The sequence below is a fragment of the Ovis canadensis genome, chromosome 6, assembly GCF_042477335.2.
Source record: "Ovis canadensis isolate MfBH-ARS-UI-01 breed Bighorn chromosome 6, ARS-UI_OviCan_v2, whole genome shotgun sequence".
Classification (NCBI taxonomy): Eukaryota; Metazoa; Chordata; class Mammalia; order Artiodactyla; family Bovidae; genus Ovis; species Ovis canadensis.
In genome coordinates this window covers 105,653,555-105,909,093 of record NC_091250.1, presented here as the reverse complement: position 1 = coordinate 105,909,093, position 255,539 = coordinate 105,653,555, and the positions used below count along the sequence as shown (strand labels likewise).

At 38.6% G+C, this 255,539-nt stretch overlaps 4 protein-coding genes across 15 annotated transcripts; all 4 read right to left on the bottom strand.

The window, feature by feature from the left end:
* Positions 1 to 39,162: 39,162 nt before the first annotated feature.
* Positions 39,163 to 47,481, bottom strand: EPGN (epithelial mitogen). The gene is made up of 5 exons (XM_069594370.1): positions 47,186 to 47,481; positions 46,559 to 46,648; positions 43,896 to 44,016; positions 42,792 to 42,944; positions 39,163 to 41,001 (listed from the first exon to the last, which is right to left on the bottom strand). The coding sequence occupies exons 1-5, from the start codon at positions 47,226 to 47,228 to the stop codon at positions 40,950 to 40,952; spliced, it is 459 nt and encodes a 152-aa protein (XP_069450471.1). The 5' UTR covers positions 47,229 to 47,481; the 3' UTR covers positions 39,163 to 40,949.
* Positions 47,482 to 52,773: 5,292 nt separating this feature from the next.
* Positions 52,774 to 195,349, bottom strand: MTHFD2L (methylenetetrahydrofolate dehydrogenase (NADP+ dependent) 2 like). Of its 12 annotated transcripts, none has more exons than XR_011257801.1 (9): positions 195,078 to 195,288; positions 176,633 to 176,817; positions 175,896 to 176,018; positions 151,875 to 152,027; positions 150,645 to 150,752; positions 125,568 to 125,660; positions 80,623 to 80,748; positions 54,059 to 54,227; positions 52,774 to 53,538 (listed from the first exon to the last, which is right to left on the bottom strand). XR_011257801.1 is itself a non-coding variant. In XM_069594362.1 (9 exons), the coding sequence occupies exons 3-9, from the start codon at positions 176,784 to 176,786 to the stop codon at positions 54,115 to 54,117; spliced, it is 870 nt and encodes a 289-aa protein (XP_069450463.1). In that variant the 5' UTR covers positions 176,787 to 176,817; positions 189,197 to 189,293; positions 191,086 to 191,232; the 3' UTR covers positions 52,774 to 54,114. The 12 variants fall into 12 exon arrangements, 10 of the variants coding, with proteins under 10 accessions (XP_069450463.1, XP_069450468.1, XP_069450464.1 ...); XM_069594362.1 differs by lacking the exon at positions 195,078 to 195,288 and adding exons at positions 189,197 to 189,293; positions 191,086 to 191,232 and having other exon boundaries at positions 52,774 to 54,227; XM_069594367.1 differs by having other exon boundaries at positions 52,774 to 54,227; positions 195,078 to 195,340.
* A 17,715-nt stretch (positions 195,350 to 213,064) lies between these two features.
* On the bottom strand, positions 213,065 to 215,287 carry LOC138442635 (growth-regulated alpha protein-like). Its single transcript, XM_069594357.1, has 4 exons — positions 215,045 to 215,287; positions 214,842 to 214,965; positions 214,645 to 214,728; positions 213,065 to 213,793 (listed from the first exon to the last, which is right to left on the bottom strand). The coding sequence occupies exons 1-4, from the start codon at positions 215,130 to 215,132 to the stop codon at positions 213,778 to 213,780; spliced, it is 312 nt and encodes a 103-aa protein (XP_069450458.1). The 5' UTR covers positions 215,133 to 215,287; the 3' UTR covers positions 213,065 to 213,777.
* Positions 215,288 to 225,513: 10,226 nt separating this feature from the next.
* On the bottom strand, positions 225,514 to 228,083 carry LOC138442634 (growth-regulated alpha protein-like). The gene is made up of 4 exons (XM_069594355.1): positions 227,378 to 228,083; positions 227,163 to 227,286; positions 226,970 to 227,053; positions 225,514 to 226,186 (listed from the first exon to the last, which is right to left on the bottom strand). The coding sequence occupies exons 1-4, from the start codon at positions 227,463 to 227,465 to the stop codon at positions 226,171 to 226,173; spliced, it is 312 nt and encodes a 103-aa protein (XP_069450456.1). The 5' UTR covers positions 227,466 to 228,083; the 3' UTR covers positions 225,514 to 226,170.
* Between the last annotated feature and the right edge of the window lie 27,456 nt (positions 228,084 to 255,539).

Below are 255,539 nucleotides of genomic sequence, written 5' to 3'. Positions count from 1 at the left end.
TGGATTCTTTACCACGGCACCACCTGGGAAGTCCTGTCTTGCATATATGAGGCACTAAATATTTAGTTGTTGAATGAATGTGTTGATTACTAAAGCTGAATTCCATACTATATATTAAAGGAAGAGAAGAAAATTACACTGGGACTTGGGTGTCATATATCTGGTAGTGATCCAACATGACTAGGTTAATAATTATTGCCAGCACAAATCCTATTACTTTAATGGTGTGCATACTATCTTAATAAGCTCCTGGGCCAGTTTTGTTAGATATCTATGAATCAAACTTAGGGCCAGTGGTAAGGAAGACTTGCCCATTAAGCAGGCACTTACCAATACTTGTGTGCTCTGATCAGTACTATTCACAAGTCACAGTGTTATAGGATAGGTTTGGTGCGGACAGCCAAAGGCCTGTTGAGCAGAAGAAATATCTGAAATGATCTCCAGAAAATGCTGCTTGTTAAAGACTGTAACATCGTGAATCATGCTGAGAACTGGTCAGAGATGACATATTTTGAGAAAATCCTGCAGCTTAAGGAGCCAAAGAACTTCTTCTGTTAGAAACCCAGCAATTAGGAGCCCAAGTAACACTTACTCTTGTGTTCCACATGAAAAAGACAAATATGCTGAGGGTATTTGGATGCCCATTACTGTGAAAATTAATACAGACATGATACCAAGGCCTGGATAATAAACACATCCCCAGTGTTATTAAGAGAAATGACATCATGCAATTTTATGGATTAACTAAGATATTGCTCATGCCATTTGTTACATTTAAAGTATCTGAAATACCTTTACATCTGTGTTTCTGATTTGTGGACTTAGCAACTAGAAGGCTTAAGACAACCCAAGTTATTCAACAGTCTTAGGTTTAAACTAAACATTTATTTGATAAGGAAAAAGAGCATGGTATTTATAATGAATAAATTATAAATACATAAATAAAAATAAATGACTAAAAAAACGGAGCTTCTTCTTTTTATTACCAAAAAAATTTATGCCATAGGCCACAAAGATATAATAGTTAAGATTCATTAAAATTTATTTACTAGCACAGTAATTGGTTACAATATGCAATTTAGGAAAATAAAGACACATAGATCAGTGATGTTTTAGAGCAGTGGTGAATCCTGTGGATTCTAAAGCCCTAGGGGCTACATGAATGGGGAGGGGTGGTGGTGGTGGTACTCAAAGTTTCTGTCATAGTCAGAAATGGGAGAGAGAATGTGTGTTATTAGAGTGGATGGATTCCAGGTTCTCACTTCCACTTCTGTTACATTTTGCTCTAAATGCAGGTCTTCCGCAGAAAATTCCATTTAAAGAAACATATCACTGGGTAAAAGGTTTAACAACTACCTCTGTACGTTATAATTTCCTTACCTTATAGGTCAAATCCAGTTATAACAAAAAACGCTACTTGTGAAATCACTTTACATAAACTAAAAGCTTTCTTATATGATGTTCTATTTATTTCAAGTAATACTTTATTTAGGCATGGAGTTTCAGTAAAATTGAAGTATTTGACTGGATCCTTATTATATATATATATATATATATATATATATATATATATATAAAATTCAGTTTTGCTTACATCTTTCAAATCTGCATCAGAATTTTGGAATTTATATTGTGGACTTGTGATAAGTCCATTAGATAATTTACACAAATTTTGACCCTTTTGCTCAGAATTCAGTGCTAAGTTTTGATCACTGTTTTGGTTTCTGGTGAGTGAAGACATTCCCCTCTTCTTTTTATTTCTTGACCACACATTGCAGTATCTTAGTTCCCTGGACCAGGGATTTCAACTTGGGACTATGGCAGTGAAAGCTCTTTTTGAAAATTAATTAAAATTAATTTTTATTAGAGTATAGTTACTTTGCAGTATTGTGTTAGTTTCTGCTCTATAGCAAAGTGAACCAGCTATATGTATACATATATCCCCTCTTTTGGATTTTCTTCCCATTTATATCACCACAGAGCACTGAGTAGAGGTCCCTGAACTATACAGTAGGTTCTCATTAGTTACCAGTTTCATACATAGTAGTGTATATATGCCAATCCCAGTCTGCTAATTCATCCCACTTGCCAGATCCATATGTTTGTTCTCTGCATCTGTGTCTCTATTTCTGCTTTGCAAATAAGTTAATCATTTTTCTAGATTCCACACATCTGCAATAAGATTATTATTATTATTTTTTTTCTCAGTGAAAGTGCTGAGTCTTAGCCACTGGACTGCCAGGGAATTCCCAGACATTCTTTTCCTTAAGAGTCCAGATATTTTATTTATTGTGCTACTCTTCATGCGTTTTTAGATAAAAAACATTTCATTTCAGTGGAAAGGAAAAAATAGAATTTTGTTTTTTTAGATTTTATCAATCTGTCAGGAATGGGAATAGATCATTCTCAGAGAGAAATGTGGTGTTTCAAGGGCAAAGGTGACATACCATAATTTTAAACTAATTAAAAAGAATTAGAAATGATTATTAGAACTTCCTAAAGTCATGTTTATCTAAGATGGAGGACACAAACCCAGTTTTTAGAAGTGACTCAAGATTGGGATGTGGATGAGGGAGGGAGGGAGAGAGGAATATGAAGCAAAAGAAAAGAGAGAACTTGTATTTATGAAATATTTACTATGTGTGAAGCATTAAGTGTATTATACATATTCCTCCTTTTAATCCTCACATCAGTCCACTGGGTAGACATAATAATCCCTGATATACTGATGATAACCTGAAGGTTAAATAACATTTCCAAGATCAAGCAGTGGTGGAGCTGGAGTTTGAAAATAGGTTTGTCAGATTTCAAATCCCTGGTCTTTCCAGATGTTCGTTTGGATCCCAAGACTGGTCTGTTTCTGCCTGGTTTCTGTAAATTGCCCTTCCCACTCTTCCTCAAACACCGGTTCTCACTGATCAGCTCTGAATCCCCAGTCCCTTTCCACCCTCTTCTCCATCTCCTCAGTCCTCCAACAGTCAATCCCTTTGTGCCTCCTCCTCCCAATTCACCCATCTCACCCTTCAGACTCAGCACTCTTTGCTTCGCTTGTTCCTTGGCTTCCACTCGACCCCAAGTTAACCTGAATTTTTAACTATGCAGCGTTAGGCTACCTTAGGTTAGACAGCCCTTTGGTTTGAAGTAATACCAGAACCCCACTTTGATAATCATGCAAGAAAGAATAAAGAACCTGCCTGCAATGCAGGAGATCTAAGAGGTGCCAGTTTGATCCCAGGGTTGGGAAGATCCCCTAGGGGAGGAAATGGCAACCCACGCCAGTATTTTAGCCTGGAGAAGTCCATGGACAGAGGAGCCTGGCGGACTGCGGTCTATAGGGTCACAAAAAGTTGAACACAACTGAGGCGACTTCGCACGCACGCACTCCATAGACACATCTCCTCCGTTTACTATAGATTCCAAAAGTACGGCATTTACACATATACTGACACTTTGCCTCTCAGTAACTCAGGGTTTGGAGAGAAGGGCTTTAAGTTCAGGATCCGGTCACCTATTTACAGGAGGATTAGAGGAGCTGGAGAATTAAGAAGCCCAAAGGAATAAACTATTCCAGATCAACAACTGGCTCCCAAATGAAGCCCTTGAAGGCATGCAGAGTCAAGAGTCAACCCGTTCCCAAACAACACTCAGATAAGGAAGAGCGTCACTCAGAGGGGAGGGCATTAGAAAAGACAATCGGCTGGGGATAGAAGTGACTGCGTGCAAGGAGGGAAGGAAACTCTCGGAATGTTTTCTAGCCAAAAGCAGAACAGAAAAGGCTGGAGTGATGAGTAAGTCAAACATGAAACTGTGCCATCTGGTCTTGTAGAAAATGAACAGTAGACTGATGTAGCTTTTTGTGTGCGCGTGTATGACAGGATGGGCTTCCCTGGTGGCTCAGCAGCAAAGAATCTGCCTGCAGTGCTGGAGCTGTGGGAGATCCCTGGGTCGGGAAGATCCCCTGAAGGAGGGCTTGGCAACCCATTCCAGTATTCTTGCCTGGAAAACTTCCACGGACAGAGGAGCCTGGAGGGCTACAATCATGGGGTCACAAAGAGTCGGACACGACTGAAACGACTTAGCATGCACGCACACACACACGCACGGGTGACATGACAAGAGACTGTAATGCTGTTGAGCAGAGAGGATTTCTCTTTGCTTTGAAGCCTGAGTAGTAGAAAACAATCGAAAACTTTTTCTCCTGTAGATAAGAGTAGAGGTTTCTTTCACCTGGGATCCTGTTGACAAACTGGACAACTCTGGTATAGAATTCACAACAGACCCTCCTCATTTGTAGGTCAGAGACGGATATGGGGAAAGGTTGAATTTCCTCAGGTAACTCTAGAAAGGCCTGAGGAACCCTTTTAATATTTCTTTCCTTTTGTAGATGATGAACCAGGCACTGAGTCTTACACTTGTTTCATATCTTGCAGCACGTGGCTCTGTACCTGGAGCATAATTGTGCTCAATCCTGTCTGACTCTTTGCAACCCTATGGACTGTAGCCCACCAGGCTCCTCTGTCCATGGGATTCTCCAGGCAAGAATACTGGAGTGGGTTGCTATTCCCTTCTCTAGGGGGAACATAAAGAACACTCCATTAATGATCATTAGGTAAATGAAGGGATTTGGCATCAAACTGGATGATACATGTGGAAGTACTGAAGAGGGTGGAGAGTTAAAAGCATGGGCTTGGGGCCAGATTGCCTGGTTTCACATCCATATAACCCAGCTTATTAATTGTCTGACTTGGGGCAAGTCACTTAAACTTTCTCTGCCTCAGCTTTTGGCCATTTATAAAGCAGAAATGATAGTACTGTTTCATAAGGATGAGGATCTTAAATAAGCGTGAAGTATTTAGAATTGTGCTTGGCCCATGGTAAGTGTACAGTAATTTAATAACTTGGAAATTAGAAACCACATGAAGTTTTTATTGTTTTTTGAAATGACCAAGATTAGAGAATAGGCTAATGCCATCATAATTGTGTGCAGTCATAATTGTAATGTATTGAATGATTATAACATGTGGGTAAATGAAATAAATGACAGTACTGTGATAAAGGACGGGAAGAAGAAATTGGAAATACCTGTTATAGGATGCCTGCCCTACCCGTGAGGCAGTATCATGTTATTATTTGAAGATGGCTTTAGTTTAAAATGTGTGCTTCAAACTCCTAGAGCAAATATTAAAACTTTTAAAGAAGTATTATAATTGATACAGCAGAAGAGGTGAAAGGAAATCATATATAATAACCAGTTAAAACCAGAGAAGGCAGAAAAACAGTTGAAGCCCAAAATGGAACATTTGTCTGGGTGGCAGTCTGTCCTGTAAACTCAGTTCTCTAACAGGGCCAAGACTATTAGTTGATTTTCAGTTTGTCAGCTTTTTCTTATTCTAAGGATGGGAGTGATACCTTCTAAGTTCTTTGTATGTCAGCACTGAAACTGGATAGCCGTAAAATCATTTTTTAAGTAAGGAAGATGTTAGTCAGAAATTACATTCTTACTTCAAATACATTAACTTCATTCTTAACAGTATTCCTCAGATAACATCAGCTTATATATTTCCCAATTTGTAAAAAAAAAAAATCCATTAAAAATTATCATGAGATGAAACTACTTTGTTATTGAAAATCAGAGATTTATTCAACCTTTATCTGTGAATTCATTTTGCCCTTGGAGTTTCCCTCATACCCAGTACAGAACCTATGAATTTAATTAGCTTATAGAATTGCACAGTAACATCAGAGAGCTGATAAAGACAGTATCTAGCAAAGAGGTTCCTATAAATCTACTGTTTATAACTGGAAATATTGGTTATGTGTAAAGAACCTATGTGATAATGATGATTATTATAATCACTTAAGAATGAGCAATAATTATGTCATGCATACATGCTAAGTCAGTTTACTTGTGTCCAACTCTTTGTGACCCTAACTGTAGCCCACCAGACTCCTCTGTCCATGGGATTTTCCTGGCAAGAATGCTAGGGTGGGTTGCCATGCTTTCCTCCAGGGCATCTTTTCACCGAGGGATCCAACCTGCATCTCTTGAGTCTCCTGCATTGGCAGGTGGGTTCTTTACCAGTGGCACCACCAATTATGTCATAGATATGGTCATAGAAGTGTACTGGTAAAAACATAGGCAAAAGTCATTAGATTTCTTTTGTTTATCTATTTTTTAGGGAAATATGGGGGTATCAAAATTGTCCCATTATTCCTATTGATCTCCTTGTTGAATATTCAGTAGTATACATATTTAGGATTGCCTGGGGGAAGCCCTAGTACTTCTTGCCCAAAGTTAGAGCCATTTCCATTTGAAATAAAAACATGGATAGTGTTGGCAGTTAGTCTGTTCACATAAGTTACCAAATGTACTCCAAGAGTTTACTGGAACTTGTGATTTGGTGGCAGTATTGCCCTGGGAACCTAGGGTGATACCTGAGAACAGATTCAGATCAGTGTTTACACTGAAATCTCTTGGCCAAGCAGACAACCAAAAACAAGGCCACAGGAATGGGGTGTGTTGGGTAGGAAGAAAATCATTCTGTTTTGAGTGCTGATGAATAGAATTTCTCTCCTCTAGCTGAGACAGTGAAGCTGAATATGGTTTCTTTATCCTAACATCAAGTTAAATCTCAGAGACATAGTTTTGGGTGAAATAGAAAAGAATAGCTTTATTGCTTTGCCAATCAAAAGGGAACACAGTGGGATAATACCCTCAAAACTGTGTGTACCAACCTGGAGGGGGTAGTGAGACATTTTATAGTAATGGTTCAAAGAGGGTGTGATTAAATCCTGGGCATTCTTTTGCTTGATTGGTGGTGAGGTAAGTGGGAGTCAGCATCATCAACCTTCTGGTCCCAGTGGTTTGGGTACCATTAATTTCTCTCACCTGGTTGGGGATTTCTGTATCTGCAGATCACTCAAAGATATTGTTATGTTTAGCTCTTAAAGGGTAACCAGGACCCTGCCCCAAGACCCCATGATTGTTTCTTTCGACTATTCCTCCCTTATCTCCACGTTCCCTCCAGTCACTAATGAGCAACTGACTGAACTTGCCCCTTGGAATTCAAGGAAAGTCATCCAGGCTGAATGAAACCGATTACCTATAATCTGGAAATGGGGGGCACAGCAGGGCTTTTGTGTCCAGGAGGCCCACAGGATCCTGCTTTGTAGAAACAGGACAAATCAGACTTTTCTTAAAGGACTAGAGGTTTCAGGAGATGCTCTGGCAAGACTAGAGACTGGAATGGACCACAAGGGATTGGTGTAGCATCTTGGCCATGAGGCTTTGAAGGGACTGCAGGAGGAATGGAAGGCAGACTGCTGTCTATGTTTGAAGCGCAATTTTATTTAAAGACGGAGAAATGGACTAAGTGGGGTAATGACTGTTAATGATGATTTTCATTATTTTTAAACTTTATTCGTGAATCCTAACTCCTTAAAAGCTAACAAGTATTAGCTTGAAGTTGTTTAGCAAGCTTGGATCACCATTCTATCTGAAGAATGGGGTTAACAGAGTATGCATCATGGGATACTTTTGAGGTTGAAACACTTTCATATATTAAAATGTTGAAAAGAATCCCTGCAACATAGAAGGTACTCATGAAATAAACTATCAGTTCCCCCTAAACACATACACACACACACACATGCACAAACGTACACACTTGTGCACAACCATAGTTAGAGATAAACAAGACATGCAAAAATGTCAGAAGGAGTCCTTTGCTTTTATTATTAAGTAAATAAAAGTTTAACAGATATAAACTTCCTCATTGTGGGGAGTGTTGCAATGTTGTGACGATTTAAGCAGTGTTTTCGCGTATGTACAGTTGCTGGATATCTGTAAGATACTTAATGTCAACTGAAAAAGTACAAGCAACCTAAACAATGAGAGTTATGTCTTATTCGGTAGAAATTTTCAGGACTTCAAGCCTGGGAGACAGAATCTCACTGGTCTAAAGAGGCAAGAGGAGCCAAGTTACATAGAAGTTTGCAACAAAGAGCAGGTAGTCTTGAGGCAGAAAATAGATGGACTCCAGTTTAGACATTTACAATTGACTTCTTGTTTACATTTTACGGGGAAGGAAGAAGTGGGCTTCAGGCAGGATACTTACAACTAGCCACCTGTTTGCATTTCCTGAGACAAGAGATAGGTGGGCTCCAGTTAAGGCATTTACAATCAACCTCCTATTTGCCCTCGGAAATGGAAATAACAACAGAAATAGGGTAAATAGCCAGTGTTTGTTCTTAAAGTAATAATCACGGCAAGGACAAAGAGGGACAAAACCTCATTTGGAGAAAGAATTAAGGGATCTCTGCTCCCTGCTTTTTGGGGACACGGGAGACACTACACATAGAAAGGCCCCTTGGGGGTTAAAAGTCAGGGGATGATACCAGGCCGTAATGAATCTTGCTCCTCCCAGAAGCCTTCACTTTGAGATCCATCTTGGCTGTGGGGTGCATGCACACCCACAGGAGGGTCCTAGGGTAGGTCAGGTGTGGAAAAAGAAACCAGATAATTGACTGAAGACCCTGTCAAACTGCCCTATATAAATGACTTAACCACCTCTACTGAGCTCCTCCTCACTAGGAGAGATGCCAACACCCTTTGTCTTCTGATGTGAATCTGTGCCTTGCTTCTGTTTTAACTAAACAAACTGCTTCCTTTGATATGCACTTCAGCTATCTGAGGCCAATATCCTGTTTTCACATCCTGAGTTCCTCAGGGCTCACCATAGGGAGTGGCTGTAGTCTGTTGGCTGCTAGATGGCAGGTATTCTTCTCCGTGAGTTCCCTTATGACTCATGGGCTCACATTCAGTTCAGTTGCTCAATTGTATCTGACTCTTTGTGACCCCATGGACTGCAGCACGCCAGGCTTCCCTGTCCATCACCCGGAGCTTGCTCAAACTCATGTCCATCGAGTCGGGGATGCCATCCAACCATCTCATCCTCTGTCGTCCCCTTCTCCTCCCACCTTCAATCTTTCCCAGCATCAGGTCTTTCCCAATGAGTCAGTTCTTCACGTCAGGTGGCCAAAGAATTGGAGTTTCAACTTCAGCATCAGTCCTTCCAGTGAATATTCAGGAGTGATTTCCTTTAGAATTGAGTGGTTTGATCTCCTTGCTGTTCAAGGGACTCTCAAAAGTCTTCTCCAACACCGCAGTTCAGAAACATCAACTCTTCGGCACTCAGCTTTCTTTATAGTCCAACTGTCACATCTGTACATGACCACTGGAAAAGCCATAGCTTTGACAATATGGTTTGAGAACTCCATGAACAGTGTGAAAAGACCTCACATTGGAGGGCTGCAATGGCTGATGCCTATGACATTCATGTCTATTCTCATGGCAGGAAATATCCCATTTCTCATTAATTATAAATAATGACTCTTCAAATTATAGAGTGGGTAGAATCTTTGTCTTTCATAGAAGAGAGTTGAGTGATAGGACATACTTTTTTGTGACATTTTTTTGGGGGGGAAGAGGGTAAGTAATAAAGAAACTGGGAGTATACTTACCATTAGGTACAATATGAAAACTATACTTACTTTCAGCTCTTTACATTATACTACATATCCAAGCATGAAAACAAAAAGAAATAATTTAATGTGATTCCTTCCTCTAGTTTTTGTTTATTTATAAATGTGATGTCTGTCTTCATTTGGTTCCTGAATTGATGTCAGTTTTTTTTTATTGTAAATGCTATAATATAAACTTGGAAATCCCCGGCTTAATTTTTTAGAAAGCATAAACATTACAACAATTTTGAAATAGCTACATATTTGAAGTCATATTTTGTTTGAGGATATAGCTAATTTTTTTTTAACAAGATTAGATACACTCTGGAGTAGAAGACTCCTTAAGACCTTTTAGAACTAACACCCAAAACAGATGTCCTTTTCATTATAGGGGACTGGAATGCAAAAGTAGGAAGTCAAGAAACACCTGGAGTAACAGGCAAATTAGGCCTTGGAATGCGGAATGAAGCAGGACAAAGACTAATAGAGTTTTGCCAAGAAAATGCACTGGTCATACACCCTCTTCCAACAACACAAGAGAAGACACAACACATGGACATCACCATATGGTCATCACCGAAATCAGATTGATTATATTCTTTGCAGCCAAAGATGGAGAAGCTCTATACAGTCAACAAAAACAAGACCAGGAGTTGACTGTGGCTCAGATCATGAACTCCTTATTACCAAATTCAGACTGAAATTGAAGAAAGTAGGGAAAACCACTAGACCATTTAGGGATTACCTAAATCGAGTCCGTTATGATTATACAGTGGAAGTGAGAAATAGATTTAAGGGCCTAGATCTGATAGATAGAGTGCCTGATGAACTATGGAATGAGGTTTGTGACATTGTACAGGAGACAGGGATCAAGACCATCCCCATGGAAATGAAATGCAAAAAAGCAAAATGGCTGTCTGGGGAAGGCTTACAAATAGCTGTGAAAAGAAGAGAAGTGAAAAGCCAAGAAGAAAAGAAAGATATAAGCATCTGAATGCAGAGTTCCAAAGAATAGCAAGAAGAGATAAGAAAGCCTTCTTCAGCGATCAATGCAAAGAAATAGAGGAAAACAACAGAATGGGAAAGACTAGAGATCTCTTCAAGCAAATTAGAGATACCAAGGGAACATTTCATGCAAAGATGGGGTCGATAAAGGACAGAAATAGTATGGACCTAACAGAAGTAGAAGATATTAAGAAGAGGTGGCAAGAATACACAGAAGAACTGTACAAAAAAGATCTTCATGACCTGGATAATCACAATGGTGTGATCACTCATCTAGAGCCAGACATCCTGGAATGGGAAGTCAAGTGGGCCTTGGAAAGCATTGCTACGAACAAAGCTAGTGGAGGTGATGGAATTCCAGTTGAGCTGTTTCAAATCCTGAAAGATGATGCTGTGAAAGTGCTGCACTCAATATGCCAGCAAATTTGGAACACTCAGCAGTGGCCACAGGACTGGAAAAGGTCAGTTTTCATTCCAATTCCAAAGAAAGGCAATGCCAAAGAATGCTCAAACTATTGCACAATTTCACTCATCTCACATGCTAGTAAAGTAATGCTCAAAATTCTCCAAGCCAGGCTTCAGCAATACGTGAACCGTGAACTTCCTGATGTTCAAGCTGGTTTTAGAAAAGGCAAACGGACCAGAGATCAAATTGCCAACATCCACTGGATCATTGAAAAAGCAAGAGAGTTCCAGAAAAACATCTATTTCTGCTTTATTGACTATGCCAAAGCCTTTGACTGTGTGGATCACAATAAACTGTGGAAAATTCTGAAAGAGATGGGAATACCAGACCACCTGACCTGCCTCTTGAGAAATCTATATGCAGGTAAGGAAGCAGCAGTTAGAACTGGACATGGAACAACAGACTGGTTCCAAATAGGAAAAGGAGTACGTCAAGGCTGTATATTGTCACCCTGCTTATTTAACTTCTATGCAGAGTACATCATGAGAAATGCTGGACTAGAAGAAACACAAGCTGGAATCAAGATTGCCGGGAGAAATATCAATAACCTCAGATATGCAGATGACACCACCTTTATGGCAGAAAGTGAAGAGGAGCTAAAAAGCCTCTTGATGAAAGTAAAAGAGGAGAGTGAAAAAGTTGGCCTAAAGCTCAGCATTCAGAAAACGAAGATCATGGCATCCGGTACCATCACTTCATGGCAAATAGATGGGGAAACAGTGGAAACAGTGTCAGACTTTATATTTTTGGGCTCTAAAATCACTGCAGATGGTGATTGCAGCCATGAAATTAAAAGACGCTTACTCCTTGGAAGAAAAGTTATGATCAACCTAGATAGTATATTCAAAAGCAGAGACATTACTTTGCCCACTAAGGTCCATCTAGTCAAGGCTATGGTTTTTCCTGTAGTCATGTATGGATGTGAGAGTTGGACTGTGAAGAAAGCTGAGCACCGAAGAATTGATGCTTTTGAACTGTGGTGTTGGAGAAGACTCTTGAGAGTCCCTTGGACTGCAAGGAGATCCAATCAGTCCATTCTGAAGGAGATCAGCCCTGGGATTTCTTTGGAAGGAATGATGCTAAAGCTGAAACTCCTGTACTTTGACCACCTCATGCGAAGAGTTGACTCCTTGGAAAAGACTCTGATGCTGGAGGGATTGGGGGCAGGAGGAGAAGGGGATGACAGAAGATGAAATGACTGGATGGCATCACTGACCTGATGAACATGAGTCTGAGTGAACTCCGGGAGTTGGTGATGGACAGGGAGGTCTGGCGTGCTGCAATTCATGGTGTCGCAAAGAGTCAGACATGACTGAGCGACTGAACTGAACGGAACTGAAAGTACACATTTTGTTGATCTAAAGTTACAGATAATCACCATAAACAGTAGTCATTGTAGGCAGTCTGAATGTTTCTGTAATCTGTAAATTCTGTGAAAGTGAAGTCGCTTAGTCATGTACAACTCTTTGCGACTCCATGGACTTTAGCCCACCAGGCTCCTCCTTCCATGAGATTCTCCAGGCAAGAGTACTGAAGTGGGCTGCCATTTCCCTCTCCGGGGGATCTTCCCGACCCAGGGATTGAACCCAGGTCTCCCACATTGTAGGCAGACGCTTTACCATCTGAGCCACCATTCTGTAGTGATCTGTAAAAGTACAGATCAACTTTAATTTGCTACAGATACTCATAACATTTTATTCATTTAAACCTTATTCATGGACCATATGACTTTATTGCTGGCATTAACATATAATAAATTTTACAATTATTTCCATTTACACAGTCACTATTTTTTTCTTTTTTTACCATTCCCCTTGGTCAGACTTGATATCACTGTGCTGAGTGAGAATTATTTGCAATATCAAGATGAAAAATCATTATTTGAAATAGAATGGACAGTGATTTGTATTATGGGTTGAATTGTGTCCCTCCAAATCTCATCTGTTAAGTCCTAATCCTCAGTACTTCAGAATGTGATTATTTGCAGATAGTCTTTAACGAAATGATTAAGTTAAAATGAGTCCATTAGGCTATGCCCTAATCCAATCTGACTGGAATTCTTATAAAAAGGTCCATGGAAAAACTATTCCACAAAAGTGTCCCTGGTACCAAAAAGGTTGGGGATTGCTGCAGTAGGGGACATAGACAGTAGAATTGAGAAAAGCATGTAAAAGAATAGATATAAACAAAATTAAAATAATTAATGTAAAAAAAATAATTACTGTAGGCAAAAATGTTAGTTTGTTTTAGACTGATCATAGAAAGTGGGGAGACAATAGTATTTTGGATTAACTGTTTCACTCAGAATGCCCAGAAAAGGAGCGCAGTGAAAGAAGTCATTGATCTGAAGCCATCAGATAGGCAGCAGTAAGGAACTGAGGGGTCTATATCCAGGAGTAAGGGTGCTGAGCCTCACAATTTGGACTGCGCTGGATGATTCTCAACAAAGAAATCAGTGGATGAGTGGCTGAAAAGCTGAGCAGAGCTATTGATAGTCTTATAGGGATGGGAACAAAAGTTAGGGTTTAAATTCTTTCAAAAGAAGGCCCTTCATGGAAAGCAAACTTAGTTTTACTGAAAGAAATAGCAAGGATGGGGAGGGATAGATAAATTAGGAGTTTGAGATTAACAAATACATGATACTATGTATAAAACAGATAACAAGGACTGCTGTATAGCACAGGGAGCTATATTCAATATCTTGTAATAATAACTGATAATGGAAAAGAATCTGATAAAGAATTACATATATATGTATAATTGAATCATTGTGCTGTATACCTGAAACTAACACAATGTTGTAAATTCACCATATTTCATTATTTTTTAAAGAAAGAGCAAAAAGGAAAATAGAAAAAAAACCTTGCTGTCAACTAAAACATTGTACAAAAATGTCATTTATTGCCCTATGTTTAAGCAAACTAAAATCTAGGATGATGCTAAGCTGCAAATAAAGTATATACTTTGGCTTTGATATCAGGGCCAAAGTAGAAATGGAAATGTTAAAGCTGGACAGTGAATAAAGTTTATATAGTTATTTTTTGAGAAAGAGGGTCCTTGTTATCACATGCCCATCCTTTTGTTTGGAACTTGAAGAGTTACATTTAAATAGTAAGAAAGAACCAGAATACCTCAGATTTCACATTTTACAGTCAAGGAAGTTAATGCATAGAGAGGTTTAACAGCTTGCCCAAGGTCATTCAGTCACTAACAGCAGAGCTGACTTGAACCTGGCTAGTCTGGCTTCAGAATTCATGATTTTTATCATTATAGTTTAGTATTCAACTTGCCTAATATTGACACCCAAATCTAACAAAGTCAGCACAAAAAAATTGTTTTAATTCACACATTAATTTTAATACAATAATCTTGAAAAAGCAGAAAATAAAATTTAGCAGCACTTTAAAAAATAGAAAAAAAAACAAGAGCAGTTATGATTCACACTAACAGTGTAAAGAAGATTTAGCATAAAGAAAACTACCAATTTATTTATTTTTCTTTTTTCAATTTAAATTTATTTATTTTAATTGGGGTTAATTACTTTACAATATTGTATTGGTTTTGCCATATATCAACATGAATCTGCCACAGGTATACATGTGTTTCCCATCCTGAACCCCCCTCCCACCTCCCTCCCTGTACCATCCCTCTGGGTCATCCCAGTGCACCAGCCCCAAGCATCCTGTACCCTGCATCGAACCTGGACTGGCGATTCCTTTCTTATATGATATTATACATGTTTCAATGCCATTCTCCCAAATCATCCCGCCCTCTCCCTCTCCCACAGAGTCCAAAAGACTGTTCTATACATCTGTGCCTCTTTTTCTCTCTCGCATACAGGGCTATCTTTACTGTCTTTCTAAATTCCATATATATGCATTAGTATACTGTATTGGTGTTTTTCTTTCTGGCTTACTTCACTCTGTATAATAGGTTCCAGTTTCATCCACCTCATTAGAACTGACTCAAATGTATTCTTTTTAATGGCTGAGTAATACTCCATTGTGTATATGTACCACAGCTTTCTTATCCATTCATCTGCTGATGGACATCTAGGTTGCTTCCATGTCCTGGCTATTATAAACAGTGCTCTGATGAACACTGGGGTACACGTGTCTCTTTTAATTCTGGTTTCCTTGGTGTGTATGCCCAGCAGTGGGATTGGTGGGTCATAAGGCAGTTCTATTTCCAGTTTTTTAAGGAATCCCCACACTATTCTCCATAGTGGCTGTACTAGTTTGCATTCCCACCAACAGTGTAAGAGCGTTCCCTTTTCTCCACTCTCTCTCCAGCATTTATTGCTTGTAGACTTTTGGATCGCAGCCATTCGGACTGGCGTGAAATGGTACCTCATTACCAATTTAATTCAACATGTTAATAGAACAAGGGCAAAATTGTAACAATATCCATAGATGATGAAATTCTTTTGATAATAGTCAATATCCATTCTTGACTTTAGAAATACTTTTACTGAAATATAAATAATATAATTTACTTTTCTTTTACATTGATGGAGTCAAGAATCTATATCATATTGCTGGAAAACCCTAGGTATATTCATAATAAAACTGGAAATGATAAATTACTATTAGCTAGTGTAATTGTCAGAATTAGAAGAGAGAAAGAAGCAGAAAAAATATTTAAATAGTACTGAGACAGAAGGGAATCAGTTCAGTTCAGTTCGCTTCAGTCGCCCAATCATGTCCGACTCTTTGTGACCCCATGAATTGCAGCACTCCAGGCCTCCCTGTCCATCACCAACTCCCAGATTTCACTCAAACTCAAGTCCATCGAGTCAGTGATGCCATCCAGCCATCTCATCCTCTGTTGTCCCCTTCTCCTCCTGCCCCCAATCCCTCCCAGCATCAGGGTCTTCCAGTGAGTCAACTCCTCACATGAAGTGGCCAAAGTACTGGAGTTTCAGCTTCAGCATCATTCCTTCCAAAGAAATCCCAGGGCTGATCTCCTTCAGAATGGACTGGTTGGATCTCCTTGCAGTCCAAGGGACTCTCAAGAGTCTTCTCCAACACCACAGTTCAAAAGCATCAATTCTTCGGCGCTCAGCTTTCTTCACAGTCCAACTCTCACATCCATACATGACCACTGGAAAAACTATAGCTTTGACTGGACGGAGCTTTGTTGGCAAAGTAATGTCTCTGCTTTTGAATATACTATCTAGGTTGGTCATAACTTTTCTTCCAATGAGTAAGCGTCTTTTAATTTCATTGCTGCAATCACCATCTGCAGTGATTTTGGAGCCCCCCAAAATAAAATCTGACACTGTTGGGACAGGGCATAACCTCTAAAAGAGTGACATAGCCTGAGGATGTGAGATAAACTGATTAGAACCAAATAGGTACAAGATTGCAGACTGGTTGACCTTCACAAGTCTTCCAGCCTCAGTATACACTCATTGTAACAAATTAGCAAGCTAAATGACATACCCATAGGTGCCATGACAGTTCCAGGGCCAACCATAGACACCAAAAAGTAGGCAATGGCCCAATTCCTGGAATTTCTCACCCCTTTCCCAAAATAACTGGACTACTTCCCCACTCATTGGCCTCTGAAATCACCTACCCTTATAAAAACAGACAACCCCATACCCTGGTCTTGCTTTCGCCTTCTGAGATGGCCCATATTCTGTCTGCAGAGTGTGTTTCTCTTGAAATAAATCCACTCTTACCTATCACTTTGTCTCTCATTGAATTCTTTCTACAGTGAGACATCAAGAACCCAGGCTTCATTAAGTCCTGAGACCAGGTGTGTGATCTCAGTTAAAGGACTGTGGGTTTAAGTCCCAGTTTAGGTTTTGGCTGGGTTTGAATCCTGGTCTGTGGGTTCAATTCCTAGTCTGAGTTTCAGTAAGAGGTAAATTATCCTTCTTAATAGAAGCAGTGATTCCATATGTTTATAGAAAAAGGAATTCCACATGTTTATAAAAACCTTATAAACTATTACAATTAAATAGATGTTTCAGGAAGATGGCCAGAAATTTTATTTACAAAAATTGATGGCCTTCCTGTATAGAATTAACCACTGGTTAAAATTTAAAGTGGAATATGATCCACCTTACAGTAATACCAGAATGGATTTTAATAGCTGTGAATAAATTTAACAATAAATGTCCAAGAATTCTATAAACAAAATATTAAAACGCTATGGTGAAAGACAAAAGAAGACTTGAATCAATTGGAAGATATACCCTAACCTTGGATAGAAACCCTGAATATCATAATAAACTAAATTCTCTCTAAAGTAAGAGTATGTATGCATTGTCAGTTTTTGGAGAAAACTAGGTAAATTGATGAAACAAAACAGAATCCAATACAGAAAACAATATGAGAGTAATATGGGAATAGTATATAATATTAAGATAGCATTGAAGGTTAATGTGTAAGAACAAGTATTCAATAAATGTTGTTGAGAAACTGGAATAGACATTTAAAAAAGAAACAACTTTATTTGCTTACTCTTTACACTAAAACAAGCTTTAGATGGATCAAGCATGGAAATTTAAAAATGAAGCTATAAAAGCATCATGGAAAATAAACCATAAAATAAAAGATGGATGTATTCAATTATGGAAAATATTATAGGTACCAAAAAACACCATAAATAATTCAAAAGACAACAAATACTTGCAAAACATCTCTTAAGAAAAGAGTATTCTTTTCTTTGTATAAATAATACATAATTTCTAACTAATGGTGTGGACACTGAGTTGATAAAGAAATGGAAATAATAACATTTTAAATACAGAAAAGAGATGTATCTATGAACCAGCAACCCCGCATAGCGGAAACAGCAATCCTATTTTTAAGAACTTACCTTTATAGATATGTTTTCAAATCTGTATCTTGATGTATATGTAAAAGGATATTCTTGACAACCCTGTTAGTTGTAGTAAGAGACTGGAAGCAATGTAAATGTCTGCCAAGTAAAGACCAGTTAATTAATATGGTGCATGAAGCAAGGCAAGACTGTGCACTCTTGAAATAAATGACAGAGCTTGAATGCACTTGCATGAAATACTTACAAAGATAATAGGTTAAAAACAACAACAAAAAATGACATATATAGTATGGTAAAGTTTGGAGCAAACCAGTTTATAAATGATTATACTAGTTTATGTGTAGAATATCTCTGAAGTGGTACAAAATAATCATTCACTCTGAAAAGTATAAGTGTTGGTGATTGAGAAACAATAATGGAAAAATGAATTATTAGTCTCTGAATTTTTGTTAATTCTCTTTTTCATGTTTATATGAAGCCTATTAAAGGTTGTTTTTTCAAAAGTTTAATCTGGAGATATAGACAATACAATTTTGAAAAACCGGCTTAATAATGAGGTTCTAACTTTACCTGATTTTTAAGCATATTATGTAGCTATACTGGAGAAGGCAATGGCACCCCACTCCATTACTCTTGCCTGGAAAATCCCATGGATGGAGGAGCCTGGTAGGCTGCAGTCTGTGGGGTCGCTAAGAGTCAGACATGACTGAGCGACTTCACTTTCACTTTTCACTTTCATGCATCGGGGAAAGAAATGGCAACCCACTTCAGTGTTCTTGCCTGGAGAATCCCAGGGAAGGGGAAGCCTAGTGGTCTGCCATCTATGGGGTCACACAGAGTTGGACACAACCGAAGTGACTTAGCAGCAGCAGCAGTAGCAATACAGTTTTTAAATATATGTGTTGTACTGGTGCTGTAAGAATGAAAGAGAGCCACAGAACTGCAGCTTGGAAATATAAATAAATATTAATTAAATATATGACAATAAATTGAAAAATGACTAAACACTCATCACAAATTAGAAAAAACAATGAAGAATTTCAGCATTCTGTATAATCTCTAAAATAAAAAGTTACATTCTTGTGTGAAAACATACTTTCTAGTCTTTCATTTCTTTCTCAAATGAAAACAATTTAGTGTAGAAAAGATCTTTGTGAAAATTCAGAACTTTTGTGAACTTTTGTGAACTTTGTGAAAACTCAGAACTTTTTGTGAAAAATACAGAGCTTTTCAAGTTCTGTATTTCAAAGAGAAATATAGACAAAATAAAAATGGAAAACAACTTAGAATAAACATTTGCAACACAAATGACAAATGGTTAGTATTTGAAGTATTTTACATTTTCTATATGTCAATAAGAAACTGAAACAGCCTAATTTTTTTAATGGGTTATGAAGATGAATAGGAATTTCATAAAAGTATATTTACAAATGATCAGTATACATATAAAAATATTTAGTACTTGTAATGAAAAAACCTAAGTTTGTTCCAGCCTAAGATGGCAATTTCACTTCTTTTTTCCAGTTTGTAATATTGCAACACAGATATGAAGAAACCTTTCTCATAAATGTTTCAGCTTTATGACCAATGTTTTTCATGGTAAATTAGCTACTTCTCATGCCCAGTGCGTGCCTTGATATGAATCACTCCCTCTGAATCCAGTTCCTCTTGCTATTGGCAACTCAGGCTCAGGGTTACTCTTGAGATATGAATTTATGTCACATTGATAAGTGACAGTTTAGCATGGGCAGAGAAAGGAACCTGGACACATTTATGGTCACATAATCTGGGGAGGAAATTACTCAGATGCATCAAGGTTTGCCTGCCCCAGTCTAGATCCTGGCTTGGGATTGTTTATCTCTTTCTAGATCTTGATTCTGGTAATCCAGGATATCACATATATAGCCCAGTGTACCTCAAATTTAACCTTTTACACAACCTCTGACTGTAATGTCTTTCACAACTTTTTACCACTCGAGTAGATTCTCAAGATTCTCTTAAGTAGGGAGATTCTTGTTGCAAAACCATGTCGCCAGTTTTTTCTGGGATTCTGTTCTTCCTGTATGTTTTCTTTTATTACTTGTAAACTTTATGTGTCTGTTAGGGAAACTGGCTGATGATTTTAATGTATTCTTTACTTTTACAGTAAAATTCTCCTGTTATGGAGACTAAAATACTTTGAGTTTGAAAAAATAAGTGTCTGAAAGAACTGCGGTATTAATATAAAGAAATTAACCTGCCTAAGGTTACACAGCTAGTTAGCTAAGAAACCCAGTCTGCCAGGGGTCCATGCTTTTACCCACAAAGCCATATGTTTTGTTTCATCCTCAGCTTTTGCTGTTTTCCATTGCTAATTTTTCATTCATTGCTTTTTAATCAGAGAAAAGAGAAAGTGTCAGTCTCTCAGTTGTGTCTGACTCTTTGAGACACCATGGACTGTTTCTTCCTTCCATGGAATTCTCCAGGCAAGAATACTGGAGTGGCTAACTGTTCCCTTCTCTGGGGGATCTTCCCGACCCAGGGATCCAACCCTGGTCTCCTGCATTGCATGCAGATTCTTTACCATCTGAGATACCAGGGAAGCCCCTTAATCAGAGGACATTTGTATAATTTCCATTTTCAAAATTCTCATTGAGGGATGATCTGGTTGTGGTGGACTCATAAGCATTCTTCATGTGCTTGAAAAGAATGTCTGGACCTTCTTTAAGAAACAGTGTGTATCAGATTGAATTTGTTAATTGTGCTATTCAAATCTTATATTAAGTTTTTGTTTGTTTATTCAATCAGCTCTTTAGAGACATTTTAAATTCTCTGCCTATGATTATATATTTGTCCAATTCTCCAGGTAATTCTGCCAAATTTGTTTTGTAGATTTCAGGTGATTAAGTAGATACCAGTTCAGGGTTATTATAGTTTTAAATGCATTACTATTTGTATCTGTGGGCTACCTGATGGCTCAATGGTTAGGAATCCGCCTGCAATGTAGGAAATGTAGGAGGCACAGGTTCAATCCCTGAGTCAGTAAGATCCCCTGGAGAAGGAAATGGTAACAAATGCCAGCAATTTTGCCTGGAAAATCCCATGAACAGAGGAGCCTGGCAGCTACAGTCGATGGGCTCGCAGAGTCGGACATGAATGAGTGGCTACAAACACTTGCACATATTTGCATCTATATCTCAATTCAAGGTTTTTTCCTTGAACTCTATTCCATTTAATATTTAACATCAACTCTCTTTCCATGATAATTTTATGTCTAGGTTTTATACTATCTTTTGTAAATGACTGAATGCCTGCATTTAATTTTTTCATCCCAGTTTGGAAATCTCCAACTCTTTACAATTATTATAATTTATAATATGTTCCAATTTATCATCGCTATTTCATTTTGTTTTCTGTTTAATATGAGATTTTTCATCTTTTAGTTTTCCCTTTCTGCCTTTTATTGGTGAAAGTTTTCTCTGGTATATTTTTCTTTATTCTCCTATTTTAAGAGTAATACATAGTATTCATCCTTAAGGCATAAATGTTTAATATTATTAATGGTTTACCATATTCTTTTTCATTCATTCTTAATTTTTATAATTTTATGCCATAGTCACTCTTCAGTCAGTATTTTTCTCCTTGTTTATACAGATGAGGGAGCTTCCCAGGTAACGCTTGTAGTAAAGAACCCTCTTGTCAGTGCAGGAGATGTAAGAGACAGGAGTTTCATCCCTGGGTCGGGAAGATCCCCTGGAGGAGGGCACGGCAGCCCACTCCAGTATTCTTACCTGGAGAATCCCCATTACAGAGGAGTGTGGCAGGCTACAGTCCATGGGGGTCACAAAGAGTTGAACACGACTGAAGCGACTTTGCACAGACAAGGACCTTACTACAATTTAACTTCTTTCTAAATTCTTTCTCTAATATCCTTGTTATGATCTAGTGTTTAAGTTTTACATCATTTTATAAATGTTGCCCCAGGTTAATTTTAACCAGAACTCTCTCTGTTTACCAAAATGTATCTCTGATTTCCTTGCTCATCATTGCTACTTGCATGACATTTTTTCCTCTCGTGATCTTCTTCATCTTGTTAAAATATATTCATTGGCAGTTCTTTCAGTGATAATTTAGCGATAGGAAACTAAGTCTTTTTCAGAAATAGAAAAGTATAAGTTCGATATCTTTAATTAAGACTTTCCTAAAAAGAAGAGTCAGAGGTTGAAAGCCTTTATTGAGTAGAATAAGAAATCTTGAGAATGAGAAGATAGTTACCATGGTCCTTGGAAAGCTAGAGTTCAGATTAAATCATAAGTCATAGCAATAACGGGTTAGCAAATATTAGCTGGTGAGTTAATTTTTTTGTATTTTTTATCTTATTATAAAGTTGCGTATCTCTTTAAGTCTGTTTGCTAAAGATAAAGAAACATACAAGTTTGCCTGATTTGTAAAGAAAATGAAATTTGCTAGGTCATGTCTGACTCTTTACGATGCTATGGACATAGTCCATGGAATTCTCCAGGCCAGAATACTAGAGTGGGCAGCCATTCCCTTCTCCAGGGGCATCTTCCCAACCCAGGAATCTAACCCAGGTCTCCCTCACTGCAGGTGGATTCTTTACCAGCTGAGCCACCAAGAAAGCCCAAGAGTACTGGAGTGGGTAGCCTATCTCTTCTCCAATGGATCTTCTTGACCCAGGAATTGAACCGGGGTCTCCTGCATTGCAGGTGGATTCTTTACCAGCTGAGCTATGAGGGAAGTCCTAAACTAGAGACCAAAAATGTTTATTTTTTTAAAAAAAAACTGTATTTCTTAAAGTATTTACTTCATCCAACTGTTCACCTGAAGCTGTAAACTATGTTTGTCACAGGAAAGAAAAATGTGAGATGAAACATTATATGTGATTTAACTGAAGTTTTGTAATCTCAATTATATATCAGTGATTTGAGCACTTTTGTTGGAAAGTATTAGTGCCTTTTTTGGCTGAATGTCTTAATTTTGTTCTTACTATTAAAATGGAGGTAGAATTCTATAGTAACATTGATTTTAGCTAAATATTTTGAAAATAATTCCCTTGTATAATAATATTCTGTTTTTGCTGAGGGAGAATATGCCCTTATTATCAATGACTTATTAAGACAATATATCTTTTTTCCTGACAAATTTTAAGTGTTTTTCGTCCTTCATGTCCTTCAGTATCATTGTGATTTATTTAGGTATAGATTTGTTTTCACTCATCTTCCTCAAGCTCAGGTATATGTCTTCAATTTGACGGTTCATGTCTTACATCATTTCTGAAAGTTCTTGGCCATTATTTCTTAAATATTTCCTCTAAACTATTCTATCCTTCTGGAAATCATCTTGATTTATTTTGGAAGTTTTCATACCTTTCATCTCATTATTTCTCTGAGCTACTAGTCTAGATGATTTCTTCAGAACTTTCTTTCATTTTTCTAATTCTCTCTATCTTGTGCCTAAGCTACTAGATTTTATTTTAGTTTATCTGGATTTATTTTACACTAAAGATTGCATTTAGGACCATCATTTGTCTTTTTCCAGTTCCCTGCTCTTATTTTATGATTTTTCCCTCTTATCTCCTTGAACAGTTTAAGCTACAAATTTTAAAAGATGTTTTAGACTGTAATTCCTTTAATTACTTAGGTGTCAGATCTACATTTCTTGGATATGTGGACTCTCCTTTCTGAAATTCTTTTAATGCTTTTTAATAATTTTTGCCTTGCAACAGAACAAAACAAACAAACAAAAAAAGGCAAAATGTTTGTCTGAGGAGGTCTTACAAATAGCTGTGAATAGAAAAGAAGTGAAAGGCAAAGAAGAAAAGGAAAGATATACCCATTTGAATGCAGAGTTCCAAAGAATAACAAGGAGAGTTAAGAATGCCTTCCTCAGTGATCAATGCAAAGAAATAGAGGAAAACAACAAAATGGGAAAGTCTTGAGATCTCTTCTAGAAAATTAGAGATACCAAGCGAACATTTCATGCAACGATCAGCACAATAAAGGACAGAAATGGCATGGACCTAACAGAAGCAGAAGATATTAAGAAGAGGTGGCAAGAATACACAGAAGAACTGTACAAAAAGATCTTCACAACCCAGATAACCCTGATGGTGTGATCACTCACACTATCACTTCACAACCCAGATGGTGTGATCACTCACCTAGAGCCAGATATCCTGGAATGTGAAGTCAAGTGGGCCTTAGGAAGCATTACTATGAACAAAGCTACTGGAGGTGATGGAATTCCAGTTGAGCTGTTTCAAATCCTCAAAGATGATGCTGTGCAAATGCTGCACCCTATATGCCAGCAAATTTGGAAAACTCAACAAGTGGCCACAGGACTGGAAAAGGTCAGTTTTCATTCCAATCCCAAAGAAAGGCAATGCCAAAGAATGCTCAAACTACCGCACAGTTGCACTCATCTCACATGCTAGTAAAGTAATGCTCAAAACTTTACAACAGTACGTGAACTGAGGCTTCAAAAGTTCATGAACCAAGAACTTCCAGATGTTTCAGCTGGATTTAGAAAAGGCAGAGGAACCAGAGATCAAATTGCCAACATCCGCTGGATCATTGGAAAAACAAGAGAGTTCCAGAAAAACATATATTTCTGCTTTATTGACTGTGCCAAAGTCTTTGACTGTGTGGACCACAATGAACTGTGGAAAATTCTTCTAGAAATGGGAATACCAGACCACCTGACCTGCCTCTTGAGAAATCTATATGCAGGTAAAGAAGCAACAGTTAGAACAACAGACTGGTTCCAAACTGGGAAAGGAGTATGTCAAGGCTGTATATTGTCACCCTGCTTATTTAACTTCTATGCAGAGTACATCATGAGAAACGCTGGGCTGGATGAAGCACAAGCTGGAAACAAGATTGCCAGGAGAAATATCAATAACCTCAGATATGCAGATGACACCACCCTTATGGCAGACACTGAAGAGGAACTAAAAAGCCTCTTGATGAAAGTAAAAGAGGAGAGTGAAAAAGTTGGCTTAAAAGTCAACATTCAAAAAACTAAGATACTGCATCTGGTCCCATCACTTCATGGAAAATTGATGGGGAAACAATGGAAACAGTGACAGACTTTATTTCTTTGGGCTTCAAAATCACTGCAGATGGCGACTGCAGCCATGAAATTAAAAGAAGCTTGCTCCTTGGAAGAAAAGTTATGACCAACCTAGATAGTATATTAAAAAGCAGAGACATTACTTTGCCAACAAAGGTCCATCTAGTCAAAGCTATGGTTTTTCCAGTAGTCATGTATGGATGTGAGAGTTGGACTATGAAGAAAGCTGAGCACTGAAGAATTGATGCTTTTAAATTATGGTGTTGGAGAAGACTCTTGAGAGTCTCTTGGACTGCAAGGAGATCCAACCAGTCCATCCTAAAGGAAGTCAACTGCAATGAGCTGACTTATTTCAAAAGACCCTGATGGTGGGAAAGATTGAAGATGGGATGAGAACGGGATGACAGAGTATAAGATGGTTAGATGGCATCCCCGACTCAATGAACATGAGTTTGGGTAAACTCCAGGAGTTGGTGATGGACAGGGAGGCTTGCTGCAGTCCATGGGGTCACAAAGAGTTGGACATGACTGAGTGATGGAACTGAACTGAACTGATAACATGAACTCAATTACATGCTAGCAGGTACAATTCACATGCTAGCAAGATTATGTTCAGAATCCTTCAAGCTAGGCTTCAGCAGTACTTGAGCAAAGACATTCCAGATGTACAAGCTAGGTTTCGAAGAGGCAGAGAGAAAGAGAGATCAAATTGCCATAATTCACTAGATCATGAAGAAATTAAAGGAGTTCCTGAAAAAACATCTACTTCTGCTTTATTGACTATGTTAAAGCCTTTGACTGTATGGATCACAAAAAACTTTGGAAAATTCTTAAAATGATGGGAATACCAGATCACCTTACCTTTTTCCTGAAAAACCTGTATGGAGGTCAAGAAGCAACAGTTAGAACTGGACATGGAACAACAGACTGGTTCAAAATTGGGAAAGGAGTGCATCACAGCTGTATATTTTCACCCTGCTTATTTAACTTAAATGTACTGTGCATGCTCCTGCTAAGTCGCTTCAGTTGTGTCTGACTCTTTGCAACCTTATGGAGTGTAGCCCTCTGTCCATGGGTTCTCCAGACTAGAATACTGGAGTAGGTTGCCAAACATGTCTCCAGGGTATCCTCCTGACCCAAGGATTGAACCTGTGTCCCTTATGTCTCCTTCACTGGCAGGTCGGTTCTTTACCACTAGCACCACCTGGGAAGCCCAATATGCAGGGCACATCATGAGAAATGCCAAGCTGGATGAATCACAAACTGGAATCAATATTGCTGGCAGAAATATCAACAACCTCAAATATGCATTTCATCACTGTAATGGCAGAAAGTGAAGAAGAACTAAACCTCGTGAGGAAGGTCAAAGAGGAGAGTGAAAAAGCAGGCTTGGGGTTTTCTTCCTTCATTCTATTAAGGTGACATATCACATTGATTAATTTTTGTCTGTTGACCCATTCTCAAATTCCAGGAATAAATACATTTGGTCATAGTGTATAAACATTTTAATGTACTGCTTTGGTTTGCTTGTATTTTGTTCAAGATTTCTATGTCAATATTCTTTAAGGATATTTGTAATTTTCTTGTAGTGTCTTTGCCTGTCTTTCATATCAGTGTAAAAGTTTTCAAAATATATCCTGGATGCAAAAAAAAAAGAAACTCAACATTAAAAATTAAAATCATGGCATCTGGTCCCATTGTGTATGCCTTCATGCTTACTCAGTTGTATCTGACTCTTTGCAACCCCATGGACTGTAGCCATCTAGGCTCCTCTGTGCATGGAATTTTCCAGGCAAGAATACTGGAGTGGGTAGCCATTTCCTGCTCCAAGGGATGTTCCTGACCCAGGGATCGAACCACATCTCCTTCCTTTCCTGCATTGGCAGGCAGATTCTCTACCACTATGCCACCTGGGAAGCCAGTTCCATCACTTCATGGCAAATAGAAGGGGAAAAGGTTGAAGCACCTTTATTTTCTTGGACTCCAAAATCACTGTGGACAGTGATTGCAGCCATGAAATTAAAAGACACTTTCTCTTTGGAAGGAAAGGTATGACAAACCTAGTGTGTTAAAAAACAAAGGCATCACTTGCCAACAAAGGTCCATGTAGTCAAAGCTATGGTTTTTCTAGTAGTCATTTACAGATGTGAGAGTTGGACCATAAAGAAGGTTGAGTGCCCAAGAGTTGATGCTTTTGAATTGTGGTGCTGGAGAAGACTCTTGAGAGTCCCTTGGACAGCAAGGAGATCAAACCAGTCAATTCTAAAGGAAATCAACCCTGAATAATCATTGGAATGACTGATGCTGAAGCTGAATTACTTTGGCCACCTGATGCAAAGAGCCAACTCATTGTAGAAGGCTTTGGTGCTGGGGAAGATTGAAGGCAAAAGGATAAAGGGGTGGCAAGGATGGTTAGATAGCATCACTGACTCAGTGGACATGAATTTGAGAAACTCCAGGAGCTAGGACAGAGGAGTCTGGCGTGCTACAGTCCATAGGGTCACAAAGAGTTGGACGTGACTTAGCGACTGAACAACTGCTTCTCAGTATCTACTCTTGGGTGATGGAATGTTTTGATTGCCCCTGGGGATAGAGGTGAGATGTGTACATCTAACCAGGTACAATGAAGTTGAAGGAGGATGATATTCTAAAGCAAAATTGGGGTTCTATTTTCAAAAGAGACATGGATGCTGGCCAGATCAGTTCGGTTGCTCAGTCGTGTCTGACTCTTTGTGACCCCATGGACTGTAGCACAGCAGGTTTCCTCCCACCTTCAATCTTTCCCAGCATCAAGTCTTTTCAAATGAGTCAGTTCTTTCCATCAGGTTGCCAAAATATTGGAGTTTCAGCTTCAGCATCAGTCCTTCCAATGAAGATTCAGGACTGATTTCCTTTAGGATGGACTGGTTGGATCTCCTTGCAGTCCAAGGGACTCTCAAGAGTCTTCTCCAACACCATAATTTAAAAGCATCAATTCTTCAGCACTCAGCTTTTTATAGTCCAACTCTCACATCCATACATGACCACTGGAAAAACCATAGCTTTGACTAGATGGACATTTGTTGGCAAAGTAATGTCTCTGCTTTTTAATATACTATCTAGGTTGGTCATAACTTTTCTTTCAAGGAGCTAGTGTCTTTTAATTTCATGACTGCAGTCGCCATCTGCAGTGATTTGGGAGCCCAGGAAAATAAAATCTGTCACTGCTTCCACTGTTTCCCCATCTATTTGCTATGGAAGGACCAGATGCCATGATCTTAGTTTTTTGAATGTTGAGTTTTAAGCCAGCTTTTTCACTCTCCTCTTTCACTTAAAGAGGCTCTTTAATTACTCTTCACTTTCTGCCATAAGGGTGGTGTCATCTTCATATCTGAAGTTATTGATATTTCTCCTGGCAATCTTGATTCAAACTTGTGATTCAACCAGCCCAACACTTCTCATGATGTATTCTACATATAAGTTAAATAACCAGGGTGACAATATACAGTCTTGACATACTACTCTTTTCCCAATTTGGAACCATTCTGTTGTTCCATGTCCAGTTCTAACTGTTGCTTCTTGACCTGCATGCAGATTTCTCAGGAGGCAGGTCAGGTGCTCTGGTATTCCCATCTCTTTAAGAATTTTCCACAGTTTGTTATGATCTACACAGCCAAAGGCTTTGGCATAATCAATAAAACAGAAGTTAATGTTTTTCTGGAATTCTCTTGCTTTTTCTATGATCCAATGGATGTTGGCAATTTCATCTCTGCTTCCTCTGCCCTTTCCAAATCCAGCTTGAACATCTGGAAGTTCTCAGTTCATGTACTATTGAAGCCTGGCTTAGAGAATTTTGAACACTTCTTTACTAGTGTGTGAGATGAGTGCAACTGTGTGGTAGTTTGAACATTCTTTGTCATTGCCCTTCTTCAGGATTGGAATGAAAACTGACCTTTTGCAGTCCTGTGGCCACTGCTGAGTTTTCCATATTTGCTGGTACATTGAGTACAGCACTTTCACAGCATCATTTTTTAGGATTTGAAATAGCTCAACTGGAATTCTATCATCTCTAGCTTTGTTCATAGTGATGCTCCCTAAGGCCCACTTGACTTTGCATTCCAGGGTGTCTGAGTCTAGGTGAGTGACTACACCAGCGTGTTTACCTGGGTCATGAATATCTTTTTTTGTATAGTTCTTGCTTGCTGGCAAGGGAAGCAAATTAATTGTTACTACATTTTACTACATGCTATATATTTCCCTAGGCCTGCAAACAAAAACCAGTAGAACATAAATTAATTTTGATTAGGTAAGAGGTGTACCTGAAGGTGTGCTCAGAGAAGGCTCCTTAGTCCCTCAAGCAAATGGACTTCAGTCTGCTCAAGACAGCTGTCTATAGACACACATTTTTGCCCAGTCTACCTAGACAGGCCTGGAGCCTGATGGTTGCGTGTTAGGCTCAAGCTGGGGACCCTAGTATATACCAAATTTGACTCTTTTTTACTTCCTTTTGCATAATGTCCCCTTTTTTCTACTAAATGCTTTGATAATTCTTAAGTGAATTCTTGCTGCTTGAAGAAGGCCTGCAGTTTGGCAAGATTTATTGCCTGGTATATATCACTGAAGGGAGTCAAACGACGCTCAGAAAGAAAAGAAAAAATACACGAGGGAATAAGTCACTATGAAAGAAGGAAGAATTGGGATTTTTCACATTAATACTTTAAGTCAATAACACTTGGAAGAAAATGATCTTAGAGTGATTATGAATTTTGGAAGGAAAATATAGTCATGAAGTTTTCTGTCCATTTATAGTTTGACTAAAAAAGAACAAACAATGATAATGAGTCTGTCTGAGAGAACTCAAAAGCACAGTATCATGGGTCCTTGGAAATATGTGTTGGCATTCCTGTTACAAATTGGAGGGAGAAATGAAGGTTATCATAACCCTCAGTCCTTAAGGTCCTGATATAAATATTATCAGAATATTTCAAGTGTCTAAAACTATAATTAAGTTTTAGGTTAAGATATAAGAGCTATGATCATTTCAGGGTACAGTTTTATTTGAATGCTGGTTTTGAAAGTGAGCATTACTTCTAACATAAAGGAACAGTTTCAGCATAATAGGAATTTTGTGTTCGCTTACACATAATTTCACCCGAGAAAAGCTCTAGATGAATGCACAAAGCTGTTGAGCTGAGCTGAGTAGACTACACCAAATGCACACTTGCCCAAATCACAAACATGTGACAGCTACCTTGGTTCAGGTTTGCGTTAGAAATATTTGCTGTTACAACTTTGTACCCAGTTTCCATAATTCTTCCTCTGTCACTTCCACAAGCAAACTTCAGGTGTTTTTTGAGGTAAAGTACACAACACACTCAACTATGTCTTTTTATTTTTTATTTATATATCTTTAATCATTTAGAACGTATAAGATTATGCTGATTTTATTACTCTTTTTATTGAAGTATTTTGACTTACAATATTATACTGACTTCAGGTGTATAACACAGTGATTTGTTATTTTTACGCATTATGAAATGATCCCTATGACAAGTCTAGTTACCATTTGTCACCATAAAGTATAATTGTGATGTCATTAACTAGATTCCCTTTGCTGTACAGTACAGCGGCATGACTTATTTATTTTGTAACTGGAGGTTTGTACCTTTTATTCCCCTTCCCCCCTATGTCTACTGCCCCACCCCTCCCTTTTGGGAACCACTCATTTGTTCTTTGTACCTATGAGTCTGTTTCTGTTTTGTTATGCTTGTTGGTTTGTTTCAAAGATTCTACATATAAGTGAAATCATATAGCATTTGCCTTTCTCTGTTTCACTTTAGCATAATATCCTCTAGGTCCATTCATGTTGTCAAAACTGGCAAGATTTAATTCTTTTTTATGGTCGATTAATATTCCATTGTGGGGCTTCCCTGGTGGTTCAGTTGTAAAGAACCCACCTGCCAAACAGAGACACAGGTTCAATCTCTGGGTCGGGAAGATCCCCTGGAGAAGGAAGTGGCAACCCACTCCAGTATTCTTGTCTGGGAAATCCCATTGACAGAGGAGCCTGTGGTCTATAGTCCATGGGGTTGTAAAAGAGTCGGATATGACTTAGGGACTAAACAACAACAACATTCCACTGTATATATACCACATCTCATTTACCCGTGATTGTTTAGGTTATTTCCATATCTTGGCTCTTGTATTTACATAATATTGCAGTGAACATTGGAGTTCATGTTTGATTTCCAGTTAGAGTTTTCATTTTCTTTGGATAAATACCCAGAAATGGAGTTGCTGGATCATATGGTAGTTCTACTTAAACCTTTTGAGGAATCTCTATGCTGCTTTCAATAGTGGCTGCACCATTTACCTTCGCATTAACTGTGTGCAAGGGTACCATTTTCTCCGTTTCTTCACTAACACTTGTCATTTGTTTTCTTTTTGATAATAGCTATTCTGATGGGTGTGAGGTGATATCTCATTGTGGCTTTGATTTGCTTTTCCCTGAAGATTAATGATGCTGAACATTTTTTCATCTGCCGTTGTGGTCATCTGTGTGTTTTCTTTGGAAAAATGCCTGTTTAGGTCTTTTGCTCATTTTTAATCTAATTTTTTTCCTATTGAGACACGCACATTCTTTATATATATTAGATATCAACCCCTTAGCAGGCATTTGCAAATGTCTTCTTCCATTCAGACATTGCCTTTTCACTTTATTGATGGTTTCCTTCTCTGTACAAAAGTCTTTTAGTTTCATGTAGTCCTATTTGTTTATTTTTTATTTTGTTGCCTTGTCAAATAAATAAATAAGTGAATACTGCCAAGATTGATGTCAAAGAGTATGCTGTCTCCATTTTCTCCTAGGAATTTTATGGTTTGAGGGGGCCTTACATCTAAGCCTTTAATTCATTTTTATTTATTTTTGCTTATGGTATAAGAAAATTAGTTTCATTCTTTCCCAGGTAATGGTCTAGTTTTCCCAACAATGTTTATTGAAGAGACTGTCTTTCCCCTATAGTGTATTCTTGCCTCCTTTATCATAGATTAACTGACCATATAAATGTGGGTTTATTTCTGGGTGTTCTATTCTCTTCCATTGATCTATATGTCTGTTGTTGTGCCAACAATATCTATTTTGATTACTATAGCTTTACAGTATAGTCTGAAACCAGAGAATGTGATACTTCCAGTCTTGTTCTTCTTTCCCAAGAATAATTTGGCTATTTGGGGTCTTTTGTAGTTTATAAAAATTTTAGGATTATTTGTTCTAGTTCTGTGAAAAATTTCATGAATATTCTGATAAGGAATGTATTGAATTTGTGAATTGCTTTGGGTAGTATGCATATTTTAACAATTTTTCAGTCAGTGAGCAAAGGATATCTTTCTATTTGTTTGTATCTTACTTAATCTTTTCCTTATAGCTTTCAGAGTACAAGTCTTTCACCTCCTTGGTATTTTGTTCTTTTTGAAGTAATTGTAAATTGGATTACTTTCCTAACTTCTCTTTCTCAGAGTTTGTTATTAATGTATAGAAATTAAACAAATGTCTTCAAATTAATTCTATATCTTTTTGTAAATTTTGTAAAGTTTGCAACTTCAATGAATTCATTTATTAGTCAATATTGTTTGTTGGTGGAGTTTTTAGGTTATTCTATATGATATCACACTATCTGCAAAGAGTCACAGTATTACTTCTTTGCTTCCATTTTAGATACCTTTATTTCTTTTTCTTCTCTGATTGCTATGGTTAGGACTTCCAGTATCATGTGAATAAAAGTGGTGAGAGTGGGCATACTTCACTTGTTTCTGATCTCAGAGGAAAAGCTTTCAGCATTTCACCATTGAGTATGAGTTAGCTGGGGTCTTGTCATATGCAGTTTTTATTATGTTTAGGTTTGTACCCTCCATACTCACTTTGTTGAGAGTTTTTATCACATATAAATGTTGACTTTCATCAGATGCTTTTTCTGCATCTGAAAATGATCATTTAAATAAAATGTGCTTTAATTTGTTAAAGTGCTGTTTTACAATAATTAATATGCAGGTATTGCATCATCCTTGCACCCCTGGAATAAATTCCACTTGATCATGATGTATGATCCTTTTTATATATTGCTAAATTTGGTTTGCTAATATTCTGTTGAGAATTTTTAAATCTATGTTCATCAGGGCTATTGGCTTGTAATTTTCTTTTTTTATAGTCTCTTTGTCTGGTTTTCTTATTGGGATAATGCTGGTCTCATAGATTAATTTGGAAACACTTCCTCTAGTGTTTTGGAATAGTTGTAGAAGGATAGGTATTAACTCTTCTTTAAATACATGTTGGAATGTTCCTGTGAATCCATATGGTCCTAGACTTTTGTTTGTTGAGAGGTTTTGATTACTGATTCAATTTCATTACTAGTAATTGGCCTGTTCATATTTTCTCTTTCTTCCTGACTTAGTCTTTGAACATTTTATGTTTCTAGGAAGCTAATTATTTCTTCTAAGGTGTCCAATTTGTAGTTGTATAATTGTTTGTAGTAGTCTCTTGTGACTGTTTGTATTTCTGTAGTATATGGTGTAATTTCTCTTTCATTTTTCATTTATTTGTTTGGGATCTTTTTCTTGATGAATCTGGCTAAAAGTTTATCAATTTTGTTTACTTTTCAAAAAATAGTCCTTAATTACAATGATCTTCTCTATTGTTTTTTTGGTCTCTATTTCTGTTATTTTTCACTTTAATCTTTATTATCTCATTCCTTTTGCTAACTTTGCTTTCTCTTTTTTGTCTTGTTCCTTTAGATGTAAAGTCACCTTGCTGGCTTGAGACTTTTCTTGTTTCTTGAGTTAGCCTGTATTGCTACGATATTGCCCCGTAATTGACTTGGCTGCATCCTATAGACTCTGGAAAGTTCTGTTTCCATTTTCATTTGTCTCGGGGTATTTTTAAAATTTCTTATTTGGTTTCTTTATTGACTCACTGGTTTTTTAGTAGCATGTAGTTTAATCTCCATGTGTCTGTGTTTTTTCTAGTTTCTTTTTGTAATTGATTTCTAGTTTCATACTGTTTTGATTGGAAAAAAACTTGACATGATATTAATCTTAAATTTATTTAGATTTGTGTTGTGGACTAACATGTGACCTATCCTGGAGAATGTTCCATGTACACTTGAAAAAGTGTCTTTTGCAGTTTGAGGATGCAGTGTTTTGTATATATTGGTTGATCTATCCATTGATATAAGTGGGGTGTTAAAGTCCCTACTATCATTGCATTACTATTGATTTTCCCTTTATATCTGTTAATATTGGCTTTATATATTTAGATGCTTATATGTTGGATGCACACTTATTTACAAATGTTATATCTTCTTCTTAAATTGATCCTTTTATGATTATGTAATACCCTTATTTGTCTTTTGTTGCAGTTTTTTAAACTTTATTTTATCACATATAAGATTGTTACTCTCAGCTTTGTTTTAATTTGCATGGACTATCTTTTTCCATCCCTTAACTTACAGTCTGTGTGTTTTTATAGATCTGGAGTGAATCTCTTACAGGTAGCATAATATAGATAGGTCTTGTCTTTTTATACATTCAGCTACTTTAAGTTTTTTGATTGTAGAATTTAGTACATTTACATTTAAAGTGATCATTAATAGGTATGCTCTCATTGCCATTGTGTTAATTGCTTTTGGATGTTGTATAGTTTTTCCCTGTTCTTTTCTTCTTCTCTTTGTCTCTTCCGTGTGGTTTGATGATTTTCTTTAGTGTTTCTTTTTTTTAATGTCACACAGTTTTCGAGTATTATACCCCTAGCTTTAGTTTTCCCATATGACCTGTGGTTTTTATTGCTTAATTCTGCAATGTGATAATTTTTTTAGGAAGGCATATACAGGAGTTTCAAATGTTTAATAATTATAAGTAAAATTTATTGAATGGGTACTGTGTTCTAAATATTTTACATAGTTAGCTATCTAAGTTAACTTAATCCTAAAATGACCTTATAGGTTAGGTGTAATTATTATTATCCCCATTTTATAATGGATGCAATTGAGATTTAGAGGGGTTAAATAATTTACTCTCTATCACCGAGCTAGTAAACAGTTGGGACTCAGAACTCAGCTCTCTGAGATTTCTGATCATAACTGGAACTTAGCCAAAAACAAAAATCATTATAATACAAGGCAGAATGTAAGCACTATTTGAGAGGTTAAACAAAATAATAATCAGGGAACTCAAAGGAAGGGAAAGATAATATTTGTAAATAATGTAATTCTTCATAGAGATGGCACGATTTGAAAAAAAATTTTTCATGAAATCTTGACCAACAGAGATGAAGGAGGGTGATACATGTGGAGGGAATAGCTGACAACCTAACATACAGATAGAAACTGTGAGATCTCTTCAGAGAGCAAAGGGCAACTGGTGGCTGCAGCTGATGGTCTGAGTTGGGAGTCCCTGGAAAGATAGGTAAGAAAGAGACCACCAGAGCCTCCCTGTGGAGGGTCTCACACTACTGGGAGAGGAGCCTTTGTTAAACATGGCACACAATGGGGAGTCAGTTTAGTTTTTGATCAGGAAGTTAACATAAACAGGGCTGAACAATGAGAAAACAAATCTGACAAAGATGGTAGCAGAGAGTGACTGAGGGTGTGGGCAGGGCAGGGAATCTGAGTCACTGGATGCCGCCCCTGACAGCTTCCAGGTTTTCATGGCTTGAGTGTTTTGCAGTACAACAAGGCCCTCTACAGGTTACCCAGATGACTAGATTCAGAGGAATTTAGATGAGGCAGGATCTTAAAATTAATCCAGTCAAACCATCGTGGCACACTTTAAGATCCATAGGAACCCTGAATGAGAAGACAGAAACTGGCTGGGTGTTCAGGACACACTCCTGATCAAAGCTATGTTAAGAAAATAGGGTCAGAGCTGTGTATCTCCTATTATATATCCTGTATCTATGAGATCTCCTTTAACTCCTATTATATATCCTGTATCTCCTTTTTTTCTAGAAGCTAGATTTCTATAGCAAAACATCTTGATTTCTAAATGTGGGCTAGATCTAAAACAGACGCCTTGAAAGACAAAGGAAATATACCTGTGGATGGGATCTGCCTTATAGGCTGCACATTTTCAACATACAACTTTCAACCAGGAAGGGAATGTGGAGGTCATCTCTAAACAATATCTTTTTCACTTAACAAAGATATCCAGTCCAAATGGCCCCAGCAAAGTTAGAGAATCACACAGCTAGACTAGATCACAGGTACTTTAACTATCCATTCATTGCAGATTTTTTTATTTTTAATGTTTCCAATTTGTGCCCCAAGCTGGACCACTACCATTGACTGTTTTTCTATGAAGAATATATGGCACTAGGGTAGAATTGGGGGTGTTGTGGTGGGAAGGAGGTTGTTAAGATTTTCCTAGAGATGTGAAAACCACTTGCTCCTCATCTCATTACCAAACTCAAGCACAATGCCCTTGTTAGGATGTTACTGCCAAAGTACCCTTGTCCACAGGCTGGGATCAAGTGTTCCCAAGTGACCAACTCATTCCCTACATCCCGTGGATAAACCAGGGTTCATTTATAGTCTAAAGTCTCTTCTCAGACTGTACATTCAGTAGGCACTGGAAGCTTGTTCTGGCCCCACCCTAAGGATGCTATTCATATTTTAATAATCTGCAGATGACACCAGGAAATTTTTGTGGTCGATTCATGACAAGGTCATTATTTTATATATTTTAAAGAAAATAACTTTTCACTTGCTTGCAAATCTCTTGGGTATATATTCAAACTCGTAAGAAAAAAAAGAAAGAAAATCAACCCCCAACACTGTTTTTCATAAAATGTTGGGAACTATTTTCATACAGGTTTAAATAAGGGATTTTGGCATTAGATCTATCTAGATCTATCTAGGCTCTGCCACTGAAAGGCTATGTGACCTTGAAAAGAATGATTTGCCTTCTGTAAGCCTTAATTGCATATAGGTGTGGGTTAATTAAAATAAAGCTAAGAATGCTTTTCAAACATTTTAAATGCTCATAAATGGTAGCTATATTACACTATTCAGTTTCGTTTGAGAAGAGACTCAATATTGAATCAATAGTTTTGTATAGTTAAAAAAAAATCTAGATATGCCATTGTTTTTCCAGAAAGATATGAAGCCTAACTAACATTCTGTTAAAGAAAACTGCTAGTTTGATACTTGCTAGACTGTGGTATTAACAGAATTTTAATCTAAGTTACTTATGCTCCAATATTATCTGAGAGATAAAAATTACTCAGAAAGCCCATGAAGTATAGGCATAAGACCTGATTAAACAATTCAATTCTTGTTACTGTATAATCACATTCTTAATCTTTATGAAATACTTCTCTGGAAGCTGTGGGTTTTGGCCACAGTCTATAACAGCCCTCATGTTTCCTTTTGGCGGAGGAGTAAAATGTAGTGATGGATCACATTTTTTCACACGGTTATTCTCAAGAAGTCTATACTTTGAATTCTCCAGAAATAGCTACTTAGGCCTTGTACTCTGAGTTGTGCATTCATTGAACATTTAACAGAAATTTGGAGCTGAATCTGGAAGATATGCTTCTGAATGTGCTACTGAATAAGGCTGTGCCAAAAGTTTGGACAGAAATGTAGACTCACCCAGATGAGCAGTCCCAACCTCACAAATTAAATTTCAACACTTCCAGTTCATCTTGGCAAATGCTAGTATCCTGATGTCAGACAGTAATGATGTAAGCCAGAAAGAGTGGTATTTTGCAATAGAGAGATTCTGGTAACCCTTCCCATGAGTGTGGGTTGTAGGATATCAATATTTACATCATATCACAGAGTGTGTTACAGTTTGCAAGGGAGAGAAATTAGATGGTTTACTCACGGTCTTCTGTGGAGAAGTGTCCTTCTGTTCAACATCAAAGCTTCAATTACTCATGTTTGCATTGTTATTTCCTTAAGACATTCTTTTTTCAATTGCATATAATAAATGGACATTTTCTTGATGTCAGCAAAATGGGACATTTCAAAATTAAAGGGTTGTATTGTGCCAGGAAACACTAAAAGACAAACTGTATTATAATTTCATCTACTTCCAATATAATTATACAAAAAAAAAATAACCTGGGGAAAGCAGTTATAATTCCTTTTTTGTAAATTTATTCGCTCAAGCATGACTGAAATTATAGTGTTCGCTCCTGTTGCCATCATGCTCCAAAGGGCTAATTAATGAGCACTCATGAATGCTGATGACTTAAGAATGTGTTCTCAAGAACTGAAGGGTAGACACAGGAAGGAGACAAAATGGGAAATGAAAGAAATTGATGAACCCTGTTGGCTGGTTTGATTTAGTCAAAGATGCCAGAAATATGTTCTCATTTCTTTCTTAAATGACTGAAAATGTAGTTCTGATACCAGATCTTCACTGGTAGGCTTCTTTGCAGGGAGGGTCTTATGTCATATAGGAAAAAACAGAAAATGAAAGAGTTGCAGAACATCTTATATATGTTCCTACTGAAGACCTGCTTACAAATGCAGATATTGCCATGAGAATACTAGGGATTCCTTCCTGGAAAATGAACTCTAGTGGTTATATGAGCACAAGATTCCTTTGTATGGCTGATCACAAACAGATGGCTTCTCAGGAGCCACACTCTAAATTTCCATATTTTCTCACTGGGTGGATTTTATGATGTTAATGCATACTCTTCCAAAGGTGAAAAAAACTGAACCTCTGTTGGTTTTCTGCTTTGATCTACTTTTTGGTTTGGCATTTTGGGAATTTTAATTTCTTGTTCAATATCGATTCAGTTAAGTACACATATAGACAGCAAATATTTGTAACTTTTTAGTTTATCACCTCTCCAGAGACTTTAGTCTTACTTCCTCTTTCTTTTCATCAGAAGGCAGTCCTTAATTAAGCTTTATTGTTTCTTCCTGGACTCTCCCCAGCTCTTTAACACCTATTTGAAATGCTCAGGAAGAGGAGTCATTGGGAGGAACCTTTACCTCCCTACTCCTTGGGATGATGTAACCTCTGCATACTTTGTGAGATCATGCAGAAAGTGCTGATGTGCAATTCATCTGCATTAAATTCCTTCTGAAGGAAAAACAAACTAAGCAAGTGAAATGCCTTCTACTCAAAGGAAAGCAGGAGGTAGTTTTATTTAGAAGTGAATGAAAAGTCACAACTTGATGTAAGAGAAGCCATTGCTACTAGGCTTCCATTGTAAGAAAATTCACCTTGACTCCTTTTTTAACCCATGCCATGATCAAAATATTTTGCTTATCTATTCCACAATAGAAAATAAGAAAAAAGTCCATAGTCTTAGATTGAATCTAAAAGAAACATGGTAGATACTATTCTTTAATTTCATGTTTCACTTCCTTTAAGAACAAATTCTTAAATTATTATTTTAACAACCAAACACTAAAATACACACCGAAGATGACATCCAGTGGTGTGTTTCAGAGTGAGGGGTGAGACTGGGGACAGACATGGAGTTGAGAATAATCACACTTGCAACACAGATGTGGAAAATTTTCTCCCTTCTCTCAATATCAAATTTTAGTGCTAGAAAGGCTTTGTGGAAAATGACATGAAAGCCCAAATAAATTAAGGGGCCTAGGATTATTTGAATTAGGTGGAAGAATAATGATTAAACAGGTAGCACCATAATTCTCAAAATGTTATTTCTATCAATGTTCCATTTTCTCCACGTATAAATCTTCTATCAGGTATCCAGAAATGGTACAGAAAGTTTCCACATGCTCTTGGTTGGTGAAAATGTCTGGTTCTTCAGTTTCTATTTCAGAGTCAATTGTAGAGTTGTATTCATTAGTAGAATTTTAGAATGTCAGTCCAAATAGTCACCAGGTAATTCCACTAACAATAGGAGAAAGTGATGAACATAAGCATTTGAGGACTAGTGAGTCGAGCACAAAATTTTATAATCCATGCAGAAACAAAAATGTTTTGCCTATTCAAGGCTCAATATCCAGATAAGTTTTCAGTCATCAGAAACTCTTTAGCTTATTCCATATTTCACAGTGTTGTCACAAGCTTGGGATGATTTGTGTTTGCCTCGGACATTCCATTTTCTTTTCCCTAGCTTAGACTTCAGTCACATGTTTGGGTCACCGGCGGTGCCGTAACACTAATCTCATCCGAGTAGTTGATATCACATTCTTTTAGACACCATGAAAGCAGCATATTTCAGATTTGGTCCATAGAGCTGTGGTCCAAATTCCCAGTAGCAAGCATAGTGAAGAACCCAAGCATGGCCTTGCTTAGGCTGTGTTGTAGGAGGGGACCCTTTCCAGGGCCTGAAACTGGGCTCTTGTCTAACACTCGGACATGAATTGTCTGAGGAGACACATGTGCTGACAAAGCAAGAGATTTTATTGGAAAATGGCGCCCAGGCGAAGAGCAGGAGGGTAAGGGAACCCAGGAGAACTGCTCTGTCACATGGCTTGCAGTCTTGGGTTTTATGGTGATAGGATTAGTTTTCAGGTTGTCCTTAGCCAATCACTCTGACTCGGAGTCCTTCCTGGTGGTGCACACCTTGTTCAGCCAAGATGGATGCCAGAGAGAAGGATTCTGGGAGGTAGTCGGACAGGTGGGGTTTCCTTTTGACCTTTCCCAAACTCTTCAGGTTGGTGGAGGCAGGCTTATTAGTTCTCTGTTCCTTACCAGGACCTTCTGTCATAAAACAATTCATGCAAGTGGTTACTGTGGTGCCTGGCCAGGGTGGGAGGTTTCAATCAGTGTGCTTCCCCTAACAACTGCACAGTTGATAATTATTGTCATGAGAATTCACATCTGACGTAGTCAGAAGTGTAAAACTCAATATCCCATAGGGAGAACAAAAACCACACAGAAGCAGCAAACCCAGAGCAGAACTGTGAACTTGACTTCTGTCACTGTAGCTTGTTCCCTTGGCTCCCACGGCGCTTTAACGATGACAGAGTCTAAGGACCAACGTTGAAATTTATTCTCTCATTTCACCATGATCCCAACTTTCTAGTCAGCTTGGGAAGTTTTGTTGTTTCACTTGAAGATTTCAGTTTTGGGCCCACTGATTTACACCAGTGCCTCATGAAAATTTCTTACAAAGGCATCACAGTGGTCTTCCTCCGGAACAGATGTAAGGTGATTTCAATTTTAGATACCTAAAACAGAGCATTGGTTTCCATATGAATTTGACTGCTGTTTGTATAGCTTATTGAGAATTATATAAATGCTCTGGTATAACAGTTGCTTTAGGTGTCCCGCCTATACCCCCTTTACCATCCCCATCCCTCAGCAGCCATGGGTATTAATAAGGCTCATGTGCTATGTGCTGTGCTTCATTGCTCAGTCGTGTCCGACTCTCTGTGACCCTGTGGACTGTTGCCCACCAGGCTCCTCTGTCCATGGGGATTCTCCAGGCAAGAATACTAGAGTGGGTTGCCATGTCCTCCTCCAGGAGATCTTCCCAAGCCAAGGATCAAACCCAGGTCTCCTGAATTGCAGGCGGGTTCTTTACTGTCTGAGCCTCCAGGGAAGCCCAAGAATTCTGGAGTGGGCAGCCTATCCCTTCTCCAGGGGATTTTCCTGACCCAGGAATTGAACCAGGGTCTTCTGCATTGTAGACAGATTCTTTACCAGCTGAGCTTCCAGGGAAGCCCATAATAAGGCTCACAGCACCATCCTTCTTTAGAGGATTGTAGCACCATCCTTCTCTAGAGGACTGTCCTCAGCCAAGAGAGGATTTTGCCTGAAGATTTCTGGGAGATTCCAAGGCCCTGTCCCTTACCTGACAGGATTATCCTGACATCCACACCTGATGACGCTGGGTGATAAAACCAAGCTCCCTCACCTCCTTAGGTTGGGTCAGAGATGCCATTCATGTTCTAGGTCTCCCTGTGGAATCAGGCTGAGGATAGATTTCAGCTAAAGCTACATCTTTGCTTCCTTTCCACTGTGCTCTAGCTTTCCTACTTCATTACAAGTTTCAGCTTTGAGTAGTTCCTTGACCAATCACTCACTCAAGAATCTCTTTCATAGTTCTTCTTCTAGGGAACTTGATTTCAGGCAGCTGTTTTATTTACACTAAAAGGTTTTACTTCCTTTTCTTTGTTTTTCCTTTCTTGATCTCTTATGTAGCTGATTTAATAGATTTTGTATCAATCGATCCACAATTGATATAACAAATTTTACTCTAAGGTGCAGTTATTAAGAAAACATTTTTTTTATGTTGTATAATAACTTTTGGTCATTTTAAAAATGACAACTTAGTTAACAGAGTACAGCAAAAGAAATGTATTTTTACTTTTCTTTAATGTATGTCACGTATTTTTTGACTTTTCCTTTTATGTGGATTTTAGGTAAAATTACCAGTGTGGAAAGGCCAGAAATAATAATTAATAATTAATACATGAGTAATTTATACTTAGTGCATCAAATTTGTCTTCTTTAGCTTTTAGCAGTAGGCAGTATCTCCTGAATGTACCCTCAGTTGACGTCTAGGAGGAAAATGGCCCAAGTTTGTTATACACTTTCATTAATTTCATACTTATATTTTGATGTGTCCATTCAACAGATATTTACTGAGCATGTATGGTGTCCCAAACATGGTATTCAGCACTCCATATAGTTGTGCCCAGGACACAGTTAATCTTCACCCTTGTGGACTGACTGTCCTATTCATTTATAACTTGATGTAGGCAGACAGAGATGAGGATGAAGGGAAATTGTAAACTGGAGCTATCCTATTGCAACTGCAGGTAAATCTCCACCTCTTGCCTGGGTTTATGAGAAGAGGCATCAAAACAAACATGCTGGAACTTGCCAGATTTACAGCCATATTTTCACTAGACAATTATATATGTCAATGCTTGGTACCTTGTAGGGGCTCAGTAAATGTTTGTCAAATGAATGAGTATCTAGTGACTTCATAATTTGTTTTTTTTTTTCTTACCTCTTTCTTATGTAGCAGTAAAAAATAACAAGAAAACCACTTAATAGTAATCCAACGCCAATCCCAATTGCGATGTATTTTTCATAAGAATCCACAGCATATGAAGTTAAGGTCAAATGCTCACACCTTTCTCCAGTATAGCCAGTAAAACACCTTTAAAAAAACAAAAAAGAAAAAATGTATAATGTTAAAACTCATGAAGATAGAAACACATATGACTAATTTCAGAAAATGAAAACAAATAAAAATGATTTAAAGAGGCACATACCAAATGAAAATTCATCTATTAAAGAAGAAGAAGCCATGCATTTTGCACTAATTATCTGATTAAAATCCCATATTAATGCAGCTTCCCTCATTGGTAGAGAAGAAAGGTAGGACATCCCCATGAGTTGACCTAGAAAATTGTTAACCTACTCTTTCATAAGAGGATGCTGAGTAAATCAATGGTCATAAGCAGTATCTCAGTTGATCTAGAACTTTATAATCCTGAAATATTTTTGCCATAGTTTCATTTCATCCTATAATTAACTCATAAAAATCTTAGAAACGTCTTTGCATGTCATTGAAAGCTGGTTTGGGATTCCCTGGTGTCTCAGATGATAAAGAATCTGTCTGCAATGTAGGAGACCCAGGTTCAATCCCTGGTCAGGAAGATTCCCTGGAGAAGGAAATGGCAACCCACTCCAGTATTCTTGCCCAGAGAATCTCATGGACAGAGGAGCCTGGTGGGCTATACTCTATGAGGTTGCAAAGAGTTGGACACAACTGAGCAACTAACATTTTCACTTTTCAAAAGTTGTTTTGGATTCAGTAGTTTTGAGGTGTGGCATGAGCTTCTGCATTTCTAACAAGCTCCCAGATTACACAGATGCTGCTAATCTAGGAACCATACTTTTAAGTACTGAGAATTAGGTAGGTTAGAAAAAGACTCCTTAAATATTCAAATACAAAGAGAATTGGTGAATCATATTCAGATCATGTACCTTTTTTTACTGGGTAAGATAGAGGTGTATATAAATGTACCATATGAAACACCATGTGAAAGGAGGCATACAGTCTCCTTCTCCCGTCTCTAGGATTTGGGAAGTTCTTTGTAATTACCTGCAGATGGCTTTCTCCAACTCATGGTGGAATGCACAGACACCATTGATGCAGTAACTATGGTGGTCTTCCAGGCAAGGATGTGAGAACTTCAAGGCTATGGGTACTTCTGTGTAGTCAGCTAGAAAAAGGAGATACTATATTAACAGATGAAGTGGGTCACGCTTTCATAGTAGATTCATAACACATATACAAAAAGGCCTTTCATTCTAAGAATATTCTTTGAGCGCTCTGCCATTTGAACTATTGATTCATTCCTTTGGCAGGTTATATATACAAAGGTTAGGTTAATATCATCTAGACATATTGATAAATTAGGTGGTGGGGGTGGACTATCATTCTGTTCTTCAGAAATTTCATTATAAGATATAGATACAAGTCTGCCAAAAGGTGGCAGCATTGATTCTAGTCAGTATGGTATCTTAAACAAGGCTTCCCAAATGTATCCTGGATGGTAATTAATATAGAAGCTTTCATATACCTGAGAAGTAAGCACTTAGGGAGATGTGGATATAGGCTTGTGAGATAATGAATTTGATTTCTCTTCTCTCCCCAGAGGAGTGAGACAAGAATCTGCCCTTGCTCATCTGTGGACCTTAAGTAACTAATGGAAAGGAAATTGTTTCCATAACTGATTTCAGAAGAGGTATTGTTATGACCCATATATGAAGCCAGAAATAATTTATGGCTCAGGTTTAACATAGCTAAGACAATACCTTTGGATGTTGATTACAAGTTTTACTCAATTAAGAGGCATTATGAGATTGTAGGAAAAGCCATGGAGTTGGAATTAGAAAACCTGGGTTTTGATTCCTAGCTCTTAGACTATTCAGATGACCACACTGGTTAAACTTTTGCGGTCAAGTGTCCAGAAGCCTTTTTATGGGATACTTCCCTTTGGGAAGCTGTACTGTGGCAAAATACATATATTTCAGAAAGGTTATCTTTCATTCCTTGATGTATTAAAGACATATACCTATGCTGTTCTTGGGGTTTATGCAGTGGGAATGACATTTGGGTAAAATGGTATAATTTTAGTATAGTTTAATATTTGATTCTTAAATTCTTCTCAAGCAGAATTAGTGGCATTTTATTTTTGTCATTGTTGTGAATAAACATCATATGTCCTCAATGTATAACTTCATTTTGGTTGAGAATGCACATTACCTTAAAATTCATATTCATTTTGTTAAACGTAGCATAGTAAATCTAATTTCTCGCTTTGATCATTAAGGCAGTGAGAACTTCCCATTATAAACTGTACTAGGTTCCTCCTACTTCAAGATTAACTAAGTTCAACTAACCAAGCCTGAATCAGGACTTAGTAGAAAATGTGAGAACTGAAAGAAGATATTTTTAAGGAGACAGTAGACTCATCTTCCACCTAAGGACAAGAATATTAATTATAACTTCACAAAAATTTTCCTGAGGTGCTGGATTCAGAGTTTTTAGATTAAACAATAAGCAGGAAACTAGAATTCCCCAATCAAGAACACAAAGGAAAACTACTGAAGTGACATATTCAATCCCTTTTCTTTCCAATATTATTGCCTGTAACTTGGAGGCTATTGATTTGCAGTTCACTAATAGGGAAGAAAAACGGTGGTGATGGGCAAACTGTTACGACACAGAGGGAATTGTACTTCTTTAATTTCAACAGTATTATCTTCCCACAAGGATGCTTTCTCTTTGTTTAAAGTCTCGGAGACATGAAGAATTTGGCTAAAAGTTATCCTAAAAGCCGCACATTTTGTTTTTCAAATTAATATATGCTCAAAAATTCAAATGGGTAAAATATTTTAAGGAAGTTTTTAAAATATAAAGTTATTGGTGAAATGAAGAATACTTAAGTATTACTATCTTTCATGTTCACAAACAAAGTATTTGACTTCATCTTCTTTTATTTGCCAGGCTCTGAGAGCAAGATATGGTGTTTCTTTTGTTGTAAATCACAAAGCCCATCTTCCCATCAGGGGGTGATATTTGATTTGCCTGAGAATCACAGCCACCTGATACACAGGTCTTGGCAGATAACAAGCTTCCTAAATTCACCTCTAAGAGTTCAAAGGGTTTGGAAACATGCTGATGCTCAACAATGGCCAGAAACTATTTTAATAACAATAATAAAATATGTCATCACCATCAACAACAAAAATTTGGTACAAGTGGTTGGGAAATACAGCGTACACTAAAACAACAAAAAAACCCCAAAGACAAACTAGAAAAAAGACGTTTCCCAAGATTAGAGAAAGTGGATTAAGGCTTCATCTGCTTGCCAGAATTTTTTTGGCTGCAAGAGCTCATAATCACAGATCAAAATATTGTTACTCATCGAGAATGTCAAAATGGGGACAAATTGCCTTTAGACGTGCCTGGATTATTGGGAACTCAGCAGGAATCAGGCAGAAAGTGTGGCAGGTTTCACATCCAGGACTGTAACTGAAGACAACTTTCTCTCACCTGCTCCACTTCTTCCTTTTAAAAAGATGATTCTCTGCGACATGTGTACCTGCCACTTCCATTTCACAATGTCCCGATAAAAGATTGTTTAATAATAAGATATATGTTTAAAAATTTCCAGCGTTGCTTTTATCACAATCCAAATTTCGCTCAAACATTTTTTTAAAAAGTCACTTGAAATACAAACGTGTGAAGAAAAATACCTTCTGTTTTGTTAACTGTCCAGTTACTCTGCTGGGTTGTGACTGGGGGGCTTATAGTCCTGGCTGCCTCTCCAGTCAGTGCTGTCATTGCTGTGTGAAGGAGGGGAAAGGCATCTTTAGCAGGCGAGCCTCCTTCTACGTACAAGCAACAGATCAAAAGTTATTCTGTCTCTTCCCACATCTGTTCTATTTTTATTTCATCTACATTTGAGATCCATAACCTACTAAGGGCAGTTTTCTGATAGTTTCTCATACATATCAATTCCATTCACTACATTACAGCTAGAGAAAATAGAAACCCACTAATTGTTAAGAGAAAATGAATACATTTATAAACTCACTCAATCACAAGGACACTATCATATCATAGTTAAAATGTCTCAACTGCTCTTCAGTTGTATAGAACAAACAATATAGAGATCTCAGAAAAAAGCTATCAAAATATATTAAGAGAGGAATGGGTCAAAACATTACATAAGAAACTAAATGAATCCACGGATTCCTTGCTTGGATCTTTGTCATAAAGAACAATTGCTAAAAGCCAACTTCTCACTCATACAGAGAAAGCAAATCCTGTTCACATTTTACAATGACACAACATTAACACAATAAAAAGAAATGACCTACCATTGATCAAGAGATAGACTGATACTGGAACCCCGAAATCCATTTCCTGCACTTGTTAATAGTATCTTGCTCTTATCCTCCTAGACCGATGGGTGGAAGGTTTTTATTGAGCTCTCTCAGAGGCTTTCTTGCATTTATATTTCATGAAGCGTCATCTGGCAGTTCTTAGCAATCAAAAAAATATGTCCTTCTGGCAGCAGCATGAAGCCTTGGGGCATTCATGCACTTGTTTAGGATACCTGTGTTATCTGGTAGTGTGATCAAGTTTTTCTTTTGAAACACTGGTTTCCTGTTACCTGTGGGCATAATCATGTTTGTAAATGTACTTAAAACAACAGAAAAGAACTGAATTCAGGTAAAGCTCCCTTGGTGTGAACAGAATTGTTCTAGCTCCTAAACTGCTGGCAATCCATGCAGGATTCCAAGAAAGGGAGTTTTGATATATCCAAACCAGGAAACATCTTAACCTGTTAATAAAAGAAATATCCCTGAAGCTGCAATTATTTACACTACTTTTTAGGACAGATTGGGTTGCACTGTAAATCAAGATATTTTGTTTTTTAGTGGCGGGAGAGAACAATTAAACGTGCATAAAAGTAAAGGTTTAATATTCCATTTTAGTTTTTGCTACTTAGCTTTAGTATTTCAAGTTCTGTAAAAATAATTATTTTTAAGAGTATAACATTTACCTTTATGTCATTTTTGCCATTTAATATTTTTCTGAGTAAATGGAATGGCTACCAAGCTCTAGGAACTACAGTTCTTAAAAATGTGCCCCAGTGATTAGGCTAGTAAAGCACCAAAATACTACTAACAACAACAATAATAATATCATCTCCAAAAAGATGAAATTAAAATATTTATAGTTGGTACATCTAATGAATAGAAAGTTTTAAGTTTAATATAACATTCAGTTTTTTTTTGTTGTTTTTTTTTTTTTTTGCTATTCATCTACTTGAGGCTTCCCTGGTGGCTCAGATGGTAAAGCATCTGCCTACAATGCAGGAGACCTGGGTTCGATCCCTGGGTCGGGAAGATCCTCTGGAGAAGGAAATGGCAACCCACTCCAGTACTCTTGCCTGGAAAATCCCACAGATAGAAGAGTCTGGTAGGCTACAGTCCATGGGGTCGCAATGGACACGACTGAGCGACTTCACCTTACCTTATTCATCTACTTATGATTATTAAAGTATCATTTTTAAGGCCAAAATATGTAATTATTGCTAGTACTTTTTGTGACAATAGGAGCTTTCATAAATTCTCACTTGCCCAATTTATAATAAAATAATTTATAAATATGTTTTGCTGAGGTGTTAAAGTTTTCTACCAAGACTTTCAATTGCTCATATTTTCTGTACCTTGAAAACTTGTATAATTCGGGATAGGTTGTCATTTGCATCATGTCCACCCAGCAAATTCAGTTTACCAGAAAGGATCCCTTTCACTATTCAAATATAAACTTGGCTTTAGAAATCACACAAGAATGAGCTTGTTGAACTCATTATAACTTGGGCAATCACTTACCACAAGAGTCATCCTTTTAAAGTTAAAGAATATATAGGACTTGGCTTACGTGAATGTGCCTACACAGTTCGTATTTCTACTTTTGTGAAGTTTTCTTTTTAACCGTTATTAGGACAATTTCTGGATATTATTTTTCCTAAGCAAATAATATTTGAATTATAAGTCATATGATCACCTTCTGTGCCATTGGTGAGAATTTAAGAAGAAATAATTTACAAAGGATTAAATAAACCACAACCAATTGCAGTTTCAGGAGGAAGATGCTAGGAATAAAGTTAAATACCTTTATTCCAAAGACTGGGACATAGTACAACATCTTTGTAGGAACTGTTAACTGGTACTTAACCGTGCTTTGCATTTTACAGAAGGTTTTCACACACATCACAAATTTGTCTTCAGTAATCCTGGCTGGCCCCAATACATCCAATGCCTAATATATAGTGTATACTCAATCTATCTTGAGTGAAGAAAGCAATAAACAACAGGTCTTGTTTTAATTCCCATATAATAAATGAAGACTGAAGACTCAAAGGAAATTAAATGACTTGCCAGAGGACACACCCTAGAGTTGGGATTTGAATCTGTGTTCAGGATTCCAGGTCACGCGTCCTTTCCATCTCCCCAGCTGTGTCCTCTGGTAGGAGTCAGTATACTGACCTTAGAGGAATTCACATTATCTCCTAAAATCAAGATTTAAGTGAATTACCTTTACCATAAGAATCTAAACATTAAATGAACTGTGGCTTCTGCACATATTTGGACTAAGAGAAGTGGACAGCTGTCTATCTAGACATTTCTCCACTCTGGTGGACTAAACCACATAATACATAAACTCATCTACCACCTGAGCCTATGAAAATAGCTCCAAGTTATCCTTTGCTTCTTTTCCTCTAGGACTCATCCTGATGGATTCCACTTAACACTCTAAGTAGGAAATCGCCAATGTTCATGTCTTCAGTCCTCTCATCAGGGAGTCCTTCAGCAATTCTGAAGAATGGGGATGGTAGGTACTGTAAAGTGGCCATATGGATATTTGTATTCTTGAGGCATGTTAGAATGAGAAAGAAAGCGAAGAGCTGCAATGCCCATCTATCAATTTTTCCTCTGACCATTTTTACTGTCTTTTTAATTTATTCGTCTCTCTCTAGTCACAAGCAACACTGGAAGTGCCTTCTCCTCCCGCCCCTCGCCCTTAAGTTTATTTTTTCCTTCCCTCTCCCACTTACAGTTTCTTTTCCTTTCTTTCCCTCTCTTCATCTCCTCTTTCCTCTCCTACCCTTCCAATTTTTCTTTCTTTCTTGCTCTTTGACTAAGAGCCACAATTTGTTTTTGGACATTTGCAGGAAATGGTCACCAGCACATTGCTTATCTTTCTCTAATCTGTAATTCTCATGAATTTAGCTGTCATCCATTCACTCATAAACTACGTTATGCCTCTAACTTCCAACACTTGTAAGACGAGTAGACAAATCATACATGGACTCTGACCTCAAGGAACTAGAGTGAGTCAAGGAAAGTACAAACTTAACTACAGCGCTGGATAGAGATAGATGACTGCCGTGAATGTGTACATAAATGAGTATGAGAGTTCAGAGGTGGAACTTAGTCAAAATCTCACAGCATTTCTCTTGGATGAGTTTCATTTGAAGTGAATCTTAAATAGCAAGTAGATTTTAGAAATATAATGATAAGAGAAAGGATTCTAGGTGGCAGGGAGGTGGGCACTGAGGGGATAGAGTGATAGAAAAGAGAGTGGGTTCTGGCTCATATCACCCAACAGACCTTTCTTTGAATTTCAATTCTACCTTTCCTACCCATTTGGCCTTGGCTGAGACTTTTTCATAACCTCATGGGTTGATTTCCTCATATATCAAATGCAAAATGTCAGTAACAACAACCTCAAAAATGCAAAACATTTAGCACATGCTCAGTTAAGGATAGCTATTACTATTGAACAAGATTAGAAAGCTGCAGGGTGTATACAGTGGTCAAAAAGTTTAGGAATTTAGTGGTTAACACACTCAGTTCAGTTCAGTTCAGTTCAGTAGCTCAGTCGTGTCCGACTCTTTGCAACCCCATGAATCGCAGCACGCCAGGCCTCCCTGTCCATCACCAACTCCCGGAGTTTACCCAAACTCAAGTCCATTGAGCCAGTGATGCCATCCAGCCATCTCATCCTCCGTCGTCCCCTTTTCCTCCTGCCCTCAATCCCTCCCAGCATCAGAGTCTTTTCCAATGAGTCAACTCTTTGCATGAGGTGGCCAAAGTACTGGAGTTTCAGCTTTAGCATCATTACTGTGTCTTAAATTTTCACCACTAGCCATAAATTATTTTCAATCCAGAGTGATATTATGTTAGGACTTTGATTTATGTATTATGTCATCACTGTAAACACAACATGTTTTCAAATCAGCTCCTCTTTACAACTTTCTCATGATAATCAGTGATAACATCCTCCAGGATTCAACTCCCATGTTCTATCACTAACTAACTAAAGTCTAAATTCTGATTTATCCAGGCTTTTTCTAACCCATTTCTGCTATTATCCAGCCATATTTCCACCACTCTGCAACATACGTTTTTCACTTCAGTCTGACTGTTGCCCTTGCTTTCATATGTATTTGCTAAGCTCATTCTCACCTCCATGTCTTCATGTTATTATTCAGTCCTCACTAATCCTCAGGGTCCTTTTTACAGACACTTGTAGGAGAAGGGAACTTCTACAAATCTCCTTCACAAGACAATCATATATCTATCTTTTATAAACCCCAAATAATATCTATAAGTAGAGTTATGATACTGACGAACCAACTTCATTTCCTTTATGTGTTGACAAAGGCTTCCTTCTTGACGAAACTTTAGTTAGGTTCCTCTGAATCCTTTTCTTAACTAGGCATCGAATTAGACTGTTGAGCACAGTTTGAGCAAAGAAATCTGTTAAGTTAGTTTATGGAGAATCCCCCTGCCCTGCTTCTTGTCCTCTTGCCATATCTGACTAAGTTCCTCCTCTCCCACCCTTTATATTGACCTAACTTTAACAAGAATCCTGGTGAGGTGCTGCTGCTGCTGCTGCTAAGTCGCTTCAGTATTGTCCAACTCTGTGCGACCCCATAGACGGCAGCCCACCAGGCTCCCCCGTCGCTGGGATTCTCCAGGCAAGAACACTGGAGTGGGTTGCCATTTCCTTCTCCAATGCATGAAAGTGAAAAGTGAAAGGGAAGTTGCTCATTTGTGTCTGACTCTTCGCGACCCCACGGACTGCAGCCTACCAGGCTCCTCGGTCCATGAGCTTTTCCAGGCAAACTACCTGGTGAGGTAGTTTAACAAAAATCCTTCCAGCCTTGATATCTAATCAAGTTCTCTTAGTAATTTTCCATCTACTGATCCCCTCACTCTTTTCATTGCCTATAAATCTATTGATGTCTCAGCTATAAGTGGAGTTGATTTCAATCTCTTCTATTGTGATAGTCTTGACCCCACTGCAATAGTCATTGTTTGTTTTGGGGATTTGGGGCACTTAAATATTAATGAGGGCCTTTCTGACATGTTTGCTTGGGATCTTTGATTTTAAACTACCGTCAAGGGGCTTCCCTGGTGGCTGAGTGGTAAAGAATCCACCTGCCAATGCAGGAGACATGGGTTCAGTGCCTGGTCCAAGAAGATCTCACATGCTGTGGAGCAACTAAGCCTGTGCACCACAACTGCTGAACCTATCCCGGGAGCTGAAACTACTGAAGCCTGCATGCCCCAGAACCCGTGCTCTGCAGCAAGAGAAGCCACTGCAATGAGAAGCCCCCGCACCGCGACAAAGAGTAGCTCACACTTGCCGCAACTAGAGAAAAGTCTGTGCAGCAATGAAGATCCAGCACAGCCAAAAATAAACAAACAAAAATTAAAAAAAAACTACTATCAAGGTTATCAGACCAAGATTAGTGTGGAATGGGCTACAGAACATTTTCTTTCCTTTTTGAGACATTTGTACATTTCCCCAGCCTGCTGTGAAGAAATAGATAACGAGTATATGAATAAGGAAACGTATAGCTTAGGAAAAAAGAAGACATGTATTTCTTTCCAAACTCATTTTATTATACAGTTTAAATATTATTAATTATAAACATCTAGTCTATTTTCACACAAGTGGTTAAGAGTACACACTAATAAAGACATGCATTGGGTAAGAATCATTATTGGTACATTAACACACTGGGATTTGGGCATGACAACAATACAGTTATGTGCCTAGGGTAGTCTCAAATAGCCTTCAACTGACAGTCACATGTATTTCCTAATTTAAATTGTGTTAAAAACGTGGCATCTACTGTGAGAACCAAATGCCATAAGAGAAAATAACTGGGCAACAAAGCAGTAGGTTTTTAGTTACATCTTAAGAAGTAGCTGTGGCACATTGTGTCATATTTTGCTATTAGATTTCTAGATTTGTGGAATGTATTATTCAAACATGTTTGTAGGAGAACAAAGCAATTACATGTAAGCCTAACATATTCTTATTGCATTTTTACTATGTCAAGTAGTCATTCACAATTTGAAATAATCAATAGCTTTCCAAGTAGCATGGCATTTTGGGGGTTCCTTGCACATTTTTCTTTCCTCGAATGGAGCATAATTTTTCATTAGTATGCCTTGGGGAGTACATTTGGGAAGTACATGAGATCAAAATTTTATGCTTAATATTTTACCTTTCTTTTAGCAAGTAAGCTCTTTTGCTCTTTTTCAGCATGCAATATGGGCTTCCCACGTAGCTCAGTCAGTAAAGCATCTGCCTTCAATGCAGGAGACCTGGGTTCAATTCCTGCATCGGGAAAGTTCCCCTAGAGAAGGAAATGGCAACCCACTTCAGTATGCTTGCCTGGAGAATCCCATGGACAGAGGAACATGATGGCAAGCTACAGTTCATGGGATCACAAGAGTAGGACACAACTTAGCGATATCTTTCAGCATACAATGTAGAATATAAAATATATATAAAATTGAGTATGATTATGGTAAAATCTAAATTACATTTTGCAAAGGAGACTATTTGGCTGACATCATGTTTGTTGAAGACACACTATTTGTGATATTTGTGTAAAAATATATGCATTTGTTATGAGCCCTTTATTGTTTTAACATTATGAACAACTATTATTCACAAAACAAGCAATTGTTAACAAAGTGTCATTGCAGTTGTTTTCTTTTTTCCTAAAACTCAAAATCCATTCAAAATATTCCAGTAAATATTAGCAGGAAATGCATAAGATTGTGTGAATCATCTGATCCACAATGATTCTACCCATGAAAAAATAAATACAATGTAGAAATAGCTTTGTAGTAAAATATAAAGATCTTTGCCTTTTGTCAAATAAATATGTAGCATGACTTCAGTTTGCTTTATTCTTTCACGTGATCTAGTAAATGATTTTTTTAGCTGCCAAAAGGGTGTTCTTGAGAAGCATCGCCACCGTCATGGGTCCCACGCCTCCGGGAACTGGAGTGATAAAGCTAGCCTTCTTCTTAACAGCTGATGGAGGAAACAGAAAAATTTCTTATTTTTTCTCAGGATTTCATATCTTTAAACATATGGAACTGTTAAAATTGTAAAAACTGAAGCGAATATTTTAAAACTTAAGAGTTTATCTGCACAAGAATGGAGTCAAATCCAGCAGCACCAAACCTGAAGTAGTTGGAAAGCTTTCAGCAACAGGAGCGACTTACAGAGAAAAGGTAGAAACAAAGCAAGAAAACCACTTATTAGTTATAGCTTTAATGCCCAGCTTTACAGCCTAGTTGGCTGTTTGTGATAGGTTGTCCTTAGCTTTCAATTTCATAACCTTGAGTCATTTCCAGACCTAGATTTTGATTTGCTTATGTAGACAGCTGGGGCATTAGAGCCACCTCAGTCCAAGGGTTTCTTTGTTTAATTAACAGAATACACTGAATTTTTCTACATGTATAACTCTAGCATCCTCAGATAATTTTTACAATGAAGCAGACTGTAACACACACACACACACACACTTCTGTATATGATATTGAATGTGTATAAAAAAACACAAGGCCAACACTGTAGCATAAAACTTCACACAGTTCAGTTAGTGCTACATGATGAAAATTTAACCTATTGTATAGCACAGGGAACTCTGCTCCATATTATGTGGCAGCATGGATGGGATGGGAGTTTGGGGAATAATAGATACATGTAAATGTATGGCTGAGTCCCTTTGCTGTACACCTGAAATTATCAAACATTGTTAGTTGACTATTCTCCAATACAAAATAAAAAGTTTAATAAAAGAAAATCTGTAACCCATGATTGATTCAGTTCAGTTCAGTTGCTCAGTTGTGTCCAAATCTTTGCGACCCCATGGGCATGTCAGGCTTCCCTGTCCATCACCAACTCCCAGAGCTTGCTCAAATTTGTGTCTTTCAAGTCGGTGATGCCATCCAACCATCTCATCTTTTGTTTTTCCCTTATCCTTTTGCGTTCAGTCTTTCCCAGCATCAGGGTCTTTTCTATGAGTCACTTCTTTGCATCAGGTGGCCAAAGTATTGGAGCTTCAACTTCAGCATCAGTCTTTCCAATGAATATTCAGGACTGATTTCTTTTAGGATTGACTGGTTTGATCTCCTTGCAGTCCAAGGGACTCTCAAGAGTCTTCTCCAACACCACAGTTCAAAGCATCAGTTCTTTGGCATTCAGCATTCTTTATGGTCCAACTCTCACTCATGGAAAATAGATGGGGAAACAATGGAAACAATGAGAGACTTTATTTTGGGGGGCTCCAAAATCACTGCAGATGGTGACCATCACCATGAAATTAAAAGACACTTGTTCCTCAGAAGGAAAGATGTGACCAACCTAGACAGCATATTAAAAAGCAGAGACATTACTTTGCCAACAAAGGTTTGTCTAGTCAAAGCTATGGTTTTTCCAGTAGTCATGTATGGATGTGATCCATTTTTTGAATGTTGAGTTTTAAGCCAGCTTTTTCACTCTTCTTTCACTTTCCTCAAGAGGCTCTTTAGTTCTTTGCTTTCTGCCATAAGAGTGGTGTCCTCTGCATATCTGAGGTTATTGACTTTTCTCCCCACAATCTTTATTCCAGCCTGAGTTTCATTCAGTCCAGCATTTCGCATGATGTACTCTGCATATAAACTAAATAAACAGGGTGACAACATACAGCCTTGATATACTCCTTTCCCAATTTGGAACTCGTCCATTGTTCTATGTCCAGTTCTAACTGTTGTGTCTTTACCTGCATACAGATTTCTCAGGAGGCAGGTAAGATGGTCTAGTATTCCCATCTCTTGAAGGATTTTCCACAGTTTTTTGTGATCCACACAGTCAAAGGCTTTGGTGTAATCAAAGCAGAAGTAAATGTTTTCCTGGAATTCTCTTGCTATTTCTATGATTCAATAAATGTTGGCAATTTGATCTCTGGTCCCTCTGCCTTTTCTAAATCCAGCTTGAACATCTGGAAGTTCTTGGTTCACGTACTGGTGAAGCCTGGCTTGGAGAATTTTGAGCATTACTTTGCTAGCATGTGAGATGAGTGCAATTGTGTGGTAGTTTGAACATTCTTTGGCATTGCCTTTCTTTGGGACTGGAATGAAAACTGATCTTTTCCAGTGATTGACTCAATTATGTGTAATTCCAGTTAACTATTTCTAAAATACATGATATTAGTCTCTAAAGGGAAGACAGGATACAAACAGTTTAGCACTATCCATTAAATTAAAATAGTCTTGCCAGGCTTCTCTGTCCATGGAATTCTCCAGGCAAGTATACTGTAGTGGTTAATCATTCCCTCCTCCAGGGGATCTTCCTGACTTAGGGATTGAACCCTGGTCTCCTGAATTACAGGCAGATTCTTTACTGTCTGAGCCATCAGGAATGCCTTGTTATAACAACAGCATCATGTATATATGGATAATACATTCCAGTGCAAGTCTAATAAAAACATTAAAGATATTAAAATTAACTGAGCAAATACACATAGTCCTGTTCTAAGGTATGAATAAAGATTTCTTCTTCAGTGAATATACTCAAAGAAAATGACAGAGAATTTTTAGCAAGTTTTATTTAAGAACGTTCCCACACCCACAATATTACAGGTGAATGGCTTCATGAATTGACCTACTGGTTCAGTGTTTCACCGTGTGAATAAGAAAAATGAAGTTTTCCCAGGTAACTCTTTTAATACAAAGTTAGCATACTGAATACTTTAATGCATACTCTGACCTCATTAATCACATGCTATTTAGATTTATTGCCTTTTAAAGTCTACTCTTAGATGCTTCTACAAACATGAAATCAGTAGATGTTTTCGAAATCTTAATTAAGCATTACTTTTGTACAATTTACATTGCCTTTTTGAAATATGGTTTTTAAAATTTGCATTTATCTTAAGTGTATTTAGTTTAGTTTAGTTCAGTCGCTCAGTCATGTCCGACTCTGCAACCCCATGAATCGCAGCATGCCAGGCCTCCCTGTCCATCACCATCTCCCAGAGTTCACTCAAACTCACGTCCATCGAGTCAGTAATGCCATCCAGCCATCTCATCCTCTGTTGTCCCCTTCTTCTCCTGCCCCCAATCCCTCCCAGCATCAGAGTCTTTTCCAATGAGTCAACCCTTCGCATGAGGTGGCCAAAGTACTGGAGCTTCAGCTTTAGCATCATACCTTCCAAAGAACACCCAGGGCTGATCTCCTTTAGAATGGACTGGTTGGATCTCCTTGCAGTCCAAGGGACTCTCAAAAGTCTTCTCCAACACCACAGTTCAAAAGCATCAATTCTTTGGTGCTCAGCTTTCTTCACAGTCCAACTCTCACATCCGTACCTCACCACTGGAAAAACCATAGCCTTGACAAGACAGACGGACCTTTGTTGGCAAAGTAATGTCTTTGCTTTTCAATATGCTAGTATATTGTAATTTTTTACTCATATGTGTGTGTGTGTGCTCAGTCATGTCTGACTCGGCGACCCCATGGACTGTAGCCTGCAAGGCGTCTCTGTCTATGAGTTTTCCAGGCAAGAGTACTGGAATGCGTTACTATTTCCTACTCCAGGGAATCTTTCCAACCCAGGGATCTAACTTACTTCTCTTATGTCTCCTGCATTGGCATGCAGACCCTTTACCACTAGCTCCACCTGGGCCTTTTAATCATAAGAAAAGCAAAGGAATAACATTCTTTTACTTGAAGAAAAGTCCAGATAAGCTTGAAGACATCACCCACCAAAAAAGCCTGCTAGTGTATATCATGAATCGTCTCATGGTATATAACAAAGAAAGGATAAGAGTATAATGATTTGGAAGATAATATTTTGTTTTTCCAAAATGTGCCTCTATATAGGAAGCATGTCATTTCCTGGCTGTAATTCAATCTAATGTACTCTATTCTGCAGAAACACTAGGCTGTGTCAACATCTAATTCACAAATCAATATGAATTCTTGGTCCTTACTTCCTTTGCTCTTGTTATTCCTTCCACCTGGAATATACTGCTACCTTATCCAAATAAACAACTCCTTTTATTTTATTTATTATTCTTTTAAAGCCAATAAAATGTTACCTGTTTATAATTTTTCTTAAAAATTATTCCCCCTCAATATTAAATTAAAAGTGTTGCCATCTATGTTTCCAGTCACTTTTTACCAAACTCTGTTAAATGAAATTTAGCACAGTGTGCTATTCCTTTAATTAGACATTGGCCCCTAGAAGGCAGAAACTGTCTTTGGGGTGATTATTGTCCTTTTTAATCTTAGAACTTCTCCATGCACAGGTAAGGCATTCAGTAAGTTATGAAAACATAAAGTAAGTAGTTGTTGAAATTTAAAATCTAAAATCAATTTGCAGGAATGTGACCATGTTTTTGACTGGATATAGACAGCATAAAAACAATTTAGTTCAAGTTAATTTACTGAAATTCTCAAGCTACATAAGTAGCTGGTGGGTAACAAACTGCATTTTTCACTTTCAAAAAACTAACTTGATGGTATGAACAGTGCCTTCCAGGACCTTTTCTATAGGATTAGAGAAAAATGTCTTTAAAAATTGCATCAGATCTCTAGAAGAAATGTATTGTACTGCTATTATTTATACTGATAGTATGTAAAATCATATATTTGTAAAGCACTGACTTTGAAATATTAATAGATAAAAATAGAATACTACTGCATAATATGGTACATTAAGAATCAATATCAAAGTAAATATTCAATGGAAAACATTAAAAAAAATTTCATAGTTAAAAGATAGAAGCAGACAAAATTGGGAATCCATTCTGGGTATGCAATCATTTTTTTATATAATTTGGATTTCAACTTTGAAAAGTGAAGTGGCTTGAAATTATTTTTATATGGAAAAATAGTAATAACCATAGGCAGTATCCATTGAATACTTACTACTTGCCAAGAATTGTAGACACATCATTTTAATAATTGATATTTAATTATCATTTCAATAGCTGAAGAAAGTGTGGCTCACTGAACTTAAAATGACTTATCATTCTCCAATATGGTAGAGACATTATTCACAGTCAGGCTTGAATCATTTTGTGGTTCCATAATTCCACCTCATCCCAATGCAACTGTATTACCATGACCTGAACAAGTGGAAGGAGAAGGAAATGGCAATCCACTCCAGTGTTCTTGCCTGGAGAATACCAGGGACAGGGGAGCCTGGTAAGGGGTCATCTATGGGGTCGCACAGAGTCGGACATGACTGAAGCAACTTAGCAGCAGTAGCAGAAGAACAAGTGGAAAAGCTCCAAGAAAGGCTTATGTGCCCCAAATCAACTCAGTTTTCTCAAAGGGTTAAGAGGATATTAAGAAAAAAGAAACAAAAAGGGGAAAGTTCTAATATTGTAATTTACCTCCAGTTTTACTATGAGTACTCAAGAGTTCATCATCTTTGAATTATGTCAGCACTTAAATTTCAGCTGGCTTAGCAGTTTGAGTTGCTTTCTTTCTTGGGTGAAATTCAGATCAGATAAAGCACTCGGCTGTTCAGATGTTATGACCCTCCTCTTTGAAATTATGTTTTTCACAACACGCTTACTACTGCATTCTTTTGCTAAAAAAGTGAGGCTTGAGGTGGAGGAATAGGGAATGAGAATGAACTGTCACATGAAATAATACCTGCCTGAAATGTGTGGCTCTATGTCTGCTCTCTTGCACACTTTACTATGCAAACCAACATATATCTATCCTGTCCTGTCACTTCATAGAATCAAGACTATGTGATGGGTAATGGGACTTCACCTGTCCTGGGTGAGGACTTCTCTGGACTTCCATGAACATTTAGTTGTATCAACAGAGCCTTGTAAATTATCACTAGGCAGAATTTAGTGACATCACTGTCAACACATCTGGTTTTATTCAAATACTTATTTCAGATATTTTTATCTTTGACATAACTAGTCAGGTATGAAAATGGAATTTGTACAGAGTCATGAGAGGCAGACTGTGTTGAATTTGATTTAAAAAATATAAGATCTCTATTGCTTTTGACTGGATTTTAATTACGATCTATGTCTGAGAAAGAACTGCTAAGTTATGCTGCTGCTGGCTAATGTTAATGTATTCCTTTTCTATTTACATAAGGACCAGGGTATGGAAGCAAGTGATTTCTCAAGAAATATGAAGAATTATCACTGGCAAATGCCAATGAGTACAGATGCCAATGCTTAAAAGAAATTCTCTTAGTCTAATTAGTTTGCATAACTATTTCAAGGCTGTCCTAAGTAACATGTTTGTGAAAAGAGTTAAGTTCAATACCTCTCTAATGCTCTGAAAAGCATTTTCCCCAATCATGTTTGAGAAAGAGTAAGTTAACAAGCATTACATCACCAGAATAACTTCTCATTGACTGGTCTTTCCCTGAGGGCAAACAGGGTTTGCACCTGTTTGCAGAAGATGATGCTATTAAAGATTAATCCTATTATGTGTGAGAAAATGTGTTCTATATGCTCCATTGAAAAGAATGACAGAAGAATTTTAAGGCAATAATTTCATTCATAAACTTATCTACTGTGAAGGAGTATGTTTGTATTTTAAGGAAAATACTAAAATTCTGTACATATAGGAATCAGGAATTAGATCTTGATTGACATTGATGCTTTCATGAGAGACTTATGAACAGATACCACAAAACCATGATTAGATTAAATTTCATAAAGTCAACATGATTTTAGAGTTACTGAAACTGACAATGGAGGCAAGTAAAATAATCCTCAAATCCTGTTGTTACTTGTATGGAACTTACTTTAGGGAATGAGATTTAGATGGAAATGACTTGATGATTTTAAAGCAGTTTCCTAAAAGAAAGAATATTTTGAGGAAAGGTGACAATCGTCATGATAATTTATCTGAATGACTTCTTTCTAAACTGTTGACTCTGCAAAATATATTCTATAATTTCCTTAAAAATAATGCCTATCAGCAAAATTCAGACATTAGAGAGTGTGTGTTCAGTTGTTTAGAAATAAAAGAGCAAAGAGCTCACAGATTAAAATCAGTCATTCTGGACACAGGATTTGCCTTTGTACATACCATTTCTGCCATACCATTTCTGCACTTCTCCATCCAATGAATATTTATTCTTCCTTTTCAGATCTGGCTAAATGCTACTTCCTTTGTGGTGCTTATTAACTCCCCAGCTACATTAACTATTCATTTATTGATCCATGAAATTTACTAGCATGATTTTCAACTTGTCATCATGGAGTATGTTGGAATCTCCTGAGAACTGTAGTCAAATTAGATATGCCTCCTCCCACCTTATGATTCCAGAATGCACCACTGAGAATCACTGCTGAAATGAGAGATGTTTCTAATGAGGGTAGGGAATATTATACATATAAACATATGTGGAGGAGATTTAAATGTGGTTAAAATCCACTGCTTCAATGAAGGTTATTTCATGTGGTGGCCTCCGACTTTCCAGTCAAGTCCCAGCCACCCCCAGTGTAACACCTGAATGCCTCATTGGTCAAAGCAAGTCACATGGTCAAGCTCAAATTTAAAGGCTTAGAATAGGAAGAATCACCAAGTCACATTGCCAAGAGGATGTGCCCATGAGGCAAGAAGATACGTATAGTCATTTTTTTTAATCTACTGTAATAAGTCTCTTGGATTTCAGTCTCTACCTTGTTAGCCATATAACCTGCTGCCAGATTTATTCTTTAAAACATAGATTAGATCATTTCAGCTTATAAATATCTGTTGAATTTTGACTGTCTTTAGCCACCCAGCTAGCTCAGTGGTAGACTGCCTTTAGAAAATATAAATTCTTTGTCATGTCAGCTAGGATCTTTTATGATCCAGCCCTACATCCTTGTCTTGCAGTATGTCCGAACCATTGCATATTTTCTGAACTCCATTATTCACTGTTCCAACACATGCTCAAAACTCCCCAGAGAGATTTACCAAAAAAGTTTCTTGAGAAAGACAGCCACTGTCACTATCCCTTGGAACTTATAGTCTAGTTGGGAGATTTATATTATAAATATAATTACCTATATAATAATTGAGCTAAGGCTATGATATGTTCTACAAACAAAATGCTTACTGCACTGTGACTGTGTTGGGAGGACCTAACTGAGGCTGAGCATATGAATATCTCTGCCAAGTCCAGAAATCAGAGGATGAATCAACTTTTCCAGGTGAAATGGAGAGGTAGGGAATAAACAGTGTCCTTGATTGGGGAACGATATTTGTGATAAGGTAGAAATAAGACTTCCCCCAGGCAGAAAATGGCATGAATTCTTGGAAACACTGCAAGAATGTCAGTGGGGTTGACATGTAGAAGTGAAGGGAAGTTTCAGGAGATGACATGGAGGAGTCTAGCTCATACAGCGTAGCAGATAATGATACAAATTTGGGGCATTAACCTAAGAACACTGGTTAAGCATTTTATTTTTGTTTATTGACGTATAGTTGATTTACAATGTGTTAATCACTGCTGTACAGTGATACATTTACACATACTCTTTTTTACATAGTCTTTTCCATTATGGATTATCATAGGATGTTGTATACAGCTCTCTTGCTATACAGTAAGACCTTGTTGTTTATAACGTATTTTTAAAACTTTGAAAAAAATATTCTGATGCAGGATAACTCAAATGGGGAAAACTGCCTATTCTGTATATATTTTTCCTAATGGGATGAGCTTATCATCTGGGCCAGAGAAGTGAGAACACCAAAGAAGCAACATAAAGGTAAACTTGCTGAGGTGGGAATAAATTCTGGTTCTTGTGAGAGCACTTCAAAGAGGAACAGAAATCAAACTGGGGTCAGAGAATATTTGTAAAGTGACAGAAAAGCTTCAGGACTTTATGAATGTCTGCGGGAGTAAGAAAGAAGGAAAGTATGCAGTGCAAATACCGGGAATAATAAAAGCAAAGGAACTTTGGACCTGCCAATGAAGCCGATGCAATGGAGGAGCTCAAAAAAGTGCATTATGACTGAAGCACATGGTGCAAGCAGAGAACAGAGAAGAGGCTAGGAAGGTGGTCATGGGCTGCATGACCACAAAGTGAAGGGTCAGGACACTTGAGTTGGGTGATGACAGCTGTCGTTACTGTGTTCAAGATGAATAAGCTTTTGAAAAAATATCTTTTGCCAATAAACCTAGTGATTTGTGTATTTAAGAATAACCAGCTTTTCAAAATGAGAAATTGGAGAGAAAAACGTATGGTGGTTTAGTCACTAAGTCATGTCTGACTCTTGCGACCCCATGGATGGTAGCCTGCCAGGCTCCTCTGTCCATGGCATTTTCCAGGCAAGAATACTGGAGTGGATTGCCATTTCCTTCTCCAGGGGATCTTCACCCAGGGATTGAGCCCCAGTCTCTAGCATTGCAGGCAGATTCTGTATACTGCTAAATAATTTTCAGAAGAAAATTAGAATAAAAGAGAAATCCAAGTTTTATTTTCATAAAGTTTTCGGTTCTTGAATGCTATTCAATTATTTTTCAAGAAATCCCTTTTCAGCATGAAATATGTATCTAATCTACTATGCTTCCTTTTCTCCAATATGTAGATATCTACTCTTTATCATGTGACTGATTTCAAATTTCTAAAGGGAAGAATTAACACAGGTTTGGCTTGACATAATTTCCATCATTTCTTACTTGAAGTCAACCATCTTTCAGTTTGAAGGTAAGAAGAATAGGTATGGTGCAGGAGTTATTCATGTTTAAAATTTGAGGTAATGGAGGGATGATGAAAGAAACCAGGTGTACAGATTAGGTGTGTGCCTTAAAAAAAAAAAACCAGGGGTGACACATGGTCATGAGGTGTGGAAATATTGCTAACGAAGGATACTTATAGCAACATAAGGGATTAAAATACTTTTTAACAGTTAAAGTAAGGAAGAAGTGTGTGATCCTTAACCTTTTGGCGCCAGCAACCCATGCTTCATGACAGGATATCTCTGGCTTGTGTGTTGTGTGTCATTATTTCCTCTGGAAACTTTACTTTCCCAGGTTTTCAGGATCTGAGTTTAATAATCCAGACTCTCATCTTAAACACTTTGTTAGGAAGACTCACTAATTTTTAAGCAGATAGCGAATTTCTATTGCTATATGACGTGTGTGCTCATTTACTCAGTTGTGTCCGACTCTTTGTGACTCTTTGCTCGCCAGGCTCCCCTGTGCATGGGACTTTCCAGGTAAGACTACTGGAGAGGGTTGCCATTTCTTACTCCAGGGGATCTTCCCAACTCCGGGATATCAAATCCACATCTCTTGTGTCTCCTGCATTGGCAGGCAGATTCTTTATCACTGAGCCACCTAGGAAGCACCATAGTATGTGATATACTGACTCCAAAGTTGCCAAATAATGGAATTTACATATATACCTAAATAGAATTAATTTTGCTAATACAGTTTGGAAATTGTATATTCTAGTTAAGTCAAAGAATGTATTTGTGCTTTACAAATCTATTCTTGGGTAGAAGAGAAAGAATTGATATGTTAAATTCCTACAGTACTGTTTTATTTCCATTTGTATTTTGTCCATTTCTCTGTCTCTTGCAAAGAAGTACTCTATGGCCCATATTAGATTTCCAGTAATGTTACAACTAATTTTTAAAACCAACTCCCTTCCCTAAAAGGAAAAGGAATGATTCTTTATTTGTGGCAACCAGCAGCAGAAGGAAAACTCCTTGTTCCCTTCATGTGAGTTTCTGTCTCCTCCTATACATGCGTAATTGTCCAAATTAAATGCTTAGAGATTTTCCCTTGCTTCTAAATGCAGACCATTTAGAAGCATGACCTCCCAAACACATCCGCTGTAATGAAGGGAAGACAAGCTTCAGGAAAATGAAGTAGGTAAATAACAACCAGAAAAACCTGACTTGCATGAGACTGGAGAAATAGTATGACTCAGGAGATAATATGGGAAACACTCCACTTTCTCATATGGCTGATATAAAAAATGAGAGCATGATGAGCCAGAGAGAGAGAGTAAAGGGCTCCCTGACAAGTGAATGGCTTGCCACTGGATTCTTGTGAGGCAACAGGGAATCAGGTGCCCCAGAGACAATTTACTATGCTTTTTCTTGCATTTGTCTAGCTGTCTGACTCCTGGGGTTTCTACAAATTATTATATATATATATATATATATATATATATATATATATACACACTCATTATTATGGCACCCAGTGGAATATTAATGGAATGGGCAGGATTAATACCCTACTAGGGACAAGAATATGAGATTTTGGTTATATTTTTATAAGTTTTTTCTTACGAAGACTTCCCTCAACCATTTAACTTAAACTGGGTAACGTGGCTAAATCTTTTCTTTCTTCTTTTTTTTGTTTATCTGCTTTATTCATTATGTTAAATCAAATCTATATTCACACCAATATTCTTGCCTGGAGAATTCCATGGACAAGGAGCCTGGTGGGCTATAGTCCATGGCATCACAAAGAATCAAACACAGCTGACTGACTAGAGAGATGCCAAGAGAAATACAGATGTAAATTTCTAAAACTACCACTCACAACCAGAAGGCCTTCAATGGAGTCAAATAACAAATTAATCACCTGATCAAAATTTGAAATTGTTTTCAACAAACTGTGAACCACCAGAGGAACCTCCTCTCTGACCATGAATAGTGTCAGCCATCATTGCTAGTTTCCATTTTGGCGAGCAGGAGTAAGGATCTCCGCTAGGATATTTCTAGTACTCCGTCAACATGACTAAAATATCTTCCTTTCATGACTTCCTTTATAAAAAATATATCATCTATTCTTGTCATTCTCTCCAATCCTTTTTCTTCCCTCGCCAGTCCTTTTTCCTCAAGCCTCTGAACATTTGTACAGCAGAGTGGCAAATCTGTAAACCTAGACAGGCTGTTTGGAGTATCCTCAAAAATCACTGGCACTGTCTTGATCCCAGTAGTCTGCCATAATCAGCCTGAGACACTAGGGCATAAAGTTTCCTTCCTATAGATATTTTTATTTTAAAAAGACCCTGAGGAACAACTTAAAAAAAAAAAAAACAGCTCACCCTTAAGTATAAAAGAAGAAGAAGGACTTCAGAGGCATCAAGTACTTCTGTTTTGGTAGACAACCTTTCAATTTAACTCTTCTCCATATGTGTGTGTGCTCAGTCATGTCTTTGTGACCCCATGGACTGTAACCCCACCAGGCTCCTCTGTCCATGGAATTTTCCAGGCAAGAATGCTGGAGTGGATTGCCATTTCTTACTCCAGGGGATCTTCCCTACCCAGAGATGGAACCCTAGTCTCTTGTGTTTGCTGCACTGGCAGGCTGATTCTTTACCACTGTTGCCACCTGGAAAGTCCAACTCTTCTCCACATAGGTAAAGAATTCAATGTCGAATATGTTCTACTAAAATGAATGTCTCTAAAGGTTGACCTGATTTCAAAGACCTAGACTTTAAGCCTCTTGCCCATGTTGGCAAGATGGCAGCTGGCTCAATGGTCGCGATCTCATTGTGAACATCAGTGGTTCTACCTGTTTTTTGAAATGACAGGTCGGCACGATGACCACAGTGTTAGTAATAGTCTCTCTAACAGTGATTTTTGCCAGTTTCCATCAGCTCTTTCAAAATGACTGGAAGAGATCACCTCTGGGCTAGAGTGTTCAGTTCAGTTCACTTCAGTCCCTCAGTCATGTCCAACTCTTTGAGATCCCATGGACTAAAGCACGCCAGGCATTCATGTCCATCACCAACTCTCAGAGTTTACCCAAACTCAAGTCCATTGAGTTGGTGATGCAATCCAACCATTTCATCCTCTGGCATCTCCTTCTCCTCCTGCCTTCAATCTTTCCCAGCATCAGGGTCTTTTCAAATGAGTCAGTTCTTCATATCAGGTGGCCAAAGTATTAGAGTTTCAGCTTCAGTATCAGTTCTTCCAATGAATATTCAGAACTGATTTTCTTAGGATGGACTGGTTGGATCTCCTTGCAGTCCAAGGGACTTTCAAGAGTCTTCTCCAAAACCAGAGTTCAAAAGCATCAATTCTTCAGAGATCAGCTTTCTTTATAGTCCAACTCTCACACCCATACATGACTACTGGAAAAACCATAGCTTTGACTAGATGGACCTTTGTTGGCAAAGTAATGTCTTTGCTTTTTAATATGCTGTCTAGGTTGGTCATAACTTTTCTTCCAAGTAGTAAGCATCTTTTAATTTCATGGCTGCAGTCATCAGCTGCAGTGATTTTGGAGCCCCCCCAAAATAAAGTCTGTCACTGTTTCCACTGTTTCCCTATCTATCTGCCATCTATCCTAAAAGTGTTAGATCTTCTTTTATACTAAAATTGGAGTTTTGAGCTAACACTAAGAAAAGTTTATATTTTGAGTCAGACTGATCAACTGTATTATTATTGACTGAATATTTGCATTCCTTAAAATTCATATATTTAAATCCTACCCTCTAGTATGATGATATTAGGAGGTGGGACCTGTTCAGTTCAGCTCAGTTGCTCAGTCATGTCCGACTTCTTGTGACCCCATGGACTGCAGCACGCAAGGCTTCCTTGTCCATCACCAACTCCTGGAGCTTACTACAACTCATGTCCATTGAGTTGGTGATGCAATCCAACCATCTCATCCTCTGTTGTCTCCTTCTCTTCCTGTCTTCAATCATTCCCAGCATCAGGGTCATTTCAAATGAGTCAGTTCTTCACATCAGGTGTCCAAAGAACTGGAGTTTCAGCTTCAACATCAGTCCCTCCAATGAATATTCAGGACTGATTCCCTTTAGGATGGACTGATTGGATCTCCTTGCAGTCCAAGGGACTCTCAAGAGTCTTCTCCGACAGCATAGTTCAAAAGCATCAATTCTTCAGGGATTAGCTTTCTTTATAGTCCAATTCTCACATCCATACATGACTAGTGGAAAAACCAAAGCTTTGACTAGATGGACATTTGTTGGCAAAGTAATGTCTCTGCTTTTTAATATGCTCTCTAGGTTGGTCATAACTTTTCTTCCAAGGAGCAAGCATCTTTTAATCTCATGGCTGCAGGTACCATCTGCAGTGATTTTGGAGCCCCCCAAAATAAAGTCTCTCACTGTTTTCATTATTTCCCCATCTATTTGTCGTTAAGTGATTGGACTGGATGCCATGATCTTAGTTTTCTGAATGTCGACTTTTAAGCCAACTTTTTCACTCTTCTCTTTCACTTTCATCAAGAGGCTCTTTAGTTCTTCTTCACTTTCTGCCATAAGGGTGGTGTCATCTGCATATCTGAGGTTATTCATATTTCTCCTGGAAATCTTGATTCCAGCTCAATGCTTCATCCAGTCCAGCATTTCTCATGATGTACTCTGCATATAAGTTAAATAAGCAGGATGACAATATACAGCCTTGACATACTCCTTTCCCGATTTGGAACCAGTATGTTGTTCCATGTCCAGTTCTAACTGTTGCTTCTTGACCTGCATCCAGATTTCTCAGGAGGCAGGTAAGGTGGTTTGGTATTCCCATCTCTTGAAGAACTTTCCACAGTTTGTTGTGATCCACATAGTCAAAGGTTTTGGCATAGTCAATAACGTCGAAGTAGATGTTTTTCTGGAACTCTTGCTTTTTTGATGATCCAGTGAATGTTGGCAATTTGATCTCTGGTTCCTCTGCCTTTTCTAAATGCAGCTTAAACATCTGGAATTTCACGGTTCATGTACTGTTAAAGCCTCACTTGGAGAATTTTGAGCATTACCTTGCTCACTTGTGAGATGAGTGCAATTATGAAGTATACTTTGAACATTCTTTGGTATTGCCTTTCTTTGGGATTGGTATGCAAACTGACCTTTTCCAGTCCTGTAGCCACTGATGAGTTTTCCAAATTTGTTGGCATATTGAGTGCAGCACCTTCACAGCATCATCTTTGAGCATTTGAAATAGCTCAACTGGAATTCCATCTCCTCCACTAGCTTTGTTCGTAGTGATGCTTCCTAAGGCCCACTTGACTTTTGCATTCCAGGATGTCTGGCTCTAGGTGAGTGATCACACCATTGCGGTTATCTGTGTCATGAAGATCTTTTTTGTGTAGTTCTTCTGTGTATTCTTGCCACTTCTTCTTAATATCATTTGCTTCTTTTAAATTCATACAATTTATGTCCTTTATTGTGCCCATCTTTGCATGAAATGTTCTCTTGGTATCTCTAATTTTCTTGAAGAGATCTCTAGTCTTTCCTAGCCTATTGTTTTCCTCTATTTCTTTGCATTGATCACTGAGGAAGCCTTTCTTATCTCTCCTTGCTATTCTTTGGAACTCTGCATTCAAATGGGTATATGTTTCCTTTTCTCCGTTGCTTTTTGCTTCTCTTCTTTTCACAGCTATTTGTATGGACTCTTCAGACAACCATTTTGGATTTTTGCATTTCTTTTTCTTGAGGATGGTCTTGATCACTGCCTTCTGTACAGTGTCATGAACCTCCAGCCATAGTTCTTCAGGCACTCTATCAGTTCTAGCCCCTTGAATCTATTTGTCACTTCCACTGTATAATTGTAAGGAATTTGATTTATGTTATACCTGAGTGGTCTACTGGTTTTCTCTACTTTCTTCAATTTAAGTCTGAATTTAGCAACAAGGAGCTCAGGATCTAAGCCACCGTCAGCTCCTGGTCTTGTTTTTGCTGACTGTATAGAACTTCTTCATTTTTGGCTGCTAAGAATATAATCAATCTGATTTCAGTATTGACCATCTGGTGATGTCGATGTGTAGAGTCTTCTCTTGCGTTGTTGGAAGAGGGTGTTTGCTATGACCAGTGCAATCTCTTTGCAAAATTCTCAGGACCTTTTAGGAAAAGACTAAGTCATTAGAGGTTCCAACTTTCAGTACTTAAAAAAAAAATCAGGGCGCTATCATGATTTCTGTGACATGTAAAGATACAGTGAGAAATTAGCTGTCTATAACTCAGAATGGGGTTCTCACCAGAACCTGGGTATGATGACACTCTGATCTTAGACTACCAGTGTCCAGAACTATAAGAAATAAATATTTGTTCTTTATGCCACCTAACCTTTAACAATTTGTCATAGCAGCCCAAACTGAGTAAGACATACATCATCAAATTAAATTATTAACATGGAAAACTCAGTTTAATTTTGGTTCATACATTTAAGAGTAAGTAGTACCAAAATCAGCTTCCCAGGTGGCACTAGTGGTAAAGTTCCTGCCTGCCAATGCAGGAGACCCTAGACACACAGGTTCAATCCCTGGAGAGGGACTATCCCCTGAAGGAGGGCATGGCAACCCACTCAAGTATTCTTGCCTGGAGAATCCCATGGACAGAGGAGTTTGGTGAGCTATAATCCATAGGGTCACAAAGAGTTGGACATGACTGGAGCAACCTAGCACACACACACAGTACCAAAGCCACTTCCAAAAAATGGTTACTTTGACATATAATCTAGAGAATATAGTGCTTCCCTGGTGGCTCAGATGGTAAAGAGTCTGCCTGCAGTGCAGAAGACCCAGGTTCAATCCCTAGGTTGGGAAGATACCCTGGAGAAGGGCATGGCAACCCACTCCAGTATTCTTACTGGAGAATTCCAGGGACAGAGGAGCCTGGTGGGCTACAGTCCAAGAGGGTGCAAAGAGTAGGACATGACTGAGAGACTAACACACACTAGAGAATATAAGTTCTGTGGGAACAGGGACTTGGTCTATCTGTGTGTGCCAAATCCCTGGTACCTTGAAGATGTGTTGAGTGAGAAATGTGCACTGAAAAAACAATGTATGATTCAGTGGATGTATCACTACTGAATCTAGATTGCTGTAGATTAATAATGTGTCAGATGCCACCTTCAGTGGGAGCTTTTGTTCCCATTCAGGCAACTGTAAGGAATTATTTCTGTAATGTAAGAGTAACACTAGAGATTTATAAGTTATCCAGGATTATCATGCAATATCCAGTGATATGGTTGAGAAGGTTGAGACCTGGTGTGGGATCAAGATACAAAAGCAACGGAGGACAGGACGCTTACATTACAGAGGTGTACAATTCAGTAGGGGATGACTAAATGAAAGCGTAAGGCAGTACAGGGTTAAGAACAGAAAGAGTAGGGCAGATTGAGACCTACTATGGGAGTTTGGAGAAGATGGGGACTATTGGGTGACAACAGATCTGACTGGAAGAGAGCTGAGGTCAGAAAAGTAATGAGGAGCTGAGTGGTAATTGAAAGGTGAAATTACATACGTCCAGGTTAGTACTCTAGTGGGAATGGAGAGAAAGGCTGAATAATGTGCACTTACAAACCCACACATACACTGTTTTTTGCCAGATATTATGCTCAGGAAGTCTCATACATTAGCTCATGTGAGGTGATTATTTCATTTAATCTTTATAACAACTCTATAAGATAGGTATTATTATCTCAGTTTTTCAGATGATAAAATCAAGTCTCAGAGAGGTGAAGTGATTTGCCAAGATCCTAATTGTTTTAAGCAACAGAGCTAGAATTCAAACCTAAATCAGTCTAACTCCAAATTATAGCCTTATATAAAATAGTGTACATAACATAAAAAGATCATGGAGTAAAAGGTAACTCTCAGGTTTTGAATGTAGAGTTCCATGCATAAATAAGACATCTGGAAGCACCTATAGTAAAAGAAGAGAAAACACAGATGAAAAGCTGCTTTGAAAAGAACTTCAGGAGTTTTAATTCCTTTATAGTAGTTTCTTATAAGAATAGAACCTTCTGTGTAATTCTGGACCCTCTTCTGTCCTCATATTTTGACTATGGCATTTGAATTTTGAGGAATAATTCTGACCAGATGGAGCCCCAAATTATAGGGTTCTTTTTGCTCTAGGAGAGATTTGTCTAGTGGAGATTCTTTTGAAGAATGCATGGTAAGGTTATAACTATTTGGATCAAATCACAATTATTTAGAATATCGTACTTTCCTTATTCAACAAACAATGTTGGATCACTTATTGAGTACATAAGGCCTTTTGGAATCTTCCCTCTTTCCTTTTGATCTGCTGTTCCCTTCCCATGGAAAGAGCCCCATTTTTTTTTCTGCCCACTCTCTGCCCTATATACACATAAACAGATGAAATTCACTGATCATTTCAAACTCATCTCAAAAGAATACCTTCACTCCTGCCTATTTGAGAACTCTTAGAGTCATAAATAATTCTCCTCTTTCTTTTATATCTAATCACTTAGCCAATCATTCTAACTCTCCTTTTAAACTTTATCTACCATCTAACTACCTCTTAATACTTTCAACCATTACCACCTGGGTCCACACCCCATCTTGGATAATTTCTTACCTGGATAATTACAATGGGTTCTTAACAGGTACCCTAACAGGTACCTCACCTCTCTAAGGTACCCTAACAGGTATCCTAACAGGTACCTTAACAGGTACCCTAACAGGTATCCTCACCTCTCTAAGGTTGATTTGTTATTCAAAAAAACAGGATGATCTTGTTAAATGCAAAAAAAATGCATAAATATCCTGCAAAAGCTTTGGTGTAAATCCTCCAATGGCTTTCCACTGCACTTAGAGTAAAATTCAAATTCCTTTCCATGGTCTGTAAGGCCATTCATGATGTGGTACCCCTGCTGCTTCCTCTTTATTTCCCAGCATTCTTCCCCTTATTTATATTGTTCCCAGTTACAGTGGCCTTCCTCAGCTCATCAAAACCAGCAGGCGCATTGTACCTCAAGGTTTTCACCCTGCTCATCCATGTGTCTAGACTGTTCCTGCCCCATATATCCACATGGCTCTCGACTTGACTTTGTTCAGATCAGCAGTTAGCCTGCTGTGACCACTCTTTCTCAACAACCTAAGGCCATCAATCTCTAGCCCCGGCCCCCACATATTGTTTTATTCTTGTAACATTAAATACTGCCTAATATAGTATGCTGCTGTTGTTGCTGCTAAGTTGCTTCAGTCGTGCCCGACTCTGTGCAACCCCATAGATGGCAGCCTACCAGGCTCCCCGTCCCTGGGATTCTCTAGGCAAGAACACTGGACTGGGTTGCCATTTCCTTCTCCAATGCATGAAAGTGAAAAGTGAAAGTGAAGTCACTCAGTTGTGTCTGACTCTTAGCGACTCCGTGGACTGAAGCCCACCAGGCTCCTCCATCCATGGGATTTGCCAGGCAAGAGTACTGGAGTGGGGTGCCATTGCCTTCTCCTAATATATTATATTATATATTTATTATCTGTCTTCTCCAACCAGAATGTAAGCTCTTTGTCGGGAAGGACTTTGCCTGTGTCAGTCACTGTTGCATTCCAAATGCTCACAGCAATGCCTGGCATCCCCACCCTCCTGCATCCCACCCCCAGCCCTTCTGTGGCCTCCAGGGATTCCAGAGAGGGCCCTGAGCACCTCTCCGCTTCCTACCATCTTCCTCAGCATTTTTTAGAAAGGGCTGTTGTGAGAAGCCAGAGAAGCAGCTGGGCCTTTACTGTGCAGAGAATTATGGGCCAGAGAGAAATCACTGACAGGGGCGGGACTTGGCTGGTGTATCCCCTCCATGGCTGGTGGTGTCCTGTTCCTGGGGTAGGTTAAGAAAAGAGTGAGTTACAGACCTAGGAATGGACAGACAGACTGATCCAGCACCTGACCTTCTCTTTCCTCTTACTGCCCCAGGGTGGCGGGTTAGATGCCCCCTTTTCCCTCTCTCTCTAGGACCACTCCACTCCTCACCTACAAATCTCTCAAGTTCAAGCACAGACTCCATCATGAACACTGTTTTCCCTGGTACCTTATGGAGTTGGTGCTGGCCCTGCCTCCCTCTGTGACCTACAGGGCAAGGTAACTCAGCTGCAGGAGGTCACTTGGCCCCATTGCTCTCCCAGACTCTCCATTCATCTATTGAGGGATGCTTAGCTTATTTTCATATCTTGGCTCTTATGAGTAAAACTACACTAAACAAGACATATCTTTTCTGTATCCTATTTTCGTTTCCTTTGGATAAGAGAAGTGGGATTGCTGGATCATACATGAGTAGTGTTGATTTAATGTAGTTGATAATATACATAACAATGAAATCTAAAAATGAAATAATGAAAACTATCCTGTTCACTATAGCTTCATAAAACAATAAAATACTTAGGAATAAACTTAACCAAAGAAATGAAAGATCTATACAATGAAAACTGCAAGACTTTGATGAAAGAAATTGAAGAAGACACAAATAATAAATGGAAAGATATTCTATGTTCATGGATTAGAAGAAATAATATTTTTTAAAATGTCTATAAGCTTCCCTTGTGGCTCAGCTGGTAAAGAATCTGCCTGCAATGTGGGAGACCTAGGGTCGATCCCTGGGTTGGGAAGATCTCTTGGAGAAGGGAAAGGCTACCCACTCCAGTATTCTGGCCTAGAGAATTCCATGGACTGTATAGTCCATGGGGTCGCAAAGAGTCAGACTTGACTGAGCGACTTTCACTTCACTTCACATGCTAGCCAAAGTCGTCAATATATTTGATTCAATCTCTATCAAAATTCCACACAGAAACAGAAAAAAAATCTTAAAATTTGTATGGAAACACAAAGACCCTAAATAGCTAAAGCAGTCCTGAGAACAAAGGTGAAGGACCCATTTCAAACAATATTTTGTGCTTGTGCTGTTGTGTCCAGCTCTCTGCAACCCCATGGACTATAGCCCACCAGGCTTCTCTGTCTGTGGAATTTTCCAGGCAAGAATACTGCAGTGGGTTGCCATTTCCTCCTTCAGGGAATATTCCTGACCCAAGGATTGAACCTGTGTCTCTTTCGTCTCCTATATTAGCAGGCAGATTCTTCACCACTGAGTCACCTGGGAAGCAAACAATATATAAAGATATAATAATGAAAGCAGTAAAAGAGACACACAGACCAATGAAAGAGAACTGAGAACTCAGAAATAAATCCCCTACATAGGGTCAGCTAACATTTGACAAGGGAGTCAAGAACACTTCATCGGAAAAGGAAAATCTCTTCAAAAAATGATACGGGGGAAACTGGATAAACACATGAAGAAAAATGAAATTGGGGCTCTAGCTCACAGCATTCACAAAAATTAACTTAAAATGGATTAAACTCTATTTAATACCTCATACCATAGAACTCCTAGAAGAAAACATAGGGAAGAAACTCTTAACATTGGTCTTAGCAGTAGGTTTTTAGCTATGACACCAAAGGACAAGCAACAAAAGTAAAAATCAAGTAGGAAGCATCAAACTAAAAAGCACCAGCACAGAAAAAATAACAGAGTGAAATGGCAACCTACAATTGCAAACCACATACTGGATAAGAATTTAATAACCAAAATATATGAAGAACTCATACAACTCAATAGCAAAAAAATAAAAATAAAACAACTCAATTAGAAAATGGGCCAAGGAACTGAATGGACATGTTTTCCAAAGAAAACATACAAGTGACCAACAGGTACATAAAATGTTGCTCAATCATCAGAGAAATGTAAATCAAAACCACAATGAGATATCACCTCACATTTGTCAGAATGGCTACTGTCAAAAAGACAAGAAATAACAAGCGGTAGAGAAGATCTGGAGAAAAAGGGAACACTTGTGCACTATAGATGCGAATGTAAATTGGTACAAACACTGCTGAAAACCGGATGGAGTTCCTCAAAAAATTAAAAATAGATCCAGCAATCCCAGTCCTGGGTATATATTCACAGGCAGGTTCTAACAGCAGGTAACTCATCTTTCGTGGCTGGGCATACACACAAAAATCTTAGTCCTTGAACCAGGGGAAACATGTAGGCTTCTCTTTCTCAACAGTCAAAATAAGCGGTAAGAAAGCCTTAGGTGAACAGTGCAAAGAAACAGAAGAAAACAATACAATGGGAAAAACGAGATCTCTTCAAGAAAGTTGGAGATACCAAGGAACACTTCATGCAAAGATGGGCACAGTGAAGGACAGAAACAGCAAAGATCTAACAGAAGCAGAAGAGATTAAGAAGAGGTGGCAAGAATACACAGAAGAATTACCCAAAAAAGGTCTTAATGACCTGGATAACCATGACAGTGTGGTCACTCACCTAGAGCCAGACATCCTGGAGTGTGAAGTCAAGTGGGCCTTAGGAAGAATTGCTAAGAACAAAGCTAGTGGAGGAGATGGAATTCCAGCGGAGCTATTTCAAATCCTAAAAGATGATGCTGTGAAAGTGCTGCACTCAATATGCCAGCAAATTTGGAAAACACAGCAGTGGCCACAGGATTGGAAAAGGTCAGGTTTCATTCCAATCCCAAAGAAGGGCAATACCAAAGAATGCTCAAACTGCCATACAATTGCACTCACTTCACATGCTCAAAATCCTTCAAGCTATGCCTCAGCAGTACATGAACTGAGAAATTCTAGATGTACGAGCTGGATTTTAAAAAGGCAGAGGAACCAGAGGTCATATTGCCAACATATATCAGATCACAGAAAAAACAAAATTCCAGAAAAACATCTACCTCTGCTTCAGCGACTATGCTAAAACATTTGACTGTGTGGATCACAACAAACTGGAAAATTCTTCAAGAGATGGAATACCAGACCATCTTACCTATCTCCTAAGAAGCCTATTTGCAGGATAAGAAGTAACAGTTAAAACTGGACAAGGAACAAGTTTTATTAAAGGCAAAATGAGGACTGTAGCCAAAAGCTATTTCAGATAGCTCTGAGAAACTGCTTCACAGAGTCTGGGGAAAGGTCAGTGATTTTGGTGAAGGGACAGTACACGTAATCAGGCTTGTTGAAAGTTGATGCTAGTCTCCTGAAAATTACTGCTAGTCACGAGGAGCAGATGTCACTATGAAGGGTTTTAGTGCTTTTCTAGCCACGAGGAGATGCAAGAATTGGGCTCATAAAATCTTCTGAAAATCTCTATCTGAAGACCTGTTCTGCCAGTTGTTCCCAGATCACACAGTGCCTCATTTCTATCTCCACCCTGAACTCCTTTCAGGGAATGTTGAAGGTCAGCAGCTGCAGCAGCTCATGATTTAATCCTTGTGGAGGCAGATGGCTAGTCCCAGTGTGTAGCTGGCATAACAATACCTACCTTATAGGGTTATCATAATAACTGAATCAAAATTAAACAATACATGCTTATAGGGTTATTCACATGTAAAAGGCTGAGAACAATACCTAGTACCCTATAAGCACTTCACAAACACTGGCTATGAGAACACAGAAATAAGAGCAGGAAACCCTAGCGGATGAAGGAAGATGCAGTTTAGAGGAAAATATATCTAAACCCAAAGAAAAATCTGACCTCAAAGACAAAAGGAAATATTTAGGGTGTTTTTATGTTCTCTTTTGTCAAGAACTATAGTAAGTGTGATGCAACCTTCATGTTGTATTTGATATAAAATATCAGTCTTCTTAGAGAGAAGCCTGATTTAAAAATGAGGTCAAAACATCTAATAATGAAGCAGAATACATACAGGCATGTGTATTTTCTTAGAAAGAAAATAGACTAAACGGCACCTGGTTCTATAAATCACTGAATTTGTAAAATATTCTGCAATTATGTACATATTTCCAGTAATACCTAAAGGGGGTCATGGATGAAATTATTCTTTAAAAATCATTCCCACTGAAGTAATCTACTTGAAGTAGGTCATCCTGTTTCCTTTATAAGTGAGCCAAGATTTCTGCAAGGACCATTTACTTCAGCTCTGCATTTTACCTGTATCTGGTTTATCTGTCTTGGCTATAGTTATAATGAAACTTTCATCGATACTCACAAATCAGCCACAATTTCCCTGTGGCAATTTACAGCTGACTGCTACCTATAAGTTTTGCAGTAGAACCCACGTGAAAGTCCCTCCCTCTCAGCTTCGGGATCATCCCTCACCTCAGGTTAAGTCCTGATGAACAATCTGAAGAGCAGCATGTCAAAACCTATCACTTGCGTGCTCCTCTGGGTGACTGAGTCATGGCCTCACCGGTAAGGCCTTCTTTACCAAGTCCACGTCTTAGGGCTCTGGCTCCATGAACCAGCAGGGCGACAAGAGTAATTTTATAAATCATATAGGCATGTTTTATGATAGGATCAGAAAAACCTGACTTTCTGAAAGTTTCTGTGTTTTTACACAGTCACGTGGCAACACTCAGCTGAATGTCCAAGATACACGAAGTGTTAGAGCTGGAAGGAACAATTGCCATCATTGCTGTCAACCGATAACAACATTGCTGGACAGAGAGGTTGCTAAGTTAATGGGTTGCAATAATAGGTCTCAGAGCACCTCTGCAGCCTCTCAGCCCAGTGCTCTTCCTTATATCTTAGTCTCTCACGGTCATGTCCTTTTTTGTTTCATTATATAGTTAGATACACACAACTGTAATTTAATAGATACTACCAAGGGATTGTATATCAACATGTGACAGCATATGCACCCACCCCACAATGCTCATTTTAAAAAAATGTTTTCATAAAATCTGAATTGAATGAAATATCATATAGGAGAAGGGTCTTATAAAACACTGCCAAATGCCAGCTAGGTCAGCTTGCCCCACAAGTACAGTCAAGGTTGTGAGCTGTGTTTAATATCCTGCTTTCTTGCATTGAGCTGGTTGTCATGTGCTGTCGATGCCATCTGGATGCATAATAAGTGTGTGGTGATTTTGCAATAAACACACAGTAACTATAATGTAACCCAGAAGCAGAATGACTGCAAAAAAAAAAAAAAAGGTCAACTTTTAAAATGAAATCTATCCGTACTTGAAATTTCAAGTTAAGAAATTCAAATATGTTATAGATATCTGACATTAGTGATTGAACATGAAAAATTAAAGAAAGAAAAGGGGTCATTTCCTAAAGAGGTCAGTTTGGACACACACATATACACAGACATACATGCTCAGTTGGGGAGCCACCTTGCTAGGTTGGCAGGGCTCCATGAATGACAGCCTGTGGGGGCAGCCGATGATAAGGTCCATCTGTACTCTGCTCTCTTCATCATTCTGTCTCCAGAGCTTTTGCCTTCAGATTTCCCTTTTCTTTTTAGCACCAGGCTTAGCCTCCCTACTTGGACCTGGTCCCTGATGCACCCTGAAATCTCACATTCAAGGGCCAATACCTTACTCAGAAGGACGCTTCTGAGTCTGCATAGTCATTTGTATTACATACCACTATAGGATTTGGGCAAATCATCAGCTAATGACCAAATTCCAAGAGAAAATGTGAAGTTTGGATTATTTTTAAAAAGAGCATGATTTTTCCTTTCAATTTGTCTGTAAAGACACACTTTTAACTCAAGGAAGTTCTTGCATGATCCTGCTTTTTTGGACAGAATGACCAATCCAATATATAAAATGTGTCTAATATGAAAATATCTCTACTTTATTATATGCATGTATTATTAGACAGCTAAGATTCCTCGATTATATTGAAAAGCCCAATGCAGGTAAGTATTTGACAAAGATACTGGAGGTAAAATTGGATTAGGGGTCAGGCATCTAAAAATATATCTCGGGGTTAAGTTTCTTCATCTATACAGCTAAGGCATTGGGTTAGAATTTCTTTTGTTCCTACACATTGGCTGCTTTGTCTCTTTCATTGGCCATAGTAATGTTACCCTAACTCCTCTTTCTCATCCTCTTTAAAACACAAGTGAGGGAAATTGACTTGAATTATCCAGGGAACTATTTAGATCTGAAATATAGTGAGGGCTAGCAAACATATCCCAAGACGGCTTCTGGCACTGAGAATGAATGGCTGAGTATAAAGCATGGATGATGAAGGACAGAGATACACTCCCAACAGTCAAAACAAGAAAACTGCACTAAGAAAACTGCACTACAAGGAATTTAATCTTAAAACTAAATGTTAATGATGTCATTATATTTTTCTCCCAGAAGGAAGAGGAGGAAAGGACGGAGAGAAGGAAGGACAGAAGGAAAGAAAGAAGGAAAGTAGGAAGGAAGAAGTGAAGGAAAGAAATCAGGCAGAGGAAGGAAATATGTGAGTGTCATTAAACTCTGTTCCATCAGAGGAAAGATTAATGTAATAATTAATAATAATGCCCAAATCTGGGCTTCCCTGATGCTCTAGTGGTTAAGAATCTGCCTGCCAATGCAGGGGACACGGTTCAAACCCTGGTCCAGGAAGATCCCATGTGCTGTGGAGCAACTAAGCCCATGTGCCACAACTACTGAGCCAGTGCTCTACAGCCTGTGAGCTGCAACTACTGAAGCCTGCAAGCCTAGAATCTGTGCTCCACAAGAGAAACCACTGCAATGAGAAGCCTGTGCAACACAATGAAGAGTAGCCCCTGCTCACTGCAACTAGAGAAATGTCTGTGAAGCAACAAAGATCCAGCACAGCCAAAATAAATAATCTTAAAAAACATTATAAAAAAGTAATGCCCCAATCAAATAGAAAATCTCTCTTTCAACTATCAAAACATGCAAAGTTGAACCTCTGTTTTTCTTCACTTGTCAAAAGAGATGCAGTTTATTACCTTCAAAGTCCACATCTCCAACGAGTTTTGTCTTTCCTGTGATTGGGTCATGGACATAGTTGATACCAACGTCGATTACAGCAGCACCTTCCTTAACCATATCAGATGTGATCAACTTTGGGACACCTAGAAGCAAAACAGAGTTGTAAGACACTGGAAAATACTTAAACTTTGTCCTTGAGCATAACAAAGATTTATACATCTGGTATTTTTGTTGTCATGGAAAGATAGCACATGAGGGTATCGCTGGATGAAATCCTGCTAGGGTTTACCCTTTTACCTTAGAGACTGCTTGCTGCTGCTAAGTCGCTTAAGTCGTGTCTGACTCTGTGCGACCCCATAGACGGCAGCCCACCAGGCTCCCCTGTCCCTAGGATTCTCCAGGCAAGAACACTAGAGTGGGTTGCCAGTTCCTTCTCCAATGCATGAAAGTGAAAAGTGAAAGTGAAGTCGCTGGATTGCTTAGCAGACTTCAAATGGACCCAGCTTGAGCAGCCTCCTTTTGTTATTTCATGTACTGTAAATAGCATGGGGAGATTATGGAGATAAAACAGGCTTCTGTTGAGGGTGAGTGCAGTGGAGTGAAAACAACTAGGAAGATGGAGGCAGAGACAAGGAAGTGAGGGAGGGAAGGAGGATAAAAAAGACAAAACGTGAAATGGTAATATCCATTTTTCTCAGGGTTGTGGTAGACTGTAAAGTGCTGTGTGCAAAGTAGTATCTTATCATTTCCAAACATAAAAGACTATCCTGCTTTGATTTTTTCTTGGTTTCTTTGATTCACCATGTCTGTATATAACTTGGAATGGTAAGAAACCGTACATTCTTTTCAGTTTCTCCATTTGAATTTGAAAGATAGCTCTACAGAAAAGTGATGTCACCATCTATTTTTTATAACTCTTTTCAAATTTTATTTCAGGTGCAACAATATCAGCTAACAATAGCTAGTGCTCCAATTTTATTTTTTTGCTATAAGTTAACAAATCATTCCTAAACTCAGTGTCTTAAACCAACAACTCATTATTATGTTCCACAGTTGTGTGAGTTGACTGAGCTCAGCTGGATGGATGTTCCTGGGGGTCTTTCATATGAATGGAGTCAATTAGTGGCTGCAGTTTGAAGCATCTCAACCTGTGACATCGCTGGTTGTCTGAGATGGTGCATTCACAGGCCTGCAGTTGAGCTCGTCTGGGGATGCTGACTAGACCACACATATGTGGCCTCTCCGTGCAGCTTGGACTTCTCACAGCCCCATAGCTGGCTTCCAGGAGTGAGTATTCCAATCCAGGAGTGAGTGTTCCAAGTGGCAGGAAATAGAAGGCACCCATTGCTTGAGGATGGAACCTGGAAACTAGCACAATGTTGCTTCTGTCATATTCTATTGGTCAGGCAGTGACAGAATCCACTTAGATTGAAAAGGAGGGGTAGAGACGCCACTTCTCAATGGGAGGAGAATCAAAGAATTTGTGTCCATCTTTATTCCATCAGCGTGCCTCTGGAGGACACTGTGTCTGGAATGTGATTTACTTATTTTCACACTACATCCCTTAACCAGAATACAGTAATCTGTTTGGTATCATCAGAGGCTTTCTTCTATCATCTGAATATCCAGATGCGTTAACTGTCATCTTGTGACATATGATTTTTAGTGATAGTAAGAATTAAAAGGCTAAGACAGGGCCAAAATAGATGTAGCTAGCTGACAAGGTTCCTCAGCCACACCAATGATACAACCAAGATGGTTATCAATGCTTGAGAGATATTTTTCTCTTGCTTTCCTATCCTGCCCCAGAGAAGTTCTCCTTTTTTATCAGTTCTAGCATAGATATTGAGTAATGCTCCAAATAAAGTAATGAAATCTTGTATATGCTTAGCAGCCAATAGAAAAAGAAACCATAAGTGATTATGGCAGCAGGAAATAGTTTTAAAATTAAAATGACAATGAAGTAGTTATTAAAATCCAGCTACTATGATTTGGGGAAAGATCCAGATTTCCCTTTCAATTAGGACCATTCAATACAGTATCTCAATGAATATCAATTGGCAGTAGTCAAATACACAGTTTTCCAAAGTGAGGGAAATGTGAGCTTGATTCTAATTCTCAGGAAAATTACAAAATGGAAAACAACTGAATGCATTTTTTTTTCCTGATGATGATGTTACATATGTCCATTGCAGAAAGTGTCAAAAATATCTAAAAGGTTACGCTGAAAACAAAAATCACTATAATCTTGCCATCCAAAGATAATAAATGTATTTTATTGTATTTGCTTCTAGGATTTCAAAATGTTTCTTCATTAGATATAAAAGCCTATAAAAAGATATATAGTTTTGTTTGTATTGTGCCTCATTGTTTATCTTTGAATTAAAATTAAATTGCAAGCATTTTCCTTTTTCATCAATTATTTAAAATTTTAAAACCGCAAGAAATAATTTATTATATACATTACCATGGTAAGTTATTCATTCCTGCAGTCTTTTCAATACTTTGTTATCATAAATAATGCAGTGATGATCATTTGTGTTCGGGAAACTATGATGATTTCTTATCTGCAGCAGCAAGTTTGACAGTTTTTTACTGAAGCCTTATGATGGGACTCGGTGAAACATGATGGAAAAACATGGGTTGAATAAAAGCTCTTAATGGTAGAGTCATGACTGGTTAAATAATACATTCTGAAACAGCTTATCAATGCATCTATAAGAAGGTCTCTTGAGGTCTTCCATGAAAAGTATCTTTCAGTGCCACTTTCAAATTTTGTGAGAACTTGGAAGAATGCATTGGCATCACAATAGTTAGTTATTTTATCCTTGTCCTCCTCCAGGTCCATTTTCCACCCTTCTCTGCTCTACTTTATGGCAGGGATGGGACTAATTCTTATAGAGGTCTTGTGTGTTTCCTGTCTCTCTTGGAACCCTGTCACAGCCATGAGAACAAATACAAGCCTCCCTAATGGCAGATCCAAATCCCGTGGAAGAGAGCTGAGTCGTTTCAGGGAAGCCATCCTAGACCAGTCATCTAGCCAACCACCAGCTGAAGGCAGATGTTTGAACAAGCCAAGTCATGGTCAGAATATTTGAGCTAAGATCACCATAATTGACCAGCTGAACCAGACTCATGAGAAATTTATTTTAAAGGGTGTTGTTTAAATTGACTGAGTTTGGGGGTGTTTGGTTGTTTTTTAATACAGCAAAAGCTGCATAATCCATATTAGCAAATAACACAAAATTGGACAGAATCGCTAGTACGTAGCTACTTTGGAATAGTGGACTATCAATAGTAATAAGAATTTGAAAGAGGTTCTGTATATAATTCTGACCAGCTGGCTGTACTTGATTAAAAAGTCACTCTCACTAAAAACTATTAGGTTGCTCCAAGACAAATAATGTCCAGATACAGGGATGTAATGTTTTCCACTATATTTTCAGCAGACTCTCTCTGAAAATGTTGGTTGTATTCTGGAGGGTGATCTCGAGAAGAATGATGAAAATGGATCTGGAAATCATGTCATATGGAACAAGTGCTATCAAACTAGTTGGTTCAACTCTTTACCCATCAGGTTGTGACAAGAAGAAAAAGTTTATGCCACAATGTAAAACAACTATATCAGTAAACATGCTTTTAAATTCACCTAGCTTTATTTTTTAATGGCACCCCACTCCAGTACTCCTGCCTGGAAAATCCCGTGGATGGAGGAGCCTGGTAGGCTGCAGTCCATGGGGTCGCTGAGAGTTGGACACAACTCAGTGACTTCCCTTTCACTTTTCACTTTCATGCACTGGAGAAGGAAATGGCAACCCACTCCAGTGTTCTTGCCTGGAGAATCCCAGGGACGGGGGAGCCTGGTGGGCTGCCGTCTATGGGGTCGCAGAGAGTTGGACACAACTGAAGCAACTTAGCAGCAGCAGCTTTATTTTTTCATAGAAAGAATTTTTCAATGAAAATAGCAATATGCTGATTTCGTTTTTCACTTCGGCAGAGCTGGGTCTTCTTGCAGTTTGCAGGCACTCTGTTGCAGCACGTGGGCTTCTCTAGTTGCAGCATATGCTGCAACTCATTGTCCCGTGACATGTAGGATCTTAGTTCCCTGACCAGGGATTGAACTCCTGTCCTCTGTATTGGCAGGCAGATTCTTAACCACTGGACCACAAGGGAAGTCCCAGTATGCTGATTTATATTCTGCTGCAGCTCTTTATGTTGATTTGGATCTATAACTTATAGTTCCCCAAGGGTAAGGAACAGCCATGGGTCAGTATTGGTCCACACACTGAATATCTCTGAAACAGAGGAATGGTTGAATAAACTCAAGTTGCCTTTCTCAGGGGGAAAAAAAAAAACCCTAAAAACTAAAAATAATCAAAACCGAATAATTGTGTCTTCAATGTGTTAAACTGTATAAGGAGTTGATTTACTTTATATATTTTCAGAAGGAAGAATGAAGGGACAAGGAAGGGAATAGATTTTAGCTCAATATAGAGAATATTTTAAGAATAATAAGCCACAAAGAGAAATACTGTCCTTATTCCTTATTAGAAATGTTCACAATAGGGTAAAGATGAGATTGAATTGGGAAAGTTAATGATGCTTTCAAATTTTATGATTTAAAGATTCTCTTTTCTCTAATTAAAATAATTCTTTTTTCTTTCTTCTCTCAAGTAATTCATTTCTGAATCCTTGCAGACCTCTGACCCTGTCATTCTGCTAAACAAAAGGAAGAAATAACTGAACAAATTTTAATTGTACTTAACAGTTGAATGATAACAAATGGGCACATAGGATACCTACTTCAGATATGTTAAATAAGTTGTCCACTGACACTGTTGTCTTGTAGAGACAAATGACTGGTAGTAAAGTTGTTCATTAATTTTACCTTAAAAGACACTGAAAAGAAATTTCTTAGACATGAGGTGTTTGGTTCCCCAAATAAACAAATGCAATATATTTAAATTAAATTATTATCATTTGATAAAGTGGCATATTAAAAACTATTTAAACATTTGGAAAAGACTTTCAGTCTAGTTCAGTTCAGTCACTCAGTTGTGTCTGATTCTTTGCAACCCCATGGACTGATTTTAGATATTAGTCCAAAAAAGACTTTAGATACTAGTAGAATGTGAAGTCAGAAAAATTTTTATTTGCTTTTTTGTTAAAGCTGAAAATGAACAGGAGTTTCAAGTGAATATTTCCTATGAGCTTTTTCTTTTTGATGTGATAGTTCCATAGAAACTTATCCTTAATTCTTATATAATTTGAAGACTCAAGCATTATATGTGAGAACCAAAACCATCCACAGCCACATAACTTACTCTATATATTGACATAACTTTATTATTTCATTATCTTTATCAATGCAACTTTATTACTCTAGGAAACTCTTGCTCAGAAAGATAAAAATTTTAAGCAATTTTATTGTCTCAGGAACACATCAAAAGACTTATTTTAATTAACATCAAACTGTTTGACATCTCAACAGATAGTATCAAAATTTTTGAGACTTGGAAATCCTTGCTTTAAATCCTCTCCTTGTTGTGTCTTCAACCCTAAACTTTTATATTATGATCTTTACCTAATCCTACTGAAAATCTCTTATTAAGAGACTTGCCTTAAAACAAACTTCAAGCTTAATCTCTTGCAACCCCATGGACTGTAGCCCACCAGGCTCCTCTATCCATGGGATTCTTGAGGCAAGCATTCTGGAATGGGTTGCCATTTCCATCTCCAGGGGATCTTCCCCATCCAAGAATCAAACCCACATCTCCTGCATTGCAGGCAGATTCTTTACTATCTGAGCCACCAGGGAAACCCCCAAAACAAACTTCAATATATCCTAAATATTCCAACTTTGCTTCTACACCCTAAGATGTTACTAAGGTAAAGTAGCTCACTGGGGCTGGTGTAGGGTGGGGGTGGGGGGGGGCAGCGATTTCTGACTTGTAGAATTTGGTGATTTCTTTGGTATAAGTAGTCCTATCATGGCTGACTTCAAGTTACCAAGGTGACATGACTGAACATGGAATTGGGAAGAGATGTTCAGAATCCTTCTCAGGCTAATAAGAGTTAGCTCCAGCACATCATTGCCTCTAAGGGATTGTCAAGTTGTGTTCTCCCATGTTTCTCTAACCTAACTTAGATTTGTCTTATTGATGGATTGTTTGGATGACATCTGGGGGAAACCAGTGTTCAACAGTACTGGGGATCTGTGAAAATCTAATCAAGAACTTCTCTTGGCCATGGTCCAGGAACTCAAGTTGGAACCATGGTTGCCTCTTTGGCCCTTTGAGCCTCTTCCTGGTACAGGGAGCTGTCGGCCTCTGTGACTGGGATGATGAGGTAAGTCTTGCATTGAGTTCCAACTCTGATTTCTTTTCTTTAAAAGTCCCCAAATGCTGAGTTTATTTTGTCTTCTTTAAATAAGAAACTCATTTTAGGAATCCTTTGATTATGCTGCCGCTAAGTCACTTCAGTCGTGTCCGACTCTGTGCAACCCCATAGATGGCAACCCACCAGGCTCCCCCGTCCTTGGGATTCTCCAGGCAAGAACACTGGAGTGGGTTACCATTTCCTTCTCCAATGCATGAAAGTGGAAAGTGAAAGTGAAGTCACTCAGTCGTGTCTGACTAGTAGTGACCCCATGGACTGCAGCCTACCAGGCTCCTCTGTCCATGGGATTTTCCAGGCAAGAGTACTGGAGTGGGGTGCCATTGCCTTCTCCATCCTTTGATTATATGTTCAGTTAAATAACTTTTATCTTTGGTGGAAGTCAGTGCTATTACTTACAACACAATTTGTCTCTATCGCTGTCATCTTTTGTTGTATATCTATAAAGGAAGAGTTCACAGGGAGGCAATGTGGGTAAGGTAGATAAATCCATTATTCAAACTGACCCTGAAGACTGAAAAATTTGGAAAGTGTCTTTTGAATTTTGGAAAATCCTATGGATAAGTTTTGCCTCAGCTCACTTGTTCCCTTGGCTAAGATGATAAAAAATCTGCCTGCAGTGCAGGAGACCTGGGTTCGATCCCTAGGTCAGGAATATCCTCTCAAGAAGGGAATGGCTACGCACTCCTGTGTTCTTGTCTGGAGAATTCCACAGACAGAGGAACCTGGCAGGCTTACAGCCCATTGGACCACAAAGGGTTGGATACAACTGAAGTGATTTAGCATTAGCACGGCATCCCAAATATCCAATGTTCTGCATTTTTTTTTTTAATGTTTCAGAGGGAGTATCTGAGGCATTTAGATTCTAAAATTGTCCCCTTAAAATATGTCTTCACCGAAGCAAACAAAAAGTGAAAAACTAAAAATGATCTCTTTTAGAGTCTTCCAAGTCTTGGTACAAATCAAATAGCTCTTATCTTATTATTTATCTTCCCCCAGCTTAACTTTATCCACTTCCTCTGACTTGTTCCTTTTACCTCCTAACTGGCTAGAAAAATCTCCAAAGTGCAATTACTTCATACAATTAACCACCCCTCCCCTCACCATCAGAAACAGGGAAAATTGCGTTGTTTTAAGGCCTAGTCTCATACTGAGCCAACAAGCCAAGTGATAAAATTTGCAGAGGAACTAGAAATAGTTTTAGGAGTCAATAATTCAGTACCCTCAAGTGTATATCAAATAGTACACATGTGTTCTGTTATTAAAGAGTTGGATGGAAAGATAGGATTCAAAGAACCCAATTTGCATAAGAAATCAGAAGAATTTAGAAAAGTTGTGTATATTAGACAAGGTCTTTTGGAAACTATCCCCTCCTATGAGCTTAGATTGAATGCTGATTCTGTCTTACAAACAAAGAAAGGAACCATCCACTGGAGAATTCAGACAAGTTCTTTAATACCTTTAGACAGTTCTCATAAGTAACTCCTGCTGTAGATGTAATGAGCTCTCTGCTAACTTTCTGCCAATACCTTTAAGCCTGAAATAGAAAGTTTAATACACTAGAAACATTTAGAATTTAAAATCTATAATTTAAAACATCCTAGAAAAACTAGAATGGAATAATAGACCCACTGATAGACATCCAGAACTTTACTGAGCGTTTTTAAAAGAACATGAGAACAAAGAATAAGACTCAGATAAAACAATTAGACACTCCCTATGAGGAAGAAGAGGAGGAGGAAAAGGAATCAAATGCCCAGTCTCTCATTTTATCCTTGAATATTCACAAGGAGAATTTTCTCATAATGTTAGAAGGCAACCTTTTGCTTGATCTGGGCACTACTTTATTAGTCTTAAACTTTGCTATTTAATTCAACATCTCCCTTGGAGTAAACAGACCACTCAGGTGGTGGGTGTTTAAGAATACTCAGACATTCCACATGTCCTGGCTGAGAGCAGAAGTGCAGTCTTGGCTCCTCAGTGACCCCACACTTGCTAATTTGATAGGGACAGATGTATGCTGAAAGTGGAATCATCAACAAATTAAGTGATTTCTTGATAGTCTCTTTCCTGAAAACTCTGAGGACTTCCTATTCATAATGAGGTCTCAACTAACTGGCATATTAACTTAGACTTACTGTGTCTAAATCAAGTTCAAATTGAAGAACTCAAAGAAATGCTAGAGTTTTTGTGGGTAACACTTCTATAATATTGGCGGCATTAATGGGACTCAACTTCTATCTAAACCTCTATCTAGTGAGAAAAGCACTTTTGTTGAGATGTTCTTAAGTTTTAGTGAGTTTCACCTGGGGAGCTTGTTAGACTGCCTGTGTCCTGAGTCAGCAGGCCAGATATGGCCCAGGACTCTGCATTTTAACACTTCTTCAGGTGACTCTGATACATAATATTCTCTTTAAGCACAAGCTAAAGACAGACCAAAACTAATAGAAAATGGACTGGTTCTTAAAACTCCTGTCCTTCTAGGTAAAAACACCAATGGGTTGAGGATATAGAATCATTCAGAGTCTTAGATCCATAAATAGAATATTCATTCCCCAGTTCCCTGTAGTAGCAACCTCAAATTCTGTTTTATCCTTGTGTCTCCTGAGACAATATGTTCTAGTTTAGATCTGTATTTTGTTTCCTGTAGTGTCCTTTCTGTAGTGTTTAATCATAATTGACTATTATGATTTCTTTTAGATCATAATAATCAATAGTTATTGGCCTTCTTCTGGAAATATCAAAAATATACATATCTGGGCTATTGTTATACCCAGGAGTTTACTAAGTCATCCTAATACTTTTATAAAATCCTCTATCGGGACCTAAACAATCTGAAATTTTCCTGTAATTATATTCTTATCATTCAAAGGAAGACTTGCAGAAGAACATATATTTTAGAAGATGTGACTCAGAAACTGAATTTTAAGTTTCTAAAAATTCAGAATACTTTTAGGCTATGTTGGCCTATCAGCAGATGTATTCCTCAAGTAAATAGGTAATAAGAAACATTATAAGTACAATAAAATAGCTGTTAGATTTTATATAAATATTTGTTATTGCAAACTCCCTCCTTTATATTTAGCAATTTTCAAAACTCTTATATCAGTTCTTTAAATTCCTAATAAAACATATCAACTCTATATTCTAGGAAATTCAGTAACATGAAATTTCATTGTTGCACACTAATAATATCATCAGTAAAAATTTCTAGCATGCAAAAACAATCTTGAGAAAGAACAGAGCTGGAAGAATCACCCTACCTAATTTCAGGCTATACTAGAAAGTTACAGTAATCAAAACACCCTGGTATTGATACAAAAACAGACATGTAGAGCAACGAACTGATTAGAGAGCCAAGAAATAAACCCATGCACTTATGGTCTATTAATCTATGGCAAAGAAAGCAAGAATCTATAATGGAGAAAAGACAGTCTCTTCAATAAATGGTGCTGGTAAGACTGGACAGCTTGGAAAAAGTCAGTTTTCATTCCAATCCCAAAGAAAGGCAATGACAAAGAATGCTCAAACTACCACACAATTGCACTCATCTCACACGCTAGTAAATTCATGCTCAAAATTCTCCAAGCCAGGCTTCAGCAATATGTGAACCATGAACTTTCAGATGTTCAAGATGGTTTTAGAAAAGGCAGAGGAACCAGAGATCAAATTGCTAACATCCGCTGGATCATCGAAAAAGCAAGAGAGTTACAGAAAAACATCTATTTCTGCTTTATTGACTATGCTAAAGCCTTTGACTGTATGGATCACAATAAACTGTGGAAAATTCTGAAAGAGATGGGAATACCAGACCACCTGACCTGCCTCTTGAGAAACCTATATGTAAGTCAGGAAGCAACAGTTAGAACTGGACACAGAACAACAGACTGGTTCCAAATAGGAAAAGGGGTACATCAAGGCTGTATATTGTCACTCTGCTTATTTAACTTCTATGCAGAGTACATCATGAGAAACGCTGGGCTGGAAGAAGCACAAGCTGGAATCAAGATTGCCGGGAGAAATATCAATAATCGCAGATATGCAGAAGACACCACCCTTAATGGCAGAAAGTGAAGAGGAACTAAAAAGCCTCTTGATGAGAGTGAAAGAGGAGAATGAAAAAATTGGCTTAAAGCTCAACATTCAGAAAACTAAGATCATGGCATCTGGTTCCATCACTTCATGGGAAATAGATGGGAAAACAGTGGAAACAGTGTCAGACTTTATTTTTCTGGGCTCCAAAATCACTGCAGATGGTGATTGCAGCCATGAAATTAAAAGACACTTACTCCTTGGAAGAAAAGTTATGACCAACCTAGATAGCATATTCAAAAGCAGAGACATTTTTTGCCAACAAAGGTCCGTCTATTCAAGGCTATGGTTTTTCCTGTGGTCATGTATGGATGTGAGAGTTGGAATGTGAAGAAAGCTGAGTGCCGAAGAATTGATGCTTTTGAACTGTGGTGTTGGAGAAGACTCTTGAGAGTCCCTTGGACTGCAAGGAGATCCAACCAGTCCATTCTGAAGGAGGTCAGCCCCAGGTGTTCTCTGGAAAGAATGATGCTAAAGCTGAAACTCCAGTACTTTGGCCACCTCATGCGAAGAGTTGACTCACTGGAAAAGACTCTGATGCTGGAGGGATTGGGGGCAGGAGAAGGGGATGACAGAGGATGAGATGGTTGGATGGCATCACTGACTCGATGGATGTGAGTTTGAGTGAACTCCGGGAGATGGTGATGGACAGGGAGGCCTGGCGTGCTGCGATTCACGGGGTCGCAAAGAGTCAGACACGACTGAGCGACTGAACTGAACTGAACTGAACTGAACACATAAGAGAATGAAGTCAGAACATTCTCTAACACCATGTATAACAATAAACTCAAAATGAATGAAAGACTTCAGTAAAAACAACAACAACAACAACTTATTAAAGACCTAAATTTAAGACCAAAATCCATAAAACTCCTAGAGGAAAACGTAGGCAGAACACTCTGACATAAATTGTAGTAATATTTTTTGGATCTGTCTTCTAAAGCAAAGCAAATAAAAGCATAAATAAACAAAAGGGGCCTAATTAAACCCAAAATATTTTGCACAGTAAAGGAAACCATTGACAAAAAAACACCAGCCTACCCAATGGAAGAAAATATTTGCAAATGATATGACTGATAAGGAGTTAATATTGAACATACATTAAAGAGCCCATATTAATACATATCAATACAGCTTAACATAAAAAAAAAAACAATTAAAAGGTGGGCAGAAAACCTGAATATACATTTTTCCAAAGGGACATGAAGATAGTAGCCAATAGGCACATGAAAAGATGCTCAACATCACTAAACCTTAACGGAATGCAAATCGTAACTACAGTGAGATATCACTTCACACCTGTCAGAATGGCTATCATAAAATGAACACAGATAACAAATTGTTGGCAAGGATGTGTAGAAAAGGGAATTTTGTACATTGTTTGTGGGAATGTAACTGATGTAGCCACTGGGGAAACAGAATGGAAGTTTTTCAAAAAATTAAAAATAGAACCAGCAATTACACTCCTAGGTATATGTCTGAAAAAAAAAACAGTAATTTGAAAGGATAACACACTCCAATGTTTATACCAAAATTATTTACAATTGTCCAGATACAGAAGCAACATAAGTGTCTATCAACAGGTGAATGGATAAAGAAGATGTGATATATACACATTCACACACACACACACACACACACACACACACACACACACACACACACAGAGGAATAATACTCAGCCATAAAAAAAAGAATGAAATTTTGTCATCTGTAGTAATATGGATGGATTTGGAGGGTATTATGCTAAGTGAGATACTTCAAAAGAGTAAGACAAATACTGTATGATACTGCATTTATGTGCGAAATTTAAAAAATACAACAAACTTGTGAATACAGCAAAAAGAAAGCAGAAATAAATATAGAGAACAAACTAGTGGTTAACAGTGAGGAGAAGGAAGAGGGAGGGACAAGATAGGGGTAGGAGAGTAAGAGATACACACTGTGATGTAGAAAATAAGCTACAGGGATATATTGTACAGCACAGAGAAAATAACCAATATTTTATAATAACAATAAATGGGGTGTAACCTTTAAAAATAAATTAATTTTTTAAAAATTCTAACTTATAAATAAAATTACATACTAAAGCCTGAGATAGGTTTATGGAGGTAGGCTTATGATTTTTTTTTTTACCACAAGCGAATTAATCCATCTATGAAGTTATTTCTGACACAAACAAAAGGTCTTTATGAATGCAAATTTCGAAAATAATTGGGATAATTATTTTAGAGTGAACTATTCTCATCAGTGGAGAAGGCAATGGCAACCCACTCCAGTACTCTTGCCTGGAAAATCCCATGGACAGAGGAGCCTGGTGGGCTGCAGTCCATAGCGTTGCTAGGAGTCGGACACGACTGAGCGACTTCACTTTCACTTTTCACTTTCATGCATTGGAGAAGGAAATGGCAACCCACTCCAGTGTTCTTGCCTGGAGAATCCCAAGGAGGGGGGAGCCTGGTGGGCTGCCGTCTATGGGGTTGCACTGAGTTGAACACGACTGAAGCGATGTGGCAGCAGCAACAGCATTCTCATCAGAAAATTTAGTAAGATTTTGATTCATCTAAGATTTCTCTGTTGTTGTGGGTGAAATCTCTTTTATTGATAAGCAGACTAACCAATGGATGGTTTACACAGAATCACACTATTTCAAAGGTTATAAGTTTATTAGGCTATTTCAAATCTGTTATTTTTTGGTCCCTTATATGACAAATATGAAATAAACAACCAATGCTGTTTTAGCAAAATATACTGGATAAATATAGCACTTAGAAAAACAACAGCATTATTTAAAGTATAAACAGGACATAATTCTACACCCTAGGAACGGTTTACTTTTTTTCTTTTTTTTTCTTTTTATTTTTTTTTAAATTTTAAAATCTTTAATTCTTACATGCGTTCCCAAACATGACCCCCCCTCCCACCTCCCTCCCCACAACATCTCTCTGGGTCATCCCCATGCACCAGCCCCAAGCATGCTGCACCCTACGTCAGACATGAACTGGCGATTCAATTCTTACATGATAGTATACATGTTAGAATTCCCATTCTCCCAAATCATCTCACCCTCTCCCTCTCCCTCTGAGTCCAAAAGTCCGTTATACACATCTGTGTCTTTTTTCCTGTCTTGCATATAGGGTCGTCATTGCCATCTTCCTAAATTCCATATATATGTGTTAGTATACTGTATTGGTGTTTTTCTTTCTGGCTTACTTCACTCTGTATAATTGGCTCCAGTTTCATCCATCTCATCAGAACTGATTCAAATGAATTCTTTTTAACGGCTGAGTAATACTCCATTGTGTATATGTACCACAGCTTTCTTATCCATTCATCTGCTGATGGACATCTAGGTGATCCCACTTCTGGGCATACACACCGAGGAAACCAGAATTGAAAGAGACACATGTACCCCAATGTTCATCGCAGCACTGTTTATAATAGCCAGGACATGGAAACAACGGTTTACTTTTATATGAAGGTAAAACCAACACTCCTTGAGTAAGTAGAGGCCATATCCTTAGAACCCCAACTAGGTATTTTCACATGATTTCACATGGTTATTTGACAATCTCAGAATTTAGTTCACAAGAATTTTTTTTAAAGTAATTTTTTTCCCTATGACTCCTCCTATCACAGTCATCTTTCTTTATGAAATGGCTCAGTCAAGGCATCCTGATAAAAAGAAGCACCATATTTACACATCAATTTAATTAGTAGAGTTCAAAGGGCTGTGCGAACATTATCTAATTAAACTTTACAACAATTCAGTGAAGCAAGAGAAGGTTACCCATTATCCTCATTCACAGAAGAGAGATTTTGAGGTGCTGAGAGGCTAATTGATTTCTTGGTTTCACAATGATGAGTCAGAGGTGAGACTGGGAACAAAACCAGAATTCTTATTCAAATATAAAAGTAACACCGTGGAAATGCTTATTCAGATGCATCACTCCTTCAGCTGGAAGTTGTCCTACTACATAAATAACAAGAGCAATTACAATGGAATTTGTGTGAATGTATATGTTTCTGTCTAGATGAGAAAAAACCATGTTCAACAGTACTTGTTTTGGAGACAGTAGTATGATGACTAAATGCATCCTAGCTAAATACAGACTATATTAGTAGTGAGAGTACTTCAGTGTCTTCCCCAAAGAGTCCTTCTATTACTTCTAGGAATCCCCAAGAAGTGGGTTATAAGCCAGTGAATCAGTGACAATGACCAGAGAACATGTCCTCTTTTTTCTCTTTTTCCCTGGCTTCCTATCTGGCTATTTTGATACCTGTTTGACTATGATGCCTGTCAGGAGAGTAATGTTTGTACCTAGGGCAATCTCTGGATACTTCTAAAGCTTCTAATCCTTGGGGTGCTAGACCAGCCTTGAATTCCTTACAGAGCTGAGGACCAGTAGGATTCTGCTCTGTGCCATACTTGATTCTCTAGGGATATGGAATCCCTTTGTTTTCAGAAACTCATAGAATTGCTCATGAGTAGTTACATGAGCAATTTTGTTCTTGTTGTTGTTCAGTTGCTCAGTCATGTCTGACTCTGCGACCATATGGACTACAGCATGCCAGGCTTCCCTGTCCTTCACGGTCTTCTGGAGCTTGCTCAAACTCATGTCTTGAGTTGGTGATGATATCCAACTATCTGGTCCTCTGTCATCCCCTTCCCTCCTGCCTTCAGTCTTTCCCAGAATGATGGTCTTTTCTAAGACCTGATCATTGATACCAGCTTTTACCTTGAACCTTTTTGCTGCAAAGTCCAGTGGACCTCTTGGGGGGTGAGATACATGCTTCTCTTTTCTTTCTCGCATTAGCAAAACCATGTTCCTTTCAAATAGACACTGGTGCATTGGAGGCATGGGTGGAGGTTGGAGGACAATTGCGACAACAGGTTGTTCACTCAGTCGTGTCTGCTTGTGACTCCATGAACTGCAGCACACCAGGTCTCCCTGTCCATCATCACCTCCTGGAATTTACTCAAACTCAGGTCCTTTAAGTCAGTGTATCCCACCATCTTATCCTCTGTTGTTCCCTTCTCCTCCTGCCCTTAATCTCTCCCAGCATCAGTCTTTACCAATGAGTTAGCACATTAGGTAGCCAAAGTACTGGAGCTTCAACTTCAGCATCAATCCTTCCAATGAAGATTCAGGGTTGATTTTCTTGAGGATTGACTGGTTTGATCTCCTTGCAGTCCAAGGAACTCTCAAGAGTCTTTTCCACCACCACAGTGTGAAAGCATCAATTCAAAGGGTCTACACTGCCAATCTCCATGGGGTCTACAGAGCATACAAATGGAATAAGATTCAAACACTTCTTCGTCCTTTCTTTACAGGAAAAATGTTTACCAAGCTCACATGTAAAATGATCAAAGCAAGGACAGATGCACTCACTGAAAAAAAAAAAAAAGGTAGGATTGGGGGAGCACCAGCTCCTTAGGTTCCCAAGAGTTCACTTTGAAAGCCAGTGAGTTTAGTTCCTTTTGCTTAAAAACATAGCTCCCAAAAGCCAGATAGTCTAAGTAATGTATATAAATGAGGCTGATATTTTGGAAACACAAATTATTTTTTTCATAATTCTGTTATTTCATTTGTACACAGTCTTAGACCTTCCCTTCTTCCATCTTGTTGCTTGTTGGTCTTGGCCTATTGATAACAACGCTGTGGCTGAACCTGCTCTTTTGGTTCTTAGGATTGTAAGATGCCATCAGCAATAACGTTTAAATTAAGAAATTTTAAAAAAGGCTTATTGACACAGGAGCTGGAAATTACATGACACACTTGGGGCACATAGTCAGTGAGGTCACAGGTAAAGTGAAAGAGAGTGAGAGAGCATGTAACTGGGGCTCTGCTTTTAACTGGGGCTCCGGGTAGTGGGGGATAGGATTTCAAAGGCTAGCTCTTGTTTGTGAATTTAAAACAAAAATGGGAGTTAACAGCACAGGAAGAGAGAATACATGCAGCTCAAATCATCAGTTAGCAAAATCAAAACAGAGTAGTCTGGAGGAGATGGGTAGCCTAGGCCATTATCTACTGGCTGGCAATGTGTTTATCCAGTGGCAATTTGGAATAGTTTCATAGGAATAGTACAACATTATGTGTTGTTGTTGTTGTTTAGTCACTGAGTCATTGAAGACCACAAATCGCAATTCCTTGATCCTGAATAAATCCATTTTTGCTGGAGAAATAACTGTCAGTCTCTTTGTTTTAGGTCAACATGACTTTGTGGTTCCTTTATTTAAGAAGTGGAGTCTTTTTTCCATGCTTTGAATCTGAGCCTGGCCATAGAAATCTGATCAATAGAATAAAGGGAAAATGACAGAGCACCAGGAAAAAATCAAATAAATAGTTGTTTTCTGTGTTTTATCCTTAAATGAATGGGGATAATTCTAGTATTTCAAAATTGAGGATTTTTTTCTCTATTTATTTTCGACTGATAACATTCATTAGATTAAGAAAATTTTCTTCATTCCTAGCTCGGAATGATTGTTTTAAAAACTTGTTTCTTTGCTGCTGTTTTATTAAATCACAAATAAGTGTTGACTATTATAAATACTTTTTCTACATTTTTTTAGGTTATAAGAGTAATGGTGCATGTGTGCTAAGTTGCTTCAGTCCTGTCTGACTTTTTGCAACTCTATGGACTGTAGCTCACCAGGCTCCTCTGTTCATAGGATTCTCCAAGCAAGAATACTGGAGTGGGTTGCCATGCCCTCCTCCAGGGATCTTCCTGACTCAGGAATCGAACCTGTGTTGCTTATGCCTCCTGCATTGGCAGGCATTCTTTACCACTAGTGGCACCTGGAAAGCTGGGTAGTAATATAGTTTAAAGAATTCAATTTTTTTAATGGTAATATAGTTTTAAAGAATCCGAATTCTTGTCATATTCTTTTAATACCATTGTAAACTTACTAATATTCATAAGTAAAACTAGACAAAGTTTTTTTTTAATTCCCCTGTCACCTTTGTCCTGTTTTGATATCAGTATTATGCGTGCATGCTTAATCTCTCAGTTGCGTCCGACTCTTTGTGACCACAGGGACTGCAGCCCACCAGGTTTCTCTGTCCATGGGGATTCTCCAGGCAAGAATACTGGCGAGGGTTGCCATGCCCTCCTCCAGGGATCTTCCCAAACCAGGGATCGTCCCAACCCAGGGATCAAACCAGGGTCTCCTGCATTGCAGGTGGATTCTTTACGAACTGAGCTACCAGGGAAGCCCCATCAGTGATCTTATAAATTAAAATGGGTAATGTTTCTTCTCTCTCTTTGTCCCCTTCCCCCACCTTCTCCACCTCCTCTTCCTCTCTTCTTTTTCCATACTAAGTTTATATAAGACATAACTATTTATTCTTTAAAGAATTAAAAGTTCTTTCTGAAGTTATCCCCAGCCCATCTAGTACTTATTATTTTAATATGAAGAACTGTTTAGCAATTCAATTTATTTTATACTTAGTAGCTTAATCCGTACTCTTGCCTGGAAAATCCCATGGATGGAGGAGCCTGGTAGGCTGCACTCCATGGGGTCACGAAGAGTCGGACACGACTGAGCGACTTCACTTTCACTTTTCACTTTCATGCATTGGAAAAGGAAATGACAACCCACTCCAGTGTTCTTGCCTGGAGAATCTCAGCGATGGTGGAGCCTGGTGGGCTGCCCATCTATGGGGCACAGAGTCGGACACAACTGAAGTGACTTAGCAGCAGCAGCAGCTTAATCAGATTTTCTCTGTCTTGGGACAATTTTGGTCATTCCTCATCTCTCCTCCCCAGTTTTTTAAATTTTATTTTATTTTACTTATTTATTTATTTCTGGTAATGCCACACAGCTAGGAGGATCTTAGTTCCCCAACCAGGGATCAAACCTGTGCCCACAGTAGTGAAAGCACTGAATCTTAACCACTGAATCCCCAGGGATTCCATTCTCTGGTTTTAACATGTTATCCAGGTTTTAAGTATCAATCTTGGTTTTAAAATTTAATGGCATAAGACTATATAATTTTAAAATGTCCCACTGTCTCAGTTATATTTCCTGATTTTACTTTTTGTGCCATCTCTCTTTTTCCTTTCCCTAATTTTGATCCTAATAGCTACTTTACATACATCTATGAAAATTTTTGTGTATTCTAATACAGATTATAAATTTATCCTATTGAAAATATGAGCTCTATCAAATGATTCATACCATTAATTGACATATTCCAAATTTTAATTATAGAATTTAAAGATTAGGTGTGCATACAGCTTGAGATATTTCATATTTAATTTTTCTTACATAAAGCTATATTTCAATAAAATATGGTTTATAATAAATGCATGTAAGTACAGTAAAACCTGCAGTTTTGTTATTCCACTCATTGAATACTTATATTTGAAATTTCCAATTGCTTATGAATAAAATGCAAACAAAATTGAGATGATTCATCTTCAGAATTTTAACTCCACTCTAGTACACTTAGTTTTCTGACTAAAAAATTAAAATTTCAAAATTTCTATAATATCTATGATGAGCAAATAGAAATACATAGATAGCTGTACATATGTATATGCATATTTTTTAAACTTGTAAATTTTGACAACCACTGCTCTGCTTCAATGGGCAGAACATCTCATCTCATTTGGAAGAAATTCTGAATTATGTATGCACCACAATTAACCCCAAGGAATTTCTGTGCATAGCATTTTTTTCTTAGATGCTTTAATGATGTACAATTCACCCATTTAAATTCTACAATTCAGTGGTTTTTAGTATTCATCACCAGTCACAAAATTGTGTGTTTCTCACCACAATCAATTTTTGATTTTCATCATCCTTTTATCCATTAGCAGTCCCTCCCCAATTCTCCCTGCCTCCCCAGTCCCAGTTAATTATTAATATACTTCTATCTCTATGGATTTGTCTATTCAGGTTATTTTATATAAAGGGAATCATACTATGGTGTTGTATTTGTGTACTAGTTTTGTGTGGGGTTGTGTATTCATTTTCTTGGGGTATATATCTAGGAGTGGAATTATGGAGTCATATGGAAACTCCATATTTAACATTGTGAACAGCCAGATAATTTCCTAAACCATTTTATACTTAAATAAGGAATATATATAGATTCCAATTTTTACTTTCTTTTCAACACTTGATATTATCTGAAATTTTGATAGTGACCTTGGTGGGTATGAAGTGTTATCTCATTTGGTTTTGGTTAGCACTTCCCTAATGATAATGATAGTCATCACCTTTTCATGTGATTTTATTATTTATTTAACTTCTTGGAAGCATCTCTGTTCAAATCATTTGTCCATGTTTGAATTAGCTTATTTGTTTTTTCATTGATGAACTGTAAGAGTTCTTTGTTTATTTTGGGTATAAATATTATCAGATATTTGATTTGCAAATATTTTCTCACATTCTTTGGGTTGTCTTTTTATTATCTTGATGATAACCTTTGAGGAATAAAGTTTTTAAAATTTTTTTATGAAATTCAATTTATCTTTTTTTCTTTTGTTGATTGTGTTTTGGTGTAATAGTTAACTAGTAACTAGTCCAAAGTTATGAAGATTTACTGCAATATTTTCTTCAAAGAGTTTTATAACTTTAGCTCTTATGTTTGGTCTCTGATCCATCTTGACTTAATTTTATGTATAGTATGAGAAAGCAGTCCAACTCCATTCTTTTGCCTATGTGGATATCCAGTTGTTCTAGAACTACTGGTTTAAAAGTCTTAAACCATGGAGATTGCCAATATCCCTTACGTATTCTACAGATTCAGAGAAATTGTCAAAATTCCAACAGACTTTTTTCAGAAGTTGACAACTTAATCCTAAAAATCATATGGAAAATTATGAAGCATGAGATGAATAGGGGACCTTTTTCTTTGTATTTATGTGATCTTTCAGTTCAGTTCACTTGCTCAGTCGTGTCCGACTCTTTGTGACCCCATGGACTGCAGCACGCCAGGCCTCCCTGTCCATCACCAACTCTTGGAATTTACTCAAACTCATGTCCATTGAGTTGGTGATGCCATCCAACCATCTCATCCTCTGACGTCCCCTTCTCCTCTTGCCTTCTATCTTTCCCAGCATCAGGGTCTTTTCAAATGAGTCAGGTCTTTGCATTAGGTGGCCAAAGTATTGCAGTTTCAGCTTGAACATCAGTCTTTCCAATGAATATTCAGGACTGATTTCCTTCAGGATGGACTGGTTGGATCTCCTTGCAGTCCAAGGGACTCTCAAGAGTCTTCTCCAACACCACAGTTTAAAAGCATCAGTTCTTTGGCGTTCAGCTTTCTTTATAGCCCAACTCTCACATTCATACATGACTACTGGAAAAACCATAGCCTTGACTAGATGGACCTTTGTTGGCAAAATGATGTCTCTGCTTCTTAATGTGATCTTTAATTCTCTTCAAAAATGTTTTGTTACTTTTCAGGGTAGGATATTTTCCATTCTTTTTGTTAAGTTTATTCCTGAGTGCTTATTCTTTCTGCAATTGTTTCTTAGTTTTGTTTTCAGTTTATTCATCACTGGTGTATAAAAATACAATTGATTTTTATATATTGGTCTTGTATCCTGAATCTCTATTAAACTCATTTATTGGTTCTAATAATTTTTAGTGGATTATTTAGGATTTTATGTATGCAAGATCGTGTCATCTGCAAAAAGAGATAATTTTACTTCCTCCTTTCCAACATGAATGTTTTTTATTACTTCTTCTTGAACTTGCTGGAACCTCCAGTACAATATAGAATAAAAGTGGTAAGAATTGTCATCTTTGTCTTATTCTTGGTTTTAGGGGGAAGATATTCAGTCTTTCCCCAATAGGTATGATTTAAGCATGGAATTTTTTAAAATGCCTATTATCAAATTGAGAAACTTTCTTCTATTCTTAGTTTGTTGTGGGTGTTCGTCACTCAGTTGTGACAAATTTTTTGTGACCCTATGGACTATAGCCCACCAGGCCCTCTGGCCATGGAATTCTCCAGGCAAAACTTCTGGAGTGGGTTGCTATTTGCTTCTCCAGGGGATCTTCCTGACCCAGGGATCAAACCTGGGTCTCAGGCATTGCAGGTAGATTCTTTACCATTTGAGCTATAAGGGTGTCTTTATCTTGGAAGAATGTTGCATTTTGTTGAATGCTTCTTCTGTGTCTAATGAAATGATCACAAAGCTTTTTTCCTTTATTCTGTTGATGGTGTGCATTACATTAATTGATTTTGTATGTTAAAGTAAAACATATTGCTAGTGTAAACCCCATTTAGGGACTTCCCTGGTGGCTCAGATGGTAAAGCATCTGTCTACAGCGCGGGAGACCCAGGTTCGATCCCTGGGTCAGGAAGATCCCCTGGAGAAGGAAATGGCAATCCACTCCAGTACTATTGCCTGGAAAATCCCATGGACAGAGGAGCCTGGCAGGCTACAGTCCATGGGGTTGCAAAGAGTCGGACACGACTGAGCGACTTCACTTCACTTCAAACCCCATTTGGTCATGATATGTTACCCTCTTTATTCATAGCTGTATTCAGCTTGCTAGTATTTCATTGAGGATTATTGGATCTATATAAGGAATATCAGTCTGTACTTTTTTGTGATGTTTCTGTTTCAGTATCAGAATAATATTGGATTCATAGGAAATATCCCCATGTTGTCTATATTTGAAAGTTTCAGAGGAAGTGACATTAATTTGCCTCTAAATATTTAGTAGAATTCATTAGTGAAGTCATTCGGACTTGGGCTTTTCTTTGTGGGAGGAAGTTTTTAAACTACTTATTCAATCTCCTAAACTGTTAAATGTCTACTCAGATTTTCAGTTTCTCCTTGTGTTAGCTCTGGTTGTCTGTGTCTTTCTAGGAATTCATCCATTATAGTTTTCCATCGTATTCCCTTAGAATTTCTTTTTGTTTCTCTAAGGTTGTTAATGATGTCTTCCCTTTCATTCTTGATTTTAGCAATTTGACACTTTTCTTTTTTTTTTCCCCTCCTGGTCAACCTAGGTAAAGTTTTGACAATTTTTGTTAATCTTTTCAGAAAAACAAATTTTAATGTTGTTTACAATCTCCATTGTTTTGTATTCTCTATAACTTTTATATGCTTATTCTATTCTACAGAGACTTCTCTTTCTTGTTTTCTAGAATAACTATGTTTATTAATTTTAAAAATGTTTTGCCATATTGTCAAATAATAGGAAAAAACCTTTTTTTTCCCACTATGCACTTAAGAGAAAGGCTGGTTCAGTTCCAATTGGTCAACATTCCAGTTCAGATGTATCCTGAATACTGAGACTTGGTTTCTCCATTGAAAATGTCAAAAACAACTAGTTTTATATTATATTCAATTCTTGGAAAAGCTATGGCTGGATGTACCCAATGATTTGGAGGGATGGGCATGACAGAAGTACCAGTGGGGAGGAAAGATCTTCTAAATGTTGTCACATATTATTTTACAGTATTACAAATCCTATTCATTAATATCATCATTGCTCTCATGAGAAAAAAAATTACGTTTTTGGAAACTGTCAAGCTTACAGAGAGGACAATGCTTTTGCAAAATTATCTTTGCTTGAAATCAAGCTATAACCTAGTTCAGATGGCTAGTACAAGTTCACCACAATTCACTCCAGTGCCTTTTGTACCCACCACCAGTCTTTACTCTCCTATCTTCCTTTCCGCTAACAACAGCAGACCAGTGGGCACTCAGATCCATTTCCATCAAGACCAATAGAAAGATCTATCTTTATAACCAAGTAAAGACCTCCCCACTCCATCCACCTGTCTGATCTAAGGGTTGTGTCACTTTGGAAAGACTGTGATGATGAATACAATGAATGATCTCACTCTTCACTTGAGACCCCACCCCCCACAAATAGAGAGTGGCACAACCTTAACATATAATCATCATGTAACAACAGTTGGGACAGATAGTAACAAGAAGATTGCTCTGTCATACCTGTCAACAAACTGAATGGTGTTATTTCTAACCTGGTCTTCCATAAAGTATAACAACAGTGTTAGTAAATGATGTTTGGGCCAAACCTTACAGAGTCCACTACCATAAATGGGGTCAGTGTACAAGCCAAAGTGAGGAAAGAATGGGCACCTTGTAAGAATGAAAAAAAAAAAAAAAGCTCTCTGTTCTCTTAGGGATTTAATGGGTGGGTCTGTTACCTTGCCTACAAGCTTTGTTTTGGGAGAATAACTAGCTGATTATAACATCCTCTGTGATGCAAGTACCAAACAAAATTAAGGACAACACATTCACATTCATTTGGAAACACTAAACACATCCAGAGCATGGAACTCTGAAGAGGCTTGATATGAAAGCAGGGAAATCAAGGGAATAATTTTTTGAGGTTAAAAAAAAACTTATTAAAAACAAACAAATAAAACTACATAATAAAAATAAGTACCCTCAAAAAATCCGACACTCATTTTAAAAAATGAACAAAATCCACACAAATGGATTAGAGAAAGCTTCAAAATTTCTTGACGGTATTTTATCCTACCATAAACCCCCTTCCCATGTAGCCCAGCAGGAGTGTGGTGAGATGCTAGGCTGACGTTCAGGAGAGTAAGGGAAGCACACAGAGCCCCTGTCCTCAGGGAACTCAAATGCACTGTGTGGAAGATGACTTCTAAACCTGAGATGCACAGTAATAAGAATATACCAGATATACATGAAGTGCCTAGTTAAAATTATAAAAGAAAACTGTGACAGTCTTTCTTGCCTAATATTACTAAATCCAGCATATGTCAAATAGCCACTTCCTCTGTGAGGCTTTCTGTGACTACACCAATCTTAGTACCAACCACGTCTCCTTCCACAGATGTACTCACAGCTCCTGCACTTTCTCACACAGTTCACAATTTTGCCATTACATTTGCATGTTACATGTTTGTTTAGAGTAGATTATAAGCTCCATGAGGGAGAAACTAACCAGCATGTGACACAGCGTCTGGCACTAACATGTATGAACTCAATACATATGTCAAGCAAATGAAGGGAGAAAGGATGAATGCAGCTAGACTAGCTTCAGGCATCAGTCCTTGGAAAGTGGCATGCTAATTAAATGAGGAGAAAGGCAAAAGGAATCCCAAAGGAAAACAGGAAAGTCACCAAGGCTTTTGTTCTGTGTACTTTAACTTGGTGAAAAGGAGTTAGATTCTTGTTGAAAACTTAATCTGAGGAAGTTAAGTGAGTAAGTTCAGTAAGCGCCTACTAGACCTCTTGAAGTAACAGATAAATCCTCAGAATTCTGACCAATAAACTCAGAGTATTTTGTGAGATGTTTCTTCTTGGTAGTGAGGCAGAAAGAACTTCCAAAAGGAAAGAGAACATTATTGGAGTAGTTTCTTTCATTTGGGTCTTCTAATTGGCTTGGCTGGCACTGCAGGGCTATGAATATTCTTTTGACATGAGGAAGTTCTTTTCTGCCTCACTACCAGGAAGAAGGAAACATCTCACAAAATACTCTGGGTTTACTAGTCAGAATTCTGAGGATTTATCTGTTACTTTAAGATGTTTAGTAGACACCCCGAATATTCATTGGAAGGACTGATGCTGATGCTGAAGCTCCAATACTTTGGCCACCTGATGTGAAGAGCCAACTCATTGGGAAAGACCCTGATGCTGGGAAAGATTGAAGGAAACAGTAGAGGATGGCAGAAGATGAGATGGTTAGATAGCATCACCGACTCAATGGACATGAATCTGAGCAAACTGGGAGATAGTGAAGGATGGGGAAGCCTGATGTGCTGCAGTCCACAGGGTTGCAAAGTGTTGGACACGACTTAGTGACTGACAACAACAACAAGCTTTAGTGATGTTAAGTTACTGTAAGTGACCTTATTCCTATGTAACTAAAATGTCTTTATAAGTTGCTTCAAACTTTTTTTAAAAGTCAAGGTATAATTAAATTTCTTTAAATAAATGTCATTGTTAATCCCCTTTTGACAATTTTAGCAATTCAATTTATTTTGTGTATATCCCTAGTTATTTTTTTTAGGGTAAAAAACAAGTATGACTTACAGGACCACATATAAATAAACCAAGATTGTCTCAATTTTACCTGTGTAGCTACTATTATTATGTGGCTATAATCTCCAGCTGATTCTAGGAAAGCAATGGCATAATTAGTGAGGCACTGTTTTTCGTCTCTTTGGTCAGGGAAGGGGAAGAGAGCCTTTTCCTTACACAATTATTCTAGGATTAGTGGTGTACCAACCAGTTCCTATCTAGAGTTTACAGGTCAAAATCCCTAATGAGGACATTGGGTGGTGAGAAAACACTTAAGGAATATATAAGAATAAACCATAGGTTAAAAAATTTGATATGGGTTCTAAATTATTTCCTTGGCCATGAAATCACACAAAAAATGTACCAGGAGTTAAAACTTTTCCAGTTGGAGAACATATTTTGCTAAAAACAAATATGAGTCTATGACTAAAAGACACAGAGATGAAGGGATAATTTTTGCCCCTTTCAACAGATTACTGATTCCTAAAGAATGTCAGCATCACTCTGTGAGAGTGTGCTCTTAAGCATCACCACGCATTATGAAAGGGACACATATGGCAGGCTGTCTTGTAAGAGCTGAACTGGAATGAAGATGTAACAAATATTCACACAAGGAAAATGCCAAGTTTTCTGCTATTTGAATAGACAAATGTGAAATGTTATGAACTTGCAGAGAGTTATAGAATTGTAGATATAACTCTGCAAGCTTTGAAAATTTAAACTCATGCTTGTTTTTTGTCTTGCTTAAATATGCCCCTTGAGTTCCGTTAAAAAATGCTATAAATAAAATGTGGAATGTACCCAGTATAGCTATAAATTCTTGAGAAACATTTATGCATGCATGATGCCTGCTCCTTCAGTTATTATAACACTTGCAGTTAACGTAAAGCAAATAAACACAGAAAATGAAAGCACATCTTGCTTTCCAAAATTATGACAACAATAGCCAAAAGCAGAATGAAGAATCAAGATCAGGGGTTTTAGAAGAATCAACATCAGGGGCTTTGAAGACTCAAGATCCAGATGGGGTTCCCAGTCCTGGTTCAGGCATTCCATCATATGATCATGGGCAAATCAGTTCACTTTAAACCTCAACTTTTTGCATCTATAAGGATATTAAACTTACTGACTTCATAAGGGTGTTATGAGATTTAAAAGTGATGATTTTTAGAAATGCTCAATAAATATCAATCTGTATTATAACAGATAAATATTATGAATGTCAATATTTAAATAAAATGATGAAAATTCTATACTGAAACACTCCACTTAAAGGTTACTTTAAAGTCTGTTTGAAGGTGTACAAACCTAGAGACTATTATACAGAATGAAGTAAGTCAGAAAGAGAAATATAAATATCATATACTGACACATTTATATGCAATCAAGACAGTACTGATGAATTTATTTGCAAGGCAGCAATGGAGACACAGACAGAGAGAACAGATTTATGGACGTGGCGGGAGCAGGGGAGGGCGAGGGTGAGATGTACAGAGAGAGTAACATGGACACTTACAACACCATATATAAAATAGACAGCCAGTAGGAATTTGCTGTATAAGTCAGGGAACTCAAACAGGGGCTCTGTAACAGTCTAGAGGGGTGGGATGGGGAAGCAGATGGGAGGGAGTTTTGGGAGGGAGGGGACATGGATGTACCTATGGGTGATTCTTGTTGATGTCTGACAGAAAACAACAAAATTCTGTAAAGCAATTATCCTTCAATTAAAAAATTAAGTGGCCAAAAAAGTCTGTTTGAAAAACATCACTATATTTTAAAAGATAATGTCCATGATACTCAGGCATATGAGGAAGTACTAATTATTTAACCATATAGAAAAAAATCTTAATGTCCCTGTACATGCTTTTTCAGAAATATCAAGGAATAGCTTCTGCTGGAGATGAGTCAGATAAATTGGAAACTAAATAGGTTTCTCTAAGGTTTAAACTATTTATACAGGGGCAAAAAATGAATGTGCCTCTATTTGTTACAAAGCTTATTTCAGTTGAAATCTGGATTTGTCCTTGACTGACTACAAAAGAACATGGTATTAATGGCATCTGGATAGCTCTAGGGCCTTGAGACAAAAGGATAGACCATCAGTGGCAAGGAATGTTCAAGACAGAATGGCAAAGGGAGAAATCAGGGGCTCCAATGAGAGCAAGTAGAGGTTTTCCCTTCCTACTACCTCTTTCCCTCAGACTCTCATCCTACTCCTTCTTGGTCCTACTTGAGAACTAGATGACTTTTTCATACAATGAGGAGGCAACAAAACAAAGACTACTACACTGGCTTGATCTGGAGTCCCCGTCTTGGCTGTAATTCTGATAATATTCCATAGACTTGAATCAACTTATTTATAATGACTGATTGTTCTATCTTCTGTGTAGTAATAGAATGCTGTTTGCTTCATTTGAAATGCTGGTACAGACAGACTGTAGTTCTGGGAACTTTAACTCAGGATATTACTGATAATACAATTCTCAGCGATTGGGTAGAAATACTTCCAAATTCCATCTTCTTTTTTTTTTTTTAATTTTAATTGGAGGCTAATTAGTTTACAATATTGTAGTGGTTTTCGCCATACATTGACATGAATCAGCCATGGGTGTACATGTGTTCCCCATCCTAAACCCCTCTCCCACCTCCCTCCCCATCCCATTCCATCTTCTTTTGGCAGTTATACTTTTTAAATAAAATACTTTGCTGAGCATTTCAGTTTTACTAATGTAATCATGTTACATTTCATGTGGCCTAACATCAAAAGGGTTCATTGCTTAATGACCAAGAACTGAGTTTATCAGGATGCAGGAGATGGAATCGTTTTAAATAAAGCAATTTCACGTGATAAAAAACAAACAAGCAAAACAAAACACTAAATTTTTTTTCTGAATATTTGATAACCGATTTAAAAGCAAAAACTGCCCTCAATTTCAGCATCCCTGCATCTTTCAGTTTCCCATTGGTTTTTATAAGCTTTATGAAGATATAATTTATATCTCATATGATTTATCCATTTAATTCACTTGTCTTTTCATTTCTTCCTCTTTCAAGAAGAGTCATTTAATTAACATGTTTGGTACTTTGCAGGGGACAGGCCATCTCAGCTTTACACCACTCCATGCTCTTTTTTTTAATTTTTAAAGTTTACTTATTTGAATTGGAGGATAATTACTTTACAATATTGTGATGGCTTTTGCTATACATTAACATGAATTGGCCATAGGTATACATAGGGTACCCCCAATCCTGAACCCTTCTCCCATCTCCTTCCCTACCCTATCCCTCTAGGTTGTCCCAGAACACTGGCTTTGGATGCCCTGCTTCATTCATTGGTCTTGCACTGGTCATCTATCTTACGTATAGTAATACATATATTTCAGTGCTATTCTCTCAAATCACCCTCTCGTTCTCCCACTGAGTTCAAAAGTCTGTTCTTTACACCTGTGTCTCCTTTGCTGCCCTGCATATAGAATTGTTGGTTCCATCTTTCTAAATTCCATAAATATGTGTTAATATACTGTATTTGTCTTTCTCTTTTTGACTTACTTCACTCTGTATAATAGGCCCTAAGTTCATCCACCTCTTCAGAACTAACTCAAATGTGTTCCTTTTTATAGTTGATTAATATTCCATTGTGTATATGTATCTCAACTTCTTTATCCATTCACCTGCTAGTGGATATCTAGGTTGCTTCCAATAGTCTTAGCTATTGTAATTAGTGCTGCAATGAACAGTGCACTCCCATGTTCGTTTATATAAAAAGGTTATCAGCCCCAGAAGACAACATGAACTTCAGGCAGAATCTTGCCACAGATGGGGAATGGATCACCTTGTTTTTTATTTTATTTTATAATTGTGAAATCAGTACATCTTGAAGAATTTATTTGGAGAATTCAGAGAAAGATAAAGAATCAATATCTATGTTTTACTTATTAGCCATTAGCATGAGGTAACAACTCTTCTCAAGTTGAAGTTTTTCATATGTGTGTGTTGTGGGGTTCTATTTAGATTTCTGTACAGAAATCTATATAGACATTAGGTCCTGTCTATAAATCATATAATTAGTTTTCAAAATATAACTGGTAATAGGAATTCCTTCTTATAGCTATACCATCATTTATTAAATATTCCTGAATTGTTGGATGTTTCAGTTCAGTTCAGTTCAGTTCAGTCGCTCAGTCGTGTCCGACTTTTTGTGACCCCATGAATCGCAGCACGCCAGGCCTCCCTGTCCATCACCAACTCCCAGAGTTAACAGATTCAAGTCCATCGAGTCAGTGATGCCATCCAGCCACCTCATCCTCGGTCGTCCCCTTCTCTTCCTGCCCCTAATCCCTCCCAGGATCACAGTCTTTTCCAATGAGTCAACACTTCTCATAAGGTGGGCCAAAGTACTGGAGTTTCAGCTTTAGCATCATTCCTTCCAAAGAACACCCAGGGCTGATCTCCTTCAGAATGGACTGGTTGGATCTCCTTGCAGTCCAAGGAACTCTCAAGAGTCTTCTCCAACACCACAGTTCAAACACATCAATTCTTCGGCGCTCAGCCTTCTTCACAGTCCAACTCTCACATCCATACATGACTACTGGAAAAACCATAGCCTTGACTAGATGGACCTTAGTTAGCAAAGTAATGTCTCTGCTTTTGAATACGCTATCTAGGTTGGTCATAACTTTTCTTCCAAGGAGTAAGCGTCTTTTAATTTCATGGCTGCATTCACCATCTGCAGTGATTTTGGAGCCCCAAAAAATAAAGTCTGACACTGTTTCCCCATCTATTTCCCATGAAGTGATGGGACTGGATGCCATGATCTTTGTTTTTTCTGAATGTTGAGCTTTAAGCCAACTTTTTCACTCTCCTCTTTTACTTTCATCAAGAGGCTTTTTAGCTCCTCTTCACTTTCTGCCATAAGGGTGGTGTCATCTGCATATCTGAAGTTATTGATATTTCTCCTGGCAATCTTGATTCCAGCTTGTGTTTCTTCCAGTCCAGCATTTCTCATGATGTACTCTGCAAATAAGTTAAATCAGGAGGGTGATACTTAGGCGGCTTCAAACTTTTTGCTGTCATCAATAAATCTGTGATGGATGTCCTTGAATATTTCTCTGAAAACCTTACAATTTTCTTTAAACTCCTGGATATAGTATTTTGAGACCTTATCTGTTCACAAGCTTATAACAAGTTTTAAAGTCTAATTATTTGTATTTGGAGAAATGTACTCAAGTTTACTATCTCCTCTAGTGCCCACTGTAATTATTAATGCCATCTTGTAAGTTCTTTTTGAGACATTCAAGTACTCCTTTGCAGAGTTTCCAGTAAAAAAAAATCAGAAAATATATCATAAAGTAGAGGAGGGGGGAAGTCCTTCAAGCACTTTTTTTTTTTAATTCAAGAAGAAGTAAATTTGGAGTGATATCTTAGTGACCTAAAAGAATGTATGATACTCAGTATATAAGGAGGGCTTCTCATTCATTCTGATATGACGTATCACATTATTTTTAGGACTGTCCTAACTATCTTGTCAAAGATGTATATTACATGTCCTTTGGTTTGCGTGTGTATGTATGTATGTCAAAGACAAGGTATATTCCTACTTATCTTTAAAATAAGTGTAAGTATGAATTATGAAATACATACAACAGAAACATGATTGAAATGTACCTGCCCTTTTTTTCCAATGCAATCTGCAATCCCTAATGTTACTATCTTGATTTAAAGCACACACATTAGTAATATACTAAGAGAAGACTGTCTGTAATCTGCACACTCAGGGAAGAACTATGACATTTATATCTGTTCCATCCACAGTCATAAAGCCCACACTCATACATAGCACTCATTAATCTTCAAGTTTTGTAACAAAGGTAAATCATTCTAAAATAAGCAATTATTAATTAATCAAATCAGAAATAAATTTGGGAGGAAATGCACTTAGGTGAAAGATGAGGAGACAGGGCTGGAAACACTTCTCTGACTACATAAATGGGTGAGAAGAAAGGAATTACACAGAAAGCTGCCTGAGGAGATGTGTGGCTGCACAGTGACTCCTTCCTCCCCATCGCTCTCCTTTAGAACCAAAGCCACACCTCAAACAGGTAGCTAGGTGCACAGTCAGGTTCTCCATAGCCTCCTCTTCAGTCACCACCTCTGTACAGATTATTACACAAGTGTTGATATGTGATACTTCATCCCTGAATTAAAAAAAATTTTTTTTGGTTTCTTGTATTTTAATTAGATACATGGTGTTATTGCAAGGCCACAACTAATGACTGACTAGAGATCTATTGACATCATTTCACTTTCTGCCAGTGACCATACATTTGGGATAAACATTCAGCAGTACCGCAAATCTGAATATACCACAGGAATGATGACTTCACCAAAGAAGGGCTCATACTTCTACCCACAATAGAGAGCAAAGAGATAGCATTTTCTCATTCTTTCATTGAAGACAGTCATCATTTCTCAGATGTTTCTCAGCCTCCTCCCTATCTTACCTTTGAATTCTGCAGGTGTAAGCTCTGAGTCAGCGGTGCTGATGCAATGCCATATTAAGGCTCTGTGAAGTGGAACAGCCCCAAACAGGTCTGAAGAAGAGTCAGAGTCTGAATGGATCCTGAAGAGATCATCTGCCCTGATGAAAGCTCTCTTCAAGTTTTAGGGGGAAAACCCTTAAACCAAAGATAAGCACCTGACTTTTAAAGAAGGAAATGTATTCATTTAACAGTGAGTTTTCTAGTTCCCAATGGAAGGTTCTTCACGAGGTACAAGAAATACAAAGATAAATAAGACGTGGTCCCGGCTACTGGAGATCACAAGATGGTATAAATAACGTCAGTACTGTCCCACTTGTAATTCATACTGTTTTTCACTCATCACACATCTCATCTAGGTCCTCTGTATTTCCATTCTCCTTCTGCTCTTTTATTATTTTGTTACACTTCAAAATTTTCAATGTGATGCTTGAAAGAGACTTTTCTACTTTAAATAAAGGCACCCACTGTCATCCTATGTTAGTATCATGTATTTAAATTTTACATAATATTAAGGCCTCTTTTATGCCTTATATGAGTGTTGTTAGGCAGCTTTTTTTTTCAACAACTATAAACAATGACTTGATACAGCCTCATAGAAAGTTAGGCCTACTAAACAATTAATAAACTAGAAAGAGATAAGTCCATTGAAGGCATGGTTTTAAAAATTGCCTTATACCTCCTCTGTAGTCCAGAGTCAGCTTACTGGAGTCAGTTGTCGAAGTAAGTCACAATATTCAAGGACCATATTCAAAATGGCACAGAAGCTGTAGAGTAGATTTTAAATTATCTACTGATACACAAGGAAAATATCATGGTTTTAGGCACCATTCTTTATTAAATATGGATTAGACACCCTAGAATCTATTGTCTTTTAATGCAGAGGCAATAATTTGCTAAGAGAGGAATTTGCTGTTGGTTGTTTGTTGTTTAGTCACTAAGTTGTGTCTGACTATTTGCAACCTCATGGACTGTAGCCAGTCAGATTCCTCTATCCATGTGATTTCCCAGGTAGAATACTGGAATGGGTTTCCATTTCCTATTCCAGGGGATCTTCCCAACCCAGGGATCGAATCCATGTCTCCTGCACTGGCATTGATAAGTAGATTATTTACCACTGAGCTACCAGGGAAGCCCAACAGAGGGATAAAGGACTTTTAATAGTTACTCCCATGGTTATAAATGTCATGACCATGTCTGCCTTAATCAGACCCTCCAGAGTTGAATGGACACCATAGGAGTAGAATTATAAATAGAAAAAATATACCGGATGAACAGAAAAATAGCCTAAATGGATAGGAAAAACTACAGAGTATATTTAAAGTATGTAGAACTTTCATTTCAGATCCTAGTTTAAAAAAAAAAAAAAGAATGAATTTAAGTCAATAGATTATTCAAGTAAAAATTAAGCAGATCAGGCTCGGAAAACAGATAATCAGACCATAAAGTACTGAGAAAATCACTTGTTCCTATTTTTACAAAGCATTTAACCAATAAATAAGCATGCGAAACTTAGGTACTGAAAGGCTTTCTCTGATGAAAAAAATTATTTGACAATAAAACAGGCTGTGAGAATTAAGACTGGAAAAAGCAGGTCAACTGGGAAACTTAACCAAACTATATAATGGAAATCAAATGCATTGAATGATAAAGAATAATTATGACAAATTTACTGTGAACATACCAGAAACACAAGCATGAACAGAAAATATAAGCTGTGAGAAACATTTATGAATGGTTTTTAAGTATATATGTGGAAGATTCAACATTTATGAATTTAAGATAATCATTCTGTTTTTAGAGTATAATTTTGTCTCTACTATATGGGTGTGATGTAACTATGCAATCCACACAACTTTGCTATAAAAAAGTTGTTTGATAACACTTGTGTAAAGCATAAAATATGCCTTAATATTATTAATATGTAAAATTTAAATACATCAGGCTAACACGGAATGATATGGAATGTCTTTATTTAAAAAACTCCTCTTAAACATCACATTGTGAATTTTGAAGTGTAACAAAATAATAAAAGAGGAAGAAAATGGAATTGATTATATAAATACTTGTTTTGTCTAAACAAACTTATGTCTAGTACCATTGATGCTAATGACTTCCAAACCTGTCAGTCCAGATTAGAGTTCTCTTCCTAACCCCAAATCCTCATATCTCAGGCCTCTATGGATTTCTCCACCTCAATATACTGTGAATGTTTCAAACTCAACAAGTTCAAATGAGATTCATCATCACCTCTCACCCTCTCACTTCTCCACACAAATCTTGCTTCCTTTCTACATGCTCTCCCTTGTTAATAGCAACACCATATGCCCAGGATCCAAAGCCAGAAAGACTAGTTTACTTTTTCTTTCTCTGTCTGATTTTCAACTATTATATTAGTTTAGAACCACATCAATGCTACTCCCAGCTGCATCCTTGCCCATGGGCTACCAGAGTAACCCTTCAAAAATTTAAATATCATCATGTTATTCCAATGCTTACACCTATTTAAAGTTTACCCTTTCTCCAACCCTTCACCCCTGGTAACAATAAGTTTGTTCTTTAAGTGTGTGAGTCTGTTTTGTAAATAAGTGCATTTATATCTTCTTTTTTTTGATTCTGCATTTAAGTGATATCGTGAAATATTTGTCTTTCTCCATCTGAATCAGGGAGTTTAGAATTGACATGCACACACTACTATATTTAAAATGGATAACTCACAAGGACCTACCATATAGCACAGGGGACTCTGTTCAATATTATTTAACAATCTAAATGGGGAAAGAATACAGGAGACACAGGTTTGATCGCTTGGTGGGGAAGATCCCCTACAGGAGGAAATGGCAACCCACTTCCATATTCTTGCCTCGAGAATCCCATGGAGAGAGGAGCCTGGCAGGCTGCAGTCCATGGGGTCACAAAGAGTCAGACACAACTGAGTGATTAAGAACACACACTATATGTAAAGTAGATAATCAACCAGGACTTGCTGTATAGCACAAGGAACTCTACTCAATACTCTGTAATAACCTATATGGAAAAAGAATCTGACTACATACATGTATATGTATAACTGAATCACTTTGCTGTGCACCTGAAACTATGACAACATTGTTAATCACCTATACTACAACAGAAAACAAAAAGTTAAAAAGAAATAATAAAGGAAGTTCTTCTGGTTAGGAGAAAATGATATGAGAAATGAGAAATACATGCATATTTATGAAATATTTTTCTCATTAAAATTTATTGTAAATATAATTGAGTATTTAGCAAATATAACAGCAATGTATCATGGGGTTTACTACTATACATGAGTAAAATGTACAATAGTAGCACAGAAGATGGAAGGGGAAAATGTAAGCATGTTTTTGTAAGTTTCTTACATTAAAAGTGAAGTGGTATGTTACAAAAAATAAATAAAGTTTAATCCATAACTGACATGATAAAATCCAAATCTCTTCATTTATCTTGCTGTCTGGCTCTTTCAGAATGCTGTTTCATCTTTCACCACTCACAAAGAAGCATCATTTTGAAAGAGTTACAAGAAATCAGTCCTGAATATTCATTGGAAGGATTGATGCTGAAGCTGAAACTCCAATACTTTGGTCACCTGATGCGAAGAACTGATTCATTTGAAAAGACCCTGATGCTGGAAAAGATTGAAGGCAGGAGGAGACAGGGACAACAGAGGATGAGATGGTCAGATGGCATCACCGACTTGATGGACATGGGTTTGTGAGCTATGGGAGTTGTGATGGACAGGGAGGCCTGGTGTGCTCTAGTCCATGGGGTCGCAAAGAGCTGGACACGACTGAGCGACTGAGCGGACCTGAACATTTTTTGATACATGCACAGTGTTTTACTGGAGTAGAAAATAGCACCCCATTCAAGAATTCTTGCTTGCAAGGTTCAATGGGCAGAGAGGAGCCAAGTGGGCTACAATCCTTGGAGTCACAAAGAACCAGCCAAGACTGAGAAACCAAGCACACACACACAGTATTTTTACAGTTTTAAGCTTCCAGAAGGCCCCTTCCCTGTGATTCTTCCCAGGGAATTTCTCTTCACTCTGTGGGATGGGACCCCACTCATTTCGCCTTCAGGGTCAGTGAAACATAGCTGTCACTCCTCCTCAGTGACACATCCTCTGTCTGTCTATCTGTCTGTCTGTCTCTGTCTCTCTTTCTCTGTTTTTCCCTATCTTTGTCTCTGTCCCTCTTGGTCTTTGTCTCTCTATCTCTCTACTGTCTGTCTTTCTGTTTCTCTCTTTGATAGATAACCAGACATAAACACATCTACCCACAAATACTTCTAATACTGTATCATCAAACTGCATTATACTAATTTGTACATCTTTCTCCTCTGCTAGGCTCTGAATTTCCTAAGAACTGAATCTATAATTTATGTATCTTTGTTTTCTAGCACCTGATGGAGGGCAAAATTAATATCTGTTGAAAGAAAGAATGAGCCTGAGGAAATATGTACAGATTTATTTCTGTACAGCACTACAGCACTTTTTACAACCGCAGTAAATTGGAAATAACATACATATCCATCAACAGAAAATGGATACTCAGTCAACTGAGTATTATACAACTAGTGCTGCATGTATTTATATGGGCAAATCTCCAAAGCATGATGTTAACCAGAACAAAGCAAGTTGCAGAAACGTACAGCATGTAGAAACTGAAAACACAACATTTAGGTATGACAAACTTGACTGATGCTTGCAACATTGTTCTTTTGCTATATTTTAAAAGAAGATTTTAAATATTTCATAAAATGTTTAAAGACATGCCATAAAAATATAACAAAGTAATAATTCCAACTAGGGATTGAACCCAGGCCCTTGGCAATGAGAGCATGGAGTTCTAACCACTGGACCACCAGGAAATTCCCAAGGCCTGTGCTTTTTACACTACTCTATACCACTGAAAATAACTGAAAAAAATTTGAGATAAATGACAAATTTAGGAAAGCAGAAAGTAATTCTAAATGGAGAAACAGAGGCCAAAGGGGACAAAATAAAGAATCAGAAATAGGATACAAGAAGAACAGTAGCTTCAGTAAGACCGTGAAATGGGTGAGCATCCATTCAGGAAGCACCCAGGACTGTGAGTGAGCAAGCTCCACTCCCGAGTTGCATGAACTTCAGATGGTCGAGTAGAGTATTTCCATGCCCCACCCCTTGGAACTTCCTGCCATCCTGAAATTTACTAACCTGGCTTCAAGGTGGAGGAAACCTACCAGAGGGAAAGCTCTGAGCCTAGGATGTTGCGTAATGGGAGTGTCTAAAACTTGATAAAACGATGGGAGAAGCAGTGGAAAGAAGTTAGTTGGTCAGCTTGCATTTTATGACAAGTAAGTATGAATATTTCAAATTACTGAACTGCCCATTTATCCTGTTTTATATTACAGTGTCCATCATTAAAAGTGTTGCAATAGAGACGCTTCAGTTACGACTGTGAAGGTTCATTCATCACGCTGGCGGAGAGAGCTTAGTGGACAAAACACCAGCTTTCACCGGCTATGACACTCTGCAACCAGAAGTTAATATGCTAGTGGCATTGACTCAGCAGCTCATCTCCTGAATGAAGCTAATTCCACAGAGTTTACTCAGATGGGTGGAGGGTCCTTTGGACAATGTCTGGGAAAAACATTGCCTATCTTGTCTGGATAATCAAGATTCCTACAACTTTTACAAACTAAAGACATCCCCCAGCTTCCTGTAAGCATGAGATGTGGGTGAGCCAACGGCTTTATCCATATTCTTAAAATTGGTTCCTTAATCTGGCTACTTTCCCCTATTTTATCATTATCTTATACAAAGCCAATTTAGCCTTCCCCTAAACTACTTCTTTTCATTCAACTAATACTCTAATTATATTTTTATTTTTAAAGTTTGTTTTATATTGGAGTATAGTTGATTTACAATGTTGTGTTAGTTTCAGGTGTACAGCAAGGTGATTCAGTTATGCATATACATATATCTATTCTTTTTCAGATTCTTTTTCCATATAGGTTATTACAGAGTATTGAGTAGAGTTCCTTGTGCTTTACAGTAAGTCCTGGTTGATTATCTATTTTACACAGAGTGTGTGTGCTTGGTAACTCAGTTGTGTCTAACTCTTTGTGACCCTATGGACTGCAGCCTGCCAGGCTCCTCTGTCCGTGGGATTCTCGAGGCAAGAATACTGGAGTGGGTTGCCATTTGCTCCTCCAGAGGATCTTCCTGATCCAGGGGTCAAACCTGCATCTCCTATGTCTCCTGCATTGCAGGCAGTTTCTTTACCCACTGAGCCATGTTAATCCCAACCTTCTAATTTATCCCTCCCCCTTATCTTCCTCTTTTCTTACTATATTTTAGATGTCTATAATAGTGTCTTTATTTTCTTCATCCTGCTCTAAGTTTTGATCTTAATAATTTTTTAATCTTTAAAATCAATCCATTCATCCACCTTTGAACTGATTTTTTATAAAAATATCTTTCACTTTTATGGCTTTATCAATTTACAATGACAAAGTAAGAAGTTTAGTAGTCATAAAAATAATGTTGTCTCTTAGCAAATCAACCAATATCTTACACTAACAATTTCATCCTTATAAAAGTATTCTTACATATTTATCAGATAAGTTTATATCAATTTGAAGAAATCCTTGCTCCAATTATAATCTCAAGATGAATTACAGTACACATTTACTGAGTACCATTATGGGTCAGATGCTGTTCTAAGCACTTGGCTAGAAAAACAGCCAACAACAACAAAATCCAGCCCTGTCCCTGCTCTAGTCTAGTGAAGGTGACCGACAACCACACACAGGTGTTAAGTGCTGTAAGCATAGTACAGGAAAATACCCTAGAAACAGATTCATGCTTTCTGTGAACTCAGCGGTAGCTATAGAGACTCGAACTTCTTATTTCTAAATACAGTTTGGCAATCTTGATTTTCAGATTTGAGCTTCTGTGTGTTAGTCACTCAATCGTGTCCCGACTCTTTGCGACCCCATGGATTGTAGCCCACAAGGCTCCTCTGTCCATGGAATTCTCCAGGCAAGAATACTGGAGTGGGTTCAGTTCAGTTCAGTCGCTCAGTCGTGTCCAACTCTTTGCGACCCCATGAATTGCAGCACGCCAGGCCTCCCTGTCCACCACCAACACCTGGAGTTCACTCAGATTCACGTCCATTGAGTCAGTGATGCCATCCAGCCATCTCATCCTCGGTCGTCCCCTTCTTATCCTGCCCCCAGCATCAAAGTCTTTTCCAATGAGTCAACTCTTTGCATGAGGTGGCCAAAGTACTGGAGTTTCAGCTTTAGCATCATTCCTTCCAAAGAAATCCCAGGGCTGACCTCCTTCAGAATGGAGGTCTGGATCTCCTTGAAGTCCAAGGGACTCTCAAGAGTCTTCTCCAACACCACAGTTCTAAAGCATTAATTCTTCGGTGCTCAGCCTTCTTCACAGTCCAACTCTCACATCCATACATGACTACTGGAAAAACCATAGTCTTGACTAGACAGACCTTAGTCGGCAAAGTAATGTCTGTGCTTTTGAATATGCTATCTAGGTTGGTCATAACTTTTCTTCCAAGGAGCAAATGTCTTTTTATTTCATGGCTGCAATCACCATCTGCAGTGATTTTGGAGCCCCAAAAAATAAAGTCTGACACTGTTTCCACTGTTTCTATTTCCCATGAAGTGATGGGACCAGATGCCATGATCTTCGTTTTCTGAATGTTGAGCTTTAAGCCAACTTTTTCACTCTCCTCTTTTACTTTCATTAAGAGGCTTTTTAGCTCCTCTTCACTTTCTGCCATAAGGGTGGTGTCATCTGCATATCTGAGGTTATTGATATTTCTCCCGGCAATCTTGATTCCAGCTTGTGCTTCTTCCAGCCCAGCGTTTCTCATGATGTACTCTGCATATAAGTTACATAAGCAGGGTGACGATATACAGGCTTGACGTACTCCTTTTCCTATTTGGAACCAGTCTGTTGTTCCATGTCCAGTTCTAACTGTTGCTTCCTGGCCTGCATACCGATTTCTCAGGAGGCAGGTCAGGTGGTCTGTATTCCCAAGTCTTTCAGAATTTTCCACAGTTTATTGTGATCCACACAGTCAAAGGCTTTGACATAGTCAATAAAGCAGAAATAGATATTTTTCTGGAACTCTCTTGCTTTTTCCATGATCCAGTGGATGTTGGCAATTTGATCTCTGGTTCCTCTGCCTTTTCTAAAACCAGCTTGAACATCAGGAAGTTCACGGTTCACTTATTGCTGAAGCCTGGCTTGGAGAATTTTGAGCATGGATTTACTAGCGTGTGAGATGAGTGCAATTGTGCAGTAGTTTGAGCATTCTTTGTCATTGCCTTTCTTTGGGATTGGAATGAAAACTGACTTTTTCCAGTCCTGTGGCCACTGCTGAGTTTTCCAAATTGGCTGGCATATTGAATGCAGCACTTTCACAGCATCATCTTTCAGGATTTGAAATAGCTCCACTGGAATTTCATCACCTCCACTAGTTTTGTTTGTAGTGATGCTTCCTAAGGCCCACTTGAGTTCACATTCCAAGATGTCTGGTTCTAGATGAGTGATCACACCATCGTGATTATCCGGGTTGTGAAGATCCTTTTTGTACAGTTCTTCTGTGTATTCTTGCCACCTCTTCTTAATATCTTCTGCTTCTCTTAGGTCCATACCATTTCTGTCCTTTATCGAGCCCATCTTTGCATGAAATGTTCCCTTGGTATCTCTAATTTTCTTGAAGAGATCTCTAGTCTTTCCCATTCTGTTGTTTTTTCCTATTTCTTTGCATTGATCACTGAAGAAGGCTTTCTTATCTCTTCTTCCTATAGCCATTCCCTTTTCTAGGGAATCTTCCCAATCCAGGGATTGAACTTTTGTGTCATTATGTCTCCTGCATTGGCAGGTGGGTTCTTTACCACTAGGGCTACTTAGGAAGCAGTCTGACAATCTGATTTTCAAATCTCAGCTTCTAAATTAGTCCAATTCTTGATTTTTGAAAGTAGATATTTAAAATGTAAGGGATGCATAGTTAAACCTATGGGAATTTGAGAAACTGGAGGAGTGAAGTTAATATAAACTAATTTTATTCATGTCCCAGGATCTTCACAAAATGATTTCCTTTTTTACCTTTTTCTTGTTAAAGCCCATTCTGAGATTTCATCCTTACATTCTGTACTGTCATTTCTCAAACATTATTAAACTTTCTGATACATTACACCATGCTCCTCCTTCTACTGTTCCTGACTTTCAGATGCAACTGCTTCCATTTATGCTGACATCTTCATTATGATAACGATCTAGCCCTCCCTGTTCCAGCAACTCTGCTATTAGATCACTATCTCCTTCTTTAGTACCCACTGCTAATTGTATTTGTTTATTCCCCACACATGATGATGTGGTCATTTTAGAAATATTTCTTTCTTATCGTCTGGTTCTATGGAATTTCTTTTTTACATTAATTTATACTTTACCATCATTTATCAATATCTACATATTTTACCCTTAAATTCTCCAGGTGTTTATTAAGGGAGTGGAAATGTAGCAATCTTTAGTTATTTCTTATAATTCTCAATTTTCTTCCCTGAAATTTCCCATTATCCAAATATTTATTTCTTGGGGATGACAGGAGGGCTTTGTATAGGTCAGTCTTCCAGCTTTCAGAATATTTTAGTATCTATTAATAGTTGGAGGCATTAGAACTAGAATACAAGGCAGGAGTAAGACATGATCGCATTGCTTTCATTCAAAATGTCTTCTCCCTCAGGATAAGGATGGAGTGTGTCCAACTAGCTGTTTGCAGTAGCTGCACACCTGGCTGGCGCCCTCTGGTGGTAAGAGGCTATCCTGAGCAGGGTGGCTGCTGCTTATGGAGTCTCCACAGTGGCCTAGCTAGGGGCCTGAGTACCTCCTGGCTTGGTGGATCAGAGGGTGAAGAATTAGCCTGCAATGCAAGAGACCTGGGTTAGATCCCTTGGTGGGGAAGATCCTCTGGAGAAAGGAATGGCTACCCACTCCAGTATTCTTGCCTGGAGAATTCCACGGACAGAGGAGCCTGACAGGCTACTGTTCAAGCAGTTGAAAAGAGTCGGACATGACCGATGGACTAACACTTTCACTTGTTCATTTTATATAGGCTTGGCTCCTCCTTAGCATCAATTCTTCTTTTATTTTCCTTTGTCTTTTTCCTGTCTTATTTTTAACCCCTTGTATTCAGTGCTGATTTGCTGTTTTTGTTCAGTCACTGAGTCATGTCTGACTCTTTGCGACCCCACAGACTACAGCACACCAGGATTCCCTGTCCTTCACCATCTCCTGGAGCTTGCTCAAACTCATGTCCATTGAGTCGGTGATGCCATCCAACCATCTCGTCCTCTGTCGTCCCCTTCTCTTCCTGCCCTCAATCTTTCCCAGCATCAGGGTCTTTTCAAATGAGTCAGCTCTTCCCATCAGGTGGCCAAAGTACTGTAGCTTCAGCTTCAGCATCATTCCTTCCAATGAACATTCAGGATTGACTGGTTTGATCTCCTTGCAGTCCAAGGGACTCTCAAGAGTCTTCTCCAACACCACAGTTTGAAAGCATCAATTCTTAGGTGCTCAGCCTTCTTTATAGTCCAACTCTCACATCCATACATGACTACTGGAAAAAACATAGCTTTGACTAGATGGACTTTTGTCGGCAAAGTAATGTCTCTGGTTTTTAATATGTTGTCTAGCTTTGTCAGCTTTTCTCTCAAGAAGCAAGCGTATTTTAATTTCATGGCTGCAGACACCATCTGCAGTGATTTTGGATCCCCCAAAATAAATTCTCTCACTGTTTCCATTGCTTTCCCATCTATTTGCCATGAACTGATGGGATGGGATGCCATGATCTTCGTTTTCTGAATGTTGAGTTTTAAGCGAACTTTTTCACTCTCTTCTTTCTCCTTCATCAAAAAGCTTTTTAGTTCACCCTGCCACAAGGGTAGTGTCATCACATATCTGAGGTTATTAATATATCTCCCAGCAATCTTGATTTCAGCTTGTGCTTCATCCAGCTCAGCACTTCACATGATGTACTCTATACAGAAGTTAAACAAGCAGGGTGACAAAATACAGCCTTGATGTACTCCTTACCCAGTTTGGAACCAGTCAGTTGTTCCATGTCTGGTTCTATCTGTTCTCGACCTGAATATCGATTTCTTGGGAGATAGGCAAGGTGGTCTGGTATTCTCATCTCTTGAAGAATTTTCCACAGTTTGTTATGATTCACACAGTCAAAGGCTTTAGCATAGTAAATGAAGCAGAAGTTGTTTTTCTGGAACTCTCTTGCTTTTTCTATGATCTAAATGGATGTTGGCAATTTTATCTCTTGTTCCTCTGCCTTTTACAAAGTGCTGATTTAAGCCTTTCCACAGAGGAACTCAAGAATGTATACTTGTGACATAAGCTTTGATTTAGTCACAAAGAATGTCAGTGGTTCTGAAAAGAGGATTTTGATCACACATTTGTCATTTTTTATACAAAAAAAAAATCAAACATGAACTGAATGAACACTGAGGGATGTTACTCCACTAGAAGAAAATACGCATTTAATGTCATAATTGATAAATGGGAAATGAGGTCAATGGTGAAACAGTCTTTACAAGTTGGTAATACTGGAGCCAACAGCACCTTTTAAAGATAATGTAAATTTCATTCTGTCTAAAGTTAGAGATAAACCAGGAAGATCACTCTAATTTCTCTCTGTTTACCAAATCCTGAGACTGGTGTGTGAATCCTAGTATTTCTAAAAAGGAGTCAGTGTTTGTCTCTGCTAATATATCAGCTGCTGCACAGCTTTTTACTTAATGTTGACCTATGGTATAAAAACTTTTATTGCCTCTTTAAACATCTGATGTCTTATTTATGTCAACTCAGTTCAAAAATTTGCATTTGATATCTCTTGAATATAGTTTTTCAGAAAAACAAGAAATGTGATTAGCTTTACCAGTTTACTGGTGACTTCATGAAAGTGTAATATTTCTATTTTTACTCTACAAAGAGGCAAATTACTCCACCTGGAATCATCACATATATATTCTGAGTTCCAGAGAAGGGTCTATATTATTTAAATGTCAGTTAAACTTGATTGAAACTAACTTAAACTATTATCATTCTCTTCATCAAACTCAATTTTTTCTGTAACTTTTACCCTCCCTTTGTAGTTTGAAAATATTCAACAATTTAACTGTAAAGTCTAGAAATTATCAGTAACATCTAATTGATAAACAAAGTGAAAAATGCCACCATTCAAGCCTCAGATAAAACAAGAAGAGTCACAGTCATCTGTAATGCAGAAATACTATGTGGCAAGAGTAAAGTTAGAAGTGAAGGGTAGAATTCTTTGTATGTTTGAATATAAAACAAATTAAGGGAAAATTGAGATTCATTAAATAGAAGTGCAATAACTATTCTGTTTCTACTCTTACTGTTCTAGAATCAATTCTCCTTGACACAATATAAGTAATATTTTAAAAACATAAGCCAAACCATATCAATCTTTTGCTCACAGCCATCTTTGGCTTATATGAAAGTCCCTGGAGGGTTTACAAGATCCTACATGAGCTAGCCCTGACTACCTTTTCAACAGCATTTCCTACCAGTCTCCTCTTAACTTATTCATGTTTGGAACCAATTATACCAAAGTAATTGTCAAAGTACACGTTCATTCTTGTGCTTAATCTGTCACTCCAAAGACTGTTTTGCTTTCCCATAATAAAGTAACAAATGCTAACATAGGCATAATGGACCAGTATCATGACTACCAAAAGACAGAATGGAAGTTAGTTGTACATATACCTAATTCTTCCAAGAAGCTATTCTTACAGACATGTCAGCAACCAGGGAAGGAATTAGTCTGCTGATGTGACATTTCAACAAATAACAGGCACTAAAGACTTACCTGCAGCAACTATGATAACATCTGCCAACAGAGTATGGATCTTCAGTTGCTCTTTGGGGGTATATCTGTGAGCTATTGTCACAGTTGCATCACCTGGAATGCAGAATAACTTCTATTAGTAATTACCGAGTTTTTTTTTTTAAATGAGGCTTCAATTCTAGAGGAGTTCTAGTAACATCCTAAGAATAGTAAAATTGCTTTGAAATTATCAAAACTAGATATATAAATCTAGTGACTCAAAATATTGCACCCTTCAGTTGACCAGTAGAAAGTCAAATGAGACCAAATGAAGGTATGTGCTGTTCATCATAGGAGATTTGCAAGTAGAGTCCAAGAAACCAAGGATTTGAAAGTTTTATATAGACAGGCCAATACATAGATGCAGGGCATACTCACTGGCTTGATAATAAGATATATAAATATTAAAAGCAACAAAGTAAGTGTAGTGAAAATGGGACAGTGTGGTGTGGAAACACAGGTGAGAGATTGATTTGCCTCACTTCATGGCAAATGAAAGGGGGAAAAGTGGAAGCAATGACAGGTTTTATTTTCTTGGGCTTCAAAATCACTGTGGATGGTGACTGCAGACATGAAATTAAAATATGCTTGCTCCTTGGAAGGAAAGTTATGACCAACCTAGACAGTGTATTAAAAAGCAGAGACATCATCTTGCCTACAAAGGTCCATATGGTCAAAGCTATGGTTTTTCTAGTAGTCACGTATGGATTTGAGAGTTGGACCATTAAGAAGGCTGAAGAATTGAGGCTTTTAAATTGTGGTCCTGGAGAAGATTCTTGAGAGTCCCTTGGATAGCAAGGAGATCAAACTAGTCAATCGTAAGGGAAATCAACCCTTAATACTCGTTGGAAGGATTGATGCTGAAGCTGAAGCTCCTGTACTTTGGCCACCTGATACAAAGAGCTGACTCACTGGAAAAGACCCTGATGCTGGGAAAGACTGAAGGCAAAAGGAGAAGGAGGTAGCAGAGGATGAGATAATTAGATAGCATCACTGACTCAGTGTACATGAATTTGAGCAAACTCCGGGAGAGACTAAAGGACACGGAAGCCTGGTGTGCTGCAGTCCATGAAGTCACAGTCAGAAACAACAGCTGAGGAGATGTCAAAGAAGGCTTCCTAAAGGAGTCAATACACATTTTTAGCTCATGAAGTATGAACAAGAGTATACTAATCAGGGAAAAAATAAAAGGGCATTACAAGTCAAAAGGATAACAGGAAAAAGTGGATCAACTTTGAAATTATATGTTCAGGAAATGATAACATGGTCTAGGATATAATAGGAAATACTCCATGCTTTAATAAAATGATGTAGGAATAAGAGGAGTTGGCAGTATGGGGGATACCAGAGCTTAATGTGTGAGCCAAGGAAAGGGAATGAGAGAAAGGCAGTGATGAGAGCAGTTAAAGGAAAGACTTCAAGAACTTGGATGTGTTAACAGGATCTTCTATCTGCTCCTTCCAGATAACATGCAAAATCACACAGTTAATGACAACAACAAAAACTTCATAATCCCTCTTTTTAGCAAAACTAGAAGACATATTTTTCACAGACTCCAAAAATATGTAACAGTACCCAGGTGCAGCAGAGTTAGTATGTACCACACAGGGAGAAAGGCAGAAAGAAGTTCAAACAATAACAACATGGCCAGTAGTGACAAATCTCTGAAAAATGGTTACAAAAATATACTTCCTGAAGGTGAAGGAGGTCATAGCAAATTGCAAAATCTCTCTCTCCTATTTCATGTAGGAATAAAGGCAGAAGAAGCCCTCTTGCACCTCGCATAGTTCACAGAGAGTGGTAACACAAAGACTCAGAGGAGCCGTTTAAGAAGGAAATGGTTTGATTCTGTGAAGGTGATGAAGAAAAAAAACCTGAAGGCTGCCCAGAATGTCTTCCCCAAACCCTAGCAGAAGTATCTTGCAAACATCATATTCAAGAAAATCCAACTCACTTCATGATAAGTAATCTAAAAAAGGACTTTAAACAGTATCCATAATACTATATAGGGGCTTCCCTGATGGCTCAAGACCTTCTAGACTAACATCCAAAAAAGATGTCCTTTTCATTTTAGGGGACTGGAATGCTAAAGTAGGAAGTCAGGAAACACCTGGAGTAACAGGCAAATTTGGCAGTGGAGTACAGAACAAAGCAGGGCAAAGACTAATAGAGTTCTGCCAAGAGAACACACTGGTCATAGCAAACACCCTCCTCCAAAAACACAAGAGAAGACTCTACACATGGACATCATCAGATGGTCGACACTGAAATCAGACTGATTATATTCTTTGCAGCCAAAGGTGGAGAAGCTCTATACAGTCAGCAAAAACAAGACTAAGAGCTGACTGTGGCTCAGATCATGAACTCCTTATTACCAAATTCAGACTTAAATTGAAGAAAGTAGGGAAAACCGCTAGACCATTCAGGTATGACCTAAATCAAATCCCTTATGACTATACAGTGGAAGTGAGAAATAGATTTAAGGGACTAGATCTGATAGACAGAGTGCCTGAGGAACTATGGATGGAGGTTCGTGTCATTGTAGAAGAGACAGGAATCAAGACCATCCCCAAGAAAAAGAAATGCAAAAAAGCAAAATGGCTGCCTGAGGAGGCCTTACAAATAGCTGTGAGAAGAAAGGAAGTGAAAAGCAAAGGAGAAAAGGAAATATATACCAATTTGAATGCAGAGTTCCAAAGAATAGCAAGGAGAGATAAGAAAGCCTTCTTCAGCGATCAATACAAAGAAATAGAGGAAAACTACAGAATGGGAAAGACTAGAGATCTCTTCAAGAAAATTAGAGATACCAAAGGAATATTTCATGCAGAGATGGGTACAATAAAGAACAGAAATGGTAGGGACCTAACAGAAGCAGAAGATATTAAGAAGAGGTGGCAAGAATACACAGAAGAACTGTACACAAAAGATCTTCATGACCAAGATAATCACGATGGTGTGATCACTCACCTAGAGCCAGGCATCCTGGAATGTGAACTCAAGTAGGCCTTAGGCATCACTACGAACAAAAGTCAAGTAGGCATCACTACGAACAAAACTAGTGGAGGTGATGGAATTCCAGTGGAGCTGTTTCAAATCCTGAAAGACGATGCTGTGAAAGTGCTGCATTCAATATGCCAGCAAATTTGGAAAACTCAGCAGTGGTCACAGGACTGGAAAAGGTCAGTTTTCATTCCAATCCCAAAGAAAGGCAATGCCAAAGAATGTTCAAACCACTGCACAACTGCACTCATCTCACATGCTAAAAGTAATGCTTAAAATTCTCCAAGCCAGGCTTCAGCAATACGTGAACCGTGAACTTCCTGATGTTCAAGCCGGTTTTAGAAAAGGCAGAGGAATCAAAGATCAAATTGCCAACATCTGCTGGATCACTGAAAAAAGTAAGAGAATTCCAGAAAAACACCTACTTCTGCTTTATTGACTATGCCAAAGCCTTTGACTCTGTGGATCACAATAAACTGGAAAATTCTGAAAGAGATGGGCATATCAGGCCACCTGACCTGCCTCTTGAGAAACCTATATGCAGGTCAGGAAGCAACAGTTAGAACTGGACATGGAACAACAGACTGGTTCCAAATAGGAAAAGGAGTACATCAAGGCTGTATATTGTCACCCTGCTTATTTAACTTATATGCAGAGTATATCATGAGAAATGCTGGGCTGGAAGAAACACAAGCTGGAATCAAGATTTCCAGGAGAAATATCAATCACCTCAGATATGCAGATGACACCACCCTTATGGCAGAAAGTGAAGAACTAAAGAGCCTCTTGATGAAAGTGAAAGTGGAGAGTGAAAAAGTTGGCTTAAAGCTCAACATTCAGAAAACTAAGATCATGGCATCCAGTCCCATCATTTCATGGCAAATAGATGTGGAAACAGTGGAATCAGTGGCTGACTTTATTTTTCTGGGCTCCAAAATCACTGCAGATGGTGACTGCAGCCATGAAATAAAAAGATGTTTACTCCTTGGAAGGAAAGTTATGACCAAATTAGACAGCATATTAAGAAGCAGAGCCATTACTTTGCCAACAAAGGTCCATCTAGTCAAGGCTACAGTTTTTCCAGTGGTCATGTACAGAAGTGAGAGTTGGACTATAAAGAAAGCTGAGTGCCAAAGAATTGATGCTTTTGAACTGTGGTGTTGGAGAAGACTCTTGAGAGTCCCTTGGACTGCAAGGAGATCCAACCAGTCCATCCTAAAGGAGATCAGTCCTGGGTGTTCATTGGAAAGACTGATTTTGAAGCTTAAACTCCAGTACTTTGGCCACCTGATGCAAAGAGCTGACTTATTTGAAAAGATGTTGAGAAAGATTGAGGGTGGGAGGAGAAGGGGATGACAGAGGATGAGATGGTTGGATGGCATCATTGATTTGATGGACATGGGTTTGGGTGAACTCCAGGAGTTGGTGATGGACAGGGAGGCTGGGTGTGCTGCGGTTCATGGAGTCGCAGAGAGTCAGACATGACTGAGCAACTGAACTGAACTGCACTGAAATGATGGCTCACATGGTAAAGAATCTACCTGCAATGCAGGAGACCCAGGTTTGATCCCAGGGTTGGGAAGATCCACTGGAGAAGGCAATGGCAACCCAATCCAGTATTCTTGTCTGGAGAATTCCATGGACAGACTAGCCTGGTGAGCCACAGTCCATGGGGTCACAAAGAGTCAGCTACAACTCAGTCACTAACACTTTCATGATACTATATATACGGATTAGCCCTGGGGAATGTTGATATTAGTGGTTGTTGCATGACTGTACATTTGTCTACATTCATGGAACTAAACACCAAAAAAGTGAATTTTACTCTATGCAACTGTTTAAATAAATTTTATTCTATGCAAATGTTTAAGTAAACAAAAATGCCTGTCGCAAGGTCAAAACACCAAAAAATAATTTTAAGAATTTACCAACAAAGTAATAAACTCAACAGAAAACTGTTATGGAAAAGTTGAATACTATGACCAAACACTATGCCAAACACTTGCTAGAACACATTGCCACTCATAATTCACAATTTGAATGATCAGTGCTTGAGTTACCAAGACAAATAAAATTCATATTAATAGTAAGCTGGATGAAAATATAAAACCTATTCTAGTGTTACAAAAATCAACTTAGCAATTTTTATTGCTGATTTTAACACAATTTTCCCTGAATAATGATGAATCTTGTTTATGATGGAGTCACTCATTCTTTCTCCAATCACCACATTGTTAGTCACCCCATGCCTGCTTCCATAATTCTGCTCTCTTGACTCCCACACGACTGAGCTCCTTTTTTCCTCCAAATTCCTTTGCCATTTCTATCCTTTCCGTGTCATCTATTTACCAAGGTTCTATGATTTTCCATTCCATACCATTTCCCTTGGAACATATGAATGGCTCCTATACCTTTAGAAGTGATATTTCCTCATATGACTTCTAAACAGACTCCATTAACTCTATTCTTATTCTTTCACTCAAGATCTACTTGTCCAAGTGCCACACATAAATATAAACAGATGATATATGAACTAAAACCCAAATTCCTTCACTCATTGTGTCCTCCTTCATGTCTGCTAGCTGCAAATGCCACTGCATACCTGCTATCCTGCCTATGTTATATACTCTTATAATGGCACCACCTTCCTTGGTATTTTCTGCCCATAAACTTGGCATCATCTATGAAGTCCCTCCTCCCTTCACCATCACCTGGGGTCTAACATCACAAAGTCTAGTTAGAACAGAAGCGGTGTCCTTTGTATCAGTTTTCCTTTCAAAGTCTTGTTCAGTATCTTGCATATACTGAGAGAATTCCCAGTAGCTATTTATTAAACAAATAGTGTTAAAGACATGTAGTTACTAAAAGTAAGTAAAAGCTATAAACAATCAACATATGTAAAGTATATGTTTAGAACCATCCCAAGGCACCAGAATTATGAAGCATCCTCCCATCTCTATCTTAATACAGTTTTCCTATATTTAGAAAACTTCCCTTAGACGTTAACAGCCCACTCAAGCATTATCTTGTTCCAAATGAGAGACCCCTGGGACTGCCCTGGTGGTCTAATGGATAAGACTCTATGTTCCCAATGAAGGGGCCTGGGTTCGATCCCTGGTCAGGGAACTAAATCCCACATGTCACAACTAAGCCTGTGTGCTGCAACTGCTGAGCCCACCTGTGGCAAGTAGCCCACCTGTGGTGCACACACCACAGTGAATAGCCTGAGTGCCCTGAGTGTCTCAATGAAGACCCAGCACAGCCAAAAAAAATAATAATTAAAAAACCACCAAATGAGAGCATCCCAAATCCTTGCAAAAACCAAAATGAAACCAAAACCTCCCACTTCATCATTACTAATGATTTCATTAAGGAACTGAGAGATACACAGTTCAGTGAATTATATACACATATAATTAACAACCTATAAAGCTTCGAGCAAAAGAAAAAAATGAGATGAATTTCAATCAGCATGGAAAGATCTTTCAGGTAACTCCACTTCTTAATTAATAATATCTAGTTTGTTTTTTTTTTAACTCCTGAGTGTGGCTAGGAATACTCATGGCAATATCAAAGTCTGTTTTAGACTTGATGGATCAGTTTCTGACGGTTGCACAATCAAACCATGGAAGGTTTTTAACCTACTATTCATTAGAGTAGATGATGATAGCAAAAGAGAAGTGAACCAAGGGAGTTAAGAATAAATGTGTTCAAATAATGCCTCAGACTCTTCTGTATTTGCCCCTGAATACCTGTTCCTGGAGAGACTCCTGTGGTGGTCTGGTGGTCCTGTGGTTAAGACTCCATGCTCCCAATGCAGGGGGACCAGGTTTGATCCCTGATAGAAGAACTAGATCCCACACGCCACAACTCAAGATCCTGCATGCTGCAGCTAGAAGATCGAGCACACCACAACTAAGACTCAGCACAGCCAAATCAATAAAGAAAAAATATTTTGAACATCCCTGGTGGCTCAGCTGGTGACAAACATGCCTGCCAGTGCAGGTAGATGCAAGAGATGCAGGTTCGATCCCTGAGTCACGAAGATCCCATGGAGAAGGAAATGGCAACCCACTCCAGTATTCTTGCCTGAAGAATCCAACGGACAGAGGGACCTGGCAGACTACAGTTCATGGATTCGCAAAAAGTTGGACACAATTTAGTGACTAAACAACAAAACCCCGTCCCTCTTCCTGAGAATTAGCTGTCCTAACCCTACTCTTATTTAACCTGTCTTGCTCGGCATTGTGAAAATTTTGTCATTTCTGTTTTCAATTCTGGTGTTCCATCACTTTTCTTCAGTGAATCCAGGGCTTGCTGCACCTAGTCATTACTAGTGCCTTAGCTTTTTCCCTAGGATAATCAGAACCAACAAGTTACTGCAGCCACTCCACAGAATGATGCATATCTTTGACACTCAGATGACTTTTTCTCACACTCAGTTTTATCCTCCTAGTGTGCATAAGATAACAGCCTGGGCTCAGGCCTCCTTTTCTCTATCACACAAATCTAGGTAAAAATGTTTTATAAGAAGAATCTTAAGCAATTTTATTGTGCCCAGTGTTTTACATCATATTTGTAAGATATAATAAGAATGAAAGACTGAGGACCTATCTCTTAGAATCATAGAGCTCTGTTAGAACTTAATAATTGGCTGCTGAGCAAGAAATGTTCCTGACTATGTAAGAGTCTTCAGTCAATCAAAAATTGTTCACTGGGAGCCAGCCCCCTGCACAATCTTCTAGGCTATCATTACCTCTGTGATTTATGCAAAATTACAGATTATAGCAAAGGGTTGGTGGTAACTAACACAGAGTGCCAACTGAAGAAATTAATTTTTGATGTTAGAAATGCTAAGACAACACAATATGATTCATTTTAGAGTATCATTTTTTTTGTTAAAATTACCTAAATGAGGAATTTACTTTTGTCAGGCATTTCATTTATTCAACAACCAAGAAATAATCCCAGGGCCATGCCAAGTAATGGAGACACACAATTCTCTACTCTCACATAAAAACAGACCTGTGAATCAGAACTGTAATACAGTGTGATAATTCCACATTAAAAGGAGATATAAGTTACAGAACTAGCAGAGAGAACCATGATCTACTCTAGCTAAGAACCACACAGGGGCACTTAAAGCTCTTAGAGACAGATTCTTAATGTGAGCAGGAATTTAGTTTGCTTCTGCTTCAATTCCCTTATGCTTTTCCTATCTTTTCCAACTAATAAATTATTTTCCATAAAAATAATTATGGGTATTGTATTTAGCCCAAACTGTTAGAAAGTCCTTCATATAACAGCAAAACTCTACCTTTTTGCTATGATCCTAGATCTATCTTCCTCAACAACACAGGGCAAGTCTCGTCTTCTTTATCCATGACGCAAATCTTCAAACCTGTATTTGTTTGTGCCTGCATCAGCAGATGAAGCAAAATGGCAAATCCAGTAGGAGCTAGAATCTCACATGTAGGGTATTGCTTTGTCAGCTTCTCTGGATAAGGGAAAATGGCATCATTCCTGATACATTTAACTTATACCAGGGTCTGGCTTAAGGGAAAAAATCAAGGAAATAGCAAAGAAGGAAAACTTCTTTTTGTCAAGAAGGAAAACTCAGTACTCATCAACAGAACAGCACTAGATAGAAAAATGAAGACTGAGTTCTGGTTTTGGACAAATGACTCCAGAGGCCTGAAAGTTCTGAATTTGAACATGTATTTCTTTCTCTCTTCATAAGCTGCTATTTTATATCTTTAAGCATGAAACAGAAAAACAAGACCCTTCCTACTAAGAAATGTTCCATGGAAGCTACGTGGGCAGAACCAAAGCATATATGATAAAAACAACCCTTATGTAAGAACTTACTACGCAACTAGCACTGTTCTAGTTACACATACTAACTCATAACAATCCTCACCAAACACTGTAAGTGTATTTTTGTGAGGTAGAAACTAACATTATTTACATTATATAAATGAGAAAAGTGAGAAAACACAAAGAGCCCATAATTTGTCCAAGGTCATAAATCTATGTAAGAGCCAGAATTCAAACTCATTTTGTCCAGCTCTTGAGGCCAAGCTCCTAGGCACTTCACTGCACAGCCTCCACATGGGACAGAAAGGAAAGCTCAGAGCAGTAGAATCAGAGCTGGCACACACTGTTTTCACTTTGGTCAGCAGAATAGCATTTCTGGGATTATGCTGATACTAGGGAGGCCAGGGAGGGATCTCGATGACACTTCCTTTTCCTTAGGCATAAAGTCTGCCTTCAAATCCCACCCAGAATACACCGGTAGTACTGATGAGAGCACATCTGATGGAAAACATTATGTGCCTCTATCACAAAAAAAGACAGTTTAGGCTTTAATTTTTGTGTGTACTCAGTTGATCTACTGTCTCTGACTCTTCATGACCCCATGGACTGTGGCCCTACCAGGCTCCTCGGTCCATGACATTTTCCAGGGAGGAATACTGGAGTGGGTTGCCATTTCCTCCTCCAGGGGATCTTCTTGTAAAATAATCTCCAGCCAGTTTTTCCAGGTGGGAAGCAAGGAGATCAAAACAGTCAATCTGAAAGGAACTCAATCCTGAGTATTCATTAGATGCTGAAACTCCAACACTTTGGCCACCTGATGTGAAGAGCTGACTCATTGGAAAATACCCTGATGCTGGGAAAGATTGAAGGCAGGAGGAGAAGGGGAGGACAGAGGATGAGATGGTTAGATAGGATCACCGACTCAGCAGACATGAGTTTGGGCAGGTTTTGGGAGATGGTAAAAGACAGGGAAACCTGGCGCACTGCAATAATGGGGTCGCAAAGAGTTGGACATGACTTAGTGACTGAACAACAACAATTTTCCTAGATCTTAAAATAATATTGTACTCTCTTGGCTCCTGAATTCCATTTACTATAAGTTTTTTGTTTCAATTTCAGCTGCTTTTTCTTTATTTAAATAACTTTAGATGTAGTTACAAAGCACTCAGATCTAAGCCTTCTTTTCATATTTTAAATGGGCCAGACTTTAACCTGGCATCTGGTCAAGACTAGGCTGGTTTGATTTGCTGTTTATCTGTCTGTCAGTTATTTTTCAAACACTTTGGGTTGTTGCTAGGTGGATGCAAACTAAGGAATATGGTTTCACATTTAGTCAAATACCATTTCAATCTCACTCCTTTTACGTATATCTCAAATTTATTTTGTGAGAAGGAGTATTAGGAAAGACTTACTGAATCATAACCACCTATTGCTCTAGACAATTAGAAAAATCTGCCCCTGGTTTCAGCCAAAAATGATTGAATTTAACTCATGGATTCATCATCCAACAAAGATAATACATAAATGAGCAAATAAATTTGTAATAAAAATTTACATAAGAATAAATGCTATGAGTTAAAAAGCACAGAATAAGTGAATAAAGAGCAACAGGATAGGTGCTAGTTTGATAAGGTGGTCAGGGACAGCCTGTGGAGATAACATCTGAACAGAAACCAGAAGTAGTGAGGAAATAAATTATATGAATAACTAAAAAAAGAGCACTGTAGGCAAAAGGAAAGCCAAGAGCAAAGATCTGACACGTGGGCAAGTACAGGATGTCCTAGGAAAGCAAAAGGCAGGTGTGCTGGAGGGCAGTGGGGAAGTTAGGAATGGTGAAGCGAAGTGAGAGTCGCTTTGTGACCCCATGGACCATACAGTCCATGGAACTCTCTAGGCCAGAATACTAGAGTGGGTAGCCTTTCCCTTCTCCAGGGGATCTTCCCAACCCAGGGATCAAACCCAGTTTTCCCATGGAGCTAACATCTGAACAGAAACCAGAAGGAGTGAGGAAATAAATTATGCAAATAACTATAAAAAAGAGGATTCTAGGCAAAACAAAAGCCAAGAGCAAAGATCTGACACATGGGCAAGTACCGCATGTTCTAGGAAAGCAAAAGGCAGGTGTGACTGGAGGGCAGTGAGGAAGGTAAGCGGTAGGAAGTGAGTAAGGAGACACAGGTCGGATCATGCAATATCTTGCATATGACAGCGAGGGATTTGGCTTCTGTTCTGGCGTTTTGTTGCTGTGAGCATTATGGGAAGCCACCAATGACTGAGATACACCACTTGGAAAATAGACTGGATGTGGGAGATGGGACAAAGGCAGATGTAAATTTTATGAAATGTGCACATTTTATAGTGTGAGATAATTGCTTACTGACCTCGGGTCTCACTATTGAATGTGATAAGATCATAAGTATGTTTTGCACAGGTTGCTAATGGATAAGATAGGGAATGTGAGAGAGAGAAGTCAAGGATGGCTTGAACAACTAGGTGAATCGATGGTGACATTTACTAAGATGATGAGGACTATGGGGAGTAAAATTAAGAGTGAACGTTTGTATTTGGTAATTTTGAGATCCCTGTGGACCATCCAAGTGGAGTTTTCAAGTGGACAGTGGTTACATGGCTGTAGAGCATAGGGGTGATACAGGTGGATTTAAAGTTATGAGGATGGTATTTGCAGAGACATGGATGGACTTAGAGGCTGTCTCGCAGAGTGAAATAAGTCAGAAAAAGAAAAACAAACATCATATATTAATGCATATATGTGGAATCTAGAAAAATGGTATAGATGAGCTTATTTGCAAGTATAAATAAAAACACAGAAATAGAGAACAAACATATGGATGCCAAAGTAGGGGGAGGGTGGGATGAATTGGGAAATTGGGAGATTGACACATATATGTACTATTGATACTAGGTATAAAATAGATAACTAATGAAAACCTACTGTATGGCACAAGAAGCTTTACCCAAGGCTCTGTGGTAAGCTAAGTGGGAAGGAATCCAAAAAAGAGGGGACACATATAACCATATAGCTGATCCACTTTTCTGTACAGCAGAAACTAACACACTGTAAAGCAATTATACTATAATAAAAATTAATTTAAAACATTAAAAAATGAAGCTATGAGGCTGGGAAAAAAGTGCCTACAGAATGACTCTGGAATAGGAAGTGAAGTCCTGGACTCATTCCAATGTTTTGAGCTTCATTCTCAATTACTATCATTCTGTTAGATTCTTCTATGAAGCTTATAAAAAATGCTGATATTCAGATCCTCCTCACAAAGACTCTGATATAATTATTCTACATTGGGTTCAGGTGGCTACATTTTTAAAAGCCCTCTGATGATACTAGTGGACAGCTAAGGTTGAGAACACTGGTTTAGAAGTTGGGAAGAAGAGAATGACTCAGAAACTGAGAATCAGAAGAAATGTATGAGTGAGATCAGAGAAATACATGCCAGTGGTAGCTCTGACCTAAGCTAAACAATGAAAGAAATAACTCTATAAAATATGACCATTTCATTAAATTAAAAAGCATTATGAATATTACTCAGTCCATTCATAGTTCCCTGCTTATAAGGAATTTAGGAGAAATTACTCTTTGGTTTTAATATCAGAAAATGCAAAGTATGTTTTATTTATTCTGAGCATGTGTTTATTTTTAATCCTAAAGACACTTAATTGGGTAACTAGTCATTTTGTTTTCCTGCTAAAAAGCTCACAGAATGAAATTACTGACCCTAATACAAAAAGCGTAGTTTAGACCCAATTAAATTCACCAAACATATATTTAGTGACAGTATATAAACCGCAGTGTGCTTGGCAAGGGAAAATATCCATGAAGATTTAATGATATGCCTATTTTAAATAGTAGTCTTTATTCATAACTCCATTTTAGTTTCAGGTCTTATTTCTCCTTTTTCTTAACTATTTCTCATTTGCATTGTGCTTTGCATATTGTTGTGGACCACTTTAAATACTTTTTAGAGCAAGTACACTATAATAGCTAATATGAACTGAACACTGAGTTTCAGGGAAATACAGGAACACAGGGTGCACTCAGGCAATATGATCAGAGCACCTAGTCTCATTAACACTAGGCTCTCCTGCTCCAGGAGTCCAACTTTACTTGTCAAGATTGCAACTATGGGGAGAACAAGTTGCTGGTTACAAATGAAAATATTGGCTTTGGAGTCATATTTTTGGGTTTATTTTCCTATTAATAGGGATAAAATTTGTTAAATCATCCACATGAATCAGTTCCCCAGGTGACCAAATTCCTCATGCTACCAAGCTGCCAGGTCAGGATTGATGGTAGTATTCCTGACTGTGAAACAGATTTTAAACTATTAAAAACAAAAAAAAAAGCAACCAGACCCTCCAAAATCCTAGCCAAAATGAGGTAGCCAACTCAGTCATGGGACAAAGGCTAAGTGTTAGCAGAAGCCAAAGTGTTACCCTTTGCTTTCTAGTTGTTTTGGCTGGGAGTTGTGTTTATGAGGTCTATTTGTTAAAGCTTTATATAATTTTTGCATTTATTTTCTTTCTTCCAAGAATAACAGATGAAAATAAACAGGAATCTTACTACAATGTCTGCTTTTGCAAACTTGCTTATAAGGGCATAGTGTTGGTCACTCAGAAATGTCCAACTCTTTGTGACCCCAAAGACTGTAGCCTGCCAGGCCCCTCTGTCCATGGAATGCTCTGGGGAAGAATACTGGAGTGAATTGCCATATCTTTCTCCAGGGGACACCACAACCTAGGGATCAAACCTGGGTCTCCTGCCTTGTAGGCAGGTTCTTTATCATCTGAGCTACCAGGAAAGCCTTAAAAGATCATGCTGCTGCTGCTGCTAAGTCACTTCAGTCGTGTCCGACTCTGTGCGACCCCACAGACGGCAGCCCACCCAGTCTCCCGTCCCTGGGATTCTCCAGGCAAGAATACTGGAGTGGGTTGCCATTTCCTTCTCCTATGCATCAAAGTGAAAAGTTAAAGTGAAGTCGTGTCCAACTCCTAGCGATCCCATGGACTGCAGCCCACCAGGCTCCTCCATCCATGGGACCTTCCCGGCAAGAGTACTGGAGTGGGTTGCCATTGACCATAGACTAATGCTAAATAAGTTTTCTCAAGGTCCTGAAATTGAGAGTGAAAAATGCAGACATCTTGAAGAACATCCTGCTTATTGCCCTATTCATCCTCTGTGTGGAAAAAGGCTAGATCTCTGGGGTATATCAGTACATATATAGCAAATATATAGATACAAATATGGCAACTATAAATATACATTCAGTTCAGTTCAGCTCAGTTACTCAGTCGTGTCCAACTCTGCGACCCCATGGACTGCAGCACGCCAGGCCTCCCTGTCTATCACCAACTCCCAGAGCTTACTCAAATTCATGTCCATCGAGTCAGTGATGCCATCCAACCATCTCATCCTCTGTCATCCCCTTCTCCTCCCGCCTTCAATCTTTCCCAGCATCAGAGTCTTTTTAGTGATTCAGTTCTTCGCATCAGGTGGCCAAAATATTCAAGTTTCAGCTTCAACACAGTCCTTCTGATGAATATTCTGGACTGATCTCCTTGAGGAAAGACTAGTTGGATCTCCTTGTAGTCCAAGGGACTCTCAAGCGTGTTCTCCAACACCACAGTTCAAAAGTATCAATTATTCGGTGCTCAGCTTTCTTTATACTCCAATTCTCACATCCATAAACGACTACTAGAAAAACCCTAACTTTGACTAGATGGACCTTTGTTGGCAAAGTGAGGTCTCTGCTTTTCAACATCCTGTCTAGGTTGATCATAGCTTTTATTCCAAGGAGCAAGCATATTTTAATTTGATGGCTGCAGTCACCATCTGCAGTGATTTTGGAGCCCCCCAAAATAAAGTCTCTGTTTTCACTGTTTCCCCATCTATTTGTCATTAAGTGACTGGACTGGATGCCATGATGTTAGTTTTCTGAATGTTGAGCTTTAAGCCAACTTTTTCACTCTCCTCTTTCATGTTTATCAAGGGGCTCTTTAGCTCTTCTTTGCTTTCTGCCATAATGGTGGTGTCATCTGCATATCTGAGGTTATTGATATTTCTCCCGGCAATCTCGATTCCAGCTTGCGCTTCATCCAGCCCAGCATTTCCCATGATGTATTCTGCATGTAAGTTAAGCAGGGTGACAATATACATCCTTGACGTACTCCTTTCTTGATTTGGAACCAGTCTGTTGCTCATGTCTAGTTGTAACTGTTGCTTCTTGACCTGCATACAGATTTCCCAGGAGGCAGGTCAGGTGGTCTGGTATTCCCATCTCTTTCAGAATTTTCCACAGTTTGTTGTGATCCACACAGTCAAAGGCGTTGGGACATTCAATAAAGCAGAAGTAGATGTTTTTCTGGAACTCTCTTGCTTTTTCGATGATCCAATGAATGTTGGCAATTTGATCTCTGGTTCCTCTGCCTTTTCTAAATGTAGCTTGAACATATGGAATTTCACGGTTCACATACTGTTGAAGCCTGGCTTGGAGAATTTTGAGCATTACTTTGCTAGCGTGTGAGATGAGAGCAATTGTACAGTAGTTTGAGCATTGTTTGGCATTGCCTTTCTTTGGGATTGGAATGAAACTGACATTTTCCAGTCCTGTGGCCACTGCTGAGTTTTCAAAATTTGCTGGCATATTGAGTGCAGCACTTTCACAGCATCATCTTTTAGGATGTGAAGTAGCTAAACTGGAATTCTATCACCTCCACTAGCTTTGTTTGTAGTGATGTTTCCTAAGGCCCAATTGACTCTGCATTCCAGGATGTATATAAATATACATATATAGATTTATATTGTTTCAGAAAAACAACTTCCAGGGTCAAATACCAAAGACTTTTACTCTCTCAGAGTTTCACAATGCTCACTATATTAAAGGCTATATTATATGACTATATTCACAGTCGAGATATATGTTTGATTTTGTTTAACGCAGATTTCCCAGACTTATTTGACTAATTTTTGTCCCTTCAAAAAAAAATTAGCCAGCAACCAGCGTCAGTCTCTCAGTTGTGTCTGACTCTTTGTGACCCCATGGACTATAGCCTGCCAGGCTCCTCAGTTCAAGGAATTCTCCTGGCAAGAACACTGGAGTGGGTTACCAGGGGATCTTCCCAACCCAGGGATCGAAACCAGATCTCTCGCAAACCCATTTAAAATACTCTTTTTTTTTTCTTTAGGTAAGAAATGGATTTATTTAGAAAGAAACACACTCCATAGACAGAGTGTGGGCCATCTCAGAAGGTCAGAGCACCCAAAATATGGGGTGGCAACTTTTTATGGGCTGAGTAATTTCATAGGCAAATGAGTGGGAAGATCATTCCAACTCATTATTATTCCAACTATTATTCTAATTATTCCCCGATTATTTCAGTTATTCCCTGATTATTTTGGGGGAAGAGGCAGGGATTTCCAGGAATTGGGCCATTGCCCACTTTTTGGCCTTTCATGGTTAGCCTCAGAACCATTTAAAATCTTGTGGTACATCAGGCCTTCTAAGACTACAGTTTGTGAATAGCTGTGTTAAAACCTTTGTGATACTCATGGTCTACAAAATAAAGTAATCTTTTCATTCATTTATTGAACAAAGAATTTTTGGAGAAATATTGTGCTATTAATAGATTCTGGAAATAAAATGGGAAGATAAAGAAATCTGGTTTTTGCTCTTGTGGAGTTAACAGTCCAGTAAATATAATGAACATTAGTCAATAATGTTACAAATAAATAATAATTACAAACTGATAAATGTTGTAAAGGAAAAGTTCTTTAGTGTGTCTATAGAGCTGTGTGTGAGGGAGTAGGAGAGATTTTCAGAGAGGCCTGTTTGAGGAAGTTCTATCTGATGTTCTTATTTTATACATAAAATAATTTCATGGCATTGACTTGTTTTTAAAAAATCATCAAATCATAATTTACCATTATGGTATGAATTATTTATTTTCTGTCAAATGAACCTTTTCCTCTAGTATTTTATAAATTTTTAATAACTTTAAGTAGTATATATTTTTGTTTTTGTCCCTGAGGTGGGACTTTTTAGTCTGAAATGAAGAGTAGTGACAGAAGGTAGACTATTAAAAATATTCCATTGCAACAGTAACAGAAGATAGACATAAATACGTATAACCTTCATGCAGAAGTACAGTTAGAAATCATCCATTCCTTAAGCTTTTATTATAGAAAGCTTCTCTCTTTTGCAGCACTTTGCACAATTATGATTAATCATTATTACCTGATTGTTTAGTGATTGCCTTTCCTACTGAACTGTGAGCTCAAGAATATGATTTATTCACTATCATATTGTGCATACTGAGTGAGAAAGGTATCAGCCCCTCTGTAAGAAGGGCTACATGTCAGTAGCATAAGAAAAAAAAAAGTCTAAACAAAATGATAAATTTAAAATGTTTTACTGGAAAAATGCTGTGACCTCTTTCAATTAATGCTATTGTTAATAACTCCCTTCTCTTCCCAGTATACTTAGGTCTCCTCCTGATTGTCATGAGGCATTCTCCTCTCCTATGATCTGATTCTTGGGGGAAGGGGTGTCATAAGTTATGCTTATATATATAAATGTCTATAATGTTAAAATATGAAGGAGTTAGTGTGTAGTAGGCACCTAGCTACTTTTCTCCCTCCTCCTCACTATACAGGGAATTTTTTTCCCCTCAATGAATAGCAATATTCTATTTTAAATCCCTAGCCTGCAGTCTTATTTTCTATAATATAGGCTTATGTTGTTGTTCAGTCACTAACTGTGTTTGACTGTTTGGGATCTTGTCGACTCCAGCATGCCATGCTCCCTTGTCCTTCACTAGCTCACGGAGTCTGCTCAAGCTCATGTCCATTGAGTCAGTGATGCTATCTAACCACTTCATCCTCTGCTGCCTTCTTCTCCTTTTGCCTTCAACCTTTCCTAGCATTAGGATCCTTTCCAAAGAGTTGCATCTTTTCCAATGATGCAAAGGCATCAGCTGGCCAAAGTATTGGAGCTTTGGCTTCAGCATCAGTCCTTGCAATGAGTATTCAGGGTTGATTTCCTTTAGGATTGACTGGTTTGATTTCCTTCCAGTCCAAGGGGACTCTAGAGAATCATCTCCAGCATCACAATTCAAAAGCATCAATTCTTTGGTGCTAATAGGGGACACTAATAAACTGTTATTGATTCGCTGACTAGTTGCATTACTACATACCAATCTCAGTGCTAAATTTCAGAGATAGAAAAAGCCCAAGACAAAATATTTGTCCTTAAGCAGCTCATGTTTACTATGCATGTGTAGAAAAGGGGAATAGGTAGACAATCAAGATGTAACAGAATTAGTATTGTGATGGCAGCATAGATAACATTTAAGAGTTAGATTTTGTGCACATCATGAAAGATGGGTGGAAGGTGAGAGGACACCAAGTGAGGGATGAGAAGCAGCATTCCCTGCCTAGGGAACAGGGTATGTAATGGAAAGGCGGCTTGGAAGAGGTGGTGTGTTTGGGGAATAATATGTAGTTCTAAGAAGCTTCAGCAGAAGGTACCAAAGGGGACTTGATGGGAGAAATAGCTGAAAATGCTGGTGGAGCAGAACACAACATCTTTACAAGTCATGCTTTGAATTACTGGGTTTATAGACATCAGAAAAGGGATGCTTTGTGCTGCTAATTAAACAAATGCCTGGTACTCTGAGGTCAGGATGAAAGAGAGAAAATGAAAGGGAAAGAAAAGGATTTGAACTTCATTTCATTTTTTTATATAGCATTTAGTGTTAGTTTCAACAATGTAACTAATAGTTCCAGCTGCCTGAGTGTAACTAATAGTTCCAGCTGTCCGATATAAGGATATGTGGTATTTTTCCAAGTACAGTGCTTTCCAGATACTAGCTGGCTGAAGAAAATGAAACAGTACTCCTACTATTCAACACAGAAAATGAGACTGCAACAAGCATTTGTTCTTTGCTATTGCTTTCCACTAAGCAAACTCAAAGCTATAATGCAGTGAAGTCAACTCAACATGGAGGCATTACAAGACATAATATCCTCAATATCCTACCGTGAGTACTTCTACCTTAGGAACAGTGGGATGGGAGGAATAAAGACTATACGCCTGGTGTCCCCCTGTCCCAGTTTGACAATGGTTCATTCCACAGAGGCAGCAAAAGTCCACCTCACTCCCCTGGCAACAAAACCAAGAATCTCAGTCTCATAACTGAGACTTTGTGATTGCTTTGCGTGACTCCTCTCCCAGGCATTCCTTTTTGGCTCCTCTCTTTGAAATTGGAGGGCACCAGCCCAACCTAGCATTGGGCTGAGCTTAATCACACATAGCACTCATATCACATTGCACTGCCTGAAACATCCACTCCTGTATTATCACCTGAAGGCCCCTCCTGAAGGTGAGAGATGATTCTTCCAAGGTGGCAAAAATGTTCATTTTTCACAACTGGAGCCAATTTTCACAAAGGCAAGGCATTCCACTAACAAAATATCTTGAGGTTTTTCAATTTAGATAGGATATTCCTTGAATTAAAAAAAAAATGTACCTGATATATAGAATTTGCAGCAGATGGGAAACTTGAGTGCAAAAGCTGAATTTCAATGAGGAACCCGAGCTTTAAGATGCATCCTGAAGATGCAACCTCTCATCTTCTGGAGAGAGGGGTGTGCTCAGTTGCTTCAGTATTGTCCAATTCTTTGCCAGCCCATGGACTGTAGCCCTCCAGGCTCCTCTGTCCATGGGATCCTCCAGGCAAGAATACTAGAGTGGTAGCCATTCTCTTCTCCAGGGAATCTTCCAAACCAGGGATCAAACCCAGGTTTCTTATGTCTCCTGCACTGGCGCAGTTTCTTTACCACTAGTGCTACCCAAGTCTTTTTCAACACTCTGCCACCCCCGACAGGCAATGCCAAAGAATGCTCAAACTACTGCACAATTGCACTCATCTCACATGCTAGTAAAGTAATGCTCAAAATTCTCCAAGACAGGCTTCAGCAATACGTGAACCGTGAACTTCCTGATGTTCAAGCTGGTTTTAGAAAAGGCAGAGGAACCAGAGATCAAATTGCCAACATCTGCTGGATCATGGAAAAAGCAAGACAGTTCCAGAAAAACATCTATTTCTGCTTTATTGACTATGCCAAAGCCTTTGACTGTGTGGATCACAACAAACTGTGGAAAATTCTGAAAGAGATGGGAATACCAGACCACCTGACCTGCCTCTTGAGAAATCTGTATGCAGGTCAGGAAGCAACAGTTAGAACTGGACATGGAACAACAGACTGGTTCCAAATAAGAAAAGGAGTACATCAAGGCTGTATATTGTCACTCTGCTTATTTAACTTCTGTGCAGAGTACATCATGAGAAACGCTGGACTGGAAGAAGCACAAGCTGGAATCAAGATTGCCAGGAGAAATATCAATAACCTCAGATATGCAGATGACCCCACCCTTATGGCAGAAAGTGAAGAGGAACTCAAAAGCCTCTTGATGAAAGTGAAAGTGGAGAGTTAAAAAGTGGCTTAAAGCTCAACATTCAGAAAGCGAAGATCATGGCATCTGGTCCCATCACTTCATGGGAAATAAATGGGGAAACAGTGGAAACAGTGGCTGACTTTATTTTGGGGGGCTCCAAAATCACTGAAGATGGTGATTGCAGCCATGAAATTAAAAGACGCTTACTCCTTGGAAGAAAAGTTATGACCAACCTAGATAGCATATTCAAAAGCAGAGACATTACTTTGCCGACTAAGGTCCATCTAGTCAAGGCTATGGTGTTTCCTGTGGTCATGTATGGATGTGAGAGTTGGACTGTGAAGAAGGCTGAGTGCCGAAGAATTGATGGTTTTGAACTGTGGTGTTGGAGAAGACTCTTGAGAGTCCCTTGGACTGCAAGGAGATCCAACCAGTCCATTCTGAAGGAGGTCAGCCCTGGGATTTCTTTGGAAGGAATGATGCTAAAGCTGAAACTCCAGTACTTTGGACACCTCATGAGAAGAGTTGACTCATTGGAAAAGACTCTGATGCTGGGAGGAATTGGGGGCAGGAGGAGAAGGGGACGGCAGAGGATGAGGTGGCTGGATGGCATCACTGACTTGATGGACGTGAGTCTGAGTGAACTCCGGGAGTTGGTGATGGACAGGGAGGCCTGGTGTGCTGTGATTCATGGGGTCGCAAAGAGTCGGACACGACTGAGCAACTGAACTGAACTGAACCACCCCCAACCCTAGTGTTTCAGTGAGAATATGTACTGAATGCATATTGCACAAATGAAATCAAGAATATCCCTGAGTGCATAGGACTCTAAGCAAAATCTTCCATAATGCTCTTTTACAAAATCCCAGCACTAACGCCACTGCGATAGTACCACAACCTCGCCATACGTCTTCTAGTGTGATTATCTTTGGCTTTAAAACACAAATGAATCATTAGGGCTTTGAATCTTTTCTGGCAAAGAAATACAGCGTGAGCTGATGCTCAGCATTGTGAGTGTCATCAGAACAAGGTCTATTGATAGGAATTTGCCCAGTTAATCATCCTTCATTATCTCCACTAGCTAACAATGCACATGCAGTCACTCCACGTAATCACTGCTATAACAGACATGGATATTTGAAATATTATCTTTCCCACAGATTCCAGGTTTTCAGTGAGCAGCTCTCAACAATTCATTATACTAAACATACATGTCACCATATTCCTATTAAATGTGCATGAGATTATTAAACACTACCCATGTTGTAAATTGACCAATATCAGTTACAATATATTACCTTTCAGATACTGTAATTATAAATGGCACCTAGATGCCACTATAAAAATGCAAATTTAACCACCTGGCATGTAAGTAACCAGTACTATATCTAATTCTGCTTTTATTCAATTTTTAACATGCATTCAAGTGAACATATCTTACAAAACAAAGTACAGAATATTTATAAAGTCAATGTGTTTTATGACATAGGAAAATCTACTTTTAAATTGCATAAAGAGGAGGGAAATTGACTTTCTTAGACTTAGGTATTTTATAGACAAATAATTCAAAATTGAAATCTATCAAGAAATTAGCACACAATATGTTAATAATATAAAGTATAATTTGGAATATTATAAATCATATTTCTAATAGTTTATAAACTTTATAAATTCTACATTTATGCAAATTATTACAACAAAGATTAGATTTCATCCAAATAAAAGCAAACAGAAAACCCACCTCAAAAAGAAAATAAAATTTCAAATGAAGGTTAAAAATTCATCATTAACCTTGGATTATGTTACTCTAAACTTTTTCATCTGTACGGCCACAGATTATTGCCTTAAGCATAATAATAGAAATAATAGCAATAGCCATGGTTCACATGTACCAAGGGCTTAACTTACTGTCTCAGGCACTGTGAGTAGTGCTTCACATTCAAATCTAATTCAGTTTTTACGATAACCCAGCAAAAAAGATACAAATGAGGGCAGTGGAGGCTTACACAGATTAAATGACTTGTCCAAGGATACAGGGCTTGGTGGGAGAGGGGTCTGACTTCAAAATGATCCTCCTAACCAGACAGTCAGCACCCAGCCCCCAGCTCTGTACACTGTTTCCTTGAATGGCCTTGGCTAAGTTACTGAAGTTTCTAAAGCTCATTTCCTTTAGCTACAAAATGTGAATATGAATATATTTCAGAATTATTGAGAACAAAATAAGATAGTTCATGAGAAAGTGCTGTGCAAATAATGAAGTTGCATAATGTTGCTTGATATGTTACTGATGAAATAAGATAACAATATGTTGAAAATGAAGAAAAACCTGCCGAGTGACTCTTGGTCAAAATCTTCCAACAAAAATGGTATACTTAGATAAATCTTTCTGGTTCTTTTACCTTGCTTAACAGAAACTATTAAATAAAGGCAAATATGAGTCAATATCATTATTACATCCTAAGAGATACATAGATGAGCACTAACAGACTATGTTAGAAGTGAATAATTAAGCTAAAGACACATCTACACTACATCTCTTTGTAGGCTACCATCTACAGAGTTCATACTACCAGATTTGGTCTTTTGAACAGCTCTTCAAAACTAAGACTTTTAAAATATTTAATTAATTAACTTTTGCCTGTGCTGGGTCTTCCTTGCTGCATAGGCTTTCTCTAGTTGTGGTAAGCAGGGGCTACTCTTTGTTGTGGTGCACAGGCTTCTCATTGCAGTGGTTTTTCTTTTTGCCCAGTACAGGCTCTAGGCACGCAGGCACAGTAATTGTGGGGCACAGGTTTAGTTGCTCTGGGGTACGTGCAATCTTCCTAGACCAGGGATTGAACCTATGTCCCCTGCATTGGCAGGCGAATTCTTAACCACTGGACCACTGGGGAAATCCAAAACTAAGGCTTTTTAAAGTGACTTTGAGCCACTATCAGGCCCAAGATAACTTTGATTCTCATACACGTTTTGATCTGGTAATATTTAAGTCCTTAATCTCAGGAAGGAAAAACAATATTTAACTCTCATAATTCATTTTGCATAAGTGATATGTTATCATTGGGCTTGTTTTTCCATTGGGCTTCATGGTTTAAAAAAATATTTCACACGCATTATGTCAACCAAGGTCATAAAATTAGTATAGTTGACCCTTGAACAATGTGGAAGTTTAGAACACCCAACCTCTGTTCAGTTGAGAATCCACCTATAACTTTATAGTCAGCCACTGTATTCATGGTTCCATATTCACTGATTCAACTAACCACAGATTGTACAGTACTGTAGCATGTAAATGTTTAGTGAAAAAAACATAAATGGACTTGTGCAGTTCAAATCTGTGCTGTTCAAGAGTCAACTGTATTTGAAAATGTTAGAACAGGAAACTGGAATTCACCAACATGACAATGTTTAAAAAAATCTTATAGCCATGCATTGGTGGTATGTTTTAGTGAGATGGTGTACATGGGTATACAGATACCTATCAACATGTGATATTTATGCATCTAGTATGTATCTAGTTTTTTCACCTTTCTTTTTTTAATATTTTAATTTTTTATTTTTAATTGGAGAATACTTGCTTTACAATGTTGTGTTGGTTGCTACTGTACAACAATGTGAACCAGTCATAAATATACATATATTTCCTCCTTCTTGAGCCTCTCTAGCACCCATCCCCATCTCACTCCCCTAGGTCGTCACAGAGCACAAGGTGAGATCCCTGTGCTACACAGCAACTGCCCGCTGATTATCTATTTTACACATGTAGTGTATATATTGCAATGCTACTCTCTCAATTTGTCCTGCTCGTTCCGTCCCCTGCTGTGTCCACAAGTTTCCTCTACATCTGCATCTATATTCCTACCCTGCCAATAGGTTCATTAGTACTATTTTTCTAGATTCCATATATATGTGTTAATGTATGATACGTGTTTTTCTCTTTCTCACTTCACTCTGCATAATGGCCCTAGGTTTATCCACCTCACTAGTACAGACTAAATGCATTCTTTTTTATGGCTAGTGATATTCCACTGTATATATGTACCACAACTTCTTTATCCATTTATCTGTGGATAGATATCTAGGTTGCCCATTTATCTGTGGATAGATATCTAGATCGCACAGAGTTGGACACGACTGAAGCGACTTAGCAGCAGCAGCAGCAGCAGCAGCAGCAGCAGATATCTAGGTTGCCTCCATGTCCTAGCTATTGCAAATAGTGTTGCAATGAACACTGGGATATATGTGTCTTTTTTAATTGTGGTTTTCTCAGGCTATATGCTCAGGAGTGGGATTTCTGGGTCACATGGTAGTTTTATTCCTCGTTTTTTAAAGCATCTCCATATGATTCTCCATAATCTCTGTATGTTTAAGGATATGAAAGAAGTACATATAGCCAAAAGAAAAAAAATAAGAACAAATGGGCCACATATTTCTAGCAATTCTTTCATACATTATCAAGGCACTCATGTCATTAGATGGAGTAGGAAGTGGCAACCCACTCTAGTATTCTTGCCTGGAAAATTCCATGGGCAGAGGAGCCCAGCAGGCTACAGTCCATGGGGTCACAAAGAATCAGATATGACTGGTTAACTGAGCACGTGTGCACACATGTCATTAGATGAAGAATAAGGGAAACCTTTATTGCATTAAGCCCACAAACATGCTAAATCACATTTCCAAACACATTTTTATTTGAAGAGCTTAGGAAGTAAGAAGATTGTATTAACAAGAGTGCATAGAATCTCCAAGTGGCACCTACCTCCTGGCCGTTCGTGTTCTCCATCTGTGTGTAAGAGCATGGCAATGGGCATCCCTACATTCTTGGATCTTCCAGCCACAACAACATTTTTTCCAAATGTTTCAATTCCTTAAAACACAGAGTTTGATTTAAATGAAGAATAAACAACAAGAAGCAAAGTAATCATCTGAACAGCTAACTGAGATATTCTTTAAAAACCTCTGATTAAATTTGAATTATTTTGTGAATTGTCTATAATGTTCCAACATTCATTATTTAAAAATATTTCTTTTTATATTTTTCGGTTTTGTCACTTTCCCTCTCATTATATCCTCATTAAAAAAAAACCATAAACATTTTCAAGTTGTCATTAAATTATTTTAAACATTAAAATTCACATGAAGAGGTAGATGTGTGAAGACTTAAAATATATTAACTATTTATCATAAAACAGGCAAGGTACAACAATGTCAAGATTAACTGGCAACCAAACTTTGACCAAATTTAGAACAAAATGAAGTGGGAAAAAGTATTTTTCATAAAATTTATGCGGTTTACTTCACAGGAGAGAAGCACTAAATGTACGGATTTAGAAAGATCTAAAAGGTAAAGCTTACAGATTTCATACACTTAACTTCTTTGGGGCATAGTTTATTCATAAGTAAAATGAAAAAATTAGAATTAAAGTTTTATAACTATTAAAATCCTATGAATATAATTCTAGGATCTGCTTTCCCTTGAAAGTTCTCTTTCTCAGTTAGAAAAGAACAGATTGGGATGAGGAGATGCTGCCAGAAATGTGACAGTGATGAGGCAAGGGAACCATCACCTGCCTGTTCGAGGGTCTTTGAGAGTATTATTTTATTTAGAGCACAATTCAAGGGCAAGCGTCTACAATGAAAACCTAGGTCATCAGAGATGGCTCAAATGTTCAGCACGTTTTATTTTTAAAGGTAAGGAAAAACATAACACATTTTGAAAAATGTATATCAAAATACCTTAAGTTTTTAGTTTTAAAGTAGGGAGATAAATTGATTATTTGGAAAATGCACACCCTGAGAGCTGAAACAGCAGTTACTTGTAACCTGGTACCAGTTCTTCTTTTATCTTATTTCAGATTATTATTCAATTTCTATAACTTTATCTATTTCTGTAGACTGAAGTTTAATGGCCTATCTTCTTTCATCCTTTCCATCAAGGCAATGCACAAATGCTCATGTGGCACTTAGCACCTATGTCCCATAGACCAACCTGTTCTTCTGATGATTTCCCAAACAGCACTAGCAGTGGCAGGTATGAGGGAATGCTGATCAAGACACAGTCTTCCAATGTTAATAATATGAAATCCATCTACATCTTTTTCAGGGGATATTCCATTGCATACTGTCCGCTCATCCATATGGTCTGGAAGTAAATAAAATTGATTTAATTTTACAATTGTTCTTTATCTGGAAGCCTGAAAAATTATATATGAGGGCCTTCAGCCAGATCACTTATGGTTCAGTTTCAGTTAAGATATACAATCATTACTCTATTCCTTTTCTTGCCATGAAAATATTAAGTCAAAGGGTTCTTGACCAATGGTTGTAATTAACTTCTGTAAGAGTATATGCAGGTACAGAACCAGAAGTGACTAGCCTGGTAAAAAGGAAAAATCTGTAAAATAAAACAATACCAATGAGATCTGGGAATGGTCAGATGATAAAGCTTTGCCACATAAGTTTGCATATTTAAATCTATGTTTTTCCTATACAAAATATATCCATGAATAAGCTTCTATTGAATATCGCTAGCATTATAGGTTAAAAGGGCTATTAGTGTTAAAAATAGCCGTAACATCATTAATGCTTAGCTTCCTCCCAAATGACATAAAAGAAAAGCAAATAAAACACACACACACACACACATCATTTCCCTGAAGCATTATTACACTGAAATACAAAATATCATTATGGTTTTCTTTTTGAAGGGAAAAGAACATAACTTGAGTAATGAATTAACCAAATGAGATATGAGATGCCAATCATCTCATTTTGAAAAGTAGGCTCTTAATACTATTCTGTACGGTGTAGCTTAAGTTACCCTAAACCCAACAATTAACCCACATGCCTAAAATACTAAAATAAAGGTGTATATTCTATATAAAAGTTTATTTGTGCATTATACAATGAATGCCACTTACACATAATTTTTTAAACATTATCAATGCCTAAGTTCTAATTGTTTTCAGAGAGCCATGCTTTGTGTCTTTTATCTTTTGTATCCTAAAAGGGACACTTTTGCCATCTTACTTTCGATGGAGCTACTTTCGATTGGAACTACTTTAAATAGCTCCAAATTGCCATTATTAGACTGCCAAAGTCCTTTATATATGTAAAAGGCACAATTACTCATATTCAAATAGAAATTGGGTCTCAGGAATTCTTTCCAGTGACTAGTTTGTCACTTTCAGCTACTGTATTCATTCTATAATGTCCTAGCAGAGTAAGCCTCCATGTGTTTTCTCTGAAGATAGAAGATTACTATACAGGTTCTAGCAAAACTTTTTTTAGAATTAAACATTCGAGGACAATATTTACTATTTGAGGACAAAAACACTGGTTCCTTTTAAAACCTGGATGGTGGTGATGATGATAATGATGGAGATGATTCATTTCTAGACATCTACTCATGCAGAAGCTTCATGCCATGAATATTTCTTACAAGAAAATCAAAAGTTTTGTAAATAAAAAAAGAAATAACTGTAATTGAACTCTCCATTATGAGCTATGACTTAAATTAGTTTATTTCCAAGTTCAAAATTGGCTACAGTATATTATGGGCCAATAACATATGAACGGGGGCTTCCCTGGGGGTTCAGCGGTAAAGAATCCACCTGCCAATACAAGAGATATGGATTTGATCCCTGGGTGGGGAAGATTCCCTGGAGAAGGAAATGGTAACTCAGTCCAGCATTCTTGCCTGGGAAATCCCCTGGACAGAGGAGCCTGGTGGGCTACAGTCCATGGGGCCACAGAGTCAAACACAACTTAGCAACTAAACAACAACAACAAATGTATATATGATAGAAAGAATTCAACAAAGGCTCTTCGTAGATTTTGAGAGCCATCCTCTTATCAAGTAAGTCTGAACTATACTGAATTTAGCCATCTACTGGTCTGTGCTGCTTTATTCACTAAAAATTACACATTGTAGTGAATAATACATCTCACACAATAGCTGAAATACTCAGGAAAAATGTAAGCATCTGAAAATTTGGGACAAGCACTAGAAACTGGCAATTACAGACCTGTTCTCTCATGTGCTTCTTAAACCTTTAACTCAGATCATCATTTCTGAACAATTCTGTCATAATTAAATTTTGTTTAAAAGACAAGTATGTGGACATATAACAGGTGTGATGTAAAGAATACATGAAAACTGATTTTTAGTGTGGCTATTATTTAATCTAAAGGGAAAAGCCTATGTGAGTAGATTAAAAAATGTTAAGATCATAAAAATCAAAAAGAAAAAAATCATGGAGTTTTATGTAACTCTACATGCTCTCAGCGGTAAATCAAATCTCACCTACATCCTTTACCAGGAAAGATGTAAATTTTATTATGTAATCTACAGTATATGAAAATAATATGAGTTAATATATCTCATATTCAAATAATGCTTTCTAATGTTCATGTTATCATTATACAGATTTCCCCTTTGGTCTTCATAGTTACCAGGAATGAAGGTAGAAAAGATATCTCCATTTTAAAGATGAAGCTCAAAATTTTGAGACTTAGTCAATCTCAAACTACTATTGAGAGGAAAGTCCAGAAATCAAATCCCCATCTCTTTGCACTAAAACAAGCTTTTCTTTCTGTGTTAGATACAAATCATAAATATCAATCTTCTTAAATAAGTTATAAATTAATATAAATTAATAGGAGAAAGGGTCCCTATCCCTTCTAATCAAGACATTTGATAATTCTAAACTATCCCAAGGAAGGTAGTGTTTCTTCTTATTGTTGTTGTTCAGTCACTCAGTCAGGAGACTGTGACTCCATAGCCTGCAGCACAGTAGGCTTCCCTGTCCGTCACCAACTCCCGGAGCCTGCTCAAACTCATGTCCATTGAGTTGGTGATACCATCCAACCATCTTATCCTCTGTTGTCCCCTTCTCCTCCTGCCCTCATTCTTTCCCAGCATCGGATATTTTCTAATAAGTCGGCTCTTGGAATCAGGTGGCCAAAGTACTGGAGCTTCAGCTTCAGCATCAGTCCTTCCAATGAATATTTAGGACTGATTTCCTTTAGGATTGACTGGTGTGATATTCTAGCAGTCCAAGGGACCCTCAAGAGTTTCTCCAATACCACAATTCAAAAGCATCCATTCTTCAGCGCTCTTTATGGTCCAACTCTCACAACCATATATGACTACTGGAAAAACCATAGCTTTTACTATATGGACCTTTGTTGGCAAAATAGTGTCTCTGCTTTTTAATATGCTGTCTAGGTTTTTCATTGCTTTTCTTCCAAGGAGCAAGCATCTTTTAATTTCAAGGCTACAGTTACCATCTACAGTGATTTTGGAGCCCAAGAAAATAAAGTCTGTCACTGTTTCCATTGCTTCCCCATCTATTTGCCATGAAGTGATGGGACCAGATGCCATGATCTTCGTTTTCTGAATGTTGAGTTTTAAGCCAGCTTTTTCACTCTCCTCTTTCACCTTCATCAACAGGCTCTTTAGTTCCTCTTTGTTTTGTTTCTTCTAGGCCTTCACAGACAACAGTGCTCTTGAATTAGCTAACATCTTCCAGTGGCTCAGACAGTAAAGAATCTACCTGCAATGCAGGAGACCCAGGTTCAGTCCCTGGGCCAGGAAGATGCCCTGGAGAAGGAAATGGCAACTTACTCCAGTCTTCTTGCCCAGAGAATCCCAGGGACAGAGGATCCTAACGGGTTACAGTCCATGGGGTCCCAGAGTCCGACATGACTGAGCAACTAACATGTATCTTAGTACACACACAAAAGCATCAAACATTTTACAGCAAATGCTACCTTTTGTTAAATGAGTAATAGAAATAAATATATTTTGTGATTTTGACTGACTGCTACTGAAAGTCCCCTGATGTCTCATCCCTGTGGCCCATGACTTGAAAGGAAGAAACAATCACAAGATTCAGTAGCATTAATTTTTTTCCTAATCATTATAAAACACTTTTGATTCCTAGAATACACTGGCAAACAACTAACCAGTTAATATCTTACACAAATGAATGGGAAAACTGGCATTATTCACTTTGCGTGTATTTTTCCCATCTATTTAATACTATGAAAAGTAATTAAATCATGCCAGGAAAAAAAGTCTTCAATTAAATTCATAATACCACAATAGAACAGCTCAGGGAATGTCCTTATGGACCATGCTTTAGAACTATAACACTTAATACATATTTCTGTGATTTATTTATAATATGTTTAATTGCCTTAGGACAAGGAAAAACAACAAAAAGAAAACAAACAAATTACTGGCTTATTTTCCATCCAAGGATTTTCACCTTACTGTTTAAAAGTACTTATTTCCACTTTCCCAGTGCCTGTTGGATAAGGATAAGCTCATCAGTTCAGTTCAGTTCAGTTCAGTGAGTCAGTCATGTCCAACTCTTTGTGACTCCATGACCCGCAGCACGCCAGGCCTTCGTCCATCACCAACTCCCGGAGTCCACCTAAACCCATGTCTATCGAGTTGATGATGCCATCCAGCCATCTCATCCTCTGTCACCCCCTTCTCCTCCTGCCCTCAACCTTTCCCAGCACCAGAGTCTTTTCAAATGAGTCAGCTGTTCGCATCAGGTGGCCAAAGTTTGGAGTTTCAGCTTCAACATCAGTCCTTCCAATGAACACCCAGGACTGATCTCCTTTACGATGGACTGGTTGGATCTCCTTGGAGTCCAAGGGACTCTCAAGAGTTTTCTCCAACACCATGGCTCAGAAGCGTCAATCCTTCAGTGCTCAACTTTCTTTACAGACCAACTCTCACATCCATACATGACTACTGGAAAAACCATAGCTTTGACTAGACAGACCTTTGTTGGCAAAGTAATGATGTCTCTGTTTTATAATATGCTGTCCAGGTTGGTCATAACTTTCCTTCCAAGGAGCAAGCATCTTTTAATTTCATGGCTGCAGTCGCCATCTGCAGTGATTATGGAGCCTCCCCCCCAAAATAAAGTCTGTCACTGTTTCCACTGTTTCCCCATCTATTTGCCATGAAATGATGGAACCAGATGACATGATCTTCGTTTTCTGAATGTTGAATGTTAAGCCAACTTTTTCACTCTCCTCTTTCACTTTAATCAAGAAGCTGTTTAGTTCTTCGCTTTCTGCCATAAGGGTGGTGTCATCTGCATATCTTATATTATTGATATTTTTCCTGGCAATCTTGATTCCAGCTTGTGCTTCTTCCAGCCCAGCGTTTCTCATGATGTACTCTGCGTATAAGTTAAATAAGCAGGGTGACAATATACAGCCTTGACCTACTCCTTTCCCTATGTGGAACCAGTTTGTTGTTCCATGTCCAGTTCTAACTGTTGCTTTCTGACCTGCATACAGGTTTCTCAAGAGGCAGGTCAGGTGGTCTGGTATTCCCATCTCTTTCAGAATTTTCCACAGTTTGTTGTGATCCACACAGTCAAAGGCTTTGGCATAGTTAATAAAGCAGAAGTAGATGTTTTTTTTGGAATTCTCTTGCTTTTTCGATGATCCAATGGATGTTGGCCATTTGATCTCTGGTTCCTCTGCCTTTTCTAAAACCAGCTTGAACATCTGGAAGTTCATGGTTCACATATTGCTGAAGACTGGCTTGGAGAATTTTGAGCATTACTTTACTAGCGTATGAGATGAGTGCAATTGTGTGATAGTTTGAGCACTCTTTGGCATTGCCTATCTTTGGGATTGGAATGAAAGCTGACCTTTTCTGGTCCCGTGGCCTCTGCTGAGTGTTCCAAATTTGCTGGCATATTTAGTGCAGCACTTTCACAGCATCATCTTTTAGGACTTGAAATAGCTCAACTGAAATTCCATCACCTCCACTAGCTTTGTTTGTAGTGATGCTTCCTAAAGCTCACTTGAGTTCACATTCCAGGATGTCTGGCTCTAGGTGAGTGATCACACCATGCGATTATCTGGGTCATTAAGATCTCTTTTGTACAGTTCTTCTGTGTATTCTTGCCACCTCTTCTTAACATCTGCTTCTGTTAGGTCCATATCGTTTTTGTCCTTTATCGTGCCCATCTTTGCATGAAATATTCCCTTGGTATCTCTAATTTTCTTGAAGAGATCTCTAGTCTTTCCCATTCTGCTGTTTTCCTCTATTTCTTTGCACTGATCACTGAGAAAGGCTTTCTTATCTCTCCTTGCTATTCTTTAAAACTCTGCATTCAAACGGGTATATCTTTCCTTTTCTCCTTTGCCTTTTGCTTCTCTTCTTTTCACAACTATTTGTAAGGCCTCCTCAGACTACCATTTTGCCTTTTTGCATTTCTTTTTCTTGGCGATGGTCTTGATCCCTGTCTCTTACACAATGTCTTGAATCCATCCATAGTTCTCCAGGCACTCTGTCTATTGGATCTGATCCCTTGAATCTATTTCTCACTTCCACTGTATAATCATAAGGGGTTTGATTTAGGGTCATACATGAATGGTATTAAACTGATTTACTCATAGCTTTCTCAGTTGATGGCAATTCCATCCTTCTGTGTTATACAGAAGTTATGCTTACTTGCTAGAAAAATCTGAAGTCATTCTGAACACTTTCACACAGAATATCTAATCAACAAAAATGTATTGGTTCTTCCTTCACATCACATATAGCACTTCACTGGTCTCACCATGTCTACTCTAGTTCAGTTCAGTTCAGTCACTCAGTCGTGTCCGACTCTTTGTGACCCCATGAATCACAGCACGCCAGGCCTCCCTGTCTATCACCAACTCCCAGAGTTCACTCAAACTCACGTCCATTGAGTTGGTGATGCCATCTAGCCATCTCATCCTCTGTCATCCCCTTCTCCTCCTGCCCCTAATCCCTCCCAGCATCAGTCTTTTCCAATGAGTCAATTCTTTGCATGAGGTGGCCGAAGTATTGGAGTTTCAGCTTCAGCATCAGTCCTTCCAATGAACACCCAGGACTGATTTCCTTTAGGATGGACTGGTTGGATCTCCTTGCAGTCCAACTGCAAGAGTCTTCTCCAACACCACAGTTCAAAAGTATCAATTCTTTGGCGCTCAGCTTTCTTCACAGTCCAACTCTCACATCCGTACATGACCACTGGAAAAACCATAGACTTGACTAGACGGACCTTTGTTGGCAAAGTAATATCTCTGCTTTTGAATACGCTATCTAGGTTGGTTATAACTTTCCTTCCAAGGAGTAAGCGTCTTTTAATTTCATGGCTGCAATTACCATCTGCAGTGATTTTAGAGCCACCAAAAATAAAGTCTGACACTGTTTCCGCTCTGGTTCAAGAAGCCATTATTTTTCCTGTGAATTCTTGTAACAGCTAATTCTCTAGCTAATTGTTTCTATATTTGCATCCATATAATCTGTTCTCAAAATAGCAGAGCTTTTATTTTTGAAATGCATGTTTGATCACACCACTCTTCTCCTCAAAACCCTGCTCTTCTTGCTATTCTTCTAACATATCAGGCATCTCCTAGCTTGGTTATTGCTTCTCTGTCTGCCTGGAGGCTTTACCAAAAAAAAACTGTCAATTTAGCTAAATCCTTCTTTTTTTTCAAATCTTTGTTTAAATTCCACATTCTTTGTAATAGTATTCTGACCATGTTATTTCAACAGTAGGTTCCATGTCTAATAATGTTGAAGTTGTTTATATTGGACCAAATTTCTCAAGGAAAACAACTATAAACATTGGAAAAATATATTAGAAAAGAACTATCAAAGATATATTGTACAGTACAGAAAATAAAGCCTATATTTTGTAATAACTGTAAGTGAAACATAAAATTTTTAAACATTTTCAAAAAACACAACTCTCTGAAAGCACTGGAGAGTTACTTGAAATAGATTTGTAAGAGAATGGACATCTGAAAGAAATGTCACTGGAAGAGTTTCCCATCTGAGAGGTTTTTCTAGGCAGAATTTAGATAAAAATCTGTGGTCTTCCTTGCTTAAGGAATCAAAGGACAAAGTTTGGGGCTACTACAGAAGTTGGAAATTGAAGGGGTATATCTATCCAGGAAAAGAGAAAACCACAAAGGGGAGAGTCAAATTGTGTCTATAATTTCTTCCCTAAACTCTGACCCCTGGACAATACACATAAGAGGCAAACCCCAAGAAGCCCATCTAATGCTAAGAGAGCTAAACAGAATGTACCTGTGGCTCAACAAGGGCAAAGCAAAGCCTGAAGTCTTCAATGTGATAGGCATTCACGCACACAAAAACTTTTACAGCAAACATTATACTTAATAATGAAATACAGACTCTTTTCCCAAGATCAGAAGGTGGCAAAAGTGTCCACACCCACCATCTCTAATTCAGTATTTTATTGGAGATCCTAGCTGGTGTAATAAGAGAAGGAAAATTAAAAAAAGAAGTCTAAAGATCAGAAAGGATGATGTTAAACTCTCTCACCACAGATGGTTGTTTATGCAAAACCTTGTAAAGAATATGCATGACAACAAAAGAACAAATAAAGTGAATTTAGCAAGATCATAGAATATAAAGTCAATATCCAGAAAAATAAATTGCATTTCTGTATACAAGAAACAACTAAAATATGAAATTTTAAAAATTCTATTTATAATAACTCAGATCAGAAAATACTTAGGAATAAATTTTAAAATTTAGGGCATGATTTTTATAATGAAAACTACATAATGTTGCTGATGGATGACCTAAATAAATGGAAGGTGTACAGTATTCAGGAGTCCTGGTGGCTCAGATGGTAAAGAATCTGCCTGCAATGCAGGAGACTCAGGTTCCATTCCTGGGTTGGGAAGATCCCTGGGGAAGGAAATTGGCTACCCATTTATAGGTTGGAAGATTCAATAATATTAAGATGTCAGTTCTTTCAATTTGATCTGTTGATTCAACATAATTGCAAAGACAACCCGGTGAGGTTTTTTTGTAGAAGTTGACAACCTGATTCTAAAATGTATATGGCTATGCAAAGGACTTAGGACATCCAAAGAAATCTTAAAAATGAACAAAAAGGACTTAGGATACCTGACTTTAAGACTTGCTACAAAGCTACAATAATCAGCACAGAGTGGGGCTGGTATGAAAGTGAAAGTGTTAGTCGCTCAGTCGTGTCCAACTCTCTTCAACCCCATGAACTGTAGCCCACCAGGCTCCTCTGTCCATGGGATTTTCCAGGCAAGAATACAGGACTAGGTAGCTGTGTAGGGATAGACAAATAGATCAATGGAACAGAATAGAGAGCCCAACTTTAAATGGACACTTACACAGTCATTTGACTATTTACAAAGTTGCCAAAAGCAATGTAATGAGAGAAGGAAATCATTTTCAACAAATAACACTTGAATAATTTGACAATCATATAGGGAAAAAACCAACAACAACAACAACAAAGAGACACAATCCTTACTTCATTCTGTGAAGGAGAAAATTTGTCTTATCAAAATGTGTCTCTTTGACATGAGGATTACATTTTATCTCCCTCTTTAAATTCTTTAGCTGCCTAAAGAATTTAGATAAAGGAGTTGTTCCCAGAACAGAGGTACAGAGGTATCACCAGAAATATCTGCAAAGAATATGGGCTAGGAGTGCTGGGGGAACTCTAGGCAGGGCCTAGAAATCAGAGTCCACCCTGTATCCCATTGCCTCTGCGTAGCCCAGCAAACATTTGCTTCCTAAACATTTGCTTTTCTGTCTTCAGGTGAATTGCCTGCCTCTCCTTTGAAGTCCCAAACCTAACTGCCAAGAGAAACTGGGGAATGTAAGGAAACATGCATGGTTGGAGTATTTTATTTGTCTGCCACACACACACACAAAAACAGATCTAAACTAGGGGTTGACAAAATTATAATAATATCAGAAGACATGGGCTGGGAAAGGCTCTCTGAACCAGTGGCATTTAAGCTAAGACCTGAAAGCTGGAAAAGAATTCAGCTCTGGTACATCTGATAACCAATGTAGTTAAGAGATCAGAGGCTCAATAAAGTCCAATTCAAATAATAAAATGTGCATTATCCTAACATGTCCTCTGTATAATAAATACTCCAAAATAAAAATATAACATCCCAAGTACCCCTCAAACATCCTGATTCTCTTTACCATGCTCTATGTTTTCTCTTTTCCCATAGCATATCAACTTCTAAAAAAATACAGTAATTACTTATTATGTTTATTTTTTATTGTCTATCTCCCCTACTACTCCACAAAGGTAGAAATTGCTGTCCTTTTTTTTCACTAATGTATTCCTAGCACAAATAACAGTGCCTGAAAATTTGTTAAATAAATAACTACAACTACCTTTGATTTATAAATGAAGATATTGAGGCAAATGAGTGGTAAACTGGAAACAATTAGAGTAGACTACTGCAAGGAAAAGGTGCCTGATTCTCCTGCAATCTCTGATATCCCTCTTTTACAAATACAATGCAAAAAAAATCAAAAGTAGCTTTCACTAAAATCTTGATTTGTCAATAGCTGCATCTACATTATTAGATATTTGGCATTTTTACACTCTCCAATATAAATTTAATGTGTAAAAGATTCATGTTTCTTTGTTTTTCATTTATTTCTTCCTTTCAGGACTTGAAAAATAAGAAATCTCAGGTAAAGTTTTATGCAGGTATGTTAAAGTCCAAGTGTGGACAAGACCCCTGGAAATTCACTCATTTACTCACTCAACAAATATTTGTAGATTTACAATATTTAAATGATTACTGGGTGTCTACCATTGTTCTAAAGTGAAAAGTGAAAGTGTTAGTCTTTCAGTCATGTCCGACTCTTTGCAACCCCATGGACTGTAGCCTGGCAGACTCCTCTGTCCATTGAATTCTCCAGGCAAGAATACTGGAGTGGGTTGCCATGTCCTTCTCAAGGGGATCTTCCCAGCCCAGGGATCAAACTGGGTCTCCTGCACTGTGGGCAGATTCCTTACCAACTGAGCCACCAGGGCAGCTCAGCACTGTTCTAAGGGTTTAGAATATATAAGTGAATCAAACAAACAAAACTCTTATCCTCTGGAGCTCACATTTTAGTCAGTCATTTAGCTGTAGCCTCTTGATGAGCTGGGCTTCCCTAGTTGTGGCTCAGATGGTGAAGAATCTGCCTGCAATGCGGGAGATCTGGATTTGATCCCTGGGTCAGGAAGATCCCCTGGAGAAGGAAATGGCAACCCACTCCAGTATTCTGGCCTGGAGATTCCATAGACAGAGAAGCCGGGTGGGGTAACAGTCCATGGGATTACAAAGGGTCTGACATGGCAGAGTGACTAACACACTTTCACACTCTTGATGAGTTAATTATTTTCCCAGAGTAAATACAGTTTTGGAAGCTGTGTTCACGGTTCTCAAACCAGTACATAATATTATTTAAGTTACACCCTCTGGGTTCTACGTCAATGTTTCAAGACACAAAATACGTATCAGATGCTTACCTCTTGCCCAATATCATTTAAGAATTGTTACAGCATCAAGCAGTGACAAGACAAAAAGGCAATGGGAAGTGACTCGAGTCTCACTGTATTACTCCACCCCTAAATCTGAGAAGACAGTAGAACTCGGAGGCGGAGTGGATGCCCAGAAAGGGGTGGATCTGGCTCTCCACCCTTTCTTAGCCTCTTTCTCCTATAGCCACAGAAACTAGGCAGACATTCCTAGGCAGGCTGACTTCACAGGCTCTTTAAAAAGTTAATGAAGTGGGAACCTACACATCACGCAAAGGTTTGACCTTTATAAGTTTCTTGAGTGATGTGAAGAGTAGACGGAGATCCAAAGATTGCATTATTCTTCAGAAGTGGTGTTGAAGACACCCTGGTTTTCTAAACCCTTGGATTTCTAGACACTATACACTTCTGTCAAATACATTGTACTGAACTGGAAGCTATGTCTTTTCCACAGAGGAAACAGTCTGATAACCGAGCATATCTATTCTAATGAATTCCTTTAACACAAAAGGGAAAAGAAGAGATACTGTGTTTCAGGGATTTCCTGGCAAAGTTTTTAAGGATAGTGCGTCTCAAATTGTTTTCTAACCACCCCTTTACCCTAGTGACTATCACAGAATCATATATAGATTGTATTCTAGGTAAATATTTTTTTGAACTGGAAAAAGAACAAAGAGGGTCTGAGAGAAATCATTTAAACACTTCTCTTTAAAGAATTCTACAAAGAAACATCCAGACATTTCAAAGGGTCTTTTGATTTTGGTGAATTCCTTATCAAAGCCGAAAGCACTCAAAAATAGTTAAGGACATTATGACAGAGGAAAGAGAACAATAGGAAAAAAAGAAGCAACAATTGTTTTTCTAAGAAATTCCAGACTGTGAAGATATTTTGAGAAGTAAATAATCTCAAGTTACATGATATAGTCTGTTTAGGATAGCAACTGCTCAAAAAGACATAATTATATAGATCTGAGGGACTAAAATAACTCTTGGGATGATTTCCCTTTGGAAATAAATAGGAAGAAACACATATGGCTACAGGGACTAACCAATCCCACTGATATATAAAGCACATCTAAGTGATTTACTCAGCTTTCTCTATAAACCATTAAACAAAACACACACACATAAAAAAACAGTTTGCTTAACGCTGCCATCATGTGGTTATCATAAGCCAGCGCAGAATTTTCCATTTTGTTCCCCTGTGCTGTGCTGTGCTGTGCTTAGTTGGTTGTATTTGATTCTGCAACCCCATGGACAACAGTCCATTAGGCTCCTCTGTCCATGGGGATTCTCCAGGCAAGAATACTGAAGTGGGTTGCCCTGCCTTCCTCCAGGGAATCTTTCCAACCCAGGAATCAAACCCAGGTCTCCCTCATTGCAGGCAGATTCTTTACCAGCTGAGCTACCAGGGAAGCCCTTTGTTCCCCTACCTGCCCCTCATACAAATTCTCTGAAAAAAGTCTTACCTATAAGAAAAAATTTTTAAGTAGATGAGTGATTTGCAGCGATGACTTTGTTTCTTGCGCTTCCCTTGTGACTCAGCTGGTAAAGAATCCATCTGCAATTCAAGAGACCTGGGTTTGATTCTTGGGTTGGCAAGATCCCTTGGAGAAGGGAAAGTTTACCCACTCTGGCCTAGAGAATTCCATAGACTGCAGAGTCCATGGGGTCGCAGAGTCGGACATGAATGAGTGACTTTCACTTGTTTCTATGTTAACACTAAATCATGTCAGAAAGGATTTGAACAAACTATTGTTTAAAATCTGGCCCTTTTTCTTTGCATAAACTTTAAATGCATAAATTTTTTAATGACTTGTGACACATGATATTTGGTCCAAGCATAATCCAGTTTTAAATAATTAACTAGTTATTTTCATAGTAAGCTAGGCATATGCAAATTTGCCACCCCAAACAAAAGTTATGGACTTGACTATAAAAAAATCTATATTTAATCATATATTTCATCCATTAACCCACCCCATTTCCTGCTCCAACCTTAGGTAAACTTCATCCCACATCCTGATCTTATCATTCCCTTGACTTCCCTTCCATAAGAGTTCTATAGTATCCATTTGTATTCCTAATAGATTTGTTTTTTAAATAATTTTATTTAAGAATATTTGAATATAGTAGACTGCATATATTTAAAGTACACAATTTGATAGGCTTTCACATATGTATATACTTGTAAAACCATTATCACAATCAAGATGATGAACATATATATACCTCTCTGGAAAGTTTCTACAGGCCCCTTTTCCTCATCTCGTTCTCTCTTCCCTTCCTGCCCCTTAACCTCCAACTACTTTGTAAACACTTGCTATGGGGCTGAACTGTGTCCCCTCAAAATTCATGTGTTGAATCCCTGACCCCTAATGTAAATGATATATAATTAGGTTTATATGAAGTCATCAGAGTGGGGCCCTCATGATGGGATTAATACCCTTACAAGAAGAGACATCAGTTTCTGGTTCAAGATGGTAGAGTAGGACGTGTGCTCATCTCCTCCTGCAAGAGCACCAAAATCCTAACTAGCTGTTAAACAACCATCAACAGGAGGACGCTGGAACCCACCAAAGAAGGATGTCCCACATCCAATGACAAAGAAGCCACAGTAAGATGGTAGGAGGGGCACAATCGCGAGAAAAAATATTCCCACATCCGCTGGCGGGGGGATGACCCACAAACTGAAGAACAATAATACCAAAGAAGTTCTCCCACAGTTGTGATGGTTATGAATCCCACATCAGGCTTCCCAGCCTGGGGATCCAACAAAGGGACTGGGAATCCCCAGGGATCTGAATCTGATCTGCCTGATGTAGGGATCAAATCTGTGTCTCTTGTGGTTTCTGCATTGGCAGGCAGATATTAACATAACCACTCCAGCTTTCTTTTGATCTACCTTAGTATAGTGTATCTTTTCCATCTTTTTTCTTTTAACCTCTCTAGGCGACTTCACTTTCACTTTTCACCTTCAGGCACTGGAGAAGGAAATGGCAACCCACTCCACTGTTCTTGCCTGGAGAATCCCAGGGAAGGGGGAAGCCTGTGGGTTGCCGTCTATGGCGTCGCACAGAGTTGAACACGACTGAAGCGACTTAGCAGCAGCAGCAGCAGGCTTTTATATGTAAACTATATTCCTTGTAGGTACCATATAGTTGGATCTTGTTTTTTATTCAATTTGACAACCTCTGACATCTAATTGGATTTACATTTATGTGATTATCTATCATCTAGCTATGTGTTTTCATTGTTCCCCCATTTTCTTTCTTCCTTTAGAATAACTTGAGCATTTTAATGATTGGATAGTATCTCTTTTACTAGCTTTATTAGCTCTAACTCTTTGTTTTGTTTCAGCAGTTGCTTATGGCTTTATAGTATATAACCATAACTTATTTCAGTCACTCTCAAGTGACATTTTATCACTTTACATATAGCATAAGAATCTAACAATAATGTTTTATCATTTCTTCCTTTCTGACTTTTGTACTATTGCTGTTATGCATGTTACAAACCACACATTACATTGTTTTTATTTTTGGATAAATGCCAATTATATTCTAAAATGATTTGAAAAATAATTTAAGAAAAATATCATAAATACTTGGTCATGTGGCTACCAATTTCAGTGTTCTTCATTCCTTTGATAATATACATATTGTATCATTTCTTTCTGCCTGAAGGACTTCCTTTAACAAGTTTTACAGTGTGGGTATGCACGTGATTGTTTTCACCTCTATCTGGACTCTCTTCTCTCTACATTAATAAAAATGCTTTTTTTGCCTTTAAAGATGTTTTCACTATAGACCTCATGATTGACAGTTATTTCTTTCTTTCAGTACTTTAAAGATTAAGATGTTCCATTGTCTTCTTGCTTACATTTCTGAGAAGTCTGCTATTTCCTTCTTTTTGTTCCTCTATACGTAATGTGACTCCCCATCCCCTTGCCACTTTCAACATTATTTTTAATCACACTGGATTTGAAGAATTTCATTTTGGTGTTTTTGGTATAGTTGTCTTCCTATTTCATGGGCTGAGAGTTTGTTGAGCTTCTTAGATCTGTGTATATATAGTTTTTATCATATTTGTGTTTGTGTGTGTGTGTGTGCTTTACTCTGAAACTCCAATCCATTATGAAAGAATACTTATTTCTTATTCATGTAAGCCTCTGCCAAGAGTCCCACCTTCTGAGACTTCCCTGGTGGTTCAGTGGTTAAGACTTCCAATGCAGGGGGTGCAAGTTCAATCCCTGTTTGGGGAGCTAAGATCCCACATGTATTGTGACCAAAAAACCAAAGCATAAAACAGAAGCAACATTGTAACAAATTCAATAAAGACTTTTAAAAAATGGCCCACATAAAAAAAAAAAAAAAAACTTAAAAAAGAATTCCACTTCATTTCATCTCATAATTGGCAATCATCTATAACACCTAGATTTCATGATAACTGCAACAAAAATGGCTGTGGCTCTGGGAGGCCACATAGCTTTTAATTATCTCAGTCCAGAAGTGACTCAAAAAAGTCACTTATCCTCACAGCCCAGTAACCAAAACTCACATGGCCCCAATCTAATTGCCAGGAGAAGCTGGGAAATGTAAGGAAATGTGTGGCTGTTTGGCACACTTGAAAAGCAGATCTAATACAAGAATTGATAGAACTAAAGTAATTTCAGAAGGTGTAGGCTGAGAAAGGCTCTCTGAACCTGTGGAATTTAAGCTAAGACTTGAAAGTCAGAAAGAAGTCAGCCCTGGTATCTTTGAAAGATAACCAATGTAGTTAAGAAGTCAGAGGCTAAAGCCCTATTCAAGAAATAAAATGTACCTTATCCTAGCCTGTCCTTTGTATAAGAAATACTATCACTACAGGAAGCTTTCAAGGATATGGAGTATAAGAGCCTCACCAAATACTGATCGGTGACAGAAATTAATAAATACACTACTCAGACGTAGAAGAATATGCAGAAGGATGAAACTTCAATGACACACATACACTAAAAACAGCAGCTGTGAAGCTACAGGGTTCATTTATTTCAGCAATAACAGTCACTAAGAGTCTACCATGAGGCAAGGTGGAATAATATTGTTGACTGCAATTTCCCCTACTTTGGTGGAACTGATAACTAATAATCTAGTAGAAGAAACATAGTACTAAAAAGCAATGAAATATTCTATGTGGAATTGGTTTTCCCCATAAAGAAAAGGAGAGAAAGCCACAACAAAGGTGATTTCTAATTTAGAAACTATTTAGAAATAAGCAAGAAAAAGTTCCACAAAACTGGAGAAGTCCAGAGTGATAAAAATTTCTCACTCTGGTCAAGAACATTAAAAATTGAGCAATAAGTATTCTGCATACATAAATTCCATAATCTCTCAAGAAAAACAACTATAGTAAGACCATTTCTTTCTTTTTTCCCCCCTCCAAATGAAGAATCAAGGTTTAGACAAATACACATATCTATGTTCACTAATTAGGTCAACATCAACATTTATATGCCTACTAATTACTAGAAAAATTTATCTTTGTTAAATCTACACTGTGAATTCTAACTCTTCTTACTCACCCTCTCTATTTTCAATCCTTTAATCCTGTATTTCATTCTAATTTCTCTATTCAGTCCTTTCACATAAATTGGAAGATGTTGATCTTCAAAGGCATCAAACTAGATAACTGAAGGGAAATATCTGAAAAACTACTTTAGAAAAAGATAAGATTAAAAAATTTCCCCACTCTACTTATAATTTTCTAACCAGAAATAGATGAGAAGTAGATTTCCTAGAAAGCAAGAAAATACAAAAAGTGAGTAAGCATCTCCCTTGGTGCTTGACTTAATTCAGTTTTAAGACTGTGATTATGACTGAAAGAATGCTATAACTGGATATCTAGTACTTCTCTGCTACTCATATGCTGTAGCATATGAGTGAAACCTATGTAGCATATGAAACCTTAACAAGTTTCGTTTCCTTAACTATAAACCATGGATCAAAAAAATGTACTTACCGGTAAAGGTTCTTGTGAGCGTTAAATGATTTACGTATATAAAGCACTTAACAATGCCTGGCAATAATAAATGGCAAAAATTTGCCATTACTAATACTAGTAATAGTTGTTGTCATGGAACAATAGTAAAATAACACATTAAAATTTAATTGAGTGATTGCTGTTTCCTGGGCTTCCCAGGTGGCTCAGTGGTAAAGAATCTGCCTGCCAATGCAGGATATGCAAAAGATGCAGGTTTGATCCCTGGGTCGGGAAGATCTCCTGGAGTAGGAAATGGCAACCAACTCCAGTATGCTCACCTGGAAAATTCCATGGGCAGAGGAGCCTGGCAGGCTATAGTCCATTGGGCCACAAAGAGTCAGACACAACTGACTCAGGACATACACTCACTGTTTTCTAGACTTATATCTGAATTGCTGTTGTTGTTCAGTTACTCAGTTGGGTGTGACTCTTTGCGACCCCACAGACTGCAGCATGCCAGGCTCTCTTGTCCTTTACTATCTCTCGAAGTTTGGTCAAATTCATGTACATTGAGTCAGTGATGCCATTCAACTGTCTCATCCTCTGTCGCCTCCTTCTTATGCCTTCAATCTTTCCCAGCATCAGGGTCTTTTCCAATGAGTCAGCTCTTCACATCAGCCGGCCAAAGTATTGGAGCTTCAGTCCTTCCAATGAATATTTAGGGTTGATTTCCTTGAGGATTGACCGGTTTTATCTCCTTGCTGTCCAAGAGACACTCAAGAGTCTTCTCCATCACCACAGTTCGAAAGCATCAATTCTTCGGCACTCAGCCTTCTTTATGGCCAACTCTCACATCCCTACATGAGCACTGGAAAAAGCTTTGACTATACAGACCTTTGTCGGCAAAGTGATATCCCTGCTTTTTAACACATTGTCCAGGTTTGTCACAGCTTTTCTTCCCAGGAGCAAGCATCTTTAATTTCATGACTGCAGTCACCGTCTGCAGTGATTTTGGAGCACAAGAAAATAAAGTCTGTCACTGTTCTCACCTTTTCCCCTTCTGTTTGCCATAAAGTGATTGGACTGGATGCCACGATCTTAGTTTTTTGAATGTTGAATTTTAAGCCAGCTTTTTCACTCTCCTTTTCCACCCTAATCAAGAGGTTCTTTAGTTTCTCTTCACTTTCTGCCATTAGTGTGGTATTATTTGCTTATCTGAGGTTGTTGATATGTCTCCTGGAAATCTTGATTCCAGCTTGTGATTCATTCAGCCAAGCAGTTTGCATGAGGTACTCTGCATATAAATTAAATAACTAGAGTGAAAATATTGTCATACACCTTTCCTAATTTTGAACCAATCAGTTGTTCTATGTCTGGTTCTGATGGCTGCTTCTTGACCCACACACAGGTTTCTCAGGAGACAAGTTGGTCTGGTATTCCCATCTCTAAGAATTTTCCAGTTTTTTGTGATCCACATAATCAAGGGCTTTAGCATAGTCAATGAAGTAGAAGCAGATGTTTGTCTGGAACTCCCTTCCTTTCTCCATGTCCAGCAGTATTTAAGGTGAGAGCTAAAACCATTTTGGAGAGTCACTCAGTTTTCCTGAGTCTCTCCCAAGTACACAAGTTACTAAAATTTTGTTTTTCTCTTGTTAATCTGTCTCAGGTCAACTTAATTCCTAGACCAGACAGAAGAAACAAGAAGGGAAAATGTCATCCTCCTTGAAAGCCTACATCAAAAGATTGATGAGTTAATTTAAATACTTTATGTTATAACACATTGTTAAAGGTAATTGCATTGTGTTATGGTTTCCTGGGCTTGCCTTGTGGCTCAGCTGGTAAAGAATCAGCCTGCAATGTGGGAGACCTGGGTTTGAACTCTGGGTTGGGAAGATCCCCTGGAGAAGGGAACAGCTACCCACTCCAATATTCTTGCCTGGAGAATTCCAACTTATTCTGCTAAACAACAAATTTTACGTACCAGTATAATGTACATTAAGTCAATAAGTAATATAGTTGAGTCTTCTCACCTGCAATATGAAGAAGATAATGCCTACCCATAAGGCTATTTTGATGATTAAATAAAATCATCCCTATAAAAGAATACTTGCCACATAGCAAGCACACACTACTCACGAGCTAACACTGACAAGTTGGTGAGGGCGGTAACATGATAGTGAAGGCATGAGGGACCCATGAACCTGGGTTCATGTCCCAGCTCAATTACCAGCTCTGTGACCTGAGAGGAAGTTACATAACTTCTCTGTACTTCAAATTCATCATTAGTAAAATGTACATAATAATAGCTCCCCATCTGCATTGGGAAATTGTGAGGATCCAGTGAATCAATAAAAGTAAAGAGTATAATAATGCTTATAATAATAATGCCTATAATAAAGGCTTAATTTTAATCAGTGTTATTTTGTATGTTATTGGCTCTTCAGCTAGGTAGAAGACTGCCCTTTCTCAAAGCATCCAGATAAGTGTTATCACCATATCCCTTTGGCTCTTGCTTCTCGGTTTCTTTTTTTTTTTAATTTATTTATTTATTTTAATTGGAGGCTAATTACTTTCCAATATTGTCATGGTTTTTGCCATACATTGACATGAATCAGCCATGGGTATACATGTGTCCCGCATCCTGAACCCCCCTCCAACCTCTCTCCCCATCCCATTCTTCAGGGTCATCCCAGTGCATGGGCTTTGAGTGCCCCATTTCACGCATCGAACTTGGGGCTGGTGATCTATTTCACATATGGAAATACACATTTTTCAATGCTATTCTCTCAAATCATCCAACCCTCACCTTCTCCCACAGAGTCTAAAAGTGTGTTCTTTATATCTGTGTCTCTGTTGTTGTCTTGCATATAGGGTTATTGTTACCATCTTTCTAAATTCTACTTATATGCATTAATATACTGTATTGGTGTTTTTCTTTCTGACTTACTTCACTCTGTATAATAGGCTGCAGTTTAATCCACCGCATTAGAACTGCTTTAAATGTGTTTTTTTAAATATTTAATAGTAATATTCCGCTGTGTATATTTCTTATCCATTCATCTGCCGATGGACATCTAGGTTGCTTCCATGTCCTAGCTACTGTAAACCGTGCTGTGATGAACATTGGGGTACATGTGTCTCTTTCAATTCTGGTTTCCTCATTGGGTATGTCCAGCAGTGGGATTGCTGGGTCGTATGGCAGTTCTATTTCCAGTTTTTTAAGGAATCTCCACACTGTTCTCCATAGTAGCTATACTAGTTTGCATTCCCACCTACAGTGTAAGAGGGTTCCCTTTTCTCTGCATCATCTCCAGCATTTATTGCTTGTAGACTTTTTGATAGCAGCCATTCTGACCAGCGTGAAATGGTACCTCATTGTGGTTTTGATCTGCATTTCTCTGATAATGAGTGATGTTGAGCATCTTTTCATGTGTTTGTTAGCCATCTGTATGTCTTCTTTGGAGAAATGTCTGTTTAGTTCTTTGGCCCATGATTTGATCGGGTCGTTTATTTTTCTGGTATTGAGCTGCATGAGCTGCTTGTATATTTCTAAAATGAACACAGGACTCAATTTATTTTAGTACAAGCAGGTCACCATTGCCATCTAGTGGCAAACTGCTAGCAAATTCAATAAGAAGGAATATTGCCCATACTGCTACTGCTACTGCTAAGTCGCTTCAGTCGTGTCCGACTCTGTGCGACCCCATAGACGGCAGCCCACCAGGCTCCCCCGTCCCTGGGATTCTCCAGGCAAGAACACTGGTGTGGGTTGCCATTTCCTTCTCCAATGCATGAAAGTGAAAAGTGAAAGTGAAGACGCTCAGTCGTGTCCGACCCTCAGCGACCCCATGGACTGCAGCCTACCAGGCTCCTCCGTCCATGGGATTTTAAAGGGGTAAATTTTCTACAGATGTGAATTTAATTCTTTAAGACAAACTAGACATTTGGAAATTTGTGATACATTTTCTATAACAATTTGAATTGGATACAAATATAAGTGGGGAAAACTTAAAAACTGAAAACCACAAGAACGTTGCTTGGCAAATACAGCAGTACCAAAAAAATAAAGATTCTTATTTTGCATGAGCCAAACAATTGGGTTTAAACTCAATGCCAAAAAATTTTTGGACAGACTTGTGATGTTAATATACCCCTGATATTTTCCAGGTCCTAATCTTCTATGATATCACGTGAGTGTGCTGTATGTGTTGAATTCCTTTTGTAGTTATAACAGTATGGGATAAATCACTATGCTAATTTTAACATGATGAATCTATAGTATTATCTGTCAGAAGCATTTTTCTTAAGGGCAAACCTTAATAACTTCTAAGATCTGTTCCAACTTTTTGACCTTTTAAATGCAGCCATATAAGAGGAAAAGAATTAGAAATGGGAATCTGGAGTGTAATTTAAACAGCACAAATGTTATAACATATAGCTAGGATATTAAGTTATATTATTAGATAAGTTAAAATACTAGCACCATACAAAGAACACAGACAATTACATCATTCGGCTTTACTTTCTGCAAGTCAAAACCTATAAAATAATTCAAAACTGCACAAAACTACTATAATCTATAATATTCAGGCTAATCCTTGCTTATCTCATTGAAATATGCATGAATTTCAGAGCTATAATTCAGTCAAATGACACCTGTCTTCCAACAACACAGTTCAAATTTTAGTTATCACGGTGTCTTAACTGTCAATAATTATATAAGAGCTATCAACTCTCAGACAGTAAAGAAACTGCCTGCAATGCAGGAGACCCAGGTTCAAACCCTGGATCAGGAAGATCCCCTGGAGAAGGGAATGGCAACCCACTTCTGTTTGATGGGCTTCCTAGGTAGTGGTAAAGAACCCGTCTGCCAAAGTAGGAGACATTAAGAGATGCAGATTTGATCCCTGGGTCAGGAGGATCCTCTGGAGGAGGGAATGGCAACCCACTCCAGTATTCCTGCCTGGAGGGTCCTATGGACAGAAGAACCTGGAGGGCTACAGTCCACAGGACTGAAAAGAGTCAGACACGACTGAAGCAATTTGGCATGCATGCATGCATGCCGACTCTTTGGTCCAAATATCACTATGTAAGTTTAACAGATGAAGTCTGTGAATGCTTGGTCACTGTACATCTGTTACTAAATTCAAACACAGATAGCAAATCATATTGCCTCCTTGGGTTTCAGGGATAAATTCACTGACATTTCAAAAAAGTACATAATCAAAAGAGGGGATTAGCCCATAAAGATGAAAGTTCAACAAAGAAATAAATGTGATGATGCTGGAAGTGAAAATTGGATGTGAATCGAAGATCTGAAGATGGCAACAGCAAAGCAAAGATAAAAGAGACCTAGGCTAGCAAGAAGGTAAGGGCCATGACTGTAAAAGTCGCTTCAATAGGATTCTAATGGACTGTAAAGGGTTGGTTGGAAAAGACCCTAGAAGCTGATACCGTGTCCTTTGGAGTGATGCAGCTATGAAGCCAAAGGAACTTAGTCATTGCAAATGGATCAAAATAAATGAGGAACAAAAATGATGACAACGCCCAGAGGAAGTGACACCAGAATCAAACCTCACACTAAAGAAACTCTCGGAGATATTTCATGACTTTGAAAGGACAAAGGACAAAATGGAAGTTAATCCAAACTTAAAAAGAATTTGACAATTTAATTCACCAAGGCAGAGAAAAAATGCTTGCTCCATGTAAGTTTTATCATGAGAAGGCAAGTAACTGTTCAAACTCCTCTTGATAAGATTTTGGCAATGAAATAAAGTACTTTAATGCTCAATGTTTCTAATGTTTTAAATTACAGTGTACTGGATAAATATTAGTTTCATTATTTTGTTCATCTCCTCAGTCCAGTTCAGTCACTCAGTCATGTCCAACTCTTTGTGACCCCATGGACTGCAGCACGCCAGGCCTCCCTGTCCATCACCAACTCCCAGAGTTTACTCAGACTCATCTCCATTGAGTTGGTGATGCCATCCAACCATCTCATCCTCTGTCATCCCCTTCTCCTCCCGCCCTCAGTCTTTCCCAGCATCAGGATCTTTTCCAATGAGTCAGCTCTTCGCATCAGGTGGCCAAAGTATTGGAGTTTCAGCTTCAACATCAGTCCTTCCAAAGAACACCCAGGACTGATCTCCTTTAGGATGGACTGGTTGGATCTCCTTGCAGTCCAAGGGACTCTCAAGAGTCTTCTCCAACACCACTGTTCAAAAGCATCAATTCTTTGGTGCTCAGCTTTCTTTATAGTTGAACTCTCACATCCATACATGACTACTGAAAAAACAATAGCTTTCATCTCCTTACATGTTTATAAACCACGGTAAGAGAGTTTTTAATGTTTCGAGAAAACATTTTAAAGGTCACAGAACAACTGTTATTTTCCTATTGATTTGTTAAGATCCTTTGCCCAATTTCAACTTAGTCATTTTCATGGTCTCGCACTATTGTGCAAAACAAGAACTGCATGTATTATTGCCAAAGCCCGAAGTTTTCTTTCACAATTTTCAGTCACTATGAACATGTCATTCAGAAATTGCCACCTTGAATGCTACCATAATGGCTAGTCCCTTTCTGAACCTATTTTATAAATGACTTGTGGTGTCATGACATAATGTTGAAAGACGTCCTTGCCCCTAACCAAATTAGATACACAGAAGAGCATTATGTACCTGGCAGTGGCAACTGAACTAATATACCACTGACTCTTGGGTCCGCATTCAATTGATCAGTTATATCCAACAGTTCTTCCTGAGAAACATCCTTAGGTTTTAGAATGATCTCACTACAGATACCTGAAAGAAAAACAAGCACAGAAAGTCACTTGACTAACAAAGATGTGTTTTTTCATTAATGGTGTCTTACACAGTGTTTGATTGGTTCCCTCTGTTCTTATCCCACTGAAAGAAAAGGCCCTTCTACAAAAGTGATGTTCAAAGCACCATCAGGACAGAACTTTTAAATGGTACAGATGTTTTCTTATGATTCACATGCATTCTTTGGCCCAGTATCCCATGCGACAAATTGCACTTATTTGTGATGAGCTACTGTTAGTGGATTCGAGGAGAGTAAAAATACCAATACCACCACCACCACCACCATGAACTAGCCAGGTTAATGTGATTTAAAAAAAAAAAAACAAAAAACAGGCCCTTTAAATGTAACAAGTTGCTCTCATGTTTCCCAACAGGATCAGAAATCACACTAAGTTGATTTAAAGAAATTTGAAGAAAAAAAGAATAAGAAATGAATGTGAATGTTGGGAACTAAATAATCTACAGAATGGCAATAAATAATAACACGTTATTCAAATAGCATTTAGTCGACAGTTATCATTCATAATTATCACACTTTGAAGTAAAACCAGAAAACGTTATCTAGTAACAAGTACAGCTAAAATGCTCCCCACCTACAGCAGCAGCGGCTTTAATCTTCCTCCTGACATACGTGTGGCTTGCTGGGTTATCACCCACTAATATGATACTGAGGTGGGGCCTTCTGTTCCCAAGGGAAACCCAAGAGTCCACGCCATGCTGGATTTCTTTCTGGATTTGTTTGGCCATTTCAGTTCCTGAGATAATAATTGCATCATATCTGTGGAAAACAAACAAAAAACAAATATACTACTAAGAAGGCAGTAAGGACTATCCAGCCACATCAATTTTAAGTACGAGAGTGAACAAAATATCTATGATCCCCTAAGCGAGCAACCAAACTTTGATTTTTTTCAGATATATTTGACACTCATTCTTCAGGTTCAGAAATGCATGCGTAACTTTTTAAAACTAGTCCAACTCTGGTTTTTAGTTCTGCATTATGATCTGTCTATAGTATACATTTCTTCATCACTTTCACATATGTTTTCTAATTATCAAATCACATACTCAAGACCTAGAATATTGGTTCTATTAAAAGCTCTGCCTTTTTTTTTTTTTCAGAAGAGACAGATCAGCACAGTCGAGTTAAAACTGGCCCCTATCTTCAAAGCCCCAGACATGTTGCATATACCTGGCCCCACAGCCTTTTGACCCAAAGACAAAGTCAGTTCATTCTTAATAGTACATCCAGTACAAAATCCTGAAGTCATGAGTTCTATACTACACAGCTGCTCTCATTTGCTCCAAGAAAAATTGTGCCCCACAGCTTTTGGACTCTGTGACGACAGCTGCCAGTACTGCCATGCTTGTCATTGATGGGATCAGGTCAGGAACCAAGTGGCTGTTTCCCCTTCTCCCCACAGCACCACCCCCACCACCCTGCTCATACCAAGGCATTATTTCTAACAGAAAAAACACACAAAACATTACTTCACAGCAGTTTATAAGTGTTTAAGAAGGTAAAGCATGCTAGACTTTGATAGACGACATAAATTTATCTCTGGAAAGGCACAAAAATGAATGCATTATGGGAAGGCTTTACTGCTCTCCATGATCTCAAATTTTAAAGTGGTGAATTAATATTGCTCCTACTACATGCAGGAGACATAAGAGAAGTGGGTTCAAACCCTGGGTCAGGAAGATCTCCTGGAGGAAGGCATGGCAATCCACTCCAATGGAGAATCCCATGGACAGAGGAGCCTGATGGGCTATGGTCCCTAGGGTCACAAAGAGTCGGACACGACTGAAGAAACTTAGCATGCATGCACACACTACTGCATGTTTAGTTTTTAAAGGTATTAGATAAAAAATAGTTCCATCTGGTGGAACTTTGAAAGGTCTTTCACTATTGAACCTTTCACTATTGAAAGGTCTGGTGGAAGCATGATCTATAGTGCATGAATATTATACAAAACACTAAATGCAGGTCAATGAATATTATGCAAGAGAAGAAATGGAAGAAAGAAAAACCTTTACCAACTTAATTTTTTCAATCACCTGTACAACTTTTATGTTCTAATGAGAGCAGGCATCATGAATATCAGCCAGCACGAACAAAATGAAAACGTGTCACCCCTTCCAAATAAGTCAGCTCCCCTTTCTGACAGGTTGGTATACACACATGCAGAACCAGATCAAGAACAACTTATTTCAACCTGGCACCAGTGGTCTACAGGGTTCATCCAATTATGATGTCAACAATATTCTGCTAAGAAGTGATCCTGAAATACAGTCTATGGATATATACATCAAAATGGCCCGGGAAGCTTACTGAACTTGCAATTTCTGGACGCCCTCCCTCCATCACACCCATGAGTCAGGACCCCTGGGGGAGAAGAGACAGCCTGGCAATCTATACATCTAACAGGCTCCCACAGGTATTCTTATGTATAAGCATGTTTGAAAACCACTTCTTTAGTTCAACACTAAAGTGTATTTTAATAATAATGTGTCTGCTAAGTCACTTCAGTCGTGTCCGACTCTTTGCAACCCTATGGAGCTCTCCAGGCTCCTCTGTCTGTGTGATTCTCCCGGCAAGAATACAGGAGAGGGTTGCCATGCTCTCCTCCAGGGGATCTTCCTGACCCAGGGATCTTACATCTCCTGCATTGGCAGGTGGGTTCTTAACCACTAGCACCAGGTTCTTAACCTGGGAAGCCCCTATAATAATCATAACCATAGGTAAACAAGTAACTGGTTTTGGTATCAGGGTGAAACTGCCCTCATAGAATGAGTTAGAAAGTATCCATCCCTCTTCACATTTCCAGAAGAGTGTGTGTAGAATCGGTTTTATTTCTTCCTTAAATGTTTGGTGGAATTCACTTGTGAAGCTCCCTGGCCCTGGGCTTTCTTTGTGGTAAGGTTTAAAACTACAAATTTAAATTATTTAATACAGAGGGCTCTTTAGGTTATCTACCATTTCTTGAGTGACCTTTTGTAGTTTGTATCTTTGTACATTCTAATAATTGGTATTAATACATAATTATCAGACTAAAGATAAAATACATTCACTTTTGAGTTTAAATTTTATTTTTCAGGATTAAGAAACACACTTTTTTCATTATTTACTTTGAATTCCTGATGCTCATTTGTTATTGATTCATTTAAGTGGACTTTAAATACTAAGGGCCTTCCCAGGTAGCACAATGGTAAAGAATCTGCCTGTTAATGCAGGAGACACAAGAGGTATGGATTTGATCCCTGGGTCGAGAAGATCCCCTGGAAAAGGAAACAGCAACCCAGTCCAGTATTCTTGCCTGGAAAATTCCATGGACAGAGGAACCTGGTGTGCTACAGTCCATGGGATTGCCAAGAGTCAGATACAACTGAGCACACACACACACACACACACACACACACACACACACATTAATACTGAAAGAACAAGGACCTCCTATATTAACAAGTACTAAGGGCCTGCAGATATGGCAAACAATTTCAACATGATTCGTTTATAAGAGGTAGAAAAAAAATAAAATAAACAAATAATAAAATAAACAGTAGTTAAAAAAAATACTTTCCAAAAAGTAAGTTGTGTCAACAATATTCAGATAGGCAAAATACTCTGCTTTAGAAGTGAGTTTATCTGCTAACATATATCTGAAGTCACTTTCAAAGAAGTCACTTTTAAAGAAGTCACTTTTAAAGAAGTGACTTCAGATGTAAAGAACATACATTTGTATTTTAAAATATAAAACCATCTGAGCTCCATGTTGCATTTTAAGAGCATATGAATAGCAATGCAGCTGCTTACATGTTTTATTAGCCAATTCTCTGTTAAATACAGTGATTTATCCATAGATTATTGTGAAACTGGCAACAGTGGACATAATTCAGGATAATTACAGCCTAGAAACTATAAAACTGTGTGACCTTGAGAATGTCAGAGATGATAATGGCATAAACTGATTCCTGACTTCCAAAAAGACAATCTATTTGCAGATTAAACTTGATTGCACCTTTTCTGTTGGAGGCTGAGGTGACAGGGCTTAACTTTACATGATAGCACTGATGTGCTAAATTGGCCTGCTAATTACAGCTGACATGGTTTGGCCTGGCCTAGCTGGTGTTTACAGATAAACACCCATATGATTGCTACCCAATTATGAAGAGGGACTTAGAGCATTTTCAGTCGTAGCTGGTCCATCAAACTGATTTCCCCAGTCACTGGAGAAGCTGAGCAAGCCTGGCTCTGTGGGAGTCACAATGTAAGGATAAATGAAGTGACCTCGAATTAGTGGAGGGCCAATGCAAGATGCCTGCATCAGTCTACCTGCTAGAAGTACTGGTAAACACACACATTAACAGCTCACATAGACCTCAGTGCATAAAGAAATGAGATTTTTTTAAACATGCATATTGTTGAAAACTGTTAAATATCAGCAACAACTCAAATGTTCAGCCATAGAAGCACACAGCTCCTAAGAATTCAACTTCAGATCTCAATTGCTGTCAATCCATTCTCCACACTGCAGCCAGAGCAATTTTCCAAATGGAAACATGCCAGCTCCCTTGTTAAAACTGGACTATATACCCATTGAAAAAATTAATTTAATAAATAAATATTGAACACTGCTTATATGCCAGGCACTACTCTATGCACCAGGAATACAAATAATAGTACACAAAACAAATTACTCACTTTCACAGAAACTATATTTGTAGTTGAAGAAGACATAAGCAAAATTTTAAAGCAAATATTTAATATATTATGTGTGAGAAATAGAAAGAAAAGGCATTTGTGGAGGCCAGATTTACTATTTTCCATAAGAAGGTTAAAGTGTCACTTCCCTGATTAATAGGGTAACAACTGAGTGTAAACGAAGAAGTGAAGGAATATGTTTTGTGGTTACCTGGAGAATTTAGGGTGAGGGAAGTACCTAGCAAGCACAAAGGACTTTAAGCTGGAGCATGCCTGGTATGTTTGATGAATAGCAACGAGGCCAGTGGCTGCAGTGGAAAGAACAAATGGGCCAGAACAGGATGTAAAGTCAGAGAAGGAGTGTGACCTCAGATCACATTGCATTCCAGGCCTTTGAAAAGACGCTGGCTGCTTCTGTGAGAAAGCAGGCATTTGAAGATTTGAGGAGTGTCATGACCTGATTTTCATTATTCAGTGATAACTGGTTAAAATGTGGAGACTCTACAGGAGGAAGCAGGGAAGTGAGGACGCCAGTGAAGAGGCTAGTGTGGAATCTCAGGCTTGGACATGGGCGGAGCAGGCAGTCAAGGTGCTGAGAGTAGCCTGATTCTGAATCTATTTTGAGGGTGGAGCCACTGGGATTTACTGAGACTGACTATAGGGTGTAAAGAAAACAGAACAGAAGTCAAACATGACTCCAAAATTTTTTACATGAAAAGCTGAGGGAAAGGGAGTTTTAATTCAAATCCAAATGTCCTGTAGCTTACATGCCCCTGCATGAGCTTTCTTCAGCCTCATGGTGCTTACCAAGTCCCACAGTACACACAGCTACATTTCAGTTTATCACTTGTGCCAGTTATTTCTGGGCCTTCATATACACTATTCCTTTGACCTAAAACACTCTTCATCCTCCTCCTCACTTCTCTAACATCCCTACCAAATCTGTTCCTCATTCATTCCCACACGGTCCTCAAGTCTCAGCTTGGAAGGCAATCTGGGAAATGCCCCCTGACACCTTCAAACTGGGGATCTGCCTCTGCTAAGAGTGCTCACAGCACCCAGCTCTTACCCTCATGTAGAGTCTTAAGTCCTTATTAAAATTACTGTCCCCCTCACAACACTCTAAGCTGTGTAGGACAGGAAGCTTATATTTACTACTGTGTTTATAAAATATTTGTGGGATTATCAGAGTTAAATTGTTTATTGTATTACAGTTTTGGAGTTAATATGTAGCCACTGAAAATAACGATAAAAACAGCATAAAATTAAGTGAAGAAATTAAATGAAAAATATGCCAACGCTTTTGACTGTGTGGATCACAATAAACTGTGGAAAATTCTGAAAAAGATGGGAATACCAGATCACCTGACCTGCCTCTTGAGAAACCTGTAGGCAGGTCAGGAAACAACAGTTAGAACTGGACATGGAACAACAGACTGGTTCCAAATAGGAAAAGGAATACGTCAAGGCTGTATATTGTCACCCTCCTTATTTAACTTCTATGCAGAGTACATCATGAGAAACGCTGGGCTGGAGGAAATGCAAGCTGGAATCAAGATGGCCGGGAGAAATATCAATATCCTCAGATATTGCAGATAACACTACCCTTATGGCAGAAAGTGAAGAAGAACTAAAGAGCCTCTTGATTAAAGTGAAAGACGACAGTGAAAAAGTTGGCTTAACGCACAACATTCAGAAAACTAAGATCATGGCATCTGGTCCCATTATTTCATGGCAAATAGATGGGGAAACAGTGGAAACAGTGGCTGACTTTATTTTTCTGGGCTCCAAAATCACTGCAGATGGTGACTGCAGCCATGAAATAAAAAGATGTTTACTCCTTGGAAGGAAAGTTATGACCAACCTAGACAGCATATTAAAAAGCAGAGATATTAGTTTGCCAACAAAAGTCTATCTAAGCAAGGCTATGGTTTTTCCAGTGGTCATGTATGGATGTGAGAGTTGGACTATAAAGAAAGCTGAGCACCAAAGAATAGATGCTTTTGAACTGTGGTGTTGGAGAAGACTGTTGAGAGGCCCTTGGACTGCAAGGAGATCCAACCAGTCCATCCTAAAGGAGATCAGTCCTGGGTGTTCACTGGTAGGACTGATTTTTAAGCTGAAACTCCAATACTCTGGCTACCTGATGAGAAGAGCTGACTCACTGGAAAAGACCTTGATGCTGGGAAAGATTGAGGGCAAGAGAAGAAGGGGACGACAGAGGATGAGATGGTTGGATGGCATCACCGACTCAATGGACATGGGTTTGGGTAGACTCCAGGAGTTGGTGACGGTCAGGGAAGCCTGGCGTGCTGTGGTTCATGGGGTCACAAAGAGTTGGACATGACTAAGCGACTGAACTGAACTGACTGAATAAAACAGTGAGATAGGTAGTATTCTGGATATTTATCTTTCTATCTTAAAATGGTATCAAAACAGATCCTGAATTAAATTAAAAGTGAATAAATGCAAAATATGTATGAAACATAAGAAGAAATAGTAAAATTAACAACCTTACTATCCAGTTTAAAAAAAATATTATCATCATCACTGCAATTGTGTATACTGAAACCCTCCCCTATCAAAACCTTATCTTCTCCTAGAGAGTTAAACACAATCCTGAAATTGGAGTTTATAATTCCATTGCTTTCCTTTATCATTTAAACTAATGTTTGTATCTCTAAACATTAGAAATATAATCATATATATTATATACTATATGATGTAATATAACATATATATAGAATACATAATGTATATCAATATATGAGCTACATTATATATCTCACATTTATATATGATATAAATATAAAACATACTCTCTCTCTAAGGTTTACACCCAGGAATGGGATTGCTAGATTATAGGATACATTTATATGTATTCAGTTTATGCCACCTTATTTTCAAAGTGGTTGCCCTAGTTCATACATCCACCAGTAAGTAGTGTCTAAGAATTTCTACTTCCTTGAGATTGTCAAAGTTTTTACATAACACATTAGTTTAATGGCAGGCATTTTGTTGTAGTTTAAATATGTGTTTCCCTAATTACTAGAGATTGAATGACTTATAGGTTTATTGGCCATCTGGAATTCCTCTTTTACGGGGTGCCTGTTCATCTCTGGAAAAGGAAATGGCAACCCATGCCAGTACTCTTGCCTGGAAAATTCCATGGACAGAGGAGCCCTGTAAGCAACAGTCCATGGGGTCGCAAAGAGTCGGACACGACTGAGTGACTTCACTTCACTGTTCATCTCTATTGACCATTTTTCTAATGGATTATTAGCTGTGCCTAATTTGTAGTAGCTATTTATGCATTCTGAACACTAATCTCATAACAGTGAGAAATGGCGTATTTCCTGCCATATCGGTAAACAAGGATGTCACAGTCATCAGGGATTCCAGTCCTCCAGGCCACTCAGAAGGGAGAAGACCTGTGCCATCTGGCAGCCATCAGACCACAACGCAGCCACTCTCTGTGGTGAGCACCAAGGAACCAGAATGTGAAGATTCCCAGCAGGCTGGCCCCAGATAGCTGAGCTGCATTTGAAAGGAGTGATTTCAGTGAACCCAGATTCTTGCATCTTCCCATACATAGAAAAGTGTTAAACTCCTTAACTTGAGATAACTGGTTTTTTTATTCACAAAAATACTTTTGATGTTCAGACTACTTGTTCTTTGTTTCAAACTTCTATATAACCTGACTCCCCCCTCCACCTCCTTGGAGCAGTTCTCTCAGGGATACTTAAGATGATACTGCCTCCCAGGATTAAGTACTAAAAATTTCTGCCAAATAAAACATAACTCTCAACTTTCAGGCTATGTCTGTTTTTTAAGTCTACATCAGTTATATCTGTGTATCAAGTATCACCAGTGTATGGTTTGACTTTTCACTTATTTTACAGTTACTTTCGATGGAAAGTTCTTAATTCTAATGTGAAAACCATCTTTGCCTCTAGAACTTACACTTTTTGTCTCTTAAGAAAACCTTCATCATCTCTGACAAAATTTGTTTTACAGAACACAACAGGACTCACAGTTGAGCCAGACTGGCTAAGGAATTGCCAGGAACTTTCTGAGACGCTATAGGCTAGATTTAAAAATCTTACTGGGCTTAACTAAAACCTCTATAAAGTAGTTCTGCCAAGCCTCAGTTAAGAGCCACTGATTTACACCCCATCATTTTCAAAGTAAAAATCCCCATTCTAATATTCCTGATAAGTGGTCAACTACCTCTGTAACCAAGCAGGATCCCATGAGGCCTTCCCAGGACAGGCTTTCCCCCATATCTTTTGAAGCACATTTCCTGAGCTGTTTTGCAGATGTAAAAAAAACCTCCCTCATGCTAACAAATGAAAGATGTTAACAATTTGACAATGATGAACACATAGCCCCAGGCCACCAGGAGTCTAAGGACCAATAATGTTAACCCCTGAGATAACCACTTTCCTACCTCATCATCAGCCAATCAGAGAATTGTGCATAAGCTGATCACAGACCCTGAGACACTCCCCCTCCCTCACTTGGCTTTTAAAAGTGCTCTGCTGAAACTCTTCGGGGACCTTGCAGCTTTTTAGGGCGTGAACTACACATCTCCTTGCATTGCCTTGCTGTAAACCTTCCTCTACTCCCAAATCCTATTGTGCATCAGACATATGAACTTGCATTAACACTTTCAATATAAAGAAACCTATGAGGCATGTGTATATGCTTGAAACTGGTCATGGGGCATACTTGTTTCCATAAGTATGCAAACAAACATACAATCTACCAACTAGGACTCTTTGCGACCCCATGGACTGTAGCCTGCCAAGAGTAAGAATGTTGGAGTGGGTTGCCATTTCCTCCTCCAGGGAATCCTCCTGACCCAGGGATAGAACCCATATCTCCTGTGTCTCCTGCAATGAAGGCAGATTCTTTAGCTGCTGAGCCATGGAGAAAGCCCAAAAGTATAAATTGATAACAAATTAACAAATATTGTACACATAAGCTCAGTTATTACAACTAAATTACAAAGCTATTGTGGAGAGGTTTGTATTGAATACAAAAAATTATTTCATCACAGCAGAATGTACTCTCTTCACTGCCTGCCTACATGATTTTAAAAACAAGTGTTTAAAAATATATTTTGTAAATGAGCCAGAAAGTGTTGCATTTTGTTCAAAATCTACTGGGAATTATTAACATATTCAAAAAAATAAGCCAGACAAGGGCAGAATGAGGAGTTCAGGTTTGAAACATCTAGTGAACTGCAAATACTGAAAACAAAGCTTACAATAGAAATGTACCCCTTTCCTCCAAAAGGAGGTACTAAGCTAATTAAACAATGACGCCTCAAGCATTATAGAAGCAATTTTGAAATTCTATTGCTGAGGGTTGAATTGTGTCCCCCAAAAGATATGTTCAAACCCTAATCCCTGATACCCACGGCTGTGATCGTATATGGAAATAAGGCATCTGCAGATGTAATTAAGCTGCAGGAGAAGTCACACTGGAGTTCAGTGACCTTAAATACAATATGACTTTTGTCCTTATAAAAAGACAGAGAGAACACCACGTGAAGACAGAGGCAAGATGGCCACATGGCTATAGGCACAAAGTCAGAGTCATACAGTTGTAAGCCAAAGAAAGCCAAGGATTGCCAGGCCAAGAGAGCATGGTTCTGTGGATTTTCTGGATTTCAGACTCCTGGCCTCTACAAATGTGAGGATAAGTTGCTGTTGTTTTAAACTGATGAGGTTCAGGGCAGGGTGCCCCAAGATGTGACACTCTAACATGCAGATTATTTCCAGCTGAAAACAACCAAGGCCCAGAAGATTTGGGATGAAACCTTTGAACTTCTCCCAGATGCCTAAGAGAACTTTAAGAATTGGAATTCCAGTTCCAGGAAGGAGCTGTCACCACAGATAACCATACTAAAGTATGAACTAGGCGTGGTGGACAGGGAGGAACCTAGCAAGGCTGGTTTGATCAAAGCTCCGTGTCCCTCTGTCTCTAGATGGCCAGGCAAACATTTGTTCACCAAACATTAACTCTTTTCATATTCCTGTGAATTACCTTACTTCTCTTCGAAGTCCTAGACACTTACCTTCTTCTCCTTAGTCCAAAATAATGTATATACCTCATCTTTCCTGTCTTTGGGATTCTTCATGTTTATGTAAATTCCTCATATATAGTTAATACATTTTTTATTTTTATTTTTTGGGTTAATCTGCCTTCTCTCATTTCAATTGCCAGCTCAAAGAACTGAGAGAAAAAAGAGAAGAGTATCCCCTCCTCTACAACGCCATCTAGTTTGCAGTACTTTGTTTATGGCTGCCTTAGTAAATAAATACATCTTTAATCCCAATTCAAAGTATCCCAATTTGTGGGAAGAACTTTTGATGAATCTCCTGTTTTTCACTGAGTATGTGTCAGTGAAGAGTTCTGACAAAACTTAGCCAACTGGAGGAGAGAATGGCAAACCGTTCCAGTATTCTTGCCACAAGAACCCCATGAACAATATGAAAAGACAAAGAATATGACACCAGAAGATGAGCCCCACAGGTCACAAGGTGTTCAATATGCTACTAGGGAAGAGCAGAGGGCCATTACTAGTAGCTCCAGAAAGAATGAAGCAGTTGGGCCAAAGCCAAAATGACGCTCAGTTGTGGATGTGTCTGGTGGTGAAAGTAAAGTCTGAGGCTGTGAAGGACAAAATTGCATAGGAACCTGGACTATTAGGTCCATGAATCAAGGTAAATTGGATGTGGTCAATCAGGAGATGGCAAGAATGAACATCATCAGTGAGCTAAAATGGACGAGAATAGCCAAATTTAATTGAGATGACCATTATATCTACTACTGTGGGCAAGAATCCCTTAGAAGAATGGAGTAGCCCTCATTTAACAAGAATCTTAAATGTAGTACTTGAGTGTGATCTTACTTTTTTACCTCTTAAAAATGTGATTTCATAAAAAAAATTATACAGTGACATTGCCATTAACACAAATCAAAAGTGAAGTCAATTTGACCCTTAGATATCTTTCACACAATGCACCCTGTCATTACTTGCTCAGGTGACATTTCCTGCAAAGGTAGGAACTTTGCAAGTCACCCCCAAAGAAGGCAAGACAAGGAGCTCTCCTTTTCAGCAGTTTATTCTCCCCCTATTGCTCAGCTAGCACTAAAAGTCCCTTCATTAGGAAAGAATATGTCTTAATGGAGGAGCCAGGGAGGAGAGTTAGCAGTCGGGCAGCACAACACATTACAAATTACTCACTCAAAGCCAGAAGTCCTGAGAGGCAGCCCTGTTCACCCTTAAAAGCTGGCCAAGTTACTTAACTGCTTTCAAAGGCATGCAATTTCCTCATGTATATAATGGGAATAGTCTCTGTTGACCTTATACAAGAAGCTTTGACTAAGAGTCGATTGACTCATTTGTAAAAATGGCTTTCCTAGCTTCTGTTAAGTAATAGATGGAGAAATATTCAGAGAACCAGAAGTAATATGGGACTAAAAAGCCATCAGGGCTTCCCTGGTGGCTCAGTGGTAAAGAATCTACCCGCTAATGCAAGAGACATGGCTTCTATCCCTGGGTCGGGAATATCCCCTGGAGAAGGAATTAGCAACCCACTTCCATATTTTTCCCTGGGAAATCCCACAGACAGAGGAGCCTGGTGGGCTACAGTCCATGGAGTCACAAAGAGTCTGACACAACTTAGCAACTAAACAACAACAACAAAAAATCATCAACATTTACTGTTGTTTCTATGAACTTGTCCATTTACCTATTCACTTTACAGAAAATAACTACAACCATCCTAATCTATGGTTCCTAGAACTAAATTAAGTGTTTAATTAGCTAAAACAAAGTAGTATACAGGAGGGGGAAAAAAATCACTACTTTTCTTATGTATCAAAATACTCTTTCACAAAATAGTAAATCAAAGTCCACTCACAAACAACAGTGTATTTAATCTGTATACTTGACATCTTGCTTCTGCATCTATATTTTAATCTCATTTTCAACCACAACTTTAATTAGAGCTGTAATAAACTATTTTATGATCTATGAAGATGAAAAAACCTAATACAGTCATAAGCAATTAAAATATCTCTGCAGGTCCTAGCATAGTGCTTTGTATCTTAGGGCAAAATTTGAAGATTTGGGGGTTCAAATTAACAACAGTAACAAAACAAACTCAAGGGAACCAGGGCAAAATTACATATGGAATAAAACCAATCACTAACTAGTACTAGGGAGCCTTTCAAAGCAAGTGAATTTATTTTTAAGTAAATTAATATTTAGAAATGTTAAGTTTAAAGTTTTTAAAAAAACATTTTATTTCACATCCCAAATGCTATCTTACACTATGAAGTAAAGGAATTATATTTTTATAAATCAATAAAAAGTAAAGCAAATTCTTTCCATTATGTACGATTCTTTCATTCAATTTTGTAACTTCAGACCTCTAACCTGTAATGTAGAACATCAGCAACAACCTAAACCCCTGGAGAAGGAAATCGCAACCCAATCCAGTATTCTGGCCTGGAGAATCCATGGACAGACGAGCCTGTCGCAAAAGAGTCGGACATGACTTAGTGACTCAACAACAACCTAAACATTCATAACTTTTGCAGAAAAAAATCTTATATGCTAAGCTTTGTACTATGAGAACACGTGGGCAGTTTGTTAAACCCCATGTACATCTTCTCAGAACAGTTTTTTTTTAATGTTTAACATAAAATACATAGTTTACAGAAAACCAGTTTTATTGAAATATTGTTATCAAATATTTTTTAAAAAGCATTAAATAAAACAACTAGTGGCAAGTCTAATTACTACCATAATATCAAGGAGTATTGGTGAGTATATATATGTTTTGAGATCTCTGCATCAACTGTGTTATTAATATACCTGTATTTTTGCTGGCAATATTATAAGTTGTACTCCTATTACTTTGGTTTGAGGCAAACATTCACAATTGAAGAAAATGCTAAATTTAGTAGAGATTAGTGACCATCTAAGTTTAGGTATCCTTAAATTCTATCCATGGATTCCCAAGTAAAGAGATACCCTGTATTAAAGAAATCTGACAACACAGTTTTTAAGGTTTATATGCAAAATCAGGTGTTTTCAGAACGATGATAAGCAATAGGGAAATTTATAAATTGCTTATAGAGAAATGCACCGGATAGATCATGCATTTTCCAACTCTGTCTTCACCATCTATTTACTGTGTTATCATGGACAAGTTATTTAATTTCTTTAAGTCTCAATCTCCTAATCTGTTAATTGGGAATAGTAATAGCGTCTACTTCTTTCAGTTGTTATGAGGATTGAAGGACAAACTATACGTGAAAAATCTCAGCAAAATGTTTAACACAGAGTAAGGAAACATTAAATATTAATATGAATTTATTTTTCAACAATACAACTGGACTGCTTAAAGCAAGATGATATTCACTGCAGAGTTAATAAATAGCCAAAGTGGGAAAAGGAAACATCTATTTTAAAATTATAATATGCCCTCAGTTTAGAATGACAAATCTTTGAATGGTCTCTTGGTTAGAGGCATACTCTAATGAGAATAATTCTAGAAACCTAAGTAGAGTTCAGATCATTAAGTGAACAAACCTGGTTGGTATGATGATGTTGACAGGAACATGACCTGCATCTGAGAGTGAATTATTTCATATTTCAAGGACTAGACATTAACCAACAGCAAAATGGTTAGGTAAATTAAGGCCACTTGACTTAACGTAATATTATACAGCCAATAAAATGTTAACAAAAACAATGGCAACATAGAAAATACCTATGATATTAACAGGAGCAGCTGTATAAAACTTCTTGGATACTATCAAACCTGAGGTGGTCTTTGAAACTAATTTAGGTTTGTATTATATCCCATTCTGAACACAAATCAGTTGATTTTTTTCTTGTCCAGATTGCACTTAATAGTAAATCTCACTAATTACTAATCATTAATTTATCCCACTCATTGGACAGCTCAGTTTTCACCCAACCTCCTACATCTTTAAGCATCCTTCTACAACTTAATCATCCCTAAACCAAACTATTTTTAAAAATCTTCATTGAGCTCCATGGAATTCCATGAAAAGTATGCGACCATAGAAGGTAATCTGCTGGGTTTCTTTGTTCCCTTTTATCATCTAACTAGGGTATTAACCGGAGAAAGCAATGGCACCCCACTCCAGTACTCTTGCCTGGAAAATCCCATGGACAGAGGAGCCTGATAGGCTTGCAAGTCCATGGGGTCGCTAAGAGTTGGACATGACTGAGCGACTTCACTTTCACTTTCTTGCATTGAAGGAAACGGCAACCCACTCCAGTGTTCTTGCCTTGAGAATCCCAGGGATGGGGGAGCCTGGTGAGCTGCCATCTATGGGGTCACACAGAGTCGGACACAACTGAAGCGACTTAGCAGCAGCAGCAGCAGCAGCAGCAGCAGGGTATTAACATGAAAGAATAATATAACTACAAAGCATCTGAAAAACAAAGATTTGGGTCATTAAAGAAATTGCTAGATTATTACTAAAATCATGACTAACAAGGTCTGAGATTAGTATTAATTTTCTGTTTACCTGTTGATCCATTTTAATCAGAAAACTTGATTTTGGAGACATTACATTAGAACATATTATTTCTGAACAGCTGAAGCACAGATATAAAACTAAGATATAAGACCATATAAATGGTGAAGCATTTAGGTTCTAAATTTAAAACGACATAACTGCTACAGTCCATGGACTCGCAAGAGTAGGACACAACTTAGTGACCAAACCACCACCAATAAATGCTTAGAAATAAAAACTGTAACCAGATAGCTATCATAGCTCATTGTCATTAAGAGAGGTAAGGCATTAAGACTCAAAAATCACAATTCCAGCAAAATAAAATGTGATTTTGAGAAACTGCCCTTGCTAGCCATTAGTACAAACTCTATCTTGGTTGAAATAATTCCATGGAAAATCAGCTTCAGTAATGGTACTAACTGGAGTCTGGGTTCTTTAAGCTTCACATGAGGATAAAATGATCTTTAAATCAATTCTATAGCAGACAGAGAAACTGAGTAAATACTAGAAAAGAGGGTCTCAAGAAAAACAAACAAGTGTACATATACAATTTTTCTTTTTAAAATTATTAAAACTATCCATTCTATGAAAGAAGAAGGTGTTAGTTAGTTGCTCAGTTGTGGCCAACTCTTTGCAACCCCATGGACTGTAGCCTGCCAGGCTTCTTTGTCCATGGGATTCTTCAGACAAGAATACTGGAGTGGGTAGCCATTTCCTTCTCTAGGGGATCTTCCCCACCCAGGGATTGAACCTGGGTCTCCTGCATTGCAGGCAGAATTTTTACCATTTGAGCCACCAGGGAAGTCCTATAAGACATGATTATTTACATAACATAAGCCAGTATCTCTTACTAGCTCCAAAAATATAGGTTTTTTATTTTAAAAAAATTAACGAGTTGATGTAGTAAAGCATGGTTTGGGGAAGCCTCTGTTGGAGGATACCCGAAAATCTGCCTCGAGAATGGCATATACAAATCTGTAACCTTGCCTCCAGATGGGATAGACTGCTGCCCAGCTCCATACACTTAAAAACGCTGCGCCAGACTCACGTGATGCTTTACAACCCAAGCACATTCTGATTTGTAAACTTCTCACACAGCAAGGCAAAACTGGGAAAATTTAGTCACCAAGAATTTTTTATTTGTAACTTTTTGGCTTTTTAGGTAATTCATTTCAAGAAACAATAAGCTGTAACAAACAGAAGGGGCTTATTCACTTATTTCCTTGACATTTAAATATATTTTCTTTCAATTAATAAATCTATTTTATCATGAATAAATGGGGGAAAAACTCACTGCAAATTTTAAAGGGAAACCATTCTGAGATTAAATATTAAACAATAAATAATAATTTTGTAATTTTCAAATTCTGTTAAACACTATTTCTTGAAATTCTCTACTAAAAAAGTATTTATATGTTCCATTATAAGTATCTAATTATCCAAAGATACGAAAGACAATCAAAAATACTTTGTTTCATTTGAGGCTCTATACCAGAAACTAGTAATAAATCTGTTAATTGAAAACAGTCAATTAGCCTCCAATTAAAATAAATAAATTTATATTAAAAAAAAGAAAACAGTCAATATCATTAGGGAAAGAGTTCATCAAACTCAAAGATTCACTGCAGTAAGAAAAACACTAAGGCTCAAATTTCAAGTCAAGAGGATAATGTAGGATTTAAACCACATTCACTATGAATAACTACACAACTAATGTGTCACTACATATTAACTCATTATTGACCGGGGGATTTTTGCAGACACTAACACTTGTGGCCAGCAATTTGTTATCAAGTGATATTGATATATTTCCAGTCAACAACATTTGGGTAACAAAAGACATATTAATACATCTCTGGTCAATAATGTGTTAAAAGAGATGACCGAGGATGGGGACAAGTGGGGAGGCAGACAGTGGCGACCTCTGGAAGATGGAATCTCTTCTCTCTGCTGGTCCTAGAAGAGAAAAGAGACACCAATGAGCATCAACACACTGTCCGGATTTCTCCCCACCCGAGACCCATCAGTCCACAGGTGTTTATCAACCTTACAGCCAACTTCACCTTCATACATGGTACTTAGTGACAAGGGGATGTCAAAATGCCAGCTATCCTAACCTAACTAGTGCTGCCTTGAAAAAATAAAAACCTATCAAAGGTATTACTTATTTCTATACAGCTCTAATCTGAATGCAGCTGAGTTGAAAGTAACACTTCTTTATTTACATTAAAAATAGCTTTCCAAAATTATTCCAGTCAATTATTTTAAATTATAAAAGACCATAAATTCAATTTAAAAAGCTCTGTATTATCCATGTGTGTATGTGCATGTGTGTGTGACAACAAGTGGCTTCAACGAGATAGATTTTTAGCTGTTACGGTTCTCATTCAGTGTATTGATACCTGGAGAAGACAGGATGATGGGGTTGTCTATTTACACCATCTGACAAAGGGAAATTAACCAACTTACACAATTTGAAAAAGGTTATCTTCACTCTGGGAAGAAGCCCTAAAATAACTCAAATTCAACAAATAATTATCTAAATAGTGTGACTGTGGTGCATAATTCCTTCAATTCTGTAACACAAAGAGAATTCTACAGAATCTGTTTTTCCTAGGTTGCAGAGTTTGTATCCAAAAAAACTGGTAATTTTTTTCAGACACCATGAGAGCTTCCACAATCAGAACTGTGAGTCATTGTTATTTTTCTCACATATTCTCTGGAAGACAAACAGCAGTCATTACAAACTAAGTCCAAAGTAAACCCTATAGGAAATTTTTTTTTTCACTTCAATCACCCAAGAGTGAGATCCAAATATATACAATGAAGAGTTAATCAATTTAAGTTAAATAAGCAGCCACTATGTTTCCTCATCACTGATCTTTCCTTTCTTCCCGGCATAGTGCTGGGCATGGGGCTACAAAAAGACGAGTAAGGCACAATCTCTCGCCACGTAAAACTGCAGTTACAGAATGTTACTGAAGTCCCTGTAAGCCTGAAAAAAAATGGACTCACTAGCTCTGGGTCAAAAGAAATTATTCTTAGCTTCTTAGATCTGAGTTTGTATAATAGCTACAAGTAACGGACGGACGAAGCGTACCATTTGTACAGAACAGTTAAAACCTACTCGCAATCTGCTAGCCAGCAACAAGGTCCAAAGAGATGCAGTGAATCTAAGATTGATCATGTCAATCTAAGACTGCAGACATTTGGGAAGCGCCATCCAGAGAAATACCGAAAAGTCAAGATTACTGTCTGATTTTGTGAAATCATTAAGAATTGTAGAGCTGGAAAAAACCTCAGTATTACCACCAACAAAGAAACTCATAAACTCTAAACCATCTGGCCATTGCCCACTCCTTTGTTTACGAAATACAGCCACAACCAAAACCAAACAAATGCTTCAAACAAGCAGACCACGTGTTTTTAAGGCCCCTTTTCTCTGGGTCTCAAAGGTCTTCTTCAGTCACTCAACTGCACCTGCTGCAAAGATGGAACGTTCCAGTGAGCACAGAGAACATCCAAGCTGCCTGATTTGAGGCGGACGCGACCAGCCGGCCTGGCCTGCAAGGCCAAGTTCGGAGCGAAGATAGGCCTCGCCCCCGCCCCGCCACGCGGCTGCCCAGGAGCCCCGGGTCACACGCGCGAGGCCTCGCCCGCGCCGGCTGCAGGCGTCCGGCCGCCCCTCCCACAGGCAGTGGCTTCGCACCCGGGAGCGCCCGGACCCGAGGAGGTCGAGCGTCCGGGAGCGCTCGTACCTCACGCCGCCGCTCCGAAAGCCCCGGAACGCCTGCCCCGCCGGTCCTGGCGCCGCGAAGGGCGACACCGCGCTTCGGCTCAGCGCCGACACTCGGCCCAGGCGGCCGCGGAGCAGCCAGAAACCGCGAGCCACCACTGTCATGGCCGCGAATGCCGGCTCCCTCACAGAGGCGCCACCTCCGCCACTCCGGTCCTCACAGCGCCAGGCCGGACTCCGCCCCCACCCGGCTCGGCGGGAGAGCGAGTCCCACCAGCCGGGGGTTCCCCTTGCAGGGGCGGGGCTAGAAGCCGAGTTCAGGGCCGGGGGCGGGGTTGAAGGACCCGAGCCCCAGGCTGGACTAGCACGTGTGTCGGAAGGCAGGAGTTTGAGGAATGGCCTGGCGGCGACATGGTTTCTCTTGCACTGGGCACGCTGATAATGTGCCCATAGCGAGGAAACAGGGAAAGCGTCTAAACTAATCAGTTCAAGCAGCACGCTCCCTTTTTCCCAAACCATTGCTCTGCCCCCGCAGCTGCCCAGGCTACTGGTGATTTCATTTAAAGCAGGAAGGATATTACAGATTCTGTCTCCCTTAGTGAGACCTTGGGATACCTTTCTCCTGAGATCAGGAGAAAGAAAGACAGGTGTGAGTGTGTGGAGGGAGGAGGAAGACCTGGCTGAACAAGGCTTGGACCTAAGAATTTCTATTGCTCTGTTATCATTTCCACTTTGGAGAGGAAAACCTATCATTCATTTTCTGGAGTCTATGATCAAACTTACACTACCTAGGAACCTTTGTTATGTGGTGAATTTGTAGTGAAAAAACAAATTAGCAGCTTCCTTTAAAAAGTAAAAATCAGACTGGCCTTTTTTTATGCTGAGATGTGGTAGAAGATGAACTGAGTTATGCTTTTATTTGAGCAAAAATCAACTTGAATCAGGCAGCATCCAACCTAGCAGAGAGAAAGTTCTAAGGAGCATATCTTTCACAAAATGAAAGACTTGTAGGCAGAAGGGAGCAGAAGTTATACTAGACAATAAGTGGTTTCGTTTGGCTATTGAAAGGTTATTTTCCTTTAAAACTGCAGAGAACTATCAGACCTACTACCTGACTAGTGATAATATGAAGAAAGAAACAGAACTACCTTCATGCCTTTGAATTAAATATTGTTTTTTAAATTTTTCTTGTAGTCCAGCTTAAGGATAATGCAAAATATAGAAAAAGTTGTGCACAAAATGAAAAATACATAATTTGGAAAATTAAATATATTTTCTGTTTTAAAAATATAGGATTATGTCTATGAATTGTTACATTCATTAAATTTAAAGTAATAAAAATTATCAATAATAATAGCTAACAGTTTCTGTAGGTTTACTCTGTTCCAGGCATTTGTCCTTTACATGGATTGATTCATTTAATCTTGACAATAATTCTCTGAGAAAGATCCTCTTGAATTCTCATTTTACATATGATAAATTTGATCTATGAAAAAATTAAGAAACTTGCCCAAAGCTACAAGTCTAGGAAGTGGTACATTCAAAATTCAAACAAAGGCATTTTGATTCTGTAGGTTAAAATAATAATAATAATCCATGGGACAAAGAAGACATGAAAAGGGAAAATGAACAGAGAATATATTAAAATTTGAGGAAAGCAGCTAAAGAAGTACTTCTGGAGAAATCGGTAGCCTTAAATGCTTATTTTAGAGAAGAGTAAAGGTCTAAAATCAATGGTCTAATAATCTCTAGGTCTATCCATGTTGCTACAAATGGCATGGATTTATTCATTTTTTATGGTTGGGTAATATTCCATTTTATGCATGTACCACAACCCACTCCAGTATTCCTGCCTAGAGAATCGCATGGATGGAGGAGCCTGGTGGGCTACAGTCCATGGGGTTGCACAGAGTCTGACAGGACTGAGCGACTTCACTTTCACTTTCACATCTTATTTATCCATTCCTCTGTTGATGGACATTTGGGTTGCTTTCATGTCTTGCCTATTGTAAATAGCACTGCAATGAACATCGGGTGCATGTTTCTTTTTGATTTATAGTTTTTTTTTATGGATATGGGGCTTCCCAGGTGACACAATGGTAGAAGAACCCACCTGCTAAAGCAGGAGACACAGGAGATGAGAGTTTGATCCTGAGATCAGGAAGATCCCCTGAAGTGGGAAATGGCAACCTACCCTAGTATTCTTGCCTGGAAAATTCCATGGACAGAGGAGCCTGGTTGGCTACAGTCCATGGGATTCCAAAAGAGTCAGACACAGCTGAGCACCTGAGAACACAAGCACAGATATATGCCTAGGAGTATGATTGCTGGATCATATGGCAGTCCTATTTTTAGTTTTCTGAGGAATCTCCATACTGTTCTCCATAGTGGCTATTCCAGTTTACATTCCCACCAACAGTATAGGAGGGTTCCCTTTTCTCCACACTCTCTTCAGCACTTACTGTTTGTAAACTTTTTGATCATGGCCCTTCTGACCCATATGAAGTGATACCTAGACTCATAGACTTTGGAAATAAACTTATGGTTACTAAAGGAGAAATGTGGGGAGGGATAAACTAGAAATTTGGGATATACTACCCTATATAAAATAGATAACAAAGACCTACTGTATAACACAGGGGACTCTAATCAATAGTCTATAGTGATATATATGGGAATGGATATATGTAAAACTTAATTACTTTGCTGTACATCTAAAACTAACACAATATTTTAAGCCAACTGTACTCCAATATAAAATAAAAATTAAAAATTTAATAAGATCAATGGTCTAAGCTTCTACAAATTAGAAAAATAAGAACAACAGAGCTAAAGATAAGAGCTAAATTAAATAGAAAACAAAAACAGCTCATGAAATTAATTTTATCAAAAGTGAATTTTGAGAATTAATCAATACAATTTATAAACTTGTAAGACTAATTAAAGGAAAAGAGCATTATAGGGAGCAATGCATTCCTATTCTCATTCCTACATGTTTTACTGAGTGTCAAGACTAGACCCTGACCACTTTTTACCTGGGCCATTTCTCAAGAGTCTTTTTTTAAAAAAATATTTTCTTATATTTAAAGAAACTAGTATTTATTTCAGAGAAGGCACTGGTGACCCACTCCAGTATTCTTGCCTGGAAAATCCCATGGACAGAGGAGCCTGGTAAGCTGCAGTCCATGGGGTCGCTAAGAGTCAGACACGACTGAGCGACTTCCCTTTCACGCATTGGAGAAGGAAATGGCAACCCACTCCAGTGTTCTTGCCTGGAGAATCCCAGGGACAGGGGAGCATGGTGGGCTGCCATCTATGGAGTCGCACAGAGTCGGACATGACTGAAGTGACTTGGCAGCAGCAGCAGTAGCAGCAGTATTTATTTGTTTAAAATATTTATTTATTTATCTGCACCAGCTCTAGTTGCAGCATGCTAGCAAACTCAGGCCCCCTATATTGGGAGCATGGAGTGTTAGCCACTGGACCACTAGGCAGTTCCCCATCTCTCATGAGTTCTCCTGCAGCTGGTAATTCTGAGCGATGAGGTAATTACTCCCTGTATACAAAGAGAATGCTTGCTTACTTCTTGCCTTAAAGGGATGAGATCCTTAAGCTCAGAGTTCCTCATCTGTGATGCAACAGCCAACTGACTACACATTCAGGCTTCATCTGGTCTTCCATGTCATCCTGTAGTACGTGGGGCTCAGGAAAATGGAACAATGATGCTAATGCTCCAGCAACTACTTTTTTGGTTGATATCATTTGCTCATCTATTGCAAGGTTTATTTCCGAGCTCTCTCTTCTCTTCCATTGTTCTGTGTGTCTGCTTTATGCCACCATCACATCCTTTGATAACTGTGGCTTTGTAATAAGTGTTTAAATCAGAGAGTATGAGACCTCTGACTTTATTCTTCCTTTTCAAGATTGTTTTGGCTACTCAAGGCCCCTTAAGATTCCATATGAATTTTAGAATAGGTTTTTCTGCTTCCTCTAAAAATGGCATTGAGACTTTGATAGATATTGCATTAAATCTGCAGATTGCTATGAGTAATGTTGGTATTTTGGCAATAATAAGTCTTCCAATCCATGAACACATGGTATCTTTCCATCTACTTATGTCTCCTCTGATTTCCTTCAGCAACATTTTGCAATTTTGAGTTTAAAGTCCTTCTTGGTTGGGTTTATTTTTAAGTGTTTTATACTTTTTGGTGCTATTGTAAATGGAAATATTTTCTTCATTTCTTTTTTGGATAGGTCATTTTTGATAACTACTTTTGCTGTAGCAAATTTCTTGTCTCTCTTCAGGAGTCTCATGTCTTCTGTAAGTTTTCATGAAACTGTAGAGGACTAATTTATTAGATTGTAGATAGGGCTCAATTACTTATGTATTTGGCCACCTAAATAAAATAGGCAAATTTCTTTAAAAACACAAATCATCAAAAATTGACCCCAAAAGAAATTTAAAAATGGAATATTGAATAATTCCATGAAAAAATCAAGTTACTAATTATCTTCTGACAAAGAATCTTTAGTCTTCAGTGGACTTTACTGATGATTTCTCTCAAATATTTAAGAAACCAATAGTAACAATATTATGCAAATCTCTCAGAAAACAGAAAAAGAAGGAAACTTCCCAACTCGTTTATAAGGGCACTAGGTACCCTGGCATTAAATCATTACAAGACACTACAGACCAATATCCCTCAACAACACAGTAACAGAAATTTTCAAATACACTAGCAAATTTAATAAAACAATATACAAAAAGGCAATCTATCATGACCAAGTGAGGTTTATCCTGGGAATGTAAAACTGGTTCAACACTCAGAACCAATCAATTCAATTTACTATAGCAACAGATTGAAAAAAAAAAAAAAAACAGTAATGAGCTCAATAGATGTAGAAAAAAAATATTTGACAGAATTCAACATTCATCCATGAAAACAAAATTTAAAACTCGCAAAAAATTGTAAATAGGGGATATTCATCAAGCTTATAAAGAATGTCTATGAAAACCCACAGATAATGATTATTTCACGGTGAGAGATGCATAAAGTTTAACACAAGGCAATAATGTCTGTTTCCACAGTTTCTATTTTTTACTACTTGCCTATGGCTAACTCCAAAAGGTTACAAAAGAACTTTTGAAGGTGACAAAAATGTTCTATATTTTGATTGTGGTATGGTACACAGTCTATTCATTTGTCAAAACTCATTAAATTACACACTTAAAGCAGGAACACTTTATTGTATGTAAATTTTTCAATTAAAATTGACTAGATATAGGGCTTAAGCATTTTCTGATTCTCCTTAGAAGTAATCCACATTCCTCAATGAGAAGCATTTTAGATATATAGATATATGTAGATAGATATGGATAGATCAATAGATCAACTAGATAGATCTATAGCATAGTGAGCTAATCAGTATCTATATACCCATCCACCGCCCACGTTGAAAGTGAAAGTGAAGCCGCTCAGTTGTGTCCCACTCTTTGCGACCCCATGGACTGTAGTCTACCAGGTTTCTCTGTCCATGGGATTTTCCAGGCAAGAGTACTGGAGTGTGTTGCCATTTCCTTCTCCAGGGGATCTTCCTGACCCAGGGATCAAACCCAGGTCTCCTGCATTGCAGGCAGACGCTTTAACCTCTGAGCCACCATTAATTTGGCCACTAGAGGGAGCCAATATTTCATGAATACAAAATTTGGCTCTGATTTTAGTGACCTTTAGTGTAGAAGGAAATGGCAACCCACTCCAGTGTTCTTGCCTAGAGTATCCCAGGGATGGGGGAGTCTGGTGGGCTGCCGTCTATGGGGTCGCACAGAGGCGGACATGACTGAAGCGACTTAGCAGCAGCAGCAGCAGCAGCAGCAGTGGAGAAGGAGGTCACTAAAATTAGTGCCAAACTTTTGTATTCATGAAATACTGGCTCCCTCTAGTGACCTTTAGCGGAGAAGGACGGAGAAGGCAATGGCACCCCACTCCAGCACTCTTGCCTGGAAAATCCCATGGATGGAGGAGCCTGGTAGGCTGCAGTCCATGGGGTCGCTACTAGTCCGACACGACTGAACGACTTCACTTTCACTTTAATGCATTGGAGAAAGAAATGGCAACCCACTCCAGTGTTCTTGCCTGGAGAATCGCAGGGACGGCGGAGCCTGGTGGGCTGCCATCTATGGGGTTGCACAGAGTCGGGCACGACTGAAGCGACTTAGCAGCAGCAGCAGCAGTGGTCTTTAGCCCGCCAGTGGGATTCTCTGGGCAGAAATACTGGAGTGGGTTGCCATGCCCGCCTCCAGGGGATTTTCCCGACTCGGGAATCGAACCCTCATCTCTTAAGTCTCCTGCATTGGCAGGCAGATTCTATACCACTAGCACCTCCTGGGAAGCCCCTATTAAAAAGCATTGAATGTAAATTCATAGAAAATAATGAATATGAAAAGTTTTTATAAGATGTATAAGAAATTTTAGTAGGATTTGGTAAAATCTTTTCTGGCCATAATAATACAGGAAATAAAAGTATTACTTGTGAAAGAGATGAAACTTCTTTTATGTATTTAAATAGTAGACCTGATTTTGACTCTCATCTCATCTAGACGTTAAACATAACCAGAGATTATTTTTTTAAAAAGGTTATAAAGTTATACATGTTAATTACAGAAAACTTGAAAGTTACAGAAAATCTGAATGAAAGAAAAGAACAAGGAAGAGAATAAGAATCAAAAGTATTATCGTCACTGTTCTCACAGTGTGCAAATCCAAATGCTATAAAAATTTGGGTGTACTGTCCCAGAGATTTTAGTGTACATCTTATTGTTACTTGATTGTAACCACAAATAACACAAAGTTAAAATGTAACCACTATTTGCTATCTTAACCATAAAAATGAAGTATAAATAGAATCTTTTTACATAGTATAGAAAGTTCATAACTACATTAACGATGTTCTTTGACATACTTTTAAACAGTAATCAATTAAAATTACAATAACAGTTACAGTATTTAGTGGTCACATTAAATGGTCCTTTTGTGGCTCTAACTTTCTTAAGCAAAACATGTGAGTCATTACAACTGGAATTGGGGCAGACAGTGGATGGCAAAATCTTTTTTCCTTATCCTAAACGATCTCCATTTAATGTGTTACAGGGGGAAAAAAGTATAATTTATGAACAGGAAAGTCTCTGATGAGAAGCACATTTTAAATTTATTTACATATTGGAGATCCAACCAGTCCATCCTAAAGGAGATCAGTCCTGGGTGTTCACTGGAAGGACTGATGTTGAAGCTGAAACTCCAGTACTTTGGCCACCTGATGCGAAGAGCTGATTCATTTGAAAAGACCCTGATGCTGGGAAAGATTGAGGGCAGGAAGAGAAGGGGACGACAGAGAATGAGATGGCTGGATGGCATCACCAACTCAATGGACATGAGTTTGGGTAAACTCTGGGAGTTGGTGATGGACAGGGAGGCTTGGCGTGCTGCCATTCATGAGGTTACAAAGAGTCGGACACGACTGAGTGACTGAACTAAACTGAACATATTGGGCATATGGTGTATTTCCAAAGAAACTGTACATGCATTCCCACTCAGCTTTTCCTTGCCATATACCAATAATGTATTCATGATTAAGTGGATGGCACAATGAAATGGATGATAACAGTAGGTTTTGAGCTTTGTTGGAATTATGTATCTTTTATTAAGATCCATTTGGCACAAATGAGTTATATGTAGATTTTAACTGATGGAGGGGATAGAGGGGACAGAGTTGAATGTTAGCAATTACATGAAAATAAATTGTGTCCACTAATGTTTACTGAAAGCTTAATATCTTCCAGGTATGTTCTGCTGCTGCTGCTGCTGCTAAGTTGCTTCAGTCATGTCCGACTCTGTGCGACCCCACAGACGGCAGCCCACCAGGCAAGAATACTGGAGTGGGTTGCCATTTCCTTCTCCACCAGGTATGTTCAGTACTGTGAATTTAATATATGCAACAACTTTATAAGGGTTTAAGTAGAACTACTGTTTTCCTTCTCATTTTATAAATATAGAATCTGAGGCTCTGAGAGGTTAACTTTTTCAAACTCAAAACTGTTAGGTTGGTGCAAAAGTGATTGCAGTTTTTGCATTGTTGAAATTTGCCTTTTGATATTGGAATACATTCTTAAATAACTGTGGTTATGTTATACATTAATTTAATGCACATTTCTCACTTTATGTTTTTCTGGTAATGACATTGCTTGCTGTTTATTTTATATTTATAGTTTATATTTATATTTATATTTAGACTATGGAAATGATGTTAGACAAAAAGCAAATTCAAGAAATTATTTGAGTTTGAAATGGGTCATAAACAGTGGTGACAACTGGCAACATCAACAATACACTTGACCCAGGGGCTGCTAACACATTTTCAGTGGAGTGGTGATTCAACAAGTTTTGCAAAGGAGACAAGAGCCTTGAAGATGAGGAGCACAGCAGCCAGCCATTGGAAGTTGACAACAATCAGTTGAGAGCTCTCTATCATTGAAACTGATTCTCTTACAGTTACACAAGAAGTTGCTGAGGAACTCAACATTGACCGTTCTAAGGTTGTTTGGCATTTGAAGCAAATTGGAATGGTGGAAAACTTGATAGCTGGGTGCCTCATGAGCTGACTGCAAATAATAATTTTTAAAAAATCATCATTTTGAAGTATCTTCTCTTATTCCATGCAACAGCAATGAACCATTTCTTGATTGGATTGTGACATGTGATGGAAAGTGGATTTTATACCACAGCCTTCTATGACTAGCTCAGTGGCTGGACCAAGAAGAAGCTCCAAAACACCTCCCCAAACTTGCACCAAGAGAAGGTCATGGTCACTGTTTGTTGGCCTGTTGCCGGTCTGATTGACAATAGCTTTCTGAATCCTGGCAAAATCATTGTGTCTGAGAAGTATGCTCAGCAAATCGATGAAATGCACTGAAAACTACAACGCGTGCAGCTGGTCTTGGTCAACAGAAAGGGCCCGATTCTTCTCCACAACAAAGCCTGACCACACATTGCACAGCCAACAGGACAACTTTTTGCAGGGAAAATGCTTCCACAACCAGCAGGATGTAGAAAATGCTTTTCAAGAATCTGTCATATCTCAAAGCATGTATTTTTATGCTACAGGAATAAATAAACTGTTCTCATTGGCAAAAATATGTTTATTTTAATGGTTCCTATTTTGATTAATAAAAATGTGTGTGAGCCCAGTTATAATGATTTAAAATTCACAGTCTGAAATCACACTTTCATTTGCACCAATCTAATAGAATGTTTCTAAAGTTGAGGTTCACACATAAGCCTGGTCTGGCTATAACAGAAATACCTTTAGCCTACACATTCCTATTTCCAGTAACTACACATAAAAAACTCACTTAAAGCAGTTTTGCCACTTTAAGATGTATCACTAGCACCATGTTATATTCGAAGAAATCTAAAGAAATGATTTAAAATAATTGATAGTTACTTCAATTCCTGAAAGCAACTCCAAAGTACAGTATCTTTCCTAACACAAACCAAAGATGAATGTCTTGGTTTAAATCTACTACTTTATCAAATAACAATAAAGGGAGTGATTTACTCTTATAAACCACTATTTTCATTTTTGTACCTGTATCGTTATCTGTATACACAGATAATTGTAGTATATTAATTGGTTCTTATAAGACACCTTTCTGGTACCATATTTGAGTGGATACAAAACACTTAACCTCTAAAATTAGAAGACAGTAAAGCACATCCCCATGGTGTTCTTTATTAATGGCTTTTAACTGGTGTGGTGCAAAAAGAAGCAAATTTAGGAATCATGCCTTAAAGCACAGAATGGCAAACAGTGCATTGCATTTACTTGTGAATATACAAATACAGTGATTTAAATTTTTATTAATAACTATTCAGCACATACCATCTGCCTATATTAATAAACTGACAATTGATTAAATTATCTGTAGTTATTGCTAAAGATGGATTAAGCACTCATTCTAGATTTTTAAAGCTCTTAATACAATATGATTGTATTTTCACTGTTTAGGGGGGGGCTAAAGAGCTCAAGAAACCATTTCAACACTAAAAATATGCAAAAAATCAAATGAATGGCAAATGGAATCAAAAACAGGTTTTAATACTGATTAAAAGAAAACATTGGAAGACAGCTTAAATAAGACAGTGTCAAAAATGCTGCCAACTGAATACTACAAACAAGCAGACAGTCACAAAGTCACTGCAAATGCTGAACCTGATAGATTTCATCCACGTCAAGGGGTCTGCTTCCAAGAGTGAAATGAGAGAATTGAGCATGCCTGATTCATTTTTTCCAAATAAGGCAAGATATTTCTACACTGAACAGAATCAAAAGGGATGAGAGAGACTAGGAATGTTGTGGAAATTGAACTAGTTCAATTTAAAAAGAAATGAAAAGGGTGGAAAAGTATTCCCCCAACAGATATTTCTAAAATATTAAAAATAGCAACAGTAACAACCTATATGTATAATAGGAGTCAAAAGTCAACATAATGCTTAATGGTAGAAAAATAGAAGGAACAGATAGAAAGGCTGAACTTGAGACAAGATGTCTGGAACCACTATTATTATATAACAGAATTTGGGATGTAGACAATGCAATTAGACAAGGAAAAGAAATTACATACAGTATTTAGAGCAAAAGAAGCAAAAGATGAGAAGAACCTTGACTATATCTATATAGAACTTCTTAACTAATAATGATCCATTCCAACAGTAAAGTAGTATAGCACACATCTTTCTGCATGTGCATCAAGTCACTTCAGTTGTGTTTGACTCTTTGCAACCGTATGACATGAAATTCTCCAGGCAAGAATACTGGGGTGGGTTGCCATGCCCTCCTCCAGGAGATCTTTCCAAACCAGGGATCAAATCCCATCTCTTATGTCTCCTGCATTGGTAGGCAGGTTCTTTACCACTAGTGCCACCTAGGAAGCCCTCATATCTCTCTACCTCTAGGAAACATTTAAAAATACTTGTTGAAATTAAACAGTCACCAAAACTTATTTTTACACAAAGCAAACAAAGTGCATAACAGCATGCATGGTATCTCCCATGTTTACCATAAACAAAGAAACATGAACAGACACAATGCATAAACATGTGCTACTTGGGCTATAGAATATTTTTTCCAAGACATCTACACACAGAAGATTGATAATCCTAGTATTCTCTGGGGAAGAGAAACAAAGATCTTGAATGAGAGGGAGAGATTCAGGTGTTTTTTATTAACTGTATAACCCTTTCTTACCATTTGAATTTTTATGATGAACACATATGTTTTTCTTCAATGACTAAATATAACCAGTTTACCTATTCAGTCAGTTCAGTTCAGTTCAGTCGCTCAGTTGTGTCCAATTCTTTGCAACCCTATGAACTGCAGCACCCTAGGCCTCCCTGTCCATCACCAACTCCCGGAGTTCACTCAAACTCACATCCATCGAGTTGGTGATGCCATCCAGCCATCTCATCCTCTGTCATCCCCTTCTCCTCCTGCCCCCAGTCCCTCCCAGCATCAGAGTCTTTTCCAATGAGTCAACTCTTTGCATGAGGTGACCAAAGTATTGGAGTTTCAGCTTTAGCATTGTTCCTTCCAAAGAACACCCAGGACTGACCTCCTTCAGAATGGACTAGTTGGATCTCCTTGCAGTCCAAGGGACTCTCAAGAGTCTTCAACACCACAGTTCAAAAGCATCAATTCTTCGGCACTCAGCTTTCTTCACAATCCAACTCTCACATCCATACATGACCACAGGAAAAACCATAGCCTTGACTACATGGACCTTTGTTGGCAAAGTAATGTCTCTGCTTTTGAATATACTATCTAGGTTGATCATAACTTTCCTTCCAAGGAGTAAGCATATTTTAATTCCATGGCTGCAATCACCATCTGCAGTGATTTTGGAGCCCAGAAAAATAAAGTCAGCCACTGATTCCACTGTTTCCCCATCTATTTCCCATGAAGTGATGGGACTGGATACCATAATCTTCGTTTTCTGAATGTTGAGCTTTAAGCCAACTTTCTCACTCTCCTCTTTCACTCTCATCAAGAGGCTCTTTAGTTCCTCTTCACTTTCTGCCATAAGGGTGGTGTCATCTGCATATTTGAGGTTATTGATATTTCTCCCAGCAATCTTGATTCCAGCTTGTGCTTCTTCCAGCCCAGAGTTTCTCATGATGTACTCTGCATAGAAATTAAATAAGCAGGGTGACAATATACAGCCTTGACATAGTCCTTTTCCTATGTGGAACCAGTCTGTTGTTCCATGTCCAGTTCTAACTGTTGCTTCCTGACCTGCGTATAGGTTTCTCAAGAGGCAGGTCAGGTGTTCCGGTATTCTCATCTCTTTCAGAATTTTACAGTTTATTGTGATCCACACAGTCAAAGGCTTTGGAATAGTCAATAAAGCAGAAATAGATGTTTTTCTGGAACTCTCTTGCTTTTTACAAGTTTTAACCTGTTTACCTACTCAGTAGTGCAAGTTTAACCAGTTTGCCTACTTAATGGCACAAGTTATAGATTTTGAATGATCAACAGCAGAATGAGTAAGTATGATAGAATGATCATAAGGGAATTTGGATCTCGTTCTGTTAGAGATATTAAATTTTGCAAGGCTCAAAGACGACTGAGTCAATTATTGGGCCAACTATAGAGTTTTGTAAGTTTTGAGGCTTATCATGTGTACAAATAATAAGAATTTTTGTAAAGAATAAGATGAGTAAGCCACTTGTTTATATGCTAAATTTGTCCCCCCTAAAATCCCGATGTTGAAGTCCTAATCCTCATTATCTCAGAATATGACTTTATATGGAAATAGGCCATTTTAAAAGGTAATTAGGGCAAAAATAAGCTCACTGAGGGTGGGCCTTAATCCATTATGACTGGGTTCTTATAAGAAAAGTAGATTCGGACCCAGATGATACAGAGAGAAGACCATGCTAACATACATGGAAAACATGATCACTATAAGCCAAGGAGAAAGGCTCCAGAGGAAACCAATTGTAAGAACCCTTTTATCTTGGACTTCTAGTCTCCAGAACTCTGAGAAAATACATTTCTGCTGTATAAGCCATACAGTCTGTGGTACAGTACTTTGTTATGGTGGCCTAACCAAATTAATACACAACTAAGCCCAGTAATACTGGCTATAGGTGATAAACAGCTATTGAAGACTTCAAGTAAAAGGATGACCAGACAAGATGAGCTCTTTAGAACACTTTGTGGTGAATAAGACTGACTGGAGAGGCTAATCTGGGTGACTAGTTAAGAAGTTATGTCAATGGTTGAGTGGAAGCCAATGAAAGGCATAATTAAGACAATTTCATAAGGAAGGGAGAGAAGGAGTTTCATATGAGAGTTGTTAAGGGGATGAAAATGGCAGGATGAGAGCCCAGTTGGATGCAAAGCAAAAGGAGTTAGTCTGCGGTGAAAGCAGGGTCCCTGGTTTCGACAACAGAGTGAATTGTTCATAAAGCACAATGGGAAAACAGAGAAGCATGTGAAATCTCAGGAGAGCTCAATAGATTACAATGGTTACTTGTTAACACTGGCAGCAAGGAGAAAATGCAGAGATAGACATCAGTCAAGATAAAGATCGTAGCACCTGATGATCCAGTGAAGGGAAACTGGTGGAGCTGGCAAGGAGTAACAGTCAGGATGTCTTAGATGACCTGATGACTTACCATGTCATGGGGAAGAAATGCGTCTCACCCAGAAACACACAGAGGGACTCTTTCTGGAGATTTTATGTCTCAGCATACCACAGAATCTGAGTGCAACCAGGGTGGAGCTGGCCTCACTAAGGCAGATGTAGTGAAAGAAAAGGAAGAGGATGCTCCTGGCATGATGTTTTTGCTCTGCCCTTAACAGGCTTTGTAATCTTGGGCAATTCAGTTGATTTCCCTTTTCCTCACTTCTTATCGCTAGCAAAGCAATGTGAAAATAAAATGATAGGCATTGGAACACTTCATTAGCTCATTAACACTTGGAGGGCTCAGGAAGAACCTCCTCCAGGAGGTGATTTCTACACTAAGAGCTGAAAAAAACAAGTAAAAATTAAGCAACTTAATGAGCGAGGAGGTGGGGAGAAGCTGAAAGATGTTCCAGTTAGAGAGAACAGTATTTGTAAGACCCTGAGCCAAAACAGAAGTGGTGTTTTCAGAGAACCAAGAAGTGATCTGATACATGAGAGCACAGAGTTTCATAGAGATGAAGTGAGAAAATCTAGACTCTAAGCAGTTAAGTAATGTGCTCAAGGTCACATAGCTAGTAAGAGTCTGATCTCTGAATTGAGCATGTTTGCACCAGGACTTGCATTTAATCTACAAATTGTGTACAGGCTCCCTATAGCACCATGCAAACAGAAGACCATAATCAATGGTAATACAAGTCTAACATTTCCTGGTGTGTCTGCTGCTGCTGCTGCTGCTAAGTCACTTCAGTCGTGTCCGACTCTGTGTGACCCCTTAGATGGCAGCCCACCAGGCTCCCCGCCCCTGGGATTCTCCAGGCAAGAACACTGGAGTGGGTTGCCATTTCCTTCTCCAATGCATGAAAGTGAAATGTGAAAGTGAAGTCGCTCAGTCATGTCCGACTTTTTGTGACCCCATGGACTGCAGCCTACCAGGCTCCTCTGTCCATGAGATTTTCCAGGCAAGAGTACTGGAGTGAATTGCCATTGCCTTCTCCCCGTGTGTCTAGGAGGTGATAAAATGAATACTCACATGAACTTAGGTAGAAAAATAAAGATGAGAATGTTAGAATGAAAGTCATTAAGTGTATAAAATTTAGATCACAAAAGTAAGGAAGTAAAATTTAGTCAAATAATTCAACAGATAATCTACCTAACCTTTGTTTCCACTGTAGTCCTCTGAAAATAAAGAAATCATCTCAAAGCAAATTTTGTGACTAACACAAAACAAAATTTTATTTTTATATTTTAAATTTTATTATTTATTTTTAATTTATAATGTATTAAGTTCTGCTATACAGCAAAGTGATTTAGTTATACATGCATATACATTCTTTCTAAAATTCTTTTCTGTTACACTTTAACACAGAATATTGAATATAGTTTCCTGTACTATACAGTCCTGTATATAGTCCCTGTACTATACTATAGGTTCCTGTAGGACCTTGTTGTTTATCCATTCTATTATAATGGTTTGCATCTGCTGACTCCAAACTTCCATTGGAAGGACTGATGCTGAAGCTGAAACTCCAATACTTTGGCCACCTGATGTGAAGAACTGACTCAATGGAAAGAACCCTGATGCTGGGAAAGATTGAAGGCAGGAAGAGAAGGGGATGACAGAGGATGAGATAGTTGGATGGCATCACTGACTTGATGGATAGGAGTACGAGCAAGCTCCAGGAGTTGGTGATGGACAGGGAAGCCTGGTGTGCTGCAGTCCATGGGGTCACAAAGAGTCAGACAAGACTGAGCAACTGAACTGAAATGATCTATTTTACACATGGTAATGTATATGTTTTAATGATACTCTCTCAATGTGTCCCACTCTCTCCTTCCCCCACTGTATAAGGAGGTGGATGAACCTGAAGCCTGTTATACAGAGTGAAGTAAGTCAGAAAGAGAAAAATTAATATAGTATATTAACACATATATAAATGGAATCTAGAAAGATGGTACTGATGAACCTATTTGAGGACAGCAATGGAGATGCAGACATAGAGAACATACTTATGTTATGATCTACATAAGACAACTTATAGCCACTGTAATCATTTACACGTTTAGTAGGCATAACAGACCCCAGACTACTTAAAAAGTATAGCAGAGCTTTTGTTTAAATGTCAATCTGTTTAAGAAGGAAAAAAATTTGCTTCAAGACACCTTGGCATGTACTGTACCTCTCTTTTTGATAAAAATCATCACCCATACATTCTCAGGAGCCAGGGAAATTTTCTATCTTTCACTGTGACTCTAAAAGGAGACTATCTGGAGCTAAATACAGAAGCAACAGTATATGTAGGGCTTCCCAGGTGGTACGAGTGGTAAAGAATCCGCTTGCAGTGCAGGAGATGTGGGTTTGATCCCTGGGTCAGGAAGATTACCTGGAGAAGGAAATGGCAACCCACTTTAGTATTCTTGCCTGGAAAATTCTATGAACAGAGGAACCTGGTAGGCTCCATGGGGTCACAAAAGTCAGACATGACTTAGTAACTAAACTCCCGCCCCCCACCCCCCCCCCCCCGCCACCACCAAAGATATCCTTGTACTACCAGAACCTGTGAGTATGTTACCTTGCATTGCAAAATGAACTTTGCAGATAGGATTAAGTTAAGGGTCTTGCAAGGAAAGATCGTCTTGCTTTATCCTGGGTGGCCTGATATAATCACAAAGATTCTCATAAAAAAGGAAGTAGGAGAAGTCAGAATCAGACAGAAGGCAATGTGGCAGAGCAGAAGGACCAAAAGAAACCATCTCAGAGAAAGAAATGTTCCTCTCTCTAAGTTTTCCTGACTGGTTTAATAGTTAAATTGACATGAGACAGATTAGCAGGAGTAAATCAAGCAAAAGTTTAATAATATATGTACATGGGAGAGACCCAGGAAAACTGAGTAACTCACCAAAGTAGCCAAAGCCCTCACTTTAAATACCATCCTAAGCTAAAGACAAAAGATGTTGGGAGCAATGGTTATGAGACTTTCGGGGAGAGAAGCAATTTGCCTCAGAATAGAAAAGCCAGTGTTTGATAAACAATATTTGCTGCACCATGCAGAGATAAAGGGACACGAAGTGGACCCTGATTCTTAGATCCTGCTTAGAGTTTGCCTCACCACCCCTGGCCCATATTCTTTGCAGAGATCTCCTCTAAGTCTATTCTGAAAACAGGTTATTTATCTAAATTCTTTTAGGCAGTTAAGGTTCAGTTCAGTTCAGTCGCTCAGTTGTGTCTGACTCTTTCCGACCCCATGAATTGCAGCACTCCAGGCCTCCCTGTCCATCACCAGCTCCCGGAGTTCACTCAGACTCACGTCCATCGAGTCAGTGATGCCATCCAGCCATCTCATTCTCGGTCGTCCCCTTCTCCTCCTGCCCCCAATTTCTCCCAGCATCAGTCTTTTCCAATGAGTCAACTCTTCTCATGAGGTGGCCAAAGTACTGGAGTTTCAGCTTTAGCATCATTCTTTCCAAAGAAATCCCAGGACTGATCTCCTTCAGAATGGACTGATTGGATCTCCTTGCAGTCCAAGGGACTCTCAAGAGTCTTCTCCAATACCACAGTTCAAAAGCATCAATTCTTCGGCGCTCAGCCTTCTTCGCAGACCAACTCTCACATCCATACATGACCACAGGAAAAACCATAGCCTTGACTAGACAGATCTTAGTCGGCAAAGTAATGTCTCTGCTTTTGAATATACTGTCTAGATTGGTCATAACTTTTCTTCCAAGGAGTAAGCGTCTTTTAATTTCATGGCTGCAGTCACCATCTGCAGTGATTTTGGAGCCCCCAGAAATAAAGTCTGACACTGTTTCCACTGTTTCCCCATCACAGTTAAGGTAGAGGTTACAAAAAACACCTTTCTGACCCTTCTGCTTATTAAAAATAACCAACAAAGAGACACATTTGGTTGGAGGCAAATTTTGGTGCCCTAGGGAAAGAGATTTGAAGAGGCCATGTTGATGGCTTTAAGATACAGGAAGATGATCATAAGCTACAAAACACAGATGACCTCTGGAAGCTAAAAAGACCAAGGGGATGGATTTTCCCCTAGTGCCTCCAGAATGAGGCTGCAATGCAGACACCTTGGCCTTAGTCCAGTGGAACTAATTTTGGTCTTCTGACTTCCAGAATTGTAAAAGAATAAGAATATTCTTTTAAACTACTGAATTTGTAATAATTTTTTACAACAGCAATAGAAAACCTAAGTGCTGGGTATTCAAGAGGGAGGATAAAAGAGGTCAAGAAATAAAAAAGAAACTTAAGTAAGAAATTTGTGTAAAAAGCTTTATTTTCATGTTATTTATAAAAATACATCAATAAATACTTAAACTTCTCTATTCCAAGACATAGAGAAACATTTAGATAACTCACACTAAACAAGGCATTATGCCTTACAAGGAAGACATAAAATGTCCAAGGGATATTTAGATCATTGTCATTTGTAAAGGTTCAACATCAGAAGTGTTGACTACAGACTGTGACATGTTTCAATAAATAACAACTGACAATTTCTCTATAAAAAGTAAACGTACACACACATTCCTACATTAACAGTGATCGTGATCTATCTGTTTGCTTGAACCCTCCACTACTGTCTCTAGTCTTTACTATAATGGATAGTACAGTGTGGAATACCCTCTCCCCAAAAATAGTTTAATAAGTGAAGAACACTTAAAACACAAAATCTTCAAATTAAACAGTCAGGATTGAACTAACTTTGAGTTAACATAAAAATAAACTTTGAAACTAACAGTACCGAGAACTGCCAAACACATTCACACCTTTAAATATTAGAATATCAATACACAGGCTTTGAAAAATAAATAAATAAATACAGATGTAAATAAATAGAACTCTCATAAGAAACAGCCAAATACATTAAACACAGTCCAGATGGCCCTGGGAGCCATTTGTTTCTCTTCTTTTACTTCAATTCCACTGAGGCTGCTGCAATAGTCAAGAAGCTCCTTCCATCTCTCTTGATCAGTTGGCACTAGCCCTGCAATGAGAAAATGGTTACTGTTAGTAGGACTCCCAAAACTGACCTCACAGCCCTGCACTATGTGGTTGCTACCTAGACCAGTGCTACACTGTATGACAGAAAATGCCAGGCTCCTAAATGCTATTTAATTAGGAACATGGAGTCTGTGCTAGCAATCTTACTATTTTCAAAAAGCGAGAACATAATGCCACCTTGAGCTAAAAAAAATACATGCATGACATCACTTAAGCCACATGGTAAACTCCATTAAATACCTATTACTATTATTCCCCATGTTACTGAGACTTAAAGAGATTAAGTACTTTCCCTGGGGTTACAGGAATAGTAAAGGGTGGAATCTAGGCTTGCACTGTGTTGGCAGAGGCCAGGGGGAGGGACGTTCCCCTGAAAAGTCCCTGGCTTCACCACCAAGCCTGAGTTCCATATGACCCAAGCCCAAGAGTTTTACCTCTCAGGTCTGAAGCTCATGAAAAACTCGAGGTAAAGGGTATTTGTTCCTTAAGAGATAGGAAGCATTTTAGCATCATTGGCTAACTCTGCTTCACCTTTTGGGCTCCTTGGTGGCTCAGATGGTAAAGAATCTGCCTACAATACAGGAGACAGGGATTCAATCCCTGGGGCTTCATCTTTTAGAAACATACATTTACCCACACTCCACGAGCGAGCAGGCCAGGAGGCAGCGGAAGTGTCCTTCTGACACCAGAGCAGATTAATGACCCTAACGGCAAATTTAATTCTGAAATAATGATTTTTTTTTCATTCTTTCAGCTTAATCCTAGGTTTCTCTGACATAACTTTCAGCAGGCAGAATGACTCTAGTCAGGCGATGAATAAAAACCACAACTCACTGGTTCAGCATCTTATCGATGATTTTCTTAACCATGGGGGCGGCGGGGTTGAGACACACTTGCTGACCAGTCTTGAGAGTGGCTCTGCAGAGAGAAGGAAGAATCTACGTGAAGCGGGGGGTCCATTTGAGGGGTGGGGTGGGGGCATCGGCACGGTGGGTGGTGATGACGAGGACAGCAACAGAGGTGACACTTACATGACTTCGGTTTGGCCGCAGTGGGGGCCCGGGGGCGTCACCTTCACGCTCTGCATGTTCTTGAGGTGAATCCCCTGCACGGTCTGCAGGCACTGGCAGCGCAGTTCGTTGACCACGGGCGCCCCTGCGGGAAGGACAGAGTGGGTTAGGGGCTGTCCTCACGGGCACCCGTTCCGGTCCCGCCCTGGGGATCCGGGTCTCACCTGCTGCGCGCCGGCCGGCGGCCACCAGGAGCAGGAGCAGCGTCGCGGCGCCGAGGAGCCGGGCGGCGGGGTTCGCGGCTCGGGCCATGGGCCTCAGCTCTGGGGGTCTGTGTCTGCGGCGGGAAGGCTGGCGGGAGCGCGGGCTGAGCGGACTCTGTGGCTCCCCGAGCCGGGTGAACCCCTTTTATCCTGATCAGAAGGGAGTTGCCAGCCCCGGGGCCAGGGAAATTCCCGGTCCGGAAGGAAGGGGGCCCCGCCCGCCTCAAGCGTAATCTGCGCACTCAGAGTGTCATCCACGTACCCAAATCCCCACCGGAGGGTGAGTCGCCTTGCAAGAAGTGTTGTCACATCTTAGAGGAGACAGGCATAGTGACAAACGTTAGTTATTAAGATTGAGGGAATTAAGGCCAGGGAGGAGGGACCCAGAGAGAACTGATTTTCCACGTGTTACTTACACTTAAGTGTCTTGGGACTTGATGATTTTATCCACGTCTGCATAAGTACACTCTTAAAGGACAGATCATCTCAAATTATGCGTGAGAATGTTCTCTTACTTCCCGGTATTTTACGAGCACAAATAAATCACACCTCATGTCATATTATCCCCGCAGTAGTGAGGGGATGACCAGTATCAAAAGTTTAATTTTGTGTTTACATTGCAACTAAAGTGTCGCAATCCTACAAAGCTTCCTTCCCCGGTGAAATTCTGGAACTTCCAGACCTCGAGTAGATTCATGAATACCAGCTTTTTTTTTTTTTTGCGTAGAGTGTGTTGATTTGATTAATCCGTGAACTAAGGGACAAGTGGTCATTTGGACCTATTCCAGGGAGAGAAAGGTGTGTCCGGGTTCAGTTTCTAGTTTTGTTCAAGAACAAAATAAGTCACAGGAATTGGAGTTGGGGGGGGGGCGGGGCGCGGGGGCGAGGAATGCCTAGTGCCAGTAGTGAGGGTAGCACCCTTCACTCTTCTAACCAAAAAAACGGGTGTTCCTGTGAAGTATCTAAGAGCTAAAATCATGAATGTCATACCATTTACTTGTCTGATGGTCACAAATCTCATTTTATCTTCATCTTATATGGACTATTCTGCTTCCAGTGATTTGATTTCCTTCCAGAGAAATAATTGTTGTCATATTTTATTTGTACTGATTTCTAAAAAGACACTTCAAGCAGTTGATTGAAGACATCATAATTGTGTAGTTTATTTTTCACCCTTAGTTTTAATGTCCTTTGTTGGATTATGCTCAGGTAGGTTTCAGATATTTAGGAGTGATTCTGGATGCAGATCTGTTAAAAGTGAGGGGATAAGCAAGTGGTAAGCAAGAGAGGGGAGGGGAGGTTGGAAGGGTGGGTAAAGACACAGAGCAGGTCTCTGATCCAGGCTGCAAAGCAGGAATTTCAGCTCTCGGAAATACTGATCCATGGCATTTAATTGTCTGTGCCTTAGTTTCTCATCTGTAAAATAGAGATGAACTGTAATATTTACTTTAACCAGCATTACCGTGAATAAATGTATTAGCATTTGAAAACACCTGTACATATTAAATGCTATAAATAATTTTTTAAAAACTAAAATGGAAATTGCTTTTTCCATATTACTAAGCTGAAATTAATCAGGATAAAATCTTTGCACAAAGAGAAAAGAATTATTGAAAAAAAAAACAAAGTAAAAATAAAAACTCTTCCAACATAAAATGTTTGCATATTTTTTAAGAGAAAACAGAGTACATTTTTTGGTATCTAGTTTGTTGAGTAATCTTATAATTCTAGTTTTAGTCATTTCAACTACAAAATGTGAAAAGTGAAGATCTCTCATTTTGATTATTAGAAAAGATTAAGAATAACTAGACTATAATAAAGATTTGTCTTTACATTTTTTTTGGTCAGTATAGTCCTAAGATAAAGAACAGGAAATTTAATTTTTTTAAAAAAGAGTAGGGAATGAAAGATGACCTAAAGCTTATTAAATATGAGTCACTTAGCAATAATTGAGAATTTGCCTAGATACTGTTGTTATTTTTATTTTTCTGGGATTCTTAATTGGAAATATACTTGACACTTGACTCAACGAACATGAGTTTGTGCAAACGCTGAGAGATCGTGAAGGACAGGGAAGGGTGTCATGCTGCAGTCCATGGGGCTGCAAAGAGTCAGACATGACAGCCACCGAACAACAACAACACTTAACACTTGGACCACATGGGCTCAAACTGCATAGGTCCACTTATACACAGACTTGTTTCAATAAACATATTGGAAAAAATTTTGGAGATTTGTGGCAATTTGAAAAAAAAAAAACTTGCAGGCTAACCATGTAGCCTAGAAATGTCAAAAAAAACTAGGAAAAAGTTGCTATGTCATGAATGGATAGAATCCATGTAAATACTAGTCTGTTCTTACATAGATATAAGGTGAGTGATATTTAATATAAACTTAATGTGGTAGCTTTCTTCCTGTTTTATGTATGCCTCTCTATTTCACAATTGGAGAAACTATCATCACAGGTAAATTTTTAAAAAAAATGTAACCATGTTTCTAATACTGTGTTATGAATATGACTGTAATACTGTTGGCCATAAGGTTTTTATAGTGGTTCATTCATTAGAATATAGGCTAAGCTACTGTGAAGCAATTGTATCAATTATACTAAGCTACCACAAAGCAATCATATTGCTTCCTTGTTATCAATGCATTAATCATTATATCTGTAATTAAATATGAATTTTACATTATCTTTCATTTTTGATGAGTCATGTTATTAGTGCATATAACATCTATAGTGTTTTGTATTAAATAAGACAATGTTGGTGGAGATACTGACAGATGATTCATCTTATAAACATATGGCAAACTTAAAGTATCAATAAATACAGTACAGTAATGTAAATGGATTTTTTCTGTTAAAATTTTCCTAATAAAACTGCCCTAATTTTCTTTACTCTAGCTTTCTTTATTTTAAGAATAAAATATATAATACATATGGGCTTCTCTGGTGACTCAGCGGTATAAAGAGTCCTCCTGCCAACACAGGAGATGCGGGTTCTCTCCCTGAGTTGGGAAGATCCCCTGGAGAAGGAAATAGCCACCCACTCCAGTATTCTTGCCTGGAAAATCCCCACAGACGAGGAGCCCGGTGGGCTACAGTCCATGAGGTCTCAAGAGTCAGACACAATGTAGTGACTAAATGAGATACGTATTAATTGACTGTTTATGCCATTGGTAAGGCTTCCAGTCAACAGTAGGTGATTAGTAGTTAAGTTTTTGGAAAGTCAAAACTTATACTTGGATTTTCAAACTGTACCCATAACCCCCATGTTTTCAAGGGTCAGAGACATAATATCTATTCTTTAAAAGTTAAAAAAAAATTTGATTTTATTTTTCTGATTAAAATGTATATCTGCTTATTATAGCACGTAAGAATTAAAGATATTAAAATTTAAAAATAAAAAACTAAAAAAAAAAGTATAAAGGACAGAAAACATGAGATTGTTATTAAGACTTTTAAACTTCTGTTCAAGAAACAAACTTCTGCAGATCTTTCCTTTTTTCTTCAACATCCTAGTAACTGACATGTTTTATGTGTTTATGAGATGCTAAGTAAACAGGAAGTGCTATCATAAATAACACTTTGATGTAATAGGCAATATTCTAAATCTTTTACATATATGTAAAACCCACTTAGTCTTAACTGCCTCATGAAATAGTCACCAGTTTATTTTCTTCACAATTTTTCCCCCACAGGGAAACTATTAATAAGTTGCCAAGATCTCAGAGTTAAGATAATTCAGAATTTGAGCTTCAGGTAGTGTAGCTTTAGCCACTTCACAATAAAAAAATTACTTATTTTTCCTGAAACAAATGACACTTAACTTCACAAGGGCAGTTTGTTTTGTTATTCTCATGGTTGAATAGTTCAACTTCGCCTTTCCTAAAACTTGAAAATAGCCAACTACTTGAGTCTCCAGTATTTTATTTCACTGACAACAAGAATTTTCTTTTGTGTCATGAATATTATATACTTGAATTTAATAAAATCCATATCTATTCATCTAGCGGTTTGATTTTCCAAATCAGTGGACTTCAACTCAAAAATCAGGTCAGGAATAATGCCTCCACCCTGAGAGTTTCCCAGAAGCGAACTGAGCAATACCATCAGCTCTTATTTGCTGAAATAAGGATCACAGTTTTCTACTGACTTTGTTTGAGCACTTTGTCATATTTTATTACCTAAAATATTTTGCCTTCAGCATTAATTGGAGACTACCCAGACATTTATTCTCTTTATAACTTAAGAAACCAGAGAATCTTTGCTCTAATGCTTTCCAGATCCAAACCAAAGTATTGGCATAAGCCAATACTCAGGGTGAATGAATAAAGAATCAAAACTGTAGTAGCCAAAAGGATAAACCATATCAAGAAGCAGCATTGTATTTGTAGAATTATCTTCAACTTTATGCCTAAGAATTTGTATATTGTCTTAATAAACATTGCTTAATGAACATTTATTTCTTACAAAATAAAGTGCAAAAGATTTTTTCTACTTTAATATATCAGTTCTCAAAATCTAATCCTTAATGGCACTATATTATTTTTCAGATCATTTAAAATGCAATAATGTGGGAATTCCCTGATGGTCTAGTGGTCCACACTTTCATTATGAAGGGTCTGAGTTCCGTCACTGGTTGGGGAAAAAAGATTCTGCAAGCCTCACAACATAGCCAAAAACAAAAGAAAAAAATTAAAAAATAAAAAGCAATAGTATTCTGAAACCTACTAAAGTAACCCAGTTCTTCCCTTCTTGTTTTAAAAAACATCTTCCCTAACTAATTACTCATTTTATGAGCTGAATCACAAATGTATATACACAAACTTTCAACTAAGGCAATCACCAGTTTTAAAAGTATAGAGCCAACCCTATATTAAAAGAATTAGTAGCTAAATTTCATTTTGAGCTACCATATTTACAGCATTATCCAGGTTTGATTGACATTATCTAATCTGCCTTTAAAATCCAGAGTTGTGGGACTTCCCTGGTGTCCAGTGGTTAACACTCCAGGCTCCCAATGCAGGGGGCCTGGGTTCAGTACCTGGTCAGGGAACTAGATCCCACATGCAGCACTTTAAGCCTGGTGCAGCCAAATAAATAAAGATTTTAAAAGTCCAGAGTTGGTGCTGTATCCCCAGATGATGGAGCTTCAGAAATGGTCTGTGCCCTGCTGCTCTCCTCATGCTGGCCTTGGGAAGTTGTGCCCACAATTGCCAACCCTGTCTTGCCACAATGATCACTTTGGGTAGAATGATTCTGGCACAGAGAGGAGAAGAATGAAGATGTTGGAAGCAATAAATGCCTGGATCCATCCACTTCTTCAGTCCAGAGCATTCATCCAGGGTCAGGGTCGGGGTCATGCCCCTGGTCCAGTCTCTAGTATATTTGTCATTTCTGCCTGCCTTGAGCCCTTTCCTCCTGCTTCTGGAGGAGGTTTTGGTGGAGGAAAACCTTGGTTTTCCTGTGGGAAGCATCTTTTCTTTCTCCCAATCTGGGTAGCTCAGGTAGAGTGACCCTGCTTTAAAGCTCCAGGAGTGAAGTGAGGACTGAAGGTGATGTTGGTCAGTCCTTCCAGTCTGGGTCCAACCACAAGCCATTCTATAGGTGCAGGAGTGAATGAGTGACCTAAGCCTAGCCAAGTCAGAAAAAAATCCCTGGAGTCTTTTTGTCAAGAAATGCTCAGAAAAACAAATAAAAAAGCCCTTGCTTCCTGTTGGGTTATATCTAGTAGAACAGAAATTTAAAACTTCATCTGCGCTTGAGAAGAGCTTGCCTAAAATGAAGCCAGCACAGAGAAAAGCAGCCTGATCCAGAGTGAGACTGTTCTGAAGTTTTGAACTAAGCTTTATTGCATCTACTCATCAGTCTTTTAGTTTCATAGGTCAAATGAGTCCCTCTTCATTAACCCAATTCGAATTAGGTTTTTTGTTACTGACTCTACTTACTGCTAGAATTATCTCATGAAAAAGGAGGGTGTTTCAACTCAAATTTGATGCCTTTCTCCATTTGTTTCTTCATTTTCAATGGTTATTTTTTCAGCTTTTATAAGGTGGGAATGAAGTTTGGTGCTGGGGATATAAAGAGGAACCCTCAATGCAGTAGGAAATGAATATAAAAAAGAAAAGTTTCGGAAAAGCTACCGTGGCAAACCATTCCCAAGGTATTGGGAATGAGAAGGGAGACTTACTGCAACTCTTATAGAGGGTTTATGAGAATTGTCAGACTGAAAGAAGGGCTCACTCATGTGAATCTTAAGGGGCTTTGCAAGTAAATGGGGAACACAGAGGGGTGGAAAACATTCCAGGAGAGGATCAAGTGGGCAAAGACATGGTTATTGAAAAGAGCATGTGAGTACTGAGAGAGCAAGTGTCTTGCATTTAGAGCTCACTCTATGAGCAGGAAGAGGGGGAAAGAGGCTGGAGGAGGTGGCAGGGCTGGGACATTGGAGGCCATGTGCTCATAGGATCCTGCTTCTCCATCAAGACCCAGTTTGGATGTTACCTCCATTGGGAAGTCTCACCTCAAGGTGTTTCTATAGCCTTCTTGCACAGACTACGTTGTGACCTTTCTCGGCTGTCTACCATGGGGAGGAGGAAAGGCTAGGGTAACCTAAGATTCACAGTGTGTGCAGAAAAGGAAGGGTGGTAGATATTGTAAAACTAACAATAATAAATAATAATAATCAGAAACTTCATAGAAACCCAAATAGAACAGAATGACCAGAAGGGGGAGCTCTCACACTCTGGGACAAGAACTGAGCCCAGCAGGAGGAAGACTCCTTTCCTTGCAATGACTCAAAGAAAATCCTTGGACTTTTTGCTTACTGTAGCCCTCCCAACTTCTTGTTCCTTTCTATAAAAATGTTCTTCCCTTACCGCTTGGGGACTTGGATGGAGCTTGCCATGGCTGCAGACTTCAAATTGCAATTCTTTGCTGGTCTTGAATAAACCCCTCTTTACTGGAGAAATACCTGACAATCTATCAGTTTTAGGTCAGAAATATTAAGTCAAAGGGCATTTATTAAGCACATACAATGTATTGATGCAAGAGATTGTGGTCAGTTTTGCAAAAGATATGTAGTGGAAAAAGCTGAAACATAAAGTGCTTCTTCATGCGTACTTTCTTCTGCAGTAGAGTAAGTCTTACCTTCTGTTGGTGTTGTAAAGACAGCCTGACAACTTCAAAATCTCTCAATATTTAAATTCATTTCAATTATCTCTGAATACCAAGTAATATGTTAAGTTTGGGCATTATTCCAAGTCTTCTAAAGAATAGATTTCAGTGTAAACTTTGACTTTCCATTTTTTAATGATTGTTTTTTAAACTTTTGCAGAGGTAATTAAAGTACATCACATATGTATAAGCCAAAAAAATACAGAAATGCCAAAATTACCAAAGAATATGTCAAGAAATAGATATAGGAAGTGAGGAAATGTCTCTGTGGAAATATTTTTTATCACTCTTGGCTATAATGGGCATGAAAGCAGCATGATGACTCTGTTTTGATGCTTTCTGTATTGCGGAAGCAAAATTTAGGAAGTTGAGAGATGAGTTATAAATCACAGCAAACATATCACGCACAGTGATATGTTATTACATAGTTCAGCTAGGAAAGTTATAATCATCATAAAAATCTTGATGATCAGAGAATATCCTCTGTAACTTTTCAAGGTTTTAAAATTTGTTGATACATTCTTTATGACTCATATATAATCTTTTTTAGAAAATGTTATCTGTGTGCTGGAAAACCAAACGTGGTTTATGCAGTTGTTAGGTGAAACATGCCCATGTGTTTTTTTCAAGCCAGATTGGTCAGTCATGTTGTTTAACTCTTCTATACTGTTATGATTTTTTTTACTGCTTTGTCTATTAAGTATTGAGAGAAGTTTGTTAGAACCTTTAACTGACTGTGGTTTCATATATTACACCTTTTAGTTTCTCTCCATTTTGCTTTATATATTTTGATAATGTTATTAAGTTCGCTAAGTATTTTTGTCCCTTGTAAAATTGCCACTTTTTAATTTTAAATCAGCCTTCTTTATATCTCAAGTCTTAATGTATTATTTGGTTGTAACTAATATATCAATCAGGGACTTCCCAGGTGGTGCTAGTGGTACAGGACCCACCTGCCAATGCAGAAGTAAGAGATGCAAGTTCAATCCCTGGGTCAGAAAGATCCCCTGGAGGAGGGCCTGGCAACCCACTTCAGTATTCTTGCCTGGAGAATCCCAGAGGAGCCTGGTGGGCTAAAGTCTGTAGGCTCACAAGGAGTTGCAAAGAGATGACAGAAGTCACTTAGCATGCATGCACAATATATCAACCACTAACAAGTATATCAATAATTTATACTAATAATAAATTAATAAGTAATTAATACATCAATATATCCATGCCAGGTTTCTTTCAATTGTTTTTTGCATGATATCATGTTTTAATTCTTTTCATTTCAAATGATCTAGGTCCTAATGTTTAAAGTGTGCCTTTTTTAAGCAACATTAATTCTTTTTGTCTTAATTACACAGCCTGATGGTCTTTGACTTTTGAGTTTTCATCCCATTTCAATATACTATAATTTCTAACATATTTGGATTTAATGTCTTATCTTTTGAAAAATGGACTTTCAATTTGGAATAATTTTCAAAGTTAATTAACTTACTTTTTTTTTTTTTTTTGGCTGAGCTGGGTCTTCATTTCTACTCAGTCTTTTCTCTGGTTGCAGGGAGCGGGGTTACTCTCTAGTCACAGCGCATGGGCTTTTCTTTGCAGTGGCTTCTCTTGTTTCAGAGCACAGGCCCTATGCTGAGTGGGTTTCAGGAGCTGCAGCATGGAGTTTGTCGTTGTGGCTCCCAGGCTGGAGAACACAGGCTCCGTAATTGTTGCACATGGGTTTACTTGCTCTGTGGCATGTGGGATCTTCTTGGACCAGGGATCAAAACCACGTCTCCTGTATTGGCAAACATGTTCTTTACCACTGAGCCACCAGGAAAGCCCCAGAATAATTTTAGATTTACTAAACACTTGTATAACACAGCACAAGGAGTTCCTGTGGACCTTGGCCCAGTATCTCCTCTTGTTGATATCCTACATATTTATAATCACTTGTCAAAACTAAGAAATTAGCATTGGCACATTGCTGTTAACTAAACTCCAGCCTCCATTTGGGTCTCACCACTTTCCATTAATGTCTTTTTTCTATTCCTGGATCCAATCCAGCATACCACATGGCATTAAATCATGTGTCTTTTGTCTCCTTAGAGCTGTGACAGATTCTCAGTTTTGTCTTTCATGAATTTGACAGTTTTAAAGCATGCTCATGAGTTATTTTGTAGAATGTTCCTCCATGTGGATTTTTAGGATGATTTTCTGATGATTACACTGGGATTATTGATTTGGGGTAAGAATATCATGAAGATGAAGTGTCCTTCTTATCACATTATATGAGTACATGATGCTCACATGATATCAAGTGATATCAAGTAGTGATAATAACCTTAATCACTTGGTTAAGTGACAGATTCTCTATTGTAAGTTTATTGATTTTCCTTTTTCCTTACCTCTTTTTTGGAAGTAAGTCACTAAGTCCAGCCCAAACTCAGGTGTGTGTGAGAGGGTTGGAATTAAACCCCACCTTCAAGAGGCTCTACTTATATTATTAGAAATCCTTCCGAAAGGAAGCCATTTCTCCCTGTGCCATTTGTTGTTTTGTCTCTTTATTCTTTAATTTTTGTCTACTTATGTATTATACAGGTATTTTCTTTTATTCCATTTTCTCCCCTTTTTAGATTTTTAAATCTAAAATTTAGCATTTTCTTTTTATTGGTCGTCCTAAAAGTTACTATGTTCTTGCCACATTGCAATTTTCTTTAAAGCTTTCTCTAACAATGTATTATATTTTATAATACATTGTATTATAAATCTATTTATCTCCCTATCATTTGTGTTACTTTTGTCATATATTTTACTGTACAGTATGTATTTATTTCTACTGACCATTATTATTGTCATTTTAAACAACACAAACTGCTCCTGTTCTTAGGAATAATCTACTTTTCTATCTTTTTCTCCCAGCTTCATTAAAAGGAAAAGAATGGCATAGCTGTTTGAAAACCATTTATCAAAACAATTTAATAGGAGCCCTTATTAAAATATTAATAAAAATTCAACAGTTTATAAAGAACTAATTTTGAATAACAAATTGGTCAGTGTGAAAAAAATAGGGATTTTTTAAAATAAAACTAGAATTCTCAAAGTGGTTGAGGAGGGTAGTATATCAAATATTCCTTCTCAAGTTAGAGAAAAATAAGGGAATAGTAGCAAGGAGTTGGCATAAAGTTAGGTACAATCTAAGCCTAAGTGTATAATACCTTGAGCACCCAGTAGGAACTAAAGATCAAGAAGAATAAAACAAAACTTAATCATGTTATTTTTTTTTTTGCAAAACTTTTATTTTCATGCCATTTAAAAAATGTAACAGTAGTTTTAACTTCTTTGTTCCAAAACAAAGAGAAACACCACATAGTAAACGTTAAACAAGGCATTATGCCTTACAAGCAAGACATAAAATGTCCAAGGGAAATTTCAACATTAAAATGTTGATCACATAATATGAAATCATTTCAATAAATAACAACTGACATTCTTTAAAAAAAAGTACAGAAATAGAAATGCACATACTTTCCCTGATTCTAGTAGTGATTTCACTGATTATAAGAACTTCCCTCTCCCACTCATTGACTCCACCTCTCTCTCAGAGCCTAGCACTTGATGGTCTTCCAATAAATATCAGTTGAATAAAACATTTAAAACTCATCATCTTCATATTAAATAACAATCAGGACTGGGTTATGCTTGATTAACATAATCACATCTTTAAACACTAACATGTAAAAGACTAAAATACCAGCCTTGAAAAATAAATACATATATAAATAAATAGAACTCATATAAAATAGTCCAGCACATCAAGTCCTTTCTAGTTGTCCCTGGAAACCAGCCGTTCTCGTCTTCATTTTCAGTTCCTGTAAGAGCAGAGACCACTTTTCAGGAACTGTCACCAGTGAATTTCTTACTTCCCTCTAGGTCAGTTGGTGCTGCCCCTACAATGAGAAAAGGGTTAGGGTTACAGGTGCTGAGGAAAGCTGTTCTTCTTGTACAGGCCCCAAGGCTGGAGGGACTTCTGCATGGAGACCCTGGCCCAGCTTTGCACTCAGAAAAGGTTTCTGCTAAAAAAGATTTAAAAACTTTCACAGGCATCCTAGAACTCAGGGAGCTTTCACTGCAAAGTCCTGCTCTTCACTGGTAAGTTTCTGAGGTCCTGGTTGCCGGAAACCCGGGTTTCCATTTTTCAGGTAGAAACCATTGAGGAATGGAGGTAAACAACATCTGTTCTTTAATGGGTTGGAAGCATTTTACCATTTCTGGTTAAATTTACTCAGTCTTTTGAAATCGCTCAGTTGTGTCTGATTCTTTGTGACTCTATGGACTGTAGGCTACCAGGCTCCTCTGTCCATGGAATTCTCTAGTCAAGAAGATTGGAGTGGGTAGCCATTCCCTTCTCCAGGGGATCTTCCTGACCCAAGGGTTGAACCTGGGTCGCCTGCATTGCAAGTGAATTATTTACCTTCTGAGCCACCAGGAGAGCCCTACTTAATCTTTTAGGAACATACAGGTTCATTTGAATGGGGATGGAGAGGAGGGTCAGGACAGAGGGAGCTGGAAACAGCCTTCGGACACTAGAGCAGATCAAATTTAATGGGAAATAATGGTTTTTAGTCCTACAACTAAACTGTGGGTTTATCAAATACTATTTTCAGGAAGTAGATGCCAGTATTTGAGGGCAATGGCTCTAGTTGCAAGTAGGAATAAAATCCATGACTTACTTGTTTAGCATCTTATTGATGATTTTCTTAACCATGGGAGCTTCAGGGTTGAGACAAGCTTCCTGACCATTCTTAAGAGTGGCTCTGCAGAGAGAAGGGAGAATCCACGTGAGGCAGGAGGTCGGGCTGTAAGTCTAGGTTGGGGCATCCGGACTGCCGGGGTGATAAGGACAACAACAGTGGCTCTACTTACATGACTTCGGTTTGGCCGCAGTGGGGGCCCGGGGGCGTCACCTTCACGCTCTGGATGTTCTTGAGGTGAATCCCCTGCAAAGTCTGCAGGCAATGGCAGCGCAGTTCATTGACCACGGGCGCCCCTGCGGGAAGGACAGAGTGGGTTAGGGGCTGCCCCCATGGGTACCCGCCCGTCCCTGTCCCGCCCAGTGGATCCCGGGCTCCGGGTCTCACCTGCTGCGCGCCGGCCGGCGGCCACCAGGAGCAGGAGCAGCATCGCGGCGCCGAGGAGCCGGGGAGCGGCGGTCGCGGCTCGGGCCATGGGTCTCAGCTCGGAGGGTCTGTGTCTGCGGCGGGAAGGCTGGCGGGAGCGCTGGCTGAGCGGGCTCTGTGGCTCTCGGAGCCGAGCGAACCCCTTTTATCCATGGTTGGGGCGGGAGTTGGCAGCCCCGGGCCCGGGAAATTCCCGGACGCGCGGGTCATTCCCGGGTCCGGAAGGAAGGCTTGGCCCCGCCTGCCTCCCGGGGAGTCCATGCACGCGGGGTGTCCTCTTTGTCCCCAAATCCCCACGTGGGGAATGAGTGGCCGCCAGGCTGGGGCTACCTAAGGTCGAGAGGGGTGCCGTGGGCGCCCGGACACCCCTGGTTGTCAGCGGACGTTGTCAGACTTAGACTAGTATAGGGACTGCACCACAATTTAGGGGGGAGTTAATTTCTTTCAAAGACATTTCCATTTTGGAGATTGAACGAGTTAAGGCTAGAATGGCAGCCTTTGTTTGTTTGTTTTGTCTATCTTTCCTCTTTTTCTTTAATTTTCATTTTGTAGACTTTATGAATCCCTGACATAAATGCACTTTTTAAAATAACATATCATCTCAGTTTATATGTAAGAACCTTTGTCTAATACCTGATGTTCTAGGATCAAAAATAAATCACACTAGTGCCATTGTTTTGTTTTGTTTTGTTTGAGATATGAACTGGGGGCGAGGGCCAGGGACCTGACTATTAAATGGGTTGATTCCCTGTTTATTTTAGGATACTGTGTTGTAATCTGTTATCTGTCCTCTCTTCGAAATTCTGGAACTTAGTGATTCCAAGAGCACCACTTTTTGTTGCACAGAAGGCTGTGCTTTCACTCACCGCAGATTTCAGGTATTATAAAGGGCCAAGTTGGGCTCAGGAGGTCCCTTCACCTTTCCTAGGCCTTTCTGTGGGCAGAAAAGATCTTAAGATCAGAAAGCGAGTGCCTAAGATTCCTGACTTTAAACAGCGAACAGATATGGCTTTGGACACAAATACTAGATTACTGATACATTTCACTCCATGTTATTTGAATTTGCCTATTTCTTTGAACTAATTCCTCCTGGGAATCAACTATCAATGTACTTACATTTCAAATTCTATGTAACTGAGGCCTTCTCACTTGCAGCATCAGTTTCAATATCCCTTTTTAGATTAAACTGTAGTTGGTCTAAGTTGACCCTCCAGAGTAGGTAAGGATTTTGGGGATGTGTGTGATGTTCTGTGGATGCTGTGAGAAGGATTGGGGAGTGGAGGAAGAGGCTCTGCCTCAGGAACAGAGGGATTTTGTCAATCAGGCTGTCAAGGCTGAAATCTCAACTGTACATTTACCTGCCACCATGGGATCATGGGCAATTTATTTAATCTGTCCCTGTTCTGGCTCTTCCTCTGTTAAAGCGAGCTAATGATAGTGTCTACCTCACTGAATTGTTATGAATATGAAATGTGTTAACATTTCTAGAAGAGTGTGCGCTCAGTAGTGTCCAAAGGGTAGCACATATTAAGTGCTATATAAATATTTGCTAAATAAAACAGAAATGTTTACAACCTTACTGTTATGCATTAAATGTTAGTGCCCTCCAAAAATTCCTATGTCGAAGCCCTATACCTCACTGAGATGGTATATGACCGTGGAGCCTTTTGGTGATTAGGTTTATTTGAGGTCATCAGGATGGGGTCATCACAGTAGGATTAGTGCCTTTATAGCAAAAGGTCGTCTCTCTTAGTGATGTGAGAATAAAGCAAGGTGATTTCACCACCTGCAAACCAGAAGAAGATTCTCACCAGATATCAAATCTGCAGACACTTTGATCTTGCTTCCCAGTCTCCAGAAATGTGAGAAATTTGTTGTTATTCAGTCCCTAAGTTGTGGCTGACTCTTTGCGACCCCATGGACTGCAGCATGCCAGGCTTTCCTGTCCTTCACTATATCCTGGAGTTTGCTCAAATTTCTGTCCATTGAATCAATGCTGCTATCGAACCATCTCATCCTCTGTTGTCCCCTTCTCCTCCTGCCTTCAATCTTTCCCAGCATCAGGATCTTTCCCAATGAGTTAGCTCTTTCTATCAGCTGGCCAAAGTATTGGAGCTTCAGCTTCAGCATTAGTCCTTCCAATGAACACTCAGGACTGATCTCCCTTAGGATGGACTGGTTGGATCTCCTTGCATCCAAGGGACTCTCAAGAGTCTTTTTCAGCACCACAATTTCAAAGTATCAATTCTTCAGTGCTCAGTCTTTGCTTATGGTCCGACTCTCTCATCTGTACATGACTCCTGGAAAAATCATAGCTTTGACTGTACGGACCTTTGTCGGCAAAGTGATGTCTCTGCTTTTTAATATGCTGTCTAGATTTGTCATAGCTTTTCTTCCAAGGAGCAAGTGTCTTTTAACTTCATGGTTGCAGTCACCATCCACAGTACTTTTGGAGCCCAGGAAAATAAAGCCTGCTATTGTTTCCATTTTTTTTCCCATTTATTTGACATAAGTTGATGGGACTGGATGCCATGATGTTAGTTTTTTGAATGTTGAGTTTTAAAGCAGCTTTTTCACTCTCCTCTTTTACCTTCATCAAGAGGTTCATGTTTGTTATTTAAGCCTGGTCAACCCAGGAGAAGGGAAAGGATACCCACTTCAGTATTCTGGCCCGGAGAATTCAGTCCGGGTCACAATGAGTCAGACAGTGACTTTCACTCACTCACTCGGTGTATGACATTTTGTTATAGCAGCCTGACCTGATTAAGTTACTTGCATAAATACAACATGGTGATCCATCCCAGTATTCTTGCCTGGAGAATCCCATGGACAGAAGAGCCTGGTGGGCTACAGTCCATGGTGTTGCAAAGAGTCAGAGTGATTGAGCAACTAAACAACAACCACAATAAACACAACAACCTATGTTGTAAAGAGAATATATATATATATTTATTTATTTATTTCAGAGAAACATATCGTAATTTATCTTTAAATTTTTTTAGCATTAGAAATTTTGTAAGGGGGAATGCACTCATATTCTTTGAGAATTTTGGAATAGATTTTTAAAATCCACTGGTTGCTTTCAGTTACTTCTCAGATAAAATAGGAATAAGAGTAAAAAAAATTTCCCAATTCATTTATGAGAAAATATTTAAGAAATGACTGTCTATCTGCCTTGGACATTAACAGTTAGTTGCTCAAACAATGAAAAGTATTAGCTGTAATGGTTCCCAGACCCAACCCAAAGTAGTGACCTGAATAAATACCAAGGAAGAGCAGAATTTCAGCTTATTTACAACATCAGCCAAAAGGATGAAACATGTCAAGAATCAACTCTTTATCTGTAGAATTATCTATAACATGACCTCTGGAACTTTGTTAAATTAAAATCATTTACTTTCAGGAAGAAATAAAAAAGGATTGTTTTTCCTTTAATAATGTACTGCTTTCCATTATTTAATTCAGGTCAGCCCCAGATAGTTTTAGAAAATTTTAAAAGCATCAGTGATATGAAACTCATCAGGATAAGCAAATTATTTCTTGTTTTTAATGTGTCCTGAATGCCGCTTTTATATGCACAAGCCATAAATCAATGCAATCATGAATTCAGTGGAGTCAGCTCAATTTCCTAAATTCCATTTTATTCTGTAATTGTAAGGGTATCTTTGAGATTTGATTAATACAAGGTAACATGCCTGCAGAGTCTAAGGTCACTGTTCCATGCTGAACACTGACCTTGCTCACTGGCCATCATGAATGAGTGATGTGGCTCTGGTGTGTCCTAGCTGACCTTGAGAGCTCTGTTGGCATAACTGCCACTGCTACCATCCCCATTTCCTCACAGCTATGGTTTGTGTAGAACAGTTCTACACTTAAGGGAGAAAATGAAGATGGCTGAACAGGTTACTAGATCCCAAGATCTCCCATCCTTCTAAGAATGCTCAGTTGAACGACAGTGTTAACCTCCCCTTCCGAGCTCTACTATGAGTACGTCTGCTGCTTTCTCTACCTGTCTCCTGATTGGCACCCACATTTCTTCTTTTCCTTCTTTTTTTTGGGGGAGGAAGGGGTTCACACAGGTGCAGCAGGGACCTTACTTCTCTATTGATCTGACACTCTCGACAGTGAAAGTGTGTAGTCCTAATCACTGGATCACCAGAGAATTCACCTTCTTTCTTCTTAAAACAGAACCTTGGTTTTCCTTTGGAAATCCCTGCCTTTGCCCTTGGCAGTCCATGTGATTAAAGTGACTTCAATTCTGAAGACAAAGAGTTTGTGACCCAAGGACACTGTTGCTCCCTGCTTCCTACCTATGTCCTTGCCCACGTCTACATGGGTTCACAATGGAGCTAATGAGTTAAGGTTGGCTAATAAGACTGTCAATTGTGCAGGAGCATAGGGAATTAAGAGGCTCTGAGAGGCTCTTGCTTCTAGCTGGGACTGCTAAATTGGTAAGATGGAAATCTGCCGTCTTGTCATGACTTAGGGAGTGCTTGCCTGAAAATATAATGTCACAGAGGAAAAACTCAGACATAGCTTACACAGACAAGATTATTGGAGATGCTGTTTGTGAACTTGAGTCTAGCTTTGTCCTACCTAATCCTTTATGGGCATGAGTTTGAGAAAACTCAGGGAGATAGTGATGGACAGAGAAGCCTGGCGTGCTGCAGTTAATGGGATCACAAAGAGTGGGACATGACTGAGCCACTGAAATACAACAACAAATCCTTTGACTTTCACTGTCATATACAATAGATTCTCTTCCCTTGTTTAGCCAATTTGAGTTGTGATTACACCACATGCAGGTAAAGAGTCCTGAAAAATACCTCCATCTTTCATACTGCTTCTAAAGTTATCTTTTTAACAGACTGAATTCTTCACTATTTAAATCCTTCCTTCCCTTTTTCTCTCCATCTATTCACTTTAAACTTAACATTTATGAGTTTGGAAACGTGTTAGCTTCAAGGAATATAAAAAAGATAAGATTGATTCCATTATCACAAAACTTTCAGTCTAATAAGAGAAGCAGATTTATAGACAGACAATTATGAAGTACCCTAGTATATCACATGAAAAGTATGCCTAGACTATGGTAGGTGCCTAGAGGTGGGATACCAAGTCTTGTTTCTGAAGAGGGTGGGCCAATTTCTCAGAGAAGAACTTCAGAGCAGCTTATGTGTAGGGAAGGTACTTATTGAGTTGAGTCATAAATGATGGATGAAATTTTCTCATGTGAATCAGGAGATCAGAGGATAGGGGAAACATTCCAGAAGGTGATGTCAAATGTACAAAAGCATTGATGTTAGAATGAGTATCATGTCTACTTGGAACAGACAGCAACTCATATATCTGGAGCTTAATCTGTGAGTCAGGGAGAGAGGAGAGAAGGAGGCAAAATCTAGTCACTGAAGGCTATGTGTAGCTCCCACTTGTTACTCAGAAACCAGTGCAGGTGTTAATTCTAATTCCATTAGAATGCTTTTCAGTCCATCTCAAAGTGTTTCCTTGACCTATGTGCACAAATTTCCTAAGTATGAAGTATGTAAGGGAAGGTCAGATTAAATAAAAGGTTCAGGATAAGACAAAAAAAATGGAGACTTTTGTGAACTCCTTACTGTGTGTAACATGTTAGGACATGATTTATAAGAGATACAAAACTGGATAGACTCCAAACTCTTAACCTGACATTCTCAACTCTTAAATTGACATTCCTTAATATCTGTCCAGTATACTCCCCTCTGTATATTAGGTAACTTCTGTTGTTGTATCTGTAGTAAAGCCTTGGATGAGTTGAGCAATTTGCAATGATTTCAAATCATTTCAAGTTACACTGAAAGTGAGTGAAAGTGAAGTCACTCAGTCGTGTCTGACTCTTTGCAACCCCATGGATGGTAGCCTACCAGGCTCCGCAGTCCATGGGATTTTCCAGGCAAGAATACTGGAGTGGGCTGCCATTTCCTTCTCCAGGGAATCTTCCCAACCCAGGGATCGAACCCGGGTCTCCTGCATTGCAGACAGACGCTTTACCGTCTGAGCCACTAGGGAAGCCCCAAGTTACACTAAATCAACTTTAAAAACATTGGCTTTGGGCAATTTTAAAAAGATTTTAAGAAATTGCTTCAAGTTAGTTTTTCATCTTTATTTTCTTAAAATTGTTTATAATGTTTATGGAAGAAGCCTCTATTAAATAAATGCCACCATGATCATATAAAGCAATATGAAGAAACGGTGCTATGACAAGCTTTAAAAAGGGAACTCAACACAGGGAAAGGGCAAACGTCTCCATGGAAATGCATAGTTTATGCTATAAAATTTTTTTTGGAGAATAAAACCATGATGACTGTGGTTTCACGGAAGCAAAATTTAGGAAGTCAATAGATGAGTGTTGTTCAATCACTAAGTCATGTCCAGCTCTTTGTGACCTCATGGGCTGCTGCACACCAGTTTCTATTGTCTTCCACTATTTCCTGGAGTTTGCACAAATTCATGTCCAGGTAGTCAGTGATGCCATATATGTGTGTGTGTGTATAAATATATATGTATATATATGTGTCTGTGTATATGTATATATATGTATTAAAGATGAGTATACATACATATATATATGATTGTGTGTGCTAAGTCACTTTAGTTGTGTCTGACTCTGTGCGACCCTAGGGACTGCAGCCTGCCAGGCTCCTCTGTCCATGGGATTCTCCAGGTCAGAATACTGTAGTGGGTTGCCATTTCCTTCTCCAGGGGATCTTCCTGACCCAGGGATGGAACCCGAGTCTCTTACATCTACCTGCATTGGCAAGTGGGTTCTTTACCACTAGTGCCACCCGGGAAGCCTGCATATATATACATATGAGTGTACATAGATAAGTGTATAAACCACAAATGAAAGTATCACACACATGGTGTCACAAGTTTTAGCTAGAATTAGAATAAAGAATCACAAACTTGATTTTTGAATGTTGTCCATAGTGCATTTTCCGGTGTTTTTTTTTTTTAACTAAATTCCACATATTTTGGACCAGAAATACTTTTATTTTTGTTTTTATTCCTCTTGACTCTGTCCATTTGTACATACATTTTTTTAATAGAGACACACACAGCATGTGTTATAAGTAATCAAAGTCTTATCAAACAAACAAAGCAAGATAAAAGCTCTGCGTGAGGGGATGGTGATGGCATTAGCATTTATCTGGTACTTACACAAGGCCAGTAAGGAAGGTGATAGATGTTCAGGACAGGAAATAGAAAGATTTATTATTTGGGGCTGGAATGGAGTTTATCCCCTGTTTTTCCTACACCATGTGATCTCTCATTACAGCCTTTTTTTTTTTTTGTATCTGCTTTATTTTTTGTCCATTCTGCATTCCACCAGCTTATAGCCAACCTAAACATTTTTACTTCTTTTAAAGTGCTGAAAATAGTTCATAGGATTATTATGAAAATCAATTAAGTTCACATTTGCAAAATGTGCTTGAAAGTAAAATAAAATATTGTTAAATAAAGAAAAATAATGAAATGGCTTAAATTAAGAATAGCCTTTAAAAGTCAAAAGAAAATATCATGCATGAATTTGTACTTAGTTGAGATTAAGCAATCAGTTTTATTGACTGTTTGTATTTAGCAAATGGGTTCAGGGTGGCATAATTATTTCTCAATATCAAGGAAGTAGAAGGAGAAAAGGTGAAGGCACAGAGAGATTTTGAGGATGAAGGGAGATGAGTTTAGGGGTCATCACAATAAAGTGGGACTAAGCAGGCACTGAGTCGTCAGGGCTAAGGACAGGGCTGGGTGTTTGAGGGAAATGGTGAGGATTTGGAACAACAGTTGCTAAAAGTACAGAGGTAGTTGATCTTAATGAACAAAAAGACTGTAAAATATCAGGGAAAGATCACTTAGGACTAAAAAGCATTAAAATACACCGATACCAACACACATGATTTCATTTCTTCATGTAACTCAGGGACAAAGATAAATAGTAAAACTGAGCAAGACCATGGGGTTAGCCCAGCGTAAACCATGAAGACCTTAATTTGCAGAAATGACTAACCACAGAATCTAGGCTGAGATGGAAAGTGCAGGAAGCAGGATAAGGTATGATAGACTGAAAAATGGTGGTGGGGGGGGATAATCTTTGAGGGACTTTCAGGTCCCTGGGGAATGTTGGGTATGTTCAATGTATGTTTGAAACTAGGAGTTTGGACAAAAAGTTACTCTTGGAAAGTGTCTGTAATCTCATTGCTCCATTCTAAAGAGAATAATGTCAAAGGTGAGGTTCTGCTTGGGGGTGACCAAGATAGTGTGTCATTTGAAGGTTCTGATGTAGAGGAGATTAAAGAACCATGAGATTCAGTTAGGACAGGTGGGTGGGACGTATGGAAGAAAAGGGAGACAGGATGCTTCGGTTATGTATCTCATGTGATACAGTCTATCTAAATATGAATCTATGCAATTAAATAGTATTTCTTGAGCACATGCTGTGATACTTTGTGATTGTGATTGGGGGTGTGGATGGATAGATGAGGGGAAATGTTGGCATGACCCTGAAAGTTCTTGGGCATACTTCAAACTGAAAATAAAGACTAGAAACACTGTTGATGGTAATGACCTGGTGGGGGATTATCATATTTGTAAATTATTTTAATAGAGTTGAAAACCATGTTAGGTATTGATTGGCATTACTTTTCTTAATTAACTTTTGGTTGGTTGAGTTGCTTATGCCAGTAACTTACCAAAAACATTAACCACATTTTTTAGCATTTACTGTGGCTAACGTTTTCTTGGAATGTAGCTATACTAGGAAGGACAAAATTTTCTTCTCTAGAGGAAGCGATGAGAAGGACAAAAAAATAATGACAATAGATTTTAGAATAGCAGCCGATGGAGGTTGGGAAACTGTCCTTTAAAATTACAGAGTAGAAATTAGATTAGGGATTCTCAGGTGGTACAGTGGTAAAGAATCTGCCTGCCAATACAGGAGACACGGGTTCGATCCCTAAGTTGGGAAGATACCTTGGAGAAGGAAATGGCAACCTGCTCCAGTATTCTTACCTGGAGAATTCCGTGGACAGAGGAGCCTGGTCGGCCACAGTCCATGGAGTTGCAAAGAGTTGGACACGACTAAACAACTGAGCACAGCACAAAGATTAGCTGAAGCTGTTGATAATTAAGACTTGATAGTTCTCACTCAGTTTGCGGTTGGTGACCCCTTTGGCTTCAAGCTTTCCTGTCCTCTATAAAAACTGGACACAGGTGCAATCTCTTTGTTGTGTCTGACTCAATGAACTAATAAATAATTGATATGGTTACATATTATGCTTATTTCTTATGTTTTTTTCCACTGAAGAAAAAAGGTAAAAAAAAATAAAGATAGCTTCTCAATTACCAGATATACTTTATAGTCTTATAAACTTGGTGGTTGGCAGACTTAATAGACTTTTCAATTTCATTTGGGGGAAAATGCAGCTTATATTCAGTGTGCTAAACTTTTCTTTTTTGACCGTAACACCCAGGCTTTGGGATGCAGTTCTACCAAAGAAAAATTCTTGCTTATCTGTGCTGTATTTAGTGGGTTGCTTGTTAGCTCAGGGATTGGACTGTTTGGAAATAATAGATGTTCTAGATGTAAGGAACCAAAGGAAGAGGAGAAGAGTAAAATTTATTAGGTCCCAACTCTATGTCAGATGCAGTAACTGAGCTTTACAAAATATCATTTTCATAATTTCAAGAATGCTATGAAGTTGATATCATTATTCTCATTTTATCAATAAAGAAAGTGGCACAAAGGATCTTAAAGGCAGAGTTAAAATTAAAACAAAACTAATTCAGAAGCCCATTGGCTCAAAGTCAAGTCTTTCTCTGGATAAGGAAAGAAAGACAGGGAAGAAAGACATCATATAAATCTTAAGTCTACTGAGTGCACTTCATTTTTTAAGCCCTCCTAGGAAATAATGCATTTAAAAATTTTTTCAATTTAGTTTGTCCTAGGAATCAAATGAAAATGTATGAGTAATGACAGCTTCTAGGCGCCAGAATGTCAACAGCCCAGAGATCCCCTGGCTTGTGCCAACTCAGCTCTAAACACTTCATTCCATGGAAATCTCAAAGACCTCCTACACTGATAATCAGATTAAGTGCATGAAGTCACTCAGTCCTATTTGCAACCCCATGGATAGTAGCCTGCACCAAGCTCCTCCGCCCATGGGATTTTCAAGGCAAGAGTACTGGAGTGGGTTGCCATTTCCTTCTCCAGGGAATCTTCCCAACCCAGGGATCGAACCCAGGTCTCTCACATTGTAGACAGATGCTTTACTGTCTGAGCCACCAGGGAAGTCAGATTAAAGGATCTGATAATTACACTGAAGGTGGATGACAGGCAGGGTGTGTGAAGGGCCTAACTGGTCTAAGCAAACTATCTCTACTAATTCTCCAAGTATCTTGGAAGGTGTTAATAAGGATTAGACTCTGTCACAGACTGTCTAAGCTTGGTTGTCATAGGAGACTAAAACAATGCTGTTAAACTACAGGTTGTGATGCATTAGTAGGTCATATAATCAAGTTTGTGGGTTGTAACTATCATTTTAATATATAATAGAATAAAAAGAAAATATACTATAATATATCACAAATAAAGTATTATCTTGTGAAAATGTTTTTCAAAAGTACACGGGTAACTATGTGAAATTAAACCCTTGAATGTAGAAAAAGAACTTCCACAAGCAAAAATACTCTTTTGATGATTTGCTTTTATTGATCAAAGTTATGACTGTGTTATAAGTTCCTAGATTGTAGATATCACCTGCTGAGAATTTCTAGGCAGGCAGAAAAAAAAAAATTGAAGTCATGCCATTTTGATTTCATCACTCCCTGCAAGTTTGCACAATGGGTATCCCCATTAAATTTCCGTACAACCTGTGCTTTTCCTGACAGGAACGCCTGCTTCTGATGCTTTTACAGATAAGGGTGACAGCTTCACAATGTTCTGAGTGGAGTTAATCTAAAATAAACGTTAACATGGAGCAAAATTTATTTTGTTTCTTCGGGCTGTTGGGTCACACTAGGGAAATTGTTTGTAGCAAGCATAAGAAAGGAAATAAAGAAAAGAAGCAAAACCAGAAGATCCTACCACATGCACTCCACTCTCTAACATGTTAAGTTAAAAAAAAAAAAAGCAGTTGAAGTACTTGTATTTCAACTTGATATTCTTTATTTTTATCAAGATATCTCTGCTAAATGTCTGATTCAGCCCATTATACTATGATAGCACAAAGAATAGCAATAATAATAATAGCTATTGTTCCTAATCACTAACATTTAGTAAAAACATGCCATTTTTATGTTGTTATGAAAAACAGGACTGAGACTCGTGTGTGTGTGTGTGTGTGTGTGTGTGTGTGTAAAATCTCCTTATAATAACCGAGGAAATAGATATTCAAAATACACCCATTTCAGAGATTGGAAAAACAAGCCACATGTGCCATGAAAGTTAGACCTTACACCAGGGGACACAAGAGAAACCTTGGATGTTTGTACATAGATGAGTGACATGGTTGTATTTTAACAGGATAATTCTTGTGGCATTGAAGGTTAAATGTGAGGGGGGAATTCAGAAAAGGAGCAAAACTCTCAGAGAAATCATTATCTACTCTCTCGTTAATGCATATCTGCTCCATCCCTCACCTGTATTCTGCTTTTACAGAATAAACCCTTCTCTAAACATGCAACAGTCATTCAGATTTTGATGTGTTTGCACCCATTTCTCCTTTTTTCAGTTTAGTTCTTCGCTTGACTGTTAGTAACTCTCTCTCTTTGTTTTTATTTTTTTAAGATCAAGCTCATCTATTGGTACCTCCAGGAAGTAATTACTTACATGTCATTTCCTTTTACAAGAAGCATGCTAGGGTAGAAAGACAGAATTGGAAATCAAGCAGCTTAAGGTTGCCTCTTTGAACAAGTTTCTTAAAGTTTTTGAAATTGCTTCCTTAAGTATAAAGTGGGGATATTACCTGCCTTGAAGTGTTACTGGGAGGGTTAGAAATGATTCTTGACATCTAATAGGAACCTATGAGATGATACCATTTATAATTGTGTTTTTCCACAGCCCCCCAGACATTCTTGTCTCTATCTTCTTAGGGCACTTCATCCCATCTATGCAAACATTTGCTGTATTAGATTGGAATTATCTTAGCTTGTGAGCAAGGGCAGAGACTTCTGGGTTCAGTCCCTGGTCTGGAAACTAAGATCTGGCAAGCTGCCCAGTGAGGCCAAAAATAAAACTAAAATGCCCTTTCAGTTCAGTTAAGTCACTCAGTTGTGTCCGACTCTGTGACCCCATGAACAGCAGCACGCCAGGCTTCCCTGTCTATCACCAACTCCCAGAGCTTGTTCAAACTCATGTCTATCGAGTCGGTGATGCCATCCAACCATCTCATCCTCTGTCGTCCCCTTCTCCACCTGCCTTCAATCTTTCCCAGCATCAGCGTCTTTCCAAAGAGTCAGTTCTTCACATCAGGTGGCCAAATACTGTTTAGGCAAGGATTAATTTGACCCCACTACTGAGGCAATACCTTTCTGAGAACACTACAATTGAGCCTGAAGTGTGCTTTGAATCAAGAGAATTTTCAATCCCATAAGATAACAGATTGATGATATTCACTATTTTTGTAACAAAATTTTGTTAAATTCAATATAATTATATGTTAGCTGGTTATTAAACATTAAAAAAATTTAATTACAAAGGAATTTCTTTAGTAATATGTTTATCCAGGGTGTAATCTTTTTCTCAAATCTTTATAGCCACTTTTTTTCTCTATCTTGCATAAAAGTCCAGTATGAAAAAAATAAATAAAAATAGGCAAAGCTTTATGAAAGAGGCAGTCAGATCCTTATATACCTTGTAATAGTTACAGTTAAAACAAAATCAATGTCAGTGGCCATGTTTTAAATTCTGAGCTTTCAACCTGCCTTGATAAAAATTCATTCTCTTAAAAAAAATGTTCATTCTCTGCTGTGGTCACTTTTTTGAGTCTTCAAATACTGAGTGCTGCTGCTGCTGCTAAGTCGCTTCAGTCGTGTCTGACTCTGTGCGACCCTGTACACAGCAGCCCACCAGGCTCCTCCATCCACAGGATTCTCCAGGCAAGAATACTGGAGTGGGTTGCCATTTCCTTCTCCCAATACTGAGTAGTGAGTCTGAATTTTGCTCCACAAATTTGAGCCTGCAGGAGAATTTAAATTTCTTCATTTTCTTTAAAACAGATTAAAATTTGATTCTATTCCACCAAAAGGAAAATTATGCAGTTTCAATAATTATTGTGGTTCCCTGACCACACCCCTTGGTAGAGCAAAGGTCCTGAGGGATTTTTGCAGAGCAAAACATCCAGGAATATCCCTCTGAACTTTGGCTTAAACCTGTTTTCTGTAAAAAGGATAAACATTGGCACAGTCATCTGAAGCACAACACCATGCAGCTTTTTCCTGTTCTGGAACACAGAAACTGTTGCTATGGTTGGTAATGCCAATGCTTAAGTGTCTTCTAAGTACTGAATGCAGGCTTTCTTTCATAGTCTTGTTACTTCCCTGGGAAGAGGAAACTGAGGAAAAAATCAGAATTGTTCATCTTGGCAGTGTGGGCAGTGTACGTAACTCTGTGATAGCCATCTTTCCATTTCCACTCTTCCTGGGGCTTCTCTGGTGGCTCAGATGGTAAAGCAGGAGACCTGCTTTACAATGCGGGAGACCTGGGTTCGATCCCTGGGTTGGGAAGATCCCCTGGAGAAGGAAATGACAACCCACTCCAGTACTCTTGCCTGGAAAATCCCATGGACCAAGGAGCCTGGTAGGCTGCAGTCTATGGGATTGCAAAGAGTTGGACACGACTGAGTGACTTCACTTCACTTATCTGTGGTATCCAGCCGGGAACTAGGTAAAGATAAAGGGTTGATCATGAGTTCAAAAAGAAGGGGAGACCTACAGAGCCGTGAGAAAAAATGGCCTAAAAGAATGAAAGATCCTTGAAAGAGGAAAAAGAGAAGTAAATCCAAGGGATATGAAGTTTTTTTTTTTAAGTTATGTCATTAATTTATCTTATTTTTGTCTGTCCTGGGTCTTCATCGCTGCATGAACTTTTCTCTAGTTGGGGTGAGCAGGGGCTACTGTCTGGCTGCAGGGCTCAGGCTTCTCACTGTGGTGGCTTCTCTTGCTGTGGAGCAGGGGCTCTAGGCACACGGGCTGCAGTAGCTGTGGTCCCCAGGTTCTAGAGCACAGGCTCAGTAGTTGTGGCACACAGGCTTAGTTGCTCCAGGTCATGTGCGATCTTCCCAGACCAGGGATCAAATCCATGTCTTCTGCATCAGCAGGTGGAGTCTTTACCACCGAGCCACCAGGGAATCCTGGATATGAAGTTCTTCAGTCAACTTTGAGGCTTTGGCCAACTGGTGACCCAAGATTCATGACTGGAGACTTTGAAACAGAAAGTAAAATTAGGGGTAGTAGCTCAGTTGGTAAAGCATCTGCCTGCAATGTGTGAGAGACTTGGGTTCAGTTCCTGGGTTGGGAAGTTCCCCTGGAGAAGCAAATGGCAACCTACTCCAGTATTCTTGCCTGGAGAATCCCATGGACAGAGGAGCCTGGTAGGCTACAGTTCATGGGATCGCAAGAGTCAGACACAACTTAGCGCTATCTTTCTTTCCTTTCCTCTATTTTCTTCTTGCTCCTTTTTGATGTTTACCAAACTAGCATTAGGATGGTATGGAACATGGACTATATTGTTTCCTCTTTTCCATAGTCAGGGTAGAGTTCTAAGGATGTTGTTGCTATTGTTGTTCAAGTGCCCTTTAATATTCCCAAAATCCTGAAACTTAACTGTCTATTTTCTTGTCTAACAAAGTCCAGTCCCAAGGCTGAGTTGCCCCAAAATAACACAGTGGTGGAGGGAGTGTTAATGAATAATAAAGGTGGAGGTTGGATTCCCTTCCATTTTCTTTTGCCTTGGAATGCCCATGGAGAGCTGGAGGTGTGCATTAAAAAAAAAAAAAAAAAAAACACAGAATTTTCACAGAAGATGACCTAGAAAGCTTGGGAGAACTCAAAAGAGTTATGCACCCTTATGACCAACAATTTCCCCGTCCTTTCAATAAATACAGCTTGAAGGCATCTGTCTACTGTGTTTTCTCATTTATTCTGGAAGCTCAGTGTCTAGGTAATGTATTGTAAGCATCCCATTATAATGTAATATAAACATGATGTAAAATTAATGGTTCATTTTTGAATCTAACATTCTTTAGAAATCTCGTTGAAAATTCACTTAGCAGAGTAAAACTTCTAATTAAAATTAGTAATGCAGTTATCTAAGGATTAATAATTCAGGTAACATCTAATTTGGCATGACTGTCTGAGAACACAAACCAGGTGAAAATTTCAATCATAAGAACTTAATAGGGACTTTCCTGGTGATCCAGAGGGTAAGATTCCAAGCTTCTAATGCAAGGAGGCCCAGGTTCAGTCCCTGGTCAGGGAACTAGAACCCACATGCCAAAACTAAGAGTTTGCATGCCACAACCTAAAGATCCTGCATGCTGCAACAAAGATCAAAGACTCAGCATGCTGCAACTAATAAATATTTTAAAAACTTAAGAATAAATTCTGCTAAAATGTAGCCAAAAAATAAATTTCAAGCCATTAATATTGCATAACTCATAAATTACATATCTTTATTTTGTATGCATGCTAACATGATTGGTACAATTACAGAATACCCAGGCTTGTGAAATAATAAAATTCAGTTATCTTTGTTATTTTACTGACTCTCATCATATAAAATCCATAAGTTTTATTTACTTTAAGACTCTGATGCTGGAGGGATTGGGGGCAGGAGGAGAAGGGGACAACAGAGGATGAGATGGCTGGATGGCATCATGGACCTGATGAATGTGAGTCTGAGTGAACTCCGGGAGTTGGTAACGGACAGGGAGGCCTGGCGTCCTGTGATTCATGGGGTTGCAAATAGTCAGACACAACTGAGCAACTGAACTGAACTAAACTGAACTGAAAATGCTTTTGGTATATATTTGCCAAGGTATATTTGTCAAGGTAGGAGGATAAAACTATTTTATTCAACATTCTGTTAGCTTCTTTAGAAAGCTTCAAATATTTAGGCAGGGGAATGTGGGGCCTCCTTTGAACCTTCCCCCAAGACCCCACAATTATTAGAGATGGGCTCAAGTGTATAGATAATTTGGGGAAGGATTTCAAAAGCATCCTAGAGCAGATAATTGAAGAAATGAATTTTGGAAAAAAACTTGAATATTATAATCATGTATTTAAATTTGTGCTCATGTTGATGCCCCCTTAGAGGACTTATTGCTCTTTGGAAACAATAATTGCTCATTTTCTATTTACATTTTTATTGACACAGAGTTCGTTTTATAGTGCTTGGACTGCAACAGTGCTTAATGACTTGAAATAGGGCATTCTTGGGAAGGAAGAGAAATGGAAACAGATAAATTTTATTGACTAAGACTTCAGATGAGAAAGTTATACTAAGGGATGTAATAAGTATCTGTCTTTAAATATAATTTCTTGGTCAATTATTAAGTGCTATTTTAACTATAATCAACTCTTGATAATATAACACAATAAGACGGGAAAAGCAGAATTGCTATCTTACTTTCAGTGATTCTTCAAAGTATCCTTAAAAACTTGTGCAATGGGAGATGGACTTACTTTTTAGCTTTTTAAGAATCTAACCTACACTGTGCACTTATCCTATTTTAATTTGGCCTCATTTTAAGCATACCTCTTTCATAATTAAATTTAAAATGCTGGTCTGTTCCATTTATTGAAGTACTGCAAGTTGTAGAAATCTCAACAGCAGGAAGGAAGTTTATTTCGCAATTTGCTCTTATTACTCAAGAGACATCAAATTGCTCATAAATAAATAGCAAGATGGCAATTGTCATTTCCTGATGTAAGACTATCACAGTTAGGGCAGAATGTCTTGGGAATACGTTCTCAGACAGCTGCGCCTCATGTTCAGTTTATAGAAGCAATGTGACTCTATTAAATGGAGGGAAATCCAGATCTTAGAACAAGGATGTGAAGTCAGAGTGTCTTGTCAAGTACGTCTTTGGAGTGTAACTTTGGCTAAAGCTTCTCATTGACTGGCATTGCCACAGGAAATGCTGTTTTGTGGTTTACATAACTTGTAGGAATCATTGCTCAGCAATCTAAAATATCAGCAAAATGAAATAGTATTGCGCAATGTGGTTTACTTAGAACACACAATATTGGGGGAAAAAAATATCAGCGGGACTCAGCCTGCAGCTTCATATTTGTTAACCTAGAGTCCACTTAAAGGAACAGAAATGAAATAAGAGGAGGAACAGTCTGATCTTGGGAGGAAAGGCGTCAAGATGCCTGCAGACTCAGGGTCATGTTATTTACCCTCTTCTATTGTAACAGTGAAACCAAGCAGGACTCTGTGGAGCTCCTGGGCATGGAAGCCTTTCTGTGCCCTCCATTTCTTGTTTGTGAGAAACAGGCTTCAGCGTCCATGACCTTCACTCAGTTCCAAAGGGCAGATTCAAAAAGCTGCTAATCAGGGAAGGATGGGGGTACAGAGACAAGGGAGGAACAGGCAAGAAACAATAGTGCAGAATTCCCTGGCTGTTCAGTGGTTACAACTTCCTGCTTTCACTGCCCAGGGCCTGGGTTCAATCCCTGGTTGAGAAACTAAGATCCTACAAGTGGTGCAGTGTGGCCAAAAAAGAAAAAAGAAACAATAGCATAGCCGTGGGTCAGGATCCTGGTTCTGTCTCAAAGAATACAGTATCTTTGAGCTCTTCTGCAAAACTAAAACTCCCAACAAATGGAAGATGTTAATTGCTTGATGGTTTTCAGTCTGTCTGTCCTCTGATTATCTGCCCTCTGAATTCTTAAAAAGATGGGAATACCAGACCACCTGACTTGCCTTCTGAGAAATCTGTATACACGTCAAGAAGCAACAGTTAGAAATGGACATGGAACAACAGACTGGTTCCAAATTGGGAAAGGAGTATGTCAAGGCTGTATATTGTCACCCTGATTATTTAACTTACATGCAGAGTACATCATGAGAAATGCTGGACTGGATGATGCGCAAGCTAGAATCAAGATTGGCGGGAGAAATATCAGTAACCTCAGATATGCAGATGACACCACCCTTATGGCAGAAAGCAAAGAACTAAACAACCTCTTGATGAAAGTGAAAGAGGAGAGTGAAAAAGTTGGCTTGAAGCTCAACATTCAGAAAACTAAGATCATGGCATCTGGTCCCATCACTTCATGGGAAATAGATGGGGAAACAGTGGAAACAGTGACAGACTTTATTTTGGGGAGTTTCAAAATCAGTTCAGATGGTGACTGCAGCCATGAAATTAAAAGATTCTTGCTCCTTGGAAGAAAAGTTATGACCAACCTAGACAGCATATTAAAAAGCAGACATTACTTTGCCAACAAAGATCTGTCTAGTCAAGGCTATGGTTTGTCCAGTAGTCGTGTATGGATGTGAGAGTTGGAAAGAAAGCTGAGTATTGAAGAATTGATGCTTTTGAACTGTGTTGTTGGAGAAGACTCTTGAGAGTCCCTTGGACTGCAAGGAGATCCAACTAGTCCATCCTAAAGTTAAATCAGTCTTGAATATTCATTGGAAGGACTGATGCTGAAGCTGAAACTCCAATACATTGGCCACCTGATGTAAAGAGATGACTCATTTGAAAAGACCTTGATGCTGGGAAAGATTGAAGGTGGGAGGAGAAGGGGATGATAGAGCATGAGATGGTTGGAGGGTATCACCAACTCAACGGACATGAATTTGAGTAAATTCAGGGAGTTGGTGATAGACAGGGAGGCTTGGTGTGCTCAGTCCATGGGGTCGCAAAGAGTCAGACATGACTGAGCAACTGAACTGAACTCAACTGATTTGCTTAATGAAGCATTCTTCATTCCACAGAGGGATCATGATTTGGTAACCTCAAGAACCACAGGAAATGGCCTGAGGCCAAATTAAATGAATGCAGGCCCTGCACACACCCTAATCTTATCAGGAGGCCCACCCTTGAACCATTATTACATACCTCCTCACCAACTCCTCTGGGTTGGGACACACAGTTTTGAGGGTATTAGCCATCTGCATTCTGTCTAGTCAAGGCTATGGTTTTTCCAGTGGTCATGTATGGATGTGAGAGTTGGACTGTGAAGAAAGCTGAGCACCAAAGAATTGATGCTTTTGAACTGTGATGTTGGAGAAGACTCTTGAGAGTCCGTTGGATTGCAAGGAGATCCAACCAGTCCATTCTAAGGGAGATCAGTTCTGGGTGTTCTTTGGAAGGAATGATGCTAAAGCTGAAACTCCAGTACTTTGGCCACCTCATGCGAAGAGTTGACTCATTGGAAAAAACTCTGATGCTGGGAGGGATTGGGGGCAGAAGGAAAAGGGATGGGATGAGATCCTCAACAGAGGATGAGATGGCTGGATAGCATCACTGACTCGATGGATGTGAATCTGAGTGAACTCCAGGAGTTGGTGATGGACAGGGAGGCCTGGCGTGCTGCGATTCATGGGGTTGCAAAGAGTCGGACACGACTGAGGGACTGAACTGAACTTGCCTGACAAAGCAATAAACCTATTTTTTTCTACCTCACCCAAGACTCTGTTCCCAAGATTGAACTTGGTACCAGGGCCTGGAGGCTGAATTTTGGCATCAATGGCAGGCCCATGACAAATGTACACAAAAATAGCATGGGAAAAAATGTCTTCAAGACAACTTTGTGGCAAATATTTTCTTGATTTTCTTTGGCCTAAACTATGAATAAGTTAACTTATTTTAGATAAGCTAAAATAAGTTAACTAATTTTAGAGTCTAGCTCTTCCAGTTTTCCTTCAAAGTAGGGCGTTCCACAAAGCACTGGGAGAGAGGCCAGAGGGCAGGGTGAGAATACAGGACAGTGATCCTAATACTCCATTCCGTTTTCCCCTCCTTCTACTAGAAAGTTAACTGGAGGAACAGTGATTGTCATCTGAACCAACGAAGAGAGATGCCTGTCATGTGAGATGTAAAACCACTTCATTTTACACAAGGCCTTACTCAACAATCTCCTCTTGAAGAATAGGATATGTGCATTGATACCCTAAAGCATAGTCATAGTTTCATTAAATGAAAAACACAGAAGTAAATTTTCAGGCCACTGAAAAATTATTATCCCAAGGGGATTATTTCCTGGCGTTGCTTAGGATCATTGCTGAGCTCAAGTCAGCTCATCCCATTGCAAGAACTGAGTGCTAAATTAGTGATTCTGTTGTTTAGTCACTAAGTTGTGACTGACACTTTTGAGACCCCATGGACTGTACCCTGCCAGGCTCCTCTGTCCATGGGATTTTCCAGCTAGAATATTGCAGTGGGTTACCATTTCCTTCCCCAAGGGATCTTCTCCACCCAGGGAAGGTGGATTTTTAACCTCGAGCCATCAGGGAAGTAGCAGTAGTTCTGTTATCAGTTATTAAGTCTTCATAGAATACATTGGGCCACGGAGGAAGGCTTATAGCATGAAAATCAGCAAATGCTATAAATCTCGGCTTGTTTTTTGAAACTTACTTTACCAATGTGCTACTACATACATATATCCCCTCTCAGATCTGCATGAACATAATCCCCTATACATCTCCCTTCTATAGCCTGTCTTTTGCTCTAGGTCTTCTACTCAGATCCTTAGGATATTTCTTATTTTCCTTAGCTCTCATTTCCTCTTTCAGTTTTGATTTTTTTCGTAGGTTTTTCCATCCAGATGACTTGCATGCACAGATGCTTGGAAGTTTGTTCTGGACTGATCAGAGAAAACCACTTTTTGTTACTGGCACAGGCAAAAAGCTCAGGAATGAAATGTTAGAAGATGAAGGATTTATTTCCCTGGGATCATAAACCTGTGCACCCTGCTTTCATGTCCTGCGGATGTTGAGTTCTGTTAGCCCCAAATTACTATTAATATTAATAGACGTGGAACAACAACTGGTTCAAAATTGGGAAAGGAGTATGTCAAAACTGTACACTGTCACCCTGCTTATTTGCAGGGTACATCAGGGTGCTTATATGCAGAGTACATCATGTGAAATGCTGGACTGGATGAAGCACAAGCTGGAGTCAAGATTGCTGGGAGAAATATCAATAACCTTAGATATGTGGGTGATATCACCCTTATAGAAGAAAGCAAAGAGAACCTAAGGAGCCTTTTGATGAAAGTGAAAGAGGAGAGTGAATTGCCTTAAAACTCAACCTCACAAAACTAAGATCATGGTATCTGGTCCCATCACTCCATAGCAAATAAATGGGGAAATAATGGAAACAGTGACAAACTTTATTTCCTTGGGTACCAAAATCACTGCAGATGGTGACTGCAGCCATGAAATTAAAAGACAATTGCTCCTTGGAAGAAAAGTTATGACCAACCTAGAAAGCATATAAAAAAGCAGAGACATTACTTTGCCAACAAAGGTCCATCTAGTCAAAGCTATGGTTTTTCCAGTAGTCATGTATGGATGTGAGAGCTAGACCATAAATAAAGCTGAGTATTGAAGAATTGATGCTTTTGAACTCTGCTGTTGGAGAAGACTCTTGAGAGTGCCTTGGACTGCAAGGAGATCCAACCAGTCCATCCTAAAGGAAATCAGTCCTGAATATTCACTGGAAGGATTGATACTGAAGCTGAAGCTCCAATACTTTGGACCTCTGATGGGAAGAACTAACTCATTGGAAAAGACCCTGTTGCTAGGAAAGATTGAAGGCAGGAGAAGGGGATGACAGAGGATGAGATGGTTGGATGGCATCACTGACTCGATGGACATGAGTTTGAGCAAGCTGTGGGAGTTGGTGATGGACAGGAAAGACTGGTGTGCTGCAGTCCATGGGATTGCAAAGTCAGACATGACTGAGCATCTGAACTGAGACACTAAGTTTGAATTCTCAATGACTAGCTCTCCTGATCAGCCTCAGTGCCAGAACATAATCATTTTTTCTAAGTAACAGCTAAAGTCTGTATGCCCTAGGTGGGGTGAGGGGAGGGGTAAAGTGTATATTTTTGGATGGGGCTCAGACGGTAAAGCGTCTGTCTACATATGCGGGAGACCCGGGTTCTATCCCTGGGTCGGGAAGATCCCCTGGAGAAGGAAATGGCAATCCACTCCAGTACTATTGCCTGGAAAATCCCATGGACAGAGGAGCCTGGTAGGCTACAGTCCATGGGGTCACAAAGAGTCAGACATGACTGAGCGACTTCACTCATAAGTATTCCTAAGTGAATGTGGAGAATGTGTTTCAGACTTGAAGGAACCTTAGACATAATCTTGTCTAACTTGCTTTTTAATGTGGTGAGTAAACAGAGGCACAGATGGATAGTGGTAGAACGAGGACTGGGATTCAGAACCCTGACTCCCATTTCTGGGAACTTTCAAGTCTACAACAGTGTCTATTTTTTAAAAAAATATATTATAATTAGCACCAAGATAATGTTAGGGAAACCACTGACCAACACCTCCCACCTTGGTCAGGCAAGATAGTAACCACTTGCACAAATTATCTTACATCAGGAGGTCCTGGTAAGGAATGTGGAACTAACAAGCTACCATCTAACTGAAGAATTTATGAAAGGTCAAAAGGAGAGAGGAAGCTCCAGTCCATATGTCCCACCAATCTCCCAGAATCCTTCTCATAGGAAGCCACCTTGGCTGAGCCATGTGTGCACAACCAGGAAGGACCCTGAGTTAGAGGGATCGGCCAGAGAGAGCCCAGAAACCAACCCCCTCACCGCAAAACCCACGACTTTGAGCCGCATGCCAGAGCAGTTCTCCTGGGTTCCCTTACTCTGTTGTTCCCTGCCCGGCATCCACTCCCAATACAGTCTCTTGCTTTGTCAACATGTGTGTCTCCTTACACAATTTATTTCCAAATGTTAGATAACAGCTGACTCTTTGGCCCTGGACAGGACCCCCCTTCATGTAGCAATAACGTTTATTCTACTCAAGAAATGCTTTTTGGACTATGAGATGTATATCTATGTGCACATACTTATCCTAGGCATTGTACCAAGAGTTGGGGCTATAGACCTGTTCCCTACTTTCTTCCGAGAATCAAGATTATTTGTGTTAGTACAACTTAGTAACCCTGTGTTCCAGGAAATTCTTAACTTAGAAGAGAAAACTGCCATCTGATGGAGAACTTTATTGTTTGCTTCAGGAAATTCTTGTAAGTTAGTTTATCCGGGTCAGTAATCTGCTCATCTCAGCTATTAGCTCTTGAATTAGAAAATAGGCTGTTTATCAAGATTCCTGTGCAGACTCTCATCTCATTTGTCCACCAATCTAAATTTATTATGTCAGCAAAGTTTGCCCAGTTCCAGGCAATTCCCTACCATGATAACATGTTTTAAATGTTTTGATCCCAGTCCCACTCATATCCTCCTTCTGAGACACTATGATTCTGTCAAAATGCTTTTTTCTATGTTGAATAAATCTAACACTTACCTTTTTCTGATCAAAACATTTTTTGTTGTTGGTATTTCTGAGGAGGTAACTGTGGATACATTGTACAGGAGGACAGGATATAAGAATGAGGAATATATATTTATCATGATCTGTTTGGGTATAGCAGAGACCTGCACTTGTCACATTCTTTAGCAAGGTATTTGCCCTGAAAATGTTTGGCTGGATGTTGCTTTACAAATTTATTATGCACCAGTTCAGTTCAGTTCAGTCGCTCAGTCGTGTCCGACTCTTTGGACCCCATGAATCGCAGCACGCCAGGCCTCCCTGTCCATGAACATATCCCGGAGTTCACTCAGACTCACATCCATTGAGTCTGTGATGCCATCCAGCCATCTCATCCTCGGTCGTCCCCTTCTCCTCCTGCCCCCAATCCCTCCCAGCATCAGAGTCTTTTCCAATGAGTCAACTCTTCGCATGAGGTGTCCAAAGTACTGCAGTTTCAGCTTTAGCATCATTCCTTCCAAAGAAATCCCAGGACTGATCTCCTTCAGAATGGACTGGTTGGATCTCCTTGCAGTCCAAGGGACTCTCAAGAGTCTTCTCCAACACCACAGTTCAAAAGCATCAATTCTTCGGCGCTCAGCCTTCTTCACAGTCCAACTCTCACATCCATACGTGACCACAGGAAAAACCATAGCCTTGACTAGACGGACCTTAGTCAGCAAAATAATGTCTCTGCTTTTGAATATACTATCTAGGTTGGTCATAACTTTTCTTCCAAGGAGAAAGCGTCTTTTAATTTCCTGGCTGCAGTCACCATCTGCAGTGATTTTGGAGCCCCCAAAAATAAAATCTAACACTGTCTACTGTTTCCCCATCTATTTCCCATGAAGTGATGGATGACCAACTTAGGGTCCTGTAAATCCTGCCCTTGGTATTTTACTGCTTGTGGTTACTATATTTCATGCTGCAGATAGTATTTTCAGTGGAGTGCTGAGAGGGGGCAGAATTTTACACAAAAAGGCTATTTAGAGAAAACAGTGATGTAAACTCTAAGCAAAATAAATAAAAACAATAATTTTGTTTTGTTTTGTTTTCAGTCCATTCTGAAGGAGATCAGTCCTGGGTGTTCTTTGGAAGGAATGATGCTAAAGCTGAAACTCCAGTACTTTGGCCACCTCATGCGAAGAGTTGACTCATTGGAAAAGACTCTAATGCTGGGAGGGATTGGGGGCAGGAGGAGAAGGGGACGACAGAGGATGAGATAGCTGGATGGCATCACTGGCTCGATGGACGTGAGTCTGAGTGAACTCTGGGAATTGGTGATGGACAGGGAGGCCTGGTGTGCTGTGATTCATGGAATCACAGAGTCAGACACAACTGAGCGACTGAACTGAACTGAACTGAAGTTGGTCACTGGCTGAGAGGAGCAAACCCACGTCCAAGGAATGGTGGCTGCGCTGGTGCAGGAGGGCTGAGAGGAGCTACTCCACGTTCAAGGTCAGGAGGGATGGCGGTGTGGAGACACCCCTCGTCCAACGTAAGAGAAACCCAAGTAAGACGGTAGGTGTTGTGAGAGGGCATCAGAGGGCAGACACACTGAAACCATAATCAGAGAAAAGTAGTCAGTCTAATCACATGGACCATACCTTGTTGACATCACCAGATGGTCAACACCAAAATCAGATTGATTATATTCTTTGCAGCCAAAGATGGAGAAGCTCTAGACAGTCAGCAAAAACAAGACCGGGAGCTGACTGTGGCTCAGATCATGAACTCCTTATTGCCAAATTCAGACTTAAATTGAAAAATGTAGGGAAAACCACTAGACCATTCAGGTAGGACCTAAATCAAATCTCTTATGCAGTGGAAGTGAGAAATAGATTTAAGGGCCTAGATCTGATAGCTAGAGTGCCTGATGAACTATGGAATGAGGTTTGTGACATTGCAAAGGAGACAGGGATCAAGACCATCCCCATGGAAAAGAAATGCAAAAAAGCAAAATGGTTGTCTGGGGAGGCCTTACAAATAGCTGTGAAAAGAAGAGTAGTGAAATGCAAAGGAGAAAAGGAAAGATATAAGCATCTGAATGCAGAGTTTCAAATAATGGCAAGGAGAGATAAGAAAGCCTTCCTCAGTGATCAGTGCAAAGAAATAGAGGAAAAGAACAGAATGGGAAAGACTAGAGATCTCTTCAAGAAAATTAGAGATACCAAGGGAAAATTTCATGCAAAATGGGCTCGATAAAGGACAGAAATGGTATGGACCTAACAGAAGCAGAAGATATTAAGAAGAGGTGGCAAGAATACACAGAAGAACTGTACAAAAAAGATCTTCATGACCCGGATAATCACCATAGTGAGATCACTCATCTAGAGCCAGACATCCTGGAGTGTGAAGTCAAGTGGGCCTTAGGAAGCATCACTACGAACAAAGCTAGTGGGGGTGATGGAATTCCAGTGGAGCTCTTTCAAATCCTGAAAGATGATGCTGTGAAAGTGCTGCATTCAATATGCCAGCAAATTTGGAAAACTCAGAAGTGGCCACAGGACTGAAAAAGGCAAATTTTCATTCCAATCCCAAGAAAGGCAATGCCAAAGAATGCTCAAACTATCACACAATTGCACTCATCTCACATGCTAGTAAAGTAATGCTCAAAATTCTCCAAGCCAGGCTTCAGCAATATGTGAACCATGAACTTCCAGATGCTCAAGCTGGTTTTAGAAAAGGCAGAGGAACCAGAGATCAAATTGCCAACATCTGCTGGATCATTGAAAAAGCAAGAGAATTCCAGAAAAACATCTACTTCTGCTTTATTGACTATGCCAAAGCCTTTGACTGTGTGGATCACAATAAACTGGAAAATTTTGAAAGAGATGGGAATACCAGACCACCTGACCTGCCTCTTGAGAAACCTATATGCAGGTCAGGAAGCAACAGTTAGAAGTGGACATGGAACAACACACTGGTTCCAAATAGGAAAAGGAGTACATCAAAGCTGTATATTATCCCCCTGCTTATTTAACTTCTATGCAGAGTACCTCATGAGAAATGCTGGGCTGGAAGAAACACAAGCTGGAATCAAGATTGCCCGGAGAAATATCAATAACCTCAGATATGCAGATGACACCACCCTTATGGCAGAAAGTAAAGAGGAATTAAACAGCCTCTTGATGAAAGTGAGAGTGAAAAAGTTGGCTTAAAGCTCAACATTCAGACAATGAAGATCATAGTATCTGGTCCCATCACTTTATGGCAAATATTTGGGGAAACAGTGGAAACAGTGTCAGACTTTATTTTTGGGGGGCTCCAAAATCACTGCAGATGGTGACTGCAGCCATGAAATTAAAAGACGCTTACTCCTTGGAAGAAAAGTTATGACCAACCTAGGTAGCATATTCAAAAGCAGAGACATTACTCTGTCAACAAAGGTCCGTCTAGTCAAGGCTGTGGTTTTTCTCTTTAAAAAAATTTTTTTTTAAATTTTTTATTTTTTTTAATTTTAATTTTTACTTTATTTTACTTTACAATACTGTATTGGTTTTGCCATACATTGACATGAATCCACCACGGGTGTACATGTGATCCCAAACATGAACCCCCTTCCCACCCCACCCCCCCATAACATCTCTCTGGGTCATCCCCGTGCACCAGCCCCAAGCATGCTGTATCCTGCATCGGACATAGACTGGCGATTCGATTCTTACATGAGAGTATACATGTTTCAATGCCATTCTCCCAAATCATCCCACCCTCTCCCTCTCCCTCTGAGTCCAAAAGTCTGCTATACACATCTGTGTCTTTTTTGCTGTGTTGCATACAGGGTCATCATTGCCACCTTTCTAAATTCCATATATATGTGTTAGTATACTGTATCGGTGTTTTTCTTTCTGGCTTACTTTGCTCTGCACAATCAGCTCCAGTTTCATCCATCTCATCAGAACTGATTCAAATGTATTCTTTTTAACGACTGAGTAATACTCCATTGTGTATATGTACCACAGCTTTCTTATCCATTCATCTGCTGATGGACATCTAGGTTGTTTCCATGTCCTGGCTATTATAAACAGTGCTGCGATGAACATTGGGGTACATATGTCTCTTTCAATTCTGGTTTCCTCGGTGTGTATGCCCAGCAGTGGGATTGTTGGGTCATAAGGCAGTTCTATTTGCAATTTTTTAAGGAATCTCCACACTGTTCTCCATATTGGCTGCACTAGTTTGCATTCCCACCAACGGTGTAGGAGGGTTCCCTTTTCTCCACACCCTCTCCAGCATTTATTGCTTGCAGATTTTTGGATCGCAGACATTCTGACTGGTGTGAAATGGCTGTGGTTTTTCAAGTGGTCATGTATGGATGTGAGAGTTGGACTATGAAGAAAGCTGAATGCGGAAGAATTGATGCTTTTGAACTCTGGTGTTGGAGAAGACTCCTGAGAGTCCCTTGGACTTTAAGGAGATCCAACCAGTCCATTCTAAAGGAGATCAGTCCTGGGTGTTCTTTGGAAGGAATGATGCTAAAGCTGAAACTCCAGTACTTTGGCCACCTCATGTGAAGTGTTGACTCATTGGAAAAGACTCTGATGCTGGAAGGGATTGGGGGCAGGAAGAGAAGGGGAC

Coding starts and splice junctions, on each gene's coding strand:
- LOC138442634 (XM_069594355.1), bottom strand. CDS start 227,465: ATGGCCCGAGCCGCGACCGCCGCTCCCCGGCTCCTCGGCGCCGCGATG. Junction 227,287..227,377: donor CGCCGGCCGGCGCGCAGCAG/GTGAGACCCGGA, acceptor TCCTTCCCGCAG/GGGCGCCCGTGGTCAATGAA. Junction 227,054..227,162: donor TGCGGCCAAACCGAAGTCAT/GTAAGTAGAGCC, acceptor TTCTCTCTGCAG/AGCCACTCTTAAGAATGGTC.
- LOC138442635 (XM_069594357.1), bottom strand. CDS start 215,132: ATGGCCCGAGCCGCGAACCCCGCCGCCCGGCTCCTCGGCGCCGCGACG. Junction 214,966..215,044: donor CGCCGGCCGGCGCGCAGCAG/GTGAGACCCGGA, acceptor TCCTTCCCGCAG/GGGCGCCCGTGGTCAACGAA. Junction 214,729..214,841: donor TGCGGCCAAACCGAAGTCAT/GTAAGTGTCACC, acceptor TTCTCTCTGCAG/AGCCACTCTCAAGACTGGTC.
- MTHFD2L (XM_069594367.1), bottom strand. CDS start 195,220: ATGACAGTGGTGGCTCGCGGTTTCTGGCTGCTCCGCGGCCGCCTGGGC. Junction 152,028..175,895: donor AGTTCAGTTGCCACTGCCAG/GTACATAATGCT, acceptor ATTTACTTCCAG/ACCATATGGATGAGCGGACA. Junction 150,753..151,874: donor GGAAATCATCAGAAGAACAG/GTTGGTCTATGG, acceptor CTGTGTTTTAAG/GAATTGAAACATTTGGAAAA.
- EPGN (XM_069594370.1), bottom strand. CDS start 47,228: ATGGATTTCGGGGTTCCAGTATCAGTCTATCTCTTGATCAATG. Junction 44,017..46,558: donor GACAGTTAACAAAACAGAAG/GTATTTTTCTTC, acceptor TCCTTTTTCTAG/CTGACTACACAGAAGTACCC. Junction 41,002..42,791: donor TACTGCTACATAAGAAAGAG/GTAAGAAAAAAA, acceptor GCTCTGTTTTAG/GTATCTAAAATTGAAATCAC.